Source organism: Eurosta solidaginis, chromosome 3 (genome assembly GCF_040869045.1).
Source record: "Eurosta solidaginis isolate ZX-2024a chromosome 3, ASM4086904v1, whole genome shotgun sequence".
Taxonomy (NCBI): domain Eukaryota; kingdom Metazoa; phylum Arthropoda; class Insecta; order Diptera; family Tephritidae; genus Eurosta; species Eurosta solidaginis.
Window position 1 is genome coordinate 192,164,240 of NC_090321.1, and position 288,358 is coordinate 192,452,597.

A 288,358-nucleotide genomic window follows, 5' to 3' on the forward strand; every position below is an offset into this window, starting at 1 on the left:
CATAGTTTAAGTCACTTAAACACCTATTTTTACAGTTAGAAGCTTCAAGTATCACCAAATGATTACGTACATATGTATTATTTATTTTTGTATGAACAAATCGTATACATCGGTCGTATATATGGTATATCTCCTGTACAACCTTATGTTAAAATGTGAAATCTTTCGTCATAGCAATCTTATGTAGACAACAAGAAACGTGAAACTTTTTGTAAGGATTACCTAGTATAGCAGGGTCGTGCGCAAGGGGGAGAGGGGGTAGGGTGGTTCAACCCCCCCCCCCCCATGGGCTTACGACTGAAATTTTTTCATAAAAAGTGGTAAATGGAAGAGTGCATTTGTTGACTGATAGCCAATAAATATGGTAAATGTTTCTCTTTACTCCCGTTTCTATTAATTTTTATCGCAAAAATAGTCTTGACAATAACGGATGCTTACTATGAGCTTCGATATGTTCAAAGCCCCAATAGACAATTCCTTCGTACGCTCCTGTATTATAGTGTTAATTGTTTTGTTATATACTTTATACTTTTTACTTTAATTTTTAAATTGCTTTTAATTGAGTTATCTTTTGAAGATGAAAATTTTTGAATTACTTAAAAAAGAAAATTTTTGATTATTAATATTTTGAACTTTAAATAAATAAAATAATAGTTTTTAAAAGATAAAAATTGTTTTATTTGGTTAACCACCAAACCTACATACAGTGGCTTACAGCTTATTTCGTGCAGCTATAGGACAAAATTGTTGAGCTATATAGAAAGGAAACTAGTGACGGTGTCAAAAAAATTCAAATGCACAGTTTTAATAAAAACATGATGAAATTAGTATTCAGGTGTTCTCATCCCGTTGACGTTTTCACTTATTCTGACAAGTTCGGCATGCATAATTTAGAGGGTGGTCTATCATATAGAACTGCTTTTGAGTTCTACTGCGAACGTAGTAGATTTTACTATAAGTTTAGAAATATTATAACTATATAAGCCGTTACAGGAATTGTTCAGTAAAAAAGAGTAACGCAACTTTGTATTCTCTAACAGAATATAGACACAAACTAATTTATTTGAAGAATTTGTACGAAAAATTAAGCAATCCAAATTTATTACTTTTGAAATACACGTAAATACTAGCATTTAGAGCTGCCGAAAAAGTGAGGTTATGTTGTTGACATCACCTTTAGTATTACATCATGAAAAAAAATATGCTTCTATTTGAACAAATACTTAATTTTCATGTGTTTACACGTTTGTGCTAATTATTTAATAAAAACTAAAATTATCTCAAAAACTAAGTTCACAGCTTATTTCGTGCACTGCGCCCTGCCTTAGAAAAAACTACTTTTTATTTAGTTTAGTACCTCGTCTGACCACCTTTTTGTTAAATAATATCTTCAAGATGATTTTCCATTGATGCAATTAGTTTTTGAGCGGCTTCGGGTGGTACCTTATGCTAATCTGCCTTTGCCGTGCAGCCGATTCCAAAATTGACCACAAATTTTCAATGGCATTTAAGGCGAGAGATTGTGGAAGTGAATTAATGAGCTCAAAAACAAAAAATTTAAGGCAACTGTAGGGTATGGCGGTGGAAATGTGATGGGTTTGGGCCTACTTGGCCGCCTCTGGAGTTGCCAAAATAACTTTCTTTGATGGTACAATGGACAAAAATTTTATTTAACCTTACGGGAAGACAAATTGTTGCAAATTGACCCTAATTTATGTGTACGTGGTCGATTTCGCAATAACCAAGACAAATACCCTTAACACATATCCAGGATTGTGCCGGTAGTGTGCAGGCATTGGTAATATGGAACTGTCCACACCTCATGGATCCACTTCCACAATCTCTCGCCTTAAATGTCATTGTAAATTTGTGGTCAATTTTGGAATCGGCTGCACGGCAAAGGCAGATTAGTAAGATTAGCGGTTTAAAAACTACTCTTGTCGAAGAAAGGCATAAGGTACCACCCGAAGCCGCTCAAAAACTAATTGGATCTATGGAAAATCATCTTAAAGATGTTATTTAACAAAAAGGTGGTCAGACGAGATACTAAGCTAAATAAAAAGTAGTTTTTTCTAAGGCAGGGCGCAGTGCACGAAATAAGCTGTGAACTTAGTTTTTCAGATAATTTTAGTTTTTATTAAATAATTAGCTCAAACGTGTAAACACATGAAAATTAAGTATTTGTTCAAATAGAAGCATATTTTTATTCATGATGTAATAATAAAGGTGATGTCAACAACATAACCTCACTTTTTCGGCAGCTCTAAATGCCAGTATTTACGTGTATTTCAAAAGTAATAAATTTGGATTGCTTAATTTTTCGTACAAATTCTTCAAATAAATTAGTTTTCTGCAAAATTGTGTCTATATTCTGTTAGAGAATACAAAGTTGCGTTACTCTTTTTTTACTGAACAATTCCTGTAACGGCTTATATAGTTATAATATTTCCAAACGTATAGTAAAATCTACTACAATCGTAGTAGAACTCAAAGGCAGTTCTATATGATAGACAACCCTCTAAATTATGCATGCCGAACTTGTCAGAATAAGGGAAAACGTCAACGGGATGAGAACACCTGAATATTAATTTCATCATGTTTTTATTAAAACTGTGCATTTGAATTTTTTTGACACCGTCACTATTTTTCTTTCTATACAGCTCTACAATTTTTTTCTGTAGCTGCACGAAATAAGCTGTGAGCCACTGTATCATCTATTATTTACTTGATATTTATCTAAAATTTCGCTTATGTACATCTGTTCTCTATATATTATATATCTTATACGTAACCGATTCGTAAATATTAATGCTCAGCCGAAGACAGTCCCGTCTTTACTTGTTTAAATTAACGCTGACCTAACAAAAATAGCTTCTGTAAGTGGGCCTTAACAAGCAAAAATAAATGTTTGCTCGTTTTGCATCACTGCCGGGCAGGCAGAATCATATTTATCATTAAACAACGTACATTAGAATTGTTTGCCCTAAAGTTGTAGGCCTTATATGGCCGGCCCATACATGACACAAAAGCGATGCGCAAATATAAAACGACGAAATTTGTGCAAATGAGAATCAAAAATCGTCTTGATTTTAGCGCAGTTCTCTGCGGGGTATATCCTTGTGCAATTTGGTAATTGGCACATGGAGACTTGAGCCGTGTAATTGGCGTATTAGATCGTACGCCATGAGATACTTTGTGGTCATAGATACTATACGTTTTGGTATATGAAATAAGCCTTACTTAATATTTAATAAAAACTGCATTTACATAATGAAATATTTTATGTATTTTATATACTTACTGGCCATAAATATGTAAATACAAAAATTTAATATGCAGCTATTAAAAAAATTAGTTAATTATTATTATGCCACATTCAAACTTTAATAAATGACACTTGTCAATTTATTGATATCTACAATTTGAAAACTCAATTAAGCATATGTAATTCAATTAAGCAAATGTGTTGTAAATTATTATATAATTTATAAGCACAAAGTTTACAAGCAAACACACATTCCAACAAATAATTTGCACTCCTTATGAGCTTAATTCCTCATAACTTTAATTAAATAATTATGAATGCGTTGAGTGACAGCAGCAGTGAAGGCGTCAAGTAGTGGACAGTGAGCCATGGCCAGCGTGAGATGACGTCGGTCAGGCGTTTGTTTGGGGGCAAGCAGAGAAAGGTGGACAATCACCAGAACAGAGTACGGCAACTTAGTAGGGGTGTCTATGATTGAAAATATTTTGCATGAAATATGCTTTTAAAATTGAACAGCTATACAATTATAAAATATTTAAGTTTTTTATATGTGAATTAATTGAATTGGAGACCTGTTAGATAATTGCACTGAAGTGACGTTAAACTAAAATATCTATTAAAGTAGAGTAAACAACTTTTTTTTTTTTATAAGTTCAGTTCATACTTATTTTGCTTTGATATAAAAACAGAACATGTTCTTATATTATACATATCAGGCATGCTTAACGAACGAAACGATATCATTTCGTTACGATAATCAACGTTAATAAACGAAACGAAGTCATTTCGTTTCGTTTATTAACGTTAAGAACGCCAAATTAACGTTAATTTGACGATCTTAACGTTAATAAACGAAACGAAGTCACTTCGTTTCGTTTATTAACGTTGATTATCGTAACGAAATGATATCGTTTCGTTCGTTAAGCATGCCTGATACATATCTATTATACAGTAGCTTTCCTTCATTCTGGTATACACACGGCTATGTTACACATATAACGATTTTTTCTTTCCAAAGGTTTAATTAGCGCACAACGCGCACTCTGACCCGCTTTTACTTATATAATCTTTTTTGTTGTTGTATTTAGTAACAACAACTTATAAATATGCATTCCCTGCGGCAGAAAAAAAAAACAAATAATCAAAGTGCCAACATGATTGATGGCCTCAACCCGTTGGCGTACCAAATGTGCATACAAATCCAGTAAGCATTGAGGCGTTTCAGGCGCTCGGATCAACATTTTGTTGTTAATGCCATTTGGTCAGCTGTGCGACTTTGGCAATCTAACCGATTGTATTTCACATGTTTTTTTGTTTGTCTTGTCGATTGTGTGTCGCTGTCATTTAAACTTGTTTGTTTAAGCCTTTTCAATATTCATTTGATTTCTAAGTTATACAAACTAAACCTGTTCGAAAGAAATATAAAACAGCTATTAATTATTGATGGTTCTTTTGTTTAACGATTTAAGTAACAATCGAAAATAGTAAGCAAAAACATACTTATTGTCATAATGATAGATGTGTATATATGCATTAAGTTTATTAACTTTTCTAGAGACGGCGAGCACGTATTGGGAACAAAAAAACAAACAACAACAACTAGGCATCCAACACTAAGTCAATTTGTCATCGAAACATTCATTGATTGCGCTACTGGCATAATATTTACGACGGCTGTTCTGTCTTTGGAATGGCGAAAACATAAAACCAAGAGCATATTCAAAGTTCGTCAATATAATGTACACTTAAATTAGTATTATTTAATAAAAGTTAATATATATAATGAGCAGGGCAACCTAAAGTACGCAACACCATATTTTTTATATGATTTGAAAACATTAAACCAATCAAACAAGCATACATTTCACAAAAAACATGAAGTTTATGCCATATTTTATATAGCATATTTTATTTATAATGCATATCTTGCAATTAATACTAATTTATAAGCATATAATATGCAAACAAATTAGTATTTTCGTGCTAGCAGTCAGATCTAAAATACGTATGAGTTTTAGTAATGCAAGAATATGGCCTTTGTACATTAAGATAAAGATATTGGTAAAAAGCAAGGGAAAGTACAGAAAAAGTTTGAAGGTTTATGAAAAATAATTATATAAAATTTTTTTATTTGGGACCAAATTGGCATATACAGGACTCAGCCTATGATTTTTTTCTTTTTTTTTTCTTCTTAATGAAAAACTTTGGTTCTGTGTATTTAATACATTCGATTTTAGTCCATAAAGCCTAGAAAACTAAGTCAACCCAATGGTCACTGCCAGAGTTGATGACCCGTTTTATGGTGATTGCTGGAACTCAGTCCGTAGCTCCTATCATCACCGTCGAATAATTTTCTTAAAGTTTTTAGGAGTCTGGGGTTTATTTTCACACAAGCCCCGACTTCAAAAGAAAAAAAAAAACAAGTTTGGGTCGGTTAAAATGGGATGATTTGGTCGCACAATGCAGACCATGAAAACAAGAGACTAATCCACGCGGAAATGCTTGCTTCAGAATATTCATGAAGAGGTAACCAGTTTATCCAGATTTGTATTCTGTATTTGTTTACTTCAAACATTTGACGCCATTTGCAAACGTTTTAGCGATTTCCAATAACGTGGTTACTTTTGGTCCACCCGGTATTTAGGGAATATAAAATCATATTTTACGGCTTATAAACACCATAAATACGTATTTTTATTCATAAAATTAGATTTTAAACGCTGGAACGCGTTGAGTGATCGACAAATATCTTTTCAGTCACAACAGCTATAGAATCGTTACTTCATATGAACTAGTGACTGGACGAATTCGTTAGATCAATGTCACTGTGTGACTCCCAAAAATAGCTGGGCAGTGATGGTACTTTTCTTATAGGTCTCTTTGAGTAAAATAAAAGTGTATAAGAATTAGAGTAAGCAATTTTTCCAAAGACCACGAAAATCCTGAGTTACGGATTCTGTCGCGCTCTCATAAGATATTGTAACGAATTGACTTGCAATTTCCCTTATTTGCAATCTTCTACTAAGGTTCGAATCACTAAACTGTTGAATAAATAACTCCAATATTGAATAATGGAAAAATGGCCTTTATTAAGGTACTTCACAATAACACTTATAGCTTGCTTAATTAAATCGAACTTATTGATAGCTTAAATGAAACTGATTCTCGTCTCTACTGTTGTCGCCTTTTTATATTGTCTGATTTCCTCGTTGTATATTTCTAGGCTTTTCTAATTCCAGAACTTACTAGTTAGTTATAAATTTCTCAGCTACAACTACAGATGTATAATTTTCATAGCTTCTCTCATACCCCATGCGTTTGTATGCGTGAGCGACACTTCCACAATTATAATTGCATACCTTTAGGAGCATCTCAGATAAGATATTTGCATGTGTTTGTGCATCTCTTCTCCGCTGCGTGTACGTACATATGTAGGTGTAGACAAAATGATTAAATTATTGATGTGCATTCACGTCACTGCTTAGCATCGGTATAGAGATGACAGTACCCCCTTAGTGTTGCTAATATTCGTTACAATATAAATTAGTTTCATTTAAATGAATCTTAAATTCCTTAACAGTTTTGAAGAAAGAAAATTTAAATTTCTCTAATAAAATATGAGAAAATTATTGAGATGTGAGAGCATGCAGAAATGTGTCTCTCCTTTAATGTCACAATCTTGTCAGCATATCAAAAAGCGATACTCGGCGAGACTTATCAGAAAAAAAATTCACTTTCGTTATTTTTATGACGTAGTTGGATTTTTCTTAATTGCGCTAGTTTTCCACATAAATAATAAGACTGCCGGGATATGTTCCCAAATACTACTTATTTCATATACATACATATGTATATATACATCTCTTGGGTTAAATTTTCTGAAGTATATCATAGTTTCGATTCTCCATTAATAAATAAATAAACTCTGTTCATATATTTTCGAAATGTGAAAGTTTTTCGAAGCTATAGCACTTTTAGTTTTACTGCACGACTTAAACCATTCTTCATGTAGTTGTTGTTGTTGTAGTAGTACTTCTCCCCATCCAATAGCTGCGACCACTCACAAATTGTTGTCAATATGATCTAACGGAGTACAAGGAAACTTTGCCGTTTCAATAGGGTGGACTAGAGTCAGAGGGGTGTTAGAGGCGTCGGTTCCACATTACAATAAAAAAGATGGTTGGTGTCATGTGGATAGTTAGAGTGACGCATTTCTTTCCTCTTCTGTGAGATAAGGGCATTTATCCTTAAGAACGGGGTTCGCCGGGCCATTTTGTGGATATCACTGACGACGTGTTTATGTTTTTCTACATATGGCTGTGTCCTCAGTTGCCGTATCTCGTCCGCTTGCGGAGATGACCTCTTAAGCCCCGGGAACGCTGTGCCTCTTCATCAGGTGTCTGTTGGGATACCCAAGGCTCCTGTGGCAAGTTTCTAACCGATTTTTATACTCTTTCTCATATTTTTCCTGCAAATTGGTTGTGTGTGTTCTTCAAGCTGATTCTGAACGGAATCTGCTAAGGATCTCTCTGTAGAGATTTTAGCTTAAGATATTGGTGGCCAAGTGTAAGGCAACGGTAAAACTGTCCATCTTATCGGTATTTAATACTGGTAATCGTCGGTTTATATTACTGTACCCGCTAGCAGCACAAATCAAAATTTTTAGGAGAAGAAAAAACTGTTTTGGCAGCTATATTGTCAAGTGGTAATAATATAAAGTACCTCATTGAGTGATGCGAATTTCATTATGTATTCGTGGGGTTTTAAACTAGGTTTAATTTACTTCACAACTTAGAGCTTTTTGCTGTTCGATTGAAAATTAATATATGGCAAATATTATTAGTAGAGAGTATTGCAGCCCAGGGAAAATATTACTTTTTTGGGTACAGCACTTCTGTATTGAACATGAAGGCATGTGATATTGGGTAAAGTGCTTCAGTTCTATGCCGGAGGTCACGATGTCGGTTCTCAAGGCGTGTATCATGAAAAATGTTAACGGCGGACAAACGGACAGAGGAAGATGGCCCGATCAATAATTTTTTCGAAACTGATAACTTGTTCATACGGAAGTTTATGTCTATCTCGACCGCTTTACACCATTATAACCCAATATTATACATTTATAGCTATAAATGTGTATATATATAACTGGATATACAAATTTATAAAAATAGTACGTTGATAAAGGATTTTGCATTTTTAAAATAATTTTAAAATTTCCAAAATGAGAATTAATACCATTTGAGCTAAGTTTCAAAGCTCGCGTGAGTGTCATTTATGAAAGGTGAGAAAGAGATCATTTTACAATGAAAAACTCGGGCCGAATCGTAACATACCACCCCAATTGCTGATGGAGGGTTTTGAATATAGGCCGAAGTTTCAATAAGACCTATACATTCCACTAAAACTATGAAAATTGGTTAAATTATTTGTTATTAAAGCCAGTAATTGGAAAAAAATTAATACGCTGTTTAGCACTTTCACCGACTAAAATAATAGAATAAAATTAAATGCAAGGCACCATAACCTCCGAAAAGATGTAAGACCGAACTTCTCTTCCAATTTTAAAAATTAGCGGGGCGGGACCTACCTACATATGTACATGTTGTATGCCGACTCCGAACGGCATCTGCAAGATAGATGAGTTTTCACTTAGAAGCTTTTCATGGCAGAAATACACTCGGAGCGTAGAATAATTGTTTCTTATTAAAAAAAAACATGTTTCTAAATTTTCGATGTTGCTTTACCCAGGGCTTGAACACAGGGTCTTCGGCGTGGTAAGCGAATCACGCTACCACCACATCACGGTGACACTTTCACCGACGATGGGACATAAAAAGTCACTTTATGGCCAAACTTCATTTGCTTAATTCCCCGCCATTCTCTTTCACTTTTATGTTATGTCTGCGATCTGGATGTTTTTACATGTTCAAAGTATTTTGGCGCAAAGCCCACATTTCGAGGAAATAGAAATTAAAGTTGCTGAGTTTAACTTAAAATATGCAAAGTGCGGCAAAACACCTTCAAACACGCACATCTTCGAATCAGTCAACTGAATGCTCCAGTTTTCTTCTTTCCTTCAATGACATATCCGCGCTGACCTGCAGTTTTAACTTACAGAGTTCATAGATAAACTAAAAATCAATGAGTTTCACGTTGGGAAATTTGATGGCGCATCAGCTGACTGACTGGAACGATAAGGTAGAAAAAAAGAATTGGACCAACGAAATAAAATATTAATGTGGGCCCTCAAGTGTTGGGTTTACGCGCAAACGCGTAATATTTTTGATAACAATTTTTGTCTTTGTCCATTCTGTCCCTTATTCTTCACTTACCCTCCATGACCTACACCTACCATTGCATTTACACACATTGTTTTAGTTGTTGTTGCCATTGCTGTTGTACGCCATTTTTATTTTACTACTTCATCGAATTTCTTTGTTGCGTTAACGGCTGCTCATTGCCAGTTCATGTGTTGTTGTTTTTGTTGCTATTATTCGTTGGTCTCGCTCATACAACCATTGCTTATGGTAGTGTTTAGCTGTAGTGGTTTCTTGCCACTTGGAAACAACCTGGAAGGGGCGTTACTCCTGTTTTCTTATTGGAAGTAGTGTGAATTTGTTGCTGTATTCGTTTTTTTTGTAGTTTTGTCGCTTGATTATAAACAAAAACAAATTCTTTGTGCATTACACATGGTTCTGAATTCCCTTGTGGTCAGGGAAGGTGTATTGTTATTTTTCCTGTTTTTTTTTTGTCTTTATGATGGCTTTTTATTACGGGTTCACTCCGCCTTAGTTGTACAAAAAGACTGCGATTCTCGATCGCCGCCAGCGGCAGGTGTTGTCGTCACCAACGCTTAACAACAACAACATTTGACTGATGTGTGTTACTCACGTATGGTAAATGAGTTTCTATGCATGTATGTATGTATGGAAATGGAAAAATAGGCATATGACATACGCACATATATACCCTGTAGAAACAAATGCATCAATTAGAATTATTGTGTTTTGATTTTCCCTGCCAATTGGCGACGAACCGATTTCGGCATTTTGCCATCTTCAGTGCTCCTTTTCGTTCTGTAACGGTCGTGTTTTTAGTTGTATGCTTTTATAGACCTACATTCTTCTGAACCGTTTAAAGTATGTACCCATGATGTCATTTTGCGGAACGTACCAGATCAATAGCCGTCAAAGGACTGTCGAAACTTTCGGGGCGTGTCTTTATCGCTACAAGGAGAAGAAGAAGCAGGATAAGAAAGGTAAACTGAAAATTGTACAAATAGCCGACTACTTATGGGAGGTATTCTGATTAAGCAGATTATTATTCAGTTTTTAAACATTGAAACTTCTGCTTTACCACAAGGAGCTGCCATCCATATTCTGCTATTATAAGTGCCTATCACACCAACATAGCTCCCAGCCTTCTTAACCCTTAAAAAAATACTTAATGCGGAGATTTTTTATTGCGTTGTGTTCCTTTTAGTTATTTTTGCGAATTGGGGACCTTCACACTCCAAACGAATGGAGAGTTGCAAATTTTTAATGCATTTTAAATGTATACAAATTTTATTGTTCTTATAACAAGTAAACCGGATAAATCAACACGAAGATCGGGTAGTTATAATGTGGATATTTGAATAAATAGCCATGCCAATTCTCCTAGTCACTAGTGCCTCTCTTAAAGTAGTATACCTATTTATAATTATATTTCTTTTAAATAAATAAATAGCAAAGAGACCAAAAAACCGAATAAATTATTACATTGTATACTTAAATTGTATTTGTAACGGAAATAAACAAATACGTAATCAATCAATTAAGGATATTATGAATCACTTTTAAGCTCACTTTTCCTGCTGGGTTGTCGAATGTTGTTAGTGGAACCTTATTTTGCTGCTTATTTCGGATCTTCGTCAAAGTTTTCAAATTCATCATAGCTCCTCAAGGTGATTTTACTGGATAGGGATCCAATTTGAGTTAGCTCAAAAATGTCAAGACTCCGCCTCAAAAACGGCCCATTTCAGTAAGTTTTGGAATTTATAAGACATTTGCTGAAAAACGACCTACTTCTGAATCTCTTTTTAAAAACAGCATTTTACTGAATAAATTCTTATCTCGAAATTCGGCTGAATAACTTCATTCCTTAGAATTTGCTTCAATCGCTTTACTCGACGTAAATTTCATACGTTTAGCTAAGGTCAAGCATTTATTTGGGATACTGTGTTTTTGAACTGGCAAGCCCATATATGGGGGAATTCCACTCAGCAGTTAAAATTCAAAATATTTATCATTCAAAAAAGTTGGAGCATCTAAAAATTTTGAAAACTCAAAGAGTAAGGTATCTAGAAGGAGTTCCAGAACAAGGAAAGACTTAAGCAAAATATTGAGAAGTAGACAGCATGATTCGTAAGCTGATAGCGGCTCAGTAAAGTTCCAATATCGTAAAGCAAATTTAATGTAAATTGTGCACTCTTTCTTGGCGAATTACATATGTTATATGAATGTCATGGTAAAGGGAATGCAATTCCTCCAGCTAATGTAGTTGATAAGTTTTAAGTCAATATAAAAATCGCTCCAAAAATATGATAACGAGAAGAAAACTAGCCCCTGTGTGGTGTGAACATTTAGAGTCGTTTCCTCATGTGAACTTTACAATTTACCTGCCCTTTAAACACAAATATTGTTTACAAACAATGCTTTTATCGGACGATTAAACCTTAAAATAAACACGAGAAAACGGTCCTAACACTTGCAACATTTAAGGAAAGATAGTTTCTGATGCACCATGATCACAATTTAAGAAGGTCATCTTGAAAGGAAAGCGAGTTATACAATGACATTTAGCTCAAGCTGCTCTTCCAATTTGCTTCGTTGCATATTTTATGCCGACTCCGAACTCTATCTGCAAGGCAGATTAACTTTCGCTGAGAAAGTCTTATCAACCATTTTTCCAAACCACTGTCGATAGGCGGTCCAATTAGAAACAATGTGTCTTATGAATTTGATATTGCTTTTCATGGGCACATCAGCAAAGAGAAAAAGTTTAAAGTTATAAAGGCAAAACGCGATAACATTAATCAAAATAACAAAAAACAAGGGTCACAAGACGTTGACATCAAAGTGGGAGAGGAATAACCCGTTGGATAAGTTTGACTTAGGCAATCAAGAATTATTGAGTATAAACCAAAGCTTTTTAAGCTCAAGAACTTTAGCGAGACACTGTCAAACGGTTTTGCAAAATGTTAATGAATGAATCGAAATATCTTAGGAAGGCGGTGAAGAAGACTGCCGAATCAGACACTGTGGAGCTCTCATTACCCAAACCATGCGGATTGGTGCATATTAGACTGAACAGCATTTTTTTTTGATAATCAACGCGAATATTTTATAAACCATCGATAATTTTGAAATCAGCCTGCAGTTAAACTCATCGGCCAGCGAATCATTTTTCCTTAGCAGCCGAGGATCCGGCGACCCCAAGTTCCTCATGCAACTAGGGGGTTGGGCAGGATGGCCTAGAAGGTCCAATGTGGTCATATTATCGCTCAATCCCATACGAGATGGTCGCATTTATACCTTAATGGTGCTTGTTACCGAAACGTATCTTATATATATCCTACAAAGGACCATCGACATTGATAGCAGTGCAGTCTCTTGAAACTTGTTGAGTTTGAGACGGTTCGTGTAAAGTACTTATTAAGACGATTTAATTTATATTTCGCCGACGGTCATCATTGCATGGTATGTGTAATGATAATGGTCTGAAAAGTGCATCGAGTAAACGTGATTTTTTTAGATCCTGACATCAGTACCTACATATATATCAGTATCTTATGGTTTCGCCAGGAATTCCATACCTACGAATTAAAATCCCGAATTAATTTATACTTTGATAATTTTCTTTTATTTACATATATCCCAAAGTATGACAATCTAAGTATTTTAAAAAAGTGACGTAAAACAATGAACGACCATAGAGATTTTCATAGAAACAAAAAGATTCCCCTAATTTTACCTCTGAATACAATTATGTATATACCTACATATATATGTGCAATATATATGTATATGTATGAGCACAAACAAGCTACGTACATACATATATAAGGCATCCATCCACAACTAATTAACATATCAAAAATATTGCTTATAGCCGACTACAACTCGGCGATAATCAAGTCGAAAAATAAAATACCAAGGTAGCTTCAAACGGTCTGACTTATAGTTATTACAACTACTTTTGGTTTCGTCTCTTTTTTATTTGTAGAAAATCTCCCCCTTTCTGTCACAATATTTGCACTTACAGTCAAAACATTTAAACAAATCTCATAAATTTTCACTCCAAATTTGCATAAGCGCGCAATAAAAAACCCAAGCGTTGAGTTGAGAGCAAATTCCGAAAGTCAAAATGGCAAGATAACAACAACAATAGAACAAAGTAACAAAAAACCGACCCCAAAATAGTGACGGCTCAATGACAGTGGATGGGTGGCAGAACGGCAGTGACTGTGACTCCGACTATGTTTGCAGAAGGCAGAAGTGGAGAGAAAACCCGCAATAGTGTTTGCGTTGACAAGCAATGGAAGGGGTATATTGAACCTGTTGTAAGGGAGGAAAGGGATCAAATGTGTGGCGGCAGCTTTGAAAACTCCGCCTTAACAATAAGCAAGCAAAAAAATATGTTTATATATACACATACATATACATATATACAAGAAAACTTAACCCCAACACACAACAATAAAAGCAACAACTTGCTCTTGTTAGCAAAAAGCACCCATGCCAAGTGCGAACGCCAAACATTTCGATTGAATAGCACCGCTTAACAGAAATGTATAACATTTGCTGCCGCGGTTACCACACCACGTTTTTATTTGGGACAAAACGCAATATGAAAAAGTACAAAAATTTTAACAAGAACAAAATTTAGGCACGTTTAATATAATCCGTAACACAGCCAATGTAATACCCTGCACGATACTACCATCCAAATACTTGGCCATGCTAATCCTATTTCATTACGGTTGAGGATATGTGACTCGTAGAAAAAAGAAATGGCATTACGAGTAGATAAGCCATAATTGAAAAAAAAAAACGCTTTCTTTCGAAATAAACCATTGCAACAATTCGTTACTTTGTTTGTTGGAGAAATTGTTAAACCTCTGACAATCGATCTACTGATTTGAAGGCATATGTCACAATGTGTTGTTATGATACAGTATTGGTTAGTTTCCCTATAAGCGCCTCCAGTAAACTTTAGGTTCTTCCAGATAATGAGATATTGAAGTTTTCATAGCCCGATTGAGATATTCGGCCCGATATCCTGTAGTCTGTCCGATTTAAATAGTGTACAAATATTATAACCAGTTTAGCAAAATATGCGTGAAAATGAATCCGTTTGAAAAAATTGTAAATCAGGCCAGCTTGCACAAGAAAAACGCGCATAAGTATTCCTGCAATATCTCATGGAATTCTATTCCTTCAGTAAAGATACAATGATGATCGTCTCGGATATTTAAAGCTGAATTTGTACACCACATTTTTTTAAACATTTTTGAATCTATAACTGTTGTTGTGGCATGGCCATTCTCTCGAATATGAGCTTAAGGCGCTAACAATAATTTTTCATCATTATCATTGTTGTGTTACATTTTTTCTTATTTGCAAAAATGTTTAAATTAGATTAGAAGAAAGGATGTTCTACAGTCAACAGCCATGTGGATATATATAGATCCATTTCGAAGGTTGCTTAACCCCAACACATCAGTCACTTTTAGGCTTCGCTGCGTTTGTGTCAATAAACGCGGAATAGAAGTAGAAGTTAAAGCAGTCGACAAACCACCGCCGTGGTAGCCGAATGGTTAGCTAAGCGGAGCCCAAAGGCTATTGACTGTAAAATTTGTTTCTTTTAATCTAATTTAAAAAGTTTTTTTTATCTATAAAAGGTAGGATTGAAGCGCATGACATTTATGGGACCACTAATATTAATAAATGAATTGTTGTTATAGAATGAAACGTTACCCCTTTTCAAATTCTATTCATTCCGGGGCCAAAATTTTAAAATTGGGAAATCAAAAACTGATTCGAACTTTGAAATCATTTACCATAGAGAATTGAGCTAAGTCATATATAACAAGTAAGGAAGTCTACGTTCGGTTGAGACCGAACGTTACATACCCAGCTGTACACTTTAAATGCTGTTGTTGTTTGTTTTGTGTGCTTAATAGTGTTACAAGGCTGCGCAATTATAAACATCGTTCAGAGGATGCAAAAAGGATACAGAGGCTAATACCAAGGACCTTGAGCAGGTAATAATGTAGTTTTCCTTCAGATATGGGGATTTCCCTACTGTTTATTTTAAAATAAAGATATAACAGAACAATAAAAATACCATTGGTACAAAACTATTTTTCGCTAAAATTTAACTTATTATTTTTGCCTACGACCCTTTTTAAAGTCATTTATATAAAAGTGGGCGTAGTCCTTAACCAATCTTATCCATTTTTACTAAAAATATTTCCTGTAATAAGGAAAGTATGTGTACCCAATTGTGTTACGATATGTAAATTTTTCTTCGAGTTACGGCTTCCGAAACATTGAAAATTGCTTAGACAAAAAAGGGGCGGTGCCATAAATTGAAACTTTTCCTATTTGTTGTTATAAATCCACTTGGGAAATGGAATACCATTGATATAAAGCTCTTTTTTGCAAAGATATAGCTTATTTTATTGGTCCACGACCCTTTTAAAAGTGGGCGTGGTCCTTAACCGATTCCGTAAATTTTTCTTCAAAGCATTCCTTATAGTAAATATATAATAGGTTTAACTATTTTTGATTTATGATTAATAATATTTGTAAAATTTGTTTTATCACAAGTGGGCGGTGCCAAGCCTATTTAGAAATTTTTTTTTAAAACTTTTATCAAGAGTCTCAATATCAGCCTACACGTCGGACTTCAACATTCTAGGTGTATTATTTACTAAATAACCAGATTTTTGTGTTTCCAAAATGTTATATATATAAGATGTGGGCGTGGTTATCATCCGATTTCGCTCATTTTCAATACCAACCTATTCTGGGTCCAGATAAGCTCTTGTACCAAATTTGGTGAAGATATCTCAATATTTACTCAAGTTATCGTGTTAACGTGCAGATGGACGGATGGATGGACATGGCTTAATCAAATTTTTTTTTCGATACTGGTGATTTTGATATATGGAAGTTTATATATATCTCGATTCCTTTATACCTGTACAACCAACCGTTATCCAATCAAAGTTATAATACCCTGTGTACAAGTTTTATTAAGTAGATCCTGTTATTTAGGATGGAGCCCGTTTATGGCTTTGAACTTAGAAAGGTTTTCTGGATTATGATTTCGGACGCTTTCTGGTAATATTTTTTTGGGAAGCATCATCCCCAATACTAACCCCTGTTTCTAAAAATCGAACGGACAGAGAGTTAAATGCCTGATTTTCTCATCTCTCTCATAAACCGGGCTCAAAATGCTGAATAAATAGGGTCAAAAAAGAGTTATTTATACACTGCAATCAATTGGAAATAAGCTTTATACTCAAGTCAGCGCAAACTGTTGTCCGTTATTAGACCTCTGTACATAAACAGAGTAATTTTGCAGCATTACTCTAACATCTCGCGTTATTACCTAAGTTAGAAAACTGTGGTTCTTGAACTGCAAAGAATTAAGTATTGAAGAGTACCCAAGTTTGTGCGAAGTGATGCCAAAGCCCCTTCCTGAATAAGTTTGAAATTTATGTTATGCGCGTAAAAATAGGCCGAATACTTTACGCCGGATTTCAGATATTCCTTGGATATTCGGTACAAGCCTATTAAAAATTAAAGTAGTCACATAAGAGGTGGCTGATATTTTATGTCGTTTTATATATTTTTTCCGCGGTATAACTCTAATATTTTTGAAAATTAGTCCAAAGCACGATTATGCGACACCTTTGTCAATTGAATTTTTGAATTTATGTTCAGAATAAAAATGGGTTGAACGCTTTCTCCTAGGCAGGTATCAAAATATTTAACTGTTACTACATAGAAATTTTTAGAAACAGACAAGTAGTAGTTAACAAAGGTTTGGTAATAAAACTTTGTTCCAATAGTTTTTAAAATATTTATAATGGCTGACATTTAACGTCGGAGTGATCGGCGGAGTGAGCGGCGGTGGCTGTTTAATTTATCAAGCCTGTGCTAAAATAACATAAGCCTACATATGTATATAGAGTACTTTTTATTAAGTTGCTTTGTTTAGGGCAGGGCCGTCCGTAAATTCAGCAGACTAAGAAGATTAGGCTTTCGCTAAAAGGGGTTTATAATAAAAAGATCAAAACGATACACACATTTTTGTATCAAACACCTTAAAAATAAAATCAAAATAGAAAAAAGGACCAGTGACTACACTTGTGTAAAAAGGACCATTTTTATTACAAATGGACCAAAGTGGCAGCCGTGCGTGGTATAAAGTCGAATAAAAAAGTTATTCTTAATGTAAAAAAAAGAAGGCTTCGCTTACCGCACTTAATGTTAGAGCGAGATGTAAAATATACTTAAAGCTGCGCTATTTACATATGTATAACGCAAGCGCCATGTTATAAAGAAGAACCGGTTGAAGCAACGGAAGCGTAAGTGAGCGCGCCATATTTGGCAGCACAATGGCCGCGCTCTTTACGCCAGTACAAAATCTATTTTGTTGATTGGAACGAACTAACGGCACTACTCTCTCGTATATTTCATTGGCGGTAATGTGAAGTGAATTGTACAGTGAGAGATAAGAGCAAAGTGCACAATATATGCGTTGTTGTTTTCACACTTCCTTTGCTTACATGAACGCGCTGCGCTGAGTGTGTACTCCAATAACTGGAATAAAAAACAGGTTTTTCCAGTACACAAACGCAAGCATTCGTCGTATTCACACTTACACTTATTAGAGTATAAGCCACAGTTTTCTCACTTGCACACGCGACACAACGACAAGCGACAAAATGTTTTGCAATACACTGAACAGCATTACCACATTATGTACATAAACAGGTATAGCAATAGCGTTGCTTAGCCGGTCTTCCGGCTCGTTGGCTAACTAACTGGCTATCGGACTGGCAGCCGTCGTTGGCGTCGTCGTCGTCATATTCATAGTCGGGTTGGAGCAAGCAATCGTAGTTTGTGTATTCTGTGTGCTTTTGAACGTGTATTTTGCAGCGCAGCAAATGATCACATAATCACCTCGTACCTAGTCGTTCACGCACTTTGTTTGTGGTTGGTTGCGCGTTTAATTTCGTTAGCAGTGTCACGAATCGACGGTAAATTGACTGCGCTTGGTGCTACTTTATTAAAAATGTGTTTTTAACGCGCTAAGACGAGTGTAAATGCCGTCGTCGTATTAACGTTGTCAATTGTGCGCGATTATCGTCGGCGTTCTATTTTATTGCATTAAAAAAAAAAAATTCTGACTAAAATGTTTTGGATGCGCGTAACGTTTTAATTGCACAATTGTAAATCGGTGCGAAACAATCGGTAGGAGTTTAAGTGTGTAATTAACAAAATCGATTTATAAAGTACTTGATATTAAGTAATTATATTGTTCACTGAAACAGCTGCAAATACAATAATGCAATTCTAAAAAAATGTGTATGGAGTAGGAAGAGAACTTAAGTAAGTTGGAAAAAAAAAAAAATTGCTATAAATACATATAGCTGAAAATTTTGAAACAGCTGATTACTGATTTAAAAAAACATATGCAAATGAAAACAATTTTTTTTGAATCGTGCAAAAAATTGTTGCGTATATCAAACTGCTAAAAAATTTTATAATTCTTTCTTAAAAAATTTATATTAAAAGAAGATTTAATAAATAAATAAAAAATTTGAAAAAAACCCAAAAAGTGGCTAAATAGAGGATGCAATTAAAATATTATAAATAAAAAATAAAAATAATAATAAAATTATTACTTATTTTATTTTTATTCACCAAGTGCTAAGTCAAAAAAATTATAAAAGCTTAACATTCAGCATTAAGAAACAATTAAAAAGTTCGAAATAGTTACGTGCAACACCATTAGCCCCACCCTTCGATAGTCCACCTTCTGCGCCAATAATCAATTACTTACATAACAAATAGTTGACCGCCTACGCAAGCATTCACAAATAGCGAAAACAAAACTCAAAAAACCTACACACATACAAACACTCATTCAAAAGAGAAGAAAGAAACTTTCATTGAAGAACAATCGCGTTCGCCGTCGCGTACTAAATCACTAATTGCAGTGCGGAAATTAAAATGACACAAATTATACCGTAATTAAAAGCATAGCTAGCACGGCTGTGTGTATATTTGTATGTTTGGATTAAAGTGTGCATAACAAGTGGATTTGTTTTTGCAAGAAAGAATTCGTTATACAAAAATTTCGGTATTAAAGTGCGTCTAACAACATTCGCAACAAATAAGTGACTAAATAAAAAAAAAATAATAATAATATAATCTTTTGACAAAAAAAAAAAAAAAAAAAAAAAATACTTAGAAAAGCCTTAAAAATATTTTTAAAATTTTCACAACACTTACATTTATTGCTACCTTTGAGTGTAACACCCATTTGTATGCTTTACGTAAAAAGTTTTCCAATTTATCACTAAAAATAAGTTAAAAAAAAGCCTCTAACTAATTAAATTGAACTGTGTCAGATATTCCAATTAAGTAGTTGAGATATTTTCCTCGTTCCCTTTTTGAATTTATAATTTCGTGTACGCGTTATTTAAAAAACCGCCAAAATTCTTGAAAAAGTGGCCTCGATAGGCGCCAACACGCTTAATTTCACTGATTTAGGGAGCCCCTACGAGGGGCCTCCCAGTACGCCACAGTCCGGCATGGATGCGCCTGACGCGCCGCACACACCTAAATATATGGATGGTGGTACAACAACAACGGGTACACCGGGCGCACAAATGCCGGGCAAGTCAGCGTTTGTGGAGCTGCAGCAACATGCCGCCGCCGCTGGGTGAGTGTTTTAAATGGCATAAGTAAGGGTTTTATTATGAGTGGGTTTGTTGTTGTTGTTATTTTGAATACAAAAATACTTCACAGAGTTTACAAAAATATACACGGCGAGCATTTTCTATCGCGTTTATTACTAATTCGATTCGGCATTTCTGCAGGTATCCGCCGCCGGGAGATTTTGTAATTTTCGCGAATTCCTTCCAACTTTTTTTCCATTTAAAGAATGAAAATTTGAAAAAAAAAAATATCGTGCATTGGTATTCCAATAACATCCGAACTATATTAACTTGAAAGTACACTTGAGGTTTGTCACTAAAAAAGTGTTTCTGAAAGAACCTTTCGTTATGCAGGAAACACTCATTTGTGAAGTCGATAGAAACCTATCGATGTTTAATCTGCTGCGTCTTCTGCTTTTTTTCGTTTAGAGCTTTGATATTAGGCAATAAAGTTCTTTAAAAAAGGATATTGAACATTATGTCGATTGAGCTCTTTTGCTCCCAGAGTAAACCCGTCTTGGAAAATTAAATACGTCCCTATTCATTTTAAGTTTGCTTTATTTAAATATGAGAAGCTGCAAGCTTGAATGCCAAACACCTTAAATTAAAAAAATACATATTTATTCTGCTAAAATAGTATGAAAATACGTAAAACTAATACCTACGTAAATATTTAATAATGTCAGAATTATACTTGCGTTAAATATGAGAACACTTTAAGTCAAATATGTTGTCTAATTTGGTTTAAGTATTTTCATCCTTGAAAACACAATGTTGATGATCAAAAGATATTTTAAGTGCATACGTTGGTAAAAATAGTTAAATCTAAGTGAAAATATTTATAATTTCATGCTTTTTTCTATGGGTGTGCTCGTAATGAGCCTAGTTTCAGCCCTCTCTTGAGAGCTCTTTAAACTCATTCATCATTTATTCCCGGGATTGTTGAAAATAACTTTTTAGCATTCATTTAAATAATTTATTTTATTTTTAAAGCAAAAAAAAGCATTACACTGGGGAACAAAAAACATAAAAAACCGGCGGCAAGATCTTTCTTATTGGTCTCTAAGGATTATTACACAGAATCCTAAACTCAAGTCAGACTTTCCAAATTTGTTCAGGTATTCGAGATATTTTTGTCAAATTTAAATAATTTCTGTAGTCAAAAACAGAACTATACTTTCGCGATTTCGACGGGTAGAACCCGAGTCTGAGTTAAAACAGTCCCGGCACTTCAAGTTTTTGAGAGTTCTGAATAAGGTATTCTTGAACCGAATAGTAATACTATGCATATTTGAAAAAAATCTGAGATAGCGTTTTCCCACTCCCTTCGGGATCCCAAATGTCATATTTTTCACAGCCATTGTTCCGTTCCTTGGAATTTGACAAGTACAATTCAAATCGAGAATTAAAAAAAGTTGTGTGATTTTAAAAAAAATTATATCGTTTTTAAATTTTCGAAGCTTTTGGAAATGTTCTTTGAAGATTTCGTCTTTAGTCAAATCAATCCGCTTATAGATATTCAAATAAGGTAGACCATTGAGACGCTCTTGTCTTGTCCTATCGTATTTCTCAAATAATTTTTGATTCTTTTCAAAGTTGAAAATTAAATTTCTGGCATTGCTGTTAACTGGCAATACTGCCAAAACTCGCAATTTAAATTTTTGAACGTGTTCACATTTATTACTATAAAACTTACCGACAACGCATTCAGCGCATTTCGAACGCTTTGATAACAAATTCGTTGCCTCCACATCTTGACTTCAGATACGAAATCACTTTCGGAACAATGCAGTTATTCTTCGTAAAAGTTTTAGAGTTCGAGTTCTGTGATTTTCTCTTTATTGAATTCTTGCTTGAGAAATAACGAATCAAAGCTTTGGAAAATTGATTTGTGCTTTCCGAAGCGACTTTGAAGGGGATAATTGCAATGTCGAGATGCTACATGTTTTTTTGACGATTGCATAAACGCGGCTTTCTGATTTCAATCGCATTTGAAACACGTCCAAACAACTTTCTCGGCTTTTTGCCGCTTTTCCTTGAATCCATTCAAAGCATCTTCTTCAACTCCAATTCTCGACTCAAAGGCAGAACAATTGAATTAATGGATTGCATTATGTGACAAGAGTTTTGAAAGTCTGCAGTCAAAATTACTGGTAAGAGATGAGAAGCCTCCTGTGAAGTCTCACATTTGCATACATGATACCTTGAACTTGATATTGACAATACCAACAAATGTTTTATTTGAAAAGCAAGCAAAAAAGGTCACCCCCGCTCTTATTTAAAAAAAAACAAGAAGTCTTGAGGAACTGTGTGTAATAGATGTCCTCGAAATTTCGAAAATCTTGGGTGCGCCACTGATGTGAATTTTGATATTTTTTCGTGATACATTTAAAGGAGTCGGAACAGTTAAGTTAGATAATAAAATATTTATAACATAGACTAATGAAATATGCATGTTCCGATCGTTATCAGTGAATCAGTAGCAAAACATATGTACATAGTACATCGATAAGCGCAGACGTTATTAAGCATAAAATAAAGTGCAGCATTTGACAAATGAGAAATGGCATTTTCGACGGAAAGTCAAGTAATCAACTAAGAAAAAGCGTGGCTAGCACCTTAACACACCCACCGCAATATACGTATGTATGTATGTATGTGGTACCGATTCAAATTTGTATACATTTGTACATACTTCCAATATGTACACACATGCATGCTATGTAAATTACAAATAATTACAAATTTTTCATTTATAACTTCTTTAGTTTAATGCCCGGTTTTTCAGTTCGAGCTTAAACTCCAGTCAAAGTTGACTAAAGTTTAACCTTGCCACACCCAGAGAAAACCGGTCTTGGAATATTAAATACGTTCCTATTCATTTTAAGTTTGCTTTATTTAAATATGAGAAGCTGCAAGTTTGAATACCAAACACCTTAAATTAAATTCTGCTAAAATAGTATGAAAATACCTCCCAGCCAGCATTTTTTGAAAATTTTGATAAAAAAATATTTAAATGTCATACCCCAAGATGATTAAAAACGTTCAAATTTAAAAGCATTTTCTGTTCGAAAATTAATGTATCATCGGGAAAAAAATGTACCTTAAATGTGATTATTCTTGAATAATCATTTATGATTCCTATTTCGAAACGATTTTTATTCATATTTGATATCATTGTAAAATTGAGCTTTAATTGTTTTAGAGTAATATTTGACTGCTTTTCACAGTCATTTTCTGATAATATTCGTGAACATATTTCAATCGTTTTGGTTGAGATTTTTGAATCATTTTTGAATGCGATTATGATGCATTTATTCTTCATATCTCATTCAAAATATGATACTACATAATAATCTTATTTCATCAGGGGAAGGAAGCATGCGAAGGTGAGCTATTCGAACCACAGGTAACTCGCAAACAAACTTGACCGATATACACCTGCGACTACAACATCCAACATCAGTTATTATCTTCTACATCTTAAAATACGGATACGACACGTGATGTTGAAGCCGTATCCAGGTATGTCGAGCAGTGGCGGATCCAGGCTGCTTTTTGAGGGGGGCCGATTTCAGTCAGTAATTGTTTCTCCCAATAGCTGATGTGTTTTGAACAAAGTTCACATCAAGATACTTTATACGTGAAAATACAAGACAAAAAAACAAGGGAAACGTATAGCAGAACGTTATTTTTTAGGGGTAAATTTATTAGTATTTTTTACATCGTTTAATATTTCCATACACATATTTGGTTTCATTTAGTTATTCAAATTAACAATAGTACATCCAATTTTTTGACATCATTTTTATCTTCTGCATAGTTCATATTCACACAGTAAATTTAATTCTTTGCTTACCTTTTTTTACATATCTTTCAATTATATGATCAATATCAATCTCAATATCGAAATGGGTATTTAAACGTACAAGACCAGTGAGTCTGTTCTCGGACATTGTGGACCATAACCACCGGCGAAATGTCGAAAAATTCCTTTCAGCACAAGCATTGCTAGCTGAAAGCGTGGCCAGAATTTTGATAAGAGCATTTATTGATGGAAACGCATATTCATTGCAATCATTTAAAACTTTTTCAGCTGATAGTGGAATTGATTTTTTGTGTTGCTTATCAGACCAACGTTCTGATCACACTTCGTACTCTCCATCTAGATTAATTTTATTTCCTCCAATAAGAGATGTGTATCCTTTACCAAGATCTTGGACAAGATCTTTAGATAAATTCTTTTTTTGCAGTGTATTATCTTTGATGATTCGCGATGAAAGTAGCAAATTAAGATTAAAAACTTGCAATGTATCTTCAGGTAATCTACCTTGTAAATCAAGAATGATATGATCAAGAAGAGGTATATAAATTGCTCTTCGATAATACTCTTCAGCGTCTGATGAACTGTAATTCGCTGGATGTATTTGCTTTTTAGCAATTCGTGGGAGGACAATATCAAACTTCAACTCATCTGCTAAAGCGACTACTTTTTTATAAAGTCCCGAAAAACGACTTTCTGCTTCAAGTCTATGGTTTTTTTAATGTTCGCAAAGTCAATCACTCAATGCTTCAGAAGCTTGATTCAAACCTATTGACGATGTTTGCAAAAGTAAGCTTAGTGGTCGTGTAACAGAAAGTACATTGCTCAAACAAATCATTGAAATCACGAACTCTGTCTCGTAAATAGATTTCAACATAGAACGAGCCTCAGAACTTGTTGTTGAATCTTGCCAAGTAGAAATTTCTTGAAACGAAGCAACAATTTTTGTGATTTTTTCTTCAAACTGCATTAGACCATCATGTTTTTCAGACCAGCGCGTTTCACATAGTCCACTTAATGATTCCTGCAGATGTTTTTTGAAAACTATTGTACGTTTCGGAGACTGATTTGGAATACTGATAATTTTTTTCATCAACGCAATACAATCCTTTGTTTGAAGAATTTTCGACGTTTTCACAATCGAGTTATTAAGACAATGGCTGAAACACGGACAATGATTAGCATTGGTACATATTTTAATAAGTTCCTGCACAGCTCCCTTAACTTCTGATGTCATTACAGAACATCCATCCGTTCCAATTCCAACGCAATCTTCGAAAGGTATTCCTAAATTATTAAATCACTATGTGTGCCAAGGCTACACCTGTCAATTTTTTTTCTCTATTTATAACATATTCTTCTTGAATCGAATCGTACACATCAAGGAAAGTTACAAAATTTTCTCTTATATTGCCATCATATAAGATTATGAATAAACTTTATTCAATAAAGTAAGGTTTGATTCAGTATGTTATCAACAGTGCAAATATTTCTGAGCATTGAACTGATTTGCATGAGCATTCTTACCGTTGAGCGCTAATATTATTTGAAAATTGATACTCGATTAAAGCATTCATACAAAAACTGCATTATGAAAAGTAACGATCAAATATCCATCATTATATTTATACAAATACTGCATATAAAAAGTGGGTTTCTGGGACTTCGTGAAAAAAATTTTGTTCCGAATAAATTTTGGAAAAAAAAATCTAGTCCTGGGGGGATCGCCCCTTCGCCCCATAGTTAATTTTGACTGGAGTTTAAACCCGCACTGAGGCATGGGCCTGAGTCCATTACTAAAATTTCAATAAATAACTAAATTTATTATTTCTATATTACAAGCTGATGGCAACTGCGTTCATACATACATACTTATGTGTATGTACTTCTTAATATAAACGTATGTAGATATGCCCGAGTATCAGGCACATGGGTGGATATAGCAAGAGGCGAAAGGGCGATTGCTTTTTAGTTATCCCAAAATTCTTACATTTATGATCATGAATTAGAAAAAGTTATCCTTTCAAATCTGATTTGGATTTTTAAATTTAACTGAATGTATTTAAATTCTCTCAGAAATGCACCTTTGTAATTATCGACTGCTGGGCTGAATATCTCTTCAGCTCTGCTGTCTTATCGATAGAATTTGGCTGTCCCTACTCACGGGAACATTTGAAGCTTCTAACTTTTTTTCAATTTTGCCGCTCTTCTTTATTATGGGCGAACTGCTAGAATTTTCGAGACGCATAGACATTTTGGTTCAATGAAGGAAGGATTTTTGGAATAAATCTTGCTATGGACTTAAATTTTGAGATAGGAAGTAGATATTTTCGAATTTCTGGTTTTTGCTAAGAATATTCTGCAAATACGTCCGTTTTTGTAATTGTGTAAATCGGATTTTCTACCTTTTTTCGGAAATCGGAATCGTCTAAAGTTTCCTATTTTGACTTCCTAATTTATGGCAGATGTTTAAAAAAAAAAAATTAACAAAATTAAATCAGGGTAGAAAGTTAAAACGAATAATAATTAAGAAAGTGCTTTAATATAATAAATAGAGAAATTGACTAACAAAAAAATATTAATATCAAATTAAGAAGCATTAAATAGTTAATTAAATAAATAATTAAAATTTAAAATGAAATTTAATTAAAACAAAAAGAGACAAAATTTAAATAAAAAATTTTAATATTTAAGAATTCATGAGCTTAACACCGGCTTATAATAATTGAAATTTCACCGTGGTGTGATGGTAGCGTGCTCCGCCTATCACACCGTATGCCCTGGGTTAAACTCCCGGGCAAAGCAACATCAAAATTTTAGAAATAAGGTTTTTCAATTAGAAGAAAATTTTTCTAAGCGGGGTCGCCCCTCGGCAGTGTTTGGCAAGCGCTCCGGGTGTATTTCTGCCATGAAAAGCTCTCAGTGAAAACTCATCTGCCTTGCAGATGCCGTTCGGATTCGACATAAAACATGTAGGTCCCGTCCGGCCAATTTGTAGGGAAAATCAAGAGGAGCACGACGCAAATTGGAAGAGAAGCTCGGCCTTAGATCTCTTCGGAGGTTATCGCGCCTTACATTTATTTTTATTTAAGTTTGTTTAAGAGAAACTGAAAAGAAACAAACATTTACTGGCATATTGCGATGGTACCAATTTGAAAACCGCCACAAACACACCATTAAACAAACAAATATACAAATTTTAGTTAAAGCGCAGTTTTTGAATAAGTCCATAACTGTTGTGTTTGAAGAGCAAACTAATTGCAATTCTTGGATACTATTTTCGTACAAAAACTTTGAAGAATTGAAAACTTTTGCATATTTTGGTCTGTTGTTCTATCATATTAGGTATTTTTCGAACAGATTAGCTATAAAATTTATAGATAGAATTCTAGCGACAGCCAAAAGATTTCTTACTTCTGGTTGATTCTTCACATCCATATCAACTGAATTCAATTAAGTTTCTTTTCTGCATATTTGTTTTCTGACTTCGTTTAACTATACCTAGAGAACTTCAGGAAGTTCTGCAAATACTTTTCTGAGAATAAATTTACCACTTACTTACAGATTTTTTAACATCATTCTAAAGTATGACATTTTCGCGACGCCTTGGAAAGAGTCCTTTCTTACACTCAGAGAAAAAATCGTTCTAAAACGAACGAAAAAAGTTTAAAATTAAGAACATTCGTTGACAAAAGTCTGTTAAGCACGTTTTTTCTCTTGGGCTTGTTTTAAGAACAGTTTTTCCAAGCACACCGTTCGTATTTTATGACCACTTTGGTATTGATGTGGAACCTTCTGTGCTCATTTCAAGCACTACTTGGGCTTGATTTAGGATTTTTCGTTCTCACGCTTCGAGAACGATTTGGGGCCGATTTAACATTTTTCGGTCTCAATTTAAGAACGGTTCGTGCTTGATCTTTGGTGGGAGGGAAAGTATTTTTTTAAATATATTTATTTAATTTTTATTAATAATAATATTTTTGTCATAAATAAAGAATATTTACAACAAAAAAATTGTTATTAAAATTCAAAAGTTTAAGAAAATGCATAATAAGCATTTTCTCATACATTTCTCTTATTGAGAAATTATTCTTATTTAAAGATGTAATCTGCATATATACTTAAAACATTTCATAACAAGTTTGAGAATTAGCTGTGGATATGTGAATGGAACTGAACGAAAAATAAGAGTTAAAAAAATAGAACAAAAAAAAAAAATTGTTTTAAAAAATTCAGAGTTTGGCGGTGATCGAACTCGCGCAACACGATCGCAAGCGCAACATCATCGCCGCTGGGCCACTACAACTGCTTAATAGCTGCTGCCAAATGGTGTATTTAACATTGTAGTGCACACGAATTGTACCGTTTTTTTTTCTTGGGCTTGATTTAAGAACATCGTTCTCATTAATAGAACATTTGTTCATATTTTAAGACCGGCCGTTCTTTTTCAAGAAAATGGTGTCAGTTCAAGAACAAGGTTGTTGTTTTAAGAACAGGTCGTTCGTTTTTCAAGAACAAAAAAGTAAGAACATGAAAAGCTTGAGTTGAGTCCGGTGGTGCTGGATTTTAGAACGGCGTTTTTCTCTGAGTGTATGGCTTTCCATAAAAACTATGGTGGTTAATAGAGCTCTTCGCTATTCCTAATGTGTTCTCACTCAGAGAAAAAATCTAGCTTACAATCTATGCTTACAAAGGAGTTAACGTGACATGAGGGGTTAAACTCATACATTTTTGCGTTAAAAAGATAACTTGCCCTTTTACAAGTGGGCCTAAATTAGAGAACATAGCTCTTATATTAAGTATGATATAATTCAGAGCGGATTAGAATGCAATAAAATGGGCAGGTGAATTCAATATAACAAAATGGATTCGCATTTAACAATAGCTGCCGTCCTTATGATTAAACCCGACACACATTCCGATTTTATTTATCTATCCATCGGTTTCCCCTCTGTCTCACCCTCTTCTTCCTCTCTTATCTCCTCTCCTCTCTTTGTCTTTCCAATTTACCATAATCGACTCTTACTCTCCTCTTCGTTTCACTATCACCTTCCGCCTATCACACCGAAGATCCTGGGTTCACTTCCCGGGCAAAGTAACATCAAAATTTTAGAAACAAGGTTTTTCAATTAGAAGAAATTTTTTCTAAGCAGGATTGCCCCTCGGCAGTGTTTGGCAAGCACACCGAGTGTATTTCTGCCATGAAAAGCTCTTAGTGAAAACTCATCTGCATTGCAGATGCCGTTCGGGGTCGGCATAAAACAAGTAGGTCCCGTTCCGCCAATTTGTAGGAAAAATTAAATGGAGCACGACGCAAGTTGGAAGAGAAGCTCGGCCTTAAATCTCTTCGGAGGTTATCGCGCCTTACATTTTTTATTTTTTTATTTCATACACCTTTTGTATCAGAAGAAAAATTCAATAAAATATATTATTTTCATTTCACATATTGCTTAACGAAGAATTGGTGGTGATGATTCGAGAAGAGAAAAAATGCGAGATGTGAAATGAAAATAAAAGATCACTATAGCTACTTCTTTCGAGTACTAGATTCTTATTCTGACTTTAAAATGTTTTTATTCCAAATACGTTAATAGAGTTAATTTGGTCTTATTTTTAGACCGAAATTCTTCTCTCTGTGCTGAACTAAAAACCACCTCTAATAACTCTTGTCTATACTGTCCCTTGTCTACTTTTACATATGCCACAATCTTCAATACGGGCTGGGATATCGAAATGAACATAACTCTTACTAAAAATATAGGCAGCAAATTTTGAGTATACATGCGAGGTTATCTCGAATTTCTGAGAAACCCTCTTCCTGGATTATTGCTGGCCAAGCCACTGCAGAGTCGTGACTGCCTTTTTGATAAAATATTCAAAGTATTTTGATGCTCTTCATCGGGGACCATTAATTAGTTAGGTCAGTACACTACCACTACACAACGGGCCGCCAATCAAATATGTATACCCTAATGGAAAACATACTATTCCAACCCCCATAATCAAAAATTTTATAATCTGTCCTTGCTGCCACAGCACCCTTTATTGATGTCAGCATTGTTGTTATTTATAATATAATTAAACTAACCGAATGCTGCCCACTTTATTGTATACTTCGCTCCATAAAAATTCGTTTAAATGTTTGAACTTCAGTGTTGAGTGCCCTGATTTTTTGCTTTGGTCTAAGTTTTTTCTCAATTGCAAGTTACGCGCTGTTTTTTGTACTAATCTATATAACAAATCAGGGAGCGAAACGTATTTCAGTTATATTTTCAAAATCACTTTTCAAAAGTCATTTTTAGAGTTTAATTTTTTACAGCGCGGATTTGAATCGAGCTCAAGGCCTAACAATAATTATTTTATAATTATTTTTGTTATGATAAATTTTTTCTTTACCGCAGCGGCGCCTAAACGTTGCCGAAGAAGGAATTTAGCAGCTCCCGAAATGGATCTATACAACGAGCTTTGGCAGTTGTCTAAATGTTCTCTTTCTTCTATTCTAATTTAATAATTTATTCAATTCAATCATAACAATTTTATCATATCAATAAAAAAGATAAAATAATTATTGTTAGGCTTTGAGCTCGATTCAAACCCGCGATCTTACAAATCAGTAGGCCGATATAACAACAAAAATTGTTTAATTTTTTATTTATAGCAGGAAGTGTTATTTTTGGAGTTTTATTTATCGCTCAAAGTCGAACAGTTATTTTCTGAATAATATAGCAGATATGTAAATATTATTTCCATAAAAAATATTTGCTAGTATTTTATAATGAATGTCTTTATAAACTTTCTATCAATTGATTGACATTTTGTTATAAAATTGTGTTTATTTATATTATTTTTTTTTTGCTATATTTGGAATATATTCAACAGGATTGTTTAAGTTTGCTAAGTAATATTTATTTACGGTCCCTGAGTAAAGTTTACATATACATATATACATGAGCTTAGATTACGATGTGTGGGGCGGAAATGTGAGTAAAAGCGTCGTAGATTCAATTAAACTTCAGTACTTAAATATTATACTACATGCGCATGCATTCTATTCGAGATTTATTGGGTGTAGTAGACTTTGGGTCTTTCAAAATAGGCGTCGGAGTGCAACATCGAAACGCGCTCATTGAAATTTGATGGTAATTTTTTTTTATGTATTCTACTGAAAATCACTGCAACGGGAAGTGTTTAATTACTGTTCGACCCTTGAATTAATTAATTATTTTCCTAGCAGAGTATTCATATTTGTATGCAAAACTTACTCAATAGAAACTTTTCTATTTGTATTTATGTACATTCCTATATTATCACTCCATATTACTCAGCACAACAATTAAGTAATATTTGCTTGTTAAAAGAAGGCTCTGGCGATTATCACTTCAGCAGCGTAGGCTACATAATTAGACCCTTGTACTGGAGATCGGTCGTACAAAATGTGAAATTAAACTAAATTCAGCGAGTGACAATTTAATGTGAAAATTTCTATGAATCTAAGTGGATGTCTTTTCGAAAGTGCATCGAATTTTACGAATATGCATAAAACGCGTTTTTATAATTTTCTTTGCAAATTCATGTGAGGCTAGAGCAAAAATAACCGAATTTATCAAAAAATTTATTTTAAAAATATGTAAATATGCAGCAGTTTTTGAGTGTATAATTTCTAGTATTTAAGATTTTAAGGGTTGTGTGTGCTTTTGTATCAAAAATGAAAAAAAAAGTGCTTTGTTTTTTTTTAAGTGCAGAATGCAGAATCCGTGTATGAGGTCCGTCCAACTCTAAAACCCCTAACAAATCAAGAATGATCAAAACTGATAAAAAATATTTCGATTTTTAACTACTTTTCGCAGTTTACTTGTCGCTTTGAGCTGTACGAACTGAACGTATCCCAGATTTAGATTCAGTATACCAAAATACGAATACATTTTGCGCAAATGTAATCAACTAAAATTATATATTCATCATTCATAAATGTTTATGCTTTAAACATAAAAATCGATGAATACTGTGAATCTTGGAAAACCTGTTTAAAATCAAAACTCCTCACGGTAGAGATGCTCAATAGCTCCAAGGTTTCTGTGAAAAAAAGTTCTGCGAAATAACATACATATGTCAACTATTTTAATTTTCCTCTATGTCGGTCAGAAATAAGAAAATGTCAATAAATTGAAAAAAAAATCTGATTTGGCTTTCAACAGTTCTAAAGTGTTGTGGTATACAGGAGCTGTGCTGGCCTATCATAAAAGGTTGGAAGTTTGAATTTTAAAATTTCGGTTTCGTGAAAATTAATGCGCAGAACTTGTTTTCAATTTTAATCGGGAGAAGTCTACACTTGTCCGTCGGCTGCTTTTGAGTTCAATTTCCCTGAATCATAGTCGGGCACTCTACCCAACCAATTTTTTGGTTTTGTTTTAAAAGTGTCTTCGAGCTTCTATTTGTAGGTATTTAAAAATTTCTGGTTTTGTTTGAAAACCACATTGACATTTCAGACTTTTTTTTTAAACAAAAGCTAACTAAAATTGTTTTTTTAATTATAATATATTCAAAAGTTTTCAATTTAGTACAAAGTTAAAAGAGTGCTTAAACGGATGAATGGTTTAAACTTTAGGCATACATTTTTATCCGTGAAGGCAAGCATAAAAAGCTGTGAATTTTGCAAGCAGAAAGCAAAAAACAAGTTATATCTAATAAGATGAAAAATTAGTTCTAAAGTTGTCATGTCGAAAAGAGACAAAGGAATAACTATTCTGTGTCAACAGCTCTAAATTACTTGAGAAGGAGAAAAGAAGTTATGCAATATAACACTAAACATTCAGAACAAAAATTTTTTTTTTCTTCTCAGGAACCGAAGTTTTATAGAAAAGCTACACAGAACAGCTTATTTAACCATTTGAAACTGTTAAAATTGTACGGCTCTTGGAAAATCGTAAATATTTTTTTCTTCTAAGGAACAGTAAAACCATTGAAAAGCTACCGAGAACAGTTTTTATATAGATATTTAATTGCAATTTTGTAAATTTTTTTGACCGTTCGAAAGATGTGAGTACTAGGCTTTTCTTCTGTAGAAAAGCTGCAAAGAACAGTTTCTTTTATCAATTTTAAGTTTTTGGGAGGGTAATAAATACGTACTTGGGAGGGTAATAAATACGTACTTGGCTTGATTTTACAAATTTTCTTTTCTCCAGAATTCTAGAAAACATAGTTAATTTTTTTTAATTTCTTAACTTTTAAAATATAGAGCATTTTATGGCAGGCTCAGGACAAATTGTAAACATTTTTACAGTTTTCGGCCTTAATTAAAGACAAATAAAAATATTTCTCTATTAAATATATTCGTATAACTGCGTGAAAAATATAAATGAGCATGTGTTTGTGCGGAACAGTTCCAGACCATCATGATTCATGATTTTCAGTTACAATAAGTCATGTGAAAACTCAGAGGAACTAATAATTAGGCTTATTCAAATTGTATATTGCAATTCATGGAAACAACTCAAATCTTAAAATTTTACGTGAATACGAAACCCTTGTGAATTGCCCAAATATTTGACAATATATAAAAATTATCCTGAATAGTATTTGGATAAAAGTTTACTAAAACAACAAAAATATAATTAAAATTATTTCAGGTAATGATTTAGATACATATATATATACAAGTTGAAGTGGGGATTATCTAAGGCATTGTTTAAGCATTCATCCACTCTTACGTGTAGTTTACATATTTCCGGTAAATGCTTAGAAAAATCCTTTAAACGAGTACCTAAAATTGTTTAAGTTTTTTAGGGTTCAGAAATATAACAACTTGGTTTTGGAGAACCTAAGGCGGCTGCAAATCTCTTAAAAAATTTTTCATACGCATGTCTTTAGTTATAGGTCCTTTTTAAATATTTTATTAATTAAAATTTTTTCTTCTGTACACTGAAATGTGGCATTTAAAAATAAATAAATAAATGTAAGGCGGGATGACCTTCGAATAGATTTTAGGCCGAGCTTCTCTTCCAATTTGTGGCGTGCTCCTCTTGATTTTCCCTACAAATTGGCGGGATGGGACCTACATGTTTTATGCAGACTCCGAACGGCATCTGCAAGGCAGATGAGTTTTCACTGAGAGTTTTTAGCCTGCAAAAATCGTTGGATCATGTGGTCCACTGGAGTACTTACCATTATACTCCACTGTAATGCAGCAATGGACCAACTCATGTTTCTACACGAACGCATTGTAAGCCGATCATTGCTCGTTTTTAACGATTGTAATCACTACACGATGTTTATTGGACTGTGGGTACTCCTTGGATTACTCTGATGTAATGCGGAGCTGGAGTATATGGTCCAGTCCTAGGACATCGCAATGTTAATTGGACCATATTTTTTGTATGCATGCATGGAGTACTCTCCATTTTTGCAGGGTAATGGCAGAAATACACTCGGAGTGCTTGACAAAAATACTGCCGAGGGGCGACCCCGCTTAGAAAAATTTTATTCTAATTGAAAAGTCTTGTTTCTAAAATTTTTGATTTTGCTTTGCCCGGGGCGTGAACCGAGGATTCTCGGTGTGGTAGACGGAGCACGCTACCATCACACCACGGCGGCTGCCCGAATATAAAAAATATTATATCTAAAATTTAATCAGTAGAGTATCAATAGAACGGCCGAGTTATACCATTTTCCATAGAATTCTCGCCAAACACCAAAATGCACCCTGTGGGTAATTCGTGAACAGACAGACATTTTGTGGTTTCTGGGCAGAGCCTATTTTGTTTTTTGAGGTTTAACAGAATATGCACTGTTTATGTATAAATTAATTTGTAGGTATCTACGTACACTCAGAGAAAAAATCATTCTAAAGCGCACGAAACAAGTTCAAAATTAAGAACATTCGTTGACAAAAGTCTGTTAAGTAAGTTTTTTCTTAACTCGTGACAGATGGACTTGTTTTAAGAAAAATTTTTCCAAGCACACCGTTCGCTTTTATTACCAGTTTGTGCTTGAAGTAAGATTTTTCGTTTTCACGTTTCGAGAACGAATTGTGTTCGATTTACCAGTTTTCGTTCTCAATTCAAGAACGGTTTATACTTGATCATTGATGGGAGGGGAAAATATTTTTTGCAATAGTACCCACTTATATTTTATTGATAGTAATTTCTTTGTCCTTAATAGAAAATATTAATAATAAAAAAATTATTATTAAAATCCAAATATTTAAGAAAAATCGTATAATATACATATTTTCATATATTTCTCTTATTGAGACATTTTTTAGTTGAAGACGTACTCTGCATACCTATATACTTAAAACATTTCATACCAAGTTTGAGAATAAGCTCTGCATAAGTGAATGAAAGTCGAATTGAACGATAAATAAAAGTTAAAAAAATTGTTTTGAAAAATTTAAGAGTTTGACGGTGATCGAACTCGCGCCACGCGATCGCAACCGGAACATATTCAGCCCAATTCTAAACGAAAATTCCGTGCGAGTTTTTTCCCTTCTCCCTTTCCCCCTATTCTGAACAATGTTCGAAAAAGCGGAAACCGGTTATGGGAGAAAAGTAGGTATTATGAATGTGAGGGAGAGGGATATTTCTCTACCATTTCATAGGAGTTTTTTCACTAGTTAAATTAAAGGGAATGCATCAAAATAGTTAAAGGAAATTGGTTCTTTTAATAAAGAACACTTATTTGTACAAACTTGTGCTAAAATATGTATTTACATTCTACCCCAATATTCTCACTGTTAATACAACAACGACCACAATATTTATTTTAAGTCGAAAAGTATATCATAAGCAACGGTAGAGCTCTTGGTATACATATTTGATACAGCCATCCAGAAATTGTGCAAGGATTTTTTAATAAGGCTTAAATAGATTTTGGCATATGAAGAAGGACGAATTCAACTCAACTTGGCCGCCAGAAAATTGCTTTGCTGAACGAAAGCAGGCAACTCCGGCAGATTTGTGTTATGCGGCCGTCTTCTTCTTATGTTCCGCTGTTGATGTTGCTGTGGCACCAATTCATTACTAATTTCAGTGAATACCACATGAAATGCAATTAATACTGTGCATTGTTTATATTTTATTTCTTAATTTCCAACAAATTTGCAACAATAATTAAACTTTTCAATCTTTTAAACAAAATAAGAAATGTGCAACGAAATTTCAATTGACAAAACAGCTGACTTCGAAAATTCGAAATTCTGTTCTCCAATTATTGTTCTCCCTAGGAGAACAGAATTGGAGGTAATTTTCCGCGGGAATAAAAAAATCCGCGAGAACAAAATTCCGCGAGAATATTTAGAATTGGTCTGATTATGTATTAAACATTGTAGTGTACACGAATTGTACCGTTTCTTTATTCTTTAACTTATTTTAAGAACATTGTACTTAATTTAAGAACATTGTTCTCATTAATAGAACATTTGTTCATATTTTAAGACCGGCCGTTCTATTTTCAAGAAAATGGTGTCAGCTCAAGCAAAGGTTGTTGTTTTAAGAACTGGTCGTTCGTTTTTCAAGAACCAAAAAGTAAGAACATGAAAAGCTTGAAATGAGTCCGGTGGTGCTAGATTTTAGAACGGCGTTTTTCTATGAGTGTATGTATGTACATATATCGATTAACCATTTCGTTTATTTGCTAAAATAAACGCAAGTACTCAAACACATTCAAACATACATATCTACACGCCATGGTCATTTGTGTGCGTGATCGCAGATATTGCATGGAAAACGCTTCCGTTTCCGTGTTGCTGTATTTCACTTTTTTTTTTTTGGCAAACACACGTGCAAGCGGCTTCCAACTTGCCATAAGAGAACAACTCGACTAGCGAAAGCAATAAACGGATGTATTATACATACATATGTATTTAGTACCGACATAGGTGAACGTATGCGTATTTCCAAAATTCATTTAAATAGCAAACATTGAAAAGCCAAGAGGCAATGATTGTAACTACTTTGTATGGAAAGCCTATCTAATAGTAAAGTACATGCCATAAAATGTTTTACAAATCGATATCAATGATCTCATTCAAAGATCTGAATATAGAGTGTAGTGCACGGTGTAAACCTTTTATATATATATATGTATAATATTTTGGAGCATTCACATTAATGTTAATTTCGTTTAAACTAATTTTTTTTGTTCTTCCTTCATAAATAGATTTTCCTTCTATTGCATTTCTCTTACGCCATGTTTTTCTTTTTGTGTATACCGCAAAGTGCATAAAGCCGAAACCACATCCATTTATGTTGAAGTTACCACTTGTTTAGAATATATTTGTAGGCTGTCGAATGTTGCTGTGTGAATTTCTTGTGGTTGACTCAAGTGTTTTTTATGCAGGACCTTATCATTAACAAAGTATTCTGGACGCCCACAACTTTTGTTGAACATATCCGAGGTGTTGGTATAATATTTATTTATTCATAAAACGATCTAGGAACAAGAGGAAAAGTAAATAGTTTAGTGGTTAATGCTAGTTAATGCTCTATATATAAGTATAACATGAATATATAATGTATAACGTTTTCATATACAATGTAGGTGCCTATGCATGTTTTTACCAACATATTCTACTTGTCCTTTCATATTGTCAGTGGAGGTGCAAAACCGTCTAGCAAGTATAAGTAATAGCTTGTCAGTGATTTCCACAGTACGTCGTAAGATAGGCTCCAAACCCCAAAGAAAGATTTTTAATTTGCCTAGAAAGATAGAACATAATTAAGTTCTGTTTCAATCACTTAAGCTCGCTGAAGAAACAGTGATTATGAACAACCATTTGTAGTCGGTCCTATCAAAATATTCCAAGAGAATAAGAAATGGCGTTAAATGTTAATTCTATGTAATATCGTTATAATGGCTGTAGATCAGCTGTGTCTGGGACGAGTGGAGTTCAATTACTTTGGCGAAGACTGTAATAATGCTGCTTGGTCTATTACCCAGCAAACAAAGTTTTTAACATTAGAGAAATATTGTGATTTGACATTAGAATTCTTGTGTAGTTCTCTAATGCATCTCTAATACAGCTTATGATTTCTTCTCGAATACAAGCGAGAATTTCGAGGCCCGAGAAATCAAGAACACGGCTTCTTCTTGTAAATTTCGCGAGGTTCTCGACATTCAATTTAGTCGCTATAATGACAGTATTTATGCACCCTGTTTCGCATTTCCAATCATATTTCACTCAAAACATATATACGTATTTATTTATATAATTTTGTTCATAATGTTATAATTTTTCATCGAGAATTCGGCGTCTCTCGAGATTCTCGAGTCACGAAACACTCGTAAGTCTCGCGAGCTTCTCGGCATTCAAGTCAAACGCTGTATGTGGTGTATTCCTGTGTTTTTATCTGTGGCTTTGTGGAAACTTTCGCTTGAGTTTGTGAAGAAATCGTAAGCTCTATATAAAACTGCCAGTGCAGTGATAAAATTGAATATCGAGACGCTCGAGATCATGAAATCTCTTCTCGAACAAGTTCGCGAAATCGTAAGCTCTAAACTTAAATAGAAACTAAATATAGTAAGCGTATATACGTATAGTAAATGAATAAAAAAGTTAAAGAGGGAAGTGGGCAAATCAACGTCGAGCTAAATACTGAAGGAATTAGTGGCTACGAAAATTTTGTTTAAGTGCGGTTTTGAATTATTGCGTGATTGATTACAGAGTGACTACTTATCGTTTATAAAAACTTATTCATGAATCATGATATTCATAGACTATGCTATTGGCCACCGTCTCCGTTGTGTTCAGCGCTTCAAAAATGTTTTACAAAAGTACTATGTGCGGTTTCTCTTATTTACTGACGACATAGTTTATACCGATTTTGTTTGTGTAGATATATTATATAAAAAATCGTTAAAATTTAATCCAGCATATATGTACACAGTTCTAATTCAAACATGTACAAATGTCCTTACACTTACATGTACATAAGTATACATACATTATTCAGTATGGTTTTGGTATTGGTTTAATGAAGTCATAAAAAAGTTGTGTTAATTAATTATATATAAAGTTTTACAGACTTTGTGATGTTCAAATTATTAGGCTCATGACTTTGTGGAGCACTAAAATTTTATTGTTAATCATTTGTTTATAGAAATAAAAGCAAAGTTCCGGAAACAAATGACTAAACTTTTTAAACTTTCTACTTTCAGTTAGAGGTGACTAGAATGATTTTAATGTGCGTCGAAGTATTTGATATTGTAAAACCTATGGAGATATAAGGAATAGTTTAAAACCATTAAAAGTTGGATATAGTATATGTTCTAAAACTAATATTGTTTCGTATTAGCTTTCAAGTGTATCTTGTTTGAATGGGTATTTTAAAGTATTATCGCAGGCGAAAGTCTGTAATTTAAGTCGTTCGACTCATACTGTCGTTTTCGTTGTTTTTGTTCGTTTAACGTTTAATGTTTTTCTTTTTTTTACTTTTGCTCATTGCGTATTTTTGTTGTTCCGCGACGATTTTACGGCAAATTACTGATCATGAATTGTTTTCGCTACATTCGCTTAATGTGTTTATTCTGACAGTTCTTCGACATTTTGAAGTATTGGTTACGAACACAGTTTTTGCTGTTAGTATTAAAGTGAAGTGTAAAAAAAAAGATAATTTAAAAGTCGTTTTCCCTAAAACTTATGTGTAATTATTTCATTTGGCAGATGGCACAGCTTGCTTTCAGAGCACAAATTTTCTATCACTCAACTGGCGGAACCATGTCAACGTATCACCAAATGTATTGTTCGCTGAAAGCGCCCAATGTTGCATTTTTTAAAACTTTTGTAAGTTTATAAGTTCTTTCTATGATAAGTGTCATTTTCATAGAAATACTTGCACTTTCCCATTGGTCCAGAGAGTTTATTCCTAACAATTTTCTCCTGCTAATTGTTGAGGTACTCACTCAAGTATTCGTTCTTTTTTCTTTCTTGTCTACACTTAGAAAAAAGTATCTACATATATTGATTTGCCTATTTATATCATGGTGGTATTAGAAACTTTTTTGATGTAAAGTGGTTTTTAGCAAGTTGGTGATTTGTGCGTTTGATTTTAGTATAATATTTTATGCAATAAACTGTGCCTAATATTTCTGATATTAGTATCGATGTTTTTATAGGGTCTTTCTGTCAAAATGTACAAGTTTTCTTCTGCCCATTGTGTAGGCAACGGTATCAATTTTGTCGATAGTTCCTTTTTTGTATTACCTAATGCTTGTTCGTTGTTAAGTTCCAGTGAAGTCTTCAATATTGTTTTCAACTGCGGCTCAAGATTTAGCTGTGGTGGACCCCCACAAAGTTTTTCACTGCATAATAAATATTTAATATAGAATCCCCGAAAATTCTTGCCATTTTTGCAGTCCGCTATTGGATTGCCACGGTACTTTAACAGCTCCTGAAACTCCGGTTTCTAAAGAATCGGGGATCATACTGAATATTGAAAAACAATTTTTTTCCTTCATCATAAAATATCTCATATCAAGTCTCAAAACACTTTTAAATTTTGTTTTTTATTATATGCATAGGTGCATAAAGAATAGTTTAAATGATAGCCTTTATATATATTTCTTTGCGATCAGCATGGAAAAAAACTTTGTTTTATAAAATTAAGTAAAGTGGTTCTAAAAATTATGATTGCTTATAATAGATTTTTCAGATAGTAATTCATTTCCACAAAATCCTTTATATTCATATTTCTCTTTATTAATTCCAGTTACGGTGGCATACGTGGTGGCTATCAACATTTTGGGCCACAAGGTGGACAAGATGCTGGGTTTCCAAGTCCACGCAGCGCCTTAGGTTATCCCTTCCCGCCCATGCATCAAAATTCATATTCTGGCTATCACTTAGGCAGTTACGCGCCGCCCTGCTCGAGTCCACCAAAGGATGGTGAGTACGAATGTAAATAAAAAATTAATACATGTTTGCTAAGGTTAAGTTAAAATATATTAACATTTCTGTTTATTCCTTAATTCTTAAAACTATCAAACAACAATGTAATCACAAATAGAGCAATGAGTGAGTTTTTTGTGTTTTTGGAAGCTACAAGAAGTTTTCAGGTTTGGTGAAAGTTGGAAATTGCTATCATAAACTGCGAGACTGTATTTCTTCTTCCTCTTGTAGCGATATAGACACTCTCCAACGTTTTTTTTTTTTTTTATCGATGATGATGGTTTTTTGCGGGATATTGACCAGCTGGGGGACTAACTGTGTAACCGTAGGTTTTGTAAAAAATTATAATAAATATCCTGGATTGCAATTTGAATGATATAAATAGTTGCATACCATAAGTAAGCGCTTAAAAATTAAATGATTTTTGGTCGTACATAATAAAACTAAAAATTATATCTACATTATTTATTAGAACAAAACCTTGATAAGCAAATTTTTACATTTAATACCGATATCATCATATTAATGTTTGCATTTCGACGTGGCGCTAAATTTATTTTGTCTTTTTCATCTACCCCTACATACATATATAAAAAGGTTTTTCATTTTCGTTTCTCTACTTGTTTATTTCATTCCCCACTGCATTTATTTAGTTGTTGTGACACTTTAAAAAGGGCTAACAAGATTTTTATCTCAGTGTTTTTTTTCATGTAAAGGACACTTTATCCAGTTTGTTGTTGCTTGTTGTATAGCATTGTGTATAAATAAACATGTTTACGTGTCTAATGATCGATTGAGACACAGGTTTATGCATACATACATACATATATATATATGTAGGTATGTACATATGTATGGCTTCGATAATAACAGCCCAATGGGACATTCTCAAAGGGATATCATTTTGAAGAATCTAGTTCTTGCTGTTGTTGTTTTTCCATTCTGTTTTCCATGTTTAGCATATGTACATATGTATGTATGTATTTACACATTTTACTGTACAATAAAAATGGCGTCCATGGTGTTGATCGCTCGGTTAAACATGTCACCATTACCAGTGCTTCTTGATCTCATTCACTGTATTGCTACACAGTCAGAAATTTGAGTTTAAATACGAAACTTCTTTTTAAAGACTCTATATCTGGCGGCCGCTGTCCTGAGTTCATGGATCGGGCATTACAACATTAAAACGAAGAAAATGTTTTTTTTTTTTTATTTAGAAGAAAGTTTTTCTACGCGAGGTCGCCGTGCAGTGGTTTAGCGAACACTCCGAGTGTATTTCTGCCATGAAAATTCAGCTGCCTTCCAGACGCCGTTCATAGTCGGCGTAAAACATGTGGGTCCGTCCCGGACCTGAAGAATTTTGAGGTCATTCAGCTACAATAAACGGCTTCTGCACCTAAAATTCTGAGATAAATAAATACAAATTTGAGACTGGTTCAATATTATTCAAAGCAGTGGATGGTCCTAGCGAGTCAACGAGTCGTTTCTTTAATTTAATTTTTTGTGGGTGCAGGGCGTCACAACACACAAACACACATGTTAAGATTATATATCTCAGTTCTGTCGTAGCAAGATTAGTAATAAGGTGCAAAATTTTGCTGCGTTCACAGGACGTAGAAATGTGTGATCCTCTGTAACGAAATAAGATCTTCATCTATTGAAAAGATTGATAGTCGAGATATGTGAGGATTATGCTCACCGACCCCAGAAACGGTGGAGCAACTACTTCGCGGTTGTTCAGCATACTACCAAGATATATAAAAAGGATATATATATATTGAATAATAGGGTTAATATCGAAGGCTGAAGAGGTTCTGAAACGCAACCCTTTCAAGGGATTGTCAGTGCATTTTATTGCTTCTCCAACCCAATTGCCAAACTCACCCAGGAGGTGGTTAAATGAACTAGAAGGTACGACGTGGTTATATATGTTCATTGGTCGGGCTTTTACATCAATGGTGCTCTCGTGCGAAACGTACTGGTTCAGTATCAGCCAAAGGCCCATATCTATAAACTTCCCAAAGCCTTCGGGGAGTCTCGTCGTTAGAAGAAGGAAAAGAAGGGTCGTATTTTTGTTTTTATATGTCTTAAGGCTCAGTAAGCCGATTCGCCCATTATGACAACACTGAATGAGCCTAAGTTCTTCCTTCATTGAATATATGAAAGGTGAACAAATTTACCCGTCTAATGCAGATGGAAATCGCTCGGAGGGATTCTGTATGCAGTAAACTCCTATCAGACATCATTTCATTAATATACCAATCAATTGGCTTAAGGGGAGACAAGTAAGATTTAAAACGTACTCATGTACGTTCCCATCCGGGAGTAAGGCTCGCTTTCTCGGTGAATACAATACGATCCAGTATTTGCACTAAAAACAGGAGCTATAATACTCAACTTGTAACTAAGTCTGCTCAGTGCTCTTTCTAGCTAGTACCCACGCATACCACTGTGACTCGGACCTTCCCCATCTCTTTGTTGCATCTATAGTTCAGATCGTTAAGCTACGGTCTGTCATATTTTGCTGCCTTTGGACAAAGTATTTCCACCCTTAAGGTTTCCATCGTCACTTCATTGTCAGAGTAGATACATGCATAGACATACATCTAGCCGGCTCTTTTATGGCTATTAGTTCCGCCCGAATGAGGCTATAATAGTTCGCCTGCCTTTTACTTAAGAGGAGCGAAAGATCTTACGAGTAGATACCACTGCCCACATTTCCGTTCAGTTTGTAGGAGCCATCCCTGAAGAAAGCCTCTGTTTGAGGGTCTAGAGCATGGTTCGCCAAAAAACAGAGGTGATTACACGTTCGCATACGCAATAATTGCAGAAATACGCTATGGAATGCAAAACCCTGGTCTAGGGCAATGTTGTCATTCCGTAAGCAATAAGCCGCAATGACTGAGTAACTTGGGTTATCCCACAAAGTTCTTTCGAGTGTCAGCCAAGATATTTAGACTTACGGTGATTTCTTTTCTACACGAAAATGTTGCCTTCATGCCAACTATTCAAGAAGTTGTGTTCTGTTGTAAAATCAGTGCAGCCTCAATAGATGGCATCATTATTTTTTCTCAACAACCTACCCCTAAAAATGGCCAAAAATGCAACATTACCTGCCTTCGCTGCTTTTGACGGTCCAGAGATGTTGACGAATCACATTGACAAATAAACACAGAATACTAAAAAGAATTTTATTTGAATAAATATAATTTGCGAAAGTTTTTGTTTATTTGGCGCGAAGAAACAGCTGATTATGTGACAGGGTTACTATTTTTGTTGTTTTCAAGTCGTGCAGGGTGGCACTGAACATTTTAAGTGGCTAAAATTTCACAGGGTGAAGTGATAGTCTTAATTTTTGCCCCTGAAAGTGGCGACATTTTCGTGTAGAAACGAAATCATCATTAGACTCTGCATTTCAACCAGCACCGACGTATGTTTGAGCCTTACTCCATTTAAAAGAAGCGACCTGAAAGATGGAATTTTGTAGCCTGGTGAATATACTTAACCATTTCCCTCTGCAAATTTGTGGACTTGTTTCTTTATAGGCAGTTCGGATTGTTTAAGGCCTCTTAATCCCGTGGTACTGCTGGCTGTGTCATTTTGTTAAGCATTGTGGTTAGTTCAGAACAAAGTGCTCCAGCCTTGTCCAAGTCAGAGGAGAAGAGTACGAAGAAAGACAAAATTATTGTAGGTGTACGTGCAACACCAAAAAATACAATTTTATATATTTAATCGGTGCTGATGCTGGGACTTCTGCCTACTCTTGCGTGAATTTTTAAATGCGCGCCATAATAATAAAAAGTGAGATGAAGTGAATTAAAGATGACGCCAAATATAAGCGAAAAATAAATAAAATAAAAATAAACAAAACTTAAAACCTCAAAACTATATACAAATGTATGCATGTATGTAGACACAATGAAAGTATCAAAAAGCTTAATTTAAAGCGCGTGAAATGTACTCAACAACTCAACAGCTTTAATCTGACAGTCTGCAAAAGAGTCGCCTCTTTTCATTACTTTTGTCACATTGATTTAATTTTTGGGATGCAAGCTGGAATTCCAATTTGAAAAAACTACACGATTTGTCCAGTTTTGGTGTTATTTTATATGTAACAACACACAAGGAGCATCAGCTTCATTTAAGTCAGTTGCTGATTTTCAATTAATCTTACGCTGATGTTGTAGTCTTTGAAAGGGACTGCTCATTATTATGCCAAAATAATGTTTGGTCGACTACTTTTTGTTGCTCTTTTGGTTATGATAATTTGCTTTGTGCAGAACTTTTATACTAAGAGCAGTTGCAGACTTAGCAAGTGAGAGTGTGTTCTATGTGCGTTTTCAATTCAAGAATTTCGACCAGGTAATCAAGTACGCTCAAGCGCATCAAGGTGCACCGAAAAAAACTTTTTGAAAAGTGGACATCCTTCTAAAAGGACTTAAACTTGACATGTCTGACAACACCTTAAAATTCGTAAAGCAACATAGGTATGAGTGCAAGTCGTAGTTGTTGTTTCCTGTACAAAATTGGAGTGTTTTGGGTATCATTTATTTGAGTGGCAGTTTGCATTGTGATGTTTCAAATTGTTGTTACAGTAATGTTGTTTAAGCGACTTAAACTATGAACATTTTTCGTTCGTTTGTTTCAGTAGCCATTGAGTGTGCTTGTAATTCTCAACTGGTTAGTGAAATATCCTAAAGACATAGTTTGAGTTTTTTAATTAAATAAATAGAGGTTCTTCGGATGGTGTGCTAATACATCAGAGCCCAGTGCTCGCCTCCATATCACACTTTGAAGGGGTTCTTCAAATAGAAGATGAGGTGGCTCATTAGAGCGAAACCTCAGAGTGCCCAACGCTCGCCCCAAATTAAATAAATAGAGGTTCTTCGGATGGTGTGCTAATACATCAGATCCCAGTACTCGCCTCCATATCACACTTTGAAGGGGTTCTTCAAATAGAAGATGAGGTGGCTCATTAGAGCGAAACCTCAGAGTGCCCAACGCTCGCCCCAAATTAAATAAATAGAGGTTTTTCTTGTAGAAAATGGGGTGCCAATACCTCAGAGCCGTCCCGTGCTCGCCCCCATTTCACATTTTTAAAGGGTTCTTCAAATAGAGGATGAGGTGGCTCAGTAGAGCGAAGCCTCAGAGCCCCCAGTGCTCGCCCCCAAATTAAATAAATAAAAGGTGTACTGATGCTATGCATCCTCCCATGACTTAAACACACCAATAACACTAAAACTACCCAACTTAATAACCTGAATCCCTTAAAATAAACACAAATAAATAAATAAAGGTGTACTGATGCTATGCATCCTCCCATGACTTAAATACACCAATAACACTAAAACTACCCAACTCAATAAATGGAATACATTAAATCAAAAACCCCATAAACTCAATACAGTCCATTAATAATAATAATTTATAAATTTAAAAAAAGGAATGCTTGGTGGGAGTTGTACCCGCAACCCCGGGCGTTTGGTCGGGTACGTCAGCCACTGTGCCACGACTCATACGCTTACAAGCACATCAAATTACTCATTTATAACTCTTATTAAACTGCTCGCCCTCAATTGCCCAAAGCTTAGACAAATGTCAAGATTGCTTCCTACTAGTCATCAGACAGTGAAGTACTAAGGAAATAGGCCTTGCTTATAACATTTACCACAGCAGCCGGCTCTATATACCGAAGTGACTCGGGAATTTTCCCGACCAACGGCAGTCATTTTAATGTAACCGCATTTGAGTTGTCCTGCATCGCTGACAAATTGTCATGCTCGGAATAGTTCCGCTGTTCTCTGGGCCTAGAGACTGGTACTAACGCGTTTGCCAAATAAAGATTTTATATTTAATATAGCGCTGTCAGTGTTTCTCGTAAACAGAATGCTTCCACAGAACAGGTTTTTCTGAACTACCCCCCAACATTTACTGTCCCATCAATTTCTTGGAAACATTTATGGTTTCTTGCAGCTCACTCCCAAAGGCGTCCTGTGTTCCATACCTAAGTACACTTTTTCCCCTCCAATGACTAACAATACTCACTAACGGTTGCGTCCTAACGACCAGCACCAATGATACATAGGACAAATTACAGATTTACCTGAAGGCAAATAGCGCCTCCAGCAATCACGGCTGCTTCCCATGGCTTCTATCTCCGCAGTGTGAGCAGAAGCAATGACCAGCAACAGCCCCCTCTATTCCTCCTTCTCTTACTGTGGGACACAAGTGTCAGACAAGACTATCAGCTCCTAGTCTCTAGCACCGTGGGATGACTACGTTCGTCGGAAGTTCTTTTCGCCTCATGCTACGTAGCCTGCAATACCCGGTAAACAGTCATTAGGGCTGCGACAGCGCGCGCGGCCTAGTCTCACACCATCAAGGAGCACTCATTTGTCGTTGAACCCCAGAGCGATGACCTCGTCCGGGGCGTACTTTAAAGTTCTGAATTAAATTGCATCAATTGAAGGTGTCGCAGCAATACAAGAAACCAAGCTAGATGCCAGATCAGATCTCCGAACTTGTAGCAGCTACAATTCGCATAGAAGTGATCAGGAGCGAAGTAATGGGGATTGTCTAGTATTCACACCCATCACAACCTACACTAAATATTTTTACCCACAAAATCGGCTGTAGGAGTGATACCTTAGAACGTAAAAGTACCGGCCAGGGTATATATATTTGCCTTGAAAATATAAACATCTAGTTACATACCCCCTGTAGGTTACGATTAAGATTCTTTTTATAGAAATGTTTGTTTATTTAGATCTTTTCAAATCTTTTTGTTTTAACAAATTTCAAAGAATAAAAATTTTTGATGTTATAAAATTCAACATTGAAAAACAACATTTAGATACATATTGAAAATTACAAAAATTTTAAGTAATAAATTTACAAAGTTAAATTGAATCAATGCAATTAATCTATTACTAATACGCTCTCACCTGTGAATACCGGCCCGCGGCGGCTTCGTCGTTTGCAAAGTACTCATGTTGTTGTAGCGATATCAACACCATCCGATGGGTTTGGGGAGTGTTATCGATGTTAATGGCCTTTGCCAGATATAGATCCGATACGTTCCGGTAACAAGAACCATTAAGATACTTGACCGACCTTTGACGGAAAAAGGCATAATTTAACCATACACATTTTAAAACCCAATAAATGTCATCAAATATAAATAATTGATCGTTTAGTGCCTACATAACTGATCTGTATTTAAGTCAAGCGTGACATATCTTTGGCCCACCATCATACCTGTGATGTACAAAAACAATGTCGTTCTGTGCGTGCAAACACCAAGCTTCGGCCTTGGTTGGGCATTCGCTGCGTTTTCATGTGGAAAGATGAATTCATTGCGATTACAAACAGCGATTCATCTTTTCTATCAACCTTTACCTTTTTCTATAAATAAAAATGTATATATGTATGTTCTTGCAATTGACGTGTAAAAGTGCTTTATTTCCCTTATTCATACTTTTATTTTTATTTTAGTTTAAGCATTGTATGTATTAACGTACTAAATTTTTTGTTGCGACATGATTGCGCGCTTAATTGTGACATTTTTATTTTTTGGACTTTAAGTTCGTTTTTCAATTATACGCTGGCAGATGCATGGATGGGAATGTACTTCAGCAGTAGTGCGGACATTGGCGTATCTCTATGCAAACTACGAAAAAGATTCCGAAATAGGAGCGATATTGCTAGACAGTAGGACCTTATTTAGCTTGATTTTTTTTAAGGATAGATACAACATTTTTTTTAATACCACCTTAGCCATCGAAATAACCATTAATTCCAAATGGCGCATTTTGAGATTTTTCTTTGCAAATCATAACTCTTTAGACTTCTAAGATAATTTAAAGATCTAAACAGAACCTTAAAGCTACATAATTGTTCGAAATCTTAATTTTTTTTAATCACAAGGTCCCACAGCATTAAAGTACTTCATGATAAGTCGTCAAAGTTGATTAAAAAAATAAATGTAAAAAGGGAATATGTTTTGAAAGAAATCAATAAAATTTTGCTCAAAAAGATGTATTTGAACCTACATTCACATAAACCAATGATTTCTATGAAGGGTGTGACACTGCCCACTTATGATGAAAAGTTGTATCGTAGTAGCTACGTTATCAATCGCCCCCAAACTTGATGTACGCATCGCTTCTTTTCTTTGTAAATATAATACCCTAATAAAAATTAAATGTCAATATTTTGGAATGGTTATATCGAGGGTGCCAAAATAACAGGGTGCTTAAATATCATCGTAAAATTTACATATTCAAAAACTCTGTCACAGTGTTTGTGGTTGAACTCCTGCGAAACGGAACGGAACGATTATCACGAAACTTTGTGAGCATATTGTGTAGGTCAGAGAATAGGATCTTATCAATTTTTCATACTCCAAAATAGTAAAAGTGGTCCATCGGTAATTTTTTTTTACTAGACAAAATTTGTTGTTGTTATTTTTTAATCAAACAGCATTCAAAACTACATAAAACCCTCTGGAATGGGACTGGGAAAAGGGACGAAGAAGAATAAAAAGAACAATTGAGAATAAAAGCGAGGAAAGGAAGGATACTGAGAAAGAAAGACAGTTAGACGAAGATAGACAGAAAGCGATGGATGGAGTGTGGGAAACGTATTAGAATTTGCCATCGATTATATTATTGTAAACTAAATTTTGGGCTATGTATATTTGAAAATACTATTCACTTGATTTAAATAAACAGAATACACTATTCAATAATCTCCAACAAACGACTGATTTTGTGCATTGTACTACCTAGCTTTACACACTTAAATTTACAGTAGTTATACGCTAAATATCCAGTAGCATACAACTACTGTAAATTTCACTGAGGTATTTTTTGGACTTATTGTTATTCATGGTGCGCCGGTAGCAACCTCTCCCTCAATTTAAGTTTTTCGAGTCCATGTTGGCCTCATCTTTTCCACCAAATAACTTGGTGCACATCAAAAATAAGCGATTATTATTTTTTTTTTTATTTTGAAAAATTTAATGCACACCATGTATTCTTATATGTTATAAAGTTTTAAAATGTTATCAAAAAGAAAATGTTTGGCCATCACTGATATAGAAAACAGAGTATTTTATTTGCATGAAGTATCTTTCTAGCTACGCTCTTATAATTGCATCATTGATGGATACAGATATTCGTTTTATTTATTTATTTATTTTAATGTATAAAAAATTCATTAACGTTCGCGCGTAAATTAACATTTTTGAGCAGTTTTTTGGCTATTTTTATGTTTCGGTTTTGTACTAAACTTTTTGTCCTACATTTTTTCTTTCAAGTCTACATACTGCTCGTGATTTTGAAAAGTAGTACGTAGTAAATAAGAAAAAAATAAAATGTCATTGTTTTGCTTGTCGGAAAACGGCAGCAGCGTGAGATACACAATCGCCCATTGTCATCGTAGTTTACGCCAACACAAATTGACGATTTGGCAATCGCAAAACAATTAACCTTGACGGTGAACGTGGACAAAGCTACTTACATAGATTGTACAATATGTATTTCTTTTGAATGTACATATTTACATGTATATACGGTTATATTTACTTGTTTCTGCTACTATATCGTCGCCGCTAGCCAGAAGCATGAATGTGCAATTTTTCCGATTTTGTGTTAAAGACCTCTTTGGATTACCCTTTAGATTCTCTAGGTTCTACTTAAATCTAGAGCTTCCTACGTAAATGGAAACCCCAATAATTTGCAATGCCATTTTCACGAATGAAGTCACACAAAGTTGAGCCAGAAAAATTAATGTGGCACATTGTATGACACATTCGTTGATATGGCTAAACAATTTTTGAAAAAAATAAGAACAGCACATATTCGTATGTACGAATGTTCGGGTATGCGGGCCTGGTATTCTTCAAAAAAAAATTATACCGATGAAGAATTTTTAATAGTTTAATATCAGAAAAAAAAAGTTGTTTAATTGAAGGCAAACCGATTTATTCGAAGCCGTTGCCTCTTCCCGAATCAAAACTAAAATACTTGGAAAAATTGAGTGAAAAACTGGTTATACCAAAATAATATCATTCTATTTATAAACATTTTGAGGGCAACGCTTTTCCCGAACCCAACATTTCAGAAGATTCTGATTCTGAGGAGAATAAGAACTAGTTCTATGTTTGCAATAATATCTTAAATAAAAACACAATAGTGTATATGAAATTGAATTGAATAGGTAACTTTTTTCATTTACATACATACTTTCGATAAGTCAAAGCCGCGGATGTTTTCCCAAGTACTGTGATGCTCCGAATCCCAATCCGCCAACGGAATTGGCCTAGCAGGTCTTGGCTTGACCCTAACGTTATTTAACAATCAATATGTAGTGATTTTTTTTACGTCTTTTGCGGTTAAGGCCCTACTTTTAGGGCCAATTCTTTTAGCTTATTCGGATTCAGAGCATCAAAATGCATAGAAAGCATGAGCAGATTAACCTAATCCGACTACTTTTAATTTTGTATAGATGTGTTAACAAAAAATTTATCAGCTTTTTAAATTTTTGTTGTAACAGAAAAATGAATATGCTAAATTTCGGAGAATAGAAGGGATGCGAGCAGAAAAATTGTCTCAGTTAAAAGAGCATAGTGTGAGTATAATATATAAGTACATTTTTACACTAGAAAATAATTCTTCTAATTTCGAGAGAGCAATAAACTTTGAAACTCGATTTCCCAACATTTTCATTTTGGCACATTCATGCTTCTGGCAAGTGGCCGACGATATGGAACATCGTTCACGACCGTTACATAATATGCCGACTTCGATAGAATGGAAGTGGGCAGAGGTGTACTTTTTGTCACCGCACAGTGTTCACATGCACTTTGACCCGAATTTCTTACTATCAAGTACATATAACAAAATTAGTGATGAAAATTTTATAAATATGTAGCACTGAGTGACACTAAACAATACCTGGTTAGCAATGGCGTAAACAGAATTTTGTCATAGGGCGGAGGAAAGTTTTTTGTGGAGTGAATTGTGTGTATTCCTTTATATATAGGCCATACTTACTTTCTACATACATACGGAAAGGCCATCCCTGCTAATTTATCTTACCAATATAATTTGCATCAATGATTTCGTTACAATTTGTACATTTTTTGTGAAATTTGATGAAAATTTGAATTTTCTTTGAATTTTTTCTTTCACCCAATCGAAAAAGTCGAAATTTCTGAACATTTCGCGAATTTTCTTTAACTTAGGTGAAAAATGATGGGACTTGAGATTTTTTTTCTCAATTTATTGTTTTTTGATACATTTTCTACCAACATAATTCATTAAAAATTGTATTCACTTGCTTTCCATCGAAGGTAAAAGCTTAAACTTAATGTTTAAGACTGTGTGCTTAGGTTTTTTTAACAAAAAATTCTTAAGAAAAATTCTAACTATAGCCTCGTAAAAGGATGGGTTATATATATATTCTAGGCGGGGGGGGGGGGGGGGAGGGCACTTATAGGGGGGGGGAGCGACATTTTTTTTAAATATATATAGTGATAACGTGAAATAGTAGACCAAGGAAGAAAAATTAAAAATTAGTAAAAATCTGTTTTGTGATAAGGAACTACTATGTAGATTAGTATTATATATTTCATTACAGGCAATATTTACTCTGTACATGATACAATTGTTGAAAAAAATAAAATCATAAAAGAAGACGATATGGTCCTTTTTTCGCAAATCTGTCAATGACATTCTCAGGTGTGACTTCAATGTCGAAATGCGTACGAAGTAGTGCCAAACCGATCAATCTTTCTTGTAGCATAGTAGTAGTTCTGAACCATGTTTTCAAACGGCGAAGGGTGGAAAAAGAGCGTTCGGAGCTCGCGTTTGTCACAGGAAATGTGCAGAGTATGGAAAGAAAAACGTGAATTATTGGGTATATATCGACATCGATTCTCATGCAGAGGTCGGTAACTTATTTGTTTTCAACTTTTGCTGGAGCTGTCAATGAATTTGCCACTGATTCAACTCACCCTTAAGCCTTAAGCGTTGAACGACGTTGTCATAATTCAGAAGACCGTTGAATCTTGTAATCAAGCAGCTGATCAGATTTTCAATTTCATTTGCCTTAAGAGTACACACTTTCTGCGGAAGCAGCAAACTGGAATCCATCCAAAACTTCTTTTGAACAAGTAAGGAAGATTAAGTTCGGGTGTAACCGAACATTACATACTCAGTTGAGAGCTATGGTGATAACATAAGGGAAAATAACCATGTAGGAAAATGAACCGAGGGTAACCCTGGAATGTGTTTGTATGACATGTGTATCAAATGAAAGGTATTAAAGAGTATTTTATGAGGGAGTGGGCCATAGTTCTATAGGTAGATGCCATTTAGGGATATCGCCATAAAGGTGGATCAGGGTTGACTCTAGAATTTGTTTGTACGATATGGGTATCAAATGAAAGGTGTTATCGAGTATTTTAAAAGGGAGTGATCGTTAGTTCCATAGGTGGACGCCGTTTCGAGATATCGCCATAAAGGTGGACCAGGGATGACCCTAGAATTTGCTTGTACGATATGGGTATCAAATGAAATGGGTTAATGAACATTTTAAAAGAGAGTGGGCCTTAGTTCTATAGGTGGACGCCTTTTCGAGATATCGCCATAAAGGTGGACCAGGGGTGACTCTAGAATGTGTTTGTACGATATGGGTATCAAATTAAAGGTATTAATGAGAGTTTTAAAAGGGAGACGTGGTAGTTGTATATGTGAAGGCGTTTTCCAGATATCGACCAAAATATGGACCAGGGTGACCCAGAACATAATCTGTTGGATACTGCTAATTTATTTATATATGTAATACCAGGAACAGTATTCCTGCCAAGATTTCAAGGGCTTTTTATTTCGCCCTGCAGAACTTTTTCATTTTCTTCTACTTAATATGGTAGGTGTCACATCCATTTTACAAAGTTTTTTTCTAAAGTTATATTTTGCGTCAATAAACCAATCCAATTACCATGTGCCATCCCTTTTTTCGTATTTGGTATAGAATTATGGCATTTTTTCCTTTTTTCGTAATTTTCGATATCGAAAAAGTGGGCGTGGTCATAGTCGGATTTCGGCCATTTTTTACACCAATGCAGAGTGAGTTCAGTTAAGTACGTGAACTGAGTTTAGTAAATATATATCGATTTTTGCTCAAGTTATCTTGTTATCGGCCGAGCGGAAGGACAGACGGTCTACTGTATATAAAACTGGGCTTGGCTTCAACCAATTTCGCCCTTTTTCACAGAAATAAGTTAGGGTCCTAGAATCTAAGCCCCTACAAAATTTCACAAGGATCGGTAAATTTTTGTTCGACTTATGGCATTAAAAGTATCCTAGACAAATTAAATGAAAAAGGGCGGAGCCACGCCCATTTTGAAATTTTCTTTTATTTTTGTATTTTGTTGCACCATATCATTACTGGAGTTGAATGTTGACTTAATTTACTTATATATTGTAACAATATTAAATTTTTTGTTAAAATTTGACTTAAAAAAAATTTTTTTTTTAAAAGTGGGCGTGGTCGTTCTCCGATTTTGTTAATTTTTATTAGGCATACATATAGTAATAGGAGTAACGTTTCTGCCAAATTTCATCATAATATCTTCAACGACTGCCAAATTACAGCTTACAAAGTTTTTAAATTACATTACATTTAAAAGTGGGCGGTGCCACTCCCATTGTCCAAAATTTTACTAATTTTACTAATTTCATAAGTTCAACCCACCTACCAAGTTTCATCGCTTTATCCGTCTTTGGTAATGAATTATCGTACTTTTTCGGTTTTTCGAAATTTTCGATATCGAAAATGTGGGCGTGGTTATAGTCCGATATCGTTCATTTTAAATCTGAGATAGGTGCTCAGTACATACCAAATTTCATCAAGATACCTCAAAATTTACTCAAGTTATCGTGTTAACGGACGGTTGGACGGACGGACATGGCTCAATCAAATTTTTTTTCGATCCTGATGATTTTGATATATGGAAGTCTATATCTATCTCGATTCCTTTATACCAGTACAACCAGCCGTTATCCAATCAAAGTTAATATACTCTGTGAGCTCTGCTCAACTGAGTATAAAAACGAGCCTTCAGATATTCACTGATACTGTCCAACAGAAGAATATACGCGGAGACCCTGTAGTAATCTTCACAAGTTGGTATGCTGTAATTGTCGCGTCCTGTTTGTTGCTAGATGTTCTTGGTTTTCCCTTGTTGACATCTAGTTCTTCCGCCAATTTTTTTGCATCTGAATAAATAATCTTGAAGGTTTGATCTGCTGTCTTTCTACGATTTTGAAACGATACGAGCAGCATATCAATCATCGTCGATGCTTAGGCAAATCGATACCCTCTTTTTGGAGTATGACGCTGAGTGAATGAGTGAGCGACAATACATCACACAGACAGAAGAAAAAAAAAAAGACAGAAGAGCACGACAATCAATTCAAATTTGCACACAGCTGCAATAAGAACCGTTGCTTTACCTGCTGTTTCTCTGTTCCTCCACTCACTTATTTTTGTCAAAGCATCCACAATCAGTGGCATTTTCGCAGCAAACTGAATGACTGCATCATGACGTTGCATCCATCGTTTTTCACATAATTGAACAAGTTGTTCCCCAAGTAAATTATATAACGCTGTAGCACGCTTAGGATACGACTTTTTTAAGGACTTGGCGACCTCTCGTATGGTACTGCAAACCATCTGGATTACTCGTACTTTTACAGATTTGGATATGCTGCTGTTGAGTTTATGAGAGAAACAGGGACTTACTACAGCATTTTCTGCTTCTTTTCGGATTTCATTGACGGCTCCGCAATCTGACAGCATGACGGCACACGCATCGGTTCCATTGATGCGCACAATTTAATGTTAAGTCCCATTTTCTTCATTTCCTTCAAAAACATTTGCACGAGACCGACTCCCGTTGAAGATAATTCTCTCTAGGTTTGGATGTCTTCTTTAGCAGTCGTAGGCGACGAACTTTCATCTTCCACTTCAGAGTCATCAGCATCTGCAGTAGTATTCTTGGATAGCTACAGACAACAAATGTTATATAAAGTGGATTTATCTGCATATTTTCGTGAATTATGCTCATATAATTGTCGATGTGTTTAAACTTCACTTGCGAATTCCATTGGGTTTAATTATTTGAGCCCTTGATTTTGAAAGTGGTCTAAGTCATATTTTCCTTGTTTCGAGATAATTAGAGTTTTGCGTTATAAAGGATTGAAAAATATTTTTGCACTATGGAAAATGATTTTTCGACAGTAAAGTAGTGCCAACAAACAAGAATTTATTATGGTTGTGAAATTTATTACCATTTTTAACTGGAAATGTGCTTTTGAAAGGTTGGAAATGACTTAGACCACTTTCAAAATTAACAGAATGACTTTATAAATGACTTATACCAAGGAAACATTTTAATTAGTAATTAACATTTTATTCAAACTCATTTCATTATAACAAAGTAAATTATTTATTATGACATATTTAGGGAAGTGAAGTGTTTGTGAAAAATTGGTGGGATATAGGGTAGTAAATCCATCATATCTTTATGTTTTTCTTTTGTTATTGGTCTAATAGTTGTGTATAATGGAGGCAAATCAATATTTGCATATATTCTAGGTCTTCCTTTTTTAGGTGAGAGGTCTAATATTTTGAATTCGGAATTGTCATCCAAGGAAGTTTTATAAAACATCTTATATGGAGATTTTTTTAGAAATCTGATCCATTGAATTTTAAGCCAAGACACAGCTTCTCCGTTGGTGTTTTTCTTTCTATTATTCGTTGAATCTTTAAGTTTTTTTGTCGAAATAAAATTTCTCTGAGACATTTGTACCACCAAAAATGGGTTTTTCTTTTTACATACTTCTATTAAACTATAATAATGCTCAGGTATGTATAAATAATTTTATTTTTTAATTTTAGTTTCTATTAAACCAAAATCCCGATCATTTGGCAAAAAAGAATGGCCGGATACCATAAATTTATGATCAACAGTTGCAACATTATTATCAGATGACTGAACAATTTTTAACCAAATTAAAGCTATGTTGATGTTACGATTTTGTCCTGTGCAGGCATCACTGTAAGCTATGACATGCTTTTGAGTGGTAATGTCCTGAATGTGCTTTAAGATGCAAGACGCAACTTCCTGTGATCCCCTTGAAGCGATTGTTTCATCCCATACATACATTTTAGCATTTTCATTGTGGAAATTATGAAACCCTAAATTGTATACATACATGTTGCGCTTATAATAAGCTACCAGACAGAAAGTTTTGGGTAAAAAAGTGCTTTCTGTAGATCAAATGTGAAACCGTAATATTCACTCGGGTTATCTTTTGCTCTTTGTATGTCTTCTGTCAAACTTGTTCTAGCCTGTTCGGCACTGTTAAGATGGGAATCATGAATTTCCATAAGATGCAACTTCTCGTCTTCGTTACTGGATGCTTCTATTTTTAGTTTTAGTGAATCACACTTTTGGCAAGTGTCTTTGCGAGGAGCATGAAAATTTAAGTTGAACTCCGTATTGAAAATTTTCCTGTAAGTCCACTCCTTCACACGTGGTGTATTATTTTCATCACATTTTTCTACATACAGCTCATACATTTTTCGAATATCTAAGTCAGCACTTAAATACTTTCGACCTGAAGTGTGATGTGATCTCGTGTAATGGCTCTCACATGCTGGAAAACTCAGAATATGTTCTCGTACCACTTTAATTTTTTCTTCATCTGTTTTTCTCGATGAACCAGTCATTTTGCCACGTAGATCCATTCCAGGGGATTTAGCATTTAAGGCACGGCTTAATCTTCCGTAAGATATTTTAAAAGTATCCAAAAAAAAAGTTCTACAAACAGAAACTTCTGACATCCGTAAATTTATATGAAACTTATAACTACATTTTCTCATGTATCCTTTGTTATTTGCTTTATTAATAGTTTTCCAACCAAACCATGCAGAAACAAATTCTGTTTTTCGAAACTTGCTAATTTCCAAAATGCATCAAAATTAGCTTTCCTGTCTTCATATCCAATTGCATTTATACATTGCTTGGAACAAAGGCAATATTTATTTTCGAAAAATTTGCCACTCACAAGCTTAGACTTTTTTGTTTCATATTCCTCTCCCCTATTTCTCTTAATTTTTCTTAAATTTTGTGCATAATTATGTTGATTTCGGCTCCTCTTTCTTGATTTCATGTTAATTTCTTCCATTTGTAGGGGTTCCGAATTCACTTTTAAAGTATCAGTTGATTCATCTGAAGACGATATTACTCTTATTCGTTTCCATTTCTTGGGAGCATTACTTACACTTCTTCGCAGGATAATGTCTACAATTAACTATATATAGAACATTTTTACATTTTAAGGATTACTTGATCATACCTGAATCGTTATCTGAAGGCATTACAAAATTACTATTTATTTTCCAAAATTTCTCAACAGACTGACTTAGACCACTTTCAAAATAAACAGTTTCTATATTTTGTTTAACAACCAAAAAATTCATTCAATTTTACGAGTTAATTTTCATGGCATACCGCCAATCTCTTCAGATTATGTTATTTTATTATGGTTAGATAACAAGTAGCTGATAAACTCGATTTTTAAAAATTTTGACTTAGACCACTTTCAAAATCAAGGGCTTATTTATTTAGTTAGCTTCTAGCCTCATAGCCTCAATTTCAAACTACAATGAAATTTTGCACACTTTTTGATAAATTAATATTTTAGGATTTTTAAGAGAAATTAAAATATTTTTTAATTCGAAATATCCCTCATAATTTTCTACAGTCGAAAATCATGAAAATACGTGTTACAAAGCTCTAGGGGGGGGGGGGGGGGGGGAGGAAATTTCCCACAATAATAAATTATTTTTCAGGACGCTTTTCTTCTTAATTTTTGCATGGTTTAAGGGAGGACCTTATGACACTTTTGCTTATTGTATACTTTATTGCTTCCTGGATACTTGCCTGCATTGGTCTTTTGGGGCTATTAAGTGGAATCAATGAATGTATCAATCAAATCTCAATAGATTTTTTAAGATGATATACTTTTATTATACATGACATTATCTTGTATAAATGCGAATACATTACACTACGGTTTTGGAATGCTCGTATGCTACATATAAACATAACTATTTACATATTTTTTAAACTTTTTTTAATGAATGCATTTGTGACAAGCAAACGTTGTTTCATTATTAATACTTTTGATGCTGTTTTTATTATTAATGAATTAATATTCCCGTTGAACATTTATAGGGGACGCCCCGCTGCGATCGACTCAGTTGGCTACTGTCAATACAAACATTAAAGCATCAGCTACTAATTTCTCGTGGGTTTTCAAGTATTCCGATATATGTTTGAACATTCTAAACTGGTTTTTTTATGTTGTTTTGTGGACAATTTGATTTATTTTGTGTTGGATATATTAAACATTCTTTTTTTTAAATTTGGATTGTCTTTAACTGGCCGACAATGAATGAATGATCATATTTCAGTTGTTGCAGTTCAATAAATGAATGAAACATTTTATGTTTTTAATAAATCATTGGTTTTCATAGAATTATTCGCAATCTTAAGAAAATTGTTCCCATAACCTACAAAAAATATTAAAAAAATTTTAAGAAAATTATTTGTTTCGATCAAGGCAAGCGTTTCTGGGCTAAGAATCAATTCAAGTTTTACTTTAACCTTTATATTATGGCTGTGGCGTGGGCGTGCTCTGCCTACAACATCGAAGATCCTGGGTTCAAGCCCGAGCAAAGTAACACCGAAAATTTACCAGGGTCGTCCCTCAGCAGTAATTTGGCAAACACTGTGCCATGAAAAGCTTCTCAGTGAAAATTCATCTGCCTTGCATATGCCTTTGGGAATCGGCATAAAGCATGTAGGTCCCGTCCCGCCAAATTGTTACAAAAATTAAAAGGATCATGACGCAAATTGCGGAGGTTATCGCGCCTTGCATTTATTCATTAACTTTATATTACGTTTCTTTCTTGTTCTTTAAAATTAGACAAATATTTCAAAAACCGGCGACAATGCAATGTAGGCGATATTATGAAATCTCCTCAAAGTCAATTTGCAATAAAATATGTTGAAGAAAATTTCCGGTAGGAGCGCACTGAGCAAGATTTACTAAAACTAAAAACATAGTTCAGAAGTCAGTGACAAAGTACCTGAGGTATAGCCACCGATTGATGCATTTTGCAAATTCAACATTCGGAATATTGTAATCGATTTGGAAGTTATTTTACGGGGAGCTAGAGACTTTAGGTCATAGCTCTGGGTGACAACGCACGCTGCTGGTGGGTGAAATTTCAGTTAAGCTATACACAAATCAAGATATTTTGAAAATTCCTTCAAATCTGAGAGAATCTTGCTGATTAAGTTTAAAGAAATCTTCTTATAAGCAAGATGCTTAATATAGTTCAAGCTTCAGTTATGAATACCACACGCGGTAAAAGAAATCCCCTGGGTGTGGAACGGACCGAGATATTTAAAAAAATAGCTGGAAACTCAGTGCTACTTGGAAGAAAAGGGTTCAGCAAGGGTGTGCACAGATCGATGCATCTGACAAATTCCTTTAAAATTTAATTTTACACATGCTGAAAATTTCGATAATAGTGCACCTCTAAATAGCATAACGATCGAGATACATGTTTCAAGATCAATATGGATTTTTTAGATCTAATTTAAGTAACATTCTGGTGAAATTTTTAAAAGTCCAATTGTAAACAATTTTCGAGAAACGAAGCTATAAACGCGGATTGCGCAGTACGGATCTAAGGTAAACAATTACTGTAAGTCAGGGCCACCCCAAATTTGTGGCTGTGTGTCTAAGAGTAAAATTCATGGTGGTAGTGGTTTAGTGGTCGATTGACGCGTAACGACGCAATACGTATGTACGCATGTTTGTTAGCACTGAAAAAATAATTCGTAAATGTGCTATACAAATTTAATTTTATTGGTTGACTCTTAACAAAATATATTGCTAAATGCGTTTGTTGGCAAAACATGTTTCTTGTAATGCGCAAATAAGCGAAAGCCATTTTCGATGTTGCTACTTTACTTGTTCAGCGAATACTAAAGGAAAGAGAATAATAATGTGGGAAGTGAGTGCGAATAATTATTTCACTAGCTGACGACCTCTGCTTTAATTTCCATCTAAATAATGGGTCTCCAAAAATTAAAAGTTATTTCCCTCTCGCATACGCGAGAACAATCGTGCTATGAAATGCAGACCCTTGATCCAGATTGTAAATTGCCCGAGTATAGTTCAGAACCCGATGCAAATGCAATAATAAGAAAAAAACTCCGATAGGTGGCGCATGGATCGAAATATTTAAAAAAATCGTATTTGTTGTCCGATTTCGCTCAAATTTGGAACACACACTACGCCGCCAGGTGGCGCAAGTATCGAGATATTAAATAAAATAAATTAAAAATTTGTTTAAGTTAAACGTTTTTAAAATAAATAAATGTAAGGCGCAATAACCTCCGAAGAGATTTTAGGCCGAGCTTCTCTTCCAATTTGCGTCGTGCTCCTCTTGATTTTCCCTACAAATTGGCAGGACGGGACCTACATGTTTTATGCCGGCTCCGAATGGCATCTGCAAGGCAGATGAGTTTTCACCGAAAGCTTTTCATGGCAGAAATACACTCGGAGTGGTTGCCAAGCACTGCCGAGTGGCGACCCCGCTTACAAAAATTTTCTTGTAATTGAAAAACCTTATTTCTAAAAATTTTTTGATGTGAACGCTACCATCACACCACAGTCGCCGCCAAACGGTTTTATTGAAAACAATACTTACATTAAGTAATAATAATACTAAAAGCTAGAAAATAATTAGGCAGGTCCGAGGCACTAGTCTTCACACTCCTCATCAATCTAGGGCGTAGATCAGACTATTAAATAAAAGCGTTGGGCGCGTGAAATTTCTAAAAATGTGAGGCGTAGCATAACCTTACGAAGGTTCAGTTGGTCTTATATATGACTATCAATAGAAATTTGACGCGCCCAACGCTTTTATTTAATTGTATGATCAACACCCTAGATTGATGAGGAGTGTGATGCCTAGTACCTAGGACCTACCTAATTATTTTCTATCTTTTAGTATTATTATTACTTCATGTAAGTATTGTTTTCAATAAAACCGTTTAACTAAAATTTTTTTTTAAATTATGTTATTTCTTACTTCAATAGCTAGTTTCTTCGGCTCTAGAGATTTTATTTAGTGTGTGGGTCCAGTAACAATAGTACATAATTGGGAACATCCTCACGTGGTGCATTTCTGAAAATTTTCTCTTCTAAAACTCATTTGGGTGATATATATATGTACGTTAGAAATCGGCCAAAAACTGGAGGCGGCGCCAACTTATAATATAAATTATAATATTTCCCTCGTGCGTACTGCATAAAAAAATATGTATGTATGTATAGAAAAACAAATATTTATGTACTCATATCACACACCTGCAACTTGAAGCCTTTGTCTGTTAGGTTAATAATGTCTGTAATTATATTTTTGTTTACCACAACTAATTATATACCACATTCTCTTCTATTGGTCGCCAGCGTGCGTGGTGGTGGAATCCATATCTATTGTTTTTACAGTCGACAATGAGATGCTTGTGACATTGTGAAGGCCAAGAACTTTGTGAAATTTAAACAATGAGCTATACCAAACTAATTTTTTGTTTAAATAATTTTGTATATGATCAAAGGGCAGATAAAATATAATCTTACCATTACACTGGGATTGTTATAGCACAAAGGTAACATTTTTTTTTTCGGACTAGTTCGGTATTAGTCAGATTACTAACCATACCAATAAACCTTAATATTGCCTTACTAGTTTGGTATTGGTCTACAGGATATCGCAATTTATAAATTTCCATACATATGTATTTATGTATGTATGTGTGAGTTTATAGTGACCATGTATTATAGTATATTGAGTGTACCAATTTGCTTGCTGACAAGAATTTACATAACTAACTAGGAACCGCTATCAATTTTGCCATTCATCTAATCCTTAAGTGGCTGCCGATTTGTTTAATAATAGTTTTGCATATCACTATAACGGTTAATTACGAATATTACCGCGAAAAGTGTGGCGAGCAGTTGCGGTGCTTCAGCCGCTCGACGGCATGAGACAATTAATAAATTACTTTGCAATCTTTTGTTTAAAACGTTGTTACTTCCACGCACACTACCTTAAAAAATTCCAACATATACACTTATGTATGTATATACTATTTATAAATAAACTATTAAACGACTTTGCGTGTATTTTGTTGGCTTACGTTTGTTTACATTTCGAGAGCTTTGAACTTTGAATTTAATGAATGCAATTATATTAAATGCGTTTGGCAGTTGGTTATTTTATTTTGTTCTTATTTTTGTAATTGATATAAGTTTGTATATATATGTATATATGAACATCTTTACACTGAAGTAATTGGTATTTTGTTTGATGAGCATGTAAATAATGTGTTGAATTGGATTTGGGTTAAATACCGGCAATCATTTACTTCAGAAACGATTGCTCAATTACATATTTTTTGCTTTTTGTTACATATAAATATGACAAACACATCAGATGTATATTAAGGTGGGTCGATTTGTATACTTTATTTGATATTAAAGAGTGTTTTGTATAAAAATCGCGTTGTTCTATCTCACAAGCAAAAAACCTGTGTGGCCTCCACCCAAATTTAAGGTCATTTCCTTTAATTTATAAAATTACTAGCAGGGTACCCGGCGTTGCTCGGGTTGGGCAGATACTTATCTAAATAAGAAGGTGTATTATAACGCATTCCTTCCCGTTACTCAAAGTCAAGCAAGTCTTCAAAATGTATCTCCCGATTTTTCTCATTCTTACTCTTTATAATTTCCTTATCTCTCCCACTTCCTTTTTTACACCCTCTACCTCTCTCCTTCGTTTTTCTTAGATTCCTCATTTCTCTAATTTATCATTCTTTGCTTTATTTTTCAAATTTTATTTTGTCACACACAATTCATACTCAAAATCTCATAACTTAATCAAAATATTTTAGCTGCACAATTTTTGTCTATCATCTCTCATCAGCTATTTTTACAATGGAAACCTTAATAATAAAAACGTCTAAATCACTCAATGCAATCGCTTTAACTTTTTGTGAATTTAACGCTATGACCAAACAAAAGTTCTCCACTTAAGTACGTACATGGTGTATGAGTAACTTTTGTTGACATACACAATTTGTCGCACCACCCACTAGCGCATGTGAAATTGAAAAAAAAAAATTTGAATTTAAAATTCTTAGTTCTGAAATATGAAAAACCTTCGCCTTGATCGAAGGAACCCATAGCCAAAATTTGGTGATGATTGACGTGTGGGAAATACGTTTCCATAGGGAACACACACATAAACACACACAGAATTTGATTTATATATATATATATATAGATGTTCTTATCAGAAGTGAAAGTGATAAGTTTAACGTGAGCTGGTCTTCCTCTTTCCTGCATAGACTGCAGCTATCTAAAACCAGGAAGTAGTATAGTTCCTTAAAACGTTCTAGTTTTTTCCAAGAGAACGGAGTAATTTATAACGTAAGTCCTGGTTTCTGATAGGGGGTTTTCAGTTAATCCGTTGAGCAAATTTCTGGTAATATTGTGGACTCATTCAGTCTATGTGAGTTCTTCAGGTTCCTAACCTAACGCCCTCTTTCTCCTGTTTAAAGAAAGCGGCACATTTTTTAAGTAGCCTGGAACTTTTTTAATGAATTTTTCGGACAATTAAGGGGACCATATATGAAATATGTATCCTGAACCTAAAACACTCCACTATACATATAAATAAAAAAAGAAACGATTTTTTCTAGTTTGACCCCCTTCTGATTACAATGGGCTTTTTGGGGATACGGGGCACAATAATGAAAGTTCATATGTTAACATACTGAGTCTTCGTAGAGAGGTCTGATCTCGTAGCCCTGCACAAAACCACATAGGCGTCCCCAATTGGGACTAAAACTTATATGTGATATTTTTAAGCGAGTTACTATCGTCTGAGGAGGTGAGACTGAAAAAAAAGTTGATTTGAATTATAGGGACCTCCCTAATAGACCCACATATTATTAAGTAAGAAATAATAAATTTTATTAAGTAAGAAATAATAAATTTTATTAAAAATATTTCTATATATTTTTTATACCCAGCTGTACTTGTACACAGGGTATTATAACTTTGATTGGATAACGGTTGTTTGTACAGGTATAAAGGAATCGATATAATAGATATATACTTCCATATATCAAAATCATCAGTATCGAAAAAAAAATTTGATTGAGCCATGTCCGTCCGACCGTCCGTCCGTCCGTCCGTCCGTCCTTCCGTTAACACGATAACTTGAGTAACTATTGAGATATCTTTACCAAATTTAGTACACGAGCTTACCTGGACCCAGAATAGGTGAGCGAAATAAATGAGCGAAATCGGATGATAACCACGCCCACTTTTTATATATATGTATAACATTTTGGAAAACACATAAAACCTGATTATTTAGTAAATAATACACCTAGAATGTTGAAATTTGACGCGTAAACTGATATTGAGACTCTTGATAAAAAATTGAAAAAATAAAATAAAATAAAATGGGCGTGGCACCGCCCACTTGTGATAAAATCAATTTTACAAATATTATTAATCATAAATCAAAAATTGTTAAACCTATCGTAACAAAATTCGGCAGAGAGGTTGCCTTTATTATAAGGAATGCCCACTTTTATATAAAAGATTTTTAAAAGGGTCGCGGACGAATAAAATTAGCTATATCTTTGCAAAAAAGAGCTTTATATCAATGGTATTTCATTTCCCAAGTGGATTTATAACAATAAATAGGAAAAACTTCAAATTTTAAAAAATGGGCGGCGGTGCCTTTTATGACTAAGTAATTTTCTATGTTTCGGGAGCCATAACTCGAGAAAAATTAGTTCAGAATAGAACCATATGTATGTATATGTATTATTGCACAGCCTTGTAACACTATTAAGCACACAAAACAAACAACAACAGCATTTCAAGTGTACAGCTGGGTATGTAATGTTCGGTTTCATCCGAACTTATACTTCCTTACTTGTTTTTTAAGAAATTTAATTTGTGAAATTATTCCTCTCCTGCAGATTTCTCCATATCCGATAAATGTGAAGATTCCGGTTTGCGAGTAAATGGTAAAGGCAAAAAAATGCGTAAACCTCGCACTATATACAGTTCATTGCAATTACAACAATTAAATCGACGATTCCAGCGTACCCAGTATTTAGCGCTGCCAGAGCGAGCCGAATTAGCGGCGAGTCTGGGCCTCACGCAAACACAGGTATGTGAAAATTATTTTCATTTATCTATTGAGGGAGAAGGAAAGAAGTGGCTTATTGAATATGTGGTTTAGAAAATTTTCCAGTGCCATATACGTATTTAAGTGATTTTTTAAAATACAATTCTTAAGATACAAAGAAAAAATTGAGCTGACTTTAGTCTTGGTGAATGAGAAAAGCTTATTGGGAAATAACAATTAAGAAGAAATATAAACCTTTAATTTATGGGGGTTCCACGAAAAACTTAATCTTGGTTAACCCTTATGATGCAATAATATTCGTGGCTTATTGTTTTTGTTTTATCGGCCTATTGATAAAGGGTTTCAGGTTCGAATTCGCACTCAAAGCCAGAACAATAATTTTTATGATAATTTTTTTTTATATATTTGTGTATAATTGCAAAATTATTTTTTAATAAGGAATAATTAGAGACCTGGAATGCTTTACCAATAAGTCGATAAAACAAAATATACTGTTAATAAACTAAGAGCACATGGATCTACCTGGGCAGCTATGACAGGTATTTGAAACATTTGCTATCTTCTATTCCCAATTAAAAAATAATTTTTCAATTATAGAAAAATTAAAAAAAAGCAATTACCATAAAAATTATTGTTCTGACCCTGAGCTGGAATTCGAGTTCTGAATTCGTAGCTTATCGATTATAAAACTTAGTTCCATAAAAATTTACATTTTCCAACAGTGACGCGTGAGTGGGGCAATGGAACGGACCTCTATGAGGATAGATGATTTAATTCCAAATTCAAGATAAAATATCAAGATTTTTTGAATTTGGTTGAACCATATGTTACACTGATAAATTAATTAACGAAACTTTCTTTTATTGTTGTTTGTTTCTTTTTATGTTACACTTAAAAAATTACACTGAATCACAAATTCACTTTTTTTCTGCACCAGAGATGCCATTATGAAATTCCTTTGTAAAATCACCCCTTGATTCCGGAAATCAAGGCCATTTTTAATTCTATGGTAACGTTATTGAGATATTTACGAATTACCGTTTTTTCAAAAAAAAAAAAAACAATAATAATAATAAATTGGGTCCACTTAATCATATATGTATCTCAAGAACGAATTGAGCAATTCCAAAACGGTTTAAAGCTTTTAAAAGGTAACAAAGTTTGCTATAAACTGTGCATAAAACACTTTTTTCTAGGCCCGCAGATTCAAAGATAACGAACAATCATTATGGATTTTTTTAAATTTTTTTTGTAAAAATATAAAAAAATTTGTATTTTCCGAGGAAGGATCTCGAAAACTCTTATTTTTTTGCAGTACTTAAGTATTGAATGGATATATTTACTTGAATGCTTATAACTTTTGTATTAGTCCATCGATTTTGATGAATGAAAGCTTATTTTTTTGTTATAATGCAGAGCTTAGAGAGAGAAAAAAAAATCTGCAAAAAATAAAAAGTTTTCGAGATCCTTCCTCGTAAAGTACATTTTTTTTTTATATTTGTACAAAAAAAAAAATTGAAAAAATCCGTAATGATTGCTCGTTTTATTGTTTTTGTTTTTTTGCCAGCAAAAGGATATTTTTTTCGTTTGAAAAAAAAATATTTAAAAAATTGTTTTTCTAATGAAAATAGGCACTATGGACTCATTCAGTCTATGTGAGGTCCTTCCTCATGGACCGGCCAGTCCAACCTTGATGAAAATAGCGCTATTTTGCAGCCTTGATTTCAATATAACGTATGCAATTTTTTGTGAAGAAAGCTTTAAAATTGTTTATTCACTCGTCCCATTATAATAAATTTAAACTCCAAAAAACATTATAAATTTATTATATACTGACTACAAAAAAAAATGTAATAAAACTCAAATTTTATAAATATTTACTCAACAAACTTTTTGGGAAGGAGAAAGTGGGCTAACTTTGACCGCTTTATTAATAATATTTCTCGAAACTCAATAGAATCTTAAAATGCAATGTTGCTATAAAATATTTCTGGTATTTTCTGAGCAATAGACCGTTAAACGTTTAAATTAACCCTTATCGTCAATCAACTGCTTCAACCGACTACATCGCCGAGTTTTCTGGAGCAAATGGCATGGCGAGACCGATAAAATACATGTAAGAGATGAATTTTTATTTTTCGTTGATTCTCAAATCTTAAATAGCATTTTTTCAGAAGCAAAATGCTCCCTGCTCAAAGATGTCAAATGTAGTACAAAAGGTCTAAATTCGCACTAAATATCGTTTCTTACCTTAAAACTTTTTTATACATATTACATAAATGCTGAAAATAATTTGAGCCATTCAAATAAGTATTAAATCCACTTCAACAGTTTTTTGCATACATACATATGTATGTTTCAAAATTAGAGAAGGAATTGCGAAACAAAGAAATTGCGTACAGGTTTACTGAAACTTTAAATTTAAGTATCGAGCTTTAAAATACTAAGTGAAGCTGAATGGATACATAATTAGCTATTCCCAATCCATATATTTCCCAAATTTTCGAGTTACAGTCGAAAAGAGCGAACTCAATGGTGGCCCAAAGTTACTTTACTCTAGGTACTGGCTTTTTCAATTAGTGAAATTTTCAAGCCCAACGGTAAAACCACGACGAAATCGTTCAACCCTCCTTAACACCGCCAACTCTGTTCACATAGCTCTGAAATTTGATACCACAAATTTGAGGAATATGAAATAGTTTTTATGCTACAAACAAAAATTATATATGTACTAGCAGACCCGGCAGACGTTGTTCTGCCCTAAATTTGGCCTATATGAATACATTTTAATAAGCTTTTTCCATCTAATTCTGCCCTCCCCCCTCTTCACTTTTTCCTAATCCTTTTATTCACTCCTCCCTCCATCTTTTTCGCTTCATCTATCTCCATCTTTCTCAGTCTCCTTCTTCTCTCTGTTCTCTTCTCTTCTCATTCTTCTTCATCCCTTATTTTGTTCTATTCCCAATCACAGGCCCACTCCGATTCTCAGTCCCAGTCCCACTCCGAGTCTCAGTCCCAGTCCCACTACGAGTCTCAGTCCCAGTCCGTTTCCGGTCTACTTCCCGGAAAAAAGGGTCGTAAATACTAATATAGGCAAATTTATATACCAAATTGCAGGCAAATCGCATAGGACGTATGTAAAAAGGTATGTTGGTATTATTAATTCATGTCCTTATTTCGGCTTCGCATGTATATTTATTAGTTTTGCCAGGTTGATGCGACTAAATCGAATATCACAACGAAAATTACTTTAGAGCTCTCAGCAGCGGCTTTCATTTGATATCCATATTATCCACACATTCTAGGGGTACCCGGGCCCATTTTTCGGCCTATATCTCTAGACCCTGTACGTCAATCGCAACCAAACCTATGTAATAACCACCACGTGAGGTATACGCAACTTGTGTTAAAGCTTGAACAAAATCGACTGACGCATCTCTTCAAACACCGGCGACCAACTAACACATATTTTGGCCTTTCTTTTTATATATATAGATTTTTATTTTTCACACTTCACTATAATATTAAAACGTAATGTAGATATTCGTTGCTTTTGAAATTCGGCTTAAAAATTGCACATGGAACAACTAAAGACTCTCCTGAATTAAAAAAAAGTCTTAGTACCTCTAAGCCGCGGGCCCCCAGAAACCCCGCGCCCGGGGTAATCCCCATTCCCCCCCCCCTCTCGAGGGGCCTGGAGGTGTGCTATACTTGATATCATTCGCTATAATATTTTTTATTGATAAGCACGTTGTTTAATTAAACACCAACCAATTACACGGAAGTACCACTTGAAAATATGAGTGCCGGTGCGTATACGTAACATTTTATTAACACATATAAACATTTAAAAAAATTGCAGTAAAATAATATTGCGACTATAAACTGAGATATAACCTATCCTGCATTTCAAGTTAGATCAAACTTCACACGGGGTGTAAAACAAATTCAAAAACGGTTCAGTAGTTTAGGTGTTCATCGCGGACAAACATTGCGACACATGAGTTTTATATGTAAAGATGTAGCTAATCTTTTGCAGCTACAAAATGCACATTGCTTATGATTTCTATAACCAAAAAGTAAAAATAAAGATAAAGACAAGCACACTTTAAGCGGAGCAAAGATGCAAATCACAAGTATTTACTCTAACTTTAATATATAAAAATTCTAAATATTTACAAATTTCCTTCTATTATACGCCGACCAACAAACAAAATAAATTTACTATCGATTTTTTATTCAACTTCAAACCTCTTTCAATACATTCTGCGACCTATTTATGGAACTGATAGAACAATACTATAAAACAGTATTCACGTTTACAAAAAATGTGTATACTCGTAAATTATCCTCGCGCCTGTACACAAAACGTTTATAAAACAATTAAATCAAAGTAAATAAAAGCCAGTAAGCAGTGCTAACAAACACACCCGTCTGAAGGCCAATGTCCCGGCGTACACTTACTTAAATCTTTAACTTAACTTAATATACGTCAAGGTTTCTTAAAACTATTAACGCTACGCAACATTAAAAGTAAAAATGAAACAAAACTATGCAAAATAAAGTTAACCTAAAACAAAATAGTGACTGGACTTGAATTACACGTACTTAGATGTATTATCGTCCTGTGTGTAAATTTGTATGATTTTGGGTAAATAAATTTGTCCGCCCTTCGCATGCGAAGTCAAAAAACAATCAATAAACGACTTCCGCTTTCGCTTTACCATGAGGGCGGTTTTAATTACTGCCACAAGTAGCAATAAAACAAAACAGTAACAACAAAAACAATAATGATAAATGCTACTGTTCCAAATGGTAACTACAATAGAAACACTAAGGAAACAATTCAACATTGCGCTCAACTAAATAAAGAGTGTCGAATCGATCTTAAAGTACAAAAAAAAAGTTTTGTTAAACTAGAAATTCCCTTTCGAGCGTCCCAATAAGTTCATAAATGTGTATACATTTATATGTACATAAGCACATACATATAAAACACTTGGAAGTAGCCAGCAAGCCGTTTATCGTCCTCAATAGTTGGGTAGCTTTCTTTATTGCTTTATTTAAATAAAAGCTGTAAATATGAATGGAACAAACTGGCTGGGCGACTGGCGTTTGGAGAGTGGACATAACATCATACAACAACAAACGTATAACTTTGTACATACAATGGGCGCGATAATTTACTCAAACCGAAGCGGTGCAGCTACCAAATAAGTAATGTTGATGAGTGGACAAGAAGGAGATGTTGCAGTCCAGTTGCAGTTACACCCTTTGTGCACTCATAAATTAATTTTTTTTTTCACTTCCATTTGTTTGACTTTTTTTCTAACCCTGTTTTTGCTTTCAGCTGCATAAAAGTGTGTTAACCCTTCAACTCCTGGCGGCTATGAAATGAGACATTCTATAAAACCTTAAAAAATTTTTTTATGAGCTTTAAAGTCACCAGAGTTGTTTTATGATATTGCTTAAAAAAATTATAATTTATTGATTTAAGCAATATTTTAGTTGTCCCTTAAAGGTGTGGCAGTTTGTAGAACTGTCTGTTCGTAATTAACTTGTTGTGTTGTAGAAGAATTTTGTTAAATGGCAAAAGCACGTGTAATTTTTTTCTTTAAATAACTGCACATATACATAGATGTACAAATAAATGACTTATATAAATAGGTGCGAAGTAGTGAAGTTGGTATATTTAATTTTGACTATAACTGGCGACAAGATGTTTTGTTTGGTTTATTTTGCTTCTCTATTGATTTTATTGAACTTAATTTAATAATTATTCAATTAAATATTTTTGGAAAAATTTAAAAGTCCGAGAAAAAGTTCAGGAAATGAAGTTATTTTTAAAAATAATTTAGTTGAAAAACAAATTATTAAAAATGAAAATAAAAAGTTAAATTTTAACATGCAAATTTTGTAAACTATTTTTCATTTACCTATTTTTTTTAGAGATATGTTGTTACAATTTTTTCCAAAAGGTTTTATTAATAAGAATAAAAAAGTACTTTAAAGATGCCTTCATATAATAAGCAATACCCGCTGAGCAATAACAGTTTATAACTTTTCGAATTTTATTTTATTTAAATTTATGTTATCTTATTAGGTGATATTCCTTATATTTTACCTTTTTCCCCTCTTTCTTTCATTTGACTATACGTTGTACTACATACAATTTTTTTTTTATTATACTTCATTACATTTTATGCTTTTATTTTATTTTATTCTATTTTATTTTGTTTTATTTAATTCTGTTTGATTTATTAATTTTTTTTTCAACTTATTTTATTTAATTTTGTTTTATTTTTTTAGATTTTTTAAATTTATTTATTTTCAATTTATTAAATTTTTGTTTTTAATTTAATTTAATTCTGTTGCATATTATTTTATTTTGTTTTATTTTTGTTACTTTATTTTATTTTATTTTTTGTAAAAATTTTTTTATTTTGTTTTCCTTTATTTTTTTAAATTTTATTTTGTTATGTATGATTTTTTAGTAATCGGGGATTGCCCATATTGCTTTTTTTTTTTTTTTTTAAATGTATGAAAACATTTATTTGAAGCAATTTTTTAATTTTATAATTTATTTAATAATTTGGGAAAAATTTAAACAACGTGACATCAGGACGGACAAGGCGACAGCTGTTTCGATTATACCTTGTAAATCTCTTCAAAGCCTTTTCTCCCGGGAGTGGGAGTCGAACTCCTTTTGTTATTTTATTTTTTTGTTTTAATTAAAAATTTTCTTCTTTGAAGGTTTACATTAAATATCGGTTATAAAAAACAAGATATATAGCGCTATTAACTAGTTTTTAATTTGGTTTTACAGTTTTTGGTAAGATTATCTATAAATAGCTACATAAGTATCTGGTTTTTAAATTTATATAAATCGTCGTAGATAAGTGTATGCTTAAGAATTTTCTAACTATAGAGCTTATCTGACTGAGTTGAAGTTTCTCAGGGCTACAATTTAGAGATTTTGGGATTACTCCAGTTGAGGATATATTATAATGGGTATTATGTCGGCTTTGCGCAGCTTCCACGTCTCCTGTATTCGGTGTGCCAGATTTTGATATTTTCTTAGCATCTCCGCATACCGCTCCTGCAGGTTGTATGTGTTTGATATGTTTTACTTTTCTATTTGACTTTATTTTATTTTATTTTATTTTATTTGACTTTATTTTATTTTATAATATTTCTTTTAATTTCTTTTGTCTTATTATATTTTATTTTATTTTACTTTATTTTATGTAACTGTATTTAAATTTATATTATTTTTTATTTATTTAATTTACTTTAACTTTATTTTGTTTTTTTTCAACTTTTTTAAATTTTGTTTTATTTAATGGTTTTGTATTTGTTTTATTTCAATATTACATTCTTTAATAAAATTTTTTTATTTCAACATTTATTTCTCATTTTTTATGATTTCTTTAGTTGCATAAATGAAATGAATTTCAACACTGACATTACCATCACACCATTCTCACAGTGTATTTTCAAAGCTTTTAGACTTTGTCAGTTGCACCTAACACAATTGAAAAACTTCATTACAATGAGGGATTTCGCAACACCACCCTGACATATCATTGTCATCGTCTGCTTGCCAGTTAGTCTGCCCGTTAGCTTAGACTGCGATAAAAAAGTGTGTTCGCACACTCACATGTACAAGCAAACTTACAAACATTGTGTTCGATCTCGGTTGAACGTTGCGAATGAGGAAAACATGAAACACCCACACACTGTTACATCAAAAACATATAACTTACGTTTTAGTTCTGTTTTCCCTTCGCACCTTTCATATTTCAAGTGAACTTTAAAAACGCTTTGCCTTATCGTTAAGTCTAACCTCACTCACTCAACTTACAATCGTTGTATTTGAGTGTTTTGTTGTCTTATTGCTAGTCGCTGACGTCTGAGGCTATCAAACAACTAAGTAACTTGTGGCATACTAATTCAATTAGGAAGCCTACGCCCACAACCAATATATATATTTTTTTAAATAAAACGAAACTGCAAGGAGGTTAACAATTTTATGCATATATCTCTACTTTTGTTTGTTATCGTATATGTGTACGATTTTTTTATGAGTGTAGTATTTGTGGACTGGGACTGCCTCATTGCATTGGTGTGTATGACTCGGCTTCAATATACTTGACAGCAAACTAAATCATAAGAGTACTTCAATTATATGCGTTTTTCGATGAAGGTACAAAATCACATACACACATTATGCTAAGGAAAGTAGGACAAGATTTACATGCCTTCATGTGGTTCCAGAAGCCCATTATAGTCAGTCGTTCTAAAAGCCGGGTGGATTCTCAACTGCAAGCACTTGATAAATGACTATTGCATTCAGCATTGTTTGGGATACAAATGGGTCCAAGTAATGTAAAAAAAGTTCTCAGGCGGGGATGATAATTTTTTTGCTGGGAAAATTGGGAATAAGGCATATGGAACTGCTTTATAAATGAGCCAAATTTAGACCTCTTTCAGTACAGCCAGAGAAAAAACAACATAGAATCAAAAAAAAAAAACGATATTGATTCAATAAGAAACATTAATGAAAGTCTAGTAATGTCGAAAATTCTTATTTCAATACAGAACAACTTTATTTTAATGTTGTGCAATATTCCACATATTTAATATTTTTCGGCGTTGATTTAATATTTGATTCTCATCGATTTGAGTTGTCGTCTTATTGAATCAATATGAAATAATTATTAAATTAATAATGAGCATTGTTGGTGCAAAACAAGAGCAATATTAAATTCAGAATGCCAATTATTAATATTAAATGAAAACGTTATTAAATTAAAAACGTACATTATTAAATTAAAAACGCACGCTATAATATTAAATTACGAAATTGTAGACCTCCCCCTCCCCCCTCCTTTACTACCCCCTTTAAGGTTTTACTGACTTTACAAAACCTTCAGTACAATTCCTATATCATTTTTTATTCGTATTCTTCGATTTAAAGAGCTTCACTTACCAAACTCAACTCTTGTGAAACATAAACACAATATAATTTTCAAAAGAGAACAAAAATTCAAAAGATTTCATGAAAATAAAAAGTAACAACTATGCTATATATTTTTGTCTGACTTATGTTTTACCATTGCATAGCGGATATAGATGTAGAGGCGAAGTATTTAACTCTGAAAATGTTTTTATTTCTAAACATTCCTTTAAAGATCCAATTTCATACGATTGGAAATGTGAACAAAATTTGTTTATGAAAACTTCTTGACATAAAATATAAGCTATGCTATTTTGATACAAAAACATTTTTATTTTATATAACTTAAATGCGCTTCTAGTAAGTTGGTGGACAAATAATAATTTTTTTTTTGTATTTCGTTCCACTATAAAGAAGTTCATAACAACATTGTATTCTTTTCAGGTCGATATCGTATGTTTGAGTCATGTTAGAGAAATAGTATTGTTTGGTAATATTAATAAATTCTTCTGATTGAAAGCTCATGATAGGTTCTATTCCATTTCATCCAAAAACTTGATAAATCCTAAATATAGTAGACAAAAAAATTAAAATTTTTACCAAAAAGTTGCACTTTAATTACTTTATTAAGACAGCCATGGACATTGTATACATCTAGAAGAGGGGCTGGCGCTGGAGATGGACTATTAAGGCTGCCTTGTTTCGCCCATTTTCCAATGTCCGACCTTAAGGAATGTTCTTCATATTCAATAACAAACTAAAAATTATTTCAAAAAAAAAAAAAAAATCGTTTCAAAATGCTTGAGATAGGCTGCAAAGCACTTCTTACCTATTTCTTTCTCCATGCAATGAGCTTGCTGCGAAACTTTGCTCGGAGGCCAATCGGTGGAATAGTCTCCTTTAAGTCATCCTTGTCTAAATACTGAAGGCTTTCAAGAGTTACCTGCGCACCTACACTTGTATATATATATACATATTTAAAATTAGAATTTGTTTAATAGATAACCTTGCTTTGAAGGTACACCAAAACTTTTGATAATGCATGATCTTTCAGCCATTCGATCAGCTTTTTTCTATCTTCTTCGTCATTGACTTCATCGATGGACACAGTATTTTGGTCACTTTCACTGAAATTCACATTTTCTAGTGCAAATTCTTCAACAATTGCAAGATGAAGTTGCATTATTGTCACAATTCCACCATTTTGTTGGATAAAACACCGTCTTTCAAATTTAATTTAATAGACATTTTTTAAAAGCACGTGTTATAATTTGCAATACAGAACGAAGCAGCTGATTGATTTAAAATGTTGTCATATTGATTTAGAAATTTTTCTTATTGATTCGATGCTTTGCAATTTTAACGTCATTGATCAATGTTGTTGCAATAGTGATTTAATGTTGTGCATTATAGATTTAAAAATGTTTCAACTTAGCGTTAAAATCAATATCAAAAAATTCTTAAAATAATATCGTGCAACATTAAAATAAAGTTATTTCAATATTATTTTCGAAATAATTAATAAATACAATCAAATCAAAGTTGGAAATTGTTAAATTAATGTATTTCAATATTATTTTTCCCCTAAGTTGAAAGTTATTGAATTAATATGTCGCGTTCTTGTTTTTACAATGCACTTTTTCGCTCAGTGTACCATTCGAAAAAGATTCCTATAATATTTTCCAAAATTTTTCTTCCATGCATTCGGTAGATATAAATCATATTTTAAATGAAGTATTTTTCCAATTCATAGATATTAATGAAATTCTTAGGCCAATCCTTAGACCAAACCAGAAAATTACAAATAAAATGTTGTTCAAACAAAATTGCAAAATTTTATAAAATCCTGGGTTCACACGCCGGGCAAAGCAACATCAAAATTTTAAAAACAAGGTTTTCAATTAGAGGACAATTTTTCTAAGCCGCCCCTCGGCAGTGTTTGGCAAGCACTCTGAGTGTAGTTCTGCCATGAAAAGCTCTCAGTGAAAATTCTTCTGCCTTACAGATGCCGTACGGAGTCGGCATAAAACGAGTAGGTCCAGTTCCACCAATTTGTAGGAAAATTTAAAAAGCAGCATGACAAAAATTGGAAGAGAAGGTGGGCTCAAAATCTCTTCGGCGGTTATCACGCATTACATTTATTTTTTATTTTCATACGAAAAGAAACACTTTCCAAATTTTTTACACAGTTTTTTTTTTTTTAATATTGAAAGTGTTAGTTCTTTATGCCACAATGATATTTTACTGGTTCATATTAGCCATAAAATCATTTTTTATAATAGCTGGATTATTTATGTTTTTTCCACTTCAACAGACTACAGCTGATTACGTTTTTTTCCTAGAAGATCATATTACCAAGTTTTTTTTTTTGCTTTTTTTGGAGACTTAGGCCCACTGCAAGTTAAATTTTTAACTCAGAGTTAACCTGAGGTTAAACTCACACACTTTTGAAAACTTCTAACTGCAAGTGTGCCTAAACTTTATTTCAATAAATATATATATATATCTTTTCCTGCATAGATATATAAGTAATAGCTACATACATATGTACTAAAGACGAACTATGCTACATATTTGTCAACTTCACTCCATATGTATTAAAAAAAAAAAATAAATCCATTTTCATAGCTGAATAAATAAAACTGCTATTGACCTTATCAACGAATTAAATCTCTAAAACAAAGCGCAAATCTCTGACGTGCCATTCGTTGTTGTTGACTTGTGAATGTCACACCATAGCGCAACAAATCAAATTAAAACAGATTTCATGGCAGTCGAATACCTCCAAAGCGACACCAATCCAACACCGCCACACTCATGGCCTCGTTCTCCTCACTGCGCCGCTAAATTTTTGCTCGCCTGCTGCCAAGCGTTGCACGTCACATTAACGGCTAAAATGTGCATTTAACTGCGCTACAACAACAACAAAAGCAACAAGCACTGCAAATGTTGCATGTTGCAAGTTAAATGAGAATAAAAATATAAAAAAAGCACAGCATTGTAAATATAGTACAACAGCAAAACTTTCGCAATATACCCTACGGCAACAAAAACAATGAAACTTGAAATATTAACCACGAACAAAAAAAAAATGCAACAACGAAAATATTAATTCACTAATCTGCAAACAAAATCAAAGATAATGGAAAACAATCGCACCAATGTTATGTAGAAGTATGTACAAATGTATGTTTATGTTTGTATGTGTGCCAAGCAACAACAGCAGTAGCAATAACAACAATGTTTTCTTAACAAATTCAAGTGAAAAACAACACAGCAGCAACAAATAACTTAAAAAAAAAAATTTACATTTAGTATATTCGCATTGTAATAACCATGAGAACAATAACAACAAAAGCAGCAAAATTATAAACAATAACAACAAAGATGTTTAACAACAATGTCAGCCGCAAGTGACGAAAGAAAAACTTGTTATCCGCCTGTTGCTTTGGCTTGCTGATTTTATGAAATTGGCAAGGACGGTTGAAAGACGGTTGGACTGATTGGACTTGCTCGCTGGTCGGCCATCGTCATGGCCGTGATTTATATTATGCTCCAATTTTCGTATGGATTAAATTTAAATTAAGAAAATAAATAAATACCAGTAGACTTGAGCTTGTGGAAAAGTCTTAAAAAAGTCAACACGTAAGGACCATACTTTCTTTGGCACTTTTCATGAATGTTATATACTCTTTATATCCGAGTAATCAGTTGTATAAGATGAGTAATATGTAGAGAAGAGATGTACGTAAGCAACATTTTCGATACATATAAAATAAAAAATATATCGGAAATCCTCACACAAAATTTCCCGTTCATGAATCACTTGTCTAAACAATATATGACGAATACGTAAGTATTTGAAGAAATTTGAAGATTCTAGCTGTTAGAATGGGGCAGAAATTACGAAAAGTTTCTTATCTGAACATTCGGTTGTATAGGATATATACCATATATAGGACCATTGGCCTAATAATTTGGTGAAACTTGAATATTCTATGTTAAAATGGGGCAGAAATCAAGAAAATTTCCTTATCTGAACAATATTCTATGTATATATACGACCGATCGTTTCAATACGGTGAAAATTTAAGCTTTTATCTGATAAACTTAGGAAGGTATGACAAAAAACCGTCTTTTCTGAAAAATCTGTTTTATGGGAGATATATGCTTTGGTGGTCCTGTACGGTCGATTCCAACAAATATCTAATCGGACACAAAAATTCATCCGCTGACCAAAATTTGTCAAGTTATTTCAAAAATTGAGAGACTAGTTTGCGTTCAAACAGAGAGGCGGACATGGCTCAACTCAGATCGTCGTCCTGATCTTTTCGGTATACTCATTGGTGTGTCCATCTTTCTCCCTTAAGGACTTACACTTTTGAGAATCGTGTTATTTAATTTTTCTGAAAGGTATAAAAACTGGAAAAAGTTATGTGATGGGGGTTTAAAACTAAGGTATATATTGAACAAGTCCTAAGTGCATAGAAAAAATTATGTGCTACTATCTTAAAAATTTAATAGGACTACCTCATAATCCCGAATTTTACAATCCCGAAAAGACATAATTGCGACAATTTTCGGAAATCGCTTTGATACACAATCCAGACAAGCCAAAATGCAGTAAAAACAAAATCCCGACAATGTAAAATTCAGACAAAACTATAGGGCAACATATTAACGACCTAGTAGTTTGACCTAAAACCTCACAAATTTTATGAAAAATCGATTCGTTTGCGAGGTTTACATAGTTACGGGAAAATGGCGAATTTGAGTGTGTTTCCTAATATCCCGTCAAAACATGATTCAGATAAATTTTCACAAAATATGGCTTAGGGTGAAAATTATTATATCGGTACGTGATATTCGCTTTGGTTAGACATTAAGCGGAGAAGTGAGAGAAGATTTCCTACATGAGTCATGTTGAAAGACATAACAGCGCCGTCTGCACTCCATTCTCCACGAGCTCGCTTTTTTGGACTGCTATCCCAGCAGTTGTTCGTTCGTCAGCCAAATTACAATTTCATTGCTTATCAACCATGTTCACGATCTCTTACGATATTGTTCTTAAAAGCTCTTGACTTTCTCAGTATTTTACAGTGCCTTCTCCAGCTATACCAACTACTGTTTAGAGGCACTGAAATCGTCAATAGCTACAAATGGCTAGTACACATGCAGCTCCAACTTATCCTTCTCATTAGTATTGTAGAATTGGCACACCTTCTGTCACTACCCTTGTTAGTAGCTTTAATTGTATTATACTACTTTGTTTATTCTGTTTATGTAGATACCATATATGTATGTATGTTCAACTTGAACTGCCTTCCAGCGGCGGGTGTGTTAGTATCGCAAGCAAAATTCTATAAAAACATTTATGAGATACATTTAAGCTTATCTCGAAAATTGGTAGCGCGTATCTTTACGATACCACAAACATGATGTAGCTCTCAAACGACATGTACTACTCTATGGATAGACTTGTGTGTAAATTGTACATATAAACGTCTCATATATGCAATGTATATTCGTATCTATGACGACAAGTGCGCTTACATTATTGACGTATTTCTTGCTGGCTACTTTTTAAAAAGTAATTATACAATTTTTTTTCTTGCGAAATTCGCCGGGGATTTGCCCTACTCGGGAACGCGTTTTCTTTTTATTTGTTGATATTTGTTTAGTTTCTCTTTAATTAAAAAAAAAAAAAAACAATTGTTTTATATTAATAGGTAACTAACTACATATGCAATAATAAGTATCTCCAAAGATTCAAGCAAAATGTAGATTTACAGAAAAGCAAGTTAAAATCAGAAAAAACCCCACCCTCTGGGATTTCTACGAAAGGGCGCGATTTTCCACTAGACCACAACCCATACACGTATGTACATGGACGAAGATATGTATGTATATACATACGTACATACTTTTAAGTTAAATTGCGTGATATTGTAAAATTGGCATAATTAATTGCTTTGTAAATCGTATAAATATAGAATTTAAGTATATATTTACACACACACCCCCCTACTCATACATTAGCATTACCAATATGCAGTATGTATATCAACGATCTTGATGAATCAGTGTCAGGTGAATAAGTTTTTTCTGGCTACTGCTTTACATTACTTGCATGATTTTCCAACACAAAGTTCATCGAATACTTTTGAATGACGCTGCTATACTATGAAGTTCTATGAAAAGATCGTGTAATATAGAAATTTGCGATTCACTTCTATATAAACAGACTTATTCCCTTTTTGTTGAATTAATATTAGGGTGCCCGTTGTTTACTCAATTCGCTGGTGTTCTGCGCTGTCCTCAACATCTTGAGCTTCTGCCCTAAAAAAGTGACAAAACTGCTAAATATTCATACTAAAATTCAATGAATTTTAATGTTGGAAATTAGTTGGATTTTTTATACATATCATTTAAGGTATTCACGTCAGCATTTATAGCAAATTAACTGGCAAAAACATGTTTATCTTAAGTCTATACTGTTTTTAGATTGAGTTAAATATACTTTAATATAGGTGAATCTCCAATTATTTTTCTTTCCTAACTAGCGGTTTCATTATGAAATAAAAAGACTTGCGGATGCCTTGCCCTAAATCAGAAGAGTCTATGCAAGTACAAGAACTGGTAGATGATGTATTTCAAAAAGATCACAAATTAAAAATAGCTGTCGAAGATCCGGTTCTGTGATATGAAAATGCCGGTAACTCCTCTTGCATAGAGAGTATGATAGCAGACCGGTGACGGTTTAAGCGAACTGAGGCTTTAACAAGACGAAGATAGCAGACTATTTATATATTGTTTTTGTGAATGTATCAAGACCATTGTCGGGATAATTTCAATCATCCAGGTCTCTTTCAGCATAGTTTTCAGATTTTTTTGGGGTTTTGTTGGCATAATTTTAAGACTGCTTCGGGACTATTCGGGGATGATTTCGAAATTGTGTGAGGGATGATTTCAGGTATATTTCGTCGTCATTTCTGAGTTGTATTCGTGAAAATTTCATGATATTTCAGCAGTCCTTTCAACATTTTTTCGCGATAAATTTCAAACAATTTTCCGATAATTCCGGCATTATTTTTCGGATAATTTCGAAACTGCTTCTTTATTATTTTCACAATAAATTCAAGACGATGACATATTTTATGAAACAATTTATTATCAAATTCGATTCCATAAAAAGAAGAGGACAGACATTTTGGTTACACATTTTTGACAATTAAAATTGAAGACGAAAACTGTTTATCCAGCTTCTTTAATAAAATGTAAAAAATTTATTTTTCATGGCTAACGGTCACTCTAATGTACGAATGAGTATATGGGTACATATACATTATGGCGGGTCGATTTAAAAATCGCTCTTTGCTCTGTGAAAATCGTTTTCTAGGGATCAAAATAAGAAACTTTGCCGAAGGAACCATACCTCTAAAACGAATTCTGATGCCCCCCCTTTGGGTCGAACTTTTGGGTAGGGGCAATTTCAATTCTACCTGCTGTGTCTTGTGGTGGCTTAAAAAAAACAACACAAGCAATTGTACAATCTGCAATTGTGTCACAGTGATACCTTCATTTTTTAAAACGGTTGAATAAAAAACCCACACAACTATGTTTACGACATGCAAATGCATCACAGTGATGCCTTGGTTTTAAAAGGGGGTTGTAAAAACGTTAATTTCTAATAATTTTTTTAAATTCCTTTTCTATTACTAAGTTAAATTCATTTTTTCATTTACATATGTTCTGACTAAATACATTTCTAAAGAGAAAAATAAACTCCAAAAAGAAAAAAACATAGGCATTTCAAAGTGGGATTTTTCAAAATTTGCCCCTACGACCCAAAGGGGGGGACAGCAGAATTCGTTTTGGAGGTATGGTTCCTTCGGCAAAGTTTCTTAGTTTGATCCCTAGAATATGATTTTCACAGAGCAATGGGCGATTTTTTTGACTCCCCACAAATCGACCCGGCCTAATATACATATACATATACATACATGTTTATTCATATCAGACCAGCTGATTTAAAGCTAATTAATCTATTTGCTACTGGGAGGTATGTTAAATAATGCAAATGCAACTTGAAAGAGATATTCATAGCGCATTTCCATGAAATGAAGTCTTTAAATGTATAAGTTCTAACCAATGTAAGGCTGTAACGACTACTACCCACTGTTAACAACGACACCGATTACTGAAATACAAAACTGTTCATTAAACTTTTTAACGTCAAAGTAACATCGACCTTGGGCTGCATTCTCTTCCCTTGAAATAAAAATCCTTCGCAGACAACTCGAAAGAACTCGTTTCATCATTGTCCAAGATAAGATAGAAAAACATGTAATTCTAATAAAAATATAAAATGTTCTAGACTGAAATCTCTTTAGTTAGTAGAACTGCCTAGCATAGAATACTTTATAATAATTAAGAAATTCGATAGAAAGATTTTTTCTAAATTGGATACTTTTGAGTTAGCTCTTTTTAGATTTCGTTTTTAGCTTTTTAAAAATGTACACACATATATGTACATAGGTCTTGTATTAAAATTAGTTTGAATCTCCGTATGCTCAATGTAGGTATAAACAATTTATACGTGCGAAGATGTGAGCTACGAGTAAAGTGTGGGTCAGGCACATTCGACCCACTTTCGACAATAAGCTCTAGTTGTTAAATGTAGTATATTCATGCAGCATACATACACTCAGAGAAAAACGCCGTTCTAAAATCCAGCACCACCGGATTCAATTCAAGCTCTTCATGTTCTTACTTTTTTGTTCTTGAAAAACGAACGACCTGTTCTTAAAACAACAACCTTGTTCTTGAACTGACAACCGTTTTCTTGAAAAGAGAACGGCTGGTCTTAAATTATGAACAAATGTCCTATTAATGGGAACGGATGCTCTTAAGTAGAATATTCTTAAATTAATGCTTGAAACACAATGCCGAGCGACGACTATATACGCCGCATCGAACGATGACATTTTTCAAATTACGCCCAGACATTTCGTCTACTTAAAATACAATGCCGGGCGAAATTGACGCTGTTTATTCAGAGTGGCTATTATTTAGAAATAAAGATGAAAACAATTAAAACTTTTTTAATTCTCTGCTTTAGCACTTGACTACTAAAATACGCCCAAAATGTTAAGAAATTAACAAAACAAAACAAAAATGTTAAGAAATTAAATTAAAAATTATATGTAAAGAAAAAGAATTTGTTTTTGGATATTATGGTTTCTTTTTTTATACTTAAAAAATTGAACAGCAACAACCCTTGGGATGTTTGTCGTCATCGCCCCGCGGCGACGATAGAAATAAATCTATCGTCGCAAAATGACGTCGCGTAAATTTCGCTCTTGGCGTTCATTGTGTTCACCTTCATGTAATTATGGGGATTCTATTTTTGATCAGGCGATGTTCGACGCGTTTATTTCGCGGCGTCAGGGCATTGTGTTTCAAGCTTAAGTTCAAGAAAAAAGAAATGTTACAATTCGTGTGCACTACAATGTTAAATACAACATTTGGCACGAACTACCAAGCAGTTGTAGTGGCCCAGCGGCTATGATGTCGCGCTTGCGATCGTGTTGCGCGAGTTCGATCACACCAAACTCTGAATTTTTGAAAACAATTTTTTTTGTTCTATTTTTTTAACTCTTATTTTTCGTTCAGTTCCGTTCACATATCCACAGGTAATTCTCAAACTTGTTATGAAATGTTTTAAGTATATATGCAGATTACATCTTTAAATAAGAATAATTTCTAAATAAGAGAAATGTATGAGAAAATGCTTATTATGCATTTTTTCTTAAACTTTTGAATTTTAGTAACAATTTTTTTGCTGTAAATATTCTTTATTTATGACAAAAATATTATTATTAATAAAAATTAAATAAATATATTTAAAAAAATACTTTCCCTCCCACCAGAGATCAAGCACGAACCGTTCTTAAATTGAGACCGAAAAATGTTAAATCGGCCCCAAATCGTTCTCGAAGCGTGAGAACGAAAAATCCTAAATCAAGCCTAAGTAGTGCTTGAAATGAGCACAGAAGGTTCACACATCAATACCAAAGTGGTCATAAAATACGAACGGTGTGCTTGGAAAAACCGTTCTTAAAACAAGTCCATCTATCACGAGTTAAGAGAAAACGTACTTAACAGACTTTTGTCAACGAATGTTCTTAATTTTGAACTTGTTTCGTTCGTTTTAGAACGATTTTTCTCTGAGTGTAGGTATTACGTCCCCTCCTTTGTATTCGCACCATTCTTCTGCGGCATATAACACGACATTATGACACAGTGAAACGCGATATAATCCAATAAAGTGTCATAAGTGTCATAGATCGCCGCATAAATAATCACAGCAACGCTAGTGGCATAACAATCAACGTGACATATGCTATACATACTTACTAAATACATATGTAGTACTTCTGTAAGAGGGACAGTTTCGCATGCTTTGCAGCCACATTTGATTCCGAGCTTAGTTCGTTTGAGTATCACAATTTTAAATGTGTGTTTATATTTAATTCATAATTCCTGTGTTTGAGCGTTTTAACGCTTGCAATAAAAGCGTTTACGCACTTTTTAACGGATCTATATTAGGCACGTAAATGCCTATGTAGTATATTAAAAGATACAGACCCACCGTCAAGAGGGCTGGTGGTTGCCTCCCGACTTCGGGTACACGATTCAATAGCTATTTAAAATATACCCTTAAGTTTATTGAAATATTCCCAAAATAGCCATAAACTGATTCCAAAAACTGTATCAAACTGATCCCGGAATAGTACTTAAATATTTGGAAAAATCCAAAATACTCCAGCATAGTCCGAAATTGATCACGAAACAGCCTCTAAATTATATAATTAAAATGATCCCGAAAATAGTTTCAAAATAGTTCTGAAGCAATATAAAATTATCTGGAGTTCTCCTGAAGGCAATCCCGAAACATGTTAAACTATCCCAAAATTATCCCGAAAATAGTTCCGAAATATCTCAAAAGGATATCGGAATTATCACGAATACAACCCACAAATGATTGCAAAGTAATTCTGGAAGTATTATGGAAAACAATTCCGAAATTACCACGGAATAGTGTCAAATTGAACACGAAACAGTCATGACATTATGGTCCGAAAGTTATAGTAAAATTGTCCTAGAAAAAATGAAAGAGTCCCGAAAATGATCTCCAAGTGGTTCCTAATGATTTCGCAAAAATATGAAGTTATGCAAAACTCAACCAAGTGCAATATTTGTACTGAAAAGTGGTCAAAGTTGAAATGTGAATATCTGAATTTCCGTAACTCTGACTCATTAGGGGGTTTCCTATGTAGGCCTTGTTAAAGTACCACTTATTTCAACCCATAAAATATCTACCACTATCGACCATTGGTCACCCCAATGACAGATACACGCTAAAGTTGCCAGTCTTTTTGATCTCATTGAAACGGAAAAGTTATGGGTATCTTTTATTTGTGATCTGTTTGTGATAAATGATGTACCAGGTCATCACGTACCGGAAGATATTAGAGGTTTACGCCGATCACTTTATCGGCGGCGGCGTGGGCAGCGCGCCTGCGTACGCCGGTATTCTTACTTTAAAAGTAAAATTTTTCTATTTAAAAAATAAATATTTAGGAAAGGTTTTGTTTGTATGTATTTAAGGAAATCAACGTGTTAGCCATTTCGGAAAGATCCGGGGTTTTTGCCTCAAGATCTCGCAGACCGTTCAAAAATGTTCAGGAGTAGCTCCTTGCGGAGGGATTATCCCTCGTTCGCTTACTCCAGAGAGGCTTCGAACTTAATCCCAGTCTTTGTAATTGGTACTGCTGCGTCTGCTGAAAAGAAAAAGGGATACATAAAATAGTCCCACTTTTGTCTGTATATTTCGTGCTAAGCGTAGTTTCACCTAGGGTTAACTCCTAATAATCGTCGCGGACACAATTTCTTTAAATCATTTGTGGCTCCTTGGCGGTTACGCACAAAGGCGACTTACGGTTGCTACTAACGGTCTATTAATACTCACGACTCTCGTGGCACAGGGCGCCTCCGGTTTTTTCGGTTGTTTTTAAGAGATACAATTCCCGATGTGCGAATAGTAGCAATCCCGACCACCAGTCCCAACCACGCCTCCTGACCCTCACACCATATGCCAGTACAGAAGCTATAGGACTACGACTTCGAACTCACACCTTCGTCGACGTCACTTTCCTAGAAGCTCTAGTTGTAGCTCCGAACATTTTCCAACGGATGCTTTGTCGCGCTATGCTGCCGAGCTACACCAGAGAAACACCTTGAAATGTTAGGAAGTGACTATTCGGCCAAGGGTGCCGCCCTCGAAATCATAAGCGGTCTAAGTGGATATCATTGCGTAACTCATGGATGGAAATCGTATAATCCTCGGCGCACCTACATGATTAAAATTTACAAGGACCTTGGATACAATTTTTAAAATGTAGACCAAAGTGTGCAGACGTTTGTGTCCACAAAATTGATTTCAATATTCTTCGTTAAATCAAAACGATATTTTAGAATGAACGTCGACCGATTTTAAGTTGAAAGATGTTAACTGCTGTTTTCCGGCCGATATAAGTTTTCCGACAAGTTCGACTGTCCACTACGTTAGGGTAGTAGCACACACGGTCATTAGTTCCACTGTCTTGGGAAAGCTATTTTTGACATTCGGCGGCGGCGTGCGATAACCGACCAAAATCGGCGGCGTATATCTCTAGGAGATATTTCCATGTTCTTGTATTCTATCATCTTAGTCACCTCATAATAGTAATAAGAATAAATTAACAGATTTTGCTGGCAACTATCTCAGATTTTTTTTATAACCATAAAAGAAAACAAGTAAGAACGGGACTGTCTTCGACTGTGCCGAAGACTTCATACCTTTCATGAATGGGGCTGAACAATAATCTTATCCCGCTCGTAATCTCCGAATAATCGGATGTATAAGATAAGAAATATATAGTGAACAGATCTACATACCTTAACGATTTTTAAGATAAATATAAAATAAAAAATAGGTAGGTACTTTGTGTGAGGATCCAAAGTTTCAGGTTTTTTGTGGTCTGCGTGTAAAAACAATGACTACGAATCACGTATTTCAACAATATATGACGTAAGCGTAACTATTGAAATTTGATGAATTTTGAAGCTTCTAGCCGTAAAAAGGGGGCAAAAATTAGAGTTTATATGGGGTATATAATATATATACCACCGATCTCTATGTATTTTTCAGACAACAATATATGCTATATACGTAAGCAATCGGTGAAATTTGAAGCTTATAGCTGTTAAAATGGGGTAGAAATTGCGAAAAGTTTCTTATCTGAACAATCGGTTGTCTGAGATATATACTATATATACAACCGATCTCTATGATTTTTTCAGACAACAATATATGCTATATACGTAAGCAATCGGTGAAATTTGAAGCTTATAGCTGTTAAAATGGGGTAGACAGTGGCGGCGCAAGACAAAAAATTTATGTGGGCGGCGTACATTTTGCGAGGCCCTATCATGGTGCAACAAAAAGGGAATTCAAAATAAAAAATCACTTGAAATGAGACGGTTTTTATTCGTTCAGAAACAAACATACATTTTTACATACATATAACTTTTTGAAACAATAAAAAAATTAAAAAATTTTTTTTTTAAAATTAGTATGGTGAAAAAATTAAAGAAACAAACATTTTCTACTTTTGGTCTTACTGAACTCCTCAATGATTGGTTTGTAACTTAGATGCTATATCTACTTCAATAGATAAAACTGCCAAAGCCGAGAGTCTTTCTTGATCCATTGTATTTCTTAAATAATTTTAATTAGTTTCAATTTTGGAAAGCTCCTTTCAGCGGAAGCAGTACTTACAGGTATTGTTAACAATATCCTAATGACAATGTAAACATTTGGGTAAATTGTTCTCTATAATATATTGTAGCAAATGTTTCACGTCTTTAATAGAGTTGGGTAAATTTGGAATCATATTTAGTAACTCCTCATACAACTCATAAGGCTGGAAGTCACTGCTCTCACCTACTTGCAGAACACTGTGTAAATCCTGACAGTTTTTCAGTAGTTGCTCCTTTGGAATTCGTTTTAACTGGTTTAAGTCATATATAAAACCAAAATCTTCAAAATGTTGTCTTAAAGACATAAATCTCGATTCCATGCTACTGATCACAGAATCAATCATGGTATTAAAAAAATTGGTTTCATACCGGCTTTCTGCAGACTTTATAGGTTGATCGCTGCCTTCATAATCAAACATCCTTTTCTTTTTGGCTACTCTTTTATTTTTAAAATCTTTGGGCAAATCGTAACTGCTTTTCTCAATAAACTGACGAGCGTCAGACAAGCATTTTTCGAATCCAGTTTGTCGATATTCTTTTATCCATTCACAAGATGTACGCAAATGTTCAAGAGTAACGCTTAAATGGACTTGTACAGATTGCCATAATTTGCTAATGGTATTGACACGAGTTAATAGCTCATACCAGATATGTAATGATACGATAAATTCTGAACTGAACATTTCGTTCAAAATGGAATCGCAATCAGTGAGTGTGTCCGATTTTTCCTTTTGGCATTTTAAGTATTCTATACATTCAACAACATCATCAAATTGCAATAATACAGCCTTCACCACCTGGATTCTGCTTTCCACCTTGTGTCTGATAAAGGCTTCATCGTAAGCTTTAATTTATCTTTGATTATTTTCCAGCGTTTGCTGGAACTTGAAAAAAGCAAAGGAATCTTCTGAAGAAAACCAAAAAATGTTTTTTGCTGCCACCGAAGAATTGGCTGCGTCGAACAACAAGAGATTCCAGCTATGGACAACCTCAAGGTGTGAAAAGTGCCCTGGGATTTATATTTAGAATTCGAGTTTTAACTCCATTATATATGCTACATATTAGCAGCATTGTCGTATCCTTGGCCATGACAGTTTTGAATATCTAAGCCATTTTTTTCAGTATTGCATTAGCCAAATATTCTCCAGTCGTTTCGGTGACAGCAAGAAATCCGATAAAGTTTTCTTCTATGGTTCCAGTTAATGTATTACAATATCTTAAAATAACCGGCATTTGTTCAACTCTACTAGAGTCTCTAGTGCAGTCGAGTAAAATAGAATAATATTTTGCCTCTTTTATCCTACCAATCACTTCACAGGTATTATTGGTGTACAGGTGTATTTGACATTAATGTAATCAATTCATTTTGAGTATCATGGCTTAGATAGTGGTGTGTAAGTTGTTTATTATTAATGCGGTTTAAGTGTTCTTGTAACGTAGGATCATAAATAGCTATCAATTTAAATAAGTCTACAAAGTTACCAGAATTCTTAGTGTTTTCGTCAGTTTTGAGAGATTCTATGTGACCTCTAAATGCAAATTATGAGAGGCTAAGAAGTTTATGATATCAATTAATCTTAATTTCTTGAGAAATGAAAATTGGAAAAGTGTATATGATCATCATCTTGAGGATAATGTTCATCAAGATGACTTAACTTCATGACGCTTAGCAGCCGCCATGGGAAACGTCCACAATCCTACGTCAAAACTGGCAAATGTTTGCTCCACTACATCACTGGCTCTACTAGCAGATGGCGAACTTATTTCAATCATGCTCTCTTGATTTCTTTTTACGAATCTCGTCGTTCGGTATCAATATTTGGTGCATCTGGAGTAATTTCCGAATTGTCGGATACAGACACATGTTGTTGAGAAGTGGAAGCAAGCGATTCAATTGATTCAGTACTACTAGATTCAGCTCGACTGAGAAACTTCATCATACCTGAACTTAAAACATGGTTTGATACAGCTCTTTCAGATTTTTTTTCTTTTTGCTGAACCAGATTCCCATTTTCTCCCTTTATCTCTATCTCTCTTAGTACTTAAGAGTGACATGATTGATAAATTATGAAGAAAGTGCCAATATTGTACCCGTAAAATTAGGCGGACTCTAGCGCAACAAATAAAAGATATAAAACAAATAATAACCTCAATTTTCAATCACATAACGGTTTCTTACCTATCTCAACTTTTTAAACACTTGTTATAGTTTTAAAAATATGTGACGCTATTATTTATTTAAAGGAACGAACAAGACTCCGTCTGAACACGATTTGTACTTTCATTGGAAATGGCTATGCGTCAAATTTGACAGGTAACATATCATATGCATTTGTTTTGATACACAATGCTTTTTAATAAGGGAAAGTCCCGAGCAATGCTCTTTCTCTTAAAGGGGACTCCCCGCTACAGCAGCTTAACGCCAACTAATGTTGCAAGACTAAATATAAACAAATTGTCAGAAACGGAAGAGATGAGATTTCGAAATAATTGATTTTAACAGAAATATTGATTATTACATAAACATAAGTTTGTGGCGCCGAAGATTGGAATATCTTTAAGTTAAACATTTATTTTAAGTGAGGCGTTCAGTGCAACAACGGACACAATATTAACAATTCTCAACTAATGACATTAATTTAAATTCTAAAGTTTTATACAAAGATGGTGGGAGATTTGACATTCTATAAAGTGAAAAGCAAAAAAAGGCCGCACATCTCAAGTTTCTTTTCGATAATTGCCATAAAATCATCTTCGAACTAAGCAAAATTAAGATCGGTCTCTTTAAAAAATTACAAGAGGTCCTTTTTTTAGTTAAAAGTTTTAAAGGTACAATTACGCAGAAAAACGCCTGAGGGGTCAGCTAGCTTATTATAAGAACAGCCTTGTGCCGTGTTCTTAGGTATTTTTCATACTTTTTCAATTATATGTTCGTTGTGGGCCGCGAGGCCCTTATCACCGCGAGGCCGTGGGCGGTGGCCCACACCGCCCACGCCTTACGCCGCCTTTGGGGGTAGAAAATGCGAAAAGTTTCTTATCTGAACAATCGGTTGTATGAGATATATACTATATATACAACCGATCTCTATGATTTTTGCAAACAACAATATATGCTATATATGTACGTAAGCAATCGGTGAAATTTGAAGCTTATAGCTGTTAAAATGGGGTAGAAATTGCGAAAAGTTTCTTATCTGAACAATCGGTTGTATGAGATATATACTATATATACAACCGATCTCTATGATTTTTTCAGACAACAATATATGCTATATACGTAAGCAATCGGTGAAATTTGAAGCTTATAGCTGTTAAAATGGGGTAAAAATTGCGAAAAGTTTCTTATCTGAACAATCGGTTGTATGAGATATATACTATATATACAACCGATCTCTATGATTTTTTCAGACAACAATATATGCTATATACGTAAGCAATCGGTGAAATTTGAAGCTTATAGCTGTTAAAATGGGGTAGAAATTGCGAAAAGTTTCTTATCTGAACAATCGGTTGTATGAGATATATACTATATATACAACCGATCTCTATGATTTTTTCAGACAACAATATATGCTATATACGTAAGCAATCGGTGAAATTTGAAGCTTATAGCTGTTAAAATGGGGTAGAAATTGCGAAAAGTTTCTTATCTGAACAATCGGTTGTATGAGATATATACTATATATACAACCGATCTCTATGATTTTTGCAAACAACAATATATGCTATATATGTACGTAAGCAATCGGTGAAATTTGAAGCTTATAGCTGTTAAAATGGGGTAGAAATTGCGAAAAGTTTCTTATCTGAACAATCGGTTGTATGAGATATATACTATATATACAACCGATCTCTATGATTTTTGCAAACAACAATATATGCTATATATGTACGTAAGCAATCGGTGAAATTTGAAGCTTATAGCTGTTAAAATGGGGTAGAAATTGCGAAAAGTTTCTTATCTGAACAATCGGTTGTATGAGATATATACTATATATACAACCGATCTCTATGATTTTTGCAAACAACAATATATGCTATATATGTACGTAAGCAATCGGTGAAATTTGAAGCTTATAGCTGTTAAAATGGGGTAGAAATTGCGAAAAGTTTCTTATCTGAACAATCGGTTGTATGAGATATATACTATATATACAACCGATCTCTATGATTTTTGCAAACAACAATATATGCTATATATGTACGTAAGCAATCGGTGAAATTTGAAGCTTATAGCTGTTAAAATGGGGTAGAAATTGCGAAAAGTTTCTTATCTGAACAATCGGTTGTATGAGATATATACTATATATACAACCGATCTCTATGATTTTTGCAAACAACAATATATGCTATATATGTACGTAAGCAATCGGTGAAATTTGAAGCTTATAGCTGTTAAAATGGGGTAGAAATTGCGAAAAGTTTCTTATCTGAACAATCGGTTGTATGAGATATATACTATATATACAACCGATCTCTATGATTTTTGCAAACAACAATATATGCTATATATGTACGTAAGCAATCGGTGAAATTTGAAGCTTATAGCTGTTAAAATGGGGTAGAAATTGCGAAAAGTTTCTTATCTGAACAATCGGTTGTATGAGATATATACTATATATACAACCGATCTCTATGATTTTTGCAAACAACAATATATGCTATATATGTACGTAAGCAATCGGTGAAAGTTGAAGCTTATAGCTGTTAAAATGGGGTAGAAATTGCGAAAAGTTTCTTATCTGAACAATCGGTTGTATGAGATATATACTATATATACAACCGATCTCTATGATTTTTGCAAACAACAATATATGCTATATATGTACGTAAGCAATCGGTGAAATTTGAAGCTTATAGCTGTTAAAATGGGGTAGAAATTGCGAAAAGTTTCTTATCTGAACAATCGGTTGTATGAGATATATACTATATATACAACCGATCTCTATGATTTTTGCAAACAACAATATATGCTATATATGTACGTAAGCAATCGGTGAAATTTGAAGCTTATAGCTGTTAAAATGGGGTAGAAATTGCGAAAAGTTTCTTATCTGAACAATCGGTTGTATGAGATATATACTATATATACAACCGATCTCTATGATTTTTGCAAACAACAATATATGCTATATATGTACGTAAGCAATCGGTGAAATTTGAAGCTTATAGCTGTTAAAATGGGGTAGAAATTGCGAAAAGTTTCTTATCTGAACAATCGGTTGTATGAGATATATACTATATATACAACCGATCTCTATGATTTTTTCAGACAACAATATATGCTACATACGTAAGCAATCGGTGAAATTTGAAGCTTATAGCTGTTAAAATGGGGTAGAAATTGCGAAAAGTTTCTTATCTGAACAATCGGTGGTATGAGATATATACTATATATACAACCGATCTCTATGATTTTTTCAGACAACAATATATGCTATATACGTAAGCAATCGGTGAAATTTGAAGCTTATAGCTGTTAAAATGGGGTAGAAATTGCGAAAAGTTTCTTATCTGAACAATCGGTTGTATGAGATATATACTATATATACAACCGATCTCTATGATTTTTTCAGACAACAATATATGCTATATACGTAAGCAATCGGTGAAATTTGAAGCTTATAGCTGTTAAAATGGGGTAGAAATTGCGAAAAGTTTCTTATCTGAACAATCGGTTGTATGAGATATATACTATATATACAACCGATCTCTATGATTTTTGCAAACAACAATATATGCTATATATGTACGTAAGCAATCGGTGAAATTTGAAGCTTATAGCTGTTAAAATGGGGTAGAAATTGCGAAAAGTTTCTTATCTGAACAATCGGTTGTATGAGATATATACTATATATACAACCGATCTCTATGATTTTTGCAAACAACAATATATGCTATATATGTACGTAAGCAATCGGTGAAATTTGAAGCTTATAGCTGTTAAAATGGGGTAGAAATTGCGAAAAGTTTCTTATCTGAACAATCGGTTGTATGAGATATATACTATATATACAACCGATCTCTATGATTTTTGCAAACAACAATATTTGCTATATATGTACGTAAGCAATCGGTGAAATTTGAAGCTTATAGCTGTTAAAATGGGGTAGAAATTGCGAAAAGTTTCTTATCTGAACAATCGGTTGTATGAGATATATACTATATATACAACCGATCTCTATGATTTTTGCAAACAACAATATATGCTATATATGTACGTAAGCAATCGGTGAAATTTGAAGCTTATAGCTGTTAAAATGGGGTAGAAATTGAGAAAAGTTTCTTATCTGAACAATCGGTTGTATGAGATATATACTTTATATACTACCGATCTCTATGATTTTTGCAAACAACAATATATGCTATATATGTACGTAAGCAATCGGTGAAATTTGAAGCTTATAGCTGTTAAAATGGGGTAGAAATTGCGAAAAGTTTCTTATCTGAACAATCGGTTGTATGAGATATATACTATATATACAACCGATCTCTATGATTTTTGCAAACAACAATATATGCTATATATGTACGTGGCAATCGGTGAAATTTGAAGCTTATAGCTGTTAAAATGGGGTAGAAATTGCGAAAAGTTTCTTATCTGAACAATCGGTTGTATGAGATATATACTATATATACAACCGATCTCTATGATTTTTTCAGACAACAATATATGCTATATACGTAAGCAATCGGTGAAATTTGAAGCTTATAGCTGTTAAAATGGGGTAGAAATTGCGAAAAGTTTCTTATCTGAACAATCGGTTGTATGAGATATATACTATATATACAACCGATCTCTATGATTTTTGCAAACAACAATATATGCTATATATGTACGTAAGCAATCGGTGAAATTTGAAGCTTATAGCTGTTAAAATGGGGTAGAAATTGCGAAAAGTTTCTTATCTGAACAATCGGTTGTATGAGATATATACTATATATACAACCGATCTCTATGATTTTTGCAAACAACAATATATGCTATATATGTACGTAAGCAATCGGTGAAATTTGAAGCTTATAGCTGTTAAAATGGGGTAGAAATTGCGAAAAGTTTCTTATCTGAACAATCGGTTGTATGAGATATATACTATATATACAACCGATCTCTATGATTTTTGCAAACAACAATATATGCTATATACGTAAGCAATCGGTGAAATTTGAAGCTTATAGCTGTTAAAATGGGGTAGAAATTGCGAAAAGTTTCTTATCTGAACAATCGGTTGTATGAGATATATACTATATATACAACCGATCTCTATGATTTTTTCAGACAACAATATATGCTATATACGTAAGCAATCGGTGAAATTTGAAGCTTATAGCTGTTAAAATGGGGTAGAAATTGCGAAAAGTTTCTTATCTGAACAATCGGTTGTATGAGATATATACTATATATACAACCGATCTCTATGATTTTTTCAGACAACAATATATGCTATATACGTAAGCAATCGGTGAAATTTGAAGCTTATAGCTGTTAAAATGGGGTAGAAATTGCGAAAAGTTTCTTATCTGAACAATCGGTTGTATGAGATATATACTATATATACAACCGATCTCTATGATTTTTGCAAACAACAATATATGCTATATATGTACGTAAGCAATCGGTGAAATTTGAAGCTTATAGCTGTTAAAATGGGGTAGAAATTGTGAAAAGTTTCTTATCTGAACAATCGGTTGTATGAGATATATACTATATATACAACCGATCTCTATGATTTTTGCAAACAACAATATATGCTATATATGTACGTAAGCAATCGGTGAAATTTGAAGCTTATAGCTGTTAAAATGGGGTAGAAATTGCGAAAAGTTTCTTATCTGAACAATCGGTTGTATGAGATATATACTATATATACAACCGATCTCTATGATTTTTGCAAACAACAATATATGCTATATATGTACGTAAGCAATCGGTGAAATTTGAAGCTTATAGCTGTTAAAATGGGGTAGAAATTGCGAAAAGTTTCTTATCTGAACAATCGGTTGTATGAGATATATACTATATATACAACCGATCTCTATGATTTTTGCAAACAACAATATATGCTATATATGTACGTAAGCAATCGGTGAAATTTGAAGCTTATAGCTGTTAAAATGGGGTAGAAATTGTGAAAAGTTTCTTATCTGAACAATCGGTTGTATGAGATATATACTATATATACAACCGATCTCTATGATTTTTGCAAACAACAATATATGCTATATATGTACGTAAGCAATCGGTGAAATTTGAAGCTTATAGCTGTTAAAATGGGGTAGAAATTGTGAAAAGTTTCTTATCTGAACAATCGGTTGTATGAGATATATACTATATATACAACCGATCTCTATGATTTTTGCAAACAACAATATATGCTATATATGTACGTAAGCAATCGGTGAAATTTGGAGCTTATAGCTGTTAAAATGGGGTAGAAATTGCGAAAAGTTTCTTATCTGAACAATCGGTTGTATGAGATATATACTATATATACAACCGATCTCTATGATTTTTGCAAACAACAATATATGCTATATATATGTACGTAAGCAATCGGTGAAATTTGAAGCTTATAGCTGTTAAAATGGGGTAGAAATTGCGAAAAGTTTCTTATCTGAACAATCGGTTGTATGAGATATATACTATATATACAACCGATCTCTATGATTTGTGCAAACAACAATATATGCTATATATGTACGTAAGCAATCGGTGAAATTTGAAGCTTATAGCTGTTAAAATGGGGTAGAAATTGCGAAAAGTTTCTTATCTGAACAATCGGTTGTATGAGATATATACTATATATACAACCGATCTCTATGATTTTTGCAAACAACAATATATGCTATATATGTACGTAAGCAATCGGTGAAATTTGAAGCTTATAGCTGTTAAAATGGGGTAGAAATTGCGAAAAGTTTCTTATCTGAACAATCGGTTGTATGAAATATATACTATATATACAACCGATCTCTATGATTTTTTCAGACAACAATATATGCTATATACGTAAGTATTCGGTGAAATTTGAAGCTTCTAGCTGTTAAAATGGGGCTAAAATTTGCGAAAATATATATATATATATATACTAGGGTGTCCCTTATTTTTAGAAGTCTTTTTTTTGTAACGCATACCCTTCAGATCGGTTCTCCTTAATCCAATATACTCAATAAAAAAATATAAGCTCATTACGAAAACTCTAAACCGTGCCGAATTACTTTGGAAACAAGTTGGTTCAGGTTCAACGGTTAACATTCGATCAAATTCTTTTTATTTGAAATGAGGTGTTCTATAAAGAATTTTTTACGATTTGGGTTTTATATATTATATTCTAAATAAAGTGTACTAATATTTAGAATATAATTTTACGAGTAGTATCAGTGGTGTAGATGGGAGGGATTTTAGGGAATGGATCCCTCCCATGGGCTTCGATGCCATATACCTTAAATTGAAACCTAAATATGTGGGTAGTTGTTTTTCTGAAGATTTCATGATTTCATCCCCATATAGTGAGTACATTGATTTGCGAGACTTGGATACAGTGGTGGATTTGCGGGGGGGTGCGGGTTCAAACCCTCCCCGTAGGACTCGATTTTCTATGGAAAAAGACAAAAAAAAGGCAATTTTACTGGCAAAAGAACTCTTTGAAAGCCAAATACCACCAAATACCACGCAAATGCTCTTTCGAAACAACAAATTGTTCCATATGGATCACATTGTTATTAAATTTTCATGTTAAATGTTCATCCGTCAGTGGCGCCACCTTCTGTATTAGAACAACAACGCAACGCAGTGCAGCTTTATACAGAAATATAGCCCGGCTACATTCAAAACGACGACTGCGAACGACAACGGCGAAAAACTGAAGCTTGACGATAATTGCCGCCAAGCACCGACGACTGATTATAATGAAAGCGACATCGACAGTTCTGCATTAGCTCAAACAACAACAAAAAATTTAGAAAAAAGTATTGCATGTGTTAAAAAAATGTATAACAAATCAATTTCAACACATATTTAAGGCTATTTGCATTTATTTTGATTTTTATTCACAAAAAGAAATAAGGACGCCACGACCGTCGCCTGTCAAAATAGAATTAGATCTAATCTAGCGACAGCGGCATTCATGATTAATTGCCGCTTTGTCGTGTCGTACCCAAAAAATTCCTCCCCATAAGAACATGTGTAAAAATAATTTGACAGATGCCACACCGTCGTTGTCGTCTTGAATCTGTTTTCCCTAATACGCTAGCTTTTTCCAAATAAAAACAATTTGATAATATTAGGCCAACTGATTTGGTGGCGTTTCTTATTAATAGAAAAAAATTTCTACATAACTGTTCGTTCAAATAAGACGTGCACGGATTATTATTCTTGAGTTGTCGGGTTTTTCATTTCGAAAATGTCAGTGGAACTAAGAAGCAATAAAAACAGTATATTTCTGGTGGGTGAGATTAATCACCAAATAACAGGCGCAAAATTACCGTCGAATCGTCAAATTCTTGCGGTTCTGTTTTTCAACATTCGCGAAATAAAGTTAAATATTAGTGAAAGTGCAAATCTTGTGGCTCGGGAGTGCATTATATTCTGGGAAAAAGCTAGAATACCCACCAGAGCTTTCCCTAATTGTGTTAAAAAAATTGTGGATCTTTATCAGTTCTGGCGAGAGCTGCAAAAAATTGTAAAAAGATACCGGATTTTTATAAACGTCGCGAGGAGGAGTTTCAAGAGGATTTGGATAATTTATTCGATATCGCACATGCTGATGCTCTCAACAGAATTAAAATAGAAGAAGATAAAGTATTCTTACGTAAACAGAGAGAGCCAGGCCGCCCAGGTTGCTTAATGGGTGTAGACAAAAAGTTGGCTGTAATTGAAGAAAAGGCAAGGTTAAGACAACTAGCAAAAGAGAAATATAGATTAAAACAAATGCCCTCAGATGGCGTATCGACATCTGTTGCTGCTTACAAGGATATGACACATACAGAATTACATGACCAATCTGCAAGCTCTGAAGAAAGTCTGAACGAACCGACTCTTTCCACTTCTCAATCAATTCGTTCTTTAAGTGCAGTAGCAAAAAGAGGAAGAAAAAATTTCATCACGCCAAAATTGGTTGCGACTTTAGACAGATGTCAACTCAGCATTCGAGATTCTGTTTATGTAGTTCAAGCTGTAGTGGAAGCACTAGGTCTTAACTGTGACGATTACCCAATCAACAAATCCTCTATTCAACGCATTCGAACGCAAATGAGAAAACATAGAGCAGAATCCATTAAATCTGATTTTCAGAATAACATACCCGAAGTTGTTGCTGTTCATTGGGATGGAAAACTGTTACCTAGTCTCAACGTAAAAAGCTCTAAAGAAGAACGCTTGCCAATCGTTATTTCGTTTGAAGAGAAAGAACAAATTCTTGCAGTCCCGAAATTAGAGAGCTCTTCCGGCAAAAATCAAGCAAATGCAGTACCAAATACGCTAAATGATTGGAACCTTAATGATAAGGTACAAATAATGTGCTGTGATACGACAGCATCTAATACAGGTCGCTTGAATGGAGCTTGTGTGCTTTTGGAGCAAGCATTAGAAAGAGAATTGTTACTTTTTGCTTGTCGTCATCATGTTTACGAACTTGTGCTCAAAAGTGTATTTCAAACTAAAATCCAATAGGACAGTACCAGTCCCGAGATTCCACTATTTAAAAAGTTCAAAGATAACTGGAAGAATATTAATCCTAATGCTATCGAACCCTGCTCTAATTTCGTAAAACAACACTTTTGTGAGACGATGATAAATGAATTGGTGGAGTTTTATTACAACGAACTGGAGAAGTCAATTGTACGAGATGATTATCGGGAACTGATTGAACTAGCTATTATTTTTTTGGGAGGAAACTCTGAGAATAAAATTAAAATCAGACCTCCAGGCGCATTGCATCAAGCTCGGTGGATGGCAAGAGCTATTTACTCTATAAAGATATGTTTGTTGCAGTCTCAATTTAAAATGAGCGTCAAGGACGAACAAGCGCTTAGAGATATTTCTTTATTCATTGTGACAGTTTATGTTAAGCCCTGGCTAAGATGCAGTTTAGCATTAAAAGCGCCGAATCAAGACTTACTCTTTTTAAAGACCCTGAAGGATTACGAAAGAGTTGACAAGTTGATTTCCAAAGCAGCTTTAGGAAAATTCAGTCACCACCTGTGGTATTTATCGGAAGAAATAACCCTGCTATCAATTTTTGACGAAGACGTTGATGAACAAACCAAGAAGAACATTGTAATTAACTTAAAAAGAGAAAGCTTTGATGATTCCGGAAAGAGATACGTTCCATCGAAGGATGAAACGTCGATATCTTTATATGGTGAATATTTATTCATATGTATTAAGCTATGCTCACTATTTACTAAACGCTAAACTTTTGTTCTTGTTTTAGAAAAATCTTTGAGTGATTTCATCACTATTAGAAGCAAAAATATATTTTCGAGGCTAAAAGTTGACTGCAGTTTCCTTCAGGAAAATATATCTTCGTGGGAAGAAAACGTGGCCTATATAGAAACAAAAAAGAAGATTTTGTGCTTAAAAGCAGTTAATGACACAGCTGAAAGAGCTGTTAAACTTATGCAAGACTTTCATGGTTTGATAACCGCAGAAGAAGAACAAAAGCAGTTCCTTTTACGCTGTGTGCAAGAACATAGAGATATCTATCCAGATTGTAAAAAACAGACTTTAAAAAGAAAATGTTCTGAGTAATCCTATAAACAATATTTAAATTAAACAATCTTTAATACAAATTTCTATTATTAAACAAAGCAATGAACATTTTCGTTGATCTAGCTACTAGATGAAGAAAGAAACTGCTATTTTTGAGGCCCTGTCGGCACGGGTTAAAGTTTACGTGGAAAGTTAAAATTTGTTATTTAAGCAGAGGTTTGAATACTGAACCGAATTAGAGGGTATGCGTTTTGATAATTGCAAAACGAAATATTTCGTTCATATAAGGGACACCCTAATATATACTATATATATATACTATATATACCACCATATATATACTATATATACCACCGATCTTTATGATTTTTTCAGACAACAATATATGCTATATACGTAAGCATTCGTTGAAATTTGAAGCCTCTAGCTCTTAAAATAGGGCAGTAATTACGAAAAGTTCCTTATCTGAACAATCGGTTGTGGGGGATATATACTATATATACGACCGATCTCATCAATTTTTTCAGGCAACAATACGTGCAATATACGAAAGTATATGGTGAAGTTTGAAGCTTCAATCTGTTAAATTGGGTAAGATATTACAAAAATCCTCTTTTTCTGAAAAATCGGTTGTATGGAGGATATGTATATGCTATAGTGGTCCGATCCGGTCGGTTCCGACAAATGTCTAATCGGACACCAAAATACACCCGCTCACCAAATTTTATCAAGATATCTCAAAAATTGAGGGACTAGTTTGCATACAAACAGACAGACGGACAGACGGACATGGCTAAATCAACTCAGCTCTTCAACCTGATTATTTCGGTATACTTAATGGTGGGTCTATCTATTTTCCTTTAAGGACTTACAATTTTCGGTTTCGTGACAAAATTAATATACCATTTCATTTTCATGAAAGGTATAAAAATTGTCTGGAGTAAGTTTTCAAGCTGCTACCCCATGTGTGCAATTCCAAGAAAAGATATTGAAATTATCTCCCCACTTGTATAATGTTTTTCTTTGAGATAATGGCACTTGTAACTTAAATTTCTGTTAGGGCTCGAAATGTTGCTTTTGCACTTTCACAGACTCTCCCATATATACTTTGATAATGCTTAGTTTATACATTCTTTTCTCAGTGCAGATATTAAGGAAGCGATAAAACAGATTATTCGATATTGAGCCCAGTAAAATCAATGCTTAACTTCAAAAATTTTAAATTTGCATATACCGCGCTTATGGTGTAAGTGTTATGATATTATGCCTATGTGTGATTTAATTCTATGTATAATAGCGAGTGGCTTAATTTAATCGCTTTTGTGATCCAGTGGGTGGCGATATGAGAATTAAGAAGCTACTAGCGCGGTCGTATGATAAATCAGCACAGCTTATAAAAGAGTAAAACATTAATTTATTTGTGCATTTGCATATCCCATTGCTTTAAAATGCTTAATAAACTTGATTTAGTTGTTTAGGCTTAATCAAAAGCAAAGACTGCCTTCAAAGTAATTTTAGCAACGCATATGATTCCTGTAATGTTTTTAGTGTGATCCTAAGTCATACGAGATGTCGTACGATCATGGTGTCCTCAGTTTCCCTACTCTGACATTTAGTACTCTGTTAGTTTTGTGAATAAAGCAGAAAGGGTTCGCCTATATGTACTTAAATGTGATCTCGGCAAACAAATTGAATTGATAATAGTACTTAATTGCTGCAGCTGATTTGCAACAATTTTGAATTTTCTTTAAAAAATTTTAAGTCTCATAACTTCTAAAATTACACGGCCTTTCTTTATTAGAAGCGTCTAACCTGACTCCAAATTTCCTTTTATTTGAATACGGATACAAAGTTGTTGGTTATGATATATATATATATTTTGTTTGTCTCATGGTGCAATTTACAAATTTGTTGCTGGTTTTGCGAACTCCATGTTGCTGTCAAGCAACTTTGTTGATTTTTAGAAGAAAAGCTTTTTATTTATTTTTCAGTACTTGCTGTTGTAGTTGATCATGCTAAAGATTTAAATGCAGGTCAGCCAGTTTTAAATGTACCTCATTTTTCTTCTTCCTCCTTCTTTCATTTTTACAAATTTTTACAATATTTTGTTTAATTCTTCTGATAATGCTTAACACTTTAACATACTCGCGATTTATTTGCGTTTGTTTGTTCATATTTGAATAAAGTTGTTCTTGTTTGTTGTTCTATTGAAACAAGTATTTCCGACAGATGTACGTAGATAAGAGTGACGAAGTTTAATGTGCAATTATAGATTTTTTTTAAATAATTTTTTTTTTGATGGTCTTCATCACTCATAACCTTAAAAAGAATAAACGGTAGGTAAGCAGTTCCAAGTTCGTTGCCGTTGTATGGTGCGTACCTTTCCTTTTAGATTGCCGACTCCTGAGAAGGCAATGAAAGGAACTGACCCCTCAACAACTACACACTTCGGATCGAAAGATAGGATAGGAATAAAACTGCTGAGTGAAAGCCAATACGGGCCAAATTGTTTATTAAAATTCAATGGCTAACTACTCAACGGCTTTTGAAAAGTCTTTGTAGACTGTCAAACTGTAGCCATACAGTAGTCAGAGAAGAGCGCCAGGTTTAAAACAGTAGATCTTCCAGAGGAGAGACCATGTTGGTTGTACGATATAATGTGCTTAATGGAAAATTTATTTTCTGTGTGACAATATTTTCAAATAACTTTGAAGTAGTTGACAAATTGGGCGATAAACAGCCAACTTCTGTGGTCACAAGCAATAATCGCCTAGGTCTTATCTTTTTACACCGCAATACAGATATTATTGCTCATGACCACAGGTTTGCTTCATTACCGCTTTTATGAATAGGGTTGTTGAAGTCAACTTCCAACCTTCAATAAACAATCAACTCTCAAGCGATTTGTTGAAAGTAAGAAGTAGCGGATAAGCCAGGGCTTTACATTTCTAAAAAGGTACGGAGAAAAACCATCCAAATCTGCTTTCTTAGTGAATTTTATGTTAGAATTAGTCTTATTCTTTTTATAAAAGATTCCTCATGGAATACTTGAGCGAGCTTTCGTCGAGTTAACATATCGCCAAAAAGTCTTAGGGTTACTTTTAATTTTGCGTTCAAATTTGTTAACATAGTTTCTATAAAGAAATTTATTAAGGGATGCTAATTTTTTGGATATTTTTAATATATTTCCTAATAGTTTATATCATCTAGCAACGTTTACTTGAGTAAAGCTATATTTTGGCTACGTACTTGTGCTGAATTTCTCGGGCGAATGAACCGCAAGTGACAACGTTGCGCTATTCGAAATACGTCGTTTCTCAGAACTGTGTTTCGGCATGTAAGACGATAGACACGTATAGCTTACACAGTTTTGATTTATCAGTTATATGACCTCTATGCAAATATTTTCGACACAAACATACAAAGTTGTTGCAGAAAAAGTGTTGTTGCTGGTCCATTTACCTCATTCAACGCAGCTGCTAGTCAGCAAAAATACATCTGCTTACATCTTTATGTATATGTATTTGAAACAAAAAAATATATACATAAACCGATATTTGTTATCGTTATTACCAACGGTGTTGCATGCCTCAACACCAACGTTCCAAAGTTTTCGTTCATGCTACAATACTTTTTTATGTAGAAGGTGTATACCGTGGGCGATGCGTTTGTCTGCTTGCTGATGAACGCCGTCATAATGAGCTTTATGATCGTCATGTGGGAGCGCATGATGACGTTGATGACGGCACCGACGACGCGCAATGCCGTCAGCAGACGCGTTTTTGGCGCGAAGCAAACTCTGTTTTATTGTTTTAAATATGGTTTGTTTTTTTTTTTTTAACTATTTTTCTACTGGATTTTGTTCGTGTTGTTTTGTGTCTTATGTGCCACATTTGGCAGCGTTAGCGCCGTTTCGTGGCGTTACGCCATGGTTTAAATGAACTCGTTGGCATTGCAACCGCTATGTTTTATTCCACGCGATTTTATAAAAGACAAGGTTTTTTTTGTAAAACTTTTTTTTTTTTCAATTTCATTCTTATTTTTTCATTCACCGCGTTACGGCCCACTTTTGCCTTTTTATGCTTGTTCTGTACCGTTCAACGCTGATGTTTTGTTTGATCTTTGCATAGCGATCCTGGCTGCATTTTGTATTGTTTTACTTGTTGAAGCGAAACCTTAAAAAAATATTACTTCACCCACAAGACACGCAGTCAAAATGATCAAAATTTGCTGATATAAACAAGGAACATACACTCATAAACACGCAGTTTTATCACAGTCCGCCAAAAGCAAAATATGAAGACTGTAAGATTTGCGCGTTAAACTTGGCGGTTTGGGAAGAAAGAATAAAAACGATACAAAAAATTGCTGAAATGTTCACACGATCCTGTCAGCTACACCCGCTGTACTGTTTGTTTTTGATTTTAAAATTTTGAAATTCATCGCAAGTTTTCTCGTTTTTTTTTTTTTTGTTCTTTTTAAACCTACCGTGGTATCTGCTGCCTACACTTTACAAACCGGTATGTCTTTCTATTTAACGTTCTGCTCACAAGATTAATATACCCGTTTATATAATATCTTCAGTAAGTCTTTAAACTGTAATTATTCAATTAGGATCACTTACGGCGCCCAGTTACTTTAAGCGTCGTATGTTTTAACTGTTCCTTAAAGAATCTTGTACAAGCGTAACTTACTCCAAGTGCCGTTTCTTCCTATTTTATCCCAGCCGCACTGCATTTTCATTACAATTCGTGTGGCTCCGCTTTTTTTCATTTGTAGTCTGTCGGCCGTTTGCCGTTCAGTAGTTCTTCTAATTAATTTTTAATAATGGTTTATGGCATTCGATGCATTTTCGTGTACTCGCTATATAATTTTCGCCATTAACATGCTTGATGTATGTGCTATATAGACCTCACTTAGCAGATATCAGCTTCTCGTCTGTTTGCATGTGTGTATAGATCGACGTTTATATAAACTAAATTGATCATCAGTTTGTTCATCACGTGATCTGGTGTGATATGTTATCGAATTTGCTGATAATTGAAAAAAGATTTATAATCGGCGATTTGATGAGGCTTATTTGAAGTAAGTTATTAGTTAATTATTCACAAATGAGGTGTTAATGTTTCCTCAACTAGAATTGGCGAAAAAACGTAAAGCAAATTGTAAAATGTTTGGACTAATACATACTATAATAGTCAAAGTTTGGCGGTAAAGCAACAGCAAGAAGAATCATTTATAGACCAACGGGACGGTCATATGGCTGAGCCGTGTTTGCCACGAGTGTGACTGTGGGTATTGAATTGGTTGTTCGGAGACATGCTCTAGCAAACATCGGCGTGCGTTGTTTTTAAATTGTTCAATAACAAATAAAGGTAAAAGAGTGCTAAGTGTGTAAAATATAACATGAGGCAAAGTTAACACCCTAGATATTTCGTACGAAATTGTAACTAGCCAATACTACGTATTATCGAAAACGTTGGCGAAATAGTTTAGTATGCAATTCTCTAAATTGATTGCAGCTTGTCTCATATTCCTCAGATACTTGACAATAAATAATGGTTACCACAGTTTTTTTCGTACATTTTATCAGTACTTTTATGAGAAATTAAAGTTGAATTAAAAGTTCGAAATATAAATTTTTTGGATTGACCATAATGATTTTCGATATGGAAAGGAGAGTAGAAACATCTTTAATATTGCCACTGTTGAATAGGTAAACAATACTTTCCTTTCGACATTTCGTGAAAAAAAAATTGAAGGAAATTTTTAAATTACTAGGTATAATAAGCGCCATTTTCCCATGTGAAATTTAAAATTTATCTTCCCTATAAACACAAATTGTGTTTGCAAAAAATGTTTTCCTCGGACAGATAAACCTTAAAATTTACTTGAGAAAACGGCCCTAACTGTACCCTAACTTTTCGACCAGCCTAAGAATTTGAGCTTAGTTTCAGACAATGTTAAAGAACTTGTTCGAAGTTGTATTTCTGAAATTGAAAAGTATAATTTTAAAATCATCTGCGGAATACTTAAGAGACTGTTAACTGATGAAATTTTCGACACTGTTTATACGTCGTCTTCGGGTTTCCTTGAGGGTCTTTTCGGAACGATATCTTTGCCCTTAACACGGTGCAGCCCCTGGCGTGGAATTGTGCCAAACCAATATTTTTTTGATTGAGGAATAACATAAATATAAATTTCTTGGATTTTCGAAAATAGACTTCAAATCATAGGTATAGGCTTTCGAAACTCGAAATTTGGCGTTCCGTAATACATTTTTATAAATTATTCATTTAGGCCCACTTGCAGAACGGAAAGATAACTTTTTAACTCACAGTTAACCTGACATCAGGGGTTAAATTCATACATTTTTGAAAAACTTTAAGATAAAAATATAACTTTCCGTTCTGCAAGTGGGCCTTAGAAACTTAAAAAGCTAAAAATATGGGCATAATCTGCCTTCTTTTCTTATTCAAATGGTTTACATATTTGTCTTTACAAGTTTATATAAGGGATAGAAAAAAAAAATCTGAAATAAACATCCTTAAATTTGTTTTGAAGATCTCACTTTCGAGGAAATGAGGAAGTAACGCCCACATCTTTACGTTTTTGGTTTTTGTACTACGCGACTTAAAAATAAAAGTGCGAAAGGTTTAACTCGAAACTGCCATATCTATGTTTTGGAGGCTAACTTCGGAATTCGGAGCAACTAATAAGATTCAAAAAAAATTCGTCTAATACTTACAAAAAAAAAAATAGGCTTACCGTATAGCGTACAAAATCAGTTGCCGATCTTTTCGGAATAGAGTCGTACTCATTTGGGACTAGTCTGATATATCTGAGGAATAACTGTGGCAATGTTCTGTAACAAATCCGGGACCTCTTCGTAATGGTGTTGGCTTTGCTTAGGGATCGATATGGGCATCTGAGCGGGGATCTCAGGGTCATTATGGATTTGACTTTGTGTATATTTCTAGTTCGTTTTAGGATTGTTTTGGAACAGGTTGAGAATAAACCTGGTACTTTTTCGGGACCATGTCCGAAAATTTTATGGCTAGTTTGGTATCGTTTTGCGACTCGTTGACTTTTCGTATTTATTTTTGGATTTTCGCGTATTTGATTTCGAGGTTATTTGGAAACTATTCTTAATATTTCGAGACTATTACTACTACCACTGCATTGTGACTTCTTCGGGATCACTACAGAATTGTTTTGGGGGCAATTTTGACACTACCTTACGGTTACTTGGATACCATTTGGAGTTAACTTTCGTGTTTTCAATTTACGGAACCTTTTTTTTACCCGTGTACAACCTGTATCCAACGGCGGGCATATTAATCCCAATCGAATTCCATGGCCAGGTTATGCTGTGAGAATGGATTAAGGCGTAACGGCCTAAAAAGTATATCGATTAAAACCTGAATTGAGCAGCAGTGGAAGGTATAGGCACGCATTCGGTTGAAAAGAACAAGTAGATGACTCCTCTGATGTTTTCAATTGGCTTCAGCTAACACCAAACGGAGGTGATAGGCGTATATTACTACTGGAAGGTCAAAATGGTCCAAATTGTATAAGTTTAACATGTGGCACAGTGGTAAAATCGGCCAAAACAGCTCTGGATCACTGAAAACACTGCATATGTATTTTTCTGGGATAAAATTGGAATGAGTTGTACATGTACCAGAGATATTACGGAGCTCACAAACTGATCCCAAAATGTTGAGCTTCGAATTCCGTTTTCGGCTCATACTTAGAAAGTTCTTTTCAGCTCAGAAAAACAAAAAAATAATTTTTTCGATATCCCCTTTTTATGTGACCCTGTAGCCTTCTTCGACTTTCGATTCCGATAATGTAAATTTGAATAACACGCAGCTCGAGTTAGGGTAAACTAACTTCCGTAACAGCCCTAATATAGTAAAAGTATATATGGGGTATTCCATCCCATTTCGACCAATTTTGAACCCGACCCCTTTAGAATTGGCTGAAAGTTTTTCTTCTTTTTCTAGCTTACGAAAGACGTTTTTCAGAATTTTTTCATCCAACTCAAAAAAAGTTATGACTTTAAAAATAAAATTAAAGAAAAAAAAAACTTTTTTAAAAATAAGCTTTTATTATTTTGGTTAATAAAATTAACTAAAAAGTAAACAATAAATTGACTCTAAAGAAATATAACACTTTATAAGTTCATTGTAAGCTTAAACGATAATTAGGCTTTTTCGTCTGCGACAAAAAAATTTTATATTGTACATAATTATATATTTTTAACATTAAAACTTTACACCTAAATTATTAAAGCTTACAGTTTATATCACAGTCCAAATTGTTCTAATAAAAAACGTGTTAAATTTTGATGGTATAATTAAGAACATTTAGGATCTCATTTTATAGCTATCGCAATGTAACACGCTTTTATTAGAACAATTATGACTGTGATATAAACTGTAAGCTTTAATAATTTAGGTGTAAAGTTTTAATGTTAAAAATATATAATTATGTACAATATAGAATTTTTTTGTCGCAGACGAAAAAGCCTAATTATCGTTTAAGCTTACAATGAACTTATAAAGTGTTATATTTCTTTAGAGTCAATTTATTGTTTACTTTTTAGTTAATTTTATTAACTAAAATAATAAAAGCTTATTTTTAAAAAAGTTTTTTTTTTCTTTAATTTTATTTTTTACTTTTTAGTTCGTTTTATTAACAAGTAATAGAAGCTTGTTCTTAGAAAAGCCTTTTTCTTAAATTTAATTTAAATATGATTTTTTTTTTTAATTTGTAGTAGGGTAAAATATTGTTTAAATTAGTTACGTAAACTTTACTTAGTTATTTGTAACATTTCTCATTCTATCCATTTCTTTTAATGCATCAACATTACAGGGTTTCTTTGAAGTCAACTTTGAACAGTCAAGTTCTTCGATTCGAATACCTGCTAAAGACCTAACTCGGCTTTTGACAGAGAGCACATATAAAATTTTGTCAAACAGTGTTAACTAACTTAAAATCATATTTTATTGTGACTTGGCCTATGTGGCGTTCAGTTTACAACTACTCATTGCAGATCTCTGCTCTGAGTGTTAAATCTGTTTTAAAATAATAGCCGTATTTTTGTTTTACACGTAAACGTCTGTACGCTTATAATTTATATGGACTGCTAAGCGCCAAACTTTAAATACACCTCTGAAGTTGCTGCGCATAAAATGTGTACTAATAAATTCCAATACGCATTATACGTAGATGTAACTGAAATATGTGTTTTTGTTTCACCTCCTACACTAATTCTATGTATTCTATGTGTGTCCACAATTCTTCGCAACTGATTTAGCTATATGTTATACACAGGCATACAACAGAGGGTCGTGTCTCCGCTTTTCGGTACACGCTGTAGCTGTAGCTAGTTGTTTAACCACTGCCGCTAGATGGGTCTCCTAAGCATTATGTAAGCGAGGATAGGCGTTTTTTTTTCACGCGCAAACGTAAACCTATACGCGTGTATAAAAAAACACGAATAATATTCCAACTTTCGCTTAGCTAAAATTCCATCGCCAAAAATTTGTGAAACAAAATCAAGTGCGCAGAAAAGTATGCAACACTTACCGATAAGAGCCTAACCGCGTTAGCGTTCGTTGTATCACAGAATTTTTACACTTTGAAAATGACGGCTGTTGTTTGCAAGGTTGCATTCCTTTGAATGTTCGTTTTCACCATCTGGATTAACAAAGTCATGAGCCTGGGCATTCGCGCAATTTTAGTGATGTAAATTACATGGCGCCAGCGCCAATGCGGTGCCAGCTCAATAGTAGCTCATTGACGAAATGACTCCAAGCGAATTTTTGACGCTACTTAGGAGTGAGTGCGTAGTACATTTTACTTGCGCTATTGAGTGAAACGACTTTTGTGTGTCAGGCACGAGTTTGGTGTTATTGGCGCTACTGGCAATGATGACACAGAGCTGTTGACGGTAGCGCTGGTAGTTCAGATTTTGAATCAGAGAAAGAATTGATGACCCGTGTAAATTATTATGGCTTTGGCCGTGTAAATTATTATGGTGTATTTGTATATTTTAGATTTAATGCACAATTAATATGTGTGTGTTTGAGCGGCCAAATAATAACAGTAGTATTGCTAAAGTGCTGCTTAGTTGATGGAATGTCGCTAATTTCCTAGCGATGATCAGCAGATTGTCAATATTTCGTTCAACGGACGCGCGAAATTGCCACATCTGCACAAATTTTCCAAGATTTTCCATTCTTTATTTAACTTAAGCTGTTATGCCAATATTTTTAAGCCAGCTTTTTTAAAATAGGTAATTTTTCCAAAAGCAAAATAAATTACAGAAAAGATTACAGAGTTAAACAGCCTTAAGAATTCAGCTATGTTGGTTATACACAGAAATACAACAGAGGCTTGTGTCTCCGCTTTTCGCAAGCGTTGAGATTCACCACGCGTGACACGCGTGATTCACCACGTCCAAATATCACAATCCACGGATAGGTACCGGCGGGTTTGTATGGGACTTAGGCCGTTATGCCAAAGTAAATACAAATCTTTACCGATAACTGTGTTATCGATTAATTTATCGAATTCTAACAAAGAAATATTGCATTGTCATCGGCGTTATACATATGTGCAAAATTTCAGCTCAATCGGACACCGGGAAGTGTATCAAATTTAACTTGCAAGATTCCATTACAGACAACAAAAGTGAAACTAAATAAAAGCTTATAAATTATAAAAAACACCGTTTTTGTTTTCAAAATGCTATAACTTTTTCAAAAATCGACCGTTTGGGATCTTTTTTTTTAAATTTGTTTTTAAATGTACTTTTCGGAAAAAATACAAAAAAAAATTTTAAGTTTGTTTTTTTGTAATTTTTCAGTTTTTCGAGATTTTTCGAATTTCGCCATTTTTTTTTCTCATAAAAAATTTCAATCAATTCTGCAATCATCCCCACTAATCCCGGAGTGGGCCGATTTTTTTTTTTTATTTAATTGAAAAAAAAAAAACTTTAAAATTTTTTTTGTATTTTTTCCGAAAAGTACATTTAAAAACAAATTTAAAAAAAAAAAGATCAGAAACGGTCAATTTTTGAAAAAGTTATAGCATTTTTAAAACAAAAACGGTGTTTTTTTAAAAATTCATACTTTTTTTGAGTTGGATGAAAAAATTTTAAAAAATTCTGAAAAACGTCTTTCGTAAGCTAGAAAAAGAAGAAAAACTTTCAGCCAATTCTAAAGGGGTCGGGTTCAAAATTGGTCGAAATGGGATGGAATACCCCATATCTATGTGTGGTAAATCGGAGCATCTTGCAGCACAAAATTGTATGCGTAAGAAATGTGATGCAATGTTACCTTTTTCGGGTGTTGCCACGATTTTTTTTTTGCACTCTTCAACTTCCAATACTATATGCATTGTTTATTTATGATTTTTTTTATGGCTCTTTGTTAAACAACTCGTTTTCATACTCTTTTTGTTGCTTTGTCAGCGCTCATCAGTTTATTACAAAGTCCACTGACTGTAGGGTCTTAACGCCCCACAAACGAGGTGCATGTTCCTATAGACTACAAAACATGGGCTTGTCGTTTGTATGCCTATACTTGTAGAAGTATGAGTGTGCTTTTTGATATTCAGCAACGTTATGCTGATAAATCTGCGTTATGACGCACTGTCATCCAGCAGTCGTTTACCGTCTTGTCTCTTGTTGCGCACCTACATCTTGTTCGATCTATGGCTTGCGTCTTTTTTGCACTTTAGTGTGTTATTTTTTATTTCGCTTACCAATAATAAAATAATAATTATTGTTATTATCGCGTAACTGAAATCTCATCGCACGTTACCTCTTTTGTACCTTTTACCACCTTCTTATTTCAGATGGCGCGGATTTATTCTTATAAAGCTTATGAGTTGGTTGCATGAAACCCAGTGCGATCGCAAACTGGTATAAGGCATATGTATGTATTTGTCTCAGTAGTGAAAAAAGGATTTTTTTAAATATTGAAACATAACTTTTTCCTCGTAAATAAGTGCCTTCTATGACTTCACTTTTCCTTTAACAACTCTTCCTAATTCAGTTTGCAAAACTTCGTGGGTAGTACTAATAATTGCTTTAAAAAAATATTTTCAGAAACAGTATCCTACAAAGATAATAAGGCACGTATACATATGTATATTACTTACATATATATTATTTATATTCATACTAATGGCTTTCGTAAGTCGCGTCTATTGAAATGAGATTTATTAGATAAAAATGTAATTAAAGCGAGTCTGTCATCGATTAGACATCTAAATACTTGAAGATTTACTCATTCATCAAGCACATGTGTACTCTGGTGTGTGGAAATGCTTATTTTTATTTTTATATGTATCTACTTGAATATGTATACCCTACAAGAATTGAGTGTTAGGTACTTATACTGAAATTTTTCTTACAAACACATTTACAAAGATTCCTGACAAATAAATCACTTGTGACGTGCATATGATATATCATATGACTATTTTTCTTTTGTCAGTCACTTGTGATAAGCATTTGAATAATCAAATGTCTTTTACTTTTACCACCTAATTTTATGCGTTGGTTAAAAAGAGACCATACCATAAAAAGCATACATTCATCTATCATATCATTTATCAACGCCTCTAACACCCATGTCTCTTTTGTCCGACACTGTTGAAGCTGCAAGTTTCCTTGGACTTTCGTTTGAGGATGTCGATGACGATTTGTGAGTGATCGCACTTATTGGATGGGCCTAATCACTGCTATAACAAGAAGAAGTATTTGTTTTCCTAACACTATTCACGCCAATGAGTTGAAGTGTTTGCACATTGATAGTAAAAGAGGACGGAAGCATTGATAATTTTCTTACACAAAACTTTTTATAACCGAATCTATCTGTTAACACATGTTTCATAGCGTCCTTAGCAGCCGTTAGTCATATTTGTGCGCCATTGAGTTGAAGTACATACTACCAATTAAAGTCCCGAACAAAATTTGCTTTGAAACAACGGTATTCAAAATTCACGTATTAAAAATTTCAAAAATCAAAAACCAAAACGCATTTGTTTATCAAAAAAAACTGAATCGATTCATTACCGTCTCCCTTCCTTTGAAAAAATAAGCCTTGGCCACTGGTAAATCATACACTTCCTACACTCGGAGAAAAATGCCGTTCTAAAATCCAGCACCACCGGACTCAATTCAAGCTTTTCATGTTCTTACTTTTTTGTTCTTGAAAAACGAACGACCTGTTCTTAAAACAACAACCTTGTTCTTGAACTGACACCATTTTCTTGAAAACAGAACGGCTGGTCTTAAAATATGAACAAATGTTCTATTAATGAGAACGATGTTCCTAAATTAAGCCCAAGAAAAAAAAAAAAGGTACAATTCGTGTGCACTACAATGTTAAATACAACATTTGGCACTAGCTATCAAGCAGTTGTAGTGGCCCAGTGCCTATGATGTTGCGCTTGCGATCGTGTGGCGCCAGTTCGATCACCGTCAAACTCTGAATTTTTTTATGTTCTATTTTTTAACTCTTATTTTTCGTTCAGTTCCATTCACATATGCGCAGGTATTTCTCAAACTTGTTATGAAATGCTTTAAGTATATATTCAGATTACGTCTTCAAATAAGAATAATTTCTCAATAAGAGAAATGTATGAAAAAATGCACATTATGCATTTTTCTTAAACTTTTGAATTTTAATAAAAATTTTTTTGTTGTAAGTATTTTTTATTTATGACAAAAAAATTTTTATTAATAAAAAATAAATAAATATATTTAAAAAAATACTTACCCCTCCCACCAAAGATCAAGCACGAACCGTTCTTGAATTGAGATCGAAAAATGTTAAATCGACCCCAAATCGTTCTCGAAGCGTGACAACGAAAAATCTTAAATCAAGCCCAAGTAGTGCTTGAAATAATCACAGAAGTTTCCCACATCAATACCAAACGGGTCATAAATTACGAACGGTGTGCTTGGAAAAACTGTTCTCAAAACAAGCCCATCGGTCACAAGTTAAGAAAAAACGTACTTAACAGACTTTTGTCAACGAATGTTCTTAATTTTGAACTTGTTTCGTTCTTTTAGAACGATTTTTCCTCTGAGTGTAAGCGATCCAAACTGGGTTTTATATTTTAAGAAATGCTTCCAGTTGGGGATTTTGAAATTTCCTTGTATTTCCTATATTTTGTTTTTTTTTTTTGCACCAAAAATGTTACATCCTGATGAATTCACTGGAAAAGGGCACTTCTCCTCTCACTTTGATGAATAATTTTTCACTTTACGCCCTCCTCGTTACAGAACTAGCGAGTTAGTAATAATCAAACATTCTCCATCTTCCGAGTTCCAATCTAGAGGTTTACGCTGATCACTTTATCGGCGGCGGTGGCGTGGGCGGCACGCCAGCGTACGCCGGTGTTCTTACTTAAAAAATATTGATTTTTCTATTTAAAAAATAATATTTAGGAAAGGTTTTGTTTGTATGTATTTCAGGAAATCAACGTTTTGTCCATTTCGGAATGATCCGAGGTTTTTGCCTCAAAATCTCGCAGATCGTTCAAAAATTTTCAGGAGAGGTCCTTTCGGAGGGATTGTCCCTGGTTCACTTACTCTAGAGGGGCTTCGAACCTAACCCCGGTCTTTGGAATTGGTACTGCTGCGTCTGGTGAAAAATACATAAAATGGTCAAACTTTTGTCCGTATATCTTGTGCAAAGCGTAGTTTCACCTGAGATTAACTCCTAATAATCGTCGCGAACACAATTTCTTTAAATCATTTGTGGCTCCTTGGCGGTCACGCACAAATGCGACTTACGGTTGCTGTTAAAGGGGTATTAATACTCATGACTCTCGTGGCATAGGGTACCTCCAGTTTTTTCCGCTGTTTTTAAGAGCTACAATTCCCGATGTGCGAACAGTAGCAATGCCGGCCACCAGTTGCTACTACGCCTCCTAACCCTCGCACCACATGCCAGCACAGAAGCTATAGGACTCCGACTTCGAACTCATACCTTCGCCGACGTCACTTCCCTAGAAGCTCTTGGTGTAGCTCCGAAGATTTTTTAGCGGATGTTTTTGTCGCCCTATCCTGCCGAGATACACCAGAGAAACACCTTGAAACGTTAGAGAGTGACTATTCGGCCAAGAATGCCGCCCTCGAAATCATAAGCAGTCTAAGTGGATGTCATTGCGTAAATCATGGGTGAAAATCGTATCATCCTCGGCGCATCTACATAATTAAAATTTTACAACGACCCAGGATGAAATTCTTAAAATGTAGACCAAAATGTGCAGACTTTTGTGTTCACAACATTGATTTCAATAGTCTTCGTTAAATCAAACCGTTATTTTAGAATGAAAGTCGAGTGATTTTAAGTTGAAAGGTGTTAACTGCTGTTTTCCGGCCTTATGATATAAGAGCTCATGGATGACCGCTTAGCTTCAGTTTTCAGACTGGTTCGACTGTCCACTACATTAGGGTAGTAGCACACACCGTCATTAGTTCTACTGTCTTGGGAAAGCTTTAGCTTCACCACTTTGAGTGTTCTTGCGAAGAACAAAGCCTCACCTGGTAGATATATGTGCCTACGTATTCACATTTGCAAAAGGAGCCGTAACGTGTAGGTGATATTTAAACTTGGTTGATAGGCTACAATCAATGTGATTCGTTCCATGGGACTGGTTTTGGATAGGGCCGCCAACTTTAGGAAATGTCAAACCGGGAAATTTAGGTATTGAAGGATGAAGTGCGAAAATCAAAATTAACATTTCAGAAGCTATTGTATAGTTAGTTTCGCAAATAAATAACAGATGTTTGAATGTAAGCCCAAGTGAGTTTTCAAACACTTCTCATACGTACATATATCCTCGACTTAAGTATGAAGTAAGGATCATTTCAAAGGAGTGCTTATGCCCCTAGAACCTACTAAAGGATTTTGCATCACTGATTTCGCTCATTCTTTCAGCCAATCGCAATATAAAATCGGCACTTTTTTTGGGTAATTTGCTTTTCTTGACAACTTGAGCACAATTTGAAAACATGTTCGCCTTGGGTCATTTTCTTTGAATTCATTGTTCATTATTAATTTTTTGAAAAAGATATCCAAAGAGAGCATATAAATTTATTATACAGCTTTTCCTTTAGTGTTTTGTTTTAATAACTTGTTGAATTGGCTGATGCAAAGTCCGTGTTAAGCTGACATCGAAAGTGCCTGTTTTTTAAAAACCATTTGAACAGTTAGAAAGAGTTAAATTTTGCATTTAGTTTCTTATAACTGGCAGTGATTCGCATCCGTTGATACCACCTTCGATCATATCTGACCAATTTTCGACATGAACAATAAATGGCCTAAACAGCCTTAAACGATTAGAAACGAGTAGTAACGCGCCGGACGCCGCCGCCGATGATTTTGACATTCGGCGGCGGCGGCGGCGACGTTTATCGGCGGCGTATATCTCTATTCCAATCTGCGCTTATTATCTAATTTTAGAGGCTAAAACAATTTTCAATTTCCGAAATTTTTACAAATTTAATCCATAGACAACAGACCAATGTGCCCAGACCGTTCTGAATGTGAAAGAGAAGTTATCCACAACCTGCCGAGCTTCTAGTATTTGCCAAGAGAACGGAGTTATTTTATAACATAGGTCCTGGTTTTTGATAGGGTTTTCAGTTTGGTCGTTAAAACAAACTTCTGGTAACACTACGGACTCATTCAGTCTATGTGAGGTCCTCATGGACCGGCCAGTTCAATCTAACCTATCCACAACCAAACAAAGTATTAATGAAACTGAGAGCTTTTAGTAATGCTTTTTCAAACCATCTTCCCAGCTTTTTAGGAAGCAAGTCCCAAATGATGCTAGCCGTTTTTAGCCTGAACTTGGTATTTACATGTGCTCAGAAGACCCCTCTTCCTCTTTTTATTATAGTCTGACCCTGCAGAACTTGATATTGCACAAGTTCCATTTTTTTGTATTCTGTTCACGTGAAAACTTCAGCTGTGCAGTTGTGGATACAGCAAAAACTTGTATAACGTTAAACACGAAAAAAAAAAAAAATTAGACAATAAAAATAACTAGTAAAAGCTATGAAAAGGGGAGAAATAAATTGAACATAAACATTTAATTTTACATTATCTGACGGGAAAGAATCCTATCAACGGTTGCATCTACTTACAATAGAAAACTAAAAATAAAAATTTAAATAAAGAAATTTTATAATATTTTGTAATTGTTTTTATTTTATGCCCAACTGATTCTGCTTGGACATTGTCATTACAAATAACAAGCAGGTATTTTAATATAGAAAAAAAATGTTTGTTGCGGTTTTTCACATGGTTACATTTTGTTTACAATCATTATTTTATTATTTGGTTGCATGATTTTTTTTTGCTGTTGCTTCTGCTACTTCTTTTCTTTGTTTAGGGAAAAGATGAAATACAATTTTTGATGTGACTTGAATGCAACAATGTGGAACGTCACGTGACGTGAGTGAGCACGTTGACAGTGGCAGTGATGGCAGTTCCATTGTTTGACAACTCCAATGGTAAAAAAGTAAAAAAAAAAATCAACTAAATAGCATTTCATTGAGGAAAAAAAAAATATTTTTTGTTTGTGCAACGCTGCTAAAGCTGACTGAAGTTCACTGAAGTGTTGTAACATTGTGTAATCTCCTCTCTGTGGAATGTGCAGTGACACACACGCAAATGATCGCGTGATGGGAAGCGGGGGAGCTGCTTATTGTTGTTACGCACGGCAATTGAAGTTTTTTCTATTGTCTATTGCTTTTTTGGTATTTTCCCACCCTATTGTAGGTATGTATTAGATATTGCAATTTTATGAGCTTTTACTGTTTGGTCATTAGTTAGAAAGCATTATAAATACATAAACTTGAATAAAAGTCAATTTGTTGTGGCGCATTGCTGTAGATTTAATTCATTTAAATATAATTAAAATTTAAAAATTTTAACTAACGACACATTTTCAGTTTAATAAAGTACCACAGTCAACTAATACTGCTAATATAAAAAGAACATCGAATTGCTTGGCAAATGTAGTGCTTACGGAGTGATAATGTTTCGCTATTAAATATATCATTCTCATTCTTGCTCTTCTTAATCAATGCAATGCTACTTGCGCAAAATTAATTGGTGTCAAAATTCAATAGCAACAACATTTGACCAAACTAATTGGCATCACATTAAGCAGACAACGAAAGGCTAATATTCATGCCGCATTACAAAAACAAGCAAATAATGAAGGGTTGCAAAAAAACAACAAAGCTTTTGTGTGGCATCTTATTTCAAAATATTATTAGACTTTGCCATTTCAACCCTATTTTGCGGCGATAAACAAACTTCAATAAAGTACAAGAAGTCCTTATACATATGCACATATATTTGCATATATGTATTTCAAAAATCGTAACGGTTATACTATTTATTTTTTTATAAAAATAGCTTTTTAACGCTCGTAAAACAATAGATTTTTCTGAATTTTTAATTTCACCCAGAAATAATAACTATTTTTGGAGTTTTTCAATTTGCTCGGAAAATTATAGTTATTTTTGAATTAAAAATAATTGTTTGAGTAAATAAAAATAATTTTTTGAGTTTCCTATCTCGCTCAGAAAACAAGAAGTTTTGATTGCGTTCTGGAAATAAAAACAGTTTTTTTGAGTTTTTTATCTTGCTCACAAAAGAAGGGCCTTTTTTCAGTTTTTTTATTTTGTTCTGAAAGTAAACGTTATTTGGGAGTTTTATATTTCAAATATAAAGTTATTTTTTGTAAAAATAAATCGCAATATTACTTTTTGCTTCAACTTTTCCTACCTAATCACATGAAAAATTCCACTATTTTACCCTCCTTCACCAGGGGCAGTTCCATTATATATTTTATTCACTTGGGCACCGTGACCGCTGTGGTGTGGTGGTAGGCTCCGTCTACCGTGAAAATTTGTTCAATATACATACATTTTCTTTTTTATATATTGAAACTTTTATACTCAGCGTGCTTTGCACACAGAGTATATTAACTTTGATTGGATAACGGTTGGTTGTACAGGTATAAAGGAATCGAGATGGATATAGAGTTCCATATATCAAAATCATCAGTACCAAAAAAAGAATTTTTGAGCCATGTCCGTCCGTCCGCCCGTCTGTCCATTAACACGATAACTTGAGTAAATATTGAGATATCTTCACCAATTTTGGTACACGAGCTTGCCTGGACCCAGAATAGATTGACATTGAAAATGAGCGAAATCGGATGATAACCACGCCCACTTTTTATATATATAACATTTTGGAAAACACAAAAAACCTGATTATTTAGTAAATAATAGACCTACAATGTTGAAATTTGACGTGTTTTAAAATGGGCGTGGCACCGCCCACGTGTGATAAAATCAATTTTACAAATATTATTAATCATAAATCAAAAATCGTTAAACCTATCGTAACAAAATTCGGCAGAGAGGTTGCCTTTAATATAAGGAATGCTTTGAAGAGAAATTAACGTAATCGGTTAAGGACTACGCCCACTTTTTTATAAAAGAATTTTAAAAGGGTCGTGGACGAATAAAATAAGCTATAACTTTGCTAAAAAAGAGCTTTATATCAATGGTATTTCATTTCCCAACTGGATTAATAACAATAAACAGTAAAAGCTTCAAATTAAAAAAAAAAATGGGCGTGTTACCGCCACTTTTATGACTAAGCAATTTTCTATGTTTCGGGAGCAATAACTCGAAGAAAAATTAACGAATCGTAATAAAGTTGAAATTGGCTACACAAATTTTCCTCATAGCAGAAAATATTTCTAGTAAAAATGGACGGGATCGGTTAAAGACCACGGCAACTTAGATATAAAACAACTTCAAAAGGGTCGTAAACTAGAATAATAAGCTATAACTTAGCAAAAAATAGTTTTGAATCAATGATATTTCACTTATCAAGTTTTATTGTAAGAGGAAATGGGGAGACATTTTTTTTAAACGGGCGGTGCCAAGTGTTATGTAGAAAAGTAATTTATCTGAAATGAAATTTACAATTGAAGCTCACGCTGAGTATATAATGTTCGGTTACACCCGAACTTAGACACCTTTAATTGTTTTATATAAAAATTTAGCAAAAAACCAATCAGTTGGATTGAAATGGCTGGTCAGTGAGGACCTCACACAGACTGAATGAGTCCTAGTTTAACCAGAATAACAAATGAAAAAAAAGAAAATTAAAAAGAATTCTAATTTTCTAAAAAAAAACACTGGCGACATAACGAACTCAAAATAAAATTGGTATTCTCGATTTTCAAAGTTGAACTAAAAAAGCACATTTAATTTTTCGTGGCATTACTTTTCGGCATGATTTTTATTATTATTTGTTATTTGCAATCCCTGATGAATTAACATAAAAGCCAAGAAAAATTTCGTATAAATAAGCGAAGAAAAGAAAACATCCGGAGCGCTGCAGATAAAACCGATTAAAAAAGTATAATGAATTAATAATTCTCTTTTATTAACTTTGTCCTAAAATTAGAGTTTATGCAACGTTTTTTCAGCCTCAAAAGGAATAATGCATACAACTCAAATCCATGCAAATTTCTCGCCAATTTTTAAGCCTTTTGATAGAATTAAATAAGGCTTATATAAGGTGTACTTTTTATTGGGGGTGTTCATTGAACACTGTGAACATGCTTTAATGGTCATCCCTTTACCAGTGTTTTTCAAATATTAACATAAAAGTTGCAGGCATTGTAAAGCTGGGCGGAAGGAAGCTTCGACTCGAAATACGACACACTTGCTCTGCATAAACACATTCATACCAGAGATCTGCTTTGACTACTAATAAAATTAGTGGACTTAGTCATGAGCTAAAAAATTGTGTCTAAATATGTACTTAGTCAAGTACGGAAAAATACTATGAGTGACTAGCACATAAAATAGAAAATACATACGAGTGCCCCGCAACACATATGTCCCATACATATATGACATTGTTGAATATAAACTGAAATCATAGTCGCTTTAACTCAGTAGCATGTTGGTTTCGTGTGTAATACACTGCATACTTCGTTTATTATCGGTTTTTCTTTAGCTCTGTATTCAGTTTAGTTTCGTGTAAATCGTTGAGTTGCTAGCGTCAGAAGACTGATATGACTATATTCATTTTATTGCACTGTCAGTCTTACATATTCCTATTAGAGGTTTCGTATAACACAGTTGACTTTCTTGCTCAATAAGACAATTGAGTACTGAACTCCTTCGTGGCTTATGAGCGGTTATTCATTTCACGAAGCATGACTATGTAAATGTGTTTTAGTGGATATAAGTGCTTGTAATTCTTTGTTTGTGTACGCACTAATACTCATGTTTTGGTTAGTCTACTAATAACCTTAAAATATGAATAATTTCAGCTCACTGATTCATACACAGACTTATCTCAGCAAACACAGTATCTAACGTTACAACATATTTTGAAGCAAGTTTCATTACTAGTATTATTTCTACTCGGGAAATTTGTTACTAACTGAATTAGTAATTGAGTTGAGAATGAATAGAAAACTAGTGCAGAACTTGAGAAATGTGTACATTAGCGTTCGATTGGAGCGCTATGTTTCTCGAATCTTTCTCCAACAATTTACATTCAAGAATATGTGTGGCTTTCTAATCTTATTTTTATCTTTATCTATCTTCAGTGTTTGCAGAGATATGTAGTATTTGGAATATTATCAAAGTGATACAGAACAAGCTTGATATCTTTTATTTTCTCTTACGACCTTCTTCTGAGCATAACCTGTAATATTGCAAAAGGCTAGTTTAGCAATTGAAATAAAATGTGAATGAAATTTTTTATAAAAATGTGCTAAAATATTTTTTTTGCTTGGTTTTTTTTTTTTTTTTTAATATGCTTACAAAATTTGTGCTATTTTCCATTCATAAACTAACGTACTAAGCACGTAGCGGTAACAAGATGTTACCACCTGCCCTAGTGAATAGCAAATATTTTAAATATTGCCTGCATGCTCCTTAAGAAAGATTTAGAAACAACATATGCACTTTTTTATAAATAATTACTCTCATATTTTTATTTTATTAACTATTGCGAAGCTTGCCGCTTGCAATACTTGCGTTCCAATGGACAGTGATCCAGATCCCGATAGAAATTCAACATGCAAATGATCCATATGTTGCATTTGCATGTTAAATTTTTATCGGGATCTGGATCACTGTATATTGGGACGCAATAATTGACGCCCAGCGGGTTAGGGGGTCAGAATATACCCGTGGTAGGTATGCCTGTCGTAAGTGGCGACTAAAATACCAGATTCAAGGGGCTATGTAGCGCAACCCTTCAGGTTGCCAGCGCAATATACAGCTTCTACAAATCCAATTGTCAACCTCACCTCCGAATCCTGTTTCACTAACAGACGAGGCTCTGGCGACCCAAGCTCCTCATGGTACATGGGGGTGGCCATATAAATCGTTCCCGAGATGGTCGGGCTAACACCTTAATGGTGCTGTGTTACCGGAGCGTACCGGATCTGTATCTGGCAAAGGACCATCACATCGATAACACTCCCCAAAGCCTTCGGGGAGTAACCTTATCGCTACAACAACAACAACAACAAAAACGTAAGAATTGAAACGCTCACAATGTTTCCGGTCTCGCTCAAAATCGGCTAGGTTAAGAAAAATTAAAATACCGTTTTAAAGTGAATTGTCCTGTTCATAATTTCATTATCCTTTAATAACTAATTTTTTTTCTTAACTCAGTGATAGTTGTTAAGTTTTTTGTTTTTGTTGAAAAAAAAAAACAATGGTTTCAAAGAAATAACAAAAAATTTTATACAAAAAAGTATGAGAAACTACATTTGTGCAATAGCTATTAAATAAAATAACACAATAACTATTTTTATACGATTTAGTTACTCAATCTGCTCCACTTTCTGATGTATACATATATACATGTTTTACAACCATACCTTTTGTAAGTATTTCCTTAAAACCAAACAATTTTACCTTGTCTAACCTGAATGTAACGGATGTGCCTGACGTGGCGATACAAAAAAGAACAAAAAAATGTGGCAACATCCGCTCACTGACAGGCGACATACTTGGACAGATGTACATATCTACGTTCATATATGGCACCTTCCTACACACAAACATACATATGTATACATCTCTAATTGGCGAGTGAAATATGTACGTTTGAAAAAATCGATCGGTGCTTGAGTTCATTAAGCTAGGCCAAAAGAAAATAAACTTGTTCGAATAAATATTTTAAGTTTTTGGCGAAGACTGAAAACCCACAGTAGATATCTTATTATAATTTTTCTGCTTCCGCACCAGGGCTCTTATCCATGACCTATCCCATATGAGTGGAATACTTATCCAATTTGCATGGAGTACTATGTATCACTTGCACTGCGATTCCTTGGGTTAATATAGATCTAGTTTGAGTGTAGTAGTTAGGTTTGCTATTTGCAATACATTTAGTTCATTAGAAAATTAGTCACATCTGGCGACCGTGTTATCTTGGTGTAATAAAATTCCTGTGACAACCTATTTTTTGTTCGTATGGAAGGTGGGGCATTATATTAAATATTTGTTTTATTCTAAATTTTTTTCAAGTGCGCAAATTTTGAAAGCATTGCGCAGTGACAAATCCGGAAACTGTTCCCATGCATATTAACGAACAAAACAATAAATAGTATGTGCATATGTACATAGATTTGTACCCGTTTAATACTCAGCTGAGCAGAGCTCACAGAGTATATTAATTTTGTTCGCATAACGGTACCCCGTAACGGCATAAACTAATCGAGATAGATATAGACTTCTATATATCAAAATGATCTGGGCGAAACAAGAAATTCATTTAGCCATGTCCGTCAGTCCATCCGTCTGCCGTAAACACGATAACTTGACTAAATTTCGAGGTATCTTCATGAAAATTGGTATGTAAGTTCCTCCGCACTCATCTCAGATCGCTGTTTAAAATGAATGAAATCGGACTATAACCACGCCTACTTTTTCGATATCGAAAATTTTGAAAAACCGAAAAAGTGCGATAATTCATTAACGAAGACGGAGAAAGCGATGAAACTTCGTATGTAGGTTGACCTTATGACGCAGAATAGAAAATTTGTAAAATTTTGGACATTGGGCGTAGCACCGCCGACTTTTAAGAGAAGGTAATTTAAAAGTTTTGCAAGCTGTAATTTGGCAGTCGTTGATGATATAATGATGAAATTTGGCAGGAGCGTTACTCCAATTACTATATGTGTCCTAAATAAAAATTAGCAAAATCGGAGGACGAAAACGACCACTTAAAAAAAAAAAGTTTTTTAAAGTCAAATTTTAACAAAAAATTGAATATCTTTACAGTATATAAGTAAATTATGTCAACATTCAACTCCAGTAATGATATGGTGCAACAAAATACAAAAGTAAAAGAAAATCTCAAAAAGGGCGTGGCTACGGGGGGGAGGGGGCGCGGGGTTAACCCCCAAAACACCCCCCTGGCGGCGCGCCTGAACTGTTCGTGGTATTACATATATAAATAAATTAGCGGTACCCGACAGATGATGTTCTGGGTCACCCTGGTCCACATTGTGGCCGATATCTCGAAAACGCCTTCACATATACAACTAAGCGCCACTCCCTTTTAAAACCCTCAATAACACATTTAATTTGATACCCATATCGTACAAGCACATTAAAGAGTCACCTCTGGCCCACCTTTATGGCGATATCTCGAAAGGACTCCACCTATAGAACTAAGGCCATCTCCCTTATAAAATACTCTTTAATACCTTTCATTTGATACCCATGTCATACAAACACATTCCAGGGTTACCCTACATGGCTAATTTAAAAAAAATGTTATAAAGAAATGCGTTCAGATTTAACCATTTCATATTAAAAAAAAAATTCAAATAAAACGAATTGATACCTGAAGAAAGATAGCAAAGGCAAGTTGCTCCACGATTTAGTATTACCATTTGTATGTATCCATGAAAAAGGCAATTTTGTCTGCAAAGCTCTCAGCTGAGTATGTAATGTTCGGTTACACCTGAACTTAACCTTCCTTACTTGTTTGTTTGGCATACATACAAACATTTAGTTTAGCTGGATTAGTATGTCAGTACTTACTCTAAAAGTTTTTTGTAGTAAGTATTACGAAGTTTTGATATTCATACTTATTAATTTATCCTACCTATTCTATTTGTGCTGTTTTTTTACGATTTCTATCATATATATCTTTTTTACAACTGCCGGCGTACATGCAAACATAAAATTCTAGCATGCAACCAAATTTGCTGCTATAAATCCACACAGCACTAAACTAAAACAAAAACAACAAAGGAAAATATGGAATCATCAGGTTAGAACAATTCAGGGAATAATGACAACATGCCAAAGACGTTAAATCACAATTGTAAAAAAAGTACGTCAGCAACAACAAAAACGAGAAAAAGCAACCAAAGAGTATGTACTACAACAAAACAAGCTTCTTATTTTAAAATTCTAATTTAATTTTGTGATTTGTTTTAATTTTGCTTTTGGCGTTTTTTGACGATCTCCATATTAACAAAATATAAAAACAGTTGAACAGTTGAGTTTTTTGTGACTCAGATTCGCGAAATGACAGAATTTTTTTTTGTTTTTCGCAATGTCGCAAACATAACAATGAGAATTACAAAAACAATTGATGTAACAATAAACAATATCAACAACAGGCCACACAAGTATAGTACAAGTATATAGATATGTATATGTGCATCTATGTATATGTTTACATTTATATCGTGCTACCTGATCGTAATAACACGTTTACTTTTTTAAAACCACCGCGGCTGCCGCCGGCTGTGACGATCAAATCTGATGGCGGCAAAACATTTGATCAACAATTGTCAAGGTGAAATTCTGAGTGACTAACCGAAACAATATCTGAGGTTGAATTAGCAACTATACTATACAATAGATGCATATGTGTGTATATAAATTAAGTAGTGACTGTCCTACTATGAAAGATAAGTATATAAATACCCACTAAAAAATTGGACCTTATTATTATACTATTCCAATACTTATCTTCTTCTATGAACTATACACCTGGTTTTCACACAAAGTTTAAGTCAAATGTAAGCTTTTTTTTAATTTACTCAAAATAAAAATAAGCTCTATCTAAATTTCTTTTTCACTCGAAATTAAAATCGACTTTAAGTATTTGTAATTTACTTAAAGTAAAAAGCAAATTTAAGTCACTTATTTTGTTTTGTTGATTTTCCAACAGGGTGGAAAAGTGATGTATATTGGAACGATTTTCCGTCATCCCTTGTCAAATTTGGTTTCGAGACGAACCGGTTTCGGCGTTGTGCCATCATCAGTGTCGATTTTCGTTTTCGTTCTCGAATTTGCCAAGGGATGACGGAAAATCGTTCCAATATACAAATGTAAGCCCTGTATTTTACTCAAAACTACAGTTAACCTGATCTTAGTTTGTTTTTCAACAGCAATTAAAGTCGACTTTAAGTTAAGCGTTTCACTTAAAGTTAAAGCCAGCTTAAATTTTTGTGTTTTACTCAAATCAAAATAAACTTAGATTTTTTTACTCAAAAATAAAGTTGACTTTAACTTTTTTACATTTCACTTAAAATTGAAGTTAATTTGCGCTTTTAGGATTTTGTTCAAAAATCAAGTCAATTTGAAGTTTTTTTCGTTTAAAATTAAAATCAACTTTAAGTTTTTGTATCTCACTCAAAATTAAAGATAGCTGGATGGTTTTTATATTGCACTCAAAATTAAAGATAACTTGAAGTTTTTATATTCTACACACAATTAAGCCAACTTTAAGTTTTCTAAGGTCCGTTTTTTCATGTGAACTTTAAAAGTTTTCTTCCTACAAATACAAATTTTGTATGCAAAAATGTTTTAAGCGGGCTGATAGATTTTAAAGTTTACATGAGAAAACGGTCCTCATTTCACTAAAAGTTAGCTGTAAGTATTTTATGCTTCACATAAATTAAAATTATTTTAAGTTTTTATATTTCACTCAAATTTAAAGTCAAGATAACTTAAGGTTTTTGTATTTCAAACCAAAATTAATGTTCACATCAAGTTTTTTAGCTGGCACTCAAAGGTGAACACCACTTTAAATTGTTGTTTTTCAATAAAATAAATTTAATTTAAACTTTTTTTCACTTCACTCAAAATTTAAGTGAACTTTGAAATTCTCTCTTAATGAAGTTAATTTAAAATCTTTGCATTTTACTCAAAACTAAAGTTAACCTAAAGATTTTGTATTCCATTCAAACTCAATGTCAACTTTGAAGTTTTCTATTAGATGCAAAATTAAAGTAATCTCAATTTTTCTTTTTTTTTTGCTAAAAATGTGTGTCAAATTTAAGTTTTTGTATTCCACTCAAAATTTAGGGTTAACACCTACACATACATATGTATGTAGGCTCTGAGTAACTGCCAATTGTTATAAAAAACTCCAACTGTTCCTATAATTTATAATGTTTCAATGAAAAGAAAACTAGAACAATTGTCAGCCAACGAGCGTCAGATATGAGTGTAAATTTCTGTTTGTATATTTCACTAAAAACCAACTATAAATTTATTAATTTCCTTCAAAGTTTAAGGTTATAATATATAATTCTTAGTGAAAAAAATAAAAGATCGTAACAGTGGCCAAAAAGTTATTCAATTCAGCTCCGAAAAAGTATTCCTTTAAAAAATGTCCACTGTTCGTTATCTAAGCTTGTTTCTTTCTACACTTTGGGGAAATTTTTCATTTAAAGATCTCACAAAAGGTAAACATTTCTCGCTTTGGCATTTCTGGTCGTGGGGAATCGCCTCATTCCATACATTTTAAAATCACTATATCACTTTTTGTGTGGTATGTATTTATTTTTTGTATACATACTATTTATGTTTGTTTTAGTTTTCATTGAATAAATAAGTTTGCATGTAGTAAACAGTGTTGCTAAATTCCAGTACGGCGACTGCTAAGTATAGTCGCATATTAAGCTAAGATTATGAATATTTATTTTCATTATTTTTTACTTACTACAATAGATATATACTAGATTGATATGCATGCACGTAAGTTATGTATAATTAAATAAAATTAAATTGGTAAAAAAATTTGAGGTCAACAAAAAAGGGTGACAAAAAAGAATTTTTAGAGATACGAATGTATGCAATTAAACTATAAATCCATTTTCTATATTCCCTGGTTTCATTTTTCTTCGATAATTTTTTGGCACGACACGCAAACACGATCTCCATATGTTTGGTACACCTTTCAAATTTTCTTCTAACTAATTTTGTCTATATAATAGAGCTGAGCATCTCTTAGTGGAATAATGTCACAAAATATTGGTTCAAAGCACATATTAGTCATTATTGTCTTGGCAGAATTTCTAATTTTGTAGATTTATCAATGTAAATTCCAGATGAAGAAATTGTCATCTTCTGGGGGATTTTCCGAATTTTTAAACAATAATTTTCGCATCAATTTCTTTTAAAGCAAATTTGCTTGGCATATAATATACATCGCCTTGTAATGCCGCATGAGACAATTGGACCAAATATAGTTAATAATATACTTATACTGAAAATCTTGGTATCTACATCATACACATTCCGTGAACAGTTTCTTTTGGTGTAGCGGTGTAACAAACAATGAGGAAGTAACCGTTTTTGATTTGAGATAAACGCTTTGTCTTGTAAAAAAAAATTCATAAGAACCTTGTTAGCCAGCTTTGAGACGGATTAGGTTAACAAACCCAATCCATGGATGATATATGCGCCATGAATAAGACAGCAGACAAGGATATAACGCTAAACCTCCTCAATGGATATCATAGATCTGTAAAAGATAGACAAAGATGGGCATATTTAAATAAGCAAAAATCTGATAATAGAGTAGTATAGAAAATTGACCGCATCTCGGAGTCTTATTAATTTAAATTAAAACCATGGCAGGAGAATAATCGGAAATATTGCCAACAATTTTGTGAGGAGAGCTGCTTACATTAGCGACAAAAATTAAAAAAACTACAAATATAAAAATAAATAAAAATATACTTGAGGATAACGATTTTGTTGAAGAATGTATAAAGGAACTACTTCATGGCTATTCTTGACTCAGGGGTCATGCATGTCTCAGTATATGTGCGTAGTACAAATTGAAAAGTTAAGACTACAAATAGATTTTCGAAAACCCAAAGAGATTTGTTATCTCTCCGTCGATAATGTTGCCATCTAAGAATAGAAAGAAAATCAAAACAAATAAATGAGCAGCTCAAAAAACGTCAATAACGCAAATCATAATCGCTCAGGAAAGATAAGAAAGAACCTTTATTATGGAATATATGAAGACTTTATTGTATTTTTGTTTAGTTTATCATAAAATATGGTTATTATTAACGGTAACCTGCAAGAAGTCAGGTTTTTCTCATCAGGTTTTTCTCATTACCTTATCTTTCATCAGCGCCAGCGGTGTTGTTGTTTTTTAATCTGGTTATTGCTATTCCAACTTCGTCATAGTCGGGAGGGGAACATTATTTCTATCGTCGTCGATTGCATCATCTTGCCTGGCCGATTCATCACTCTATGCATTAAGGAACACAGAGAACGGTTCTCTCCATAATCTAAGCATTCTCTGGACATCGGGCTACGAAAACAAAAGAAATAATTGGATTTTCATCAAAGGGTTTTCATTTAATTATTTATTTACTATTTCGTTCTAAAAAGTTCATGCTTTTTTACCAGCGTATTGTACCTATATGACACTACTTTATTTTCTCTGTATTTTTCTTGTATTTTCTCTTATATTTATATTTTGTGTCGCCCTCCCTCCTAATATTGTTTCAGTACTGATGTCGATGTGTAAACTATATTAACTTTGGGGAAATAGTTGTTTCGCTTTCTCATGGTAGATTTTTTTTTTTGTATTTTGAATTTCGATAAAGTTTCGTTAAATTTTCTAGCTGGGAATCCAAGACATAATAAAGTAGTGTCATATAGGTATTAGGAAGAAAACTACAATACATTTTTTATTTGAATTTCTAATTAAAAAGAAGCGAAATGGACACCTCCGCGGAACTATAAATGCGTTACGCTCAAACATGGATACTACAAATAATGCCGAGAATGCTTTGAGCAAAATTGTTTTCGATAACAATTTATGACCATTTTGCTAAGTGTACCCAGTAGGAAAACTAATCATATTTTGTAAATTATGAATAAATGTGTCCTTGAATTTAAAAGAAGTAGAAGGTGATTTCTGAGTGGTCAGTGACTAACGATTTTTACTTTAGAAAAAATGTATGTGATTAACACCGGCTGGCTGCTTGCACTTAAGAACTATTGTATTCAAGCACCGGTTTTCAATACATTATAAACTTATTTGATTTAACATATTTAGTGTGTTTCATTTTATATAAACACATATGCATTTTGCACTCACCACAGGTGAATTAAGCCATTTCAGCAGCATACATATCTATGTAAATAAGTCATTTGAGTGAAGTTAAGGCAACTAATCCCCGTAGGCATTTCACACTGGTGTCAATTATAGCTATTTTAGATATTTCACAAGCACAATACTTTTTTTTTTTTTTTGTAGATAACAGCTTAAGTTAAGATATTTCGAAACTGTGACAAGCACGTGTGCACATTAGCCAAATGTTTATGGAAATGCGCAGATTTTGTATGACTTTGCCACTTACGCTGAGTAGAATTAGAAGTTACTCTAATTTATATGTATGTATATGTCTACATTTACACCTGCACTTTACCTTAAATAGTAAAACACAACCAATTTAGGAATGCAGAAACATTACATACCTAAACATATATACACAATTACTTTTACTGATATACTTGCATAAACACTTAATTAAAGTTCAACAGAAAGAAGAGGAGATGATCTCTATTACATACCCACATTTTAACTTTGAAAGAAAGGGCAATGATTAAGCGATTAAATGTAAACTTAGCAATGAATTTATGTTTTTAATTTGCACAATTTATTATTAAGTAATGTTAGTTAGATACTTTCAATGGGCTGCATAAAAGAGAAGAAAAATGCATTCATATGTAAGTATTTATATATATTTATGGATGCTTATACACACATACATATCTGGGGAAATATGTGTGTACGTGTTCAAAGCCTAGATATAATTAAAAGCTAAATAAAAAACCACATTTGCCAGAAGGCGTGCACAGCTAATTTACGCATCCATATGTGCTGAAGGAATGTTCCCTTTTAAGTCAAAGTTTTTCTCACTGAGTAGCCGCGCCATTACGGAATTGAATATATGGATCGATGGTTAATAAGTTAAGGAATTCAATGATATGTAAAACTCAAAACTGAATAAGTTTTGCTCAGGTCTCTTTCGAGCAAGGTGTGCATTAAATTAGGCGCGTTCCTACGCAAAATAAAAAAATTTACAAAAGAGCGTTTCAAAATTAAAAATTTTTTTTATTATTGCAGCCGAAAATGGTTTTTGATTGTAACTTTGTTATATAAATCGATTTTTAGAAGTAACATGTTATCATCTTGGACTTCAAAAGCTCTATAAGTCTTTTCAATATCCCTTTGAGAGGAGCAGCGAGGGTTTTGTGAAACGAGAAGCATATTATAAGGCGCTATCAGACAAAACTATGTCAAAACAGCATCAGAGCTCAAACGGACATTCCAATGAAATATTGAGCCACTAAATACAAAAATAATGAGTAAAAATTTGATGTCAAATAACAAAATTACAGTAAAAAAAAAAAACATTACAAAAAGAATAAAAATTCAAGAAATGTTTTACCGGCACCCTCTCAAAATAATTTGATTAATTTAGGGATGGCCTTCTGCAATTTTTTCGATCCAGTCTAATGTGCATTGTATGCCTACAAAAAAACTTGAAATTGCAAGCAGCAATAGAGGCATTACATTAAATTTTCAACAAGTTTTACAACAATCAACTTGGAACAGCTGCATTATTGTCGCTTGACTCTTAGAGTCTTTAGGAGCTTATTAGTTATCACCAACTTGACCAACATTTAACAGCTAAATATGGCAAAGTTATGCCTTCTTACGGAGAAATGCGCATCGTTGTGAGCATGCGCGCGCATTTTTTTTACACAACTTTTCTAGCGTCAAAAACTTGAGGCAGCAGTGCAATGTAAAACAACTTTATAATCTGATACAGAGTAGTTGGCATTCGTCTGTATGCTACTATTGCTGTGTGGTCAAAGAGCCTATCGCCAGTTCGTCCAATTCTACCTCTATGGCTACCTTTACACTAGTTCCATTAAGTAAGAAAACCGAAATAATCCTGGCCAAGACACTTTCCAGGCACATATTTTCTAAATTACTTGGACCTTAACCTACAAATTTCATCAATTAAATTCCTATTTTTTTATGTTCGGAAATTTAAAAAGAAAATTTCCATGAACTATGCAAAGCAATCTCAAAACCGATTTTGGAATCTCGAGAAAATTTTACAAAAAGCGCTTCAACAACAACAAAAATTTAAATTTTTTATTTAGGGCTTTCATAATTGTTGTGACTATGCAGTTTTGTAGCCCAATCAATTTAAGTAAGTATAACAAAGTACAAAGTTTCTCAAATTCATATAAAAAGTGGTATGCGCCCTCAAAAAAATGTCAAAAATCAATTCGAGTTTCGAGAAACTTTTAACTTGTACTTTGTTGGCCTCAAATTGATTGGGCTACAAAACTGCATACTCAAAATATTTCGTAAAAGACTTAATAAAAAATAAGAAATTTTCGTAGAATCCTCACGAGCTTTAGATTTTTTTTTTTTTGAAAACTGCTTTGAGATGGTTTTGCATATTTTCAATTATAAAATTCATGTAAGCTTTTTCAAAAAATATTAAAATTAAAAACAGAACTTAATTCACAAAATTTGAGAAAAATAATATAGACATCCAAGCGTTCAAACTTTTCGCGAATGGGCTGAACAATAATCTTATCCCGTTCGTAATCTCCAAATAATAGGATGTATAAGATAGGAAATATATAGTGAACAGATGTACATACCTAAACGATTTTTACGATAAATATAAAATAAAAAATGGCAAAAACCCCCTTATCTGAACGATCGGTTGTATGGGATATATATTATATATAGCTCCGATCGAAATGATTTTTACAGGAAATCTTCTGTGATATATTAGAATATATATCACAAAATTTAACGTTTTTATATTGGAAACTAAGGGAGAAATGGCAAAAATCTTTCTATCTGAACGATCGGTTGTATGGGCTATATACTATATATAGCTCCGATCAAAGTGATTTTTTCAGGATATCTTCTATGATATATTGGAATATATATCACCGAGTTTCACGTTTATACTTTCTAAATTGCGGCAGGAATGACCAAAATCGTCTTATCTGAACGATCGGTTGTATGGGAGATGTTATAGTGGTCCGATCCTACCGGATCCGACAAATGTCTAATATAATACAAAAATGCATCATTGTGCCAAATTTCATTGAGATATCTCAAAATTTGTGGGACTAGTTTGCGTTCAAACAGACAGACGGACGGACAGACGGACATGGCTATATCAACTCGGTTCGTCGCCCTGATCAATTCGGTATACTTAATGGTGAGTCTATCTTCTATATTTCTCAACGTTACAAACATCGTACCAAAGTTAATATACCATTTCATGTTCATGAAAGGTATAGAAAATCTCCGCACAAAAGAGGTCTGGATTTTCTGGTTGTCGACTGTTATTAACAAAGCACCAGTAAGTGGCCATGGACTGGGTCGAAGGGCAAATTGCCTCTATCACCACGCGCCTGTAGCCACCATTGGAACACCGCCCATATTGCGCTGAAATAAGTTGCGAATAATAGATGCGCTTTTGATGCGCATGCGCGCCGGTTTATAAAAACCAAGATTGCTATCTTTATTTATTTATTTATGCATAGCTTATGCAATATTTATTTTTATTGCCTTAATATGCTATTTCGCTCCTCATTTTCTGTTCACACAGCACGTACATACATACAAACATACATATTCAACTTTCGACTTCAAATAGCAATTTTATTAGTAGCGTTATCTTATTGTCAGTTGGCGCTTCACTTTTGTTGTAGGCCATGAGTAAGGGCAACTAAGTATATATTACAAGCCTTGGCAATCGTAATGAGCGGACAGCTTTAGTTGCTACTATTGTAGTTGTTACATAAAGCGCGTTAACATCTCTAAAAGCAATTACGCACAGACTATATTGCACGCATGCGCCTTAACGTTTTAACTAACTCGTATAATCACATACATTTGTGTGTAGCTAAGTGTCGAACTGTATGTGAACTTACTTATGTGTGCCAGCGTTATCAGTAGCTCGATCTTGATCGATTAATTGCATATTTATTGCTTCTTAAACATTCACATTGCCCCGTGAGATTATGGACACAGTTTTAGCGCATATAAAAATACCACTTATGGTTGTAATAATGTAAACAAACCTAAGCAAACAAACAAAGATGAGTCGCATTAAGAGTTGTTTTTTTATTGGTTTTCCTCATTACTTATTACTCCATTGTTTAAGTCGTTATTTATTACTCCAAGTAGTAAGAAAACAACTTTACTCATAAAATTTATAAACTTCAACATTGATCAAAGCCAATTCATTGTAGCGCATCTTCTGATGTTAATACATACAAATAAATCGTCTTATTTGCTCATTAACTTTATTTAATATAACACATGTGCAGGTATGTAATGATAATAGCTATTTTATTATTATTTTACTGTCACTTTTAATTTGCCATTTGTCGTCGTGTGCCAAGTCTTATGCGGCTTTTGTTGAGAATGTGTGTGTACACATTTCCTTTTACGCATAAATTAATTAACTCTTGTTAAACTGTGTTTATTGATGATCAAGCAATCATATTAAGCTTTCTTTCGTGTTATCGTTGAATAAACGCTATCGGATAGGAATATCTAGACAAGCATAAAAACTAAGTCCCAAAACACCTCCTTTGAAGGCAATTGAACTTGTCTGTTTTATTGTGAGTACCTGAAATGGTGATAAAATAAGATGCCAATAAACAACAGAATATTTAAGTAACAAAGAATAAGTAACAACACTGTAAAACTGACAGCAGGGTATTGGATCAAATTAGAGTTTTTATGAAATTTATCCATACGGATAATAAGTAAGGAAGGCTAAGTTCGGGTGTAACCGAACATTACATACTCAGCTGCCAAATTACAGCTTGCAATACTATTAAATTACTACGCCCATTGTCCAAAAGTTTACAAATTTTCTATTCTGCGTCATAAGGTCAACCCACCTACCAAGTTTCACCGCTTTATCCGTCTTTGGTAATGAATTATCGCACTTTTTCGGTTTTTCGAAATTTTCGATATCGAAAAAGTGGGCATGGTTATAGTCCGATTTCGTTCATTTTAAATACCGATCTGAGATGTGTGCCCAGGAACTTACATACCAAATTTCATTGAGATACCTCAAAATTTACTTAAGGTATTCGTGTTTACGAACAGACGGACGGACATTGCTAAATGAATTTCTTTTTTCGCCCAAATCATTTTGATATATAGAAGTCTATTTCTATCTCGATTAGTTTATGCCGTTACGGGGTACCGTTATGCGAACAAAATTAATATACTCTGTGAGCTCTGCTCAGCTGAGTATAAGAAGTAATTTACAAGCTTTTCGAAGTTAGTCTCTAGAACATAGATATTGACTTGCGAATCGGACCCATACCAATACAATTTTTTTTACTAATTTTGTTATTTTCTTCCGTGAGTTGTATAATTTTTTCTTCGAGCCTATATAAGGGATATTTCGAAGGGTCAAACGGCTAAAGAGTAAAATGAATATATTACACAGCTACAGTTAAAAAGTAGTCGGATCTGCATTTTGTTGATCTGACACCGATTCCGGCATAGCGTTCAACTGACCAAGATTTTTTTTAAGTTATAACGCTTTTACGACGAAACGCTTTCACGATAATACGCTTTTACTACACTGATACGCTATCACGTGCATTCGTTGTTACGCTTACTTTAGTGCGCAATTGCGGTATATGTCCTTTTTTGCGGCTTAGGTACAAACCATGATCATTTGGCCAAGTCTGATGACGAATTGAAATTGAACGGTTCAAAATTCATGAAATTGCATGTGTCGTTTAATTAGACTCGCCAACTTTTTGTTGTGGCTGCCCACAGATGCCGCAATAGCTCGCAAAGTAACGTAAAAACAATGTAGCTAGATTTGGTAATGCGATATGTGTATGTATTTATATGCATTTTGATGCGCTGAACCCAATTCATTGGCCTTAAAAACAGCCTTTGGCGCATTTGCGTGTATACGTAAGCAAAACATCGAATACCCGTTAATGCGTATCAGCTAAGTAGCACGCTGTCGCTCTAGCGTAATAGCTTGTAAATGTAAAGCGTACTATCGTGAAAGCGTAAATTCGCAGCAAAGTGCAAGCATATGAGCGCAAATCGTGCACTAGTGCATTCGCTTACAGGCGTATTGGCGTAATAGCTTAGTAGCGTATTATCGTAAAAGCGTAAAATAATCTATACATATATACATTTTTAAGCACAATCATAGCCAGTATAATAATTGTAGACATAGCTTTGGTCGTAGTCGTAAGCGTATAGGTGTAAATTAGAAACAAATAGGCGTTCTACTTTTGCCCCCATTTCTATCGTTCTCCCACTGCAACTGCATTATCTACTACTTCTGAAGCGCAGAACAAATAAAAAAATCCGCGTGAAATGGAAGTTGAAGTTTAATGGCAACATGAGATGGCGCTATAAACTATATATTTTACTTATTTTCTATATCCGTCTCAATAATAATCTGACGACTTATTCCAATTAAGTTTTGAATTCCATAAACTGCAATATTGAAATGGTCGCATGAATATTAAAGATATGTTGAACCTCTTTCCAGACACAACTTTAAACAATATTTTGTTGAATATCAATGAACATACGTATTTCTTTCAATGCCTTGTAAGGTCATTGCATTCGAGCTAAAAAATTCCCCTTTATTAGGCGTCCATCAATTTTTTATGCATCAAAGGGCTGTTACTATGAAGGAATTTCGTACTTACATACCTACCTAGGTATTTCAACAAAATATTTATGGTCAGCTGGTATAAGTTTATTAAATATGCAAAATTCGATTAAGTTATGTATTAAATATGCGCTTGCAAACTTTAAGGAAATATAACAACAATGAAGGCGCTTCGGAAGCGAAATTCCTTTACGCATGTATGAGTATCTATGTATGTATGTACCCACATAAGTTTCTATCTATAGTTTAACGTGCATATTTGAATAAGAAAAACTAAAAACAACATGCAACTATTGAAAACGCATGCTTCTTTCAAGTCCATTATAAAAGGGTTGCTCAAGCGGGGGGGAAATGAAAAAATATGAAAATGTTTATTAGAACAACTATTTCAAAACTGACAAGCAGGGAGGGGATTGTCTTCGGCTGTGCCAAAGAATTCATAAATGGAGCTGAGCAATAATCTTATCCCATTCGTTGTATCCGACTGTATAAGATGTGTAACATATAGAGAACAGATGTACACTTATCGACATTTTTGATAAGCATAAAATAAAAAATAGATCGGTAAAGTTTCACGTTTTTTGTATTTTGTATGAATTAACTATAACCATGAATCACTTATCTGAAAAACATATGACGTAAGTATTTGATGAAATTTGAAGCTTCTCGCTGTTGAAATAGGGCAGATATAACTAAAAGCTTCTTATCTGAACAATCGGTTTATATGTGGTATATACGATTTTTTCAGACAACAATACGCACCATCTACGTAAGCATTTGGTCAAATATGAAGCTTCTAGCTGTTAAAATTGGGGCACAACTTACGAAAAGGTCCTTATCTGAACAATCGGTTTGTATGGGAAATTTACTGTATATACCACCGATCTCTTCGATTATTTCAGACACCAATATGGGCTTGAATCTTCAATCTGATAAATTAAGGAAGATGTGACAAAAATCTTCTTTTCTGAAAAATCGGTTGAATAGGTAATATAGGGACTATAGCGTCCGATCCGACTGGTTCCGTCAAATGTCTAATCGGTCACCAAAGTAAACCCGCTCACCAAATGTGTCAAAATATGTACATACAGCAGTTTCTTGATATTACGAACATTCGATTCTACGAAATTTCGATTTTACGAACATTCAAAATTTTTACATTGAGTACTTTATAGTACGAACAAACGTGCATCGACAGTACTTGATTGTACGAACAACTAACAAATTTTGTGCTTTGTATCATAAAAAATGTGAATTGAAGAGCCAAAAGTTAAGCATACATATGAAAGTGTTCGTAAAATCAAGAAACTGCTGTATATCAAAAATCGAGGGACAAGTTGGCAAATTCAAACGGAGAGACGAACATGGCTTAATCAACTCAGATCGTCATCCTAATCATTTTGGTATGCTTCTTGGTGGGTCATCTCTTCTCCTTTAAGAGCTTACAGTTCTGAGATTCGGGACACACTTATTTTACCATTTCATTTTTATGAAAGGTATAAAAAGAAATGTATAAACTAAGAAGATACGCGGAGCCAGTCGGGTTGTGTATATATAAATCATATTCTCTTCAGCTACCACAAACCAATTTCACGCAAAGACATAGAACGTCCACGCAATATATTCGAAGATTAAGCTTTTGAACAACAACTTTTTTCTGGAAAGTCGAATGTTAATATTTTATATTCTAAATATGTGACTCTTTGATAAAAAACTAAATTATGGAAGGATATGCAGAAACATATGTATATAATATTTACTCTGTTGTAAAACGACATATTTATGCAAATATTCAACAAAAATGTTACTCATACGCACTAGCATTTCTGTCACGCAAGCACAACATAAATACATATCTGCAAAAAAAAAAAACAAGCTATGTATGTAGCAGTTGTAACACAAAATTATCTAGTATGTATGTAAATAATAATAATAAAAGTCCACCGATTCTGTACGATGGCATTGCTTTTTGTATAAACTTTGATTGTGGTGTCTTTTTGACTGTCATTGTTGACGAATTACGCAACTTTTGTTAAACGCACGAACGTGAACACGGAATTTCACATCATAAATTGAGTGCACGAATGCTCAGTGCGAGAAATGCATGTGCCTACTAATATACATGCATGTATGTTCATATAATATCTCAAAAATTGTTGAAAATCTTTACATTCATTGTGTTTTGTTTCGGTAGCAATTTAGCGGTGCCTTTCTGAGAGCTCATTTAGCCAAGATTTTTATACACAGCTGAACAGAGCTCACAGAGTATATTAATTATGTTCGCATAACGATACCCCGTAACGGCATAAACTAATCGAGATAGATATAGACTTCTATATATAAAAATGATCTGGGCCAAAAAAGAAATTCATTTAGCCATTTCCGTCCGTCCGTCCCTCCGTCCGTAAACACGATAACTTGAGTAAATTTTGAGCTATCTTAATGAAATTTGGTTTGTAAGTTCCTGGGCACTCATCTCAGATTGCTATTTAAAATGAACGAAATCGGACTATAACCACGCCCACTTTTTCGATATCGAAAATTTCTAAAAACCGAAAAAGTGCGATAATTTATTACCAAAGACGGATAAAGCGATGAAAGTTGGTGCGTGGGTTAACCTTATGACGCAGAATAGAAAATTAGTAAAATGTTGGACAATGGGCGTGGCACCGCCCACTTTTAAAAGAAGGTAATTTAAAAGTTTTGGAAGCTGTAATTTGGCAGTCGTTGATGATGAAGTTTGGCAGGAACGTTACTCCTATTACTATATGTGTTCTAAATAAAAATTAGCTTTAAAAAAAAAAAATTTAAGTCAAATTTGAACAAAAAATTTTATATCTTTACAGTATATGAGTAAATTATGTCAACATTCTACTCCAGTAATGATATGGTGCAACAAAGTACAAAACTAAAAGAAAATTTCAAAATGGTCGCGGCTCCGCCCTTTTTCATTTAATTTGTCTAGAATACTTTTAATGCCATAAATCGAACAAAAATTAACCAATCCTTGTGAAATTTGGTAAAGGCATGGCTTCTATGATGATAACTGGTTTCTGTGAAAATGGGCGAAATCGGTTGAAGCCACGCCAAGTTTTTATACACAGTCGACCGTCTGTCCTTCCGCTCGGCCGTTAACACGATAACTTGAGCAAAAATCGATATATCTTTACTAAACTAAGTTCACGACTTTATCTGAAGTCACTTTATCGTGGTATTAAAAATGGACGAAAGCCCATTTTTCGATATCGAAAATTTCGAAAAATGAAAAAAAAAAAATGCAATAATTCTATACCAAATATGAAAAAAGGGATGAAACATGGTGATTGGATTGGTTTTTGACGAAAAATATAACTTTGGAAAAAACTTTGTAAAATGGGTGTGACACCTACCATATTAAGTAGAAGAAAATGAAAAAGTTCTGCAGGGCGAAATCAAAAGCCCTTGGAATCATGGCAGGAATACTGTTCGTGGTATTATCATTAATACCTTTACGGTCTATCTTATATACCATATCTTGTTCACAAAAAAATTTGAAAAATAAGTTTATGACTAGATTTGATTGAAATTCACCCAACCCAAAAATACCAAACTTGCATCAAGTAAAATTTGAAAGTTTTTGCTAATACTGGAGCATCTAGAGTAGGGAAGATCTCACTGGATCTTTTTATAGAAATATGCTGTTTTTGGCACTAAAGCTGGAGCTCCTGATCTTTTTCATGTAAGTCATGCCTTTGTATAACTTAAATTTGAACTAGTTTTGGACTGTTATAATTCTGTCCGAAATCTGATACTTGACGTATGGCAGGACGCCCCCATAGTAAAAATACCAGTTGTTTATATGGAAATCAGGCAGCTGTCTGACTGATTGATATACTCTACAGCTAGTTTTCTTGACTTGTGGGCAGAGCTGCGTAAATTCAATTCCATTACATGACCCATTGCATTCCTCAATAATTGGAAAAAGTAATCAATTCCTTTCCTCCACAGCGCAGGAATTGATTACATTTCAATTCCTCAAAAAAAAAAAAAAAAAAAAAAATACCAAAAGTAATTTCGTACAAGTACAAAAAATTTTTTGTTTGTAACTGAAAAAAAAAAATACTTTTAATTTCTGCCACAGTACTTTCGAAAGGAATTGAAAATGTACTTGAAAACTTTCCAATTACATTACAAGGAATGGAAACAATACTTTCGAATTTCCCATTCCATTCGTCAAAGGAATTGCGAAAGTAATTGAAAAACTTATTGGACGATTTGCAACCAGGGGATAAATTCGAACGAAGCCTTCCCGATACCGGACCACTTGAGAAGTATTGATGGCATTACCATAGTTAGGGGCGCTGCTGTGGAGGACGGTTCTTTTCCCGTAGGTAATACTGAACCGCTGATCCCGCCCGGTCGGGCAGGTGGTCATACGTCGAAGATGAACGACTCATTATATAATTCTAATAAGGACGGTGATAAAGGGAAGACTGAGTCACAAGCCAAAAACGACAAAAACGCATTAAGCGATGCGTCGGACCCGGGGAGCGGGAGTAGTGCTGATTCAATGAACGCCGTGTTGGAAAGGCATACAATTGAAAATGGAGTAGAAGAGTGGAGAAGGGTACTGGGTATAGGAAGTAACAGCCCTGTCTCATTACCGATCAGCACTAAGAATTGTCCAACGCCTGGGAGCAGTGGTCGACCCAACAGAAGCGGAGATCGAGCGCTTGGAATGTGCTCGTGAGGCGGTAGAAGTAGGTCGAAGGCGGTTCAAAAGGTTTGCTGCGAGAAACTCTCGGCACTGCAACCGGTACGAGTAGGAAGAAGTGTCGAATGGCAGAATGAAAAGGCAACGTTCGGCGTAAGGCGACAATCCTGCTTTCAAGAGGCAGAAAGTGCCTAGTCCCAGAGCCGCGAAGCAGGGCAGCCGCATAGACAAGATAAGTAGGCCTAAAGCTGTAGTACAGGTGGCCCCAATAGCGAGATAGCAACTACCTCGAAAGCTGCAAGTCAGAGGAAGGACATCAAAAGTGGAGTAGTTCCAACTAGGGAAGGAGGAGATAAGCCAAAGGGAGAAAAAGCTAAGACTCTGGCTTTTCCCGAGAAGATGAATGGTGTGGCAAGGTAGTCACTGACTTTGGCACTGGTTGATCGTAGGAATCCTTTCGGACAGATGACTACTGAAAAGTGGAGATCTGTAGAAAGGGAGATTATTTACGTAATGCTTAAGATGATACGGGAACAACCACGTAAGGCCCTGGTGTGAAGATGATAGCGTCCGCGAGCTTGCTGTGGCTGGAGGAAGTGGTTCCAAACCTCCAAAGCTAAGGCACGAACGCGAAGTTCGAGGTGGTGGATAAAGCGCAAATCCCCACGGTACCAAAAGTTAAAGTATGGATATCATGCGTGATGAAGTCGAAGGATACACTGCGACTTCTGCAGAATCAGAAACCGAATATACCGACGGAGGATTGGACATTGGGATCTATACATTGATTTCCATTGTGCTGCCATGTCACCAGGCTCAACGCTATGATTCGAGCTCACCTGATATATGTTTAAAATTTAATTAAAAGATTCTGTAAAGTCCTTATCTAACCCAAAAAAACACAATGATAACACAGGCCGAGAGCATCTCAGACCCAGAAACTGGACTATATACTTTCGAAGGATTTTGATGCTATGAATCGAAATCTGGCCTCAAAATTTCTCTATTAGCTCTGGTTTTTGAGATATCCTAACCTAAAAGTGTCTAACGCCTAGAAACCACCCCTACCACACCACAAAACAGCAAACTCAACGCTATTTGAAAGAAGAAGACTTGTATTTAAAGATGCAATCCTTTAATTTTGGTGAAAGAAAACATCTGCAAGACTATATAACCTCAAATATGGGCAAAAACGGTGTTTTTTGCACTTTTAGGTTAGGATATCTCCAGAGCTGATAGAGAAATTCTGAGGCCAGATTTGGATTCAGCGCATCATAAATCTTCGAAAATATATGGTCCGGTATCTGGGTGTGAATGTTGGTTAAATTTTGTCGGCCTGTGTAATTTATCTATCGTTTTTGGCGATACAACTCTGGATAATCGAAGACATGCGTGAGCGGTTTTTGCCGGCAATTTTTAATGCCCGGAATTTTTAATTCCCCGGATGAGGGTAACATAGATACAAACACGTCGTGCGACCCGTTACAATCACCCCACTGAGGTTGAAGAAGCCATGGAAAAAGTCAAACCTTCTAAATCAATAGGTCCAAATGGAGTAGTCATGCCATTGCTAAAACATCTTGGCGCTGAGGGAGAAAGCTACCTGACGCACGTTTTCAAGCCCGGGAAACCGGCTAACGAAGGTGAGTTATAACGACCGTTCGCGAGTAGCGAAGACATTGGAAACCTCCCTGCTCTGTCAGTTTAGTGCGAATCTTCGCCTAGCCACTCATCAGCATGGCTTCCGCAAAATACATAGCACTACCAGCACTGTCAAAAGCTTTTGACACAGTCAACCACGGTACAATACTCCAAGATATAGAAGATTCACCCTTTCCCTTTGTATAAAAAGATAAACTGCAAATTATCTGAACCTAGCCGGCCAAATCCACGGCCACAGTTTTGCGACGTGGAATATTGGACGTTCACGTCGATGGTGTTGCGCTACCGATTGTCAGCCATTAAAATATCTTAGGAGTAACATACGATCACACAAGACGTATGCCATCGAAGTTGTATCTAAAGTACAAATCCGCAACAAAATCCTCAAGTCGCTTGCCAGTAGCACTTGGGAAAAAGATGATGAAACGTTGCTAGTCACGTACAAAGCAATTGGCCGGCCACTCAACAGCAAATATAAACTACGATGATACAATTTTTTTACAAATTTTCAATTACATTTGCAATTCCTTTCGAGAGTACTTGTGCAGAAATTACATTTGAGCAAAGTATTTTTTTTTTCATTTACAAACAAACAATTTTTTGTACTTGAGCCTCAAAAAACGAAATTACTTTTGGTTTTTTTTGTGTTGAAGAATTGAAATGTAATCAATTCCTTTGCTGTGGAGGAAAGGAATTGATTACTTTCCTCAAGTACATGTAATGGGGAATCGACGGGTATTGATTACCTAAAGTAATCATTACTACCCAGCTCTGCTTGTGGGTATGTACACTTGAAATTATCAAAAATTGTTTTTTGTTTTATTCAAAAGATTGAAGGTTTTCAAAACCAACTTCATGTTCGAAAATTTTACGAAAAAACTGAAAATAAGTTAAACTTGCTATATCAGAGGTAAGAAAGTTAAACAAATACCAAATACACTCTTTTCGGGGTCACTTAAAAGATCACGGGATCCTCCTCATTCAAGCTGATAATTTTCTTTTAATAGTTCATCTCCTCCGATTCTTTTAGAATCGGTAACTTGGGTGTTTGTCTTTTGCGTCTTACGCTAGCTGCGCTTCTGTTGCGGATGTGGTAGTGTTTGTTTCGAATTTGAGTAAATATATGAATTTATATCTTTTATTATCGTGAGTTTCCGTTGTCATTGTTGTAGGCAGGTAGGAGTTGTATAGAGCGATAGTTGATAATAATCGTCACGGTACTTTCCTTTAAAAGCGAAAACCAATAATTTTACTCAGATTGATGAGTTTTATTAACACATAGGTACAGGACAATTCCTTTGTTTCAAAAGTAGGCCGTTAGTGCGGTTTAGATGGACCGTTCAAATCAAAAACTTTTAATAACGAGTATTTTCTCCTGAAAACTTTGCTAGTGGCCCTTAGCGTCTCATACAATAATTGCTTCATATTTGAAGATCTAGATCATGCACTATAAATTTATTCAATATTAACTACTCGTTTAAGTGCACTCTTCACACCTTTCGAAAGGTATCAATTAAAATGCCAAATAAAAATCACTACAATGCACAATATGTTGCTGCAGAAGGCATGTAAGTGAACAAGAACAACAACAATAACCACCACAACAAAAAGTAAATGCATACCTACATACATACATACGTGGTAATGATAAATTTCAAAAACGATTTCACTGCATGACTACCACAATGCAACAACTCGCTTTCAAGCTATGTAATATCATTAGTACCATATCGATGGGAGTTCAAGCCCTAAGCCATAGACCATAGACAAAATTGATGTTTGCGTTTTAGCCCATGGCTATAGATTAAAGCATTGCGCGTGCGTTACCGCCTATTTGCCGTGCCGAAAAAATAAGAAAAAAGAAAATGAAGTGCGCATGCCGTGCAGCATTGGCAGCAATTTATCCGGATGCTATGGACCAACTATTTAACACGTCAACATTTGTAATTGAACTGCTGTATAAAAAAGGCAACAGCAACAGAACAAAATAATATAATAAAAATAAAATAAATTTTAATGTTGCATAAATAATAATCGAATGGTTGTTAGGTAGTCTAAACGCGCATCAGTAAATTAAATTATAAGCGACAGAAGCAACTATAACATTAAAAACTTTGTTATGAATATAAAGCGAGAATGCAGGAGAACCCTACAGGAAACGCAGCTTAATACTGACTGCTGAATAGAATATCACTCTATATCAGCTGAAGTTTCAAAAACGCCCTATCTGAGCAAACTCTTGCAAACTATGCTACATTAGATTTTTATTTAATAACGCTTTATTTCAGAATTTGTTTTACAAAGGGCCTTCCTCATCTCGAAATATATTGAATTCATGCTGACTGGGTCATTCTTCAAACAAAGGAATTTTGTAAAAAAAAATTTCTGGGATACAGTATTTTCAAAGCTGTAGTCAATTCCCTACTAAGCACGAGGTAGCATCTTTGGGAGCATGTCTTTAGCGCACTTCGAACTTCCTTCGATAATTCCGTGATCACGTACCAAAAAAACCCTTGTGCAATTATGAATACCTCGCTGATACTAACAGTGTATGAACTGTGAGTTGAAATGGGGAGAAAATGTCATTTTAGAAGAAAACAAGTCAGGCCGAAGAACTTGGGCCACTAGCCAGCAAGATCACCGCCCACAAATTTTGTGAAATAATTCGACGAGGGATGGAAAGGAAAATTTGTCTGGTCTTATAAATGGGAGCATCCTCAGGCTCTGATTTATTACACCGTCACACAAAAGCAAAAAAAAAATGTCGAATCTGGTAATGCGACACATTTATTCCTATGATTTTGAAAACGCTGAATCGGAAATTGCTACCAGAAATGACCTTATGGGTAGTGGTTTGGCCCTAACCTTAGAAATCGGACCAAAAATCACAGGCGATTGAGCGTTTTTGTACCTAGGGCCGAACCAGGACCGGCTAGGGCAAATCTGATGGCAGATGGCCGAGTCTGGTTATGCGAAACATGTATTCCTATAGTTTCTGATGCGCGAAATCCGAATCCGCTACCAGAATTGACCAAACCGCTCGTCGTTCGCCCCTATTCTCATAAAAAACACTGACGATTGAGCGGTTGTGAGCCTAGGGCCAAACCGGAACCTGCTAAGTCAACTCTCATAGTGGATTCGTATTCAGAGCATCAAAACGGGTCTACCCCGTTATCCCCAAAATCAAAATCCCCAAACCAAAATCCCCAAATCAAAATCCCCAAAATCAAAATCCCCAAGCTCATAATCCCCAACACAAAATCCCCATTTTATGTGTCAAATAAATTCAAATTAGGTTTAAAATCTCCGCGACCAAAAAAGGCTAATAATCCATACCTACTTTCTGCATAGGCGGCTTTCGGCCGCGCTTTTAAAAAATAACCCTGGGCTACGCCATGCCAAGTCCGGGTGTGAGGTATAACCGCGGCTACTGCCACGGTGATGTCCTTTTGCGTAGTACACGCTTCTGTTAGCTTTTTCGAATTAGAGCGACTAGCAGTCCTATATATGGATAAGAAAAATATGTATTGCCAAAACGTGAATATATAGTTATACATACATAAATATTGTAACGAATTTACTTGCAAATCTTCTTATTTGCAACCCTCTGCTAAGTTCGAATCACTAAACTGTTGAATAAATAACTCCAATATTGAATAATGGAAAAATGACCTTTATTAAAGTACTTCACAATAACACTCAAACTGTGCAACGAATAGCTTGCTTAATAACCAAACTGATTGATAGCTCAAATGAAACTGAATTCCAGCGCCTCTACATTTGTTGCCTTTTATACTCTCTGATTTCAACGTTCGCATCTTCTAGGCGCTTCCAGAATCTACTATTCCATCAGCTCTCAAACTTCTCAGGTGTAACTACAATTGCACGATTTATAGCTTCTCTCATTGCATACTTTCAGGAGTATCTCAGATATATGCATGTATTTGTGCATTGATTCTCCGCTGCTCGTATACGTACATGGCACATATGTGTAGACGCAATTATTGTTTCGTTTATGTAGATACATAATAGTTACGTTCCATTGAGACTTGAGCGAGATACGGATAGAAATTTAACATGCAAATGCAACAACAACGTTGTGATCCTGTTATTTATCTGGTTCAATCTCTGATCCGTATAGCAGTTCTGTTCGTTTCGTTTTCTGTAGTAGATTTTTTGACAGCTAACCACTTTTGAGTTGGTAGCACTCATGGCTCAACTATATGGTTGGTTCATCTCTACAGCAACAACATACATTTATTCACATTGCCAAAATCAGAGTGTTGCTGTTAGACGAATGGAATGGAATGAAAACATAAAACTTAGCAGCATTTGTATGTAGTGAGAAATGTTGTAAATTCGTTGGTTTCATTTTAAGTTTGCCATCTCCTTCTGACAATCCCTACTACAGTGAAATGAAAAAAATAAAATCAGCTGGTGAGATGAGCCAACCATATAGTTGAGCCATTGTAGCACTGAACTAAAGATGTGTACATTTGTGTATACATAAAAGAATTCGCCATATTTAAAAGCAAAAACACTGAAAGAGTAAACAACTTGAAGATGATGTAAGGAAAATAAATAGTTTGCTTACGTGCGAAACTATTTAAATGTTAATAATTCTATCAGTATCTTAAAATTTTGTGTACGTTCCTTCTTATTTTCAACAAAACAGATGTTTTATATTAGTGCTGCCAGTTCTCATAAAGTTGATCCAGATCGTTCCAATGAGATTTGAGCCAGAGCCAGAGCTCGATAAACCAATAGAACGGCCCTAATGATTGAATTATTGATGTGAATTCACGTCACTGCTTAGCATCGGCTTAGAGATAGCAGCACCCCTTAGTTTTGCTAATATTCGTAACAATATGAATGAAAGAGGAAGGCGATATTGCTATTTTTTACATGATCATGATATTTATCATAGCACTGGGATTTTGTGTTTGGGGATTTTGAATTTGGGGATTATGTTTTTGGGGATTTTTTTCCTTTGGGGATTTTGTGTTTGGGTATTGTTTTTTGGGGATTTTCGTGGCACTCCCCATCAACACACATTGGAATATATGTGGTACATTACCAGATGCGACAATTTTTCTTATGTGTCGAAGAGTTGGTAAAGCGTTTTTCCGACAGGGTTGTATTTATGTAACTTTCATCTTAAAACTTAACTTGAAAACCATGCGATTCAAACCTCGCACGCATGCGCTATAATAGCTCATATTATGAACACAGCGCTAGCAATCGATTCAACCAACCATTTGCACTTCCACAATGCCATAATTCTCAAAGCATATTACAAATGATTACTGCCTTTCATACATACATACATACATGCTATTCTACAGAGAGAGGTCATCATCGGAAATCAAGCAATCGCCTAATCGTTTAGCATTGGCAGCAAATGTTGCACATGCTGGCGATTGCGTTTTTGTTACCTTCACCATACTTATTTGTGACTCGAAGCGTTGAGTGCCAACTGCAGCTTCTTCTAAAAATGGTTTTTTTTTTCTCAAAACTTAGGGCGTTTGCACTCTAATCAGTGGCGGATCCACGTGGGTGCATGGACATGGGGATAAAAAATCGTGGCGAACAAAAATTTGGCTTAACATTTTCTAATTGCTTTCCTTATTAATTTTCCATGCCAATATATTTTAGATATATCACACCCCAACATACCAAGGAGGAAGAATTTAAATTAGTACCAGCTTGAGAAAAAAACAAGTTAAACAAAAAAGAAAAAAATATTGAAAAATAAAATAATTCTCAAAAATTTCTTAGTTACCATTTTTTTTAAATCAGAATATGCATTTCTGTACATAGACTAAGCCTGTTTGCTTGTTTGTTTGTAGTTTTAAGTTGCTTCCATTCATTTATTTGAATGAAATACTACCTTGGCCCGGCTTAATTAGAAGCTATAACGCCATAACTAATTCTTATTTTATGAAATCTTTCAGATGTCTGGTTTCTTTAACAGAAGTTTGATGTCTTTAGATTGGTGTACAGTTGCTCCACCAACACACAGGTAATACACTAAGGCCAGAACCATGTGCGTAGGTTTCTGCGTAATTGAGGCCACTATATATTTAGATATATTCTGATTTAATGGTTTACTCCAAGTACGATAAATGCTTTTAATTTAACCTTTGTCACTTCGATTCCCGCACTATCCGCCATTTTATTCTCAACCACATGAATAGCGTCCTTTTAGAGCACGCGGTTGAGTTGTAGGGAAAAACGAACTTGATGCGACGACGTTGCAAAACGAAGTGAGACTAAGCTGTACATGGAATATGTACAGCTGTACTAGTTTTTCTTCCAATTAACGTCGTGCTCCTCATAATTTTCCCTACAATTGGCGGGACCGACATACATATTTCATGCCGAATCCGAACGACATTTGCAAGACAGATGAATTTTCACTGAAAAACTTTCCGTGGCAGAAATACACTGGAAATCACAGACGAGGGACGACCCCGCTTAGAAAAAGTTTTCAAATTGAGAAACGTTACGCTATATAGTATAAAAAAAATTTAAATAGTGAATTACACAAGTGTCCCGTAAAATAATTTATTTTTAAACACATTTTTTTTTTTTCAAATAAACAGATTCACACTGTTTTTATTATTTTAACAAACCTCGACACAACTACTACCAAATGTTGTATTTTTTTTTGTAATATTAATAGTTTCGCTCAAGACGAATTCAGTACCAGGTGTTGTTATTCCAACAGCTGATTGCTTCTTCTTGATTATTTTCCATACAGTGCATTGTTCTTTAATATGTCAGTTAATCGAAATCAATGAAAATTTTCTTTTGACTTGACATTCTTCTGCACGGAGAATTGGTTGAATTCGCTTTGCCACCACCTGGTATCGATTCATCTTTGTTTCGCTGAAGTTTCACCTGAATGACTGGTGTCCCGTAAAAATGGGTGCTTTTTTGCGATTTTTCACACACATATACAAATATTTCAAAAGCATGTGTTTTTTTAGACGTGTACCACACAATACTAATACAGTAAAAACATTGTCTGAAAAAGTTATAGTTTTTCTTAGGTTAAGGTCTAAAAATGAAGAAAAAAAGATGCGCGATTTCTCTCGAATATTGGCGGGTGGAATATTATCACCTTTGTTAGGTGCTTTAACGTTGCCTCCATTTAAAATCACGGATACGACTTCCCTCTAGAATCTGAGCACTGCCCGAACTTTGGTTACCATGTCGCCTAGGGCGGGTCGATTTAAAAACGGCTCATTGCTCTGTGAGAATCGTATTCTAGGGATCAAAATAAGAAACTTTGCCGAAGGAACCATACCTCTAAAACGAATTCTGATGTCCCCCACTTGGGTCGAACTTTTGGGTAGGGGTAATTTCAATTCTACCTGCTGTGTCTTGTGGTGGCTTAAAAAAAACAACACAAGCAATTTTACGACATGCAAATGCATCACAGTGATGCCTTGGTTTTAAAGCGGGGTTGTAAAAACGCTAATTTCTAATAATTTTTTTTAATTTCTTTTCTATTACTAAGTTAAATTCATTTTTTCATTTACATATGTTCTGACTAAATAAATTTCTAAAGAGAAAAATAAACTCCAAAAAGAACAAGTAAGGAAGGCTAAGTTCGGGTGTAACCGAACATAACATACTCAGTTGAGAGCTATGGAGACAAAATAAGGAAAATCAATCTGGGGTAACCCTGGAATGTGGTTGTATAACATGTGTATCAAATGAAAGGTATTAAAGAGTATTTTAAGAGAGAGTAGGCCATAGTTCTATGGATGAACGCCATTTAGGGATATCGCCATAAAGGTAGACCAGGGCTGACTCTAGAATTTGTTTGTACGATATGGGTATCAAATGAAAGGTTGTTACTGAGTATTTTAAGAGGGAGTGGGCCTTAGGTCTATCGGTGGACGCCTTTTCGAGATGTCCCCATTAAGGTGGACCAGGGGTGATTCTATAATGTGTTTGTACGATATGGGTATCAAATGAAAGCTGTTAATGAGTATTTTGAAAAGGAGTGATCCTTAGTTCCATAGGTGGACGCCGTTTCGAGATATCGCCATAAAGGTGGACCAGGGGTGTCTCTAGAATGTGTTTGTACGATATGGGAATCAAATGAAAGGTGTTACTGAGCATTTTAAGAGGGAGTGGGCATTAGGTCTATAGGTGGACGCCTTTTCGAGATATCGCCATTAGGGTGGGCCAGGGGTGACTCTAGAATGTTTGTACGGTATGGGTATCAAACGAAAGGTGTTACTGAGCATTTTAAGAGGGAGTGGGCATGAGGTCTATAGGTGGACGCCTTTTCGAGATATCGTCATTAGGGTGGGCCAGGGGTGACTCTAGAATGTGTTTGTACGATATGTGCATCAAACGAATGGTGTTACTGAGCATTTTAAGAGGGAGTGGGCATTAGGTCTATAGGTGGACGCCCTTTCGAGATATCGCCATTAGGGTGGGCCAGGGGTGACTCTAGAATGTTTGTACGATATGGGTATCAAACGAAAGGTGTTACTGAGCATTTTAAGAGGGAGTGGGCATTAGGTCTATAGGTGGACGCCTTTTCGAGATATCGCCATTAGGGTGGGCCAGGGGTGACTCTAGAATGTGTTTGTACGATATGGGTATCAAATGAAAGGTGGTAAGGAGTATTTTAAAAGGGAGTAATCCTTAGTTCTATAGGTGGACGCCTTTTCGAGATATCGCCATAAAGGTGGACCAAGGGTGACTCTAGAATGTTTGTACGATATGGGTATCAAACGAAAGGTGTTACTGAGCATTTTAAGAGGGAGTGGGCATTAGGTCTATAGGTGGACGCCTTTTCGAGATATCGCCATTAGGGTGGGCCAGGGTGACTCTAAAATGTGTTTGTACGATATGGGTATCAAATTAAAGGTGGTAATGAGTATTTTAAAAGGGAGTAATCCTTAGTTCTATAGGTGGACGCCTTTTCGAGATATCGCCATAAAGCTGGACCAAGGGTGACTCTAGAATGTTTGTACGGTATGGGTATCAAACGAAAGGTGTTACTGAGCATTTTAAGAGGGAGTGGGCATTAGGTCTATAGGTGGACGCCTTTTCGAGATATCGCCATTAGGGTGGGCCAGGGTGACTCTAGAATGTGTTTGTACGATATGGGTATCAAATGAAAGGTGGTAATGAGTATTTTAAAAGGGAGTAATCCTTAGTTCTATAGGTGGACGCCTTTTCGAGATATCGCCATTAGGGTGGGCCAGGTGTGACTCTAGAATGTTTGTACGATATGGGTATCAAACGAAAGGTGTTACTGAGCATTTTAAGAGGGAGTGGGCATTAGGTCTATAGGTGGACGCCTTTTCGAGATATCGCCATTAGGGTGGGACAGGGGTGACTCTAGTATGTTTTTGTACGATATGGATATCAAATTAAAGGTATTAATGAGGGTTTTAAAAGCGAGTGGCCCTTAGATGTATATGTGAAGGCGTTCTCGCGATATCGACCAAAATGTGGACCAGGTGATCCAGAAAATCATCTGTCGGGTACTGCTAATTTATTTATATATGCAATACCACTAACAGTATTCCTGCCAAGATTCCAAGGGCTGTTGATTTCGCCTTGTAGAACTTTTTCATTTTCTTCTACTTAATATGGTAGGTGTCACACCCATTTTACAAAGTTTTTTCCAAAGTTATATTTTGCGTCAATAAACCAATCCAGTTACCATGTTTCATCACTTTTTTCGTATTTGGTATAGAATTATGGCATTTTTTTCATTTTTCGTAATTTTCGATATCGATAAAGTGGGCGTGGTTATGGTCAGATTTCGCCCATTTTTTATACCAAGAAAAAGTGAGCTCAGGTAAGTACGTGGGCTAAGTTTAGTAAAGATATATCGGATTTTGCTCAAGTTATTGTGTTAATGGCCGAGCGGAAGCACAGACGATGGACTGTGTATAAAAACTGGGCGTGGCTTCCACCGATTTCGCCCATTTTCACAGAGAACAGTTACCGTCATAGAATCTATGCTCCTACCAAATTTGAGAAGGATTGGTAAATTTTTGTTCGACTTATGGCAATAAAAGTATTCTAGACAAACTAAATGAAAATGGGCGGAGCCACGCCCATTTTGAAATTTTCTTTTATTTTTGTATTTTTTTGCATCATATCATTACTGGAGTTGAATTTTGACTTAATTTACTTATATACAGTAAAGATATTAAATTTTATGTTAAAATTTGAATTTAAAAAATTTTTTTTTTTAAAAGTGGGCGTGTTCTTCATCCAATTTTGCTAATTTTTATTTAGCACATATAGAGTAATAGTAGTAACGTTCCTGCCAAATTTCATCATGATATCTTCAACGACTGCCAAATTACAGCTTGCAAAACTTTTAAATTACCTTCTTGTAAAAGTGGGCGGTGCCACGCCCATTGTCCAAAATCTTACTAATTTTCTATTCTGCGTCATAACGTCAACCCATCTACCAAGTTTCGTCGCTTTATATGTCTTTTGTAATGAGTTATCGCACTTTTTCGGTTTTTCGAAATTTTCGATATCGAAAAAGTGGGCGTGGTTATAGTCCGATATCGTTCATTTTAAATAGCGATCTGAGATGAGTGCTGAGGAACCTGCATACCAAATTTCATCAAGATACCTCAAAATTTACTCAAGTTATCGTGTTAACGGACGGACGGACGGACGGACGGACATGGCTCAATCAAATTTTTTTTCGATCCTGATTATTTTGATATATGGAAGTCTATATCTATCTCGATTCCTTTATATATGTACAACCAACCGTTATCCAATCAAACTTAATATACTCTGTGAGCTCTGCTCAACTGAGTATAAAAACATTGGCATTTCAAAGTGGGATTTTTCAAAATTTTAGAATTCGTTTTAGAGGTATGGTTCCTTCGGAAAAGTTTCTTATTTTGATCCCCAGAATATGATTTTCACAGAGCAATGGGCGATTTTTTTGCCTCCCCACAAATCGACCCGGCCTAATGTCGCCCTTTTCGTTCTGACAGAAATTTGACCCGGATTTAAACCTTCCGTCTTTTGGCAAATTTTTGATAACATTTTAAACTTTTCCTATACTCTGTGCCATATTTTTTCGTTCGGGTTATAGCCATGTAGCTTTATGGATCTTTTAATGTTTAAACTTTGAGCTGTATATGAAACCGTTTCGGGAAACGGTGAAGTCGATCCTCCAAACCCCATTAATGAATATCTGAAATTAATGTGAAAATGTACTTTGATGAACAATATATGTATGTACATACATTTTTCATCGCCAAATGCATGAGAAAAAGCGGAAGACCCCTCGAACAAATAGGCTGACGGATAGACCGATGAATGGATGAGCAATGCTAACATAATTTTTTTTTTCGGTTGAGATTACCGAGTTTTTCGGTTGACTTAGGTAGGATATAAAAAAAATCGCTTATCGCTACCAACGATCAAGTCGATAGTGGCTACCGAAAGTGTCAGCTTGTTTTTTCGTGAAGATCGCCTCCCCCCAACATGTGTCTCTGGATCCGCCCATGACTAATATATTTTTCTATTTGGCATGCGCTACTAAAATCAATAAAACAACAACGATAGTTTCGGTGGCAGCGTATTGCACACCAAATACTGTATAAAGTTGGTACTTTAGGGTATTTAAAGCGTAAATGTGTTTATCTTGTGCGGTAATAATTTTACGATCTTTTGTTTTTTCGAATGATCTTCTTTCTTATTTTATGTTTTTTTATATTTTATATTTTATTTTTTTGTTGCTTTTTGGTTTCACCCACTAAACGCCTTTACTGATATTTTATTTATAAGTTTTGAAGCAACTGCATTGTTTTGTTGTTGTTGCTGTTTTTGTATGCTTAACAAACATTTTTTTTTTGGTTTTTTTAACTTAGGCAGTGATTGCAAATAAAGAGTAGAGAAGTCAGCGCTGGCAGTGAAATCATAAAAAGCATTGACGCTTGCCGATCTCCAAGTATTGCCGCTAGTCACTCATTCAACCAGTACGTCAGTCACTCCAGATATATATGTGAATACATACATAAGCACACTCTTTGGCCTTGAAGCCTTTGAGGGTTTTCTTAAAGGTCTACTCCTCAATTTTGTCTTTCTTTTTAACTTTTGTAGCCTTCCTTCGGCTTGTTTGGCTTGGCGCAACCGCAATTGAGGCGTTACCAAAAACAGCCTTTAACGTTTTTATTTGGAAATCAAACTATATTTCGTATTCTGCTATGAAGTATTTCCTGAGCTTCTTGGGTGCTTGTTTTATTTTCGTTATTTCCTTTAGCGGTGCTTTATTGGAAATTATCGTTGTTTGTATGTATGTATGTATGGGAACATATATATATATATATATGTGTATGCCATTGTATGTTGGTAAATAAAGAAATAAAAATTAATAAACTTTGACTACAAATAAAGTTGCGTGGAAGTTCTATATAAGGCGGATATGATTTACATACATACGTATGTACATATATGGTAACGTGTACACTCCGAGAAAAACGCCGTTCTAAAATCCAGCACCACCGTACTCAATTCAAGCTTTTCATGTTCATACTTTTTTGTTCTTGAAAAACGAACGACCTGTGCTCAAAACAACAACCTTGTTCTTGAACTGACAACCGTTTTCTTGAAAAAGAGAACGGCTGGTCTTAAAATACGAACACATGTTCTATTAATGAGAACAATGTTCTTAAATTAAGAACAATGTTCTTAAATAAAGTTAAAAAAAAAGAAATGTTACAATTCGTGTGCACTACAATGTTAAATACAACATTTGGCACGAACTACCAAGCAGTTGTAGTGGCCCAACGGCTATGGTGTTGCGGTTGCGATCGTATGGCGCGAGTTCGATCGCCGCCAAACTCTGAAGTTTTTTAAAAAAATATTTATATTCTATTTTTTTAACTCTTAATTTTCGTTCAGTTCCATTGACATATGCACAGGTAATTCTCAACCTTTTTATGAAATGTTTTAAATATATATTCAAATTACATCATCAAATAAGAAAAATTTCTCGATAAGAGAACTTTATGAAATATGCATATTATGCGTTTTTTCAAACCTTTTGAAATTTTAATACTAATTTGTTGTTATTAATATTTTTTATTAATGACAACAAATTATTTATTAATAAAAAAAAGAAATAAATGAATGTTTTTTTTAACTTGAAAAAATTACCTTCCCCCACTCCCCCCAAAGGTCAAGCCCCAACCGTTCTAGAATTGAGGCCGAAAAATGTTAAATCGACCCCAAATTGTTCTCCAAGCGTGAGAACGCAAAATCAAATCTTAAATCAAGCCAAAATAGTGCTTGAAATGAGCACAGAAGGTTCACACATCAATACCAAACTGGTCATAAAATACGAACGGTGTGCTTGGAAAAACTGTTCTTGAAACAAGCCCATCGGTCACGAGTTAAGAAAAAATGTACTTAACAGACTTTTGTCTACGAATGTTCTTAATTTTGAACGTGTTTCGTTCGTTTTAGAACGATTTTTTCTCTGAGTGTAGAAATATAAATATCGTGTTATACGATCACGGATCGAAAACCAATTTCATTCAAACGATTCATATGAAACTGTCAAACTATTTATGAAAATGATAATACATTATGTATCTCATAATTTAATTACTATGGGTTTGTTCTCCAATGATAACAGAGCTTTGGCACTCCCAAATTTAAAAATCTGGACGGGTTGCTTTTACGAAGTAAGGAAACCGGGGAATAACTCAATCCCCTTCAATGAAAATTATAGTAGAAAAGTCCTTTTAGTAACAAGTTAGAGAGAGAGATAGTTATTTATTATATTACAAAAATGAATTACAAAAGTAGAAATTGTAAGACTATACTTTAAAATAATAAATAGTGGATCTTAGACAATAACATTAATTGTTGTGTGTCTACATAGCACATATAGTTAAAAACAATCGTTTAAGCAAATTCTGTTACAATAAGTTCCCTATATTTAACGCAACTACTTATATAAGAGCGTAGCGAGTGATAGTTACCACCACTAAGAATAGTTAAAACCTTTTGCACGCTCAACCTTTTTGGTCCACAACTTTCTCACCAAAACATTGAAAACGGAAATCTTTGTAAATAGGACATATCCCAATAAAATGCAAGGTGTCTTCAGCAGTACATAACGAGCAGTTTACAGAAGTTACATTTTTAAAAGCTCTTGCATTGAGGTTTAGCAAGCCACCCCTAGCGCGAAAGATCAGACTTATGGCGTAGGCTGAGAACTCATCGGAGAAGTAAGTAGCGTCCATAGGAATCAAGTACGGGTAAAGATCGTGCGACCTAGATTGCAGTGCAATCTCGGTGTAGCTAGCAAACTCTTTTTGCAGCAATTTCTCTAGTACTACAGGAATTCGCAGTTTTAGCGCTGCAGGCGAGAAATCACACTGAGGGTCCATATCAACACTTACATAAACATTTTCCCAGTTTTTCACCCAGTACGAGCCTTGACGCACTGTCTCCTCAGCTACAATGCGTGGTAGTCTATTTGGTGATAAACTAAAACAGCGCGCGATATAATACATGTGCGTGCTTAAAGTATGGTAGTACAGCGAACATAAACCTGATTCGAGATGCAACATATAGTTTGGAGTGTTAGATGGCAGAAATATTAGCTTTTTTATAAAGAACCGCAGGAGTTTCTCTACGGACTCAAACTTATCAATATCCCATAGTTGCGCACAATAAAACATGATAGACCTGGACGCCGCTTGAAAAATTTTCATCTTTTGCGAGATGGGAATTCAGGGATTATTTATATATTTGAGCCATGTAGCAATTATAGCAGTTTTAGCTTCTGGCAATTTCGCATCTAAGTGCTTTGTGAAAGAGAGTTTCTAATTTAAAAACACGCCTAAGTATTTGAATTCATTTACAATCTCAATAGTGTCATTACCATAATTCCAGCAACACCCCGTGGACATCCTGCTAGCTTCCCTAAAAACTAATATTTTGGATTTAGAGAGATTAACTGTCAACCCCCACTGCTTACTGTAAAGGTAAAGCGCATCTATCATTTTCTGTAAATCTGTCGCAGAGTCTGCCAGAAGCACAATATCGTCAGCGTACAAAAGAACTTTAACTACAACGTCAGCAACTTTTACACCACAGGGGAGAATGTCACTTAAGTCATTAATATATAAAGAGAACAGAGCTGGACTTAGCAAGTTAGTAGTGATAATAAATTTATAAATTCCAACAGGTTTTGGGGGAAATAACTCATTTTCTACTAAATATTTCGTGAATTGATAAAAGTTATGTTGGTTTGGTTATTCTTTCAGAATTTTTTCGAAGAATGCCGTACGTCAGAAATTTTTTTTTCGCGCTTTGACATAATTTCACAAATTTGTATAAGAATCTTTCATATTGGAGGAACTCGTAGTAAGAACACATCAATACAATCACGCAATTAATCTCTTAAGGCTTCATTCTGTATTGCGAACGATAGCTCAGACGAACGATTCACCTCCAAACGATTTTATCTAGCAATGGTATTCTGTATCATTTTTGTTCGGTCTTAACGTTTCTAACTATCAGGAAGGCAAAAGTAATTGTAAAGTGATAAGTTGCCATCGTTTAACATAACATAGTGTAAATACACTAGCGATTCGTCTCTGATCCGCAACGAAAGTTCGTTTCGTAATAGAGAATGAGGCCCTTAGTTTTCTTTTTCAATACTAACAAAAATTCAAATAGCCCACTTCACATTTTATTCATCCAGATATTTATATGCCTATTGCATTTTAAAGTAGGATATTAGCATTTATTACAATCTATGGCTTCTGGAACTAGGTTATCGCTAGTGCGTAATCTAACTTTCGAAAAATATAAAATAAAAACAACAGGAAAACCACTATCAAAATAACAAGTAAAGGAGTCTAAGTTTGGGTGTAACCGAATATAATATACTCAGCGTGAGCTCTAATTGTACATTTCATTTCAGATAAATTACTTTTCTACATAACACGTGCACCGCCCGTTTAAAAAAACATGTCTCCCCATTTCCTCTTAAAATAAAACTTGATAAGTGAAATATCATTGATTCAAAACTATTTTTTGCTAAGTTATAACTTATTATTCTAGTCTACGACCCTTTTAAAAATCTTTTATATAAAAGTGGGCGTGGTCTTTAACAAATCTCGTCCATTTTTCCTAGGAATATTTCCTGCTATAGGGAAAATTCTTGTACACAATTTCATTACGATATATAAATTTTTCTTCGAGATATGGCTCCCGAAACATAGAAAATTGCTTAGTCATAAAAGGGTCGGTGCCACGCCTATTTTAAAAAATTTGAAGTTTTTTATATTTACCGCTATAAATCCACTTGGGAAATGAAATACCATTGATATAAAGCTCTTTTTTGCAAATATATAGCTAAATTTATTCGTCCACGACCCTTTTAAAAATCTTTTATAAAAGAGTGGGCGCGGTCCTTAGCCGAGTTCGCTAATTTTTCTTCAGATCATTCCTTATAGTAAAGGCAACCTCTCTGCCGAATTTTGTTACGATCGGTTTAACGATTTATGATTTATGATAAATAATATTTGTAAAATTTATTTTATCACATGTGGGCGGTGCCACGCCCATTTTAAAAATTTGTTTCAAATTTTTATCAAGAGTCTCAATGTCAGTCCACAAGTCAAATTTCAACAGTGTAGGTGTATTATTTACTAAATAATCAGGTTTTTTGTGTTTTCCAAAATGTTTTATATATAAAGAGTGGGCGTGGTTATCATCCGATTTCGCTCATTTTTAAAACCAATCTATTCTGGGTCCAGATAAGCTCGTGTACCAAATTTGCTGAAGATATCTCAATATTTACTCAAGTTATCGTGTTAACGGATTGACGGACCGGACGGAAATGGCTCAATCAAATTTTTTTCGATACTGATGATTTTGATATATGGAAGTCTATATATATATCTCGATTCCTTTAAACCTGTACAACCAACCGTTATCCAATCAAAGTTAATATACGCTGAGTATAAAAAGAGTAATCAACGGCGTGCAAAAGAAAAAAAAACGTGTGACTTAAAATAATATAAAAACTAAACAAACTTGAAAACGAGCCTGCGCACAACAAGCACGAGTGTTTTTTAACGCTGATAAAGATCTGGTAATGTCTGACAGAAAACATGATCTCTTCCGAACAACAGTAGGAATAATGTAAATTTTGTATGCACATATATATATATATATATATATATATGTACAGAAAAAGTAGCAACAGCAAATGTTGCTTTGCAAATAGCCATTGCGCGTAAAAGAAAATGTTGTAAAATAAAACAAGCATTGGATTCTGAATGGCCATCTAAGTTAACGCGACGTGTCAGAAACGCTTGAACACTGATATTTATGAATGATCACATATGCAAAGCGTGTGTCTGGGTCAAAAGGGCAAAGTCATTGCAAACAGGTTGGTTAAAATATGCTTACAAGGTAGATAAGTGTGTTTTTTTTGTTTCGGACTCAAAAATACAGACTTGGAAATGATCCCGAAAATAATGATGAGATCGTATCAAAAGTAAAGATAGTCCCGAAATATATTAAAAACAATCATGAAATAACTGAAAAATAGTCCCGAATTTACCCCGAAAATAGTACTATCCCGAGATACATGTGTACACAGTTGGTTCCAAAGTAGTGGAAGGAGTAGGGTCTGCGGTATACTGTGCTGATCCGGAAATAAACAGATCTTGCAAGCTGCCAGATTACTGTAGCGTTCTCCAATGGGAAATATTAGCCGTAACCAAAGCGCTAAAACCACTGGAAGAGAATAGCTTAAGCTGCAACCGTGCTAACTTTTACATTGACAGCCAAGCAGCAATTAAGGCAATAATCTAGCATAGCACATCATCTAAATGCGTGTTAGAGTGTAAGCAGTCTCTGGAGAGAATCGGGACAGGGACAAGCATACATCTATATTGGGTCTCATGGTATATGTTAATAGGTGGGAATGAAAAAGCAGATGAACTGGCTTAAAAGAGCGCATTCCTTGAAGCTTGCTCCGTAGACGTCCCAATTATATTGAGCGAGATTAAGAGAAGGCGAGAGGTGCACATAATCGACCAAGCGGGAAAGGCGGGGGCTGTAAAGTGGCGAAGATTATGTGTAAGTATTACGACCTTAGACTAAAAAAGTTGCTTCTATTATTAAAAAGAGAGGACTGTCGACTCATAACGGGTATTATAACTGGACACTGCCTTCTGGTGACACATGCCTATAAATTAGGCGCTTGGTAAGTGATAGCAGATGTATGAAGTGCGGGTTGGAGGAGGAAACGATCGAGCACGTTTTATGCTCGTGTCCTGCGCTTGCCAGGCGAAGATTGCAGCTATTGGGAGTGATACAGCTGTCAGATCTAGAATCAGAAAGTCGCTTAAGCCCTAGAAAGCATCTAGTATTTGCCAAAAGAACGGAGCTATTTTATAACATAATTCCTGGTTTTTTATTGGGGTTTTCAGTTTGGTCGTTAAAACAAACTTCTGGTAACACTACGGACTCATTCAGTCTATGTGAGGTCCTCATGGACCAGTCAGTTCAGGGATTCAAGGGGTTGTGTAGCGCAATAAATAGCTTCTCCAACCCAATTGTTAACCTCACCTTCGAGCGGCGAATCCCGTTTCACTAACAGACGAGGCTCTGGCGACCCCAAGCTCCTCATGGAACTTGGGGGTGGGGAGAGAGGGATGGCCTGAAGGTTCAATGTGGCCATATAAATCGTTCCCGAGATGGTCGGGCCAGCACCTTAATGGTGCTGTATTACCGGAGCGTATCGGATCTGTATCCGACAAAGGACCATCACATCGATAACACTCCCCAAAGCCTTCGGGGAGTAACCTAATCGCTACAACAACAACAACAACCAGTCAGTTCAGCCTAACCTATCCAGAGATAACCATGATCCAAATATGATTTCAAAGGCAATCTCGAAACAGTTTTTAATTTATCATGACGAAATGATCTGAAGATGATCACGAAACTATTACGAAGTAGTTCCAATATGATCCAAAAACAATCCCAAATAGATGCATAAATAGTTGCGAGATGATCCTGAAATTATTCGGAACACTATCCAGGAATGATTCCGAAAACAAATCCGAAATTATTAGAAAAGTCTTCCAAAGTTATCGCGAATCGGTCCCGAAATGTTCTTAAAAGAAGTCGCATAATGAGCCCAAATAAATTTCGGCATTCGCCAAGCCGAATACGAAATGCTCAACTTTTCTCTTAGTTTCATGTGACAATGCAGACAAAATGCGTCAAGTGCAATTTCCTAGCCTCTGAGATTCTTCTCAACTAAGAATATTGGCAAAAAAGATCCCCTTGATTAAACTACGACTTTCTTTTTCATAATTATTTTTTTAAAGTCAAATTTTCTTCAGAAAACGTCTGTACAAATATGGCGAATTCTGAAGTGCGTATGGTTGCAGTGGTAAAATACCGAAACTAGAAAACTCGTAATGGATCTATTACTGATTGCTAGCAGTCCAAACACCGCTCATAAGCTTTTCGCAGCGTGACAAAATAATTTGGAACTGATAAGATTTTAACAACAATAGACACGTACAAAGTAAAAGTAAGCGAAGTAAAATCCTACAACAACTACAAATTAATCACATTTTGTTAGTTACTGCTGCTAAAGTTGAGATGATGATGATGAACCATTTCGGAGACAAGATTATGAATCAAAATTAATTTTTTTCTAACTGAAAGTGTCTTTATTTTTGTTTTTCTATTTTATTGTTTTGGTTGCCTGTTTGGGTATGCTTTCCACGCCACTACATTCGACAGATTTTCGAAAAACCGGTATGAATTTTATGTTGCTTCTGTGACGCGTGCGCAAGCTCAGCTGGTGGACTTTTGTTGTTTGTTGTGCAAAAGATTTTCGTCAACTGATAAAATTGTGAGTGGCAAAACGCATTGCAAGATGCCAGCCACGTTGCAAGATCGTAGTGCCTCCAGTTGTTATTGTTTTAATGTGGTATTCGTAAATTTTATGTGGATGTGCATGTAGTTTCGAAACGCCTGCGCCATACTTTAGCCAACCGCAAGTGGGACACAATTTAATGTGACTACCAGTGTTGAGCTTTAAACATCGCTGTGACAACAACAATAATGTTAAGAACTATGACATTAAACGCTTGAGGCAAAATATCAAAGCAGCGCAACATGAATTGAATTAACAACGAGCTGCAACAACTTTTTAAGGCTCAATTACTCCTACAAAACATAGCGTAGCATAACTTAAAAATTGTATCTCGGAAAATGAAAATTTAATTGATCAGATATCTATGCTTTTTTCTACCTAACGTGCTAAGTAAATGTAACTGAATTCTAATACGAGACTTTGTATGTATTTAGACATTGTAGCTTAGCCATCCTCCATGATAAAACACTCTCCAAAACATGTAGAGTGTTTTATCACTTCAACAACAACAACAAAAGGAAAAAGTTACTTTATAAATTTTGTTTATATAAGTATTTAAATTGCATTGAAATCGTCTTTTAAGCGTATCGCAACAAAAATATTTCAATGGCAAGAACTGCCGCTAAGTTAGAAAATTGTTTTTTCAAAAACAAGGAAAGTTTTCCTAAAATTGAGCTCTCTGTGAGTGATTGTAATAAAAAAGGAACCGAAACCGAAACCTTTATTCAGGACGGACAGGAACCGAAACCATGATTAAATTTGGAGGACGAATTGGAATTGAAACCGAATCTGAAGCCGTAACTCGAACCGGAAACGAAACCGGACCCGAGACATTTCAGAAACGGTAACCGTAATCGGAATTGGAACTGGACTTGAAACTGTATCAGAACTTTAACTGGAACAGAAACCAGGAAAGAAAGTTTTCAGAAATAGTAACCGAAATCGGAAATGGAACCGAAACCGGACAGAAACGGCAAACAAATTCCTAATCAGAACCGGAAACTAAACTGGAACTGAATACGAAGGCGAAGCCGAGAGGAGCACCGGGACTGAAACTAAAATCAAGCCCCAAACCATGCCCAAAACCGGGCGTAAACTTAAAATGTGAAACGAAACTGGACTGAAACCAGAACCGAAAACCACTACCATGCCGGGTACGAAACTAGGCTCCAAGGCGAAGGGAAACTGGAGCCGGAACAGCAGCAGCGAAATTAGTACACTCAGAGAAAAACGCCGTTCTAAAATCCAGCACCACCGGACTCAATTCAAGCTTTTCATGTTCTTACTTTTTTGTTCTTGAAAAACGAACGACCTGTTCTTAAAACAACAACCTTGTTCTTGAACTGACACCATTTTCTTGAAAAACGAACGGCCGGTCTTAAAATATGAACAACTGTTCTATTAATGAGAACGATGTTCTTAAATCCAGCCCAAGAAAAAAAAAAAGGTACAATTCGTGTGCACTACAATGTTAAGTACACCATTTGGCAGCAGCTATCAAGCAGTTGTAGTGGCCCAGCGGCTATGATGCTGCGCTTGCGATCGTGTTGCGCGAGTTCGATCACCACCAAACTCTGAATTTTTTAAAACAATTTTTTTTTGTTCTATTTTTTTAACTCTTATTTTTCGTTCAGGTCCATTCACATATCCACAGGTAATTCTCAAACTTGTTATGAAATGTTTTAAGTATATATGCAGATTACATCTTTAAATAAGAACAATTTCTAAATAAGAGAAATGTATGAGAAAATGCTTATTATGCATTTTTTCTTAAACTTTTGAATTTTAGTAACAATTTTTTTGTTGTAAATATTCTTTATTTATGACAAAAATATTATTATTAATAAAAATTAAATAAATATATTTAAAAAAATACTTTCCCTCCCACCAGAGATCAAGCACGAACCGTTCTTAAATTGAGACCGAAAAATGTTAAATCGGCCCCAAATCGTTCTCGAAGCGTGAGAACGAAAAATCCTAAATCAAGCCCAAGTAGTGCTTGAAATGAGCACAGAAGGTTCACACATCAATACCAAAGTGGTCATAAAATACGAACGGTGTGCTTGGAAAAACTGTTCTTAAAACAAGCCCATCGGTCACGAGTTAAGAAAAAACGTACTTAACAGACTTTTGTCAACGAATGTTCTTAATTTTGAACTTGTTTCGTTCGTTTTAGAACGATTTTTTCTCTGAGTGTACAGGCCTCTTAGAAATACTAAAGCCGGACCAAAACCGGAGAGAACCCGAAAACGGAACAAAAACTATTACTGAATTTAAAAGAAAGTGGTAATCATTTAGGAAAATTTCATTTGATCTTAACGATATTTTTTCTATATGGAGAGCAATGCGACAAGAAAAGAACTTCAGAGGATGGTTTAGACATTTTGTTGAAATAAGTTGATCTTCTCAACGGACCAGATTTTACTCCAATTTTTTATTTCAACGATAAGAAATATAGGAAAAGAAGGCCAGGAGGCGAAATTTAGGAATGAAGTAGGTACGAGAACAAGGCTAAAAAAAGTTGTATCAATTTACAACAAAACTCATTTTAGCACAAGTCCATCTAAATCCATAAAACTTCAAAGTGTTTGGTTTGTGGTCTAACGCATAGGAACGAACTGGGTCCGATGCGATAATCTAAGTATGAGGCCAGAATTGATTTACACGTGCTCATCCCAAGTTCACACATAAACGGAATAACAAAAGAAACAAAACAAGTAAGGAAGGCTAAGTTCGGGTGTAACCGAACATTACATACTCAGCTGAGAGCTTTGGAGACAACTTACTTGCTTACTTACTTAATTGGCGCTTAACCGTCTAAACGGTTATGGCCGTCCAACAAGGCGCGCCAGTCGCTCCTTCGCTCCGCCAACCGGCGCCAATTGGTCACACCAAGGGAGTTTAAATCGTTTTCCATCTGGCTAGCCAGCGCAGCCGCTGCGTTTTAATTCGCTGGACTATGTTGATGTCTGCGTATAGGTCGTACAGCTCATCATTAAATCTTCTTCGGTACTCGCCATCGCCAACGCGTAGAGGTCCATAAATCTTTCGAAGAACTTTTCTCTCGAACACTCCCAAAGCCGCTTCATCTGCTGTTGCCATGGTCCATGCTTCTTTCCCTCAATAATCTAAGCACTCTGTGGACATCAGTTACAAGGTCGCCGTTTTCATTCCTACAGGAGTTTGCCCTGGTCTTAAAACCTTCCGTCTGTCGCCGTATTTTTTGGTGGAATTTTCGAGCGTTATTCCTGGTGGCTAGTAGCTCAAGCTCCTCGCACTCACGCCTTTCTGCTTCTGCCTTTTTCTTCCTAAAAAGGCGTCTAGCTTCCCTTTTCAACTCACGACTGCGTTCACAGACTCCTCTTGTCGTGCTTGCTTTTAACGTATCCCTGTAGGCAGCGTCTTTTCTTTCGGTTGCAACGCGGCATTCTTCATCGTACCAGCTGTTTTTTCCTGGCCGCCGGTTACCAATTTTTTCCTCGGCGGCAGTACGAAGTGCTTTGGGATATGCTCTCACTGCTCCTGTATTCCTTCAGGATGAGTTGTGCTCTCAGAGAGCAGGTGTAAGAGTCGAGTGGCGAAATCAGTGGCAGTCTGTTGTGATTGAAGCTTTTCGACGTTTAGCTTTCCTTGTGTTTTTTGTTCCTTGGTTTTAGCCGCGTTGAGGCGGGTGCGTATTTTGGCTGCAATGAGATAATGGTCCGAGTCGACGATAGGTCCTCGGATCGTGCGCACATCTAAAACACTGGAGGCATGCCGTCCGTCTATCACAACGTGATCGATCTGATTGCGAGTATTTCGATCAGGAGACAGCCATGTAGCTTGATGTATCTTTTTATGCATGAACCTCGTGCTGGATATGACCATGTTTCGAGCACCGGCAAAGTCAATCAGCCTCAGTCCGTTAGGAGAAGTTTCATTGTGTAGGCTGAAGTTTCCGACTGTAGGGCCAAAAACACCTTCTTTGCCCACCCTGGCGTTAAAGTCGTCAAGCACGACTTTTATATCATGACGGGGGCAGCGCTCGTATGTGCGTTCTAATTGTTCATAAAAAGTGTCTTTCACCTCATCGTCTTTCTCCTCTGTCGGCGCATGGGCGCAGATGAATGATATATTAAAAAATTTTGCTTTTATTCGGATAGCGGTGAGACGCTCGTCCACAGGCGTGAACGCCAGCACTTGGCGACAAAGTCTCTCTCCCACCACGAATCCGACGCCGAAACTGCGCTTATTCGTATGGCCACTCCAATAGATTTCACAATTTTTGATCTTCTTTCTTCCTTGCTTCGTCCAACGCATTTCTTGGATGGCGATGATGTCAGATTTTGCTTTGACGAGGACATCAACCAGCCGGGCATCTGCACCTATCCCATTCAGGGAGCGGACGTTCCAGGTGCATGCCCTCAATTCATTGTCCTTCAAACGTTTGCCATGGTCGTCTTCAATAGAGAGTGTATTTATCCGAGGCTTGTTGTTATATTTCATTGGAGTAAGGTTTTACGTGGCGGGTCCCAAGCCCAGCGCACAACCCGCTCAGCGGGGGTGTAAATATTACTTGCACGTTTATATAGCGAGCCGCTTGCTCCAAGACAGACGCACGATTGCAGCCGCACCTAGAGGTGTACATACGCTGCCGATGAGATCTCCCCCGGCTAGCCCTTAAACCGATTATGTCAGAGTGGCCTAGCCAGGTTGTCGCTTTCTCACATTAGCTCACCGCTAAATGGATGTTTAGCGGCTACCCAGAGGATACTTGGCCGCAAGCGACCGGCAGTAGTGAGCTGCTTGAACCGCATGCAAAAGAATCGCTCTGCCCATTCCCAGGTGAATGGCGGTCAGAAGCTTCCCACACTTTCGTGGACTTCTACACACGGCTCCACCCTCCTTTGGAGACAAAATAAGGGAAAATCACCATGTAGGAAAATTAACCTAGGGTAACCATGGAATGTGTTTGTATGACAAGTGTTTCAAATGGAAGGTATTAAAGAGTATTTTGAAAGGGAGTGGGCCATAGTTCTATAGGTGGGCGCCATTTCGGGATATCGCCATAAATGTGGACCAGGGGTGACTCTAGAATGGGTTTGTACGATATGGGTATCAAATTAAATGTATTAATGAGGGTTTTAAAAGGGAGTGGCACTTAGTTGTATATTTGAAGGCCTTTTCGAGATATCGACAAAAATGTGTCGGGTACCGCTAATTTATTTATATATGCAATACTACGAACAATATTCCTGCCAAGATTTTAAGGGTTTTTTATTTCGCCGTGCAGAACTTTTTCATTTTTTTCTACTTGATATGGTAGGTGTCACACCCATTTTACAAAGTTTTTTCTAAAGTTATATTTTACGTCAATAGACCAATACAATTACCATGTTTAATCCCTTTTTTCGTATTTGGTATATAATTATGGCATTTTTTTCATTTTTCGTAATTTTCGATATCAAAAATGGAGGCGTGGTCATAGTCGGATTTCGGCCATATTTTATACCAAGCTAAAGTGAGTTTAGATAAGTACGTGAACTAAGTTTAGTGAAGATATATCGATGTTTGCTCAAGTTATCATGTTAACGGCCGAGCGGAAGGACATACGGTCGACTGTGTGTAAAAACTGGGCGTGGCTTCATCCGATTTCGCCCTTTTTCACAGAAAACAGTTATCGTCCTAGAGCCTATGCCTCTACTAAATTTCACAAGGATTGGTAAATTTTTGTTCGACTTATGGCATTAAAAGTGTTCTAGACAAATTAAATGAAAAAGGGCGAAGCCACGCCCATTTTGAAATTTCCTTTTATTTTTGTATTTGATTGCACCATATCATTACTGGAGGTGAATGCTGACATAATTTACTTATATACTGTAAGGATATTGAATTTTTTCTTAAAATTTGACTTTTAAAAAAAATTTTCTTAAAAAGTGGGCGTGTTCGTGATCCGATTTTGCTAATTTTTATTTGGCTCACATATAGTAATGTGAGTAACGTTCGTACCAAATTTCATCATGACATCTTCAACGACTGCCAAATTAGAGCTTGCAAAACTTTTAAATTACCTTCTTTTAAAATTGGGCGGTGCCACGCCCATTTTCCAAAATTTTACTAATTTTCTATTTTCCGTCAAAAGGTGAACCCACCTATCAAGTTTCATCGCTTTATCCGTCTTTGGTAATGAATTATCACACTTTTTCGGTTTTTCGAAATTTTCGATATCGAAAAAGTGGGCGTGGTTGTTTTCCGATTTCGTTCATTTTAAATAGCGATCTGAGATGAGTGCCCAGGAACCTACATACCAAATTTCATCAAGATACCTCAAAATTTACTCAAGTTATCGTGTTAACGGACAGACGGACGGACGGACGGACGGACATGGCTCAATCAAATTTTTTTTCGATACTGATGATTTTGATATATGGAAGTCATTATCTATCTCGATTCCTTTATACTTGTACAAACAACCGTTATCCAATCAAAGTTAATATACTCTGTGAGCTCTGCTCAACTGAGTATAAAAATTGTGCATAGCAACAATATGTACTATAACAACATAATAACATTATTACACGCATCCTAAATAAACTTTGGCATTAAAATAAAAAACTTTTCTAAATGTTGGAATTTATGAATGAAAATCCGAACAAGCATGGAATGTGTTTACAACGCCAAAACAGCAAAAGCAGCAAACTCAAAGCGACAGCATGTAGCCACCACTTTTGGGCTCGTTAACATGGCTAAAGGCTGCACAAAACACATACATACATAACAACAGTAGCAACAATGATCAACAATGAAAAATAGTAAAAGCTAAAACTTGAATGCATAGCAACCAACAATCCGGCTATGTGTAAATGTCGCTCAATGGCAGGCAACAACACATTGTTGATCCGTTTGGCAGCAATTTAGCGGTTTCTTTCACGCCACTACTTTTTCGATTCGGACTTCCTTCTTCCTTTAAAGCTATTTTTTGCTGGCTTATTGTTGCTATGAGTACTGCGCTTAGTAGTTCTTGCTAGATTGGTGTTGTGCTCGAGGTCTGAAGTTGTGCAGCATCTCACCATGTTTCCGCCTTAATTTTGTTGGGCTCCTTAACAGCGCACAGTCATCCAGCCAACAAACCAAATCGTCGTCCGGCCATAAATTTATTAACAACTTTTCGTACACGTAATTTTTGTTTCGCTCAATTGTTGTCGCATTGTTATATTTTTGTTGTGTTTTGTTTATGCCGGATTTAGCGCTAAGACAAAAAACGCCTAAATATTTAAAAATGTGAAAGCCACTACATTCCAGTTCATTTAGAATTTATGTATTCATTTTTGGGCGTTGTTCCACCCATTCACATATACACACGCGCAACCTGGTGTTTGTGTATCTGTACTGCCATGCGCTTAAGTACAAAACTGTTGTTGTAACTTCCTTTTAACATTTTGGAAAACTATAGAAATTTTATAGCTTTTGAAGGACTGACCAAGTTTGCATTTGTTTTTGGTGGTATGCGTATGCTTGCTGTTGTATGTTGCTGTTATTTTTGTAATTTTAATTTGCTCGCTTTTAGTGTCGGGTGTTATCAATACCTAGTTGTGCTGATAATAAAGTTGTTTCGTTTTGTAAATGATTTACAGCCAATCGACAGACAAATAGGCGGGCAGACAAAAAGACATATATACATACTTACATATGTATGTGACTGCAAAAACAGTTAGACGAGTGGGCGTTTGATGTCAAAAAACGTATAAAACTGTGCAGCGTTTGAACTTTTAATGTGAAAATATACATACCAATGCACATAGCGCACCATAAGAACCATTTTAATCTACGGTATTCGGGTCTGATGGCTGGTCTTCGAGATAACAAGCATAGTCTGCGATATGACCAAACTGAAGCTGTCAGCCGCAATTCTTATTTCAGGGATAGGTTAGGTTGAACTGGCCGGCCCATGAGGTCCTCTTATAGACTGAATGAGTCCCTAGTATTGCCAGAAGTTTATTTTAACGACCAAATTGAAAAACCCTATCAGAACCAAGACCTATGTTATAAAATAACTCCGTCCTCTTGGCAAACACCAGAAGCTTTCTAGGACTTAAGCCAATAGCTGCTTCTAGATCTGACAGTTGTATCCCAATAGTTGCAATCTTCGCCTGGCAAGCGCAGGGCACGAGCATTAAACGTGTTCGATCGTTTCCTCCTCCAACCCGCACTTCATACATCTGCTATCACTGACCAAGCCTAATTTAAAGGTATGTGACGCCAGAAGGCAGTGTCCAGTCAGAATACTCGTCATGAGTCTACAGTCCTCTCTTTTTAGTGATAGAATCAACTTTGTTATTCTACGGTTGTAAGACCTACACATAATCTTCGACACTTTACAGCGCCGCGCTTGAACCCACGCATTTTAAGCTTGGTCGATGATTTGCACCTCTCTGGCCTCTCTTAATCTCGCCCAATCTAATTGGGACACCTACGGAGCAAGCTACAAGGGATGCGCCCTTCTTAGCTAATTCATCTGATTTTCATTCCCATCTATTCCCATAAGCCCTAGGACCCAATATAGATGTATGCTTCTCCCTGTCCATATTCTTTCCAGTGACAGCTTACACTCTAACACGCATTTAGATACTGTGCTATGCGAGATTATTGCCTTAATTGCTGCTTGACTGTCAATGTAAAAGTTAACACGGTTGCAGCTTAAGCTATTCTCTTCCATGGTTTCTACTGCTTTCGTTACGGCTAATATTTCTGCTTGGAAAACGCTACAGTAATCCGGCAGCCTGTAGGATCTGTTGATTTCCGGATCAGCACAGTATACCGCAGACCCCTCCTTCCACTACTTTGGAAACGGCTGTATACACGTGTATCGGCTCGTCCGCCATTTGAGCACCATTGCGTCAACCGTCCACCTCTATTGTGGCCTTAAGATCTCCCACGAAGCGCAGATAGGGAATCACGTAGTCTGTTCGTCTTGTGATTTATGACGCTATACTACTATAGCCGCATGGTCGGCGCTCAAGCGCCCCGAGGCACCGAGCCTGGTTGTAGTTGTTAACGCTATGTTCTTTGCTACCAGGTCTACAGTTGGAATGTGCAGAATGGCATACAGTGCTGTCGTCGGGGTTGTTTCTAGGGCTCCCGTAATGCTAAGCATTGAGAGTCTGCATACACTCACTCATTTTTTGTGGTAAGTTGTGTTTTGTGTGGTTTTCTATCATTTTCATTTGAGGGATGGCTCCACCGACCTTCTCAAGGAGCCTTTCCTGGCCATTCCATATTCAAATTGATTTCTTTCAATATAGCTATGGCCGGGGATATTGAGATGCCCTACGGACTACTGCGAGGATCCACACCTCCGTACAATATCTGACCTCATCTAGTTAGATTCCAATGCCTTTAAGGCGGTCTCGCCGGCGACAAAGATCATTACATTAATGCCTGAGATCGGGCTACCCTGGGGCAGTATGGCTGTTCTCTCTTGGGCATAGATATCCGCGCGGAAGACACTGCATGCATCAGAAAATACACCCTTCTTTGACTGTTGCTGCTTGCGGACAGAAAAATGACACAGACAGTATCGTTATGTAAAAGTTAATGCGACGTCTAGTAAAGAATAGTGTGAACTGGGATTTGTCAGCTCGTATATAGCTCAAAGTGCACATTTCGTAAAATGTTTGGAACAATAGGCCGATTTTGCCAGGTAAATATGCTCATATTAACCATCGAGTATGTTTTTAGAACACCATCGCTTCGCGCTCATCACAAGCATGAACACCAAGCGATTACTCTTATGGCATGATTCCTAATTGGGAAATAGTCATTAAGAGTTCCGGGTAAAAATAATTGAATGTAAAATGCTTATGCAAATAATTCTATTGTGACAAATAGCAACGACCTTGGCACGTGTGAGAGTGGGTGTTTTGAAGACATTTAAGAATCGGTCCTCGGTGGGACATGTTAAAAAATATTTCAAATAGATTCGCTTTGATTTTTCGCTATCCCTTCCAAAATTCGGTTTGGACACAAACTGGTTTCGGCGTTGTATCATCTGCACTGTCATTTTTCGTTCTCGTTCGTTTAATCCATTTACGGCAAAGTGAATCTTTGTTTTACGAGGCTTGTAGTTTATAAAATAACTCAGACACGTACATATAGCCATAAATTAATTGCGTTGAAAAAATTTTAACATCAGTAATCAATTAAAAACCCTCCTAACAGTAGTATTTATCCTTTGAAAATACTTCACATAAATAGAATTAGTAATCAATAAACTAACAGTGTACATTTGAGTTCAAAATGTCAACGATTAATTAACCAATTACGATTAATTAGAAGTAGATCTGATGACGCTAACAGATGACAAAGTTAGCATTATACGAGCACTTTTAAAAATAGTAATTGGCACACTCAGAGAAAACACTTACATAAAATGAGAAACAACTTTTCCCAACAAAATTTTTTTAATTTAGAAAATTTTTCAATGCAATTGGTAAGAGTTTCTTATTTTGTTAAGAAACTTTGCACTAATTTGAGGAAGCATTTTTCTTAATTTTTTTTTCAATCAAGAATACTTTATTGAATATTTTTCAAAACAGTACTCGACTGTAAAATTGCGAGCCTCGAGTAGAAATCCACGACCGTGACATTTTCACAATTAAATTTAAAATTTTTTTTTTATAAAATTTTCTTCATTTATAATCAAATAATAATATAACCAAGGAAAAACAAAATATTTCAATTCTTGAGAAATTTAATTGTTAATGTAGACTAAGGGCAGCGTTGTATGGCCCAAAATCAATTCCATTTTTTTCTTTGTTCCCAGGTACTTTTAGAATTTAGTTTTTAAGTGTTCTGAGACTTTAAGCTACGTTTTAGAATCGTTATTACAAAGCCTAGAAGGCGCCAAGAGGATAACCGCTTTTTGGTGAGTAATTGCAAGATCGCTACCACTCCAACGGAAACTAAAGCGACACAATTTTATTACTTGGCCAACTGCATACAGGACTTCACAACAATTTTACCATTTTTATACTCAGCTGAGCAGAGCTCACAGAGTATATTAACTTTGTTCGCATAACGGTAATCCGTAACGGCATAAAGTAGTCGAGATAGATATAGACTTCTTTGTATCAAAATGATCTGGGCGAGAAACAGAAATTTATTTAGCCATGTCCGTCCGTCCGTCTGTCCGTAAACACGATAACTCGAGTAAATTTTGAGGTATCTTGATGAAATTTGGTATGTAGGTTCCTGAGCACTCATCCCAGATCGCTATTTAAAATGAACGAAATCGGACTATAACCACGCCCACATTTTCGATATCGAAAATTTCGAAAAACCCAAAAAGTGCGGTATTTCATTACCAAAGCGATGAAACTTGGTAGGTGGGTTGACCTTATGACTTTTCGATATCGAAAATTACGAAAAATGAAAAAAATGCCATAATTCTATACCAAATATGAAAAAAGGGATGAAACATTGTAACTGGATTGGTTTATTGATGCAAAATATAACTTTAGAAAAAACTTTGTAAAATTGGTGTGACACCTTCCATATTAAGTAGAATAAAATGAAAAAGTCTGCAGGGCGAAAAAAACCCTTGACAACTTGGCAGAAATACTGCTCGTTGTATTACATATATAAATAAATTAGTGGTACCCGACAGATGATGTTCTGGGTCACCCTGGTCCACATTTGGGTCGATATCTCGAAAATGCCTTCATATATACAGCTAAGAGCCACTCCCTTTTAAAACCCTCATTAATACCTTTCATTTGATACCCATATCGTACAAAGAAATTCTAGAGTCAACCCTGGTCCACCTTTATGGCGATATCTCGAAAAGGCTTCCACCTATAGAACTAAGGCCTACTCCCTTTTAAAATACTCATTAATACCTTTGATTTGATTCCCATATCGTACAAGCATATTCTAGAGTCACCCCTGATCCACCTTTATGGCGATATCTCGAAAAGGCGTCGATCTATAGAACTAAGGCCCACTACCTTTTAAAATACTCTGTAATACCTTCCATTTGTTACCCATGTCATACAAACACATTCCAGGGTTACCCTAGGTTCATTTTCCTACATGGTGATTTTCCCTTATTTTGTCTCCAAAGCTCTCAGCTTAGTATGTAATGTTCGGTTACACCCGCACTTAACCTTCCTTACTTGTTTTGCAGAACTTAGTATTCCCCTCAATATACACAGTTTACACAGTTATTGAAAGTAAAAGTGCTTTGCAACTATGTTGCCTTAAGCTACAGCTGTCCAAACAGCAGAGTAGCAACTCAACCATATGTCGTTGTCCAACGTTGCTAACAACTTCGATTACAACTTATGTGAGATAGTTAAATTTTGTCTAAATTAATTTTACATTTTTTTGCTTGTCAATTCATTTCAATTAAAGCAAAAATGTCAATTTGTCAGCTTAGTGATCTTCTGCGCCATGAACAGACCAAACCAAACCAAGCCAGCAGTCAGACGAGTCAGTTGAGAGAGCGGATCTGCTGGCGAAATAACAACGACAAAAGCATAGACTGTCTGTCTGTCAAATAAAGTCCGGTTGATTGAACATGCGTACATGACATATGGCTTTCAATTTAAAATTTATTATTGTTGTTTGCTTTATTGATTGGTAGTGGTAATTAGCATGTTAGTGTGTCACACATGACTGGGGAAAATGAAAGAAAAAAAGTTTGACCAGAAAAAAAAAGCTTTTCTTTAAGAGAAACAAAGTTATTTAGACAAGCGCCACCTATGCACAGTGGATCGGTTTGGGCAGAAACTTTAAATATTTTTTTTGGTCTACCTTTAAAGGCCTCAATCAAAACTCGTGGTCTTATAAAGTTTCTAATAACTGTAATAATAGATGATATATGGGATCACAAAAATTTCAATTTTATTATCAAACTAGCTGTTTAATAATTATTTATTGTTTTTTTTTTTATTTTGGTGGGAAAAAAAGTTATTTTAAGAGTTTTGCTTTTTGTTGAGAAAATTTTATTTTCATCAGTAAATATTTCTTAATATATAACATTTTCCAATGAACTATGGTAATTTCGAAGCAATAACAAAAACAAAAACTGAAAAGATTATTGCTTTTTTCTAGCTAATTGAACCGGAAGAAAAATAACCGTTGTAATCTTATCAAAATAAGAAAAAATCGAAAAATAATAGTTGTTTTTGATTAAAAGATAATAACTATGTTCCGAACGAAATAAAAAATAAAATAAAAATATATGTAAGGCGCGATAACCTCCGAAGAGATCTAAGGCCGAGCTTCTCTTCCAATTTGCGTCGTGCTCCTGTTGATTTTCCCTACAATTTTGCCGGACGGAACCTACATGTTTTATGCCGACTCTGAACGGCATCTGCAACGCAGATGAGTTTTCACTGAGAGCTTTTCATGGCAGAAATACATTCGGAGCGCTTGCCAGACACTGCCGAGGGGCGACCCCGCTTAGAAAAACTTTCTTCTAATTGAAAAACCTTATTTCTAAAATTTTGATGTTGCTTTGCCCGGGGTGTGAACCCAGGGCATAAGGTGTGGTAGGCGGAGCACGCTACCATCACACCACGTTGGCCGCCAACGAACGAAATAAAAACGCCAAAAATTCGAAAAATAACTATTATTTTCTAAACGTATTGAAAAGTTCAAAAAACGTCTGTTATTTTCCGATATAAATAAAAAACTCATAAAATAACTGTTAGCTTCGGAAAAAACAGTTTTTTCAGCGAAAATTAATATACTTGAAAGATAACTGTAATTTTCGAGCGGAGAAGAATTCGAACAAAAGCTGTTGTTTTCTGAGCGAAATAAAAAAAAAATCGAAAAATTAACGCTTTTTCTGTGCAAAATAAAAATATTGGAGCGAATCAAAAACCAAAAATACTCGAACAATTATTACTTTACCAATTAGAAAGTGATTTTTTAATAAAACTATAACGATCTCCGCTGAAACCTCAATATCCATATTTGAGAAAGTAGGCCAATTTTTTTTTAATTTTATCCGTGCTGTGTTTTAAACCTTTTGAATAAAAGCACACTGTGCACCGTCAGTTGCAAAGAAAGTAGAAAACAACGGATATAGCAATCTAATCTCATATCAGCACCAATATTATATGTAGCATGCTTGCAGAGAAGTTTATATCCTTTTAACCCAGTTACGTTGAAGCTGCCTGATCATAAAAAAAACTAAGTTGACCGATTTTCGTCTAAACCCATACATATCTACAACTCACTGTCATAATGTCGTTGTGAACTTGTTCTGAAGCTTTAAAAACCTGCAGTCATGCTATAGCTTGTGTTTTGCTACAACCACCGTCCGCTCGTCAATGAGCCACACATTTTAGTAGTCACTGTTCGTAGCATCACATCGTCACGATCACTTCCGCAATATGTCATATCATACAATTTATATGCTTTTACAACAGACAACAAAGCAAAGAAAAATGATATTAACAACAATGTAACAACCAACAGTCAAAGGCAAATAACTACTAGCAACAGATTACAGACATTTATGACAGCTTCACAGAGGGACGTAGCGGTATGCAGACACACTTGCTGAAAACAATCGGACACAGCAGCAGCAGATCGATGGATGTGAGTACGTTTGCGTAGTAAAAGTGCGGCTGTCCATCATACGGCTTTGTGGGCAAGTTGGTGTCAGGTGGTTTAACATTGCTCGCTGTAAGATCATGTGCGCGTCTCTACGTAGACGTCTTAAGAGCAGGCTTCGCAGGCAACACAACATTAATAGATTCGCAGATAGGCTTAAATATGTTTTGGCTGGCAATGAATGGCCACTTGTTGTATGTTTGAATTGATGGACTTGGCTGTGCCACTTTGTAATATTGTCATGGATGATCTTGTCAAATGTGTGGTTTCTAAAGGGCAAATTTGTATTTCTTGGTATATATTAATAAAAAATAACAGTTTTTCTTTTATATAATAATGATTTTCGAGTTTTTGATTAAAGAGAAAAATGTAATTAAAAGTTTTTGAGCAAAAAGAAAAATAAAAATAAAATACCCAAATAAATGTTTTCTTCGAGCGAAATAAAAACTCGAAAATAAGTTGTAAAAAAAAATTATAATTTTTTCCGATTAAAATAAAATATTCCAAAATACTTATTATTTTTGATGCGATATAAAACCTTAAAAAAATTTTTTTCCGCGCAAAAAAAATATTATTTTCCGAGCGAAATAAAAAACGCAAAAAACTTTTTTCGCGCAATATACAACAACAAACTAATAATTTCCTGAAAAAACTCAAACAGAAATATTTATTTTCGGCATTTACAGTAAGAAGAAAAAAAACTCAATAATCTTATCGATACTATATGTAATAGGAGTGTGTTGGTGTACTTCTTATGAATGGGGCATTGTCCCTTCAATATAATTATAGAAGTGAGCAACCGTTGCTATCAAATAATATTTTGAGATAGGTTGGGTTGAGGTGGCTGCTAGAGGGCACACTTAGGCCAGTAGTATTAGGCCCGTTGTGATGCCACGAAAATACACCGTTACCTTTCCTCTTCGAACCATTTTGAGGACCTGATGAAAGCTACCAGGTTCTTGATGTCATGCTCCACAACCTGGCTCAGATTATCAAGAAATGAAGCACCCAGAAAGTGCTGCCGTGCTCCGCTTAGTGCTGGGCAGTTGCAAATGAGGCGAACCACCATTTCCTCCTCCTCATCCTCTTTACAACTCCTACAGCATCGACGATAAGGCGCTCCTAACCTTTGTGCATGCCTACCTATAAAGCAATGACCAGTTAGTGCCCCCATAAGTGTGAAAATTGTATCCCTTCTTAGGTTGTACACGTAACGGAATCTTTTAGGATCCCATTTAGGTCAGGCCTTTCGATGCTCGACACCCCGGTGTTGGTAGCCATCTTTCGTCGGCTTTACGGTGGATGTGCTCTTTTAGCATTAGCTTTCATGTGGACAGGGGCATACCTAAGCGTTCTTGGCCAGGAAGAACCTGCCTAGTGAGTTCATCTGCAATGCAGTTTCCCTCGATGTCCCTATATCCAGGGACCCATGTGGAGGGTTCGTTTGACGTGGCGCTGATCCAGGAGTCGTGGCTCTCATCGGGAGGAAAGGTTTCAGGACTTAGCGCGCGCGGGTTTGGCGTTTACTACGCGCAAACGGAAGGACGGGTGCGAGCTGTAGTAATGGTAAGGAAACAGCTGCATTCATATATGCTGCCTAATTACACCATTGAAGATCTCGTAGCGGTGGCCGTTGAGCAAAAGAATAAGCAGGCATTTATCCTGGCGTCCTGCTACATGGCCCATGCTGCGGAGGTCCCACCGATGGAGTGCAAAAGGCTAGTACAGGAGGAAGGGCGCAAAGGGCGGTTGGTCATAGGCGCAGATGCAAATGCTCACCACAATGCGTTCGGAAGAGCAGATACGAACGAGAGAGGCGAATCTCTGTTTTGTTACATCCTGCAAACCAATTTGCAGATAGCCAACAGGGGAAATGTCCCTACATACATTGGTCCAACATCCAGCAATGTTCTGGATATTACATTGAGCTCCGAGCGTGATATATCTAGGTATGATTGGATGGTTATTGATAGACCATCCTTCTCCGACCATGCGTATATCAGCTTCAACATCCCCCTAAAGAGGGTAGAGAAGGGAGGAACCTTTAGAAACCCTAGGTCAACGAAATGGACTAAATTCCAGGAACATGTAGAAACAAAACTGGGACAACCCAAAGAGGTTGCTAATGTAGAGGAACTGGAGGAGTCGAATGAATTCCTAACAAGGACGCTTATGACTGCGTATAACAAAGCTTGCCCTCTAAGAAGATTCAGAGGAAAAGCAAAGCCGCCATGGTGGAGCAATGAGATGAGTCTTCTAAGAAAACAGGTTAAAGAAATATTTAAGCTCGCAAAGACCGCGGAAAGCGAAGCGTGTCGGGACGAGTACAGGGATCTACTGAGGATCTAAAGCGTGAAATTACCAGGGCGAAGAGAAACTCATGGAAAAGTTTCTGTACGGACATAGAGTGCTCCAGCGAAACAGCACGGTTGAAAAAAGTCCAAGTAAAGGGAAACATAGTCCAGGGACTAATAAAGAAAGAGAACGGGGAATGGTCACGTAATAGAGAGGAATCCCTTGAGGTGCTTCTCGATACACATATCCCATCGGGAGACGGTTTAGAGGAGCCAGTAGACATCACTCACACTTCGATCACGGAGCTAATAGTGCCGGGCTTGGTGACCGGTAGTATGCTCTAGGAGTCTTCTTGGACATTGCCGGGGCTTTCAATAATGTTGCAAAATGGGCGATTATGGATGGTCTTAATTACATTAAAGTACATCCTGTCTTAATCAGATGGATCGGCTGCATGTTAAATTGCAGAAAGATTACATCACAATGGGGATTGTACGAGGCCAAGAAATCAGTGGACAGGGACACGCCGCAGGGAGGGGTGCTATCACCTCTGCTGTGGATGCTGGTCATCAACCAACTGCTCAGGCAATTCGATGAGGGACCCGTAAAACTTACGGCTTACGCAGATGACGTTGCAATTGTCATAAGTGGAAAGTGCCTTCCAACTATTAGTTCTTTGATGGATCGGGCGCTTCGCGATATTCATACTTGGGCATCTAATGTCGGGTTGAAAGTCAATGCGGAGAAGACGGATATGGTCTTGTTTACAAAGAGGTACAAGGTCCCAAATTGGACCAGGCCTAAGTTAGGAGGGGTGACCTTACAGGAGAAACCTTGCACAAAATATTTAGGAATCATCCTAGACAGTAAGCTGTAATGGAAGCTCAACGTGGTGGAGAGGGTCAAGAAGACCTCAACGGCACACTATGCATGTAAAAGTATGCTGGGGTGTACGTGGGGCCTATCGCCCTCTCTTTCTCATTGGGTTTTTACAGCGATTGTAAGCCCTATTATATACTATGGAGTTCTTGTTTGGTGGAAAGCCACATAAAAAACAACATACCTCAAGAAATTAAAGGGGGTATGCAGACTATCGATGCTTAGCATTACGGGAGCCCTGAAAACAACCCCGACGGCTGCACTGTATGCCATTTTGCACATCCCACCTGTAGACCTGGTAGCAAAGAACAAAGCTTTAACGATCGCAACCAGGCTCGGTGCCTCGGGGCAGCTTGAGCGCCGACCATACGGCCATAGTAGTATAGCGTCATCAATCACAAGACGAACAGACTACATGATTCCCTATCTGCGCTTCGAGGGAGATCTTAAGGCCACAATAGAGGTGGACGGTTGGCGCAAGGGTGCGCAAATGGCGGACGAGGCGATACATGTGTACACCGATGGTTCCAAAGTAGTGGAAGGAGTAGGGTCTGCGGTATACTGCGCTGATCCGGAAATAAGCAGATCCTACAGGCTGCCGAATTACTGTAGCGTTTTCCCAAGCGGAAATATTAGCCGTAACCAAAGCAGTACAAACCCTGGAAGAGAATAACTTAAGCTGCAACCGTGTTAACTTTTATATTGACAGTCAAGCAGCAATTAAGGCAATAATCTCGTATAGCACAGCATCTAAATGCGTGTTAGGTGTAAGCAGTCTCTGGAGAGAATCGGGACAGGGAGAAGCATACATCTATATTATGTTCCAGGGCATATGGGAATAGATGGGAATGAAAAAGCGGACGAACTAGCTAAAAAGGGCGCATCCCTTGAAGCTTGCTCCGTAGATGTCCAATTAGATTGGGCGAGATTAAGCGAAGTCGAGAGGTGCACATGATCGACCAAGCAGGAAAGGCGTGGATTCAAGTGCGGGGCTGTAAAGTGTCGGAGATTATGTGTAGGTCTTACAACCTTAGACTAAAACAGTTGCTCCTATCATTAAAAAGAGAGGACTGTAGACTCATGACGGGTATTCTGACTGGACACTGCCTTCTGGCGTCACATGCCTTTAAACTAGGCTTGGTCAGTGATAGCAGATGTAGGAAGTGCGGGTTGGAGGAGGAAACGATCGAGCACGTTCTGTGCTCTTGCCCTGCACTTGCCAGGCTAAGACTCCAGCTATTAGGAGTGATACAGCTGTCAGATCTAGAAGCAGTAAGTGGCTTAAGTCCTAGGAAGCTTCTAGTATTTGCCAAGAGGACGGAGTTATTTTATAACATAGGTCCTGGTTTTTGATAGGGTTTTTCAGTTTGGTCGTTAAAACAAACTTCTGGTAACACTACGGACTCAATCAGTCTATGTGAGGTCCTCATGGACCGGCCAGTTCAACCTACCTACCTAAGCAAATATTTTTTTAAATTCTACTTATCAGCAAAAAAGCCAGTTACAGTGGACATACATAAGTACACTCAGAGAAAAACGCCGTTCAAAGATCCAGCACCACCGGACTCAATTCAAGCTCTTCATGTTCTTACTTTTTTGTTCTTGAAAAAGAACGACGTGTTCTTAAAACAACAACCTTGTTCTTGAACAGACACAATTTTCTTGAAAAGAGAACGGCCGGTCTTAAATTATGAACAAATGTCCTATTAATGAGAACGGATGCATACAATATTCTTAAATTAATGCTTGAAACACAATGCCGAGCGACGACGATATACGCCGCATCGAACGATGACATTTTTCAAATTACGCCCAGACATTTCGTCTACTTAAAATACAAATTGACGCTGTTTATTCAGAGTGGCTATTATTTAGAAATAAAGATGAAAACAATTAAAACTTTTTTAATTCTCTGCTTTAGCACTTGACTACTAAAATACGCCCAAAATGTTAAGAAATTAAATTAAAAATTATATGTAAAGAAAAAGAATTTGTTTTTGGATATTATGTTTTCTTTTTTTATACTTAAAAAATTGAACAGCAACAACCCTTGGGATGTTTGTCGTCATCGCCCCGCGGCGGATAAATCTATCGTCGCAAAATGACGTCGCGTAAATTTCGCTCTTGGCGTTCATTGTGTTCACCTTCATGTAATTATGGGGATTCCATTTTTGATCAGGCGATGTTCGTCGCGTTTATTTCGCGGCATCAGGGCATTGTGTTTCAAGCTTAAGTTCAAGGAAAAAGAAATGGTACAATTCGTGTGCACTACAATGTTAAATACAACATTTGGCACGAACTACCAAGCAGTTGTAGTGGCCCAGCGGCTATGATTTTGCGGTTGCGATCGTGTGGCGCGAGTTCGATCACCGTAAAACTCTGAATTTTTTTAAAACAGTTTTTTTATGTTCCATTTTTTTAACTCTTATTTTTCGTTCAGTTCCATTCACATATGCACAGGTAATTCTCAATCTTGTTATCAAATGTTTTAAGTATATATTCAGATTGCATCACAAATAAGAAGAATTTCTCAATAAGAAAATGCATAATATGCATTTTTTCTTAAACTTTTGAATTTTAATAAAAATTTGTTTGTTATAAATATTTTTTATTTATGACAAAAAAAATTATTTTTAATAAAAAATTGAAAAAAATACTTTCCCCTCCCACCAAAGATCAAGCACGAATCGTTCTTTAATTGAGACCGAAAAATGTTAAATCGACCCCGAATCGTTCTCGAAGCGTGAGAACGAAAAATCTTAAATCAAGCACAAGTAGTGCTTGAAATAAGCACAGAAGTTTCCCACATCAATACCAAGCGGATCATAAAATACGAACGGTGTGCTTGGAAAAACTGTTCTTGAAACAAGCCCATCGGTCACGGGTTAATAAAAAAACGTACTTAACAGACTCTTGTCAACGAATATTCTTAATTCTGAACTTGTTTCGTTCGTTTTAGAACGATTTTTTCTCTGAGTGTATGTACATTTCTAAGTCGTATCGAATTTGACAATGTGGGAATTAAATATTATGCTACCAATCTACATACGTAAGATATGTCATTGCTCATTTTCACGCTGCAAATGTGTATGTACTGCCTCAATACGATTTCTATTGCCCACAAGCCCACCTATGATCACAAGCATTTTTGTATGAAACTTGCTTATGGAAATCGATTTAAATTAGCTATACAAACAAGTTATTGGCTATCGTATGAAGGTGTTTTACGTTCATTTAATGGTGATTTAAGCCCAAGTGACATTTAATCAGGCTAAGTTATTTACATTTATTTATGTATACATATATATATTTTCGAATAATGCATCGCATTGCAATCATTGAGTCACAAGCGGTCAAATTATTCAATCGATAACTTGTTAAGCGTAAATTTGTTAGTTTGGCGAATTCATGTGAAAATACTCATAATCACATTGACTTGAGTCTCGCTGAGCAGGTTGATTGCTGTTCAAATGGAAGGTGGCATATTTAAATTAAAAACGATACACTCTGAAAAAAATTGCTCTAAATAAAGAAAATCAAGTTAAGAATTAGTAAGTGCCTACATTGTCCAAAATAATAAATCGTGTATGATAAGTTGAGCTGTTAACTTTATGAAAAGTCTATATAGACATGGAGTGCTAAGTAATAGGTGGTCAAATATTTTGCTTTTTAGAAAAAAGGTTTTTAAATAAATTAGAACAATTGTAGTGCATTTAGGTAAGCAAAGGTAGCCAAGTACTTACCATCTCTAAATCTTTATACAATAGGGTTATTGGTAATGTTTATACAAACAAGTAAAGGTGTCTAAGTTCGGGTGTAACCGAACATTATATACTCAGCGTGAGCTTCAATTGTACATTTCATTTCAGATAAATTACTTTTCTACATAACACGTGGCACGTCTCCCCATTTCCTCTTAAAATAAAACTTGATAAGTGAAATATCATTGATTCAAAACTATTTTTTGCTAAGTTATAGCTTATTATTCTAGTCTACGACCCTTTTAAACTTGTTTTATATTTAAGTTGCCGTGGTCTTTAACCGGTCCCGTCCATTTTTACTACAAATATTTTCTGCTATAAGGAAAATATATGTACAAAATTTCATTACGATCCATTAATTTTTCTTCGAGTTATGGCTCCCGAAACATAGAAAATTGCTTAGTCATAAAAGGGGCGTTGCCACGCCCATTTTTAAAATTTGAAAAATTTCTATTTATTGTTATAAATACACTTGGGAAATGAAATACCATTGATATAAAGCTCTTTTTTCAAAGATATAGCTTATTTTATTCATCCATGACCTCTCTAAAAATCTTTTATATAAAAGTGGGCGTTGTCCTTAACCGATTTCGTTATTTTTCCTTCAAAGCAGTCCTTATAGTAAAGGCAACCTCTCCGCCGAATTTTGTTACGATATTTTTAACGATTTTTGATTTATGATTAATAATATTTGTAAAATTGATTTTATCACAAGTGGCCTGTGCCACGCCCATTTTAAAAATTTTTTTCAAATTTTTATCAGGAGTCTCAATGTCAGTCCACATGTCGAATTTCAACATTCTAGGTGTATTATTTACTAAATAATCAGTTTTTTTGTGTTTTCCAAAATATTTGATATATAAAAGGTGGGTGTGGTTATCATCCGATTTCGTCCATTTTCAATAAACAATCTATCCTGGGCCCAGATAAGCTGGTGTACCAAATTTGGTGAAGACATCTCCATATTTACTCAAGTTATCGTGTTAACGGACGGCCGGACATGGCTCAATCAAATTTTTTTCGATACTGATGATTTTGATATATGGAAGTCTATATCTATCTCGATGCCTTTATACCTCTACAACCAACCGTTATCCAATCAAAGTTAATATACTCTGTGTGCAAAGCACGCTGAGTATAAAAAGAACAAACCTTGCACTATCAAAGAATTTTGCTTTCAGCTCGTTCTTTGCGATTGATCTATTGAAATGGAGCCAAGGGAATGTTATGTATAGTAATGCACATTAAGAGGGGCGATTTGTAGCGACAGCGGCGCGACATTTTTGCCTATTTGAATTGCTCCATGAGAAAACATGGAAAATTTTTGTTTGTTGTTGTTTTTGTAGCGATAAAGACACTTCCCGAAAGTTTATGATATAGATCCTGTACGTTCCGGTAACAAGCATTATTAAGAACTAGCTCGAATATCTCGTGAATTATTTAATATGACCACATTGAACCTTCTACAACATCCCCCCTCCACCCTCTAATTCCATGCGGAACTTGGGGTCGCCAGAGCCTCGTCTGCTAAATATGTGTATGATACATTCAGAATTTTAGTCACTTCACGTAGTGCTGCTAGATGTGGCCTTAGCTTAGGTAAAAACTTCCAAAGAATGGATATTCGACCAACACTGCGTATGAGTAACAATTTTTTAAATTTGTTACATCGCCAAGCTATGCTCCAAAGCACTCTCAAATGCATTTCTTTCTCAAATAAATACAACGACCAAAGCGCCTCACGTATGTACACTGAAAAGATTATCCGTAATGTCTTTTCAAATTAGCTTTGGAGTAGAACTCGTTTCGGCGCTGTGTCATCTTCAGTGTTATTTTTGGTCCCCGTTCTAAAATCATAACACTGGAGAAGGCAATAACGAATAATTACACTGAGGATGGCGCAATGACAAAACTAAGTTAAATTGTAAGTGAATTTGACAAGGGATGACAGCAAATATCTTTTATTTACCAGCATAGATCAAAAATGTTTCCAAAATTTCTATCACTTGTCTTCTTCATAAATTTCCCTATCTCAGTCCTTATACCTCTCTCTGCTCCCTTCGCACTCTTCCGTTCTCCTGTTTATATAACATCTTCTCCCTCTTGATTTTTTCGTCTCTTCTTATCCCTCTCGTACTCTCTCACGTTCTAATTCGCTTGATCTCCCCTTCTCATTCTAAAGCAATAAATACGAGTTTTTTCTAATAAAATAAAAAAAATTAATTATATCACTCAGAAATTAAAAGTTGATTGAAACTATCTATTCAAAATTTTATAAATTTCACCCGAAAAAGTTACGAAATATATCGGAAGTTTTTTGGCAGGAAGAAATTTGTCGGTCCAGCCAGTTGATTTCATATACAGTAGTGAAAAAAAAGAATAACAGTGACATTTTTTTTTAATTTCGTCGATTTAGTTGTTCTTCGTTTTTTTCTTAAGAAAAAACTATGCAAACCAATCATACGAAACCTTTTTGAAAATATTAAAAAACTCGAGGAAACTTCAAGGAAACTTCAAACATTTTAATCGAAGTTCTGTGAATTTATTTAAGGCGTCTTAAAATTCGCGTTGATTTTTGATAATTTTTTTTTTTGAAGGAGGCCTCGGATTTTCTTCTATATAAAAAAACTCACACTTTGTGAGGGGTAAAAAATCAATGTCAAATGTCAAATGTCAAAAATTACTGCTAATTTTGAGAGGCCTATAACGTGTACTTTGTTAGACTAAACTTGATTGCACTGCAATGCTACATACCCAAACTAAAAAAAACAAGTAAGGAAGGCTAAGTTCGGGTGTAACCAAAATTACATACTCAGCTGAGAGCTTTGGAGACAAAATAAGGGAAAATCACCATTTAGCAAAATGAACCTAGGGTAACCCTGGAATGTGTTTGTATGACATGTGTATCAAATGAAAGGTGTTAATGATTATTTAAAACGGAGTGGGCCTTAGTTCTATAGGCGGACGCCTTTTCGAGATATCGCAATAAGGGTGGACCAGGGGAGACTCTAGAATGTGTTTGTACGATATTGGTATCAAATTAAAAGTATTTTATGAGGGTTTTAAAAGGGAGTAGCCCTTAGTTGTATATGTGAAGGCGTTTTCGAGATATCGACCAAAATGTGGACCAGGGTGACCCAGAACATCTTCTGTCGGGTACCGCTAATTTATTTATATATGTCATACCACGGACAGTATTCCTGCCAAGATTCCAAGGGCTTTTGATTTCGCCCTGCAGAACTTTTTCATTTTCTTCTACTTAATATGGTAGGTGTCACATCCATTTTACAAAGTTTTTTCTAAAGTTATATTTTGCGTCAATAAACCAATCAAATTACCATCATGTTTCATCTCTTTTTCCACATTTGTACAGAATTATGGCATTTTTTTCATTTCAGTCGGATTGCGGCCATATTTTATACCAAGATAAAGTGACTTCAGATAAGTACGTGAACTAAGTTTAGTTAAGATATATCGTTTTTTGCGCAAGTTATCGTGTTAACGGCCAAGCGGAAGGAAAGACGGTCGACTGTGTATAAAAACTGGGCGTGGCTTCAACCGATTTCGCCCATTTTCACAGAAAACAGTTATCGTCATAGAATCTATGTCCTTACCAAATGTCACAAGGATTGGTAAATTTTTGTTCGACTTATGGCATTAAAAGTATTCTAGACGAATTAAATGAAAAAGGGCGGAGTTACGCCCATTTTGAAAATTTCTTTTATCTTTGTATTTTCATTAGAAGCAATTTAGATATTTTGTTGCACCATATCATTACTGGAGTCGAATGTTAACATAATTTACTTTTATACTGTAAAGATATTAAATTTTTTGTTAAAATTTGACTTAAAAAAATTTTTTTTTAAAAGTGGGCGTGTTAGATTCGTAGGAGTAACGTGCCTACCAAATTTCATCATGATATCTTCAACGACTGCCAAATTACAGCTTGCAAAACTTTTAAATTACCTTCTTTTTAAAGTGGGCGGTGCCACGCCCGTTGTCCAAATTTTTCCAATTTTCTATTTTGAGTCATAAGGTCAACGCACCTACCAAGTTTCATCACTTTATCCGTCTTTGGTAATGAATTATCGCACTTTTTCGGTTTTCGAAATTTTCGATATCGAAAAAGTGGGCGTGGTTGTAGTCCGATTTCGTTCTTTTTAAATAGCGATCTGAGATGAGCGACCAGGAACCTACATACCAAATATTATCAACATACCTCAAAATTTACTCAAGTTATCGTGTTTACTGACGGACGGACGAACGGACATGGCTAAGTGAATTTCTTTTTTCACCCAGATCATTTTGATATATAGAAGTCTATATCTATCTCGAGTAAGTTATGTCGTTATGGATTACCGTTATGCGAACAAAGTTAATATACTCTGTGAGCTCTGCTCGGCTGAGTATAAAAAAACCTATATGACACTACTATATTTTCTTTCTATTTTTCCTCCAAGGGTGTGGTATTGATTCCCATATCTGTATACCAATTCCAGTTTCCTACCATAAATACTTACAAGGATACTCAGCATTTTTACTCCAATCATACACATCTATGAAGAAAAACTAATACAGATTTATTTGTGCTCTATAAACCAATTAAATGAATATGCAAAATTAATTGAACAGCAAAAGTTTATAAATTAATAAAAATTTAAATATTTAAGTTCAAACTACAGCTGCACAACAAGACACAAGATGTTGAGAAAATGAAAATAAAAGCGTGAGAAAATGTAGAGCTGCAATAGTTATTTAGCTTGCGGTTTTCTCCGATTTGTCTTTTTCGAACCGCAGTTTCTTTCAACTTTTTCTCTTATCACAAATTGTGTACTCTCTAATTATATTCTTTTTATACCTGTCATGGACATGAAATGTTATATTAACTTTGGTCCGATGTTTGTAACGTTGAGAAATATAGAAGATAGACTCACCATTAAGTATACCGAATTGATCAGGGCGACGAACTGAGTTGATATATCCATGTCCGTTTGTCCGTCCGTCTGTCCGTCCGTCTGTCTGTTTGGACGCAAACTAGTCCCTCAAATTTTGAGATATCTCAATTAAATTTGGCACAAGGATGTATTTTTATCTATATATCTCCCATACAACCGATCGTTCAGATAAGACGATTTTGGTCATTCCTGCCGCAATTTAGAAAGTATAAACGTGAAACTCAGTGATCTATAGTCTAATATATCATAGAAGATATCCTGAAAAAATCACTGTGATCGGAGCTGTATAAAGTTATATCCCATACAACCGATAGAACAACAGATAGAAAGATTTTTGGACATTTCTCCCTTAATTTAGAATGTATAAACGTGAAAATTAGTGATATATATTTTAATATATCATAGAAGATTTTCTGAAAAAATCACTTTGATCGGAGCTATATATAGTATATATCCCATACAGCCGATCGTTCAGATAGAAAGATTTTTGGAAATTTCTCCCTTAATTTCCAATATAAAAACGTTAAACTTGGTGATCTTTATTCTAATATATCATAGAAGATTTCCTGAAAAAATCACTTTGATCGGAGCTGTATGTATATAGTATATACCTATCCCATACAACCGATGGTTCAGATAGAAAGATTTTTGGCCATTTCTCCCTTAGTTTCCAACATAAAAACGTTAACCTTGGTGATATTTTTTCTTATATATCATAGAAGATTTCATGAAAAAATCATTTCGATCGGAGCTATATATAATATATATCCCATACAACCGATCTTTCAGATAGAAAGATTTTTAGCCATTTCTCCATTAATTTCCAATATAAAAACCTCAAACTTAGTGATATTTATTCTAATATATCATAGAAGATTTCCTGAAAAAATCACTTTAATCGGAGCTGTATGTATATAGTATATACCTATCCCATACAACCGATCGTTCAGATAAGGGGGTTTTTTGCCATTTTTTTATATTTATCTTAAAATCGTTTAAGTATGTACATCTTTTCACTATATATTTCTTATCTTATACAGCGCATTATTTGGAGATTACGAACGGGATAAGGTTATTGTTCAGCCCCATTCATGAAAGGTTTGAACTCTTCGGCACAGCCGAAGACAGTCCCATCCTTACTTGTTTTGTTTTGAATTGTGACAAACTACTGTAATTTGACACAGCGCGCACAAACGTTAGATACATAGATATTGTAAACGACACTCCCCTTCCGCCGCCTGCATTCTAAATACTATGTACCTACTTTGTTACTACAAAAAAAAAATGTATCTACTCCATCACATCATTCACATGACAACGACCCATCGGCCGACTAGACCTACCCAACTCAATTCCCATCGCCCGTTCAGGTGTTTAATGTTTTTCCTATCGCTTAGAAAAAATCTCCGCATAAATAAATAAAAACCTCGATTGTATTTTTTTTTTTTCAATTTTTTTTTTTTTTTTTTTTTCGACTGCTTTTTGTTACTTTGTATGTAGTTTTTTTTGTTTTTTATTCACAACAGTGCGCATATTTTTCGCTTGACAGCTCTTGCGTAACGCCGGTCGCAGTAGCAACTAAACACATACATACATACAAATTCTAGTTGTAAAAATATAAACAAAAAACGTTATAGAAAGTTCGTATAAAAAGTTAAAAGTCACTCACTACAACAACATCGTATAAGCTAAAAACTTTAATCAATCTTAGAAGCTTGAAACATTTTATTTAGTTACAAATGGCGGGGGGGAAGTACTAGACAAGCTTATTGTGAAATCTGCGGTTTGCCGTGAATGAGTTTACTCATTCGTTAAATTCTAAAACGATTTTTTTTCTATTCCAATTTGCAATCTGCCACTAACGATAACGGATAAATTCCACAGGCTGCAATTAAGTTTTATTATTACAATTTTAATTAGGCTATTTTATGCAACAAAATATGCAAAAGTGACTACTGTCAAAGTCAAAGTCAATATCAGTGATAAGCAGGCGTTAGGCTTCATTAGATTTTAACTTAAATTCGTTTGAAATGATTTATTGGTGCACATTTAACTAAAAGAAGTTTCAAACCGAATTTCTACTGTGATCGATTAAAGGTAGCAGAAGCAATAAAATTCCTTTATGAGATTTATTAAGGATATTCATTTTTGCTGTCACTAAATAGCTGCTATTTAGGAAGAGAAATAAGAAAATGTCTTAAATAAATCTTCTTCCTGATTCACTTTATGAAAAAATATTCTGGTTCGACTACGATTTTGAAACATCTTACTTAATGCCTACTTCTCATTTAATCAAGTTTTTTTACTAAAATATTGCGTTACTTTTTTTTATATATTTTCTGTAGTTTACATTATTTCCTATGATTATTGAAGTCAAAATATATATATCTCGATATATCTAACTTATTTGTTATGATCCTGCAGGCAAAAGGTCTCACATATCACAACCTGATAACAAAAAGAATATCGATATTTCAGTTCAGTTCAAGAAGCCGTATTACGATCAGTGATTGAAACACATTTTTTAAATCACAATAGCTCTGAAATTGTGGATAGGTTTAAAGGCATATTTGAACTAGCGACAAATAGTACTCGTTAGATCCATAATTATTATAATTTTTATAAAATTTGACAGTTGCATATTTATCGCTTGAGTTAAAATGTTTTTCTGTCATCGATCGTAACACGTAATACGAGCCCTGGTTTTATTATTTGAAAAATACCGGCAAACATCAACATCTAGTATCACTGAGTGAGCCCAGCGCCATCACATACAGACTCTTAAGGGCCCATTATTGACACTTAGCATAGACTTGACTTGACTTTTCGTAAACTTGGCAACTTAGCCACGATTATACTCCACTTAGCGCATACAATGTGGCATCATAATCACTAAATGTCAATTTGTATGAGAAAATGTCAAAATGAAATGGAAACAAACAAATGGCATTTCAAAATGTATACGTCACTTAGAACTTACATAGAAAATCAAAATTCAACAGACTTCTAAGTCAAGTTAAGTGTTGCTAAGTTTTGAGTAATCAGTAACATGCAATGTTCATTTAACGGAACTGTAAGTGACAGTTCTCAAGTCAAGTCAAGTCTATGCTAAGTATCAGTAATGGGACCTTTAGCCTGAGTACATTGAAAACCGCGGCTGCATACCACAAGCACAATAAATCAAAGCTAGACGACAACTATAGCCAATCATTGGCTTCTGCATTACTTTGAACGCGGCAGCCTTAAATATAAATTATAGCAAATAGAAACGAAAAGATTAAAAAAAAAAAACAAAAAAAACATGCAAATGAATAATATCATCGGTTATAATCGGCGGCACTCGCGATATATTATAGCGCCGAAAATAACGACACTCATTAAAATATGTGCAAGAATTATAATTTGACAGATGTCGCTTTGGAAGGACATTGTAGGAACTGTATACATAAATAAGTTCGGCGGATAGTTTCTAAAAAATATTTTTTTGTAATAGTTTCTAACTCTTCGAGGTTCATTTGTGGATTTTTTTCGAGACTTTTGAGGGATTTGTCTGGAACTATTTTCAGAATTATCCAGTCATTTCTGAACTACCTCTCTATGTTTTCCAGATTGTTTTAAATCTTATTGGAATCTATTCGAGATAACTTGAAAATATATATCGGAGTGTTTTGGTCAACTTTTTAAGACGCTTATATTAGCTTCACATATATGTTTGTTCTAGGCTAGTCGCCCAAATAGGGCCATCTAGCGGCAATTATTGAAGAAGGCAGAGGTTAAATAATAAAATAATAAATAAATGAAAAGCGCGATAACCTCCGAAGAGATTTAAGGCCGAGCTTCTCTTACAATTTGAGTCGTGCTCCTTTTAATTGTTCCTACATATTGGCGGGACGGGACCTACTTGTTTTATACCGACTCCGAGTTTTCACTGAGAGCTTTTCATGGCAGAAATACACTCGGAGTGCTTGCCAAACCCTGCCGAGAGGCGACCCCGCATAGAAAAATTTTCTTCCAATTAAAAAAAATTGATTCTAAATTTTTGTTTGATGTTGCTTTGCCCGGGGTGTGAACCCAGGATCTTCTGTGTTATAGGCGGAGAACGCTACCATCACACCACTGCCGGGTTTGCTTAATAGCGGAGACACGAAACTCTGTGCTACGTCGTCTTGTTTCATTTTTTTAAATATATTTATGTTATTTGAATTAGTTTTTGGAATCATTTAGGGACTATTTCCGGAAACTTTACAACATAGCTGCTTAGCAAAAATTTAAGATTTTTAATACAATGTGATATGTATATGAAAATAAGAGAGATTTATAGATGGAATGATATGATTATATAGTTTACAGAATCTATTAATTTTTGCTCCTCTTAAAGTTTTTTTAGATTTATTTGAATACATCGCTATAAGCTCGAAAGAGGTAAGATCCACAATATATTTTCGTCACGTTTCTGGTGCTCAGTGTAACTGCGCCAGTATAAGATCAAGGGTAGCATAATTTGAGCACCCACCTTTTTTTGTAAGCAGTCACACCACTTTTGCGCTAATAGCTTGAACTTTGTTGTTTGTCGTCTTTGTGTCTTAATTTTTTATCGTCGGTTTATATTCAATACCCTCCATTATTTGACGAAAACGAATTTAAGATGGTAAAATGATCTCAGACCCACAGTCCATATAAGACATTAGCTGTTTTTTAAGCGCATATACATATTTATATGGACTGGTAAGTGCAAAGCTTTATCTGCACTTATGAAATTCTTGTGCGTAAAACTAGTACTAAAAAGTGTGTGTCTCCACTATTCTACACTTTCAATTTTGTTATGCATAATTATGTAATATAGTATAACATCTATAATCGAAAAAGTGAGTTTCTCCACTTTTTTCCTTACACCACTCCTATGTGTAATTGCCGATGAGCATTTTTTTTAGTCACAAACGTAGATGTATATGCAAGAAAAAAAAAACAATCAGCAAGTTTTTTAAGAAAATTGTCTATTTGTATGAATTGCTTTTAAATTTATGAAAACATTTATTTGCAACACTTTTTAATCTATAATTTATTTAATAATTTGGGAAAAATTTAAACAACGTGAAATCAGGACGGACAGGCGACAGCTGTTTCGATTGTACGTTGTAAATCTCTTCAAACCTTTTCTCCCGGGAGTGGGATTTGAACCCGCACTCTTACGATGGTTGAAGTGTTGCAAACGCATTTAGCCACGTCATGCCTTAGTTGTTGTAAACTTTATCCCAATTGCCTTCCTTGCATATTTTATTCTTTTTGCACAGCACATACATTGTTTGTAATCATGTGTTAAATTTTGATTGCAAGTATTAATGTAGTTGTTTTTCGTTTTTGTAATAAACAGATAATTAAAAAAATCCCTAATGAAGACGCAAAAATTGCTTCGAAACGCGTAGGATGACTAAATAAAACGTTGTTTTATTAAGAAGGAAAAAAAAACCCCGGCCGAAAAGCTCCAATAAAAACATTATTAAAATTGTTACTTGGCCCAATAAAAATAATTCATCAATAATACTTTTTATAAAAATAATTTTCATTCGAATAGCGAAAAGCTCTACATATATGACTTTTAAACTAAATAAAACTGATTTGAATACACAACGAGACTTTTCATGAGCCATTGGTCACTTCACATTGTAAGATATTTACTGTAAAACTGTCAAAATGGTTTTTTGCTCTGCTGAAAACTTGGTTTTTGCTGATAGAGTGTATTGAATATAAACCGACGAGTTTACTCTTTACTTCTTTGTCTTTGTCTTTCAACGACCTATTTTCAAAAGGCTTAGCTCAAACGTTACAACAAACTTTCATAAATGTTTGAAGTGGCTATCAAATGTTTAAACTTTATGATTACTGCGCTAATCAAATTTTTCAAAATATATTTTCAATGGATATTTGCTTTTTAATGATCGCTACCGGCTGGCAAGCACTTAACTCATAAAAGAATTATAAAAGCTATCAGCGAAAATAGCAGCAACCATTGTCACTAGCAATAAAATATCTTCTGTAGTGAAATTTGAGGAAAAAGAGCTAGAAAAAAATTATTCATGCTTCTTTAGTGAGGTAGTGGAATAAACTAAGAGCACACTTTTGGCGAGTATTGCACTTTTGCCGTTTTTCTTGAGACTTTCAAATATTGTTGACCTTGAGCGCACACGATCACTGCACTGGTAAATTTATTTCAATTTTTTTTTTTTTAGTTTTTTTATAATTTAAAATTTTAAAGCAAATTAACCATTAGAGACGTTTTCGTAAATTGCTTGTTTACAGTTTTATGCCTGATTATTTGTTGGTTTGTAGCTGCTAATGTTGTTGTTTTTGTTAGTTTAAGCTAAAATTTGAATTGCAGCTTACTTACTACGTCAATCAGTTCGCCAGGCAGTCAGTCAGCCGTTTATGAATGTTTGTACTACAACAATTCACTTTTGACGTGCGCTTAAGCTCGCTTTCAAATTTTAAAGTTTGTTGGAACCGGTAACTGGCAAAAAAGCTAAACGCAATCATAAAAATTATTCAGAAATTGGCAAAAAGCAAAAGTGAAGTGAATTTAATTGAAGTAAAATCATTTTAGTGCTTTTTAATAGCTAAACAAGAAGAGGAAGCATTAAATGCATGGAAAAGGTAAACAAATATAAATAACATTGGCAGTGTCTCATGAGCTATACACCATGAAACAATAAAACCATCTAACTTTAACGGAATTCAAACTGCGCTTAATTTTCTTAAGTTAGGTGTAAATAAAGACGCGATATAGAGAAAAAGTAAATGTATCAGGTCGAAGCATCGGAGTTAAGGTTTTTCGCACAAATTTTACCAAAACTACACACTTGTCCCCAGATTAGGTTATATAGATTTCAGTATCTTTGAAAACACCAGAGAAGCTGCTGAGCTCGAATAGTAAAAGTTTACATAAAAAAGGTTTAAGAACAATACAACTAAAATTTGTTTACAGTTCTTATACTTAGCATGCCATAAATTTAGCATAAACGTGTTACATAAACATAAGATCAAATAAGGAAAGTAGGGCATATTTGTTTCAGGTAAGCACGTTCCTCTGGGTAACATAACAACAAAAGCGTTACAAATGAAATCAAGCTACTGGTTTTGTTTATTGCTTTTTGTTTGCAACTAAATTCGTAATATTTCAATGTTGGTGAGATTGAAATGAAGCTCTGTGTGTAAGCATACCTATTAGGATGGGCCAAGAAAATCATATACATTTTTTGCTTTTGGTATAGTAAAAATATTGTTCAGGAAATACAAAAAAATAGCTTGTAATAACTTAATTTTTTTATTACAATGTTTAGTGCTGCCTTAGCCCGACCTTACTTTTTCCATACAAATCGTTTGAGGAATCTCATGCAATTTGAAGTTGAACTTTAACCTCGAATTAATACTAATCGAGTCAAGCCAGCAAAAAGTATTTTTTGACCTTCTTCGTTAACTCTTAAATTTTCTATAAGAGTAAGTATGTACATATGTATGTATTAGAACTCTAGTACACGTTATAAAAATTTGAAAATTGCTCTTACGATTTGTATGTAAACACTACAGTTGCGATGAGCATCTCTATACATTTATGTAAATAAAAAGCTGACGTTTATACAGGTTATCTCTTTGGATATCACGATGGCCCACCCTAATATACATATATAAACTATGTGCTGATGAAGATATTTGTATGTACAATTAGGTTGTAAGCACTGAAGCTTTCTATATGATTTTTACTTACTGGTAGCTGCTATATACAATACTGGAGTACTAGATAGACTTTTTTCTACCCGAAAATAGGTTTGCCTACATTTAAAAAGTGAGCCTCGCTTCCCGTCTTCACTCTCTTTCCCATTCTCTTCTGCTTTTTCTTCCTTATATATGGAATCTCTATGCAGAATATTGAATACCTGCTTCACATTTTTATAAAAAGTGCATTAATTTCAATATATAAGGTACATATAAGTAGCTAATTGAAATTTTCTCCGGGCCGATACTTTTCCTCTTTGCGATGTACATATGTACCTATTCTAAGAGCAAACAAAGGCATTTGTCATATTGTAGCTTCTGCAAAAAAATTTTAGCATCTTCTAACCTCCCTCTCCTCCTCTGCATGTTTGATCACTATCTTTCCTTCGTGTCTTTTCCCTTTCACTTTTTCGATTTTTCTCATCTCTACCCCCACTTTCTTTCCTCAAACTCCCTCCTTTTTCCATCTCCTCTTTTTATCTTGCTTCCTCTCCTTACTATATTGCCTCGAAATTTCTCCATTCTTATATCAATTTCCTACTCACACTCTCTTTCCCATTCTCCCTATCACCAATTCCCGTTCCTATTTCCTATTTTACTGTTTTCCACCTATGATTTTTCATATAACCTTTTCCATCTCACCCTTTTTTTTAACCACGACCCCTTTTCAAAACTCTCACTAACTTATCCAATTTGATAACCATATGGTGAAAACACATTCTAGGGTATCTTTTTGATCTATATCTCCGAAAGTTACGAACAGATTTCGCATTCGAGTTTATACATGAAATTAACCTATTCGCAAGGCTGCCTAAATAATAATTTTCAACCAAATCGCTCGGTACCTGCTCCACTTGCCGGAAAGCAAAGGTACCAAATATTAGATAAGCTTTCCGAAAGGGAATCCCTGTACTAAATTTTAGTCTGATCGCACCATAAATAGCAGATTTTTTCAAGACGTTAGCTACTGGCCCACTTCCCAGAAAGAAAAGCTTCTCAAATCAGCTAGCCAAGGAAGTACCCCTGTACCAAAATTCAAAGAAATGGTAATTATTTTTCTGGAAAAGGTCGGCCCCTAGTTCACTTCCCGAACGAATAAGATAAGATGATATTTGATATTTAGGGTTGGGCTACTGCACCTTTTTTCGACCCCGTATAATACAAATTTATTCATACTTTTGCCTATCTTTTGGACGCAAACGAAAGTGGTTAGTTTAAAATATTTTTTGTTTTCTCGTCAGCGTAATTTTAAGAGTCTTACTAGAGCAACTGCCTGTCAAACGAAAGTAATTGCTGCACAACAACAATATACCTACATTAAGATAAACTGAATCTAGGAAAATGGTTTAAATAAATGCAAGCAGTATCGTAAAAGCACAGCAAGTGCTACACTAGCGGTAAATGCAGCAAGCAATTTCCTGTAACAAGTAAAAGTGTAAAAATTGTATCCGCGCTTGAGTATTTACTTTTACTATAAACTAGATTGTACATATTTCATATAATGTTAGTAAAGACTTGCAATAAAGCGGTGCAGCAGTTTTTAACGTTTTTCTCTTTTTGTTACATACGATTTTTTGTTTCCTAAAGTTGATCTTAAAAAAAAAAATTCATTTTCTCTTACTTCAATTCCATTTAGCATCACTGTTGTGTGTTTTTTGTTGTGCAATTTGATTACTTCCAGTAAGTTTTTATGGCAAGCTAAGTGCTAATATAGATCGCGAATATAGATACATACATTTATATTAGGGTGCCAATAATAGAGCAAGGCACACAAAATATTTTCTGTTTGCCGGGAAATACTTTGGGAGTGTAAGGCCCGGTTTTGCATTCAGATTGTAAATTTTAGTTGAAGTTGACTACACTGAAAAAAACGGTGATAGTAAAATCAACAAATCTGTTCTGTTGTACTTGACTTAACGGAGATTCGGTGAAATTGATCGAATTATGGTTAATTCGACCGAGTTGTTTGTCAAGCGAACAAATTAGTTTAGTCATTTCAACCGAGAGAAATGGTCGCTCTTAAGTTAACAAAATTCTGTAAAATTGACAGATTCCTAATCAATCTAACTGATTTTTCTGTTAACACAACTGGTCTTGCAGGTCATTTCAACAGTCAATGCACGAGCAAATTTCAAAGAGAATTTTACGCTCACTGCGCTCTCTACTTTGTACTTGTTTAAAAAAAAACCAAAATGAGAAAACCACTAAATCGAAAAAACAAACAAATTGGGTAAAAACGAAAAAACTAGTTTTTCAGTTATCAATACAAAACAAAAAAAAATTTTTTTTTTTTTTTTTGAATTTAATATGCTTAACACTGCAAAAAATTATGCGATACCGGGACACCTATATATCGGGTACAATTTTGCAAATTCTCCTCCAAGCGAAATGCAAAATTGCGCCCTCTTGTTGCAAAAGTTTTGTTTGAACGAACAGAATTTTTCCAAAATTAGTAATGAATCTAATAAGATAATAAAAAACATTCTTTTTAAATGTTGATGTTTCCGAAAGCATAAAAGTTTGAGTTGTTTTGGAATCGTTTCAAAATAAAGTGTTACGAGAATTAAACTTGCCGAATTACATGTAAAGTTACCCCAATGGTGAATTGCCTTCCAGCGATTTCATTCTTTACTTTTCTATAAATTACAAGTTCTCTATTTAAAATATTATGTCAAACATTTATACTAAAAGTTTTGTTCGAAACAAGTAAGGAAGGCTAAGTTCGGGTGTAACCGAACATTACATACTCAGTTGAGAGCTATGGAGACAAGATAAGGGAAAATCACCATGTAGGAAAATGAACGTAGGGTAACCCTGGAATGTGTTTGTATGACATGTGTATAAAACGAAAGGTTTTAAATAGTATTTAAAGAGGGAGTGGGCCATAGTTCTATAGGTGGACGCCATTTAGGGATATCGCCATACAGGTGGACCATGGCTGACTCCAGAATTTTTCTGTACGATATGAGTATCAAATGAAAGGTGTTAATGAGTATTTTGAAAAGGAGTGGGTCTTAGTTCTATAGGTGGACGCCTTTTCGAGATATCGCCATAAAGGTGGACCAGGGGTGACTCTAAAATTTCTCTGTATGATATGGGTATCAAATGAAAGGTGTTAATGAGTATTTTAAAAGGGAGTGGGCCTTAGTTCTATGGGTGGACGCCCTTTCGAGATATCGCCATAAAGGTGGGCCAGGGGTGACTCTAGAATGCGTTTGTACAATATGGGTATCAAACGAAAGGTGTTAATGAGTATTTTAAAAGGGAGTGGGCTATAGTGCTATAGGTGGTCGCCATTTCGGGATATCGCCATAAAGATGGATCAGGGTTGACCCTAGAATGTGCTTGTACGATATGGGTATCAAATGAAAGGCGTTAATGAGTATTTTAAAAGGTAGTGAGCCTTAGTTCTATAGGTCGACGCCTTTTCGAGATATCGCCATAAAGGTGGACCAGGGGTGACTCTAGAATGTGTTGGACGATATGGGGATCAAATGAAAGGTATTAATGAGTATTTTAAAAGGGAGTGGGCTATAGTGCTTTAGGTGGACGCCATTTCGGGATATCTCCATAAAGATGGACCAGGGGTGACTCTAGAATTTCTCTGTATGATATGGGTATCAAATGAAAGGTGTTAATGAGTATTCTAAAAGGGAGTGGGCCTTAGTTCTATAGGTGGACTAGGGGTGACTCTAGAATGTGTTTGTATGATATGGGTATCAAGTTAAAGGAATAAAGGGTTTTAAAAGGGAGTGGTGGTAGTTGTATATGTGAAGGCGTTTTCGAGTTATCGACCAAAATGTGGACTAGGGTGACCCAGAATATCACCTTTCGGGTACCGCTAAATTATTTTTATATGTAATACCACGAACAACATTCCTGCCAAGATTCCAAGGGCGTTTGATTTCGCCCTGCAGAAAGTTTCCATTTTCTTCTATTTAATATGGTAGGTGTCACACCCATTTTACAAAGTTTTTTCTAAAGTTACATTTTACGTCAATAAACCAATCCAATTACCATGTTTCACCCTGTTTTCGTATTTGGTATATAATTATGACATTTTTTTCATTTTTCGTAATTTTCGATATCGAAAAAATGGGCGTGGTCATGGTCGGATTTCATCCATTTTTAATACCACGATAAAGTGACTTCAGATAAAGTCGTAAACTTAGTTTAGTAAAGATATATCGATTTTTGCTCAAGTTATCGTGTTAACGGCCGAGCGGAAGGACAGACGGTCGACTGTGTATAAAAACTGGGCGTGGCTTCAACCGATTTCGCCCTTTTTCACAGAAAACAGTTATCGTCCTAGAATCTAAGCCCCTACGAAATTTCACAAGGATTGGTAAATTTTTGTTCGACTTATGGCATTAAAAGTATTCTAGAGAAATTGAATGAAAAAGGGCGGAGCCACGCCCATTTTGAATTTTTATTTTTTTTTTTTGTATTTTTTTGCACCATATCATTACTGGAGTTGAATGTTGACATAATTTACTTATATACTGTAAAGATATTATATTTTCAGTTAAAATTTGACTTTAAAAAAATTTTTTTTAAAAGTGGGCATGGTCTTTCTCCGATTTTGCTAGTTTTTATTAAGCATACATATAGTAATAGTAGTAACGTTCCTGCCAAATTTCATTATGATATGAAGTTTTTTTCTTATAATGAATATAAGCACGCTGCTTTATTTAGAAGCAACCGATTACACGCAAATATATCCGTACCTCCATTAAAAACGGGTAACGGTGCGTATACGTACTTTTTTGTTACTTGGGATTATATACATACAAACATACAAGCAAAGTTAATATAACCGTGTAATTGACTCATAAATTTCAAAAAGAAAAAAAAACAAGTAAGAACGGGACTGTCTTCGGCTGTGCCGAAGACTTCATACCTTTCATGAATGGGGCTAAACAATAATCTTATCCCGTTCGTAATCTCCGAATAATCGGATGTATAAGATAAGAAATATATAGTGAACAGATGTACATACCTTAACGATTTTTAAGATAAATATAAAATAAAAAATAGGTAGGTTATCTGTGTGAGGATGCAAAGTTTCAGGTTTTTTGTGGTCTGCGTGTAAAAACTATGACTACGAATCACGTATTTCAAAAATATATGACGTAAACGTAACTATTTGATGAAATTTGATGAATTTTGAAGATTCTAGCCGTAAAAAAGGGGTCAAAATGACAGTTTATATGAAGTATATAATATATATACCACCGATCTCTATGATTTTTTCAGACAACAATATATGCTATATACGTAAGCATTTTGTGAAATTTGAAGCTTCTAACTGTTAAAACGGGGCAGAAATTACGCAAAGTTTCTTATCTGAACAATCGGTTGTATGAGATATATACTATGTGTACCACCGATTTCAATGATTTTTTCAGACATCAATATATGCTATATACGTAAGCATTTTGTGAAATTTGAAGCTTCTAACTGTTAAAACGGGGCAGAAATTGCGCAAAGTTTTTTATCTGAACAATCGGTTGTATGAGATATATACTATGTGTACCACCGATTTCAATGATTTTTTCAGACATCAATATATGCTATATACGTAAGCAATCGGTGAAATTTGAAGCTTATAGCTGTTAAAATGGGGTAGAAATTGCGAAAAGTTTCTTATCTGAACAATCGGTTGTATGAGATATATACTATGTGTACCACCGATCTCAATGATTTTTTCAGACATCAATATATGCTATACACGTAAGCAGTTGGTGAAATTTGAACATATCTAAACGATTTTTAAGATAAATATAAAATAAAAAATAGGTAGGTTATCTGTGTGAGGATGCAAAGCTTCACGTTTTTTGTGGTCTGCATGTAAAAACTAAGGCTACGAATCACGCATTTCAAAAATATATGACGTAAACGTAACTATTTGATGAAATTTGATGAATCTTGAAGCTTCTAGCCGTAAAAAAGGGGTCAATATGACAGTTTATATGAAGTATATAATATATATACGACCGATCTCTATGATTTTTTCAGACAACAATATATGCTATATACGTAAGCATTTTGTGAAATTTGAAGCTTCTAACTGTTAAAACGGGGCAGAAATTGCGCAAAGTTTCTTATCTGAACAATCGGTTGTATGAGATATATACTATGTGTACCACCGATCTCAATGATTTTTTCAGACATCAATATATGCTATACACGTAAGCAGTTGGTGAAATTTGAACATATCTAAACGATTTTTAAGATAAATATAAAATAAAAAATAGGTAGGTTATCTGTGTGAGGATGCAAAGCTTCACGTTTTTTGTGGTCTGCATGTAAAAACTAAGGCTACGAATCACGTATTTCAAAAATATATGACGTAAACGTAACTATTTGATGAAATTTGATGAATTTTGAAGCTTCTAGCCGTAAAAAAGGGGTCAATATGACAGTTTATATGAAGTATATAATATATATACGACCGATCTCTATGATTTTTTCAGACAACAATATATGCTATATACGTAAGCATTTTGTGAAATTTGAAGCTTCTAACTGTTAAAACGGGGCAGAAATTGCGCAAAGTTTTTTATCTGAACAATCGGTTGTATGAGATATATACTATGTATATCACCGATCTCAATGATTTTTTCAGACAACAATATATGCTATATACGTAAGCAATCGGTGAAATTTGAAGCTTATAGCTGTTAAAATGGGGTAGAAATTGCGAAAAGTTTCTTATCTGAACAATCGGTTGTATGAGATATATACTATATATAGAACCGATCTCTATGATTTTTTCAGACAACAATATATGCTATATACGTAAGCAATCAGTGAAATTTGAAGCTTATAGCTGTTAAAATGGGGTAGAAATTGCGAAAAGTTTCTTATCTGAACAATCGGTTGTAAGAGATATATACAACCGATCTCTATGATTTTTTCAGACAACAATATATGCTATATACGTAAGCAATCGGTGAAATTTGAAGCTTATGGCTGTTAAAATGGGGTAGAAATTGCGAAAAGTTTCTTATCTGAACAATCGGTTGTATGAGATATATACTATATATACAACCGATCTCTATGATTTTTTCAGACAACAATATATGCTATATACGTAAGCAATCGGTGAAATTTGAAGCTTATAGCTGTTAAAATGGGGTAGAAATTGCGAAAAGTTTCTTATCTGAACAATCGGTTGTATGAGATATATACTATATATAGAACCGATCTCTATGATTTTTTCAGACAACAATATATGCTATATACGTAAGCAATCAGTGAAATTTTAAGCTTATAGCTGTTAAAATGGGGTAGAAATTGCGAAAAGTTTCTTATCTGAACAATCGGTTGTAAGAGATATATACTATATATACAACCGATCTCTATGATTTTTTCAGACAACAATATATGCTATATACGTAAGCAATCGGTGAAATTTGAAGCTTATGGCTGTTAAAATGGGGTAGAAATTGCGAAAAGTTTCTTATCTGAACAATCGGTTGTAAGAGATATATACTATATATACAACCGATCTCTATGATTTTTTCAGACAACAATATATGCTATATACGTAAGCAATCGGTGAAATTTGAAGCTTATGGCTGTTAAAATGGGGTAGAAATTGCGAAAAGTTTCTTATCTGAACAATCGGTTGTATGAGATATATACTATATATACAACCGATCTCTATGATTTTTTCAGACAACAATATATGCTATATAAGTAAGCAATCGGTGAAATTTGAAGCTTATGGCTGTTAAAATGGGGTAGAAATTGCGAAAAGTTTCTTATCTGAACAATCGGTTGTATGAGATATATACTATATATAGAACCGATCTCTATGATTTTTTCAGACAACAATATATGCTATATACGTAAGCAATCAGTGAAATTTTAAGCTTATAGCTGTTAAAATGGGGTAGAAATTGCGAAAAGTTTCTTATCTGAACAATCGGTTGTAAGAGATATATACTATATATACAACCGATCTCTATGATTTTTTCAGACAACAATATATGCTATATACGTAAGCAATCGGTGAAATTTGAAGCTTATGGCTGTTAAAATGGGGTAGAAATTGCGAAAAGTTTCTTATCTGAACAATCGGTTGTATGAGATATATACTATATATAGAACCGATCTCTATGATTTTTTCAGACAACAATATATGCTATATACGTAAGCAATCAGTGAAATTTTAAGCTTATAGCTGTTAAAATGGGGTAGAAATTGCGAAAAGTTTCTTATCTGAACAATCGGTTGTAAGAGATATATACTATATATACAACCGATCTCTATGATTTTTTCAGACAACAATATATGCTATATACGTAAGCAATCTGTGAAATTTGAAGCTTATGGCTGTTAAAATGGGGTAGAAATTGCGAAAAGTTTCTTATCTGAACAATCGGTTGTATGAGATATATACTATATATACAACCGATCTCTATGATTTTTTCAGACAACAATATATGCTATATACGTAAGCAATCGGTGAAATTTGAAGCTTATGGCTGTTAAAATGGGGTAGAAATTGCGAAAAGTTTCTTATCTGAACAATCGGTTGTATGAGATATATACTATATATACAACCGATCTCTATGATTTTTTCAGACAACAATATATGCTATATACGTAAGCAATCGGTGAAATTTGAAGCTTATGGCTGTTAAAATGGGGTAGAAATTGCGAAAAGTTTCTTATCTGAACAATCGGTTGTATGAGATATATACTATATATAGAACCGATCTCTATGATTTTTTCAGACAACAATATATGCTATATACGTAAGCAATCAGTGAAATTTTAAGCTTATAGCTGTTAAAATGGGGTAGAAATTGCGAAAAGTTTCTTATCTGAACAATCGGTTGTAAGAGATATATACTATATATACAACCGATCTCTATGATTTTTTCAGACAACAATATATGCTATATACGTAAGCAATCGGTGAAATTTGAAGCTTATGGCTGTTAAAATGGGGTAGAAATTGCGAAAAGTTTCTTATCTGAACAATCGGTTGTAAGAGATATATATTATATATACAACCGATCTCTATGATTTTTTCAGACAACAATATATGCTATATACGTAAGCAATCGGTGAAATTTGAAGCTTATGGCTGTTAAAATGGGGTAGAAATTGCGAAAAGTTTCTTATCTGAACAATCGGTTGTAAGAGATATATACTATATATACAACCGATCTCTATGATTTTTTCAGACAACAATATATGCTATATACGTAAGCAATCGGTGAAATTTGAAGCTTATGGCTGTTAAAATGGGGTAGAAATTGCGAAAAGTTTCTTATCTGAACAATCGGTTGTAAGAGATATATACTATATATACAACCGATCTCTATGATTTTTTCAGACAACAATATATGCTATATACGTAAGCAATCGGTGAAATTTGAAGCTTATGGCTGTTAAAATGGGGTAGAAATCGCGAAAAGTTTCTTATCTGAACAATCGGTTGTAAGAGATATATACTATATATACAACCGATCTCTATGATTTTTTCAGACAACAATATATGCTATATACGTAAGCAATCGGTGAAATTTGAAGCTTATGGCTGTTAAAATGGGGTAGAAATTGCGAAAAGTTTCTTATCTGAACAATCGGTTGTATGAGATATATACTATATATACAACCGATCTCTATGATTTTTTCAGACAACAATATATGCTATATAAGTAAATATTCGGTGAAATTTGAAGCTTCTAGCTCTTAAAATAGGGCAGTAATTACGAAAAGTTCCTTATCTGAACAATCGGTTGTGGGGGATATATACAATATATACGAACGATCTCATAAATTTTTTCAGGCAACAATATGTTCAATATACGAAAGTATATGGTGAAGTTTGAAGCTTCAATCTGTTAAATTGGGTAAGATATTACAAAAATCCTCTTTTTCTGAAAAATCGGTTGTATGGAGGATATATGCTATAGTGGTCCGATCCGGTCGGTTCCGGCAAATATCTAATCGGACACCCAAATACACCTGCTCACCAAATTTTATCAAGATATCTCAAAAATTGAGGGACTAGTTTGCATACAAACAGACAGACGGACAGACGGACAGACGGACATGGCTAAAACAACTCAGCTCTTCAACCTGATTATTTCGGTATACTTAATGGTGGGTCTATCTATTTTCCTTTAAGGACTTACAATTTTCGGTTTCGTGACGAAATTAATATACCATTTCATTTTCATGAAAGGTATAAAAAACAAATGTTTATGCTATTTTTCACGCAGAGATATGTACATAGAATTTTGCTTGAGGAGTTATATACTCAAATGCCATTATTTATATACCAATTTCATCTACACATATATGCCGTTTTGAGAACGCCAGACTTTAGACTCCAAACTTCAGGGAAGAGAAAATACATTTTTAGAAATGAGAGCCACCCTAATGTGCATCCATTTATATGCATTCGTCATATGCACTCGCTGTAAAAATCTACATTTCACAGAATGCTACTCTGTTATGCAAATTAAATAATTGCCAATGCGGCTAACCTGTTTTGACATGCCGCTGGCTAGTTGCTAAGATTATCAACCATGTATGTATATAATGCAACATACCTAGGTATCTATGTGAAAAGATAAGCTCATATGTATATATGGTATGCTTACAAGGTATATACAAATGTACATTAGGGTGGGCCTTCGTTGTATGGAGAAAAAAGAAAAGTGCTTGAATTTTCGAACTCACCCCCTATAAAAATACGAATAGTACAAAAACGGATATAGTCAAAGTCTCATGCCAATCTATGAAGATTTAAAGGTTGCGCAACGAGTTGGAACCCCTGGAAAAGAACGAATTTTAAACACTTCTGGTGTTTATATTCCTTTTCCAAGCAATTTGTATGTCTTTAGTTCTTTGAATTTTTAAAATGACTACAATTTTAAAAATCGGTCTATCAATAACAGAGCTACAGATTAAAATATAATATATGAAAATGCCAACAGTTTTTCTTCATTCATTTTATAAAAAAAATGACCAACACCTGTCATGATAAAAAATTTCAAAATTAAACAGAAGTCGATAGCGTTTTGAAACTTCCACGTCATTGAAGTCAAATTGAATGAGTTACAAACCTGCGTACTCGAAGAATTTCTAAAAATTAATAGTAACCAAGTGAAAACCTTGCCCTAACTGAAATCTTGGCATCTCTTCTATTTTATAATTTTTTTCTTATTTGACCAATTTTTGTTACTTATATCCGTTTAAAAGCAAAAATCTGTAGAGTTTGTTAATAACAAGTGAGATACAATTCCGCTCAAAATAAATGCATTAGGGTGGACCAAAGGAATGTAAAAATTGCCGCTTTTAACGACATCAAACTCCTTGCAAATATAATTGGACTAAAATTTTGCATATACAAATTTTAAGGCTATTTCAATATTTCTGGGTGGTGAGTTCGAAAATCAGATCACTTTGGAAAATAAGGTCCACCTTAATGTACATTCATATATCCCTTGCGTCTCTATTTTTTCCTTGAGTAACAGTGTTTCAGCTCTTTTCACACGTTCTGCTTTACAGCCTGTCTTGAACAATGTTTTAGTACCAAAAAAAGTATTAGTTCACGGTATCTGTTCTAATTATTTAAAAAAATGCGAATTGTAAACGTTTTTAAAGTTTAAAATTCAATAATTTAATTGCAATTCAAATCTGTTACACTGCAGGTGGTTGAATATTATTATTTTAATGCCAAGCATGGGCTATTATACTCGTATTAGAATCAGAGGTGAGGGTAGTGCATTAATGCACCATCCTTCACTCACAGTTGACTGGTAATGCAAAAAATTTCAAACTCACTCGGCTATAGTGGCAGTGAATCTGAAAAATGTTTCACTAAAATTTAAAAGCTGGTAGTGGAAGTATTTTTAGCTTCAGCTTAGTGCACAAAAATATTTCTTTACTCATTTGAGTGGAGGCATAGTAAACTACGAATAGTTAATGATATTTTTTATTTCTGACTCAGCTGAATGATAGCGAAGAAAATAAAATGACTGTAATAAATTGTTTAGTCGTAGTGAAGAAAGGCAGCACTATCACTATAGTGATAAAAAATACTGCGCAATAAAATTTTTCAAATACAGTGTAATGCTAATTAAAGTATAATGCAATCAAAATTTTGAGCACTACCACCAACTACGATTAAAATCTCAATAAATAATAATTTTCTCAGCTAAATGTTGTTGCTTCTACAAGAATTGCAGTTTTAATATTTTAGTTAGATTATAATTTAGTAATATACATTTGAGTGAGTGAAGAGAATGAATTGTGAAATTTTAATTAAAGCTTCTATTTTTTCGCTAACTAGGTTTTGCCGTTTTAAACACAAACACAAAAAATATACGATGGGAATGTTTAAATTTATGTAAAAATATTAATAAAAATTTCTGTCAGTTTGATCTACATTTTACGATATCTGTGCCAACTTTGTTAGTCTAACCTGACATTTGGCGTTAATCTATCGAAGCAGAATTAAAATTAATTAACTTGTGTCTTGTATTAAAGCACAATTGTCAATAGCTAAATGATATGTTATAACTTCATACTATAAAAACTCATATGAAAATTGTATTAAATTTCAGCGAAATGTTGATAATAAATGTAAGAAATTTGGCATTACTTCTTGTAATGGAATGAATTCAACTTTTTGTTACCGTCTTTGTACCTTTTATTGTATCGAAAATATTTGATTTTTTTAAAATATAAATCAAAACTATGCTCCGGGAGGAATTCGTGAATATGCCCTTACACCTAAATCCATAATCGATCGTCGACTGCTCAATTTTAAATTATTCAATTTCAATTAACACATTAATTATGAAAGTATGAGTTTACCCGTATGTTTAAGAATTAAAAGAGGCATACACGCTAGGGATGACGATTTTATATATTTTTGCCTCCCGGTATTTTCGGGATTTGAAAGTTCAATTCCGGGACTGTCTCGAAATCTATCGCTTCTAGATTTTACTTATTTTGTTTTGTTGATTTTCCGACAGGGTGGATAAATGATGTATATTGGAACGATTTTCCGTCATCCCTTGTTAAATTTGGTTTCGAGACAAACCGGTTTCTACGTTGTGCCATCATCAGTGTCGATTTTCGTTCTCATAACGCCGAAACCGGTTTGTCTCGAAACCAAATATGACAAGGGATGACGGAAGATCGTTCCAATATAGATCAAATTCTAGATTTCTTTATAGTTTTTGACAAATTGAAAAAATTTGCCTTACCTAGTAAATTCAATAGGCAAAAAAAAAGAGTTTCCAAAAGCTCGATTTTAAAGAGTAGGAGTGGTACTTTCAGAAGAAATAATGACCTTAAAAAGAATTCTAGAAGTGGTTTGACCTTAAATGTATCAAACTAAAAGGTGTTTTTTAAACTTGAAGGCCGTGACTGTGTTCATTCAGATTCTAGTTCACCACATCGCAAGCTTCGAGGAATTATAGTCCTGTTTCTGCTTACAAAATTTATTCGGTTTTTTGTCGGCCCATTGTATAGCAGAAACAGGCATTTGACGCAACTTTAGAGACGAATATCGCGGAAACTTGAACCAAGTTGACAAATCTGGTTTCAGATTAAAACATTCTGCAATAAAAATCCTTAGAATCTAATAACAAAAATCGTGCCACCATTTTATTTTAATTTGTTTTTGTTTCCCCGTGCAATGTAAAAGAAGGATATTTGTGAACAAGTTTTATATTGTTTAAATGGATATTAAAATGCTATTTTCAACAATCCGGGGCTTAAAAGAACCGCGGTATCCCGGGATCGTCATCCCTAATATGCATGTTTGTATTTGCACTTAGGAAATATGTAAATTGTTCATAATTTTCAACAGAACACCGTGTACTAAATTATGCAAAGCTATATCAGGTGTTGGATAAAACTACTATGCATTTAATTATTTAACACTTTTCAATGTTCGGTAGCTACAAAAAAAGTTATTTTTCATATTAAACAGAATGATTTAAATTTATGAGCCTAATTTTTGAGTTGTGAAGCTTTTTGGTTCATTCAGGTACAACATAAATTTACCTATATCTATTCGACATACGTCCATAAAAGCTAAAATATCACCATGGATTTTTTTATGATTTGAATTTTATTGTAAAATATTTCTTATTTAAGCTTTTATTTTCTTTTTACTCTCTTTCAGGTGAAAATTTGGTTCCAAAACCGACGGTCTAAGTATAAAAAAATGATGAAAGCGGCACAAGCGCCTGGTACCGGCGGTGGTATGCCTTTAGGTGGCGGCGGTCCAAATCCTGGTCAACATAGTCCAAATCAGAATATGCACAGTGGTGAGTTTTAATAATTACTAACATTTAATTTACACACTTTTTGTTATACAATTACTAGCTTGAACGATCAAATATAAGACTTTGACTACTCTTTTGCCAAATAAATTTTTCATTCAAGAACATAATTCCATTATTGATTTGTAATCAGATATTGATGCTTCTTAAAACGAATTACATATAGATGTATTCGGGATCTTGTTTAAAATCGAGTATTCGTATAGTCCAGTAGTAACATTTGTATTGATTGAAAGTCGATTAGTTGGTATTCGATTTCAACAAAGCACATAATCGACTAACTGTCATTATTTGCGGATGCCAAAGTACTAAATTACAGATGGCTTACAATAATATTACGAATTTCAGAACTCATTGAAAAATTACAAAAGAAAATACATTCAAATATCGAATCTATCACTGGTCGAATTCAAACAACAAGCCGATCAGTGGTAGTCGATTATTTTATTAAAAACGTTTGCTTACGTATATATCGAAAACTTGAAATATAAGTCCCTTCAGGGAAAGTTGAAAGTGAAGAGATTGCAACATTTTATTATTTTTGTACAACTTCAAATGATCATATTCCATAAAAAGTTGAATACATAGCTCATTAATTTTATATAATTTAATTTAAAATTTTTTCTTGATTCTAATTAATTTTAACTGATTTATACAAAGTTTATCTTATGCTTCTTGCAGGCGGTAATAACGGCGGCGGCTCCAATAGCGGCTCACCATCACATTATCTACCTCCCGGACATAGTCCGACGCCATCAAGTACGCCTGTGTCCGAATTATCACCTGGTAAGAAAAAAAAAAAAAAAAAATTTTGAAAATATACCGCCATTGGAACGTATAGAATAGATGTAATATAATTTAAACAAAATTTTTATTTTTATTTAAATTGAAAAGAGCCATAGAAATTCGACCTAGCTTCGCACTCAAACTAAAAAATTTCGGATTCCGACAAATTTGGCTGTTCAACAAAACTCTAAATATTATTTAAATTTTAATAATTTTGAGATTAACATACACTTGATTCTTATGTTTGTTTCATCCGGTTTCTAAGACAAGTGATTTTGTTCTCCACTTAGTAATATCAATCTAAATCAAATTTTAAGTGCGGAAATGCTGAGAGCGAGTAAAAAACCATCGTTTTTTCTCTGAGTGTCGGTTCCTTTACGTGTTTGTACACATTAAATATAATTTAAGTTCTGGTTTACTAAAAAAGGAAGAGCAAGCTACTGCAATCCCGGCACGACGATTAAAAACCCGGCCCAGCCCTCTGGATTTTTCTGTTTTTTATAATTGCAGGTGTAGACTTCTCTAGTTTAAAATTAAAACGCAGTTCTGCGCACCCCATATTTTATGAAATATGAAAACCCTCCGATATTTATCAAAAACGAATATTTATTATTTGTTTGTTTACACCAAAATCGCTGTTATGACGCGAAATATTTAATTGTTGATAGCCATGTAAGTGATCATAAAAATAGAAAAAAATTTGTAAATTCAACTAGTTAAAATAGGGTTTTTTTGCATTTAGCTTGAGGGCCTTTTAAGATTTTTTAGAAATATCGAGTCATATTCGCAACGTTTTATTATGGGATTATGCCGATTGAGATGATGTTATGGCAAAATTGCAATATATATTTAAAAATTTATAGGTGATAAAACATTGTACTGCTTCGAGTTGAAATGTCTTCAAATTTAGCTTATAATGAAAATTGTTTAACGCCGCATATTCGAAAAATAGCTCCAAATTCATCGAGCTTCTTTCTTTCTTTTCTCACTTCAAATAGAATTCCCTCCGACGGGTCTTAGTCCGCCTACACAAGCGCCATGGGATCAAAAACCGCATTGGATCGATCATAAACCACCGCAAATGACACCGCAACCACCTCATCCAGCGTCAACACATCCGCAAACGCATCATCATAATCCGCCACCGCAAATGGGCGGCTACGTACCGCCACAATATTGGTACCAGCCCGAAACGAATCCATCGTTATTAACGTAAGTTGAGATTTGAGAAAGCAACATTTTTAATTTTCATTATACACACGTTTATATAAACAAATAAATAAAGTTAAAAGGACAGTATTAACTTCACTAATAATAAAGTAATTCCTCTCACAATAATTACAGGGTCTGGCCAGCGGTTTAACACCAACATCACAAATACACACACCAAACCGATCCTATTTTTATAGATAATTCCAATACGTACATTTAATGAAAATCAAATTTTTAAATAATTAATTTTTTATGAAATGTAAAAAAGAATAATTTACAAAAATATGCTGTAATTAAAAAATTATGCATAAATTAATAATTTTAGTATTTTCCTAGATTCAAATATAAGTAAGTGAAATTAGAGCTTGTAAGTTGAGTTTAATAAAAATTACTTATAAAAATAAAATTATTGTTAAAAAAAATAATTAGAACTTGAGTAGTCAAAGAACTTTAGTTAACTCGATTTAAGTGCTGACAATGTTGATAATAATTAATTAAAAAATTAATATATATACGTATATACAAATGCATAAAAGAGTAAAAAAGTAAAAATAAAAAGAAAATAAAACAACAAAAATATATATTGGTCGTTTGTTTTTTGTTATATCAAAATGTGTTAGCGCTTTATGAAACGCATGGCACAAACATTTTCTAAGTATTAGCGCAGGTGTTTAGTTAAAAATATTTAATTCAGTAGCTAACTTGAAGAAAAAAACAAAAATTTATCAAATATGCAAAAATCAGTTTACATCCGATCTCAATTAACATATTACACATATTTTTTCTATACATTTCCCCATTCGTAATGAGTTGACAAAATTTTAAAAATTATAAGTAAAACAAATGAACATAAAATTTTGTTTTAATAATTATATTTGTTTATTATTTTATGTGCAATATTATTTTTAATGCAACACATAAAAAACAGTTCAGAAATTTTAATAAAAAAAATTTAAGTACTAATAACTAAATATAGCAAGAATTATTTTAGTAGACGCATAACAATTTTTGTATAAAATTATAAGCGAAAGCAAGCACGAGAATATTGAATCCTATTGTTTTAACCCACAAGCAAATTTTTAAGTTAAACTACTTAATTGACCAAGTTTTGTAAATTTTTGTAAAAATCACAAATTTTAGCATTTAGAGCACGATTAAATAGTTCGACAGCCAGTGTCGCAAATATGCATGTTTACTTAACGCTAATATTTTTGGAATGCCCTGGGTTCACACCCCGAGCAAAGCAACATCAAAATTTTAGAAATAAGGTTTTTCAATTAGAAGAATTTTTTTCTAAGCGGGGTCGCCCCTCGGCAGTGTTTGGCAAGCACTCCGAGTGTATTTCTGCTATGAAAAGCTCTCAGTGAAAACTCATCTGCCTCGCAGATGACGTTCGGAGTCGGCATAGAACAAGTACGTCCCGTCCCGCCAATTTGTAGGAAAAATTAAAAAAGGAGCACGACGCAAATTGGAAGAGAAGCTCGGCCTAAAATCTCTTCGGAGGTTATCGCGCTTTTTGTATATTTTTTTTTTTTAATATTTTTGAAATAGCTTGAGTTTTAATCTTAGAAACCTAGCATGATCATTCCCTGAACTGCTTTCCTAAAGCTAAACATTTTGCTCAGTGGTCAAATTGGCCTCGCTTGGGGCGAATATCTACAGTCCGTTTTTTTTTCAAACATTTTTTTTCTTACATTAAGTTTTAGAAGAAATTCTTATCAGCACAATAAAACCAATAAATAGTTTTGCTATGAAATGCGCCATAGTTTTTTTAATTTATTATTGTTATTTTTTTTTCCAGTTGGTTGTTTTGAATAAAATTTTGTTTCACATGAAAAATTTTTTACTTTAAAAGACTTTCGACTTGGTATAAAATTGGTTTTCAATTGATTTTTTCGAAAATCGGATAAAATTTAATTTGAAATTAAAGTTTTTTCTATCTAAAAATTTTTTTAGTAAAAGTATTTTTTTCTAATAAGCAAATTCTTTGTTTTTTTTTTTTTAATTCACATGAGCAAAATGCGAAAAATATCTTCCGGTATCATAATAAGTTTTTAATCATTCTTTTTCGAAACTCGAAAAAATCGAACAAGTAAATTAATTTTTTGCTTTGTTTTAATTAGTGTTTTTTTTTTTTTTTTTGAGTTAACAAAAAAATATATTTTTCCAATAAACACACCTAGGAACTAAAAAAATGTTTTTAAAATATGTGCATTTATTATTATTTTTTTAATAAAATTTTAAATAAATTCAGAAATTATTGGGCGCGTTCTTTTTGGAAGCTAGGAAAAAATCTAAGATTTAATAATTTTTTTTTTTAATTTTTTTTTTTTAATAAACAATTTTTTCACAAAACATATATATCTATAAAAAATCTAAGAATTAATATAAAAATATTTTTAAAAATTAAAAATTATATTATATTATTATATATATTTTTTTCAATTGATAAACATTTTTTCAAATAAAATTTTCATAATACATCACAACTATGCGGCGTTATATAAAGTTTCCACTCGACTTTTAATTTCTTAGTATAAAAGAAATAATCTAGGAAGTAATGTTTTAAATTTTTTTTTAGTTATTTTAGTTTTTAACAAATGGATCTAAGCATTAATGAAGACAAAAAATAAAAAATAAAGAATAAAGATTTCTTCGGCAAATAAAACTTTGAACCGGTTTTTTTCAATAAATAATTTTTTTTTGTTGGAATAAAAATACTGACAACCTAATTGAAAAAACTGGCATAGATAGGATATAAAAAATTCGCTCTATATTTAATTTTGTAATTATATTTTCCGCCGCCAGCGAGCGCAAATCAGGCAGTGTGCGATGGTCACAGTGTCACAATACGAACCTAGTGGTCAGACAGCACATAGATAACGTCAACGCTGTTTAATATCTGACAGCGGTTTGCCAACTTAACATCCCAGCTACACTACATAGGTAGCGCTGACGCTATATGACCACTAGAAACGTGTTCTTTGTGACAGACAAATCAACTTACAGAAATTTTTAGCTTTTAGAACAAATATACATATATAATAGAAGACGCAAAAATTAGGCATACGGCTTACAAGGTGTTCCGATTGTTGAGGATGCTGACTCTACATTCCGATTATACTATTACACAAAAGCAGCCATATTCTGAAAATATTAGTCTTTATAAAAATATGTCATATTTTCGACAACGGCTCTTGGACATAAAGTATGTATAGCTAATATTATTTTGTATACATTATGCATTAAATATTTTTTTATTAAATAAATAAAAACTCTATGTAAATAATAGTTTGATCAGCAAAGAAGACATCTTTCAATTTATACAAAAAAAAAATATTAATACAATTTTAATATATGTGAACCGGTCTATGAAAAGGTGGCTTATGACTCAAAAAAAAACAGCTGTTAACAGCTGTTTCTCGCAATTTCTTTTTTGAGTCATAAGCCACCCTTTTATAGACCGGGTCACATATGGTGAATTTTTTATTCAATAGTTTTTCATACACTTTCGTCCCATTTTCCTGTAGTCAATAGAATTATTAAGCAAAATTCATAGAAACATATAAACAAATATAATTACATGTTTAAAATAACAAAAAAGAAATATGTACATACAATAAAAACATAGAATATTTATTTAAACGGACAAAGTGTTCCCAACATTCTTTCTTTTTGTAGCTAATTTCACCAACTAAGTTCGATTTTAAGAAAATATTAAAAAAAATTAATTTTGAGCTAATTTGCAGTTTCTATTAATTTTATTGATATTTCTTATAATTTTTTTTTAATTACCTTAGAACAGCATTTAACGCTCACTCAAACAAAAATAAAAATTTAAAAAAATAAGTGCTGAAAACAATAAAAAAATTATACTTTTTGTTTACAAGTACAACTTTAATATACAAAAAAATATTTATAGCAGTACATATATACATATATATATGCAAATGAACTATAAATAGTGTATAGTTATTCTATAATTGAATTTAGTACTAAATTAATGATGTATATTAATGAATAGCAACTGTGTCGTAATTGTAATTAAATGAAACAATACAAATACAATAATAATTCATATGGAAATAAAAATTCAAAGAAATAAGATTTTAAATACAAAAAATAAATAAAAAAAAGTGTTTTCTGTTTTCTAGGACTGTAATTTACAGCAAGGAAATGAGTAAGTAAATTTATTTTATTAATTCGAGCTCCGAGTGTGGCATAACATAACAAAAAGGCAAAAGCATTGCGCTAGATGGCGCACATATCGGCATGTTTGGAAATCTTATCAAATTCAATGTAATAAAAGGTAACTGTTGGTGTGCCGCTTATTCCTTTCCCACAATTTGGCACTTCTCCATGTCGTATGCCAACTCAGAACGGCATCTGCTACGACATATAAATTTTCTAAAGTATTTCTATGTTGCTTGAGCCGTGGTTTGACTCGAGGATCCTTGTATAGTTAGGCCAGCACACTACACTAAACTGCAATATATGTATATAAGAAAAAACAATTGCGGGAGGTAACACCCAAACCGAGATATCAAGGAAATTCATTTGTTTGGGTCGCTTCGTTTCCAATTCAAAATTGCTATACAAACAAGAAGGTCAAATCTCAGCAATTTTTAAAGCCGCAGAAGGCCGATTAAAAAGTTTGTAACAAACCAAACCAAACAAATTCTTGGATAAGCAGACATAAATCTTTAATTAATTTTCTCAATATCAAAAGGACGAGATATGAAACTGTGTTACAGTTTACAGCCTTGGGTTTTTTCAATACAATCAATCTATAATTGGTGCGATGTATGTACCTCCGAAGAGATTTAAGCCGATCTTCTCTTCCAATTTGCGTCGTACCCCTCTTATTTTTCCCCGTAAATTGGCGGGACGGAACCTACATGTTTAATGCCGATTCCGAACGGCAGCTACAAGGCAGATGAATTTTGACTGACAAGCTTTTCATGATATAAATACTCAGAGTGCTGCAAAATCACTGCCGAGAAGCGACCCCGATTAGAGAAACTTACTTGTAATGGGAAGACTTTTTCTAAGTTTTTGATTTTACTTCTCCGGCAGTTGAACTCAGGATCCTCCGTGGGGTGAGCGGAGCATGCTACCACCACACCACGGCGGCAGAATTAAATTTTTACCAATTGTAAAAAGAAATTAAAACTTCTTATCTAAACTATCAACAATCTAGTTTTTTCGGCTAAAAGCTTTGTAACCGGCTCACCAACTCCTCAGGTTCTAACGCTCCTTGTGCAACAAATTCCAGCACTTGATATATACAATTGCGACATCGGTATTTCATTCCTTCGTCAATTCTTCCAGGTCTCCAGAGTGTAGCAGTGTTTCCATGGTGCTATGATACTGAACCACGCAGCCCGCAACACAGAGTAGAGCGGCACCAGGACAGCGGCAGCGCATATGACCAAGCTTTACAACATCTATGACGACCCCATATCACCCCAACAAAAGTTCGATACTTACGTATAGCGCAGTGACTGGAGACGCCCCCACCAGACTCATAGCCAACATTCCCACTTATGACCCACCCGAGTTTCCTTAGATTATCGATTCGGCCTAAGCTTGGCTCATACACGTTTGTAGAAACCTGGAGCATATTTTCCAGCTGCAGCTGCAGCCATATCAAAAAACGTGATCTAGTGTGGCGCTTAAGCCCGCCCAACTTCAGTTTAATTACTACATATGCAAACTCCATCAGGATAACTTACCATTGTTTCCTATGCTCTTCGATAGATTAGCTATGCTCTGAAGTAAACTGTTATCTTCCTAATCTTTTCAGTTTTTCACTAAATCTGCGCCCACAAATTGTACCTAACCGGAGAGTCCCATGGGACAATTGCTTGATGCGGCCGCGCAGCCAAGACGAAGAAGGGGACATCTCCGGAAGCACTTTATTGTGATCCAGCCAAATATAACACAGCTGACTGATCCAAGGAACATGCACGTAAACGTATCCGCACAAAGTCAGCGGCTTTCTTAGGAGAGTAACCCCCTTTTTAAAACAGCATTTTCAGACATCGCAGTTTTCTAAGGGAGTTGCCCGTCACCCTGACTCAACTGCGATCTGGATATTATAACACGTTAAACTCTTAAGACGGATTTACATGAACGCTACAGTTGCTTCAATGTCATCTTTTCAAACGTCAAAGAGAAGCTAGGCGACCAAGGCTTTTATCTAAGTACTCCTATTTAGCCGGAATTACCCTCGCCTTCATTTAAGTCCGATACGTGGTGAGTCCATTTGTCCAAAACTTGTTATTCAACTGTAATGAGAAATGAATTTATTTAAAAACAACAACTTCTTTCCTAATTTTCTTTTACATCTGTTTGAAGGCGTTTATGACAATATCATATTGATCGAGTATATTGAGCCGATGAAGCATTGTTACAACAGCAAGAGTACTGGACGGCGAAGTTTTGTGCTCACCACGAATACGTTTTACGCCATCCTTTTCTTGCTGACTGTAGCCGATATCCCATAAAACGTTGCCACCTATTTGAAAAATTGTAAAAATTATATGAAATATGCCAACATGTGTATCTAAACAAATAAATTTTTCGTGGTATTTTATGAGAGAAATTTCCAAGAGAGGTATTACCAGTGTTACCACCAAATCTTAATTTTTTATCCCTTTGCATGTCCACCTCTATAGCAAAAAGCTTCGTTACCCATTCGCTTGTCAATATAGATATAAAAAAATTACGTCGTGTTAAAAAAATTTCAAAATGATGTTGCCACCTAGGGTTACTTCCTAATCTTATTACTTTGATTTCTTCACATATATTACTATCACGAAAACGACGTAAACTATTTGGATGCAAATTTTTGTAGCTTAGAAGCACCTTTAAATCGGTATTGATATTTAGGATAGTTTTATAATGTTGCCACCTGTTTGAATATGTATCCCAATTTAATGGGATATGTCAAAATCGATGAGAAAGAAATCGTGGTATAGTCATAACAATATTTCTAAGTAGGGTTGCCAGCTAACGTCACAACATTTATTCTAATGTCTGTTTTTTGCTCATACCTTGAAAACGGCTCAAAAATTTGATGTGTAATTTTATATATATCTACATATATTGGTAATACACCACAATCTGAGCTTTCGTACTAAGGTCGCGCTAATAAAAAAAAAAAATATTTGAAAGTGGGGCTGCCACCTGGGGTTACCGCCAAGTCTTACTACATTTCTTTCTACATGTATCCGCTACTATGCCGAGAGGGATAGATGTTTATTGTTTATAAGGTACATTCCTAGCACTTTTACATTTGTGTTGTTATTTGTAATGGTTTTACAATGTTTCCACCTATTTGAATATTTTTCTAAATTTATTGGGATATGTCGAAATGGATAAAAAAAAAAGTGTATGTCATATTTCCTAGAAATATATCTAATTAGATTTGGCACCTAAACTTACTAGTTTAATTCTTTTGTTTATCCTATAGATAATATCTGGAAAACGACTCGATGCACGAAATTTCGTTTGTGTGCAATGCTATACATGCTGAGCTTCCTAACTTACGGTGAGCTACTTAGGCCGTTTTGTAAAATCGCCATCCATTTTAAATTAATTGACATCGTTTTTAAAACAAAAATATTATTGAGTAGTAAGGCATTAAATTCTAAAGGCACACCGAGCACACGGTATTCAATAATTTAAAAATATCACAGATTATAGCATTATTTTTTTAAGGCCCGGTTTTTCCGTGTAAGTTTAAAATCCCTGCCACTTTGACCGCTAAAACTAAGACGAGCAGCAAAATTTTATGTGGCAACGTTAAACTCTAGTGAACTTTAACTGGGGTTTAAACTCTCACTGAATAACCGGGCCTATGTTTGTATTCATTTAATAATACAAAATTCTGTTATAACCTAAGTAAGCACTGCTGTTACTTAACAAAGATTATCTCACGTCACTTAACAATAATCATTCACCACCTGTGATAGACTTTCAAAGACTATGAAGCATCAACTTTCAACTTGGCAAACATTATTTCCCAAGCTTCTATGAGTGATACTGGCATGAAGATGTCCCAGGATACTTAGAAAACAATTTAATTTGTTCACGTGTGATCACGTTAATTGCATTTGTTAATTGTTAATTGGTAATCTTTAATTCGTAATTGTTGAGTGCAGCTCCTTTTAATCAGATAATTCAATGGTGTGCTATTATTTACTGTGTGGAATTTCGTGAACGCCATATAACAATAATTATTGTGTTTATTCGATTTGCAGCCAACATTATTTAAGAAGAAGTGCAAATCAACAGGGAAAAGGACAACATTTTTACCTCTGAATAAGTTCTTAAAATAATTTCGTTGACATAAAGACATCTTAAGTACATTTAAAGTACGGATAAGTGGGTATATTCTAATAAGTGAGGATAAAACAAAATAATTGCAGCAACGAAAAGGGCTAAACAATTTGCAGGCTTGGTGGCAATGTACTAACTATTTTTAAGGCTTAAATATTAGCAATAGTCGTTTAGTCACATTTCATTCTACCTGGGTGCTCCACTTAATATGCCATGTGATCTCCAATTTTATAGTGATTTGACAAATTGGTTGTTGCACACGCGCAATGGATACGAGAAAGTAAGAGTTAACAAAGCAAAGGCACACACAAATAAAGCTTAATGGGCGTAAACTTTTGTATGTAGGTATATATGTATGTACTTATCCAACTCCAAGTTTGTATATCACAACATTTAGTTAGATATGTAAGTACTTACCTAATTACGGATATGCCCGAAAAGCGATTTACCTATTATGCTCGACGTTTATTATTAAATTATCAGGAGAAGAGTAAATTGTTCAAACAATCTGATGGTAAATTTAGTACAGCAACAAATATAGTATGTATGTAGTAGTAAATTTGTATCAGGGATCGTAACAGTTACAAGATTTATATATATAAGATTTATCATAAAAGTTTCTTTTTATAATTATGTTTTGAGTAATTATAATACGAGTTTAATAATTACTATACGAGTTTTTTATTTCGCTGGAAAAATAACCGTCATTTGTTAAGATTTCGGTCGAAAAAAGTTTTCGATGGCAAAGTGGTAATACTCCGATGACAAATCAAAGGCCTTTTCATAATGCATCGATAGCATTTCAATAAAAAACGATATTAAAACACGCTTATAAGAAATTGGTCATACTTTTCTATATTAAATTCATAACTTTTCGATAAGAAATTGGTTGCACTCCGATAATAAATCTATAACTTCGATAATACTCTGTAATTTTTGTAATAACAAATCGATAAAATTTTGATAGCAAACCGAAAGTTTTTGATAGCAAAGTGATAATTTTTCGATAACACGCCGATCAAAAATTGGTAACATCCCTAACATTTCGATAAATTATCTATAACTTTTCAATAATAAATCGATACACGTATTTTCGATAGAAATCCGATAACTCTCCAATAAGAAGTCGATAGCTCGTCTATGCCAATAACACACCTTTAATAAACCTTTCCCTTCATTTCCTTCCTTTCCTTTTCTTACCTCTCCTTTTCTGTTTTTGCCATGTCTTAATTGGATTGGCTGTCTGACTTCGCTCATATCAACTCTACCACGTACATTGCTCCTACATTACGCTACAGTATAGTGATTACACTGCACCGCTATTATTTTCCGAGCGAAATAAAAACAGTTTATCGATAATTTGTGTTATCAGGAACGTTTTGGTGTAGGGCTTATGTAGGTTGCTTACCGGTTGCTGCAGTAAAACTATTTTGTTTAAACTTTAACCAATAACAGTTATTTGCAATCCCTGCTTTCTACATTGATCTGTATGTGCTTATGCTTTAGAGGTACACCTACAATACAAATATAGAGCAATTGCTATGTGAGGTCTAGTCTAACTCCTGTTTAATGAATATTCCACCGAATTGGGGTAGCGCACAATCGAGCACGTGTCTGCAATTGTGACCGACTTGGGCGCTTTACGATATTGCTGCCAATGAGCATTGCATTGCCTGTTGCAGAAGCTCCTGGTACATTCATGATATACTTCATTTTAATTTGCGCCGTATACCAACTACAACAATACATAGCTGATTGCAAGCACGCGCATTGATCCGTTGACTTTGATTTGCAATTTTATTAAAACCACAAAAGGACACCGCACAAATATGGCAAAAGTGTAGCAATGCGATGCTAGAACAACTCAACTACTAAGTGCATACATATGCACTTACATACATACATAAGTGACTATTTTAGACGAGAGATTGTTTGCAGAACGTAATATGTATATATTCAGTGCAACAATTTTAACACAGTAATCGTGAAACATTTTCACATTCATAGTTAAAGTGCAATCCCAATGAGCACAACGGATTTACCTGGAGTTTGAAGGGCGGTTCTTCCTCATGAGAGCAGATTTCTTCACTATCGGATCGTAGGGAAATCGAAATTTTCGTTAAAACTACAAATGTCCCCCTTATGCAAATTTATAAGCTAAGGCATGAGTACCAAGTATTCGTGAAATTCGATTTGTACACTGACACCGACATGTTATTGTTTTGTTTTCGACCTATTATGGACGGAAAATTATTATCCTCGAGTTATCGGTTTGTTGTCGGCTCCTTACCGCATAGTCACCGACTTATTATTGGTTTCTTACCGGCTTATTTAAGGACGGCCCACTGATGTTTCATCGATTTTATATTGAAGTTTTATCGCGGTCTGCTTGATATCAAGCCGATATATTCCACAACAGGTCAATAACAAATTGGTAATACCCCGATAATAAATCACTAACTTTTCGAAATTAAATTTATATTTTCGATAAAGTTTTGGCTAAAAATCGATAACACATCGATAATTTTTTGAGAACATATCGATACATTTTCGACAAATAATGAATAATGTTACGATAATAATCGATTGCAAACCGATAACTAATCCACAAAAACTCGGCAACTTATTGATAACCTTCGATAAGAAATCAATATCTCGTCTTTACTTCGACAGTAACAAACCGATAGCTCGTTGATAACATGCTCACAAAAAATCGATAACTCATTTATAAGAAACCGTTAACACGATAACAAGTTCACAAATTGCCTTGGTTTGCCTTGCCTCAATATCTGATCTCGCTTATACCAACTTGACAACGTACATAGTTCCCACATTAAGGTACAGTGTAGTGACTACGCTAATGCTTATATTCTATATTTGCCCATGTAGCATAAAAGACTACGCTAATGCCAACACTTACCTTACGCTTACATTCTGTGTTCCCCCCATACCGTGAGCAAAGATGTTTACATATCAAAAGCCTAAAACATGCTACGATAAAATGGACTTTCTAGAGCTTGCCTCGACGCGAATCCAAAAAAGTACATTCGAAAAACCTTGTTTATCGAATTTGCCTCGAAATAAAGAATTTACCTTGAATTGCAGACGATTGCTTCTTAGTACATATTTTGTGTTTATTGGGATATTTATTTTTGTTTGTATGAATGTGGATGCTTATAGTGTATGGTCAAACGGTATGGCGAATAATTTACTAATTAATTGGCAACAACTGATATTGTGTATGGCATACGAATTAAGTGTAAAGCAGCGTTGCAAGATTGACGACGGCTGTCGTTGTTTCATTCCAATGGCAATTGGACGATTTTGTATTGATAAAAGACGATATAAGACCAGCCGCCGCTATCTAAATTTACGAATGTGTATATGGGCGTCTATCAATCCATAGATTTGAAGAGTATTTAGTAAACTATCGAATTATTTTGACGGCCGCCTTGGTGTGACGGTAGCATGCTCCGCCTACCTACTAAAGAAGCACGACGCAAATTGGAAGAGAAGCTCGGCCTAAAATCTCTTCGGAGGTTATCACACCTTACATTTCTTTATATTTTATGATATAATATTTTCCATATATTTTTCAAAAATTATTCCAATTTACTGCCCTCTATATCAAAAAGGTAGTAAGGTGCACTTACTGCCTTTTAGAAATTTTGATGTCAATATATTTTTGCGACTTCGTTTAATCAAGGTTTTAAATTTGCTTTGTATTTCGAATACTTAAAATTTCCCAACCAAAAAAGCAGTAAATCGTTTTCCGAAAGCAGTATAAAGAATATGTTACTGCTTTTATGCTCTGAAAATTGGTTTTACATAGAAATGTTATATTTTAACACTAAAATAACATTATAATAAAATTTTATGTAAGAATGAGTTCAAAGCAGGCATGCTTAACGAACGAAACGATATCATTTCGTTACGATAATCAACGTTAATAAACGAAACGAAGTCATTTCGTTTCGTTTATTAACGTTAAGAACGCCAAATTAACGTTAATTTGACGATCTTAACGTTAATAAACGAAACGAAGTGACTTCGTGTCGTTTATTAACGTTGATTATCGTAACGAAATGATATCGTTTCGTTCGTTAAGCATGCCTGGTTCAAAGCATAAAAGCAGCGTAAGTCAAACTATTGTCACGGATATTAGCATCACTAAGCTATACCATCGCTAAGGCGATGCTCAGGCCATGCTGAGCGGTGTTTACGTCAATAATCAAATCATGTATACACATATATAAGGCAGCCGAGAGATGTCACACACAGATGCATTTACTTATACGCCTATGTGTGTGCGAGAGACTGTAAACTACAAAGTCACATACATCTGAGAGACGCTGAAAAGTAGAAAATTGTAAACAAGTAGAAACTATATGAGAACTATAAACACTCGAAATAGTTGGTAAGTTTTGGAAATAGAAGAGCCTAGATGTATGCAGCGTAAACTATAAAAGCGGCACAAGCGAGTAAAAAGTAATTCAGTTTGAGTTGAGCTATCAATCAGTTTGATTAAGCTCGCGATCTGGCGGCCAATAGTAGAGTTTCATTTGAGTTATAAATCAGTTTGGTTATTAAGCCAGCGAGTAGCAAAGTATAAGTGTTATTGTGAACTACTTTAATAAAGGCCATTTTTCCATTGTTCAATATTGGAGTTATTTATTCAACAGTTTAGTGATTCGAACTTAGCGGAGGATTGCAAATAAGAGGATTTGCAAGTAAAATTCGTTACAATTGGTGTCAGAAGAGGAATTGTTGAATAAATTCCAGAAGACAACAAGGACATGGCAAAGTTCAGTGAATTAAAGATCCAGCAACTGAAGAAGGAGTTGGAAAGCCGTGGATTGAATACAATCGGCGTTAAACTCGAACTTCAGGCACGGCTACGAGAGGCAATGGAAGCAGAAGGAATTGATGTGGAAGAGTATATCAAATATCAACAAAAATTTAAGAGAAAAACGAAACATCGCAGAAGGTTACCAGCACAGACTTGAGCATGATATTGGCTGCAATATCTGCACAAACATCGACAGTAGCATCAATGTCGTTGCAATTGGCATCCCAACTGGAAGCACAAGAGGCACGTATAACAGAAATGTCATCGCAAATATCCACCAACATGTCATCTCAACTAGAAGAACAGAAAACGTATATGTCATCACAGATGGAATCCCAAGAGACGCGAATAACATCGAAGATTGAAGCACAAGAAACGCGTATGTCAAAAATGTCGACACAGATTACATCGAAGATGGAAGCACAAGAGGCATGGATGTCCGAAATGTCGGCTCAAATTTCAGCACAGATATCATCGCAGATCTCTGCTCAACTGGAAGAGCAAGAAGGACGTATTTCCTCGAAGTTGGAGGCGCAAGATACAAAAATTTTACAGTTTGAAGAAAAAATCGAGGCAGAGGTGGATGCTTTGAGAGGACGTATCAAGCAGTTACAACTAAATCGCCCAGCAGTTTCAACTAGTAATCCAAAGGTAAAAACACCATCCTTTGACGGTTCTGTTCCTTTCCAGGACTTTAAGCTACAGTTTGAGAAGACCGCAGCAGTGAACCAATGGAATGCTGAAGATAAAGTTGCAGCTCTGTTCGTGGCACTGAAGGGGCCAGCAGCGGAAATCCTACAGACGATTCCCGAAGGAGAGCGGAACAATTATGAAGCATTGATGGCTGCTGTAGAACGACGATATGGAAGCGAGCATAGAAAACAGATAACCAAATGGAGTTGCTGAACCGCTTCCAGAGGCCTGGTGAAACATTGCAAGAGTTTGCGTCGGATATTGAAAGGCTAGCACATTTAGCGAATGCGGACGCACCCGTGGAGTACACTGAAAGGGTAAAGATTCAGAGCTTTATAAATGGCATACGGGACGTCGAAACAAAGCGAGCTACATATGCAAACCCAAAGCCAACATTCGCAGAAACGGTTTCACAAGCTCTGATTCAGGAAACAGCGTCGCTTCTGTGTAAGCCAGTTTTCAAAGCACGCCGTGTGGAAGTAGAAAGGCCAGAGTGGGTAGACGCAATATTGGAGGCGCTGAAAGGATTGCAAAAGCGGAGTGAAAAAGTTACCAAATGCTTCAAATGCGGGAAGTCCGGTCACATAGCATGTCATTGCGATCTTGGTCTTAATAGTTCCAACAATATGGGTGGCCGTAAACGCAAAGCTGGAGGAGATGAGCAAGAGCGAGTAAGAGGTAGAGAGCTAGATCCAGCTATTGAATGCCCTGTGATATCTGTGTCGCAAATTGGTAGAAAATCGAGCAGTCTTACCGTCAGAGGGAATGTGGATGGCAAAGAACGAGTACTGACTGTAGATACGGGCGCATCTCATTCCTTGATCCGATCTGACTTGGTCAACAGGAGAGTAAAACCGTTACCTGGAGCAAAGTTGCGTACGGTCACTGGCGAGCATAACCAAGTTCAGGGAGAAGTGATATGTGAAGTATTGATTGGGAAGGTCATGGTTCTACACAAATTTGTTGTGGCGGAGATTGTTGATGAAGTTATATTGGGATTGGATTTCTTGGTTGACCATGACATCAAGATTGATATGCAGAGATGGGTGATACGTTATGAGAACCAAGATGTGCCACTTAACTTTAGCTTGGAAAAAGGGTTCAGCAGTAATCGGGTACTGGTGGCGAAGACTCGACGAAGGCCACGAAATTCAAAGGTAAAGGTTGATGGAACAAATGGGCCAAACAAATCAAAACCGAAGGTACCTGTGAGAGAAACACTGGCATTGAAAAGCCCTAACGGACGTACCAAAACGAAGAAAGAATGCGAGGGTAGTTTCAAGCCGGAGCGCACTACTGTTGTGAAATGTGGGAACGATACCGATTATGCAAAGCAAATCCGTCTAGCGCAAGCTCTACGAAGTGGTTCATTGACCAAACAACAGAGTGTGCAGGAACGGCCCAGGGTAATGAGTAGTAAGATGAAACATTGGCATGACAAGAGCTTTAATTCGGAAGGTTTCTTGGCGGGAGGTTTGGTACTGTTAAACAACCCTCACCGGCGGAAAGGTGTTCCTTCCAAGTTTTGGTGCAGTTGGGAAGGCCCGTACAAAGTCGTAAAAAGGATCAGTGATGCCATCTACCGCATAAAAACAATTGGGAAACCACGAAATAGAAGGGTGGTTCATTTGGAGAGATTAGCAGCGTTTAGATCGAGAGAGTTGTCTGATCGGGACGATCAGACTTAGGTGGAGGGCAGTGTCACGGATATTAGCATCACTAAGCTATACCATCGCTAAGGCGATGCTAAGGCCATGCTAAGCGGTGTTTACGTCAATAATCAAATCATGTATACACATATATAAGGCAGCCGAGAGATGTCACACACAGATGCATTTACTTATACGCCTATGTGTGTGCTAGAGACTGTAAACTACAAACTCACATACATCTGAGAGACGCTGAAAAGTAGAAAATTGTAAACAAGTAGAAACTATATGAGAACTATAAACACTCGAAATAATTGGTAAGTTCTGGAAATAGAAGAGCCTAGATGTATGCAGCGTAAACTATAAAAGCGGCACAAGCGAGTAAAAAGTAATTCAGTTTGAGTTGAGCTATCAATCAGTTTGATTAAGCTCGCGATCTGGCGGCCAATAATAGAGTTTCATTTGAGTTATCAATCAGTTTGGTTATTAAGCCAGCGAGTAGCAAAGTATAAGTGTTATTGTGAAGTATTTTAATAAAGGCCATTTTTCGATTGTTCAATATTGGAGTTATTTATTCAACAGTTTAGTGATTCGAACTTAGCGGAGGATTGCAAATAAGAGGATTTGCAAGTAAAATTCGTTACACTATTCTATGGAAAAAAGAATAGAAAAGCAGTAAGTTTCATTTGAATTATTACCCGAGTTAGGTAAATGATAATAGCTCTCCATAATGTCATTTAATTGGACGGATTCATTAGTTTTTGTTGCTAAAACTATTTATTTAGTTAAAGATAACCTAAAAGTCGCACTTCATATTTCTCTGATTTCGCTTTTTCCACGTTACTACCATTTTGCTATAGACGGCAGTATACCTTGCTGTCATTTAGAATAGGATTCATGTTAAGTATTTGATTGCTAGAAGAATCGCATTTTTTCCTAATTTAAAGAATTATCCATAAATCTTGCCCTCTATTATCGTTCGCATCAATGAACCATTCAATAAATAAACTGAAATGTTCAGTTTATAAAAATTTTCTTTATTTACAGTACTACTATGCATGCTCGGATCTACAGGGGATGGAGGAAATAGGGGACCCCCCCCCCCTCCCCCCCAAGGGTCAAGAAATTTTATTTTTCAAATACTTTACAAAACAAAAATGAAATATCCAAAGAAAACAAACACTCAAATGTTCAATATGTCAACTAAAGATGGCAACCTTGCTACTGCGTAAGAACAAAATCGAACAAGACTAATGCGGCAGTTACTCACGAACGTACGTACCAAAAACGTGACAGCTGACACGACCTATCTTATGAGTGTGCAATGTAAACGAAAACTCACCGACGTGCAACGCCCGTACGTACGTAGCCCGGAACGTAGAAATCAAAACAATTTTGATTTTTTCCGTAAGAACGTGTCAGCTGATCGCTCTCTCACTAGACAGAGTTGCCTAGTAAACTTTTGTGCGCTAATTTTTGACCTTTTGCACTTTTATGCAAAAACACCTAATTAAAGATTGAAAAATTGTGAAAATAATTCGAAATAATTATGTAAAAGTGCAGATTATAAATATGTAATCTATTTATACTTATTTAATATTTATTCCGGCCTTTTACAATATCAAAAATTAAATTGGAAAAAGTTGATGTTTCCATAAGCATGCATGCAAACTGGCCAATGGCAACAGTGCTTTGTTGTAAACAATACACACACAAATATGTTATGTACATGTACACAGACGCACACATTGATTCCTACGGGCTTGAGAATTCGGTCAAACGTGCTTCGTACGACAAACGTCCGTACGTACGGCATACGTCGGTGGGTAACTGCCACATAACTTGAATACAAAAAGGAGTCGAATCGTGCAACCGTAGCAAGCGGACGTAAAATTAAAGTTTATTTTCTTTCTTATAAATTTCGATGTTAAGGTATAAGTATATTTCTTTAACTAATTTCATTAAACAATTAGTATTAAATTTTTAAATACGTGTGTGATTTATTCGGCTATTCGACAAAGTCAGAGTGGAATAAGAATATACACAGCTATTAGCATTAAATAGCGACGCCTACAACGTATATACATACATCTATATAGGTGTATAGAAAATTTACGGGTGCACAACAGCACAAACAACGAAGTAAACGTACGTAGAACAGAGACTCTACGGAGCAACAACGCATTGAGTGGACACACACACATTGCAACGGAGAAGTCGGAAGCGCAAACGCACGAATTTGCAAACGGCGCAGGGCAGAACTTTTCAACGAAAATTTTGAGCGATCGACGCAGGGCAAAATTCAAAACGAGCTATCGAAAGCAGCAAGGCAGCGCTGCTACAGCAACGATATTGGTTTTTTGCAAACGACGCAAAGTAAAATTCAACAAAAAAAAAAACAAGCTAAGGGAAGCAGCATGGCAAGACTGCGATAGCAAATAAATTGTTTTTGGGTGTTTTTTATTTGCAACGACAAACGGCAACAAGCAGGAGTGTTATTTGAGCAGTTCAAAGAAAAGCAAAATCAGAATCTAAATTGTATGACAACACGAAGCAACGAGCGTAAAAGCTGGAGTCATTGGTGCCGTATGTCGTATCGCTGTATCCCTATCCCTAACGTAATCAGCTGTTTATCGTTACGACGGTAAACCAAAACCCAATTGGTTGGCTACGATACGGTTACGACTTTAGCGGCACCAATAATCGATTGCATTGATTCTCATAAGGTTGGTCGAATCAGCTGTTAAAAGGTTACCGATAAAGCACCAATGTCTCCAGCTAAAGGCTATATACGTACATATGTATGTAAGGAGACAAATTTTTGGTGGAAGATTCTAGACGTGCAGTACGCTATTGCACAAACGAAATTAAATAGAAGATATTTAATAAATAATAATAAAATTAAAATGTTGAAACTTACATCGTTGAAAGTAACGCAATTAAATGCACTTCTGAGGGCTAATGGAGTGACGATGAGCGGAACAAAAACGCATAAAGTGGCGAAACTTCAAGAGTTGTTACAAAGCGATGAAATCGATCAAGAAGAATTAGAAGAAAGCTCGTGTTCGAACGTGAATGAATTACAAACGCAAATTGATGGGCTCAAAGATGTTTTGTTAAATTTAACAACAGCCATCAATACAATGAATGTAAATGGTCAGGTTTCTAATAACAACACAACGATTGAGTCGGTACAGCAAATTAACAACGAGGGTAATGCAATTGTTAATTCAGGTAATGAACAAATTATAGTGCCTGTGGTAAAACATATGACGATTCAAGAGATGGTGGCTGTTAAGCCGGATTTTGATCCAATTAAAAGTTCGATAACACCACAACAGATTATTCACAAGGTAGAGCAGCTTAAACAGTGCCACAAATGGCAAGAAACGATGGTGTTAATTGCGATCCAGCATAAACTTAAGGGTATGGCTAAAATGTGGTTAGACGCGCAACCAGTCTACGGCACTTGGGTGGAATTTGTGAATGCATTTTATATTGATTTTCCGACTACAGTAAATGCAGCTGAGACTCATAAAATGATGGCGAAACGAAAGCGTAAAAACACAGAAGATTGAATATTACTATACAATCGTAACGTTGGGCCGGCAAGGTGCTATTGACGAAGATTCAATTATTACGCATATTATTGGTGGACTAGGAGATGTTTCTGTCATCGAGCAAAGAGTCAGCGCATATGCGCCTTGGCAACCACGCTACTGTTGGCAGCCATAATTCCGAAATAGTAAAATACTTCGTTTATTTGGGAACCAGCATCAACATTAGCAACAACATAAGCACTGAAATCCAGCGAAGAATCAATCTTGCCAATAAATGCTACTTTGGACTAGGTAGGCAATTGAAAAGTAAAGTCCTCTCTCGGCGAACGAAAATCATACTCTACAAGTCACTTATCGTACCCGTCCTGCTATATGGGGCAGAAGCATGGACCATGACAACAGCAGATGAAGCGGCTTTGGGAGTGTTCGAGAGAAAAGTTCTTCGAAAGATTTATGGACCTCTACGCGTTGGCGATGGCGAGTACCGAAGAAGATTTAATGATGAGCTGTACGAGCTATACGCAGACATCAACATAGTCCAGCGAATTAAAACGCAGCGGCTGCGCTGGCTAGGCCATGTTATGCGAATGAAAGATGATGCTCCGGCCAAGAAAGTGTTTCTATCGGAACCCGCCTATGGAAGCAGAGGTAGAGGGCGGCCCCCACTCCGTTGGAAGGACCAGGTGGAAAACGATTTAAACTCCCTTGGTGTGACCAATTGGCGCCGGTTGGCGGACCGAAGGAGCGACTGGCGCGCCTTGTTGGACGGCCATAACCGTTTAGACGGTTAAGCGCCAATTAAGTAAGTAAGTAAGGAGATGTTTCACTGTCAAAGACGTTAGCAGCAATCAAATTTAAAACATGCAGTGATTTGTTGGCAGCGCTAAGAAGCTTAAAGAGTTCAGGCAGTTCAACTGTAACGAGCATGAGCGCACAGTCAATGCAACAAACACCAAAAACGGAGCAGAAAACGAACGTTAAGCCTACAAGTCAAATCAAATGCTATAATTGCAACGATTTTGGGCACATATTGGCTAAATGTCCACAGCCGCAACGTAAACCAAAATGTATTTCATGCTCCAAAATAGGTCATAACGCGAAAGATTGTAAGGTGAAACCGACAGTGATGACTATAGATAATGATAATATCGGAGAGAAACCAGTGACAATGGCATTTATTGTCGAGTGTAAACAGTTCGAGACCGTCATCGATACAGGTAGCGTTTGTTCCTTAATTCGAACAACAGCAGCAAAGGGTATGCATGCACAACATACAGATAAACGTTTCATTGGGTTCGGTGGATGTGAGGCACACGCATCAGAAAAATTAGAGGTACATGGAGTGATGGGTAAGGTTGAACGTCTGGTAACATTATATCTGGTGGATGATGACATGATACCATACGACATTCTATTGGGTCGTGATGCTCTGAAGGACTATGGCTATCACTTAGCAAATGATCACGACATACTACAAATTAATTCAATCGAAAATGAGTTCAATTTATCGAGTCAGATATCGATAAAGGAGAAAGGTGAGGTTTCAAAACTTTTATTAACGTATTAAAAATTATTAACGGTGCAAAAATACGCAAATGTCGATTGTGGTTACACCGAGTAAACCAATTTTGGGCAAACGATATCAGGTTCCATTTGCGCAAAGGCCAGCACTAACAAATATTTTACGTAAGTTGCAAGATAATGGTATTATACGACCGAGTAGTTCTCCTCATGCAGCATCGGTTTTGTTGGTTAAGAAATCGAATGGAGAAGACCGGATGTGCATAGATTTTCGAGCACTTAATGAGGTGACGGTGAAAAAAATTATTTAATGCCTGTTGTTGAAGAACAACTAGCATGATTGGCAGGCAACGAGTTTTTCACTACCCTGGATATGACATCGGGATATTACCAGATTCCAATGGCAGAGGACAATGAATTGAGGAAATGCACCTGGAACGTCCGCTCCCTGAATGGGATTGGTGCAGATGCCCGGCTGGTTGATGTCCTCGTCAAAGCAAAATCTGACATCACCGCCATCCAAGAAATGCGTTGGACGAAGCAAGGAAGAAAGAAGATCAAAAATTGTGACATATATTGGAGTGGCCATGCGAATAAGCGCAGTTTCGGCGTCGGATTCGTGGTGGGAGAGAGACTTTGTCGCCAAGTGCTGGCGTTCACGCCTGTGGATGAGCGTCTCGCCGCTATTCGAATAAAAGCAAAATTTTTTAATATATCATTCATCTGCGCCCATGCGCCGACAGAGGAGAAAGACGATGAGGTGAAAGACACTTTTTATGAACAATTAGAACGCACATACGAGCGCTGCCCCCGTCATGATATAAAAGTCGTGCTTGGCGACTTTAACGCCAGGGTGGGCAAAGAAGGTGTTTTTGGCCCTACAGTCGGAAAGTTCAGCCTACACAATGAAACTTCTCCTAACGGACTGAGGCTGATTGACTTTGCCGGTGCTCGAAACATGGTCATATCAAGCACGAGGTTCATGCATAAAAAGATACATCAAGCTACATGGCTGTCTCCTGATCGAAATCCGATCGATCACGTTGTGATAGACGGACGACATGCCTCCAGTGTTTTAGATGTGCGAACGATCCGAGGACCTAACATCGATTCGGACCATTATCTCGTTGCAGCCAAAATACGCACCCGCCTCAACGCGGCTAAAAACAAGGAACAAAAAACACAAGGAAAGCTAGACGTCGGAAAGCTTCAATCACAACAGACTGCCAATGATTTCGCAACTCGACTCTCACACCTGCTCTCTGAGGGCACAACTCATCCTGAAGGAATACAGGAGCAGTGGGAGCATATCTCCAAAGCGCTTCATACTGCCGCCGAGGAAAAAATTGGTTACCGGCGGCCACGAAAAAACAACTGGTATGATGAAGAATGCCGCGTTGCAACCGAAAGAAAAGACGCTGCCTACAGGGCTACGTTAAAAGCGAGCGCGACAAGAGGAGTGTGTGAACGCTATCGTGAGTTGAAAAGGGAAGCGAGACGCCTTTTCAGGAAGAAAAAAGCAGAAGCAGAAAGGCGTGAGTGCGAGGAGCTTGAGCTGCTAGCCACCAGGAATAACGCCCGAAAATTCTACCAAAAAATACGGCGACAGACGGAAGGTTTTAAGACCGGGGCAAACTCCTGTAGGAATGAAAACGGCGACCTTGTAACTGATGTCCAGAGAGTGCTTAGATTATGGAGGGAACACTTCTCTGCTCTCCTAAATGGAGGCAGCAATTCACCGCGCAGAGATGAAGAACCCGATCCCGCAATCGATGATGATGGAATATATGTCCCCCCGCCCGATTATGACGAAGTTAGAATAGCAATAACCAGATTGAAAAACAACAAGGCCGTGGGCGCTGATGGATTGCCTGCGGAGCTATTCAAGTTCGGCGGCGAGGAGTTGGTAAGGCGCATGCAGCAGCTTCTTAGCAAAATATGGGCGGACGAAAGCATGCCCGACGGTTGGAATCTAAGTGTTCTTTGCCCAGTACACAAGAAGGGGGATACTGCAAAATGCACCAACTATCGTGGAATCAGCCTTCTTAATATCGCATATAAGGTCCTTTCAAGTGTATTGTGCGAAAGATTGAAGCCCACCGTGAACCGGCTGATTGGACCTTATCAGTGCGGCTTCAGACCTGGTAAATCTACCATCGACCAGATTTTCACAATGCGCCAAATCTTGGAAAAAACCCGTGAAAAGAGAATCGACACACATCACCTCTTCGTCGACTTTAAAGCCGCCTTCGACAGCACGAAAAGGAGCTGCCTATGTCTGAATTTGGTTTCCCCGCAAAACTTATACGGCTGTGCAAAATGACGTTGAGCAACACCATCAGCTCAGTCAGAATTGGGAAGGACCTCTCCGAGCCGTTCGAAACTAAACGAGGTTTCAGACAGGGTGACCCCCTATCGTGCGATTTCTTTAATTTGATGCTGGAGAAAATTATACTAGCTGCAGAACTTAACCGCACTGGAACAATATACTATAAAAGCGTGCAATTACTGGCATATGCTGATGACATTGATATCATCGGCCTAAACACCCGCGCTGTTAGTTCTGCTTACTCCAAGCTGGAAAAAGAAGCGGTAAAGATGGGTTTGATGGTGAATGAGGACAAAACGAAGTACCTGCTGTCATCGAGCAAAGAGTCAGCGCATATGCGCCTTGGCAACCACGCTACTGTTGGCAGCCATAATTTCGAAATAGTAAAAGACTTCGTTTATTTGGGAACCAGCATCAACATTAGCAACAACATAAGCACTGAAATCCAGCGAAGAATCAATCTTGCCAATAAATGCTACTTTGGACTAGGTAGGCAATTGAAAAGTAAAGTCCTCTCTCGGCGAACGAAAATCATACTCTACAAGTCACTTATCGTACCCGTCCTGCTATATGGGGCAGAAGCATGGACCATGACAACAGCAGATCAAGCGGCTTTGGGAGTGTTCGAGAGAAAAGTTCTTCGAAAGATTTATGGACCTCTACGCGTTGGCGATGGCGAGTACCGAAGAAGATTTAATGATGAGCTGTACGAGCTATACGCAGACATCAACATAGTCCAGCGAATTAAAACGCAGCGGCTGCGCTGGCTAGGCCATGTTATGCGAATGAAAGATGATGCTCCGGCCAAGAAAGTGTTTCTATCGGAACCCGCCTATGGAAGCAGAGGTAGAGGGCGGCCCCCACTCCGTTGGAAGGACCAGGTGGAAAACGATTTAAAATCCCTTGGTGTGACCAATTGGCGCCGGTTGGCGGAGCGAAGGAGCGACTGGCGCGCCTTGTTGGACGGCCATAACCGTTTAGACGGTTAAGCGCCAATTAAGTAAGTAAGTAAGTAATGGCAGAGGAATCCAAACAATACACAGCATTTTTGACACACGAGGGGCTGTTCGAGCACAATGTTATGCCCTTTGAATTAGTTAACGCGCCCATGGTTTTTCAGGAGATGATCGTTAAAGTTATCAAAAAAATGAAACATCGAGACAAGGTAATTAACTATGTTGATGAAGTAATTATTGCGACGCAAACTTTTAACGAAGGGTTGGAAGTTTTACGGGAATTCCTTGAGGTTATCCGACGCGAAGGTTTAACATTACGTCCATCTAAAAGTACGATTTTGGCAAAAGAAGTCCAATTTCTTGGACATATTATCGACAAAAATGGTATCAGACCAGGTGAAAATAAAACTAAGGTAATAGAAGAGTTTCCTGTGCCAACGAATTCGACAGCAGTACGTCAGTTTCTGGGTGTTACTGGATATTTTCGGAAATTTGTACCGAATTACGCTATCTTAGCACGACCTTTAACAGCACTGTTGCGTAAAAATAGTAATTTTGTATGGCAAGATTTACAAATCAGGGCTTTTAACGATTTGAAAACGGCTATTACTACGAAACCAGTTTTGGCTATGTACGATGCAACGGAACCGCACGAAGTACACACCGACGCAAGCGCTTTAGGTTTATCAGGCGTTTTAGTGCAAAACGAGAACGACCAATGAAGACCTGTTTTTTATTTTAGCAGGCAGTGTAACGACGCTGAGCGAAATTATGCAGGCTATGAGCTGGAAGTTCTGGCCATAGTGGAAACTTTACAGCGATATCGAACGTATTTAATGGGCCAACATTTTAAGGTGGTTACGGATTGCAACGCAGATGACTGGGTGGCTGCAATGCAACGGCAGGACGAGAAATTAAAGGATATCATTGAAATTCTCAATGGGAAGTCTGGAAATAATGCGAAACAACTTAAAGATAATTATATCGTCGAGGGTGCTAGACTTTACCGTAAACTAGGCAATAACAAATTGTTAGTGGTACCACAAGGGACGGCTTTTATCTCTAAAGAGTTTAGCAAATTCATGACAGACTACGGCATCCATCATTCCAAGACAGCAGTGCGCACGCCTCGCGCCAATGGTCAAGCTGAACGCGTAAATAAAACAATTTTGGCTTCACTTAAATGCAGTAGTAAGAACGAGAAGGATTGGGACGACGCACTGTACCAGCTTCAGTGATGCATCAATTCACAAAGCAACGCTACTACCAAACAAAGTCCGAATAGCTTGGTGTTTAGCTATAAACTACGGGATGTTACCACCAGTAGACTCATACAGGCTATACAAGATGACGATGCTACTGGCGAAGAGCAAAAGAAAGGGAAAGAGGTTTGATGCAAAGCATCGAACACCACGGCCATATACCATAGGTGATTTAGTAGCCATTGAGAATATACCTTCTTCAACAGGTACGTCACACAAATTGGAACCGACCGCTACCTTATGACCGCTATGTGGTTGAAAACCTACCAAATGCACAAAAGTCGGGTAGAAATTACACAGGCGTTTTCACCACCGACAACATGAAACCTTGGTGTAAATTAGGTCCTGAGCAAGATGACGAAAGAAATGAATGGTGTCCAGCATAACAATCGTCCCGGAGTGACGATCTATCAGGAAGGGCCGAGTTGTCAACTACAGATGGCAACCTTGCTACTGCGTAAGAACAAAATCGAATAAGACAAACTTGAATACAAAAAGGAGTCGAATCGTGCAACCGTAGCAAGCGGACGTAAAATTAAAGTTTATTTTCTTTCTTATAAATTTCGATGTTAAAGTACAAGTATATTTCTTTAACTAAATTCATGAAACAATTAGTATTAAATTTTTAAATACGTGTGTGATTTATTCGGCTATTCGACAAATACTTAAAGTATTTAAAAATTAAATTTTGTGTGGAAAATCTTCAAGTCCAAGGTGTGGAAATGAAAATATCTACCATCAATACTGCGGGTAATTTTTTTTCAACGGAATATCATAGAGAGTAAAATTTTGCGTATGTATTTTTCTTTGCGTGCAAGAATGTGCCCCTTTTTGCACGGTTTTTGCAACAATTTTAAAAATAGAAATTTATTTCACAGAAATAAAAAAAGGTGATCTTAAAGAGTTTTTTGTTACAAGCAAATTGGTGTTTGAATTATCAAAATCGGTGGAGCCTATCGGCTGCTATTCAACTTTAAAAGAAAAAGGACAAAGAAAATTCAAATGGCGATAATTAAGGATACGGTTTTTTTTTTTGGAAAAATCGAGAGCATTTGTTTGTATTATCGATAGCTATCAAATAATACATTTGTTGCTCAAAAATAAATTATGACGTTTTTTGGTGATCACTTTTAGAAATTTTCACTCTGTGTCTTTAAGCACAACATTTATTCGCATTGTTATTGTTACATTGTTTTATTAAAATTATATAAGTATGAAATGTACACACCCAGTGATGATAAAAGTAACAAATAACAAGTAAGAACGGGACTGTCTTCGGCTGTGCCGAAGACTTCATACCTTTCATGAATGGGGCTGAACAATAATCTTATCCCGTTCGTAATCTCCGAATAATCGGATGTATAAGATAAGAAATATATAGTGAACAGATCTGCATACCTTAACGATTTTTAAGATAAATATAAAATAAAAAACAGGTAGGTACTTTGTGTGAGGATGCAAAGTTTCTGGTTTTTTGTGGTCTGGGTGTAAAAACTATGACTGCGAATCATGTATTTCAACAATATATGACGTAAACGTAACTATTTGATGAAATTTGATGAATTTTGAAGCTTCTAGCCGTAAAAAGGGGGCAAAAATTGAGTTTATATGGGGTATATAATATATATACCACCGATCTCTATGATTTTTTCAGACAACAATATATGCTATACACGTAAGCATTTGGTGAAATTTGAAGCTTCTAGCTGTTAAAATGGGGAAGAAATTGCGCAAAGTTTCTTATCTGAACAATCGGTTGTATGGGATATATACTATATATACCACTGGTATCTATGATTTTCTCAGACAACAATATATGCTATACACGTAAGCATTTAGTGAAATTTGAACATATCTAAACGATTTTTAAGATAAATATAAAATAAAAAATAGGTAGGTAATCTGTGTGAGGATGCTAAGCTTCACGTTTTTTGTGGTCTGCATGTAAAAACTATGACTACGAATCACGTATTTCAAAAATATATGACGTAAACGTAACTATTTGATGAAATTTGATGAATTTTGAAGCTTCTAGCCGTAAAAAGGGGGCAAAAATTGAGTTTATATGGGGTATATAATATATATACCACCGATCTCTATAATTTTTTCAGACAACAATATATGCTATACACGTAAGCATTTGGTGAAATTTGAAGCTTCTAGCTGTTAAAATGGGGAAGAAATTGCGCAAAGTTTCTTATCTGAACAATCGGTTGTATGGGATATATACTATATATACCACTGGTATCTATGATTTTCTCAGACAACAATATATGCTATACACGTAAGCATTTAGTGAAATTTGAACATATCTAAACGATTTTTAAGATAAATATAAAATAAAAAATAGGTAGGTAATCTGTGTGAGGATGCTAAGCTTCACGTTTTTTGTGGTCTGCATGTAAAAACTATGACTACGAATCACGTATTTCAAAAATATATGACGTAAACGTAACTATTTGATGAAATTTGATGAATTTTGAAGCTTCTAGCCGTAAAAAGGGGGCAAAAATTGAGTTTATATGGGGTATATAATATATATACCACCGATCTCTATAATTTTTTCAGACAACAATATATGCTATACACGTAAGCATTTGGTGAAATTTGAAGCTTCTAGCTGTTAAAATGGGGAAGAAATTGCGCAAAGTTTCTTATCTGAACAATCGGTTGTATGGGATATATACTATATATACCACTGGTATCTATGATTTTCTCAGACAACAATATATGCTATACACGTAAGCATTTAGTGAAATTTGAACATATCTAAACGATTTTTAAGATAAATATAAAATAAAAAATAGGTAGGTAATCTGTGTGAGGATGCTAAGCTTCACGTTTTTTGTGGTCTGCATGTAAAAACTATGACTACGAATCACGTATTTCAAAAATATATGACGTAAACGTAACTATTTGATGAATTTTGAAGCTTCTAGCCGTAAAAAAGGGGCAAAAATGACAGTTTATATGAAGTATATAATATATATACCACCGATCTCTATGATTTTTTCAGACAACAATATATGCTATATACGTAAGCATATGGTGAAATTTGAAGCGTCTAGCTGTTAAAAAGGGGCAGAAATTGCGCAAAGTTTCTTAACTGAACAATCGGTTGTATGAGATATATACAATATATACCATCGATCTCAATGATTTTTTCAGACAACAATATATGCTATATACGTAAGCATTTTGTGAAATTTGAAGCTTCTAGCTGTTAAAACGGGGCAGAAATTGCGCAAAGTTTCTTATCTGAACAATCGGTTGTATGAGATATATACTATATATACAACCGATCTCTATGATTTTTCAGACAACAATATATGCTATATACTTAAGCATTTGGTGAAATTTGAAGCTTCTAGCTGTTAAAATGGGGTAGAAATTGGGAAAAGTTTCTTATCTGAACAATCGGTTGTATGAGATATATACTATATATACAACCGATCTCTATGATTTTTTCAGACAAAAATATATGCTATACACGTAAGCATTTAGTGAAATTTGAACATATCTAAACGATTTTTAAGATAAATAAAAAATAAAAAATAGGTAGGTAATCTGTGTGAGGATGCAAAGCTTCACGTTTTTTGTGGTCTGCATGTAAAAACTATGACTACGAATCACGTATTTCAAAAATATATGACGTAAACGTAACTATTTGATGAAATTTGATGAATTTTGAAGCTTCTAGCCGTAAAAAAGGGGCAAAAATGAGAGTTTATATGAAGTATATAATATATATACCACCGATCTCTATGATTTTTTCAGACAACAATATATGCTATATACGTAAGCATTTTGTGAAATTTGAAGCTTCTAGCTGTTAAAACGGGGCAGAAATTGCGCAAAGTTTCTTATCTGAACAATCGGTTGTATGAGATATATACTATATATACAACCGATCTCTATGATTTTTCAGACAACAATATATGCTATATATACTTAAGCATTTGGTGAAATTTGAAGCTTCTAGCTGTTAAAATTGGGTAGAAATTGCGAAAAGTTTCTTATCTGAACAATCGGTTGTATGAGATATATACTATATATACAAACGATCTCTATGATTTTTTCAGACAACAATATATGCTATATACGTAAGCAATCGGTGAAATTTGAAGCTTATAGCTGTTAAAATGGGGTAGAAATTGCGAAAAGTTTCTTATCTGAACAATCGGTTGTATGAGATATATACTATATATACAACCGATCTCTATGATTTTTTCAGACAACAATATATGCTATATACGTAAACAATCGGTGAAATTTGAAGCTTATAGCTGTTAAAATGGGGTAGAAATTGGGAAAAGTTTCTTATCTGAACAATCGGTTGTATGAGATATATACTATATATACAACCGATCTCTATGATTTTTTCAGACAACAATATATGCTATATACGTAAGTATTCGGTGAAGTTTGAAGCTTCTAGCTGTTAAAATGGGGCTAAAAGTTGCGAAAAAAAATATATATATATATACTATATATATATACTATATACCACCGATCTTTATGATTTTTTCAGACAACAATATATGCTATATACCTAAGCATTCGTTGAAATTCGAAGCCTCTAGCTCTTAAAATGGGGCAGTAATTACGAAAAGTTCCTTATCTGAACAATCGGTTGTGGGGGATATATACTATATATACGACCGATCTCATCAATTTTTTCAGGCAACAATATGTGCAATATACGAAAGTATATGGTGAAGTTTGAAGCTTCAATCTGTTAAATTGGGTAAGATATTACAAAAATCCTCTTTTTATGAAAAATCGGTTGTATGGAGGATATATGCTATAGTGGTCCGATCCGGTCGGTTCCGACAAATGTCTAATCGGACACCCAAATACACCCGCTCACCAAATTTTATCAAGATATCTCAAAAATTGAGGGACTAGTTTGCATACAAACAGACAGACGGACAGACGGACATGGCTAAATCAACTCAGCTCTTCAACCTGATTATTTCGGTATACTTAATGGTGGGTCTATCTATTTTCCTTTAAGGACTTACAATTTTCGGTTTCGTGACGAAATTAATATACCATTTCATTTTCATGAAAGGTATAAAAAATACAAAAATTATTTAAAAACAGAATACATACATACTTTCGAAAATACTTTGAAATCGAAAGCTTATATTTTGGTATTATTAAGCGCTGTACGCATATCAAAAGCAAACATTCAAGAAAAATTTTGAATTTTTTCTGAGCATGAAAATAACAGTAGGCACAAAATTTTGGCATTACACGATGCATGGCAATATATACATGAATACCGCTTTTGTAAAAATAACCAAGCTCACGATCAGCCACTGCTACCATTACAGTAGAACTTCACAATTAAAATTATTCTTATACTTCACTTACAATGTGTTAAAATCAAACTGATTTACCATGACTTGGATTGCGCCGCTTTTACACTCTCAGTTACCTCGTTCGCATTTTCTCCCAGGGTCTAAACCTTTCGCGAACAGCCTTCTCCATTAGTAGCTCACTTTCTTTTCTCGTCTGCTGCATCGCTTATTCGCTCTTGTATTTGATGTATAAGTGTGAGTAATATTATCTGCGCTCTTTTTTACTGTGTATATGTGTTAGTAATGTTGTCTACGCTCTTTACCGCTGGCCTCATGTGTGCGTAACTATTTGTTGTCTCTACTGCTTACATTGCTTTGTGGTTGTGCAGCATTTATTCACTAACGTCATATTGACGTATCGAACGTGCTAGTATTCGCCACGTTATTATTGGGCAGGTTTGAAAATGTGGCTCTTGCAGAACCCAACTCTTTCCTTACCGATTTGGACAAAGTTCGTTATTAAGCTTGTAGCCTAGAAATATGTAAATTCCACCGATTTTGTTTTTTGAATTCTCAAAGTTGAGAAGCGTAGGTAGAAAATTATTTATAAGATGTTCAATATGATGTATAATTTTAGTCGTGCATTTCTGTTACTCTTATCGATTGAAATCGTTGATTTACGACCAATGTTGATTTTGCAAATCCCATGTTTTTTTACCTATGTGGAACTAACACGGAGTTCGTATTAACTTTATATGTATTCAATAGCCAAGTTTTCGTAATAAGAAATAGTAGAAATATAAGTAGGGTTGTGCCGAGCAAAAACATTTACGGATATCCGGTGAACTCCTTCTCCTATATAAATCATGTTTTTTCTTTAAGTAAACAGTTATATCAGAGAGGATAGATAGAATAAGAGACGTCATTTCAATTTTCATTTGTAATGTACCTGATTGGCGGGTATTAGAAAATTACTTTGTACACATTTTTAAGAAGGTTATATTAATATATATTGTGATTGTTGGAAAGAGGATGAATTGCTTAATTAATACGATCCTTTAAAACAATCAAAAATACCTCATGAAAATGTGTAGACATTACAAATAAATTACGCAAAAAGTATGAAATGAAGTCTCTTATTCTCTCTATCCTCTCTGGTTATATCCTTATTTCAGTGTGGGTAGCTCACTTCTACGTTGTCTGATGGGCGGTGTAAGAAGAATTCACTAATGGCGTTTTCTTTTCTGTGAAAAATGTTACCCTCATGGTGCACTTCTGATGGGCGTGCTGGAGTGCAAGAAGAATTCACTAATGGCGTTTTCTTTTCTGTGAAAAATGTTACCCTCATGTTGCACTTCTGATGGGCGTACTGGGGTGTAAGAAGAATTCACTAATGGCGTTTTCTTTTCTGTGAAAAATGTTACCCTCATAGTGCACTTCTGATGGGCGTTCTGGAGTGTAAGAAGAATTCACTAATGGCGTTTTCTTTTCTGTGAAAAATGTTACCCTCATCTTGCACTTCTGATGGGCGTACTGGGAAGTAAGAAGAATTCACTAATGCGTTTTCTTTTCTGTGAAACATGTTACCCTCAAGTTGCACTTTTGAATTCTAACTTTTGAACTAGATTACCTGGCACTCTGCAAAATAGCTGAAATTGGTCTTAATGATACGCTTTTTCTTATTCAGTGGGATATATTTTGTGGAAGGAATATAAAAAGTGAAAAAAATAGTAAAGAAGAACCAACAGGGCACCAAAATTTTCAGAAAAAAGAACACCATAAAAATATACGCACTCATCTACCTTAATGGTAAATACACATATCCGATGTGCAATTGGTATAAATTAAAGCCAATTTTTCAGAGATTTTAAAGCCTTGCACCAACAGCTACAGCCAATCTTGAGGCCTTACTTAGCCATTTAAAACACAAGTGATTAAGCATTTTATGTACTAAATATGTAAATTCAAGCAGTGAAATGCTTTTGTTGCATTCATTTTCTATCACTCCCTGCTTAAACAGATGAAAGTCTTAATAAGCATTTGAAGCAAAAGGAATCATATGAAACCACTTCATTATGCTTGAGATAATGCAGAAAATAAAAATCACCAAATGATCTATGTGCAATGGGCTGCTGAAATATGAAAATTCATTTGAGCATATAATGGCTGTGCAGAAAACAAATAAACGTGTAACCAACGCATTCTGAAGAAATCCGCCGTTAACCACCCACAACTCACCCTCGTCGGCACATTTTATATCCTTCTTACGGCAAATCGATTTAACTTTTTTTACTCTCTCCCTCTTTCTCGCTTGTTGCCATTGTAGCTAGTGCCTCCTGTTATATCCTGTTGCATTCTTTGTGATTAATGGAACAGATTTTATGCTTCCTTCCGCTACATCTGCCGAACAATTCTGAAGTCATCTTTTGTAAACTGCTTTTATATACAAAAGAGAGAACGACTGATTTTCTGACTGTGCGACACGTTTGCTTTTGTGTTTGTTACCATTCGCCACGCTTTAAGCTCGTCTTTATTATGAGTCCTTTTTTTTTTTTGAAATTTTAAATGGAACACTTAGCTTTTCAAGTACTTGTGCTGTAGTGTTGGATCTTCTTATTTGTTTTAATGCCTGTGTGCATTCATTTAATGCATTTGTCGTACGAATTTTGTTGAGGACCCTTAACAAATGCCAAAAAAAGTCTAGCTTTTAAGTGTAAAATAATTATTTCATATCTAGAATAGGATAAGTGTAGTTAATTTTAATGACTTAAACTTGAGTTAATTTTATTATTATATATGTCGTAGTTAGTTGAAATGCTCTGAAAAGTATACATAAATTAGCTGTTTGTAAAGAAATAACACCATTTCGTTCAGTCAATAAGTTGAGTTGTACTTAGACCCAATGTATGTTCTGACACTTGGAAAATTTGGCGTGGAGATAAATACCGAGTTTTGTTATTAGTGCCATTTTTTAATCTAATACTTCTTTATAGTTTGCCTTAAGTCTATGATGAATCTGGAATTAATCACAAAAGATCTTGCTACCATACTCTACAAAATGAATATGTATACTTATATTTTTAGATCTAGGGTGCATGATCTTCAAAACAACCATTTTTTTTTGTAAACAAGCGCCTAAAACGGTAATTTCAGTTGTTTGGTGTTTGTTTCATTGAAACTACAAGTTTTGCTTTGTTATTGAACGGGCTGACTCTGTGTAGCGAACAGAATTGAAATTTAAGTAATTGAAATTTAAGTAACTTCCCGATAAGCTACAAGCTAGAAACTTGGAATATAGTTCATAACCCGATGACAATATATTAATAAGCAAAAAACGTCGCCAGGTGGCGCAAGGATCGAGATATTCAAACAAATCGTATTTGTGGTCCGATTTGGCTCATATTTGGAATAAATATTACATACAGTCCTATAGAAGTGACATCAAAATACTTTGGAGTTCGAGGATGGACAAGCATACGTGGCACTGAGTCGAGTAAAGTCTTTGGAAATATTATGTATTGAGGACCTAGATTGTAACAAATTGTCAAGAAAGGGTCCTTGTAATAATGAGTCACTAAATGAACTAAGTAGAATGAGAAATAAATAGGCAATTAAATAATGACTAAAAACTTGGAAAAAAAAAAATAAAAAAAAAAACAAGTAAGGACGGAGCTGTCTTCGGCTGTGCCGAAAACTTCATACCTTTCATGAATGGGGCTGAACAATAATTTTATCCCATTCGTAATCTCCAAATAATGCGCTGTATCTTATATAAATATATAGTGAACAGATGTACATACCTAAACGATTTTAGGATAAATATAAAAAAAATGGCAAAAACCCCCTTATCTGAACGATCGGTTGTATGGGATATATATAGCGCCGATCGAAATGATTTTTTCATGAAATCTTCTATGATATATTAAGTATCACCAAGTTTAACGTTTATACTTTCTAAATTAAGGGAGAAATGGCCAAAAATCTTTCTATCTGAACGATCGGTTGTATGGGATATAACTATATATAGCTCCGATCAAAGTTATTTTTTCAGGATATCTTCTATTGTATATTAGAATATATACCTCCGAGTTTCACGTTTATACTTTCTAAATTGCGGCAGGAATGACCAAAATCGTCTTATCTGAACGATCGGTTGTATGGGAGATATATGTTATAGTGGTCCGATCCTACCGGATCCGACAAATGTCTGATATAATATAAAAATACATCCTTGTGACAAATTTCATTGAGATATCTCAAAATTTGAGGGAATAGTTTCCGTTCAAACAGACAGACGGACGGACGGACAGACGGACATGGCTATATCAACTCAGTTCGTCGCCCTGATCAATTCGGTATACTTAATGGTGAGTCTATCTTCTATATTTCTCAACGTTACAAACATCGGCCCAAAGTTAATATACCATTTCATGTTCATGAAAGGTATAAAAATGTTTAAGCTAAATTTTTTTATTGAAAACAAAACTTACATTAAGTAATAATAATACTAAAAGCTAGAAAATAGTTAGGTAGGTCCTAGGTACTAGTCGTCACACTCCTTATCAATCAAGGGCGTTGATCAGACAATTAAACAAAAGCGTTGGGCGCGTAAAATTTCTAAAAATGTGAGGCATAGCACAACCTTATTAAGGTTCAGTTGGTCTTACTCATGACTATCAATAGAAATTTGACGCGTCCAAAGCTTTTATTTAATTGTCTGATTAACGCACTACATTGACGAGGAGTGTAATGAGTCAAGTTAAATAAAACCGTTTAAAAATAAGAGATTGCGGAGCCCAGATAACTGTTTTAAGGCCTCTGCGAATCCACCACGGCTATGGAATGTAGAATTGATTATGAATTGGCATTTACGCACCATAGTATATATGTATGTGCATTTTAAAAATTGAGATAATATATTCATGAATGTCGAGGAAGAGGCCATTCAAAAATTGCGACACTCTTCTTCATGCACATCTTAATTTTTAGTTCTTTTTGGCATATATAAATAACATCAAATAATAAACGAACAATGGTTTTCGAAAGAATGAATTTTTGCTACCGAATTACGTGAACCTTCCTGAAAGTTCAACATAAGACAGCAAAGTGCTGAAGTCACTGTGGTCTTTTTTAGTGATAATATCTCTTGGCGGCCACCGTGGTGTGATGGTAGCATGCTCCGCCTACCACACCGGATGCCCTGGGTTCAAACCCCGGGCAAAGCAACATCAAAAATTTTAGAAATAAGGTTTTTCAATTAGAAGAAAATTTGTCTAAGCCGGGTCACCCCTCGGCAGTGTTTGGCAAGCGCTCCGGGTGTACTTCTGCCATGAAAATCTCTCAGTGAAAACTCATCTGCCTTGCATGAGGAGCACGACGCAAATTGGAAGAGAAGCTCGGCCTTAGATCTCTTCGGAGGTTATCGCGCCTTATATTTATTTATTTATCTCCTACAATATATGGCTCAAAGTTATGAGTACTTCCAAGAGCGAATGAGATGAGTCTTTGTCAAAACGGCGAATAAAGAATAACATTTATAATAACGAATTGACAAAAACGCGTAGAGGAAGTGGCAGGTCCCAATTAGCTGTAACGAACAAGTGGGGTGTGACTGACCGCCCGCGGTGTTTCAAATTGGCTTCAGCTTCAATATTTGTAGTTGAAGACCGATAGTTATGTGCTCACGTGATATTTTTTTAAATTTTTTACCCACTATTAACGGAGTATTCTTCACTGTACTGTGCTTCAAATAGTTCCATTTTTGAAGAATCAATTCTTGCTGTCGTAAAGCTTCGATTTGTGACAACACCACACTACTGGCTATTGTTTTTGCTCACCGATGTTGCCATTGTTACAAATATGTCCATTGTATGCTGCCCAATTTGACGAAACAATTTCGGCATCCCGGCTACAATGTGAGGCCAACAATGGTTGCAAGAGATTGGTGATACTCAAAACAATGGCAAAAGAGCACTTAGTATACACAATGTGTGCATAAGTTTGTTTATATATACATACATATATATATATGTATGTTTGAGAGTGTTATATAATCAATGTGTCTGCGCTTCATATTGATTATAATGAAAGCATACGTTTTTTTCTTCTTTTTTGCTCTCTAAAACTAAATTACCATCAAAATTATTGATGAATTGTTTGCGCATGCGCATATTGACCCTCACAACAGTCACTTGGCATTGGCTATGCGCACCTGTGCGCTACAGTGGCCATCCGGTAGCGCGCTGGGTTCACCAAATGCTAGCAATGCCATGGTGTATAGGTAACGTACACAGCGGCACAACGCCACGCCACACCATGCCACTTGTTGCTGTTTACACTTGCTGCACTTGGCAACATGCTGTGCTATGTCGATTACTACACATTGTGAGCACTGCTACTACTTATGACACGCATGCGCAACAAAACAGCGCTGCATAAAAAATACCTACATATATAATGCACTTTGCTTGAGTGCGTACGTTGTGCCGCTACGATTAAAGATTTTCATTTAGTCATGCATTATTTTTCCAACTGAGTGGGGTTTGTAATTTTTTTGTTGCTTTGTTTTTTTTTTTTAATTTTAATATACTTTGATTGCGCGCTTTTCATTTTCATTAACAATTTTTCCAACACTGACTTTTATTGTAAGTTTTCTTGTAGCAGCAATGTCTGTATGTGTCTATTTCTTCGAGTCTTTTTAATTATTATTTTGTTGTTGTGGTTACTTGCAATTTTTGCTAAACAATGGCACATTTGTCTTGCTTAAAACGACAGGATGACAATGACCGCTATCGGTCGAGTATGTAGTATTGTACATAGACAATGTTCACATACAAAACAGCTTACATATTAATGTTTAAACAAAAAAAAAAGGTAAGCATGCGCCTTTGCGCACTAAGCACACACATATGTATAAATCCAACAAAAACGAATACAAATATATTTTAGCTCACGCGAAACCCTCACTGCACTATGTGGCTGGCGACTTCATAAGAGGTTGATTTTAAAAATTACTTTAATAAAACGCTTACGGTTCCAACGGATCACATAATTTGCACACGCTCAATTATAATCGCTAATAGCAATGAGCACAAGAGGGCCTAACATAGGCAACGGCGTGTGGGAGATTTTTGAAAATGAAACGGAAGCAATGCGCTTTTTCAATATTCCCTAAATATTTTATATAGAAAGGGGGTTAATTTGGAGAGGCTAGCAGCGGTTAGATCGAGAGATTTGTCTGATCGGGACGATCAACACTAAGGGATACTATCATCTCTAAGCCGATACTAAGCAGTGACTTGTATGCACATCAACAAATCAATCATTATGTCTACCCATATGTCCATACAAGCAGCGGAGAGTAACGCACAAACACATGCATATGTATATCTGAGATACTCCCGAAGGTATGCAATTATTTGTGCAAGTATCACTCACATATACACGCACATGGGCTATGCGGGAAGCTATAAAATCGTGCATCTGTAGTTATAGCTGAGAAATTTATAGCTTGTAAACGAGAAGTAAATTCTAGAAATAGAAACGCCTAGAAGTATGCGAAGGAGAAATCACAGAGTATAAAAGGAGGTAAAGCTGAGAATCAGTAATGAGTTTGATTTAAGCACGCTATCTGTAGAGAAGTAGTAGTATTGTGAAGTACATGAATAAAGGCCATTTTGCATTATTGAATAGTGGAGTTATTTATTAAACAGTTTAGTGATTCGAACGTTAGTAGAAGGTTGCAAATAAGAGGAATTGCATAAAATTCGCTACAATATAAACAAGTTACTCATATGACCTGTCTAATGAAACAAAAAACGATGTCACCTAACCAGACATTGGTTTATTAAATTAGCAAAAGCTTGCGCAGTGTTTCAAATTAATGGATAGGGTATTATCTAAACTTTGATGATTCGGAGGTAAATCGCGCCAAGTACTTAGGTATTTTTTCGGCCTAGCTTTGATTCCCCCTTCAGTCATGGATTCGGCTCTGGTTTTAATCGGCGTTTTCAGTTTTGTTCAGCTTCTGGTTTCGGCCATGGTTCTGGATTCACTTCAGGTCACAGTTCTGGACTCGGAACTGTATTGCGTTTGGCTTCATTCAGAATTCTATACCAGATTCTAACGGGGTTCGTTCAGTTTTCGTTAATTATGGTTCTGGTGCCGTTAACTGTCAAATTTCGGTTCAGCTACGATTGTGGTGCCGTTTTAGTTTAGTTTCACCACAAAAGCAGGTTTATTGAACCACAGTACATCGCAACGATTATTCAGTGTTATTGTTACTTTTGCTCTTAACTATCGGCTTGTTGTTATTGTTGACAATGCCACGCATAAACTGAAGTACATACAAACATACCTTGCATATTGTGTTGGAATATGCAGTAAAAAAAAAAAAAAAAGAATACAAAAAATGAAAATGTGAAATTCCCAGCGCAATTCTTTTGATGGAATTCCTTCAAATTCCGGTGATTCTTCGTTGTGTTCGTCCTCGGCGGCTCTTTTTGTTGATGTTTGTTTTGAGGGGAGAGATAAAAGTCAATGACGAAATGCGTCAGAATCCCAAAATTTTAAACTGTCTTTGAAAATTCGGAGTATGGACAAAGGTTTTCCGTAGCCCTATAAGAAAGTGTAACCCCTGAAAATTCTGGAAAAATTTTGTAGAAGTTTCCAATAACACAGTGTCTTTTCTGTGTACGAATTGCACGTTGGGCTAATTGATCCTTTTTTATAATAGTAATCCTCACTAAGAAGTTCCAAAACAGCAGATGAGAGTGCTATGTTCCATAAGAATTTACAAAAAGCGTTGAAGCTGATGCGATAGGATTAGACCTTAGTGGAAAGAGGTTGGATGAACAAATAAGGAATGGAAACTCGTCGCTATGAAATTGCTGGACTAGGGTTTATGTGAACAAAGTAGACAATTGAAAACTGAAGCCCCCTCCCCAAAAACAAAAAACACGCTCTATAAGTACCAGTCTATTCGTATTAATGTATCACTCTAGAAATATAAGAGAAATAACTTTTTCGAAAGATTCATGGTCTGTCCTATGATACCGAAGGTTTTTAACGAAGGAAGTTAAATCAAGATTGGCATAAGCCTTAATCATATATGAAGGAGCAAAAGCAAAAAACCTATGTCAATAGAATGAGAAAAGAGGCACTCGCGTTTGGTAGCATTGGTGGAGGCCTCCACTGACTTGGGACATACGTCTGTTTTATGATGATAAGGACAATGTAGGGGTGACATAAGGTCAACGATTATAATGTTAATTGACCTTAGAACCACTTCAAAAGGCCTGACGGTCAACTTTAAGGGGTGACATAAGGTCAACGGTCATAACGTCAATTGTCCTTATGACCACTTCAAAAGGCAATAAATTCAAATAAAGTTATGACCTTAAGGATATTCACAACGAACAATATGAAGTTGTTGCAATGCCAACGATATTGACGTTACGACTATTTTGCCTTTCTGGAATAGTCATAAAATCAACTCATATTTACTGAAGTGTCGATGGGGTATAACATTAAGGTCACAGTCACAGTTTATTATTTTCCCATCCACTAGAAGGAATAGCGCGATAAGTTCTGCGACAACATTTGAGTGTAAAAAACACTCAACCCATCCTCCTTTATTGTTTTTGGTATCGATTGAGTACAAATATGGCTATGGTTTGTTTCAAAAAAAGTTCATAAGTTCACATGGAATTTTCTCAAATGGACCATGAAATGAAACTTAAAATGTTTATAAACCGAATTGACGTTACGACAATTTGAAATGGCCATAAGGCCAATTGACCTTATGGCCGTTGAGGTTATGTTCGCCCATCAAAATATTTATTGCAACAAAATTTAAAAAAAATCTTCAAATAATTTATTAAAGCGCAACTCAGATAATAAAAAAAAATGATAAAGAATTCACAAATGGAAAATATTTCCTCGTAAAAATGACGCATTCCGATTCCATTTCACAAAACGGATCAGCTCAAGCAACCAGTGGGTGAACTATACATTTGATGGAAAGGAATGAAGCTTTTGTGTGCACTTTATGGACAATTTCCATTGACGACAACCTATGCACGGTTGGTTTAGGATATGAAGACAGTGATATCAGAATGCAGGCGGCTTCGGTTTAATAAAATATAGCAAAGTACAAAAACAAAAGTCAATGCAATACGTATACATATATACATACATACATATTTAAACGACGCTCAGTGATCACTGTCCACCGATGTCCAGTCAGCTTGTCAAGCCAAATTGGTGATCGAAATTCGACGAAAGAGCAGAACGCAATATAAAAAAAAATTCAAACAATAACAACACTAACAAAATAAAGAAATATTGAAAAGATTCATACACCATAAATGAAGAGAAAAAATACACACAAAGGTATTTTTAACAAAAACTTTTTGAAGTTATTCGTGAAATGCATCCATCAAATACACGATGAACTGCTTTTGCTAAGTCAATGTAGACGATATCACGTGCAGCCAGTTGAACACTGAACAAACAAGTACGATCTATATGAGAAGCTGCACAGATATTAGTTTGTGGGTACAAGGGCGGAGGTGGGAATTGTTGACGTGGGGAGCGAAAAATAGGCTGACCTGTTTGCTGATTTTTAGTGGGCTAAACCAATATAAGATACCATAATGAGATATGATGTTACCAGTTCTACGTTTTATATCTCATTTATAAGAGTTTTCAGTTGACACCATGTGTGAAATCTCGTTTGGTTTGAAATGACTTAGAGAGGTCCTTTTCAATCCTTCCGTAGCTGATGATGAAGGAAAGTCCTTTTCGCGGTTCCGAAATCTGCTTTGAAGTCGGCAATCTCGTGGATCTTGCTGATCACACTAAAATTTCCATTTTGAGGCATGTGCTCGCCAGACAGTACCTTGAGTAGGACTTTATTGCATGCTCTTTACCAACTGTTCGCTCATGTATAAGGACCAGTCGGTATGTAGTCGTTTCCCAGCGAACCGATATTTTATGGCCGAGATATGATCGTTATCACTTCTTCAAATATGGATGAAGGAAAGTATATTTCGTTGTCGGACTCGTCATCTCCTTCGTTATCTACCAATGAGGAAAAGTGTTCCCACCGTAGCTTATGCATGGCCTGTACGTTTATTTCCAGGTCACCAATATTCTCCTAGCCACCAGGTGTAAGGGCCGGGCCGAGTGGTGTAAACATCAGTTGTTTGTTTGTTTGTTTCCTTCTTCACTGTGCGGGCGTGTATGCTACGACTACCGTAAATCATAAAGTCATCGATAGCTTGGAGTATTTTTCTATGGAAACCTCATACTGCAGCTGATAATAAATCTAATCAGAGCCCTCTGCCTTGCAGATCCCGTTCGAAGTCGGCACAAAACATGTAGGTCCCGTCCGGTCAATTTGTAGGGAAAATCAAGAGGAGCACGACGCAAATTGGAAGAGAAGCTCGGCCTTAGATCTCTTCGGAGGTTATCGCGCCTTACATTTATTTATTTAAGATCGCGTCAAGACACTGACATAATATGACAATGATGATATTCAAGGTGATGCCAGCGTTATATAAAGCTTTTTCAACTTAATTGTCAACCTTGCCCACCCGTAGCAGATCGGTTTATTAAGCAAGCAAGAATCTCGCGACCCCAAGTGCTTCAAAGAGGAGGTGCTTTGATGATCTAGAAGGTTCAAGCATATCAAATAATTCCCACGTTGGTCGGACCAGTACCTTAATGGTACTATTTTCAGAAGAGCATCAGATCACTATCACGCAGAGGACCATCGGAGTCGCTTAAGCTCCCCAAAACTTTTGGAGAGTCGCCTTATCGCTACAAGAAGGAAAATAGGATGACACTTATGTGGAGACGATTGCCCCCTTTCCCCATTGCAGCTGCAACCGCCACTGCCTTTATAGATAGATGATCATGCGTAAGACATTGCAAAATCCTTTGTATCTTTTCTTACGCTTTCAATCAACCACAGCACACTACTTTCAGTACACTACATCTCATCCCCCTCTTCACTATTTTTGAGTTCAGCAGCTTATGAACAATGCAACATGCTACGCACATTGCTACCGCTACTATGAAGTGCTACTGAATAACTGCGCTCGAAGGACTTTTGCTTATGGAATGATGAACGATGTGTCGCCAATGATGACCTGATCAAAGTGGAGCATCTGCGTGCGCGCGCCGCATATCGACCACATATCGATTGCAGTGTAGAGACCAGCCGCCGCGCGCCAACAACACACACAACAAGATCAACGAATAAACATAAATTTTGTTTAAAGTTCGGTTGGAGGTCGTTGAAGATGGGCTATGTGGACTTGAACCGGTCAACATTTGTAGATGGAATGGTGTTTTTTCTTGCTTTCTGCTTTTGTCGCGTTTCAATTGTTTTGTTTGTTTTTATTTATGTTTATGTTTTCGTGATGCATTGAATTATTTATTGTACGTTTGCCAAAATAGCTGTGTAAAGGTGTTCTTTTTCACAACAGGAAGAGTTACACTGGTCTGTTCTGAGTTTGGACTAAATATTTTTTGAATAAGGTCTTTCTTTAATTACATGGTGCAGGACCTAACATTTCAGTTGACATCTCTCAACTAGATAAAGACAACTAAATGAAAACCACTAACTTTGTTTAATATAGGCATCTCAAATCTGGAGATATACGATTTTTGATACGATCTGAAATTATTCCTTTCCTCTTTCGACTGACTATAGCTGCCGGGCAACGCACAAAATTTGCTTGATGATTGCCATAGCAACGTGTAGTTGTATGCGTTTCGGGTGATTGTCGCTTTCCCGGCCACCACACAAGCAGAAAGCATCAAGCGCCATTGGGATTCAAGGGGTTGTGTAGCGCAATATATAGCTTCTCCAACCCAATTGTCAACCTCACCTTCGAGCGGCGAATCCCGTTTCACTAACAGACTAGGCTCTGGCGAGGGATGGCCTGAAGGTTCAATGTGGCCATATCAATCGTTCCCGAAATGGTCGGGCCAGCACCTTAATGGTGCTGTGTTACCGGAGCGTATCGGATATGTATCCGACAAAGGACCATCACATCGATAACACTCCCCAAAGCTTTCGGGGAGCAACCTAATCGCTATAACAACAACAACATCAAGCGCCATTTGTTTTGAAAATTCGTAGCGTGCAGACGTAAACATGTCATCGCATGACGATTTTTTATTGCTTGTAAATTTTGCGAATTTTCATAAAAATTTTTCAACTTTCTTCTAAGAATTTTTTCGAGTATGCAGTTTTGTAGCTTATTCAATTTTAATATAATAAGATGCAAATCTTAAGCCACTAAGAAAATTACCTGATTTTTGGAAATTTTTTTTTCCATCCGACCTTTGCATTCATAGGTTTCAATAAACCGCAAAGTAAATCGCGAAGTTGCTCATTGCACGTTCTCACAAAACTAACACACTAATGCTTGTCAACGATGTCGGCCACGATCAAATAGACCAGCTGCCAAGCGAAAAAATCTAAAAATTTAGATTTTCATCAACGCGAAGCCGACAACAAATACGTGTAAGCACGACATCGCCCGAACGTACACAACTACACGTTGCTAGGCAACCATCAAGCAAATTTTGTGCCTTGCCCGGCAGTTTATGGCGGCCGCCGTGGTGTGGTGATGACTTGCATAGTGTACAAGTACAAGTGTGTTGACTTATCTGTCAAGCATTCTGACAGGCACTCGCTGGATTCGGAATGACAGCGAATTCAAAATGGATACCATTACCGAATGCTCCGAATGATTGAAAAATTGAAAAAGTCCATACGATTGGTAGTCAAAAATGTTGTCGTTGAGACTAAAAATGCGACTCTAGACCTGAGATTTCCATCAGGTGAGCGAGGCTGTTTGTAGTTTTGACGTTTATCGCTTAGTGAACACACTTGGTATAGGTACACTATGATGACTTGCTCCGCCTTCCGCACCGAAGATCCTGGGTTCAATTTTTGAGCAAAGCAACATCAAAATTTATAAGCAATTTTTTTCAATTAGAAAATATTTTTCTAAGAATGTTCGTCCCTTGGCAACCACTGCGCTGAAAAGCTTCTCTGTGAAAACTCATCTGACTCGCAGATGACGTTCGGAGTTGTCGTAAAACATCTAGGTCACGTCCCGCCAATATGTAGGAAAAATTCAAAGGAGCACTACGCACATTGGAAGAGAAACTCTGACTTAGTCTGTTCGGAGGTCTATCGCGTCTTGTATTTCTTTTTTTCAGCTCTATATATATTTATAGCTCGATCGATTATTTGGAAGAATGGATTCATTCGGAACTTTCCGAAAAAGTGAACAATTGACATAAACCGAGCATTGTGATGTCACCGAAGCATCATTTGCAAATCCAATCTGATTCTCTCTTGCCCTACTCCCTTAAATAATGATTCTATTTCTACTCCTTCCCACCCTCCTTTTGTTTTCCGGGTTTCTTACCTCTTGCTTCCTATGCAACCGCAAAAGTTGCAGACAGCAAATTTATGGAAAATAATCCCAGCAGGGATGATTAGGCGTATCGTTCCTTCACCACTGACGGCAGCATGTCAATACTTACCGGCGGTTGTTATTTAAATTATATATATCAGATATATCCTTTACAACATATTAAATGGGGTAATATCCTTTGCCACGGTTAGCACAATAACAACAAGAACATAAATCCTTTCACGCATTCAAACTAATATTAAAAGGGCACTTTACCGTAAAACCAACGATAGGTGTGGAATTTTAAAGATTCCGATAAGTTTCCACTCTATGTGGGGATACAATTTCCAGACTTGCAAGGTACCAAAGAGGAGGATACACCTCTTCCTTCACCTGATCTGCAACTGCCCGGCGTTATGTCGTACCAGATAGCGCTGCCAAAGGCTCTCCTTTTCTCTCATCCAACTCCATTATCTTCCACTCCTTCAATATCACCTTTTTCAATATTCCTCTTTTTATTCCCCCCACTACCTCCGGTTGTCTTCAATCTACTCTTTTTCCTCTCTCACAGTACCACCCTCCTTTTTCCTCCTAATTTTCCTTTCCTTTTTCTCTCATTATTTCATTTTGCTCCTCTCGCATTATGTTCCTTTCCTCTGCTTCCTCTCTTACCATTATTCTCTTCCTCTTTCTTTTTCTCACATTTTTGCTCGCGGTTTTCCCTTCGTCTCAAACAGAAAAGGTCTAGTTGCTATAGAAGCCTAATTTGAAGGAGGGATTGAGGACGGCCTCAACGGCATTTTATTATATACTATGGAGTCCTTGTTTGGTGAACAGCCACATCAAAAATAAACTATGCTATGCAAAGTCACCAATAAAAGGGGACTGTGATCTCATGATGGGTACACTCACTGGCGTCACATGCTTTTAAATTAGACCTCGTCAGTGATAGCAGCTGTAGAAAGTGCAGGCTGCAAGAAGAAACTTTTGAGCACGTCCGCGCTCAACACTGCCCTCAGATCCAAGAGCTGCAGGTAGGATAGGTCCTAGAAACCTTTTTTGCCAAGAGTACGGAGCTATTTTATAACATAGGTAGTGGTTTCTGTTTGGGTTTTTCAGTTTGTTATTTGAGCAAACTTTTGGTTAGACTATGGGCACATTAAGTCTGTGTGAAGTTTTCACGGACCGACCAGTTTAGCCCAACTTTCCACTTTACATATTATTTGATACTATAGTACAGGTCTACAAGTAGGATATGTAGCAGCACGCACATACACAGCCACGCTCACCTGATAAAATGCTTGTTCTTGTTCGTTTTTTTTTGTTGATGCTATTTGGCACTGTTGTACTTCTTAGGTCCAAGAAAAGTGTAGTAGCTGCTAACGAAAACAGCGTAAAATTTTTATATTAAAATTACAAAGAAATGTCCTTATTTACTTTCAAACGAGCACCTAATTACATTCCTCTTTAGAATCCATATGTTTTCGACAATTTTAATTAACAAATTGTGATACTTTATTACCGGGACGATTGCTAAAACACGACCAAAACCGTCGGGGGAGTTATTAATAGACGCGTTTTTGCGCGCTTCCAATAATTCGCATACTTTTTCGCCTTTGGGCTATTGATAAAAAAGGACACAACGCGTCTTTTCATTTCTCTTTCCACATTTTTGGACGGGTTATTGCAGTCAACCTCGGTTTCAAACTGTTTTTCGCGGAGAACTTTTAAACGGGTAGAAAAACTTAGCACCCGTGTTTGTATTCTTAATACTGGAATAACTACGCGTCCTCGGATATCCCAATTCAAGACTTTTGTATAATTTTCTGTAGGACCTATATACGTGCACTACATGTTCATACTAAATTCGTTCAAAAAATTTACCATCACAGCAACCCATATCTGATATTCCGCTCCTTTTTTTGTTTCCCTGCGTCGCTTCCAACGACAGCAACCCCGGTAATTTTGACACTTCGTTCAGTGTGAAACGCATCATTGTACAGGTCTACAAGTAGGATATGTAGCAGCACGCACATACACAGCCACGCTCACCTGATAAAATGCTTGTTCTTGTTCGTTTTTTTTGTGGATGCTATTTGGCACTGTTGTACTTCTTAGGACCAAAAAAAGTTTAGTAGCTGCTATCGAAAACTGCTTAAATTTTTTTTCTTATATTACAAAGAAATATACTTATTTACTTTCAAACGAGCACTTAATTACATCTCTCTTTAATAACCATATATTTGGACAATTTTAATTAACAAATTGTGATACTTTATTACCGGGGACGATTGCTAAAACACGACCAAAACCGTCGGGGGAGGTATTAATAGACGCGTTTTGGCCTCGCTTCCAATAATTCGAATACTTTTTCTCTTCGGACTATTGACAACAGGACAAAACGCGTCTATTCATTTTTCTTTCCGCTTTTTTGGACGGGTTATTGCAGTCGACCTCGGTTTCAAACTGTTTTTCGCGGAGAACTTTTGAACGGGTAGAAAAACTTAACTCAAGTGTTTGTATTCTTAATACTGAAATAACTACGCGTCCTCAGATACCCCAATTAAAGACTTTTTTATAATTTTCTGAAGGACCCATATGGGTGCACTTAAAATTTCCTACTAAATTCGTTCAAAAAATTTACCATCACAGCAACCCATATCTGATATTCCGATCCCTTTTTTGCTTCCCTGTGTCGCTTTCGACGAAGCAACCCCGGTAATTTTGACACTTCGTTCAGTGTCAAAACTCATGTTCCACGCAGGTTCCACTGGGTTCCACGCTAGTTTGACACTGACCGAAGTGTCAAACTGCCGTGTGTTAGAAAGGGAAAGAAATTGTTTCCCTCTCATACATATCATATTTGTAAACCTGTACAATGAAACGCATGTTCCACGCAGGTTCCACTGAGTTCCACAATATTTTGACACTGACCGAAATGTCAAACTGCAATGTGTTAGAAAGAGAAAGGAATTGCTTCCTTCTCATACATATCATACTTGTAAACCTGTACTATGATTTGATACATGCTCATAATAGGAGCGTGCCTCCGTCCACTTTGACGAATTACATACCACTTTATTTTTAAATCATATTTAGCTCCTTACATTGGCCTTCCTAAACATATTTTTAAATGATTCTCCTTCGCTCTCTTCCCTGTACTTCTTCCTCAGCTACCCCGACCACTTAATTATTTTCTTCCGCATGTACGGGGCTCACAGCATTGGCTTAGAATAGTTGCGGAGCTGGCTATTTTCAAGGAAATACTATGACAACAACTTTAAGAAACTTTTCAAATACAAACTTGTATGGATAAGGTCCAGTTAGGTTGAACTGGCCGGTCAAAAATACCTCACATAGACTGAATGTATCCATAGTGTTGATAAGGTTGGGTACTCGGACCATTTTTTTTTTGTTATGCAGTGTAAAATCTACACATCTCACCGACTATTCTCAATGCGTATGCGAACAAAAAATAAATAAAACTGAAAAGGAACGCAAAAACGTAAGCTGCTCTCTAACAGACAGAAGAACCTGGTATTAGTTGATCAGTCAGAGACTCAACTGAATTTCAATGCATTTTTCTTATTTTTTGTTCGACAAAAAAAAAAAACGCAAACAAAAGACAAAAAGTCAAAGTTCTTGAAATAAGGTGTACCAACTAACACTAAACTATGTATATAAGTATGTAGGTATTTGTACAGCTCTCTCTTGTCCTGCAAATAAATAACGCAAATAAACAATATTTCGCAAAACAAATTCGCTATAGCAGACTCTGACACACGATCGACTTTATGACAAATGTATTTTATGAACTGTCAGAAAAGGTGTTGAAAATGATTTAATTTGTAACTGTCAAAGCGATCGGATCGATCAAAACGGTTTGAGACATGTGTCCTAAAAAAAAATTCAAAAAAAAAAAAAAAAACAACAACAAATAAGAGCAGTGTAATGAGAACGCAGCTTGCAAACAACGAAGTTCAGAGTGCGCCTGCGCACAACTTCAGGCGTGCGGCGTGAAATTTGAAGCATGACATCTTGTTTAAGGAAAAAAAAACACATTACATAAAAAATTACGTAGTATATATATATGTACATGGTATGTATGTATTTCTTTGTACTTTAATATATAATTAACAAATATATGCAAGTCCGCCCGCTATAATTACGCCCGATTGAAATCTTATGAAGCCAATTTTTGAACTGAACCCTCTGCGCTTGCTTATCTGCCGTTGAGTCGCTGCACTTTCGGTGGTGAGGGTTGATAAAGGGCATTGAAGGGCGTTTGCCGCGAAACACGTGACATATTTTATATTTCTATAGAAATTACAAAGGTGAAAATGTTAAAATAGTAAACGGTAAACAGCTGTTTTTTAATACAACAAAAAAAAAAAAAGATAAATGTAAGGCGCGATAACCTCCGAAGAGATCTAAGGCCGAGCTTCTCTTCCAATTTGCGTCGTGCTCCTCTTGATTTTTCCCTACAAATTGGCCGGACGGGACCTACATGTTTTATGCCGACTCCGAACGGCATCTGCAAGGCAGATGAGTTTTCACTGAGAGCTTTTCATGGCAGAAATACAATCGGAGCGCTTGCCAGACACTGCCGAGGGGCGACCCCGCTTAGAAAAATTTTCTTCTAATTGAAAAATCTTATTTCTAAAATTTTGATGTTGCTTTGCCCGGGAGTTGAACCCAGGGCATACGGTGTGATAGGCGGAGCACGCTACCATCACACCACGGTGGCCGCAACAATAATAGATTAATATCGTAGGGATTTTTTTTTCGCATTTATACAGAATTGTTTTAGCAATATTTATGTCAGAGGTATGTGCATAGTTCCAAGGAACCTTGAAATTTTCCTCACAAATGCATATGTATGAATGTACATATGTTTATACATGCATTCATACATCTGATTAATCGGAATTGCAAAGTTCGTTTTTCAAGATGCGGAAAAATGTTGCAAGCACATTCCGCTAAATATGAAATCGCTCATCAAGAATTTATCGGCAGCTGCAAGCGTGCAATATATATATATATAAATATTGGAATGGACCATAAATAAATACATATCAATGTTCATATATATGTATGTACGTAAATGCATATTAAACAATGACATTACATGCGCGTACATTTGGACTGAAATATTTTATTTCGTCTTTTTTGCTCTCATTTATTTGCAAGTCTATTAGAATTTGCTGTTTATTTAGTGCTTCGATATGTTTTAAAGTTGTGCCGCTTTGTTGTAATAAAATCTTTAAGTTATAAAAATGCGCACTTAGAAAATACTTTGATTATGCGCATTACATCAGCAGAGAACTGAAGCAGTAAGCAGGGTGCAATGGAAACCGACTCGAAAGCATACGTAGCTAAGATAGAGAGCTCTTAAAAGAGATATGAGGTGGTAAGCTGTGAAAAATGGATAGGGCCCGAAGGCGATAGAAGAGTAAGTGGGATAGTGATAGGAGGAACCACCAATCTTATGACAAAATTGGTCACAGAACTCTTATGCCGTCCTTTTTATTCAATCTTACAAAATCAAGACCACGAAAAGGGAAAATCAAATTGAGCCTAGAGGTCAATAGTTTACACAAGGTTTTATCTGAGAATCTTATAAGATCTGCTGGATATACAGTTCTAAGCTTGAGAACAAAGGGTTAAATGGACAAAGAGAGGTAGACTGCCAACTATCTGAATGACAGACCGATATAATTAAATAGGGGGGACACATAGTGGAAAGGACTGCACTGTAATGGAAAGGGGCCAAGTTTCGCTTAAGATGAGCGTTGCTGAATAAATGAAATGAACAGTTATATCTCTTGTCTCTGCAGATATTTTACCCCAAGTGACTTTATATTGTCAACAACAACATGTATAGCGCGCCTTGGCAGCCACGTCACTGTTGACGGATATAAATTCGATACAGTGATCAATGTTAGCTTAGAAATCAAACGGACAGTAACTATCGGCTATCAACACTTACGCTCTTCAAGTCGCTCATCGTACCTGCCCTGATGTATGGTTCGGAATCATGGACGACGGCGAGAGAAGATAGAATGACTCTTGGAGTGTACGAGAGAAAAGATATACGGAAGAAAAGAAAAGCAGCTGCCTGTATGCCGCTATGTCTGAATTTGGCTTCCCCGCAAAACGTATACGGCTGTGCAAAATGACGTTGAGCAACACCACCAGCTCAGTCAGCATTGGGAAGGACCTCCCCGAGCCGTACGAAACAAAACGAAGTTTCATACAGGGTGACACCCCCATCATGCGATTTCTTTAATTTGATGCTGGAGAAAATTATAATAGCTGCAGAACTTAACCGCTCTGGAACAATATACTATAAAAGCGTGCAATTACTGGCATATGCTGATGAAATTGATATCATCGGACTAAACACCCGCGCTGTTAGTTCTGCGTACTACAAACTGGAAAGAGAAGCGGTAAAGATGGGTTTGATGGCCAATGAGGACAAAACGATGTACCTGCTGTCATCGAGCAAAGAGTCAGCGCATATCCGCCTTGGCAACCACGCTACTGTTGGCAGCCATAATTTCGAAATAGTAAGAGACTTCGTTTATTTGGGAACCAGCATCAACACTAACAACAACATCAGCTCTGAAATCCAGCGCAGAATCACTCTTGCCAATAAATGCCACTGTGGACTAGGGAGACAATTGAAAAGTAAAGTCCTCTCCCGGCAAACGAAAATCATACTCTGCAAGTCACTTATCGTACCCGTCCTGCTATATGGTGTTGTTGTTGATGTTGTTGTAGCGATAAGATTGCTCCCCGAAGGCTTTTGGGAGTGCTATCGATGTGATGGTAATTTGCCGGATACAGATCCGGTACGGTCCGGTGCCACAGCACCATTAAGGTGCTAGCCCGACCATCTCGGGAACGATTTATGTGGCCACATTAAACCTTCAGGCCATTCCCTCCCTCCCCACCCCCAAGTTCCATGAGGAGCTTGCGGTCGCCAGAGCCTCGTCTGTTAGTGAAACAGGATTCGCCGAGGATAGGTGAGGTTGACAATTGGGTTTGGAGAAGCTATATATTGCGCTGGCAACCTGAAGGGTTGCGCTACACAGCCCCTTGAATCGGATATTTTAGTCGCCTCTTACGACAGGCATACCTACCGCGGGTATATTCTATCCCCTAACCCACTGGGATGCTATATGGTGTAGAAGTATGGAACATGACAACATCAGATGAAGCGTCTCTGGGAATGTACGTGAGAAAAGTTCTTCGAAAAATGTATGGACCTCTACGCGATGGCAATGGCGAGTACCGGAGAAGATTTAACGATGAGCTGTATGAGCTCTACGCAGACATCAACATAGTCCAGCAAATTAAGACGCAGTGGATGCGCTGGCTAGGCCATGTTATGCGAATGAAAGATGACGCTCCGGCCAAGAAAGTTTTTTCTATCGGAACCCGCGTGTGGAAGCAGAGATGGAGGGCGGCCCCCACTCCGATGGAAGGACCAGTTGGAAAACGATTTACACTCCAATAGTGTGAGCAATTGGCGCCAGTTGGCAGAGAGAAGAAACGACTGGCGCGCCTTATTGGACAGCCATAAACGTTTAAACAGTTAAGCGCCAATTAAGAAAATAAGTAAATTTTGGTAATAATTCGCTCTATTTTTGATGTGAAACAGCTAGCTTGGATAGCCCAAAACGCGGTAATGCTATCAAAAATAAGATTTAAGGAAAAACGAAGCCTGCGAGGAAGCTATGAGATATTAAACGACATCAAAAATTAAGAAACAGGTCTTAGGAAATATTTAAGGGAGCACGACGCAAATTAGAAGAGAAGCTCAGCACCTTGATTTATTTATTTATATTAAACCTTTCCAAATCGGCTAGCTTGGCAAACTAGCAACCACCTTCGTCGCTAGGCCTTGGAAAAGCATAGTATAAGTTCAGGAATGATAATTCTAGGAGATGCATATTCCACTCATCAGCTGCTGTCTATTAGTCTGCTGGTTGGCCTAATAATGGGCCACTATCTAATGAGGTAATATGTAGAAAGTGTGCTACTCCCCATAAATGATTTCTGCAGCGCATGCTGAGAGAAGTATGAAAAAAAGGTTTTTGAACACTACTTTTGCCACTTTTGACTTGCTAGCAGCCCAAGGCTCTCCCGAAGCCGGGGGCAGACTGCGCTTCATTCAACATCACATTGGTAAAAAGTGCAGGATAGAGACAGGCTTTGTCTCGGACGATTTAAAATTGTCGCTGTTGCTCAAAGACTTTGACCAGAATAAAACTATTTGAACACGGTAAACTTCGGTTAGCAAATAAACCTCTCCGTGTCTACGGGTGTTCGCAAAGCTCTTGAGAGCCTTGAAATCTTTTATCAACCGAGCTAGAGCACTGTAGCAGCGGGTTATTGCCCTGAAATGCAACGGATTTTGGTGGTAAATGAGAAATCTGCTACGACTACTACACTACGTCGTTAAGTCAAGGTTAGCTCTCAGAGAGAATGACTTAAATCTGTATATTGCTTTCTCAGGGTTCTGACTGCTAATCTTCCATGCGATTCTGGTCGACAAGTCAATGACTCTTCCTACAGTGTCGCAGCGATACAGATCAATTGAAACAATGATTATGGTGACTCATTACCCATAGAACCGAAAATATCCTCACACCCTGTATAGTGAGTAGCTTTCACATAATACCTACCAATCCATGAAATACTATAAGCATGTTAAGGTAACTCAAATAGCAGGTAACAATGCACTTCGCACTCTCAAACGACATTTCAATGTTTTATTCATACAACAAAATCAAAGCGCAAAGCTAACGAAAATTTTTTTTTTATAAAAACAAGTCAAATGCAAGTTAAATTGATTCAAATTTAAACAGAAGGGAAAAAGCGAAATATCTTAACGTCAACAATGCCGAGTGAATTCGGTTGGAGCAGAGATCAGCCGCACCTTAAGTGAACAAATCTGAAGCTGAGTATTAATCCTCTCCGCTTTCGCCACCAAGGCTGGTGTAAAATGCGGAAAAGTCTACGCATGCGCGCATTATGAGCAAAATGACTATGCGGGACTGCGAAATTGTTACTGATTGTTACATTAAAATATCCCATGCGATTTTTTAAGGTGTGAAACGATTTCAACAACTGTCACACAAAGTGCGGGTTGCCGGCAATAGGTGCATATATGTACAAATGTTTATAAAGCCTGGTTATACTTAGCGGCTGACAAACGGGTTAGGCACAACAAATGTTGTCGTAGTTTGCGCATGCGCAAACTCATGTTTTATGCGCATGCCTAAACGTTTTCGGAGCGATGGGAAATGAAATGAAAAAACTCAATGTTATGGCAAAAAGTGGCGGCAACGAGAGCAAACGGCATTGCTTTTTTAGTAGCAAAGTAAGTAAGTACTCAAAGATGGAAGCGCAAAATTCAATTGAGTTGCACATTTAGGAGCACAATGATACAAACTAGCATACAACAACAAAATCTATGAATACTTACGAGAATATAACTTTATTGAAACACAGAAAGAAAACGAACTGACTAACTGGCATGTTGAGCATTCATATGGTTGCTCGCACTATTTTTGTTGTTCTATACCTACAGTCATTTCAACTAATTATAAACTAGTTCACAAATAGTATGAATATCACGCTTAACTAGTCAGCCAAATGTTCTCTTTCCTTGCAAGCAACTGACATCTTTAAAATAAGAATATCGTAGATTTTTTTTAAATTAAGCTGTTGTTGTCTTAAGCCTCCAATTCGTCTAAGCTTTGAAATCATGTTCAATTTATGAATTTTTTTTTGCTTACAACAGTAAGATAGAGCACTGGTAACAAGGTGTTGCAACCTCACTAGTTACCAGCTTGATGCGGGTTTTTCAACGCATATCTAACCATGTCTAGTTTACAAAAGGGCAGAAATTAAGTAGCTGCGAGAATACCTGAATCTCACACCTACTCGGAAAAGAAACAACAGAAATTCATTACTAGCTTTTGAATATGTGAGAATGCCGACCACTGCCCTGTCGTTTCCAGTTGAAATTTCTCTCTCCATTTTTATGAGAGACGCACTTATGCTAGCCCGTGGGCGAAGCTGTCACTCAGATTACTCATTTGCAACAGCTATAGTCAGAAGCTCTTCAGTTCAAAAAAACAAAAACATATCAACGCGTTTATTGAAGCATTTTCTAGGTATGTCCTGGATCCGCAAACCACACCATGTGTTGGTGCAATAAGTGTCAGCTGGTATTTGTGGCATAACGTTCCAGTCGCCCATATTGAGGGGTGTACCATACTGAGCTGCGACCAATTCGATCACACATCTTCATTTTCATTCGCATGGCATAACGAACAACTTACAATTCAAAAATTAATTTTTTTTGCGAGCTTCTTCTGCTGGTTCTGTCTCAAGGAAGCAGCTCTTTCTTAGTCTCATCCTGGGTTACGATGAGGTTCTAGGATTTAGCGCTCTACTGAATAACTCAGATCTCCCCTAAGAGTAGCGCCAATCCAATATCCTGCCAAAGGAATAACATTATCTGGGATCTTGGTTCAACACTGGGTTGGATAGAACTCGTCCTTTTCTCGCCCATCATACCGCCTCAGCCTAAACTTAACAGAAATTTTCATACTGCCATCAGAACTGCTACGGGTTTTATTCTTACGTCCCCATAATACCATCTGCACAATGAGGCGAGAGTATTCCCCATTAGGGAGAGAAATGAAATGCTAAACAAATAGTTCCTCTTCAATACCCAAATACCTGGACATCCCAACAGACATCTGATTGATAAGGCTACACCGCACAGGGGCTTATGGGGTCATCTTCGTAAGCATTGTGAGGAAATGAGGCACCTGAGACACAGCCGTATGAAGCAAAAAAGCACAAGCAGGTCCTCAGTGATATCCACAAACAGGTGTCGGACCTCTATGCCGGGAATTGCCCGGCGAATCCGGTACTCAAAGAAAATACCCAGAACGAGCAGAGGAACGCACTTTCCCTAGGGAAACGCGCGCCACTCTAGCTCAACTTCGATCTGGGTACTGTAACAGGTTAAACTCTTACCTATCCAGAATCAACCCCGACATACAAAGTGTATGTCCTGCTTGCAACGTGTCCCCACATGACACTAAACATCTCTTCAATTGTAATGTGGAACCAACGTCTCTCATTCTGATCTACCCCTGTTGAAACAGAAAGTTTCCTTGGATTCCTGTTAGACGACATTTATGACAATTGGTCGCACCTGTTGAATGGGGCGAAGCACTGTTACAACAAAAACAGGTTTGTGAGTTGTTAAGGCTATTGCGACAATCTATCTTGTAGGACCGCTGTTGCAGTGATATCTGGTCTCGGTGACAAGCTAGGCTAAGGCTTGTTGACCGGCTGTAGACTCTCTGAAGGTGGGGATCTATTGAATGACAGAGAAAGTACTATCTATCTAAATATTTAGAGATCATTTTGAACAAAAAGATGTACTGCTTTTTAAATGAAGAGAATAGTGCTAGGAAGGCCGCGGCTTGTACTTTTTCACGAGGTCCATAGATATCAGCTGTTGACTCTCGACAAGTGTTGCACAGTGGTTTTCTGAGATTGTAGTGAAACTCATGACATGCTGGTCTGATGGAACGCATTGGACACGACGACCATTATCAAAATGTTTGCATCAGTACAACCAACATGTATGCCTGTCGTATGAGGCGACTAAAATACCAGATTCAAGGGGTTGTGTAGCGCATCCTTTTCAGGTTGCCAGCGCAATATATAGCCTCTCCAAACCCTTCTTTAAACAGCCTAGGCTGTGGCGACCCCGAACTCTTTATGGATCTAGAGGGTGGGATGGCGGGATGGCCTCGAAGGTCACATCAATGGTAAAAGCAAATGTTGGTGGAGATCTGGTTGTAAGCGCCACTTTCCAATTGCCCGATCAAACTTTCGCCTTTCCATGGTTAAGGATGCATATCATGGGATAATATTGAGGGTTACAGGTCTTAGAGGATTTAATATCTATACCGATAAAGCATTCAATAGAGCCCTGAGCTCAATTGTAGTATGATCTTTGGTGATATTAGATTTCTTGACCTCGCTTGCGATTGCTTGTATTATTTGCGATTGTGATAATCTGGGTTCCTGGGACAACTTGTATCCTGAAACCGGACGCAGAGAGCTGTACGAAATTCGGAGCTCCGCAGACCACTACCGTACTGATGGTCATCGGTTTAGACGCTTGCTCGGCTGCGAAGTCGATAGCAGATGGTCTGCCGAAGTTATTGGAATTGCAATGGTTATCGGGGTTTTGACAGGGCACTATTGAATGGGCGTCCATGCGATACGTTTTAATAACTACGTCGCGCTAGATTACTTTGCCAAAGCAAGGCGTGAGCATTTTGATCTCGGATCACTTGCATTTAGAAATTGGTCTTATTTGAAACTATGTTTTCACATTCCCATTTTCTTGTGTGGTATCACAAACGAATCTGGCTTAGAAGGTTTAATGTGGTCAAATTAATCGTTCTCAAGATGGTCGGGCTAGCACCTTCATGACGCTTTTGTTACCGGAACGTACCGGATCTGTATCCCGCAAAGTACCATCAACATCGATAATACTCCCCAAAACTTTCGAGGAGTGTCTTTATCGTTAATACCGAGCAAATCCAAATCACCGAGCAAATCCACATCAACAATTAAGAAACAAGTTTTTCCAATCAGAATAAAGTATTTCTAACCGGGATAGCCTCTCGGTAGTGATTTGGCAATTTGTAGAAAAAATTTTAAAAAGAGCACGAAGCAAAGTGGTAGAGAAGCTCGCTCGGCTTAAGGTATATACCGCCTTGAATTTATTTTTATTTTTATTTTTGCAACTGGTTCTTTCCCAGTCAAAATGTTATATTTATAAACCACTTAACCACTTCTCTGCCCAGTTTAGAGTTCTACTACAGGACTGTCGCCGTTCAAGCTGGTGAATGTGATGATCGGACAAAGTCAATTGCTTTGACACCTAACAAAGCTATTGTTCAACGGCGTTAGTTTCCTGATCCCTACATGATATTTTGTTATTGTTGTTGTTTCAAATTTGGTAGCAAAGACAGAGAAAACAAGAAAGAAATAATTTTCATGTAATACATAACATGTGATTATAGCCGCAGTTTACAATGCTATATCAAGAACAAGAACTACAACAACAACAGCCAGTAAATTTAATCCTTTAGCGAGCGCATTGAAGATGTCAGCGTTGTATTCTCAGTGTCGGTCCCGTGAGACTTTGCCAAGCGCAATAAACACATTAACGCGTTATTTAGTTGTCAACAGTTACAGTTGTTGCAAGTAGATCTCCGTTGTTGGTAGCTGCCACCCCACCTTCTCCTCGTGGTATCCTCCCATGAGCACTACATTATTCTACGATATTTTCGTCTGGCGGCCTTTTTTTTGATGTCCAAGTGAACATGGGAATTGGCATGCCTGCCGCTCTGGTCTGCCACTGCACTTTAGCCACAAACTTCGCCATCGCCTGGCTGCAGCATTCTTCGAAAGACTGAATGGCAACATTCTGCGTCTGAATGTACGCTCAACTTTGTATGTGTACTGGAATTTGCTGCTTTGGAATTCTTTACTCTCGTGGTAGGAACACATGAGTACATGGAAACATCCATACGTTGATTTATATATACTAAACCTTGATGATAAAAGGGCAAAGTGAAATGCCGTTATTGTGGCTCGAAACGGAAGCTTCCATTTGATTAAAGAAATTGTAGAAAATTAGACCTTCATACCATCTGGTCATTCAGTCCTTTGGGTTTTAGATATAAAAATTGTTTCGTCTATTTGGGAACCAGTATTAACAGTAAAAACAATGCCAGTCTAGAGATCCAACAGAGAATCATTCTATAGATGAACACAGGTAAGATTAGGTTGAACTGGCCTATTCGTGAGGACCTCACAAAGACTGAGACTTGCTGTTTCAAGATCTGATAGTTGTTTCACTCCTAAAAACTGGAGTCGTAGTATGACGTGCTCGAACACTTCCTAGTGCACGCCGCACTTCATACACCTGCTAGCTCTGACAAGGCCATATTAAAAATCATGTGAGCCCAGCAAGCCGCGTCCGGTCAGAATGACTATTATGGACCTTCAATCTCCTCTCTTTAGCTACTTCTTTGGTGTAGGATCATAAGAACTGCACATGATCGGCAACAATTTGTAGCCAGGCGCTTGATTCGACGTATTTAATGCTTGGTCGATCATCTGCAACTCTTTCATTTTTTCTTTATCGCCCTACCTAATCTCCATCGGTGGTGGAACAGAAAACGCGCTCTTCAAATCTCTCTCCATACCTTAACTGATGTACCACTCTTCCGAAAATATCCCAACAAAATATGGAAATGGTCTATAAACATGGCTGATATGACCTTAAAATCAGTCCCAAATAGTCTCGAAACTATTGTGAAAATATCTTGAAACGGTATAGAAATTAAATAAATAAAAAATAAATGTAAGGCGCGATAACCTCCGGAGAGATTTTAGGCAGAGCTTTTCTTCCAATTTGCGTCGTGCACCTTTCAATTTTTCGCACAAATTCGCGGGATGGGACCTACTTGTTTTTTTATGCCGACTCCGTACGGCATCTGTATGAGCTTTCACTGAGAGCTTTTCATGGCAGAAAAACACTCTGAGTGCTTGCCAAACACTGCCGAGGGGCGACCCCGATTAGAAAAATGTTCTTCTAATTGAAAAAACTTCTTTCTAAAATTTTGATGTTGCTTTGCCCGGGACGTGAACCCAGGATCTTTGCACCACCGCGGCCGCGGTACAAAATTGCCCTGGAGTTAATTTCGAAACGATCCAGCAATAGTCCAAGTTGATTCACAAACAGTTTTGCAATAATCTCAAAATAAGCATACGATCCAGATATGGTACCGAAAAAGTGCTGAAAATATCCAAAAAACAAGTAAAGAAGGCTAAGTTCGGGTGTAACCGAACATTACATACTCAGGTGAGAGCTTTGGAGACAAAATAAGGGAAAATCGCCATGTAGGAAAATGAACCTAGGGTAACCCTGGAATGTGTTTGTATGACATGTGTATCAAATGGAAGGCATTAAAGAGTATTTTAAAGGGGAGTGTGCCATAGTTCTATAGGTGGGCACCTTTTCGAGATATCGCCATAAAGGAGGACCAGGGGTGACTCCAGAATGTGTTTGTACGATATGGGTATCAAATGAAAGATGGTAATGAGTAGTTTAAAAGGGAGTAGGCCTTAGTTCTATAGTTGGACGCCTTTTCGAGATATCGCCATAAAGGTGGACCAGGGGTGACTCTAGAATGTGTATGTAGGAAATGGGTATCAAATTCAAGGTATTAATGAGGGTTTTGATGGGAGTGGCCCCTAGTCGTATAGGTGAAAGCGTTTTCGAGATGTCGACCAAAATGTTGACCAGGGTGGCCCAGAACATCATCTGTCGGGTGCCGCTAATTTATTTATATATGCATTACCACGAATAGTATTCCTGCCATGCAGGGCCGGCAAATTTGTCGAATTTCTATCTTTGTTCGATCCGATTATGCATGACAATCTTCAAAAAGTTCAAGGTAAAGACTTTCATGTTCATTATTCGGAAAAAAACATACAGAATGAAATAATTAATTTGTTCAGTTCTGCAATACAAGATGAAATTGTTAAATCTGCTCGATCTGCTAAATATTTTTCAATTATTCTTGACTGTACGCCTGATGTCAGTCACGAAGAACAAATTACTATTTTCATTAGATTTGTAACATTGCAAGGTGATGAATATCAAGTGAAAGAGCATTTTTTGGGCTTCATATCTTTGGGCGAAACTACTGGTGCCAGTATACAAATACTATTCTTGGAAAGTTAAATGAAATTAAATTACAGATAGAAGATTTACAGGGACAATGCTATGATAATGGTATTAATATGAAGGGCAAAAGTAATGGATTTCAACGTCTCAACTACTCAACCCTCGAGCATTTTTCGTGCCATGCAATTCTCATTCATTAAATCTTGTCGTCAATGATGCTGCAGATTGTTAAAACTGGTCGTGTCTTTAACCGATTTCGCCCATTTTCACAGAAAACGGAATGCCCTTACCAAATTGGATTGGTCAATTTTTGTTCGACTTATGGCATAAAAAGCATTCTAGGCAAATTAAATGAAAAAGGGCGGAGCCACGCCCATTTTGAAATTTTCTTTTATTTTTGTATTTTGTTGCACCATATCATTACTGGAGTTAAATGTTGATATAATTTACTTTTATACTGTAAAGATATTAAATTTTTAGTTAAAATTTGACTTAAAAAAAATTTTTTTTTAAAAGTGGGTGTGTGCGTCATCCGATTTTGCTAATTTTTATTTGGCACACATACAGTAATAGGAGTAACGTTCCTGCCAAATTTCGTCACGATATCTTCAACGACTGCCAAATTACAGCTTGCAAAACTTTTAAATTACCTTCTTTTAAAAGTGGGCGCTGCCACGCCCGTTTTCCAAAATTTTACAAATTTTCTATTCTGCGTCACAAGATTAACCCACCTACCGAGTTTCATCGCTTTATCCGTCTTTGGTAATGAATTATCGCACTTTTCCGTTTTTCGAAATTTTCGATATCGAAAAAGTGGGCGTGGTTGTAGTCCCATTTCGTTCATTTTAAATAGCGATCTGAGATGAGTGCCCTACATATCAAATTTCATCAAGATACCTCAAAATTTACTCAAGTTATCGTGTTCAAGGACAGACAGACGGACGGACGAACGGACATCGCTAAATGGATTTCTTTTTTCGCCCAGATCATTTTGATATATAGAAGTCTATATCTATTTCGATTAGTTTCTTTCGTTACGGGGTACTGTTATGCGAACAAAATCAATACACTCGGTGAGCTCTGCTCAGCTGAGTATAATAATTCTGAAATAACTCCGATATAGCATCGGGTTTGTTCCTCAGAAAGTCTTAAAATGACCCCAATAATATTGGGCAACTATTCTACGATGATAGCCAAATAGTCAAGGAGTGATTGAAATGATTTCGAAAATAGTCCCGAAAACAGTCTGAAAACGGTTTCGAAATTGCCCGGAAACCATGCTCCATCGCAGTTCTGTGAGCATAATCTCTATACGATGGCAATTGCTCACCCCAGGCTTACGGATGTGATACTTTACCTACCAGGCCTAATACCTGATATTACATTGATTCCTCTAAGCGAGACTGGAGCAGCTCAGTTATGCGATAATGGCCCCGTCATCACAAAGTAACATTTTAGGAACTAAGACAAGAGGCCGAGGCCGAGGCCAAGTCGCATATTTGAGTTCAGTTTTTGCAATTACAATTCAATAAAACTGTTTTTTTTTTCATTCCACTAAGTTTACCATTATTTTATACATATTTGCTTATTTGTATTTATGTGCGTAATATATAGTTTATTCGCTTAATTAAATACTTAACAAGTTGCAACAATAGAAATAGAACACAAAGGAAAATAACCCAATTCAACAGCAATTTGCGTACTCGAATCAAAAGGCAATTCAATTGAGCCAACAACAAACGACACAAGTAAAAACAAACTACCTTACATTATATGGAAAAGCTATGCTTCAAAAAAATACAGCATGGACGTCCTAATAAAATCACAGTTACTTGGTTAACCTCTCACAGGCGTTTGTTTTACGAGTATGTGGTCGTTTGTTGGGAGCGGTATTGTGACTCTTTACGTCGTAGTTTGCATGATCCATCTTTATTAATTGAAGCCGATTGTGAGTCGCATTTCAGATTGAGCTCTAGGGTTAATCAAATTGTTTCAATGAATTTTAATGAATTTTGGCTGCGTGTGAGTAAATAGAGTCAATTTAATTGACCTCTAAAGGTTACACACCCACACATACACACTTGACACTTATTATAAGTCCTCTGGTAGGTAATAAAAAAAAAAAACAAGCCTTAGAGGTGGTATGCAGGCTATCAATGCTTAGCATTACGGGAGCCCTGAAAACAACCCCGACTGCTGCACTGCATGCCATTATGAGCATGCCACCTGTAGACCTGGTAGCAAAGAACATAGCGTTAACAACTGCAACGAGGCTCAGTGCTTCGGGCAGCTTGACCGCAGACCAAACGGCCAAAGAAGTATAGCGTCATCAGTTACAGTAGAGGACTCTTAGAGTTGTTGTTGTAGCACTGCTTCGCCCCATCCAATAGGTGCGACCAATCACAAATTGTCATCAATGTCCTCTAGGAAGTCCAAGGAAAATTTCTGTTTCAACAGCGGTGGACCATAATGAGAGGGGTGTTAGTGGCATTGGTTCCACAATACAGTTAAAGAGATGGTTGATGTCATGTGGGGACACATTGCAAGCAGGATATATGTTTTGTATGTCGGGGTTGATTCTGCATAAGTAAGAGTTTAACCTGTAACAGTATCCAGATCGAAGTTGAGCTAAAGTGACGCGCGTTTCCCTAGGGAGAGTGCGTTCCTCGTCTGCTAGTTTTGGGTATTGTTCTTTAAAAACAGGATCCACCAGGCAATTCCCGGCATAGAGGTCCGACGCCTGTTTGTGTATTTCACTGAGGACCTGCTTGTGCTTTTTAGCTTCATACGGCTGTATTCTCAGGGCGGTGTAGGCTCATAGTCAGATGTCTGTTAGGATCCACAGGTTTCTGTGTATTCAACAGACTCTGTTTGGTTAGCTCTTAGTGTCACAATAGATTAGTAGCGTTTTTCAGGTTGAAGGAGTAGTCGCCAACAAAGCAATAGAAACACTGAGAGAGCGTAAACTGCAGACGCACCAACTTTTATATTGACGGCCAAGCAGCAATTAAGGCAATGATCTCGCATAGCACAGCATCTAAATGTGTGTTAAAGTGTAAGCAATCACGGAAAAGAATCGGGATACGTAGAAGGATGTATTTATATTGGATTCGAGGGCATATGGGAATGAAAAGGCGGATGAACCAGCTAAAAAGAGAGCATCTCTCGAAGCTTGTTCCGTAGACGTCCCAACTAAATTTGGGCGCGATTAAGAGAAGTCCGACCAAGCGGTAAAGGTGATCCCAAGCGAGAGGATTAATAATGTCGAGGATCACGTGTGGGTCGTGCAAATCTTCGAGTGAGATATTTTTCGGAATTCCGTAAAAAAATCCAACTATATGTGAAGTTAACACTTTAAACAAAATACCCCTTTTTCCTGTAGTGTATGCATATATCTGCATTTACATACAAGGTACTAAATCTTATGCTACTGCTTAATTGAGTTCTGTGGGAATTGCACAGAGCTAAATAGTTGAAACTTCCACTTATGGAAAGTGAATTTGTCTTAATTTTCCTTATTATAAATCTGTTTGAATGGATCCCAAATATTCGATGCACAGTGTTCTAATTTTTGTTGGCTTTAATTTGAAAAAAAAAACAAGTAAAGAAGGCTAAGTTCGGGTGTAACCGAACATTACATACTCAGCTGAGTGCTTTGGAGGCAAAATAAGGGAAAATCACCATGTAGGAAAATGAACCAAGGGTAACCCTGGAATGTGTTTGTATGACATGTGTGTCAAATGAAAGACATTAAAGAGTACTTTATGAGGGAGTGGGCCATAGTTCTATAGGTGGACGCCATTTAGGGATATCGCCATAAAGGTGGATCAGGTTTGACTCTAGAATTTGTTTGTACGATACGGGTATCAAATGAAAGGTTTTAATGAGTACTTTAAAAGGGAGTTATTGTTAGTTCTATAGCTGAACACCTTTTCGAGATATCGCCATAAAGGTGGACTCTAGAATGTCTTTGTACGATATGGGTATCAAATTAAAGGTATTAATGAGGGTTTTAAACAGTTTTTTCTGAAGTTATATTTTGCGCCAAAAACCCAATCCAATCACCGTGTTTCATCCCTTTTCTCGTATTTGATATAGAACTATGGAATTTTTTCATTTTTCGAAATTTTCGATATCGAAAGTGGGCGTGGTCTAGTCGGATTTCGCCCATTTGTAATACCAAGATAAAGTGAGTTCAGATAAGTAAGTGAAATAAGTTTAGTAAAGGTATATCGATTTTTGCTCAAGTTATCGTCTTAACGGCCGAGCGAAAGGACATACGGTCGACTGTGTATAAAAACTTAGCGTGGCTTCATTTCGGCCAATTTCACAGAATACAGTTATCGTCATAGAAGCTATGCCCTTACCAAACTTTTCAAAGGATTGGTAAATTTTTGTTCAACTTATGGCATTAAAAGTATTCTAGACAAATTAAATGAAAAAGGGAAGAGCCACGCCCATTTTAAAAATTTCTTTTATTTTTGTATTTTGTTGCTCCATATCATTATTGGAGTTGAATGTTGACATAATTAACTTATTTAATTTTTTGGTAAAATTTGACTTTTGTTTTTTTTTTTTTAAGTGGGTGTGTTCGTTATCCGATTTTGCTAATTTCTATTTAGAATACATATAGTAATAGGAGTAACGTTCCTGCCAAATTTCATCATGATATCTTCAACGACTGCCAAATTACAGCTTGCAAAACTTTTAAATTACCTTCTTGTAAAAGTGGGCGGTGCCACGCCCATTTTCCAAAATTTTACTAATTTTCTATTTTTCGTCATAAGGTCAACCCACCTACCAAGCTTCATCGCTTTATCCGTCTTTGGTAATGAATTATCGCAATTTTTTCATTTTTTCGAAATTTTCGATATCGAAAAAGTGGGCGTGGTTATAGTCCGATTTCGTTCACTTTATATAGCAACCTGAGATGAGTGCCCAGGAATTACGTACCAAATTTCATTAAGATACCTCAAAAGTTACTCAAGTTATCGTGTTCACGGACAGACAGACGGAAGGACGGACGGACATGGCTAAATGAATTTCTTTTTTCGCCCAGATCATTTTGATATATAGAAGTCAATATCTATCCCGATTAATTTATGCCATTACGGCGTACCGTTATGCGAACAAAATTAATATACTCTGTGAGCTCTGCTCAACTGAGTATAAAAATTGTGAAAAGCTTTAAAAAATGAATATGATTCACAAAGTCCTGCGAAGGACCACTGTGTGTGATATCACAAAGGTCACAGAGGTGAGGGTGTTGTGCACGGTTTCCATATAGAAGATTTAAATGAGTGTTAACAGTATAGACACTTGATCCCAGCTAACAAATTATGTATGTCAAGCTAAAAAGTTCAAAGCGGTTTCATTTAGCAAAGCAAACATCATCACTTGAAGCTGCAGCAACACTCGACCCGGCTTGTCCCTCATCAATTTATGACAATGCTCCGGGAAGTCATTTGACGTTTGCCTGCTTAAATTTTGAATGTTGTCGAAGATTGTGTTTCGGCATTTTTGCATTGTGCAACATGTATTTATGTATGTTCATTGGTGTAATGCTGGTTATTACAAATACAATTAAGATTGCGTTGATAATGATTTTGTACTCAAAAGATGATGATTCTGCAATTCGACAGTCTACAGCGTCTGGGAACTAAATTTTTTTTATTAAATCCCACAAATATTATGCGCAAACTTGAATTCACCCAATAAAATTCAATTGAATTTATCATACATATTTGTATAATAAAGCTACAATCATAAACTCATCCGTCTGTCCGTCTGTCTATCAACCCGATAAACATTGTACAAGCATCAGCATAAGCGCGTCGAGCCTCTTGAGTTTTCAAAAATCTATTGTTTCGTGTCAACACTGTTTGTTGTTGTAAATGTGCATACGGATATATAAGTCGGGCATCCCTAGCTCATTGAGCTCATAATTCGTCAATGTTTAATTTAGCTTTATGCCTTGAGTAGTCCAGTAATATATAAGAACATACAAACATATGCATTCGATTTGAGGGTACTTGTGGTAAAATGTATGGGTGCGGGACAGAGGTGTTAAATATTCATATAACACAGCCATCCCTGTAGAAAAAACTTGCATAGTTTGGGAAAGAAAATATTGGAATGTACGTTATTGGAGGGTCCTTGATGGACCATCTTTTTCAGACAGTTTCAGAATACCTCTAAAGAGCGCAGTACCGAATTCCTAAATCGGTTGAACACGAATCGAAAGAAACCTTAGGAGGCTACCACTAAAGAACAGTTCTAGGAGTCCTCTAAGGAGATCTAGAGGCCAAGGAAAGCCGTTATGGACCGCGAGAAGTATTTTGACAAATATGTAGATCTTTTGAGCATATATAAAATAGAATTTGACAAAGCAAAGAGATCCTTATGCAAAACTTTTGTGCAGACGTCCAGTGATCTGGAAACGCAAGATCGAGCACAGTCCCACCTAGGGATAAAAAAGTTCAGAGACTAATACAGAAAAAGTATAGAGATTATGAAATGGTGAGGAGGCCCTTGAGGCGCTTATCGGCGCACATTTTTCAGTCAGGGGATGGTGCGGGGCGCTGTTACATCGTACTAACATTCCGTTCTCGGTGGGAGTATATCCCAGGATACCAAAATCAGGTGTATGCTAAAAACCTTTTCCCGGTTTAAATCGCCATTGTCTGATGGATTATTTTCTACCATACCACATGTGTTGAAGATAACGATCATAGAATGGCTCAAGACTATCTTCGGTCGCTTAACACTGTATCAAGTTCTGCTCTCGTCTCGCTTCGTCTCCAAAGACTGCTGGCTAATTTTTTTTAACATATTTCCTGCTCAAAATAATTGAGGGGTTACATATATCGAAAATGAACAAAAGGCTGTTTTTTTTTATCACAGCACATTTGCCCAGATGGTTAGACAAGGAACCTGTCAACCCCGTCACGGCGTACGCAGCATACGGAAAAGTGTTGAAGTACAAAGAAAATCTACGGAGAACTTGATCAGGGAGAAACTTACTTAGCAAAGAAGGTGACAGGCCTCGAAATACACTCTGCTGATGTCTAAATCAGACTGGGAGAAATAGGCGGAGACAATAGTTCCGGGGGCTGAATAGTGTCGAAGATCGTAAGCAAGTCTCACGACACTAGGATAACAACTCTAGTTTTGTCACTAAAAAGAGCGAAATTCTTCTACTCGACAATCCATTTATAAGTGATATGTAAAAAAAATAATTTCGCAGGAACTTAAATGCAAAAAAGTGGCAATTTTATTCCTTGTAGCCTACTCTTTGCGTATAACAGTTAACAATTTCCTGCTGGGTATGTATGTATGTTGTATATGAATTGAGTGTGAGTACTTGTTCAAAATATGCGGGTTTGTATAGCTCAGCGATAATCAAGTTTTTTTATTTAGTTTAATTTCTGTTAATTAACTTAAATTTATGACAATAAACTCTAATAGCAGGGGTGCTAATGAATCTCTGCCTTGGACTTTGTTTCTTTACAAAATATAGCATAAAAACCACAAGAATTGTTGTTGTAACTACTTTCAATTATGCACTATATTCATATGAACTACATGTGCCTTAAGTTCATTATTAAATTTTGTTCCTAACATGCCGTTGTACCAACGGAAAATGATCAAGTAATTTCCGGAAAACATGTCCCTACAATATTCCAATTGTAATACAATCTGCTTTTGAAAGTGTACTTGAATTCGAGCAAAATATCGGACACGATGAGAGACGCATAGAGCGTGATTTTTCGTCGCCGATATAGCACTTTACTTCTCAATAGCCTACTCGTTCCGAAGCTTAAGTTGTTGGCAAGGTTGTTTACGAGGTTAGCCCTAAGTTTGAATCTGTCATTAATCACATGGTGGGCAAGACGCGAAAACATTGCTTTTGTCTTTCGCCTCGTTCTTCTATCAGTCGCCAGTTTGAACTGGCCGGTCCATGAGGACCCTACATAAACTGAGTGAGTCCGTCGTGTTACCAGAGGTTTGTTTAACAACCAAACTGAAAACCCTATCAAAAACCAGATCCTATGTTATAAAATAACTCCGTCCACTTGGAAAATACTAAAAGCTTTCAAGAACCATGCCACTTGCTGCTTCGATATCTGACAGCTGTATCACTCCGAATACCTGGAGCCATAGCCTGGCAAGCGCAAGGAACGAGCACGATTTAAAGGCATGTGACGCCAGAGAGTGTCTGGATAGGAGTAACTTTGCTAGTCTAAACTTGTACACATGTTCTTTAACACTTTGGGTCCACGCGTTTTCCACTTGGTCGATCATGTGCACTTCTCGCCTTCCCTTAATCTCGTCCAATCTATATAGCAAGCGTAAATGGATGTGATCCTTTTAGTTAGTTCATTCGTTTCTTCATTCCAATCTTTTTCCATATGCCCTGGGGCCCAATATGGATGTATGTGTTTTCCCTGTCCAGATTCTTCACTGGGATTGAGATTTATTCGCTTTCTGTGAATACTCACACCTTTTCAAAGAAAAATTTGTACGTATTGCTTACACTCCAACACACTTAGATGCTGTGCTATGCAAAATTATTGCCTTAATTTCTGCTTGGCTGTCAATACAAAAGTTGACGCGGCTGCAGTTTAAGCTATTTTATTTTGTTTCTACTGATTTAGTTATGGCTGCTATTTCCGCGTGAAAAACGCTAAAGTGATCTGGCAGATTGTATGATCTGTTTATTTCCAAATCAGCACATTATACAGCAGGCCCTACTCCTTCCACTACTTTGGAACCATCGGTGTACACGTGTATCGCCTCGTCCGCCATTTGGGTACCTTGCGCCAACCATCCACCTGCATTGTGGTTCTAAGAGCCCATTCGAACGGAATCAGGTAGTCTGTTTGTCCTGTGACTCATGACGCTCAAGGTACTCGGTGCCACTGAGCCTCGTTGCACTGTTAACGATATATTCTTTGCCACCAAGTCTGCGGGTGGAATTTGCAGAATGGCATACAGTGCAGCCGTCAGGGTCGTTTCCAGGGCTCCCGTGATGCTGAGCATTGATAGCCTGCATACCCCCTCCAACTTTTTGAGGCATGGTCTTTTTTGAGTGGCTGTCCACCAAACAAGAACTCCATAGTACAGGATAGTCTTTACAATCGCTGTAAATACCTAATGAGAGAAAGTTGTCGATAAACCCCACGTACACCCAAGCATTATTTTATATGCATAAAGTGCCGTCGCGGCGCACTTCACCCTCTCCTACGCGTTGAGCTTCCACGCAACTCACTGTCTACAATGATTTCTTGATATTTTGTGCAAGGTTTCTCCTTCGGGGTCACACCTCCTGGCTTAAACCTGTTCTAATTTGGGACCTTGACCCTCTTAGTAAACAGTCGCCAAATTTTCTGACAAAATTTTCGGCTATTATTCTTCTCAGTTATACTCTTATTCACATACAAGGCTGAATACCAATATTTACATTGTTTAGTTTTTTCTAAAAAAAAAATTTCAACTGAACTGATCTATTTTCATTGACCTTTTTGAACCGAAACAACGCGACCATTTAAGTGTATACTCTCCATTCAGGTGTGGTCTATAAACTAAGCGAAAACAAATCAACACTCAGCAAAACACATTTGAAAACCCTAACAAGAAAGCTCAATGCTCAAAAGATACATATTCATATGTACGGCATACAAAAGCTTTGCGGGCGGTCTTACCTCCTGCCATCACGGGAGATGAGAAATCAAAGCGTGACTTAATCAATCGAAAGTGGCTGAGGCCATTGGAGCAACAGGTGGTACGCAATAGCGCAGTAGGCACACGTCCGAAACGAGTAAAGCGCACTATCTATACTTCAGTTAAAAGAAAGCAATGAGCGTATTGAAAGGTGTATGTAATAGCAGTAGCCCAAGCTGCACAACCTAAATATTGGCTCTCGTTATACCGGTGGCTGCTCTGTGGGTACGAGTCATACGAAAACTAAATCGTTGAGCACAGCAGCTCAATAGCTTTCCAATTCGGTGGCAAAGAAGATCAATCAAATCATATGTACACATGTCGTTCATGTTATTTGTTGTTGGATGAGTTTTTACTGCGGACAAGTTGTTGCGATTTGTTAACGTGCGTAGCAAATAACGATCTTCCGGTTGGAATTGATGATGGTTTTATGTTTAATAATAGATGAAATGTATACAGTTACATATACATAAATCTATATACAGGGTGGACTGTTAAATTGTTAGTATAGCATTCCATGGAAAACCGTAAATTTTGGCCGATTTTGTAATTACTCGGTTGTTGTTGTTGTAGCGATAAGGCCACTCCCCGAGCACCTTGGGGAGTGTTATCGATGTTGGCACGCTGCGGTACCAATACCGACCATCTCCAGAACGATTTGTTATAACCACATGGGAATTTCTAGGCTATTCTGCCCTCCCACCCCTTAATCCATGAAAAGTACGGGGATCGCCAGAGCCTCGGCTGTTAATGAAACAGGATTCGCCACGGATAGGTGAGGTTGACAATGGAGTTTGGAGGAGCTACATATTGCGCTGGCTACCTGAAAGGGTTACGCTACACAACCGCTTGACTCAATTTGGTATTTTAGTCACCTCTTACGACGGGCATATCTACCGCGCATATATTCTAACCTAACCCGCTGTGGGTTTTTTTATAATTACTCTCCTTATCAATTATGGATTATGTGAATTTCACGCTCCTTATACGAGCACTGAGTTGTTAGCATCCCTTTGTGGAGTTATTCTATTTCAGCTTCTGTTTGCATACTGATTTCTTGTGCTTGGGAGCGTAAAGTTTCCGAAAAGTATTTGCGTCTTAAAATGCCTTCGAAATTGGCGCCTCCTTTGCTTTAGCCCTCGCATATTGAGCATTACTTTTACCATTATCAAAAACTTTTCCTTAGCACACTATAATTGAGTTTTGAATGAAGATAGACACATCTCAATGTACTTTACCTGGCAGCGTGTCGATTACATGGTTGCCAATTTTTAAAAAGAACTAGCAGACACGGCAGACGTTGTTCTGCCCTAAATTTGGTCTATCTACATACAGTTTCATAAGCTTTTTCCTTCTAACTCTGCCCTCCCCCCGTCTTCGCTTTTTCCTAATCATTTTATTCACTCCTTTCTCCGTCTTTTTCGCTTCATATATCTGATTCTATCTCTTTCTCAGTATCCTTCTCTCTTTTATCTTCTCTCAAGTTCTTCTCATTCTTCTTCATCTCTTATTACCAGTCCCAGAGGCTGGTATGTATTTTGTTCCAGTCCCACTCCGAGTCTCAGTCCCAGTTCTAATCCCAGTCCCAGTCCATCTCTGGTCAACTTCCCGGAAAAAAGGATCGTAAATACTAAATTTCAGGCAAATCGAATAGCACGTATGTAAAAGGTATGTTGGTATTATTAATTCATGTCTTTATTTCGGCTTCGCATGTATATTTATCAGTTTTGCTAGGTTAATGCGACTAAATTGAATATCACAATGAAAATTACTTCAAAGCTCTCAGCAACAGCTTTCATTTGATATCCATATTACACACGCATTCTAGCGGTATTCGGGTCCACGTTTTGGGCTATGTCTCGATACCCTAGTCACCCAGTGGTATAAAACTTACTCTGTACTAAAGCATACATCAACAGCTTCAATTTGATACCCATAATGTAAAAACACATCCTAGTGTTACC

General features: G+C 35.5%; 1 protein-coding gene across 5 annotated transcripts; it reads left to right on the top strand.

The window, feature by feature from the left end:
• The first annotated feature begins 18,421 nt into the window (after window positions 1-18,421).
• Dll (Distal-less) lies at window positions 18,422-218,219 on the top strand. Of its 5 annotated transcripts, none has more exons than XM_067774368.1 (7): window positions 18,422-20,278; window positions 40,800-40,987; window positions 66,204-66,397; window positions 213,782-213,926; window positions 214,602-214,727; window positions 215,726-215,939; window positions 216,048-218,219. In XM_067774368.1, exons 1-7 carry the CDS (start codon window positions 20,148-20,150, stop codon window positions 216,088-216,090), a joined length of 1,041 nt encoding a protein of 346 aa, XP_067630469.1. In that variant the 5' UTR covers window positions 18,422-20,147; the 3' UTR covers window positions 216,091-218,219. The 5 variants fall into 5 exon arrangements, with proteins under 5 accessions (XP_067630469.1, XP_067630472.1, XP_067630471.1 ...); XM_067774371.1 differs by having other exon boundaries at window positions 216,072-218,219; XM_067774370.1 differs by having other exon boundaries at window positions 214,623-214,727.
• The last annotated feature ends 70,139 nt before the right edge of the window (window positions 218,220-288,358 follow it).

What these genes read in the sequence shown, in the direction of transcription:
- Dll (XM_067774368.1), top strand. Translation starts at nt 20,148, where the DNA reads ATGGATGCGCCTGACGCGCCGCACACACCTAAATATATGGATGGTGGT. An exon ending in AAAGGATGGTGAGTACGAAT is followed by an intron (nt 40,988 to 66,203) that starts GTAAATAAAAAA and finishes CCTCTCCTGCAG; the next exon opens with ATTTCTCCATATCCGATAAA. An exon ending in AAATCAGAATATGCACAGTG is followed by an intron (nt 213,927 to 214,601) that starts GTGAGTTTTAAT and finishes ATTTATACAAAG; the next exon opens with TTTATCTTATGCTTCTTGCA.